The 262,749-nt window shown below is 41.2% G+C and overlaps 6 protein-coding genes and 1 long non-coding RNA gene across 17 annotated transcripts; 4 read left to right on the top strand and 3 right to left on the bottom strand.

The window, feature by feature from the left end:
- The first annotated feature begins 8,463 nt into the window (after nucleotides 1–8,463).
- Nucleotides 8,464–30,800, top strand: LOC124856837 (ribosomal RNA processing protein 1 homolog A-like). 2 transcript variants are annotated; one of them, XM_047347730.1, is made up of 14 exons: nucleotides 8,464–8,576; nucleotides 13,934–14,092; nucleotides 14,622–14,704; nucleotides 16,366–16,423; nucleotides 16,524–16,609; nucleotides 25,568–25,629; nucleotides 25,704–25,833; nucleotides 26,193–26,257; nucleotides 27,085–27,299; nucleotides 27,387–27,487; nucleotides 28,446–28,543; nucleotides 29,547–29,566; nucleotides 29,667–29,810; nucleotides 30,139–30,800. In XM_047347730.1, exons 2-14 carry the CDS (start codon nucleotides 13,966–13,968, stop codon nucleotides 30,162–30,164), a joined length of 1,215 nt encoding a protein of 404 aa, XP_047203686.1. In that variant the 5' UTR covers nucleotides 8,464–8,576; nucleotides 13,934–13,965; the 3' UTR covers nucleotides 30,165–30,800. The 2 variants fall into 2 exon arrangements, with proteins under 2 accessions (XP_047203686.1, XP_047203696.1); XM_047347740.1 differs by having other exon boundaries at nucleotides 30,078–30,800.
- A 1,695-nt stretch (nucleotides 30,801–32,495) lies between these two features.
- Nucleotides 32,496–33,557, bottom strand: LOC124858586. Its single transcript, XR_007035881.1, has 2 exons — nucleotides 33,520–33,557; nucleotides 32,496–32,744 (listed from the first exon to the last, which is right to left on the bottom strand). It is a non-coding gene; the product is annotated as an uncharacterized LOC124858586 (long non-coding RNA).
- A 21,477-nt stretch (nucleotides 33,558–55,034) lies between these two features.
- On the top strand, nucleotides 55,035–63,687 carry chmp1a (charged multivesicular body protein 1A). Its single transcript, XM_047381436.1, has 7 exons — nucleotides 55,035–55,175; nucleotides 57,850–57,869; nucleotides 57,968–58,045; nucleotides 59,372–59,518; nucleotides 59,669–59,797; nucleotides 59,901–60,094; nucleotides 62,582–63,687. The coding sequence occupies exons 1-7, from the start codon at nucleotides 55,169–55,171 to the stop codon at nucleotides 62,601–62,603; spliced, it is 597 nt and encodes a 198-aa protein (XP_047237392.1). The 5' UTR covers nucleotides 55,035–55,168; the 3' UTR covers nucleotides 62,604–63,687.
- A 3,617-nt stretch (nucleotides 63,688–67,304) lies between these two features.
- LOC124859520 lies at nucleotides 67,305–70,669 on the bottom strand. Of its 2 annotated transcripts, none has more exons than XR_007036126.1 (5): nucleotides 70,327–70,669; nucleotides 70,127–70,204; nucleotides 69,585–69,683; nucleotides 68,621–68,804; nucleotides 67,305–67,724 (listed from the first exon to the last, which is right to left on the bottom strand). XR_007036126.1 is itself a non-coding variant. In XM_047352363.1 (5 exons), exons 3-5 carry the CDS (start codon nucleotides 69,660–69,662, stop codon nucleotides 67,683–67,685), a joined length of 723 nt encoding a protein of 240 aa, XP_047208319.1. In that variant the 5' UTR covers nucleotides 69,663–69,683; nucleotides 70,127–70,204; nucleotides 70,327–70,669; the 3' UTR covers nucleotides 67,305–67,682. The 2 variants fall into 2 exon arrangements, 1 of the variants encoding a protein (XP_047208319.1); XM_047352363.1 differs by having other exon boundaries at nucleotides 69,166–69,683.
- Nucleotides 70,670–87,986: 17,317 nt separating this feature from the next.
- On the top strand, nucleotides 87,987–90,892 carry slc10a3 (solute carrier family 10 member 3). The gene has a single exon (XM_047355038.1). It carries the CDS (start codon nucleotides 88,549–88,551, stop codon nucleotides 89,920–89,922), a length of 1,374 nt encoding a protein of 457 aa, XP_047210994.1. The 5' UTR covers nucleotides 87,987–88,548; the 3' UTR covers nucleotides 89,923–90,892.
- Nucleotides 90,893–107,967: 17,075 nt separating this feature from the next.
- Nucleotides 107,968–213,494, top strand: LOC124855757 (Fanconi anemia group A protein-like). 5 transcript variants are annotated; one of them, XM_047345845.1, is made up of 42 exons: nucleotides 107,968–108,317; nucleotides 114,712–114,824; nucleotides 115,027–115,126; nucleotides 117,301–117,452; nucleotides 117,898–117,993; nucleotides 118,318–118,391; nucleotides 120,655–120,764; nucleotides 125,294–125,404; nucleotides 125,499–125,544; nucleotides 138,243–138,355; nucleotides 138,550–138,626; nucleotides 142,895–143,036; nucleotides 144,047–144,180; nucleotides 144,514–144,624; nucleotides 144,974–145,069; nucleotides 148,309–148,368; nucleotides 149,426–149,514; nucleotides 153,548–153,608; nucleotides 153,681–153,730; nucleotides 160,832–160,902; nucleotides 161,475–161,573; nucleotides 161,697–161,830; nucleotides 161,946–162,016; nucleotides 191,174–191,273; nucleotides 191,660–191,847; nucleotides 192,910–193,006; nucleotides 193,150–193,347; nucleotides 196,132–196,205; nucleotides 198,831–198,959; nucleotides 199,418–199,502; nucleotides 203,718–203,878; nucleotides 203,975–204,080; nucleotides 204,163–204,222; nucleotides 204,328–204,450; nucleotides 206,986–207,101; nucleotides 207,256–207,412; nucleotides 207,799–207,828; nucleotides 208,013–208,106; nucleotides 208,199–208,274; nucleotides 212,794–212,935; nucleotides 213,007–213,105; nucleotides 213,219–213,494. In XM_047345845.1, exons 1-42 carry the CDS (start codon nucleotides 108,257–108,259, stop codon nucleotides 213,321–213,323), a joined length of 4,311 nt encoding a protein of 1,436 aa, XP_047201801.1. In that variant the 5' UTR covers nucleotides 107,968–108,256; the 3' UTR covers nucleotides 213,324–213,494. The 5 variants fall into 5 exon arrangements, with proteins under 5 accessions (XP_047201801.1, XP_047201776.1, XP_047201810.1 ...); XM_047345820.1 differs by having other exon boundaries at nucleotides 107,969–108,317; nucleotides 207,766–207,828; XM_047345840.1 differs by having other exon boundaries at nucleotides 107,970–108,317; nucleotides 115,060–115,126; nucleotides 207,766–207,828.
- Nucleotides 213,495–217,472: 3,978 nt separating this feature from the next.
- znf276 (zinc finger protein 276) lies at nucleotides 217,473–233,940 on the bottom strand. Of its 5 annotated transcripts, none has more exons than XM_047355182.1 (12): nucleotides 233,106–233,940; nucleotides 232,005–232,302; nucleotides 231,861–231,904; nucleotides 231,357–231,770; nucleotides 231,122–231,197; nucleotides 226,222–226,305; nucleotides 225,069–225,188; nucleotides 224,905–224,980; nucleotides 224,610–224,727; nucleotides 222,059–222,158; nucleotides 221,461–221,753; nucleotides 217,473–220,930 (listed from the first exon to the last, which is right to left on the bottom strand). In XM_047355182.1, the coding sequence occupies exons 1-11, from the start codon at nucleotides 233,344–233,346 to the stop codon at nucleotides 221,489–221,491; spliced, it is 1,836 nt and encodes a 611-aa protein (XP_047211138.1). In that variant the 5' UTR covers nucleotides 233,347–233,940; the 3' UTR covers nucleotides 217,473–220,930; nucleotides 221,461–221,488. The 5 variants fall into 5 exon arrangements, with proteins under 5 accessions (XP_047211138.1, XP_047211147.1, XP_047211128.1 ...); XM_047355191.1 differs by having other exon boundaries at nucleotides 217,473–218,997; XM_047355172.1 differs by having other exon boundaries at nucleotides 217,473–221,753; nucleotides 233,106–233,406; nucleotides 233,819–233,934.
- Nucleotides 233,941–262,749: the final 28,809 nt, after the last annotated feature.

Here is a 262,749-nt window from a genome sequence, read left to right as displayed (position 1 = left end):
CCCGATCCAACCCTGCTACTCCCAACTCTCTAACACGCTCACTTCAAGAGTTACGGACAAAGGTCACCAAAGGTCAAGTCACCTCAAAACACCTACTTCACCTCTTTTAAACCCAAAACACTCATCTATCACCTCACATGACCCTTTTTACTAAACCTAAGGTCACAGGACTGCTGGCAAACTACCACTAACACTTGCTCATATTCACCCACCCAATCACCCCTTAGGACACACCCACTCACTTCAGGACACACCCACTCACCCACCCACTCACACACTTGGAACCACCCACTCACACTTTGATACACAACACACTCTTAAACACCCACAATCACACCCCACAACACCCCACAACACACCTCTCACACTTGGCCACGCCCACACTTGCACCCATTTTTCAACATTTCACAAAGGTTCAAGGACCCCGGCATGTCACCCCTCCTTTTACTCAGGGGGACCCCCTGAGCACCAAGAACCAACTCCCAACTCCATACCACCTTCCTACCCAGACTTGGACTTGGCCCCAAAATCAATGGGAGTCTATGGCAGCTATATGAAGGGAGTCACCTAGAGACGCCAAACTTCCTGGGGACCTGGCAGCCCCCCAGGGGAGTATACACACCAACTTTGGTCCATCTACCACTTATACTTTTCGAGTAATTGAGAACGTGCAACTTTTTTCAATCAGTGGGTGTCTATGGCAGCTATGTCAAAGGAAGGGGCTACATCCACCAAATTCACAGGGTACCTGGGGCCCCCCTAGAGGGTGCTACAGCCCAACTTTCAGCTCCCTAGGACTTTTACTTTTCGAGTTATTGAGAACGTGCAAACTTTTTTTTGGCTTTCATCCCCTTACCTAACCCTAACCCTAACCCTAACCCTAACCCTAACCCTAACCCTAACCCTAACCCTAACCCTAACCCTAACCCTAACCCTAACCCTAACCCTAACCCTAACCCTAACCCTAACCCTAACCCTAACCCTAACCCTAACCCTACAACAACACAAAGGGGCACCATAATAAAGTACTTATGTCTCCAAATGGAGTCATGTTTGTACTCAAACAACTCGGCATCCCATGCCAAATACAACCACCATGTCCTTGCCTGAATCCCACCTTTCTATCCCAAGTTATGCCCAATCTACAGGTTCTAAAAGGCCTACGGAAACCAACAAAATATATGTCATTCGGACTCACCTACGGTACCCCAATATACTACTTTCATACCTCTACCCCTTACTATAAGCAAATGAAAAATTAAAAGACACTCAAATTTCCACAACTTTCACCCCTTCTAGCAGCAAAGTGGAACCACTTGCACACACCATTCCACTGCAGACACACTCAGGGAGACAAGGCCTTTCCATACATGCCTCACTTGTCATCCTACCACCTACCGTGCCAAAGTTCACAACCCTCACACACTCCCACAACAGCCTCTCAGGTCCTTCGCACCCAACACCCTTCTTCATAGTGGAGATCAATATCAAAGACAAACACTACAAACTTCATTTTCACATATCTTATAGAGCTCTTCGAGCCCGATCCAACCCTGCTACTCCCAACTCTCTAACACGCTCACTTCAAGAGTTACGGACAAAGGTCACCAAAGGTCAAGTCACCTCAAAACACCTACTTCACCTCTTTTAAACCCAAAACACTCATCTATCACCTCACATGACCCTTTTTACTAAACCTAAGGTCACAGGACTGCTGGCAAACTACCACTAACACTTGGACACTCCCACTCACTTCAGGACACACCCACTCACCCACCCACTCACACTTGGACACACCCACTCACACAATTGCACTAACCCACTCACACTTGGACACACCAACCCACACTTGGACACTCACAATCACGCACAGGAACGCCTACTGGCCCTCACACACGCCCACAACCGCTTTTCCCACACTTTACCACACTCTAAACACTTGGGACAAAAAGCGACCGATCCTCACACCTCTCAGAAATAGGCCATGTAGGGTGTCTATCTACTCGCCACGAGGAACTGAGCATCTGGGCAAACTCCCAGCCCTGTCGGACCATCCTACGGAGACTTATGTCCTCAGCGACCGATCCTTTTTGCCCAATTTTGGACTATCTCGGGAACCGTAAGTGCTATCGACATGGGGTCTTCACTGGGACGTCCGGAACCCCCCAAAACCCCCCCCTAGACACTGGTTCCATCCCTCTACCACTTTCCGTTCACCAGTTATTTGCCGACTGACCGATCCTCAGGTGGTGTTCTTGCCTTAACCTAACCCTAACCCTAACCCTAACCCTAAACCCCAAAACAGGCAAGGTTTATTTAATTACAACACAAGGGGGATTAGAAACACATAACTGTGTGTTTTTATTGTATTGCACTGAGTGTCATTTCAGGTTTGTGGGAGAATCTGAACACTCTTTATACCATAAGATCCTATTAATCAGGTTAGAAATAAATAAAAAAACATCCAAACAACCAAAATGTCCCACAATTGATCATTTTATTAAGCATAGTTGGACAGCAGCTCAAATCATGTTGCTCCAACAGAATCCGTCCTGGAACAAAGGACAAAGAATTAAATCTGCCAAAACTTGGAGGGCAAAACTGGGCCTTCCACAAAACAATTAGCATTTATAATCAACATTAATTATTTTATTTTCCTATTTTCAGCATAATTTACTCCCCCCTCTCATCAGATTTGGGTCTCAATCAGGGGAATCTATCGACAAACAGGGTAGGGCCCATGCACTGGTTTCCATCCTTAGGATGGAGACCATTATTATTTTTACACTTGTTCCTAACCCTAACCCTAACCCCTAACCCTATCGACATGGGGTCTTCACTGGGACGTCCGGAACCCCCCAAAACCCCCCCCTAGACACTGGTTCCATCCCTCTACCACTTTCCGTTCACGAGTTATTTGCCGACTGACCGATCCTCAGGTGGTGTTCTTGCCTTAACCTAACCCTAACCCTAACCCCCTAACCCTAACCCTAACCCTACCACCTTTAGTTTTTCAGTTATTCTTAGTGAGCAAAACCATTTTTTGGTTTTTATCCTATAACCTAACCCTAACCCTAACCCTAACCCTAACCCTAACCCTAACCCTAACCCTAACCCCCTAACCCCTAACCCTAACCCTAACCCTACTTCACCTCTTTTAAACCCAAAACACTCATCTATCACCTCACATGACCCTTTTTACTAAACCTAAGGTCACAGGACTGCTGGCAAACTACCACTAACACTTGGACACTCCCACTCACTTCAGGACACACCCACTCACCCACCCACTCACACACTTGCACTAACCCACTCACACTTGGACACACCAACCCACACTTGGACACTCACAATCACGCACAGGAACGCCTACTGGCCCTCACACACGCCCACAACCGCTTTTCACACACTTTACCACACTCTAAACACTTGGGACAAAAAGCGACCGATCCTCCCACCTCTCAGAAATAGGCCATGTAGGGTGTCTATCTACTCGCCACGAGGAACTGAGCATCTGGGCAAACTCCCAGCCCTGTCGGACCATCCTACGGAGACTTATGTCCTCAGCGACCGATCCTTTTTGCCCAATTTTGGACTATCTCGGGAACCGTAAGTGCTATCGACATGGGGTCTTCACTGGGACGTCCGGAACCCCCCAAAACCCCCCCCTAGACACTGGTTCCATCCCTCTACCACTTTCCGTTCACGAGTTATTTGCCGACTGACCGATCCTCAGGTGGTGTTCTTGCCTTAACCTCCCACCTCTCAGAAATAGGCCATGTAGGGTGTCTATCTACTCGCCACGAGGAACTGAGCATCTGGGCAAACTCCCAGCCCTGTCGGACCATCCTACGGAGACTTATGTCCTCAGCGACCGATCCTTTTTGCCCAATTTTGGACTATCTCGGGAACCGTAAGTGCTATCGACATGGGGTCTTCACTGGGACGTCCGGAACCCCCCAAAACCCCCCCCTAGACACTGGTTCCATCCCTCTACCACTTTCCGTTCACGAGTTATTTGCCGACTGACCGATCCTCAGGTGGTGTTCTTGCCTTAACCTAACCCTAACCCTAACCCTAACCCTAACCCTAACCCTAACCCTAACCCTAACCCTAACCCCTAACCCTAACCCTAACCCTAACCCTAGCCCGATCCAACCCTGCTACTCCCAACTCTCTAACACGCTCACTTCAAGAGTTACGGACAAAGGTCACCAAAGGTCAAGTCACCTCAAAACACCTACTTCACCTCTTTTAAACCCAAAACACTCATCTATCACCTCACATGACCCTTTTACTAAACCTAAGGTCACAGGACTGCTGGCAAACTACCACTAACACTTGGACACTCCCACTCACTTCAGGACACACCCACTCACCCACCCACTCACACTTGGAACCACCCACTCACACACTTGCACTAACCCACTCACACTTGGACACACCAACCCACACTTGGACACTCACAATCACGCACAGGAACGCCTACTGGCCCTCACACACGCCCACAACCGCTTTTCCCACACTTTACCACACTCTAAACACTTGGGACAAAAAGCGACCGATCCTCACACCTCTCAGAAATAGGCCATGTAGGGTGTCTATCTACTCGCCACGAGGAACTGAGCATCTGGGCAAACTCCCAGCCCTGTCGGACCATCCTACGGAGACTTATGTCCTCAGCGACCGATCCTTTTTGCCCAATTTTGGACTATCTCGGGAACCGTAAGTGCTATCGACATGGGGTCTTCACTGGGACGTCCGGAACCCCCCAAAACCCCCCCCCTAGACACTGGTTCCATCCCTCTACCACTTTCCGTTCACGAGTTATTTGCCGACTGACCGATCCTCAGGTGGTGTTCTTGCCTTAACCTAACCTAACCTAACCTAACCTAACCTAACCTAACCCCTAACCCTAACCCTAGAATCATCCAAGTATTTCTGCAGATGACAGGAGTCTGTCTTGTACTGGAAGTCTGAGGTGTACAGAGTGAAGAGGAAAGGTGAGAGTACCGTCCCCTGTGGTGCTCCTGTGCTGCTGACTACCTGGTTAGACTCACAACCCTTCAGTCTCACAAACTGTGGTCTGTTTGTCAGGTAGTCTTTGATCCAGGAGATTGTTGAGGCCTCCACCCGAGTCTTCTGGAGTTTCTGACAAAGCAAATCAGGTTGGATTGTATTAAATGCACCCGAGAAATCAAATAACATGATCCTCACGGTGCTGCTGGCTTTGTCCAGATGACAGTGGGTTTGTTGAAGCAGGTGTATGATGGCATCTTCAACTCCAACTCCACAGCAATAAGCAAACTGAAGGAGGTCCTGATGGTTTACTGTTTGCTTACTCAGGTGGGCCAACAGGAGTCTCTCTGGGACCTTCATGATGTGAGATGTCAGGACAACAGGTCTATAGTCATTGAGGACTGATGGGTGAGTTTTCTTTGGTACTGGAACAAGACAAGAGGTCTTCCACAACACCGGAACCTTCTTCTGGGCCAGGCTAAGGTTGAAGATTCGCTGCAGAATCCCACAGAGCTGCTCTTCACAGGCCTTCAGGACTCTAGGGCTGACATGATCTGGACCTGCAGCCTTATTCCGATTCAGTATCTCCAGTTGCATCTTCACTTGACTTCTTGAGACACACAGGTGGAAGGGGGAAGCAAAGGAAGCATCAGCATCTTCTGATATGGTTGAAGGCAAACATGTAGAAGCAGAAGGGTCTATGGCTGAGGTGGAAGATAAATAATTTGAGGTGTTACTGGACAACTGTGGGTCCTGTGGGTCAAAGGAGGGTGGGATGTCTGTTTGGCTGTGACCAGGAGAGGAGGATGCGAAGCTTGTTTCTGAACTGAACTTATTGAAGAATGTGTTCAGTTCATTGGCTCTGTCCAGACCTCCATCGGTCCGATCATCCCTCTGCCTGAAGCCTGTGATCTTCTTCATCCCTGTCCACACATCTCTGACATTGTTTTGCTGGAGCTTGCTCTCCAGCTTCTTTTTGTACACCTCCTTGCTGTCTCTTATCTTGACTTTAAGTTGCTTATGTAAACTCCTCAATAATTCTCTGTCTCCCTCTCTGAAGGCTCTTTTTTTCTTGTTAAGCAGGTCCTTCAGGTCACTGGTGATCCAAGATTTGTTATTGGGGAAGCATCTCATCTTTCTGGTGGGGATGATGTTATCCACACAGAAGTTTATATAGTTGGTTACACACTCAGTCATGGCATTGATGTCCTCTCCATGTGGCTGGCACAGTGCGTCCCAGTATGTAGCCTCAAAGCAACCTTGCAGAGGTTCTTCAGCTTCCTGTGACCATTTTCTCACAGTCCTCTTTATTACAGGTTGCCTCTGAACAAGGAGCTTATTTTTCGAGCAGAGAAAAACAAGATTGTGATCTGATTTGCCTAGAGGAGGTCTTGCTGTAGAGATGTAAGAGTCCTTGAGATTTGCATAAAACAAATCCAACGTTTTGTTTTCTCTGGTAGAGCAGCTGACAAACTATTGAAACATTGGAAGTGTAGCAGAGAGTGAAGCATGGTTAAAATCACCAGAAATTGCCACAAAAGCATTGGGGTTTTGTGTCTGTAGCTTAGCAACAACTGAGCTGATGGCATCACATGCAGTGTCGGCAACAGCGGAAGGTGGAATGTAAACTGTTACCAAAATAACACTGGTGAACTCTCTGGGTAAATAATATGGACGAAAACTTACTGCCAACAGTTCAATATCTGGACTGCAGAGATGACACTTCACAGTTACATGTCCTGGATTACACCATCTGTTGTTCACAAGCACTGCCAGTACATTTGCCGCTCCTCTTTAAATCTCTGTCTGCTCGTATGGTTAAAAAGCCAGGTAGAGAGACAAGTGTTTGTGGCTGGTAATTATGTAAAAACAAAGCTTGTAAAACAGTGTTATACATTTGCTCAAATTTAGCTTAAAACATTGGAATGTACAGTCATTAAAATTTAATCCCCTTGAAAAAACAGTCGTGTAATAAAAAACAGAGTAACTATGGCAATTAACAGTGTGAAACCGGTGAGTTTGTAGTTCTTCATTTCATCCAGCAGAGAGCAGCATCAGCCATCAGCTGCAACTAATTATTCGACACAGAAAGTAGGTAAGGCTGGTGTGAAAACAGAATGCTGGGCCTCATCCTCTCATTGTATGAAAAAATGTGTTCATTCAGTAAAATGTAACTTTTGAAATGTTAAAGGAATGATATACAGATCAGTTATTGCGCTTCATTACAATTTTTTTGTTATTTAAAAAAATAACAATTTATTCAAATACATATTTTAAAAAGCTTGAGGCCCGAGTAGAAGATACTTGAGATTTCAGCCTGTGTATGGCTTCAGCCATCAGCTCATTAACATAACACTCAGCAGGAATAAAAATCTTCAGATGAAAGAAAAAATGTCAGAAGGCTTTCATTTCATCTAGCCAACATGATCTGTTGGTGGACAGTCATCAGAAATGTTCACATTTCCTCTGATAACAGACTGCAAAATATAGGAATAACCAAGCACAGCCTTTAAATAAGCAGCGATGACTCATTCTCAGACAGCAAAGACACTGAGAGACTTTTTCTATCCACCACACATATTGAGCAATTCATCTGTCTGTTTTTCCTGACAGAAATACTGAGCTTACTTTGTTGGATAAATGGAAAATCATCAAAAGATTAAATTAACACTAATGTAATTTCACTTATTATTCCAGATTTCAGTTTTAAAATGGGTAAAAGAATTACAGTATACAGAGGAGAGACGTTACCTCTAGGAAGGAGTGAAGAAGTCCATCTGTTAAGATGTTCAGTTTGTTCTGATTCCAGATCATTATTATATGATATATTATATATGATATATTAATTGAAACACAATCATTTCGACAGCAGACCAAATCTTTTATTAGAAGTTAGGGTGGTGATAGGAGATTGTCCTTAACCAGTGGGTTGCTGGCTCAAACCCCTGCTCTGTCTGGTTCAGTTTTTATGTCCTTGGGCAAGACACTTCACCTGACTTGCCTACTGATGGTGGTCAGAGGGCCCGGTGGCGCTGATTGTATGGCAGCTCACTTCTGTCAGTGTGTGAATGACTGAATGTAGTGTAAAGTGCTTTGGGGTCTCTGGGGACTTGATAAAGGGCTATACAAGTTCAGGTCATTTACTATTTAAACATTACCTTCTTTAAACTGGGGAAACATGCTACCGGAAAATGTGACCTTTGGTTTCAAGAGGAGTTAGTGGAACACATTTTATTGTTCTGTACCAACTATAATGAAGGGAACTGATATGTGATTTAAAAGAAATTGCAGCTGGAAATAAGATCATTTGGACAAAGTCAAAGTTCGGAATGTTATTGTTGTTAAGTACCTTAAGAACACTGAGTTAATAGAGAAACATGGATGCATGTATGTTATGTAGCAAGTTAGTATGCCGAACCACATTCAGTTCCAGTTGGTGGCGGTAATTAACCAAAACGTTGCTTTCCAACCGCCATTTCAACAAGAAGAAGAGGACGAGGAAGAGGACGTCATTGACCCGCGCCGAAGGAGAAAACGTGTGAAGAAAGAAGAAGAAGGGACAGGGTCATCGAGTTTGGCTGGGCTCTTCGGACTTGAGGCGGAAGAGGTGGTTGTCGGTGGTGAGACTACGTCGAAGAAGAACGGTTTTGGTGCGGCGCGGGAAAAACAAAAATAGAAATATATCGGATTCGGAAAAGGTGGATTTGGGCATAAACTGGTATGCGAATGGTTCGGTTGGAAATGGAGACAGGAAATGAGGAAGACATGGATTTTGAAGGGTGGACGCCAGCTGGGAGAGGAAGAGGGAAAGGACGTGGAAGAAATAAAATAGATGAAGGAAAGGGAATTGGTGATATCCAAGGTAGCAAGCGAGAATTGGAAGGAAGCAGTTCAGAAGAAGAAAGGATAGTTAGGAGGAAAGTTATGAGGGAGGAATTTAAAATAATATTGAAACTTAAGAACGAGGAAGAACAGGATAACATCAGCCCCATTGTGGTGTCAAGAGAGATAAAAAAGAAAATTGGAGATGTTGAAATGGTAAAGATTTTGAGAGATGGAAACTTATTGGTAGTTTGTAAAAATGAAGAACAAAAGAACAAGGCTTTAAAGGTGGATAATATCTGCAAGAAAACGGTGTTGGAGAAAAAAATCATGGGAGAAAATAAAAAAATTAGAGGAGTGATTTATGGGATCCCTCTAGATGAAGATCTTGATAAAATTAAGAGAAGTATTATTGGTGCAAAAGTGAATAACTTGAAGAGATTGTCAAAAACAATAAATGGAGAAAAAGTAGGAAGTATGTCAATCTTCATTGAATTTGACGAAAAAGAGTTGCCACAAAACATCAAAATAGGTTATCTCAGCTTTCAGGTTAGACCTTATATCCCTCCGCCACTTCGTTGTTTCAAATGTCAAAGGTGACATAGCAATGGACACATAGCAGCAGTTTGTAAAGGGAAGCAGAGATGTCCAAAATGTGGTGAAGATCACAAGTTTGAAGAATGTAAAGAAGAAGTACAAGAAAAATGTTGTAACTGTGGAGGGCAACATAGAGTTACATATGGAGGATGTGAAGTAAGGAAGAAGGCAAAAGAAATCATACAAATTAAAATGACTAAAAACATAAGCTATGCAGAAGCAGTTAAAAATGTGAAGGAACAGAAAACAAGAAAGATTGAACAAATAGCAAATCAAATTCCACAGCAAAGCAAAGTACAGTCAGAAGAAAATGTTACAATATCAGTAGAAAAACTAATATTATTCATAGCCTATGTTATCAACTGTACTGACCAAGCCAAGCATAAAACTGAGAAGATTAAAATAATAGTGAGAGAAGCTGAAAAGTTTTTGGGGTTTAAGGAGGGATCGTGGGAGAACATAAATAAAAAGTTGGAGGTAGATGGGAGACAAGGAACATCTGGTGAAAGTACATGTTAATATTACAATGGAATGCAAGAAGTTTAATCGCTAACGGACAAGAATTTAAAGGTTATATTGATAGTCTTGAAGAACAACCAGAAATTATTTGTGTTCAGGAAACATGGTTAAAAACAACATTGGATTTTGTGATAAAAGGATATGATGGTGTAAGAAGAGATCGACAGGAGAGAAGTGGAATATTTATTAAGCAAGGGATACAATATCAGGTATTAGGGAAAGGGAAAGAACTTGAATATATAGTAATTGAGATATGGGAACAAGAAGGTAAATTTAAAATAATAAATTTTTATAATCCATGTAAAACATTGTCAATTGAAATAATGGAGGAGTTAAATGAATATTTGGAAGGGAAAGTAATTTGGTGTGGAGATTTTAATGCAAATAGTACATTGTGGGGTAATTGTAATGATAAAAATGGACAAGTTATAGAAGAATTAATGGAAATAAAAAATCTAGTATGTATTAATGATGGGAGGGGAACAAGAATCAATGTAAGAACAGGGATGGAATCAGTTATTGATTTAACAATGGTTTCAAATGGTTTGCTGGTAGTTGTGAGTGGGGCATTGATAAAAAATCAACAATAGGTAGTGATCATTATCCCATTACAATAAGAGTAGGATTAACTTTAAATAATAAGAAGATAAATGTCAATAAAAAACTAAATTTTAATAAGGCAGACTGGACTAAATTTAGATACTTGAGTCAAATAAACTTAGAGAAAGTAGATATGAGAATGGATATAAATGATGTAAATTTAAAAATTTGTAAGATAATCATGGAAGCAGCAGATAATTCTATAAAGAAAGCAGGGTGTAAAAGTAATAAGATAATGGTACCATGGTGGACAAATGAATGTAAAGAAGCAATAAAGTTAAGAAATAAAGCATTTAAGGTACTAAAAGGAAATCCAATTTATAAGAATTTAATTGATTATAAAAGAAAGCAAGCAATAGTAAGGAGAACTATTAAGAAGGTAAAAAGAGAATATTGGAGAAATTTCTGTAGCACAATAGGGAAAGAAACAAAAATAGAACAAATTTGGAAAATAATTAAAAGAATGAATGGCATAAAGAGAGAGTTTGAATATCCTATATTAAAAATAAATAATATAAATATAGTAAAAGATGAAGATAAAGTTGAAATATTGGCAAGAATATTTAGTAAAATTAACAGTTCAAATAATATTAGTGAAGAGGGCAGAAAAGGAAGAGAAAATACAAAACTTATATATAAAGATGTATTACAGAGTGTTGAAGAAACAAATAATCTGTTAAATGTTGAATTTACAAAAGCTGAATTAAATTATGCACTTAGGAAGACAAAAAATACAGCACCAGGTAAAGATCAAATTTGGTACAGAATGATAAGGCAACTTGGTGGAAAATCGAAAGATATAATATTACAATTATATAATAAAATATGTGAGGAGGGAAAATTACCACTGAGCTGGAAGGAATCAATTATAGTACCAATAGCTAAACCAGGAAAAGATAACTCAAATCCAGGAAATTATAGACCAATAGCCTTAACATCAAATCTATGTAAAATAATGGAAAAAATGATTAATAGTAGACTAGTATATTATTTAAATAATAAAGGATATATGTCAAAGTATCAAAGTGGTTTTAGAAAAGGGAGGAGTACTAATGATCCAATGCTATGTTTAGAGCATGAAATTAGAAGAGCACAGGTAAATAAAGAAAGTGTAGTGGCTGTATTTTTTGATATAGAAAAAGCATATGATATGATGTGGGTGGAAGGATTATTAATTAAATTACAAATACTGGGCATTAAAGGGAAAATATTTAAATGGATCAAAGATTTTTTAACAAATAGGAAAATACAAGTTAGAATTGGGGAAGTGATCTCAGGAAAATATATAGTAGAAAATGGAACTCCACAGGGGAGTATTATAAGTCCGTTATTGTTTTCAATTATGATAAATGATGTATTTAAAGATATTGGAAAAGTAATGGGATGTTCACTTTTTGCAGACGATGGAGCTGTTTGGAAAAGAGGAAAAAATTTAGATTTCATTGTAAAGAAATTACAAGAGGTTATTATTGAAATAGAGAAATGGGCGTTACAATGGGGATTTAGGTTTTCAGTTGAAAAAACCAAAGTAATGATATTTAATCAGAAAAAAATAAACAAGGAAATAAAATAAAAATTATATAACCAAGAATTAGAGCAAGTAAAGTATATAACATTTTTAGGATTATGGTTTGATGAAAAACTAAAATGGAATATACATATTCAAAAAGTTGTTGATAAATGTAAGAAAATTTTAAATATTATGAGATGCTTGGCTGGCAGTGACTGGGGAGCAGATAGGAAATCACTAAAACAGATTTACACAGGAATGATAAGATCTAACATAGACTTTGGTTGTATAGTTTACGGTTCAGCAGCTAAAACACATCTGGTTAAATTAGATATTATCCAACATCAGGCATTAAGATTATGTACTGGAGCATTTAAAACTACACCAACAGCAGCAATAGAAATAGAAATGGGAGAAATGCCGTTAGAGTTAAGAAGAATAAAACTAGAAATAAATTATTGGTTAAATTTACAAGGTAATAACTTGGATCATCCAATTTGGGAAATTTTAAATCCATGTTGGGAAAAAGAAAAGAAAGAAATGAAGAGTTTTGGATGGACAATTGAAAATAAAGTAAAATAATTTAAAATGATTGATTTAGAAATTAGTCAAACATCACCAATATCAATTATACCACCATGGATTCTACCAGAAGCAACAGTAGATATGTCAATAATGGAAAAGAAGCAAGATAAATCTTCCATAGTAGATAGTTATTCAGTACAGATACATTTAAATAATTATTATAGATATATTCAAATATATACAGATGCATCAAAAATAAATGGAAAAGTAGGAATAGCTTTTGTAGTACCAGAATTCAATCTAAAAATAGGAAAACGAATTACAGACGGCTTATCAGTATACACAGGAGAAATATTGGCTATATTATTAGCTTTACAATAGGTAGAAGACATAAAACCATTAAAAACAGTCATTTGCTCAGATTCAAGCTCTGCATTATTAAGTTTAAAATATAATCAATCAGATAGTAGGATGGACATTTTATTAGAAATATTTCATACATTATACAGAATACAAAAAATGGGCTTGATAGTTATATTTGTGTGGGTTCCAGCACATATTGGAGTAGAAGGAAACGAGAGGGCAGATAAAATAGCAAAGAGGATAATTCAAAATCCTATTAGTTTTATAGTTAAAACAAGTAAATCTGAGGGAAAGAGTATTGTTAAAGGAAAGCTGATGGAAAAATGGCAAAAAAGGTGGGATGAAGGAAAAACAGGAAGATGGTTTTATAAAATTCAGAAGATAGTAGGAGAAAGAAGAAATGGAAGACGAAATAGAAAGGAGGAAAGAGTGATAACAAGGTTGAGATTTGGGCATACAGGACTTAATTATACACTTTTTAAAATTCAAAAGCATGATACTGGTAAATGTGATTACTGTGGAAAATATGAAACAATAGAACATGTTATATTAGAATGTCATAAATATGAAAGAGAAAGAAGATATATGAGAAGAGAGTTTGAAGGTATTAAGGAAAGGGTTAATTTATTAGATATTTTGAGGAAGAATTTAGGGAGTAAACATATACAAATAGTGATTCGTTTTTTAAAGAAAACAAAATTATTTAATAGAATTTGATTATAGTAGATAAAATTGTGAAAGTATGGAGGATATAGAAGGATAGAATACAATGTAATGTGTAAGTATGTCTATTTGTATATATACATATAGGTAAGATATATTTATTTATTTAATTTGTAGAATTAAATATATATATATAAATAGATAGGCCGACACGAACCACACTCCATACCAGTAAGTGGCGGTAATGCTACTAAACGTTTGTTGCCAACCGCCAATAAAACCAACAAGAAGAAGAAGAAGAAGAAGAAGAAGAAGGGACAGACGAACCCACGTGAACGTGTGAGAGCATGGCACCAATTCAGGAGCCGGAGAGCCAGCTGGCTCAGAGGTTAGCCTCCAACGAGAAGGCCATCCGGACCAAGGCTATGAAGAAACTGCGGAAATACATCAGTGCCCGCTCCCAGAGAGCCGCAGGTAAGCTAACTGAACGGGGCATGGGGCGAACAGGGAGCCAAACACAGGCTGACCTACACACAGGGCCCCGCAGTCACCACACGGCAATGATTAGAGTTTTGCCAACAATGATCATTACTTCAGTCGGTGACAAACTGAGGCCTAAAGGCTAATGTGTGACTATGATCTACGCCAAGGTGTCTTAGGCCAGTCTTTCAGAGTCAGCATCCTGTAACCTCTAGATGTATCCTATCTCCAACACACCTGAGTCAAATAAATAGCTCGTCACTCGGCCTCTGCAGAGCTGAATGACTGTTGATGAGGGAAGCAAGTCTTTGATTCAGGTGTGTTGGAGCACAAAGTTGAAGATGACTCGCAAGGACTGTAGTTGGGCACCCCTGATCTTCAATTAATAGCATTGTCCGTCTGCACACAGTACTCTAAAGACCTACAGATCTCAGAGGAGCATTAGTGATCAAGCAGTGACGATTCATACTGAGGTGTAGCAGGCATGTGCTCTGAATTGACTGATGTTTCCTCTGGTTTTCAGGCGGATTCACAGGAGATGAACTCCTCAAGCTGTGGAAAGGTATTTTCTACTGCCTGTGGATGCAGGACAAACCACTGCTGCAGGTGTGTGAACACATGAGCTGACTTTTTCATAAGCCTGAAGCTGCCTGAAAGAGGCAGGATTAGCTTCCTAATGAGGTACCTTCAGGTTTCATTTTGAAGCTTATTGACTTCATGAAGCTTCTTTCATTCTCAACATACTCCAGAAAATGTAAAGTTTCTAAATAACACATCAAAGCACCTCTCTGCTTGTATTAAAATACTTTTAATTTTGCTTCAGAACATAGAATGGTACCTGTGATGTTACATACACTTGAATGACTTTGGCATAATTAAATCTTTAAAATGTAATGACAAATAATTGCTCTTTATATGTCAAATACACTTTAGTAAGTTGACCAAGTCAAATTGAAACCAGATGTTTACATCCACTGTTTAAAATAAACCAAATACACAGTCACTGTCTGAGATTAAATCAGACTAAACCTTTCCAGTTTTAGTTCACTTTGGATTGCCAGAATTATTTGTTGTTCACTGCAATAATAATAAAAAAATTCTGTTACCTTAAAGTCAAAAGTTAACATACATTTGTATGTTCCTCCCGTATTTCCACATAATGTCCGTTCCTCTTGATGCCTGCTATTTTGTAAAGTGCACCCACATAACACGATGCTGCTACCCCTGTACTTCACAGTTGGGATGGTGGTCAAAGACATGCAAGCATCCCCTCTTTTTCTTTAAATGTAACAATAGTCATTATGGCCCAAACATTTTAGTTTTATCAGACTATAGGACATGTCTCTGGAAATTAACATCTATGTCCCGGAGTGCATCTGCAAACTTTAATCTTGTTGTTTAATCTTTGATGTTGCTTATGGAGTAATGGCTTCTTCCTCCACAACCTCTCACCAGCTCCAGCCACCATTTTAGCTTTTATTCTGGGGTTGATTTGTACATTTCACGCCAGAACATGTCCAGCTCTGCGACACCTTTCTCCTCCCTAAGCAGTATGATTCTCATGACATTAATACTTGTCTAGAGTAGTATGACAGATGAATGTGGCAACTTTCGCTATCTGGAAACTGTACACATGGATGAATTAGACTCTCTCCCTGATATTTTGTCTTATTTTTGCCATGATGTCACACAAGGAAGCAGTGTGTTTGGGATGTTTTCTTAAAATACATCTGTACCTCCGTTTAACTAAAATGTTGTGAATTAACATATCAGAAGCTTACAAATCCATGCCATCATATCTAAGTTTCCCAAATAGTTTGAACTCCTCATTATTCTGTCTCTTGGCAAATAGATAATTGTGATAATTCTAACTGATCTAAAAAAGAAAACAGCTAGTCTGATTTCATTTCAGTGTATTTTCATATAATGTATGTAAATACGTGTTTTAGTTTAAACTTTCTCTGCCACTATAATTCACCATCCAGTGGGTTGACGGGTAATGATAGCTAGGGTCTGAGCTCCCATGTGGAAAACTGAGATCCCCATGCTCTCTGTTTCAGTCACTTGTTAATTTGTAAATGATTGAGCATTGCCAGGTGTAACCATGATGTATCATCTGAGTCTTGTTAATTAGATCACTGCTGTTGTTTTAGCTCAGGATTGCTCTTTATTTGGCATCCTGTCAGAAATGTTGCATACAAGGAATCATAGAGCCAGCTCTAGGTCCTATAGTCAAATTTACTTATTCCTCGTGGTTTTTTCCTAAGGAGGAGCTGTCAAACCAGATCTCCACCCTGATCCATAGCTTCCATGACATCGACAAACGTAAGTTACTCCTGCATTATTTCACAGTGAATCTTTGTCCTTGATGACAGATATAGCAGATACTTGCTGTGTTTGCTAATGAAAATAATTTTCCCTGCAGAGCTGATGTACCTGGGGAGCTTCCTGCAAACCTTTAAACGGGAGTGGACCGGGATTGACCGGCTGCGGATGGACAAGTTCTACCAGGTTTGTACTCTTTGTCAATAGAACAACTGATATCATTTACTCACTGTTCATCCTGAACTCAAGTGAAAACTTTGGGTATTTGTAAAAAAAAAAAAAAAAGTCATTTGCATTAATTAATCCATCATCTGCTCTTTAGTTCGTCATAATTGACTCAGTTGTGATCGGTTCTCTGGGCTTGTTGACCTTTTTTCTGGCTGAAGATGAGAACTGAAGTGACGTTTCATAGCAGCTGGTTACTTGTAATTCCTTCATCGCCAGCCGCTCAGCTGCAAATCAAGTTTATTAACCAATAGAGGCCTGGATCTGGAGTCAGACACAAAATTAAAGTGGAAAAACACACTAGAGGCTGATCCAACTTTGATGTAATGTCCTTAAAACAAGTCAAAATGAGGCTCAGTATTGTGTGTGGCCTCCACATGTCTGTATGACCTCCCTACAACGCCTGGGCATGCTCCTGATGAGACGAAGGATGGTCTCCTGAGGGATCTCCTCCCAGACCTGGACTAAAGCCTCCGCCAACTCCTGGACAGTCTGTGGTGCAACATGACGTTGGTGGATGGAGCGAGACATGATGTCCCAGATGTGCTCAATCAGATTCAGGTCTGCGAAACGGGCGGGCCAGTCCATAGCTTCAATGTCTTCATCTTGCAGGAACTGCTGACACACTCCAGCCATATCTAGCATCGTCTTGCATTAGGAGGAACCCAGGGCCAACCGCACCAGCATATGGTCTCACAGGGGGTTTGAGGATCTCATCTCGGTACCTAATGGCAGTCAGGCTACCTCTGGCGAGCCCATGGAGGGTCATGCGGCCCTCCAAAGAAATGCCACCCCACACCATTACTGACCCACTACCAAACTGGTCATGATGAAGGATGTTGCAGGCAGCAGATCTCTCTCCATGGTGTCTCCAGACTCTGTCACGTCTGGTCACATGTGCTCAGTGTGAACCTGCTTTCATCTGTGAAGACCACAGGGCGCCAGTGGTGAATTTGCCAATCCTGGTGTTCTCTGGCAAATGCCAAGCGTCCTGCACGGTGTTGGGCTGTGAGCACAACCCCCATTTGTGGACGTCGGTTCCTCATACCATCCTCATGGAGTCGGTTTCTAACCGTTTGTGCAGACACATGCACATTTGTGGTCTGCTGGAGGTCATTTTGCAGGGCTCTGGCAGTGCTCCTCCTGTTCCTCCTTGCTCAAAGGTGGAGGTAGTGGTCCTGCTGCTGGGTTGTTGCCCTCCTACGGCCTCCTCCACGTCTCCTGGTGTACTGGCCTGTCTCCTGGTAGCACCTCCAGGTTCTGGACACTACGCTGACAGACACAGCAAACCTTCTTGCCACAGCTGGCATTGATGTGCCATCCTGGATGAGCTGCACTACCTGAGCCACTTGTGTGGGTTGTAGAGTCCGTCTCATGTTACCACGAGTGTGAAAGCACCACCAACATTCAAAAGTGACCAAAACATCAGCCAGAAAGCATCGGTACTGAGAAGTGGTCTGTGGTCTCCACCTGCAGAACCACTCCTTTATTGAGAGTCTTGCTAATCACCAAAGATTTCCTCCTGTTGTCTTTTCCATTTGGACAACAGATGTGAAATTGATTGTCAATCATTGTTTCTTCCTAAGTGGACAGTTTGATTTCACAGAAGTTGGATTTACTTGGAGTTATATTGTGTTGTTTAAGTGTTCCCTTTATTTTTTTGAGCTGTGTAGATGCAATCAAACACACAGATGTTCAGAGTAGATGAGGCAGCAAATCTTACTGTAAAACCTCAGCAATAAACACACTTCTCCACTCATTTCTAGATGACCTTTGTTATAAGGATCTTGGCATTTTAGCACAAGTATCAGCAGGAACTTTCATGGGGTCTTATCTGTAAATTTCACTATATGATGATTAATGAAACATGACCAGGTATAATGGCCTCCAGTCTTCAAAGTAATAAGGAATGGAGTATCCTAGAGTAAACACAGCACAGTTTGTGAACTTCAGCACTTGTATTTTATTTGTAAAACTTCCCAAAAATACAAGTTTTAGCACTTTGCCATTTTACGCCCAGTTTAAAAACCACAGCTTTTCACCAGAGATGTTCAGGTTGTTCTGTTTCTAATGTTTGTATGAGTGTGTCTTCAGTCAGTAAATCAAACTAAACTGGGCCAGTTGTTAAAACCAAGGTATGATTTGGCAAATCAAAGATAAAACTTGTCAAATTGATATAAATGTATATAAAAGCCACTGCATTTATTAAACATTATTTGACCTTTGCTCTGTTAGAAAAATGGAAATATGACCAAAAATAATTTCTTTTTTTTTTTTGGAAAATTCAAAACTTTTCCAGACTATGTGGGAACCCTGAACTCTTCCATCACAGAAGTGGGGAAGGAATATTTCCATAAGCATTAAAAACCTGCAGTCACCCAGAGCCCAGCCTTTAGACCTGCTGCTGAGATGTAGATCCAGCATCTATAGTTACATCTCAAAAAAATTAGAATATTTTGTTAAAAATTTAGAATTTTTCACAAAGTGAAACAGTTATTTTATAAAGATTCATTCAGCATATAGTAAAACATTTTACAGACTCTAAAAAATGCCATTTGGTGAAAGAACAACCTGCAAGTAATATTGACCAGTTAAAACAAGGATGTTTTAAGTAAAAATGTCAGGCTTTCAAAAGCATGCCCATTTCTATGCACTCAAAACTTGGTTGGACCTCCTCTTATATGAATTACTGCATCAATGTGCTGTGGTATAGAGGAGATCAGCCCGTGGTTCTGCATAGGTGTAAAGGAAGCCCAGATTGCTTTGATAGCTGCCTTCAGGTCATCTGCCTTGTTGGGTCTGGTGTCTCTCATCTTCCTCTTGTCAACAACCATATATTCTCTATGGGGTTCAGGTCAGGGGAGTTTGTTGGGCTGTCAACAACAGGAACACCATGGTCACTGAACCAGCTTTTGGTACCTTTGGCAGTGTGGCCAAGTGCAAAGTCGTGCTGGAGATTAAAATCTGCATTTCCATACAGCTTGTTAGCAGAGGGAAGCATGAAGTGCTCTAGAATTTCCTGGTAGATGGCTGCATCTATTGTCGACTTTAAAAACACAGTGGACCAACACCACCAGATGACATCCCCTTCCCAAACCATCACTGACTGTGGAAACTTCACACTAGACTTCAAGCAATGTGGTGCCTCCCCACTCTTCCTCCAGGCTCTGGGACCTTGATTTCTAAATGAAATGCAGAATTTACTTTTATCGGAAAACAGGACTTTGGACCATTGAACAACAGTCCAGTTTTGTTTTCTCTGGTTCAGGAGTGGCTTGACACGAGGTATTCGTCATTTGTAGCCCATGTCTAGTATTCGTCTGTGTGTGGTGAATCTTGATGCACCTATTCCGGTCTCAGTCCACTCCTTGTGGAGCTCCCCCAAATTATTGGATGGATTTCGCTTAACAATCCTCTCAAGGCTGGGGTTCTCCCTGTTACTGGTGCATATTTTCCTACCACACTTCTTCCTTCCACTCACCCTTCTGTTAATATGCTTAGATACAGAAGTCTGTGAACAACCAGCTTCTTCAGCAATCACCTTATGTGGCGTACCTTCCTTGTGAAGGGTGTTGATGACTCTTCTGGAGATCTGTCAAGTCAGCAGTCTTTCCCAGCTCAGAAAACTTTTGCAGGTGTTATAAGTTAATTAGCTGATTAGGGTGTGACACTGAGTGTCCAATAATGAACATTTTGAGTTGACTGGCAAGAAATATTGCACTTTTACACAATATTCAAATTTTTTGAGATGTACCTGTATGTTTTCCAAAACAGAACCCAGGAACAGGGTTACGTTTGGAAATGACTTGTGACAATTTAAGTCTGTATTGTAAAGGTGGACAAATGTTTCCCAAAGTAATCCCTTGTCCATGTGGTTGTAATGTTTCATGTATTGTGTTGCTGTCTGAAGGAGCAGAAATCATGCATGCACAGATTAAGTTTGCTACAATGTGCTTCATTCACCATAATTCCTTCAAAATCTTTAATTGCTGAAACTGATTGTTTTTTTTTTTTGTTTTTTTTTTTCCCGATCTTATTTACATTCTGGGTTGTGTGTTTCCTCTGGTATCCAGAAATATTCTATTTATGTCAGAGGGTTGTCAAAATATCGATATAATCGATTATTAAAGCAATTCAATTCAGTTTTATTTATATAGTGCCAATTCACAACACATGTTGTCTCAAGGCAGTATTATCTAAGGAAACCCAGCAGATTGCATCCAGTCAGTGACTTGCAGCATTCACTCCTCCTGGATGAGCATGTAGAGACAGTGGACAGTCACTGGGGTTGACTTTGCAGCAATCCCTCATACTGAGCATGCATGTAGCGACAGTGGAGAGGAAAAACTCCCTTTTAACAGGAAGAAACCTCCAGCAGAACCAGGCTCAGTGTGAGCGGCCATCTGCCACGACCGACTGGAGGTTTGAGAGAACAGAGCAGAGACACAAAAAGAACACAGAAGCACTGATCCAGGAGTACTTTCTATGGGAAGGAAAAGTAAATGTTAATGGATGTAGCTCCTTTAGTCGTTTCATCTAGAAAGAAAGAACAGATAAACTCTGAGCCAGTTTTCAAGGTTAGAGTCTGAAAGAGAGAACATAGAGTTAGTTACAGTAGAAGCTCAGTCAGTAGCCATGTCTAGGAGAGAGAAAGGGTTAAACACTGAAAGACAGAGTCATGTGGATCATCTGTAGAAGGTGAGCATTAAGTTGTTGCCAGCAGAAGCTTGGACGATGCCCCTCTCCAGAAAGGTGTCACAGGTAGACACAGAGTCAGGCCAGGTGTAGCTTCTAGGAAAAGAAAAGAGAGAACAAAGTTAAAAGCTGAAATAACAGCAAATAATGCAAAATTGGAGAGTAGTGTGAGAATGTAGCGAAGAGGGTGAAAGTGGTCGTTATGTCCTCCAGCAGCCTAAGCCTATAGCAGCATAACTACACAGATAGTTTCAGTTCAGATTATTTAGTTAAACGGCGCTTATTTACAACAATGTCGTCTCAAGGAACCTCACAAAGGGTCCCACTGATGGTCATTGTTATACTAAAAACCACAAGGATTGGGATACCTCTCTCTGTCAGACTGATTATAACCATTGGAAAAGAGAAGAGGTCATACAGGTAGCAGAAATGGAGGGTGTGTTTGCACCTCAACCATAACTGAGCCGGTTTAGGCTAAACCTGACTCCCCCTTACTCCAACCAACAGGGAGGGAGGAAGGCTCCCTCCCTGATAAACTAAGCCACTCTAACTATAAGCTTTATCAAAAAGGAAAGTTTTAAGCCTAGCCTTAAAAGTAGACATGGCGTCTGCCTCACGGACTAAAACTGGGAGCTGGTTCCACAGGAGAGGAGCCTGATAACTAAAGGATCTGCCTCCCATTCTACTTCTAGAGACTCTAGGAACCACCAGTAAACCTGCAGTCTGAGAACAAAGTGCTCTGTTAGGAACATATGGACCAATCAGATCTCTGATGTATGATGGAGCTAGATCATTAAGGGCTTTATATGTGAGGAGGAGAATTTTAAATTATATTCTGGATTTAACAGGGAGCCAATGAAGGGAAGCTAAAATAGGAGAAATATGATCTCTCTTTTTAATTTTCATCAGAACTCTTGCTGCAGCATTTTGAATCAGCTGAAGGCTTTTAACTGCATTTTGTGGACATCCTGATAGTAAAGAATTACAATAGTCCAGCCTTGAAGTAACAAATGCATGGACTAGTTTTTCAGCGTCACTCCTGGACAGGATATTTCTAATTATGGCAATGTTCTGGAGATGAAAGAAGGAAATCCTAGAAACCTGTTTAATATGGGATTTAAATGACATGTCCTAGTCAAAAATAACACCAAGGTTTTTTTTACTTTATTATCAGAGGTCAATTTAATGCCATCCAGGTTAAGTGATTGACTAAGCAGTTTCTTTTTTAAAGACTCCGGTCCAAAGACGACAACTTCTGTCTTGTCTGAATTTAGAAGCAGAAAATTTAAAGTCATCCAAGTTTTTATATCTTCAAGACATGCTTGTAGTCTATCTAACTGGTTGGGCTCATTAGGATTTATGGATAAGTAAAACTGAGGATCATCAGCGTAACAGCGAAAATGTATCCTATGCTGCCTGATAATTTGACCTATTGGAAGCATATATATAGTAAAGAGAATTGGCCCAAGTACTGAACCCTGTGGTACTCCACAATTAACCCTGGAGTTTAAAGATGATTTATCATTTACATGAACAAACTGGAATCTGTCAGACAGATAAGATTTAAACCAGCCTAGCACTGTTTCCCTGATCCCTACAGCATATTCCAGCCTTTCTAAGAGAATATTATGGTCGACTGGATCAAATGCAGCACTGAGATCTAACAGAACCAGAACAGACACAAGTCCATTATCTGAGGCCATAAGAATATCATTAGTGACTTTCAGCAGAGCTGTTTCAGTGCTATGATGAGCTCTGAAACCTGACTGAAACTCTTCAAACAGGTCATTGCTGTGTAAATGTTCACACATTTGATTAGCAACTATTTTCTCAAGAATTTTAGATAAGAATGGAAGATTGGATATAGGTCTGTAATTTTTCAAGTCATCTCGATCAAGCGATGGTTTCTTAAGTAAAGGTTTAATTACAGCTAACTTAAAAGCTTGTGGTTCTGATCCATTTACTAAAGATAGATTAATCATATCTAAAATGGGGCTGGTAATCAGAGGGAACACTTCCTTAAATAATTTGGTTGGGATTGGGTCTAACATACAAGTTGAAGGTTTAGATGAAGCTAATATTTCTGATAACTCAGGAAGCTCCACAGGATCAAAACAGTCCAAACACAGATCAGGTTCTGCAGTTATTTCCAATGTTGTCTCACTTGCTGAGGATGAAGTAATCATCTTCCGGGGTATGTCAAAGATTTTCTTTTTAATGGAATTAATTTTATTTAAGAAGAATCCCATAAAGTCATGGCTGCTAAGAGCTAAGGGAATGGATGGCTCAACAGAGCTATGACTCTGTGTAAGTTTAGCAACTGTACTAAAGAGAAACCTAGGATTATTCTTGTTCTCTTCTATTAATGATGAGAAATAAGATGTTCTAGCTTGGCGAAGTGTCTTTTTATACAACAGTAGGCTATTTTTCCAGATTAAGTAGGAATCCTCTAGGTGTGTAGAGCGCCATTTTCTCTCCAATTTTCTAACATTGTGCTTTAAAGTATGCAGCTCTGAATTAAACCAGGGAGCTAGCCTCCAATTAATGATTACCTTCTTTTTCAAGGGGGCTGCATTGTCTAATGCATCACGCAATGATGAAGAAACACTATGAACAAAAGAATCAATTTGTGAAGGGGCAGAAACAGAATTAATACATTATTTTACTTCTAAGGAACCAGAACTTCTGAAGCCTTTCTTTTTTTTCTTTTTACTTTAACAATGGATTAATTTCATTTCAAACATTCTACAACTTTCTTTCAATCTTGTACTTCTTTTTTTTCCTTACAGCACATTAGGACTGAAACAATTGAGCGGATTAATGAGTGGATTAATCATGATTAATTAATTATTGATTTAACTATCAACTAATTTAGTCATGGAATATTCATTAACTGGAGTATACAGAGTCTAAAATATACAACTTACTGAAAGAACGACACACTCAGAGCAGTAATTAGGCTTAAATTGTACAAAACGTATACATTTTGCATTTAAGATAAAAGATCTTGTCTGTAAATATGCTCTATCCAAAACTCTCCAAGTAGCATGTTCTTGGCTTCACCTGGTCCAAATTCTGTAAAAAGTCTCCTATTAACCAACTTTTGCTATCCGATTACTAATCGAAAAAATAGTCGACAGATGAATCGATTAGCAAAATAATTCTTAGTTGCAGCCCTGCAGCATATAGCTATAACGGATATACGTTTTTTAAAGCTACAGAAGTCAACAGTTTGTGTATGTTTCTTTTGTAAATTTCTTTAAGTTGTTACAGCTGTTTTCTGTAGAATTGGCATATACCAGCACCACATGCAGTGTGTCCTTAAAACAATCTGAGGGAAAAAGAATAAAATAAAGGCAGTTTCTTTATGGCTACTAGATTACTATCATGAACAATAGAATCCAAAAAATCCTAACGGCATCCCTACAATCCTGGTCCTCAGGGCTCACTGTCCAGCATGTTTTAGGTGTTTCCCTGACTTAAATAAATGGGTGATTAACGGACTTTCTGCAGCACTTGATGGAATGCTAAGAAGGTAATTAAATAATTTGTTTCAGAGGTGCTGGAGCAAAGACACATATAAAACATGAAGGACAGTGGGTCCTGAGGATCAGGAGGGAAAACCACTTCATTAAACGAATCTCTCTTTCTACCTCCTCCCAACCTATTAAAATGATCCAAATTTTGGGATGGGATGCAGTGCAGAACAGAAAGAAACAGGTAAAATAGTCTCCTTATTTTCTACAGCAGGCAGGGACTGCCGACTCCCTAGAAGTACTCGAATAAAAGCAATAAACGTAATTTATTTTATGTGGTGCTTGTTCATCCTATATCTACTGCTGCCCTGGGCAACTGCCCATATGACCCAAATCTAGAAATGCTACTGCCCCACTATGTTCCATACCACTGGGTGTCCTTGGGTTTAAGTGTATTCAACTACTTATTGATATGGGATTAAAGAGAAAAGACACTGGGTATATATATCATGCAATGTGTGTAGGAAGTACTGTGAAAACATTTAGCAGTTTTTAGAACTTTAGGTTAAAAGTCACTGTGAAAACGGTGCTCACAATGTTTAGCTAAATGATGTTTGCGGTTGAAAACATGTAGATGTTTAGCAGAAATGTTTGCACCTTAACTCTCTGTATCAATAGAATGAAAACATGCAAAGCTGTAAATGGAAGCATTTCTATTTCCAAATAATGAATAATATCTCCTCCACAGCTGGTTCGCTTTATGTTCAGACAAATGTTTGAAGTCCTGAGGAGGAAAGGTTGGGAGAGCAGGTAAGGATTTGGAAAAACTGCTCTTCATTTTGATTGTAAAAGCATTTAAATAATAACTGCTAATATTTTCTCAGCGCTATTGGGAATTTTTTGGAGCTGCTGAAGTCTCATCTCCTGCAAAATGAGAATGAGGCACCCTCTGGGCTCCTGTTACACATTCTGGACCTGTACATAATTGAACTGGCAGCTGTTGGTGCAGCAGAGGTACAGCACCACCACTGTCACACATGGTACTTAAGAGTTGGTTTTAAAAACCGAAGACCCTCACATACTCTTGTAGAGAATTGTTTGTGTGAAGGGTGTGTAGATCCTGGCACGTGGAAAAAAATAACTTTGCCCTGATAAGTCAATGAGGAAATGCTTCAAAGTACAATAATACCACACACTCTGTCCAAAGCATTTCTGGATCTGATGACATTCCGGAAGTCAAATTCAGTAATGTCTTTAAATATTAGATCCAGTATTTAATTGGTGATGATTCGTCAGGATCATGAGAAATTACATCAGCACTGGACTGTTTCAAATTTGGTACAACTAAAACTCTTTCCTTTTTTCCTTTGCAGCTCACTGCTGATCAGAACCTGACTTTTATAGAACCGTTCTGCAGGAAAGCAGCCAAAACCAAGAAGTAAGTTTTCCTGTGCATGCTTATGATGAAGAATGATATCAAAGTGAGGATTAGGTACAATTGCTTGGCATATTCTACTAAAATCATGCCAAAGTTAATTGCTGGTAGCTGAGAGGTCACAGGAAGTAGAAACTTGACTTTCTCATGCTGCACCCTGAGTGTGTCTCTTTATTATTCAGACTTTCATAGATGAGCCCTGGCACTACATCAACCTAACATAAAGCTGAAAGAGACAGGGCCAGAAGCAGCTACAGAGTTTATAACATGTTCAGAGGGAGCTGCAGTCTCCAACAGCTGCATTCACCTTTAATTCAGACTGTGCAAAAAGTAATGCAGCTGCATGCTGGAAGGACTTGCACCAAGATTCGCTTTTAAAAAACTATTTTAAAATCAGAATCTGCGAGAATGGCTCATGGTAATGGTTACGTACCGAAGTACCACCAATACCAGCTGGTTGTCTATCTGTCTCATAACAAACATCATCTCAGTGCACTTTATAAAATAAACAGATCCCCTTAATTTCCAAGTACAAAGAATCCTATTCATTCCCGAACCCATTCACAACCCAGTGAAACAGTCATTTTCAGATCCAGTTACATATTGTCCAGTGCAACCCTTAACATCATACAGTACCATCCAAGTCATTTTATCATATCCATTGGTAAGACATGATGTTTCTAAGGAAGCTCAGCCTCTTTAAACAAGAGGAGGTAAGGTATAGGTCAGTCTTGTCTCATACTGATGCAGTCCAGAGAACATCCTCTGTTTGTTCAGTCTACATCCTTTTTTCCTGACAGCTTTTCTGCTCATTTTGTTTTTCTTTCCAGCCAAACACTCTTTAGCGCCATCTGTAAAAGCTTTTTCAGCACCATCATTGATCAGGCTCCTTTTGCTGTAGAGGATTTAATGAAAGAGGTGAAAACAGCTGAGGTCTCAGACTCGGATTCAAGGCGGGAGTCTAAGGAAGATGAGGACAAACAGGAGGAAGATAACAGAAAGAGCAGAGCAGTCAGTAAGGACGGAGCTGAGAAGCAGATCAACGGTACATCCTCACACAGCAGCACACACTTAGAACCTTTACTGGGTTTTTACTGATGTGAGTTGTACCACCTGAACTCGTTGCTTGTAGGGAGTCATTTGAAGACAGAAGAAGAAAGGGATGATGAGCTGCTTCATTTGGATGACTCTGACACTGAACTGCCAGATGAAGATGTCGGACCAGTTCTACAGGTGAATATCTCTTTCTCTATAGAGATCATTCCCTTTATTCTATGACTGTATGAATTGAAGGGCCGTTAAAGCAGTAATAAGTTCTACATCACACTGTTGATTTGATCTGATCATTAACTCTAATAGCAGACATGCAGTCAGGGCTGACAGATCAGCTGCTTGTTTTGTTGTTTAGACATGAATGTGCTTCATATTAGAGGAGTACATCAGAACTTGATGTTCCCGTAAATGAGTTCTGATAAAGTTTAACAGGTGAAGTTCCTCGTGGCAGCTCACTGAGCTGCTAATCTGCCAGTGGACCCCTCTGAGATTTGTCCTATTATTAATTTCAGCTTCTTAGAAATATTTAAAGCTGCTTAACCACCTTCAGTCAGTTACCAGCTTGTGCATGTCAATATTTGTGATACGTTAACACTTAATCACTTGATCTTTTTCTTACCACTCATTTGCAATCATTTGTCCAATTGATGATCTGCAGACATATCAACACACCTCAGTACATTATTCTGTTTTCACCATTTCTACGAACAGATGTTTGCTTTAAACACATCTGTGTTTGAACTCTACTGTGTGCTGAGAATGGATTGAATGGCTTTGATCTGTATTTGGTACCATTTTTTGACTAAACTGCATTAATAAGGTCTACTTTGCAGTCTCCTTGTTAAAAATTAAAGCATCCAAATGTAATTCATTTCTGCTTCTTGTCTAGAAGGGCTTTCAGGGATCAAATTTAGGATGTGAACCTGGTAACATATTTAATTATCTTTCAGATACTGATTTTAAAAATACTGATAACTATAGTTGGAATTTTTAACAATGTTACCCTACTTTGTTTTGTGTAATATGGAACTGGCTGATCCTTCAGAGTCAGACTACAGTGATGTGAACAAACACTTTCTCCTGTCTCAGTATTTTAATGGATGATGAGATTCTAACATGTGTTGGTGTGCTTTTTTAGTTTGACTATGTTGCTCTGGCAGACAAGCTGTTTAAGCTGGCAAGTCGGAGCAGCACACCCGGCCATAACAGACAGAAACTCTACAAAGTCATCAAAGTGTGAGTAGAAGCCCATAAAACAAACCAGAGCAGTTAAACAGCACCTAACTCACAAAGACAAAAAAACATGTCATGTTTTTTAGCTAAACCTTTACAGATTTCCTCCATAGCATTGAAGAGTTCTTTCCTGAAATATGTTTTTGTACATATTGGGTTTGTAACCTAAATCTTAGGCATACATTTTTCTTTACTGGCATTTTTTGATCTAAAACATATTCTTTTTGCATCTTTGTGTCATAAATGGTTTTAATCTAGCGCTAGCTTTTAGCCTAGCATGGCTTCTCTGTCTCTCGATCCGTCAGATACCTTCCTTGATTATAACAATGTTATTTCTTTGTGTAGGGACACGTGTTGAGTATTACCTGATAGCTTACACTTTACCATTTATAGTCTAAGCTCATTTGAAATGTCCTGTGGTGTAATGTAGTGTTTTGGTAGTTTTGGAGGCGAAGCTGGGGGAGGTTGAAGCTCAGCCGAGAGTAGTAAAGTGCTTCCAGGGGCAACATAAACTCCAGGCTTCCTTAATATAGGGAGATGGTAATGAATGAATGTTGCTGTAGTGTCTTAGTTTGCCAAAACGATGTCGGTTTCTCAGGTCTCATCTCACATCTGACCAGTGATGGCATGTTGTTGTTCAAGCACTTGTTTTCTAGGTGATATCTGGAAATAATTATGGGTTCCACACCTAATAGTAGTGTTGTAATGCTACACAGAAATCACGGGTCGGTACATAAGTTTGTTTTAAAGTCATGGCCGGTGCATGTTAAGTATGTTTACATAAAGAGAAACAAACCAAAATGTAGAATGAATCCAGACTGGTTACTTTTTTTGACAATATTTAGATTTTATTTTGTAGAGTTTCAAGAAGCGGCTTGTATCTGAACTGCTTTATGATATGATGGTTTTTACATATGGATGTTGTGCCTGCAGGATATAGTTTATCTTAAACTGATACGCATTTCTTTTTTTTTTTTTTTCCTTTATTCTGTGTTGTTTCTCTTAGGCTGCGAGATCTCAGTGAAGGTAAGAGGCTGAGTTTCCTTTTTTTGCTTCCATAAAAGGGTTCTCAGAATCTCTTTTTGACTGAGGTTACACTGTCCTACCTTTAACTTTCTACTCCCAGGCACATTTCCACAGGATGAATATCCAGAGGAGGTTTCCACAGATGAGGATGATGATATGTTTGGCAGTAGGAAGAGGATGAAGAGAGCAGCTCGCAGGAATGAGGAAGGGAAACCAGCAGAGAAGATGCGCAAAGCTGACACTGGTTAGTTTTTCTGTTTTAAAGGCGTTGTAACTTTCTCGTTATCCATTTTCATCGTCCCATTCCAGTTCTTCTGTTCCAGATACAAATCCAAGTCCCTGGATATATATTGAGTCAAAGCCAATATTATTTTTAATGTCATGAAATCTTGTATATACTTGAAATTAGCAGCTTTTAAGTTTAATAAAACAAACAAATTACATGACATATGTAACATCATCCTAGTCTTAAGAATTCTCCTGTTTTCTTCATCTGTCCTGTGTGAAACAGAAACTCACTGTTGATGCATCCTCTTAGAGTTCAGCTATTTCCAATCTCACCATTCCAACAGGCACAGGCATCATGTATGCTGGATGAGACACCAGTGCCGCCTTAGTGCTGTTCTCTGATGAAAGTTGATTCACGTTGAGCAGCAGTGATGGCCACCGAAGATGTTGGAGAGGAGAGCGCTATGCATCAGCCAGACAAGCCTTTAGTAGTGGTGGTGTTACAGCCCAGACCTAATTTCATCTTCATGGACGACAATGCTCCAGCTCATCCTGGTTGCATCATTGTGGAATGGCTGCTGGAGATTGGGGTACCTGGAATGGAGTGACCTGCACTTTCCCCAGACCTGAATCCCATGGAAAACCTACAGGATCAGCTGAGTCACCATCTAGAGGCTTGTAGCTCTGTACCCCAGAACCTCAATGACCTGTCCTTCAAGAAGAGTGGGATGCCATGCCTTAGTAGGCAATAATGCTGCGTTCCATTAACCTTGCAAATGTGAACTGGGATGTCGGAGTTTACGTCACCTCCGAGTTGTAACGTTCCAGTTTTCATGCGTATTGCTAACAACTGTTACAGCAGTCTTACAACAATAGCAATGACAATAATGCTGTTTTATGCGTTATCTCCTGCATATAAACAGTGTTAAAACATCTCATTTCATACCCTGAGAAGTAGTATGCATATGAATGACTAAATGTTACATAAATAAAAGAGTAACAAACAGTCAATGTAAGAATGTCTCATTAATATGTAATGTGGGGATTTACATGGAAAATGCACATTTTAGATGGCTAATAGTGAACATAATAACTATCAATGTGTCAATGTTATGCTAACCGTGCTATTTTTGCCAACCACTTTCATGATTTCAGCCTTAGAGTAAAATCAAAGGTTCAACAGTGAGCGCAAATAACCCAATGTGAAGGCCCACCAGCTTCATCGGCAGTTATTTCCAGCCATTAGAAAACTTCTTTCCGTGCTGGATTGATGCCAGACCTCTGTTTTTTTTTGCTTGTTAAGAACTCCAGCAGCAGAAATGATGTCCTTGTCTATGACTGACGCAGTGCTAGTACTGGCTGCAGACCTGTCATTTTGCTCCTTGCTATTAGTGGAATGACCGTTACCTGATTTGTGCTTAGCATCTACCGGGAAGAGCCCCATGATCTGACACCGTTTATACTCACCCTTCAAAGCTGACATAATTTTAGAAAGCTTTACCATTAGGGGTCGCACAGGGTCATAGGGTGAAAGGAAGCACCAAGACTCAGCCCATGCGCAGTTGCCAGCATAAAATCCACATTAAGAGGGAGCACAGATGTCAGTCAAAGGGCAGACATGCTCATTTTTTATGAGCGTATCGGCCTAATTACAGTGTGACGGTGACAACGTTTAGTGTAGCATGCTGTGATTAGGCTGGCGAGAACCCTGCATCACTGCATGCTATGACTTAAATGCCCTACTTTCATGATATAATACTACTTCTCATATGAGCTGAAACTCTTTCAATTAGAAACGTCTATTGGTTGTAACGAGATCCTTATTACAGGGATCTTCCAAGCATTCAAAGCTTAAGAAGGTATTTGAAATGGATGGATGGATTATTATTAGTAAAATGACTTTGTTACCTCCTTCCTCGTGTAATTAACTGAGCAAATCAAAAGTTCAAGTTAATAAAATATTTAGATACATATTTTACACCAAGTCTTACATCTGACTGCAGATGATATGATCCCAAGATATCCAGATATTTTACCTCTAAAACAATACGTGCAACACATTCCCAAATTAATTGGGAATAAATCCCAAATCAATCCACCAGCTATTACTTAAGGTGAAGTACATTTTAAATATTCACACTGGCACAAACTTTCCTGCAACTCTGAGGGACTGTAGGCCAGCAAGCTATTTAAATACATGTCACTGGATGGGTCCAACTTGACAAACCAGTGAGTGTTTTAAGAAACACAGTTAAGAGTTAAGTGGGAGTCATGAAAAAACTGAAGCTGCCCAGTTCTGGACAACAACTCCATAAAATCTGAAATAGAAAAAAAGAAGCAAGCAAAATTTTTTGAATTGAGAAGGGACTAAAATCATGCCTTTCTTGTGATGTTAAAATGAATAAATGACCTGAACCAATTTCCCTACTACTAGATGGGTTTGTGAAGAAGAGGTAAAATGCCAACAACAGAATCCTGAATGTAAGTGAGGAATAAACTAGAGATGCACAATGTATCTGCAATAACAATGGTAATTAATAACATATCGGTGGAATGAATGAGTAACTTTATTTAAACACAGAGTCACTCAAATCAGGTTAAATGCAACAGTTTGTTTAGATAAACAAGAATAGAGATGTTTTACCAAAACTCTAAATTGATTGTATCAATGTGTTCACAAAGAACATGTTTCTCTACAGTCTTTTAGGAAGTTAAAAAAAGTCTGCAGCCAAAGGTCGTCTTTTGGGTGTGTTTGGCAGAGATTTGGCTCTGGTCTTCTTCGATCTGTTAAGGGTCTTCTTGGTGCTCTTAGGTATTTTCTTGTAGCCACTGAATACTGTGTTGGGCGGAGACTTCAGGACCCCAAACTTTGGTTTTTGCTGTGGGTCAAATGGCACTCGGGCCAAACCATCTGGACTCAGGAGCACACTGCGATCAGTCTTCTTGAACTCTAAATGACAGGAAAAACTGTTTTGACCAAATTACTGTATTTTTCACATTTCATTACATTCAGCTCAATTCAGTTTTAGAAAAAGGGATCTCCACTTTACAACAGACGTAATCTCAAAACACACACAAAAAAGACAAATAAACCCAACTTGTACTCATTAAATACTATTCTTTGCAATTCAAATACAAAACAAACCCATTAAGGAGAATTTAGGACAGGCTGTTGTACAGCAGACATGTTGGCTTAAACAAGTAGAGAAAACACATGTGTGTGTCTGCCTCTCTATAAAACAATACATGTATATCTTTAATAGACTTCATATATTGTGCCTCCAGCACTTATAAACAAACCAGGCGTAACATTAGAACATCCGACTAATACAGAATTTTACTCTTTTTTTTTTTTGGTGCCAACCCACCATAAACGTGATCTCAAGACAACGTAGAAGACCCCAAGCTCAAATTTAGATTTATGTTAATTGATCAAAATACAAACTGCAGTGAGTCCCTGACTTTAAAGAACTTCCTCATAGTGTTGGTCTTTCTTCTGCTGCCAAAAAAGCCACCATTTAAAAGACTTTCTGACCAAGTTGCCTGACCCAAGTTGGCCTTTGTCAAACACCCTAAAACTTCATATTTTATTCTGCTTAAAAAAATACGTTTTGGAGGACAAATTGTTTTCCTGCTGCCTTACCCATTAAAAGGTGCCACGATGAAGAGATGATCAGAGTGATTAAATTCACTGTCACTGGTTAAGTCATTATGTAATTTCTTACCAGCAGTTTTATTATTCTTCAGCCCAAAGGTGACCTTCGATTCTGAGCTGGGGGTTAGCTGCCTCTGTGGAATCAAAGCACAAAGGAAATGTTTGTTCATCCCATGCCTGTGACGGAATGTGATTATCCTAAATCTGACTAGAATTCCTTGATTGTAACTCAATTCCTCCACAGAACTAAGTAATGGTGTCAATGGAAACTACATGGCAGCAGAAGTGTCCACAAAGGTTTGATTTGCAGTTTAAAACTTAAATCTCTCCCTCCAACACCCAACACACACACACAGAATTAGCGATATGGCCAAAAAACGTTTATCGGGATATTTGGTGGTTTACAGCGATAACGACAATGGTCATGATAAATACCATTTAAACTTCCATTGCTGTGTTTTTTTAGTTTTAGATTGTATGGATGTGACAGAGAGTTAAAGCTCACAAACAACTACTGCTCTGATATCTCATACATATTGCATGGAACTTTCATATTGCCTTTTGTTGATGCTCTAATTTAGCCAACAGTGAAAATAAATTAAACAGGTAAAAATACAAATGGTACTTTGAGGTTCTGGAGTTTGTAAAACATCTTGCATCATTGTCACAATAAGTCTGAATTTTTATGAGAAAGATAATTTTACGATAACAGTAAATGGTACGATTACTGTCCATTCCTAACACACACACACACACACACACACACTTCCAGATGAAAACAAAAGTCAACATTTCATCCCTCAGTATTAAAAAGTGATGGATTCTGCATCTGCAGCTTTCTTTGAGGAACCAACCATTTTCCTTACCTTCGTACTGGAAGTATTTGTACTTGGGCTGCCCATAGTCTTACAGTAGAGAGGTGTTGGAACAGCAGCTTTTCTCTGAAAGGTGATAAAATCTGAACCTGACAGTCTGGAGATGCTCTTCTTGTTTGACGTTTTCAGGCCTTGTGGAATAGACGGCTCACTGACATCCTGTAAAAGGAAGGGACGATATAACTTAATTCAAGATTTTTATGTTAATACCGATGACGGTGAAGATTGCTGATCTTTGTAAAAGAGAAACTCCTGGAAAACGTTTTCGCTACACCAGAGGATGCTTCTTAGGACATTTTCACAGCTATAGTTTCTTTTACTTTGGCATAAATCAGTTGATTAGTTTGTAAACATGTAACTTTTTTGGGAGGTTCAGTTTCTTTTCACACAGAAAACTCCAAAAGAATCAAATCATGTTCCTACAAATCACATGACAACATTTAGTCCGTTTTTTGGTCAGATCTGTATGGGGTGGGAGAACCAAGTGTAAATTCATTTGGAACCATATCGGGACAACCACCTCCTCCAAAAAGCTTCGGTATTGATGTTTTGGTCCTGTGATGTGTTCACAGCTACACAGGCAAACCGCACCATGGAGGGAAATAAACCAGAGTACTTTTCTCATTTACTCAAAATATCAAAACAAGAACTACTCATCTCATTTTCAAACCACATTCAATCTGCCATTCTAAAAAAAGTTGTGTCCTAAAATAACAAATAGTTCATAATCCCATAATAATGAATCATAAACTACCAGACATCTTGTATTTACTGTGGGTCTGAAATAACTACTTTCTTTGAGCATTTATCTTGAGAAGATGATTTTCTGGGAAGAAGACATTGGTAATTGGACTGAATTGATATAGTTCTACTCTAGTCACACCGTCCACTAAAACCACTTTACACTAGAGCCACATTCATCCAATAGCACTAACACACACACACACACACATACATCCCTTAAATAATCGGTGTTTTTATCTTCCATGTTTTTATGCTTGTATTTATTGTAAAGCATGTTGTGGTTTTTCATCTGTGAAAGGTGCTATATAAATAAAGTTGATCTTACATACTCACATTGTTCAGTTTGGTTTTCTTGGTCATGCACTTTGCTTCAGTGATGCTTCTGACTCCAGTGGTTCCTTCCAAGTCATCTGCCTCAAACTCAAACTCCACAGGGATCTTCCTCCTCCTCTTCTTAGCTGCTTTCTCAGAAGACCTGATCACCTCAGCTTCGACTAATGGTTGCTCTGGATCTGCACTGCTTTCCCCAACCTCATTCATCTGGTCAGCTGCCAAATTCAGAGTCTTTGTGTTTTTCTGCATTTGTTGTGTTTTTCCAGCATTCAGCTGAGGACTTTCTGACACATTAGTCATCTTTTCTCCTTTCTGGTTGTTTTTCCTTTTCACAGGTGTTCGAGTGCATTCCCCTGCAGGTAGGAAGTCAGAGATTGTCTGATTGGTTTTGTTCTGGTCAGTGTTCACTTCCCCCTTGCCCTTTTTCTTTGTAATCTTTTTATGATGCACCTCAGATTTGATTTCACCATCAGTGGATCCTGAACTGACCACAGCTGTGTCAGTCACAACCTTTTGTTCCTCTTGGATCTTCTGAATCTTCTTGTGCATCTTTTTGGCTGAAACTGCAGTGTCAGGAATCTTTTTGAGTTTAGGGTTTAGATCATCTCCTGATGCATCATCAGAGCCTGCTGGTTTGACCTCTGTTGTTATGCTCACATCATTCATTGGCAGGTCACATCCAAGCTTGGCCTCAACCTTCCCATGCTTCTTTTTGTTCTTGGCAGAAGTTGGAGCACTAGCCTCAGCCAATGCTGCAGGACATCTGTCTCCTGATGCCTCACTGCTCACAGGTAAGAGGCCTGTTTCAGCTTCAGCTTTCAGGCCCTTTGTCTTCTTCCCAGGGACTGGAGCTGGCGTTTCAGAGGATGTATCTGACTTAGCAGATGTTTGCTGCTGCTCCTCTCTTTCTGTTACCACAGGTTCAGAGGTAAAGTGTCCTTTTTCCTTTCTTAACTGCGTTTTACTACCAGTGGTGCAGGACTCTGCTTGAAGCTTTCTTCCAACTGAATGCTGGAGCTGTGTTTCTAATGGAGGCTCTAAAGTGGAGCATTGAAGTGGTCTTTGTTTTACTGAATCTTCTAAACACTCCAGAGATTTTGGGTCTGTGTCACTCTCGTGGCTCTCAATTTTCTTCTTCTTCTTTTTCTTCATCTTTTCATTTTTAACAGGCACATCAACGGGTTTTGTACCGAGTGCCTCCCCTTTTCCCCCTGAAAAAGCAGAAACAGAATTCCTTTAAGGCATGAAGCAACAGCATTGCAATGTTGGTGGTATGTCAATAGAAACTTGCTTTAAACTTTGCATTCACCAACTCAAGATTCCTTGACATGTCATCATGTTAAAGAAGTAGTATTATATCATGTGAGGGGGTGCATATGTTTATCTTGAGCATATGTGTGTGTGCAAGTGAGTGTGTGCAAGTAAGTCCATGAAGCACTGTCACAGAGGCCATTGTCCTTGATGGTACATTGGAATGTTCATCAACCGGCCACAAAGTTCTGAGCAGGTCCACAGATGTCCTCAGGGAAGGGAGGGGGCAGAGGGAGCAGAACGTCATGTTTACATAACTTCCAGGAGAAGTTGAAGATAACCAGCCATCAAGGCCGTGCAGGGGAGCCAGATTCAGAAAAACAACAATTATTTGGGTTAGGCTGACTCCTAATTTTCCATCAGCCTTGAGAGTCTCACTGGTTCTTCTCAAAGGTGAATCCAAACAGCCAAATTCCTGGTCTTTCGCCAGATCCAAGCGAACAACTTTCTCCAAGATTTATCCCATTTCACCCCTGAGTCCAGGAACCGCAACCTGCCTGCGATCCTGTGTAAGGATCACATCCAGTCTGCGATTTAGCTCACGTAACATCTCAGTCTGAGTGCTGATTGCCCTGAAGATCCCATCATACATGCCAGGTAGCCTCACAATTGCCAGAACAGCTGTTGACATTCTCCGAATTTCTCGATATGCCAGGTAACCGCTGACTCCAAAAAGCAGAAATCCTGATATCAAACATCCAATTATATACACATCTTCCACATCCTTGACTGACATTATCGACAAACACACAATCCTCCACTTCCTGCCCATGTCCTCATTAAAACTAAGAAAGTAGAGCACATCACCCCAGTTTTAAAATCCTTACAATGGTTCTCTGTGTTTTAGAGAACAGACTTTGAAATACTTCTGTTAGTCACTGAATGGTTTAGCACCAAAATACATTAAAGATTTACTGCTGCAGAAGACGTTAGGAGGAAGGTACGGAGAGCCAGGAAGTCTCCCCAATTATCAAGACGCATAATGGATAAGAACAGTTCTAAGGAGTTGCCTCTTCCCCAAGGAGAAACATTTAATTGTATGTTAAGAAAATATGGGCCTAAGAGCATTGAGTGGATTCATTAATTCCAGTCTGTAGCCCAACTTTTTTTTACTTTCCTTTGTCTCGTTGCTGAAATTCCCTATAAAACTAAACTTTCCTTGCCTTTCCTTGAATATCATAAAGAGAGACTTTTTTGCCAGAGGTTTAGACATGAATGGCTGTCTATTGAGTTTTTTTTTGAGGGGACAGAAAATTTACAGTTATACAATTTGTCATTATATTATAGCAATGTGTCATATGTCCAGTGTTGTCCCATGAAAAAATTTAATAAAATATTTACAAAAATGTGAGGGATGTACCCACTTTTGTGAAACACTGTACCTTTAAGTACATCAAAAACAAATAGTAATGTGTTTATGAGAGCTGGCAGCATCCAACGGCTGATCATGTTGCAAACATGGTGTCTAAACACAGCAAAATTAATGGTGTAGCAACCTTTTGAAAAGTGTGGAGGATGTACTTGGTCTGTGTGGCATCGGCTATGAATTGAGATTTTTAATGGCTATGTGTTTTTATTTTAACAGTATCTCAACTTTTCCTAGAGATTTGTTACAGTTTCATAAAAAATACTTAGGAACATTAAACTTACTCTGGGATGAAAATAACCATCACACACACACTGTCTGCTCTAACTGACCTCTTTCACAAATTGTAACTGAAAAATTTTATAATTTAAACCTAAATTTATTGAATTGCTTACCTCTAAACCTTCATGTTCTCTCTCTGAAACTGATGCCTCCTACAACTGCCTATCCTAAACCAGAAGAGTGCAGTGGGAAAGATTAAATACTTTATTAAAATAGATAGTAATATCACTTACAGGATTTCTCTTGAAAAAAGGTGTCCATTTTTTTAATCTTAAATTTGTTAAATGACAAAAAGACAATTAAAAGCTTAACAGTGTCGTGAATCTGACTGTCACGACAGAAATGCTTTTTCTTGCAAACATATGCTAGCAGAGGATGACATTTATAGTGGTTTTTAGTTTTTTTAGTCAATAATAAAAACATTTCATTATATACTTTTACTCATTTTTATTATTAACCAAACTCATAATTTACCTTTAGTCAGTCAGTCAGTCATTCTCTATACTGCTCAGGTAAGGTACGTCAGGACTCGGAACAAGATTAAAAGAGGAAGCTGTTATTAAAAGAGCTGGCCCATGGTTAAATGAGTACGCTTTAGCTCATATGTAGAAAATATCTGCAACCTTGTCTGGACAGATATTTAATTTTAGTTTTGGTAATTTAAAAAGAAATAACACTGTGAATGTAGTAAATTCACCCTCTCTTCATATTTCTGCACAATCTCATCTGTCTGTAGCATTAAGGCAGGTGGTTACTGGGTGATAAATCCTGGAAGGCAGAAATGGCGGCTGTGAGAACCTCCCACTGTGAGTATTGTGGGTGTATGTGTGAGCACAGAGATTGCTTTTGAGCTTGGGAAAAATGTATTCAGTGAGTACTTTGTTAGGAACATCAAATCTGTTCTTGATGGGATGTTGGAAAAATGTTCAGCTTCATAGTAATATCATATATTAGTCAGCTGCACATACCTCCAGTTCTACCACATGGCAGACGTCTGATTCTGAGATCTGATTTATCACAGAGGAGACTTCTGAACTCAGGTAGATGTTTAAATGAGCAGTTTGTAATTCTAAAGGTGGGAAACACCTTACTAATTGCAAATCTGTGATCATAAAGAGGTACTTAATAGTCATAACCAACACACAGGTTATCATATACTTACCAGGATCCTTACCCACGTCAATCAGTCATTTTCTATACCGCTTCTTCCAAGCTGGTGTCTATCTCCAGGAAGCCGGAGTACTCGGTGAGAACCCACGCATACACGGGGAGAACATGCAAACTCCATGCAGACAGACACCTGGCCGGGAGTCGAACCCAGGACCTGGGGGCAGCCCCCTTGTCAACGTATCTAACAAAAAAATCTACTAGTGTTAGTATTAGCCAAGGGGTATTCATACTGTTATTTATGGCCAAACATCTGCAGCTGTACCTTACATGTATGTTCATTCAGCCAGACGGTTTTTCATTTTCCAGATGTTCACATTTGATTAGCTGTATCCCACAGCAGCTCAGATTGTTGTTTTCTGGTGTTGCCATCATCCATTCAAAGGTTTTGGGGAGTCTGATCTGCTTCTTTACTCAGCTCAACAGTTCAGAGTGATAATGTTAAGTTACTGTAGCTTTTCACTCACCTCCAACCAGTTGAGCCTTGCTCTCGGGATCTCTCTGTTCTCTCTGGTGCTAAGTGGATGTTTTTGTATTGGGACGATGGTGGTAGGGGTTCGTCGGATAACCGGTGGGTTACCGGTTCGCACCCCTGCTGTATCCATCTCAATCTTTTTGTCCTTGGGCAAGACACTTCACTTGCTTTGCCTGCTGATGGTGGTCAGAGGGCTTGGTGGCACCTATTGTATGGCAGATGTAGGATGGATGACTGATTTGTAGTGCAACACGCTTTGGGTCCTCAGACTTCATAAGCTCTGTACAAGTACAATAGTACATTTACTATTTACTGTTTGTGTTTTACTCTGTTGTTGGAAGTTGTGGAAGTACAACAGCTGAGGATGTACAGCAACTTTATCAAGAATCACTCAGAGAAAGTAGCAGTAGCATTTCTAGATTTGGGTCATATGGGCAGTTGCCCAGGGCAGCAGTAGATATAGGATGAACAAGCACCACATAAAATAAATTACGTTTATTGCTTTTATTCGAGTACTTCTAGGGAGTCGGCAGTCCCTGCCTGCTGTAGAAAATAAGGAGACTATTTTACCTGTTTCTTTCTGTTCTGCACTGCATCCCATCCCAAAATTTGGATCATTTTAATAGGTTGGGAGGAGGTAGAAAGAGAGATTCGTTTAATGAAGTGGTTTTCCCTCCTGATCCTCAGGACCCACTGTCCTTCATGTTTTATATGTGTCTTTGCTCCAGCACCTCTGAAACAAATTATTTAATTACCTTCTTAGCATTCCATCAAGTGCTGCAGAAAGTCCGTTAATCACCCATTTATTTAAGTCAGGGAAACACCTAAAACATGCTGGACAGTGAGCCCTGAGGACCAGGATTGTAGGGATGCCGTTAGGATTTTTTGGATTCTATTGTTCATGATAGTAATCTAGTAGCCATAAAGAAACTGCCTTTATTTTATTCTTTTTCCCTCAGATTGTTTTAAGGACACACTGCATGTGGTGCTGGTATATGCCAATTCTACAGAAAACAGCTGTAACAACTTAAAGAAATTTACAAAAGAAACATACACAAACTGTTGACTTCTGTAGCTTTAAAAAACGTATATCCGTTATAGCTATATGCTGCAGGGCTGCAACTAAGAATTATTTTGCTAATCGATTCATCTGTCGACTATTTTTTCGATTAGTAATCGGATAGCAAAAGTTGGTTAATAGGAGACTTTTTACAGAATTTGGACCAGGTGAAGCCAAGAACATGCTACTTGGAGAGTTTTGGATAGAGCATATTTATAGACAAGATCTTTTATCTTAAATGCAAAATGTATACTTTTTGTACAATTTAAGCCTAATTACTGCTCTGAGTGTGTCGTTCTTTCAGTAAGTTGTATATTTTAGACTCTGTATACTCCAGTTAATGAATATTCCATGACTAAATTAGTTGATAGTTAAATCAATAATTAATTAATCATGATTAATCCACTCATTAATCCGCTCAATTGTTTCAGTCCTAATGTGCTGTAAGGAAAAAAAAGAAGTACAAGATTGAAAGAAAGTTGAAGAATGTTTGAAATGAAATTAATCCATTGTTAAAGTAAAAAGAAGAAAAAAGAAAGGCTTCAGAAGTTCTGGTTCCTTAGAAGTAAAATAATGTATAAATGTATATATAATGTATAAACCGATCACAACGTGGTTTTGTCACAAAAAAAGGTTGAGGAGTTCCTGCTCCAAACTACAACAGCCAATTTAAAAGAGTTGGTACAGCGTATACGATATTAGGCTCATCTTGTCTGTGGCTCTAGATCCAGTTCAGTGTTTCAGGTCTGCAACACATTCCAAAAAGAGTCTGGATGGGGGTAAATTGGGTCTGTTAAAGACCAGAATTATTTAACCAAACTCTCAAAATTTGTCCCAAAAACCAGTGTATGCTTTAAAAACAACAAAGTGGCCTATATTAACCCAGCTCAGCTTTCATGGCATCTACCCTCAGAAAGTAGGCCTGGCAGGGAGGGAGTAGCATTATAGTTCAGGAAGCTCAGTTCACATTCTTCTACAGTTTATGACGTTTGCTTCATAACTTTATAATAACCTTGATTTTAAATCCCAGATTTCTTCTTTCAGCTGTCTGCAGAAACAAGCTGAGTTAATCCTCCAGGCAAAGTAACATTTTAAACATTTATGTTCAAATGTTTTATAGTGTATGTTCTAAGGCACAAATAAAAACCAGCACAGGCCCCAGGATGGGGTCTCATTACCAGACTTTCAGTTAGTAAAAAACAAGGCAGCTGAATAGCATCCAACCTGGGTGTACAATTGTCTATTGAGACCAGCCCCTTTTATTAAACATCTAATTATGAAACGTGTTTCCTCAGTTTGGAGGGATTTCATTTCTGGTTAAGAGTGAAAATGAAAAGAATTGAATGGTTATGACTTTAGAACACCGATTAGTTATTCTGATCACACCTACCTGCCACAAATATCAGAATGCAGAAATACGCAGGGACTTTGTAGTACATAGGTGACTTCACCTATGTACTACATTGAAGCAGCAGAGACAAAAATCAGTTTTATTAGAACCAATGTTTGCAAACATGTATTGAAGTTATCTGGCAGAAATGTTACGTATACACATGCTACAGAAAGCTTACAGTCACTGTTGAACACCCCTCAGTTCATTTTGTGTTGGATGCAGGCAGCAGCTATATGACGACTCATCCTATGTGAGTCGGGGCCAGAGCTAACATAGTAAGGTTGTCACGATGCAAACGTTTCTCATTCAAATCACTACTATGAGAAAAACTCAATTCCTTTTGTGATACCGCAGCAAATAATTTTTTGAAGGCACAGGGTTATTTCTAGTTCAGAAAAAAATTATAAAGTTACAATATGACAATATTTTAACTTTGTTTATTCAGGGGAAACCAATAAGTAAGCAACAATTCAGCCCTCATTTAGAAAAATGTTTAATTTAAGTCACTTCCCTGTTTGACAAAACAGTAGACAAGATAAGTGTTAAAATCGTTTATGGAAGTACGCACCTCTGATTCTGTCAAGAATCATTTTATTTTATGAAAGGGGCTTATTATCAGCTAGCAGGGTTCTCACCAGCGGGCCGCTACACTGAAATTAGGGTCTGTTTGGTTTTCACGTTGGGTGTAGCGCGTGCGCTGAGTCTGCTCCCACGTCCTTCCCTGTGCGACCGCTAACGGTAAAGATTTAGGGTGGGGCTATCATGATGGGCCTGCAAAAGGTCCTTAATTGAAGATTTTTTTTACAGAGTTTTGATCAGGTGAAGCTAAAGCTATGCCACTTGAGGAGTTCTGGATCTAGCATATTTACAGACAAAGTTTTTCATCTAAAATGCTAAATGTATGTTTCTTGTGCAGTTTAGGTGGTTTGCTGTAATTACTGCCCTGCTCTGAGTGGGTTGTTTTTTCCAGCTTGTTTTAAAATCTGTACACTCCAGTTAACGATTATTCCAATACCAAATTAGTTAAATTACATGACTGTAGATTTTAAGAGAAACAGGAATAGATCCAACACTATTTCCATCATAGGAGAAGAGGTGGAGATGGTGGAGGAGTATAAATACCTCGGTGTTCACCTGGACAACAGACTGGAGTGGAGATGCAACTGTGAAGCCATCTACAAGAAGGGTCAGAGCAGACTGTACTTGTTGAGGAAGCTTAGGTCCTTTGGTGTTTGCAGCAAGATGCTGCATATCTTCTATAAGTCTGTTGTGGAGAGTGTCATCTCTTCTACCATCATCTGCTGGGGAAGCAGCATCAGAGCCAGGGACTTAAAAAAACTCAACAAGATAATAAAGAAGGCTGGCTCTGTTCTGGGGACTCCCAGGGCATTTACTGAACTTTTGCAGTTGCTCTTTAACATCAGTGTCGTGGCGTTAGCTTGTAGCATTAGCGCAGCTAGAATGTGGCACCGTTCAGCATTTCAATTTTTCCATGCCATCTGAATCAGAAGAGCGCTTTGCGTTTGCCTTGTTGGCTAAAGAGGTTAGCGCTTTTTTTCTCGCAGTACTCGCCATGTTTGCCGAAATTAAAACTTCCTGAAGCAGTCCAGGGAGGGGAGCTGTGAACTGGCTGTTTTTGCAGCGCTGCTGCTGGAATAAGTGCCACATTAAGATGCGTCAGTTTTTATCGATTTTGACACAAATTAGTATCTTTGAATCTATGAACTTACCCTATTAAGACAGTGTCTCGCCCACGGCCAAAATTCAATAGATTAAAAAATAATCTAAAAGGAGGAAATCAGGAAAATCTCATAAAAATAAACACAACTCAGACCGAAAAGAAAAATAAAACAATTAAATGTGGCCTACTGGACATAAGATCTCTCTCTTCAAAGACTTTGCTAGTTAGTGACCTGATTTGCGACAATCAGATTGATTTATTTTGCCTCACAGAAACCTGGCTGCAGCAAGAGGATTATGTTACTATAAATGAGTCAACTCCTACTTATTTAAATTTTCACATTCCTCGAAATACCAGGCGAGGAGGAGGAGTAGCAATCATCTTTCAGTCCAATTTATTGATTAGTCCCAGACCAATCAATATCTACAACTCTTTTGAATATTTAATCCTTAGTTTTCCTCATCCAAATTGCAAAGCACTAAAACCTCTTCTGTTTGTTGTTTTGTACCGTCCACCAGGTCCTTACTCTCAATTTTTAGATCAGTTTTCAGACCTTTTATCTGATTTAGTGTTAAATACAGATAAAGTTATTATAGTGGGGGATTTTAACATTCATGTTGACACTGAAAGTGATAGTCTAAATATAGCATTTAATGCTATCTTAGATTCAATTGGCTTTGCTCAAAACATTAACAAACCTACCCACCTTTGTCTTCATTCTCTGGACCTTGTGCTGACATAAAGACATAATATTTTCTCATAACCCTGTTCTGTCTGACCATTTCTTAATAACCTTTGAGTTTAATTTAACCGAGTACTCCACACCTGAAAGAAAATTTCATTATAGTAGATCATTATCAGGCGATGCTGTAACAACCTTTAAAGAATCTGTTCCACTTTTAATTTCCTCATTATCACTGAAAAGCACAGTGGAGGGCAATAATTCTGTTTCTGCCCCTTCACAAATTGATTCTTTTGTTCATAGTGTTTCTTCATCATTGCGTGATGCATTAGACAATGCAGCCCCCTTGAAAAAGAAGGTAATCATTAATTGGAGGCTAGCTCCCTGGTTTAATTCAGAGCTGCATACTTTAAAGCACAATGTTAGAAAATTGGAGAGAAAATGGCGCTCTACACACCAAGAGGATTCCTACTTAATCTGGAAAAATAGCCTACTGTTGTATAAAAAGACACTTCGCCAAGCTAGAACAGCCTATTTCTCATCATTAATAGAAGAGAACAAGAATAATCATAGGTTTCTCTTTAGTACAGTTGCTAAACTTACACAGAGTCATAGCTCTGTTGAGCCATCCATTCCCTTAGCTCTTAGCAGACAAGACTTTATGGGATTCTTCTTAAATAAAATTAATTCTATTAAAAAGAAAATCTTTGACATACTCCGGAAGATGATTACTTCATCCTCAGCAAGTGAGACAACATTGGAAATAACTGCAGAACCTGATTTGTGTTTGGACTGTTTTGATCCTGTGAAGCTTCCTGAGTTATCAGAAATATTAGCTTCATCTAAACCTTCAACTTGTATGTTAGACCCAATCCCAACCAAATTATTTAAGGAAGTGTTCCCTCTGATTACCAGCCCCATTTTAGATATGATTAATCTATCTTTGGTAAATGGATCAGAACCACAAGCTTTTAAGTTAGCTGTAATTAAACCTTTACTTAAGAAACCATCGCTTGATCGAGATGACTTGAAAAATTACAGACCTATATCCAATCTTCCATTCTTATCTAAAATTCTTGAGAAAATAGTTGCTAATCAAATGTGTGAACATTTACACAGCAATGACCTGTTTGAAGAGTTTCAGTCAGGTTTCAGAGCTCATCATAGCACTGAAACAGCTCTGCTGAAAGTCACTAATGATATTCTTATGGCCTCAGATAATGGACTTGTGTCTGTTCTGGTTCTGTTAGATCTCAGTGCTGCATTTGATCCAGTCGACCATAATATTCTCTTAGAAAGGCTGGAATATGCTGTAGGGATCAGGGAAACAGTGCTAGGCTGGTTTAAATCTTATCTGTCTGACAGATTCCAGTTTGTTCATGTAAATGATAAATCATCTTTAAACTCCAGGGTTAATTGTGGAGTACCACAGGGTTCAGTACTTGGGCCAATTCTCTTTACTATATATATGCTTCCAATAGGTCAAATTATCAGGCAGCATAGGATACATTTTCGCTGTTACGCTGATGATCCTCAGTTTTACTTATCCATAAATCCTAATGAGCCCAACCAGTTAGATAGACTACAAGCATGTCTTGAAGATATAAAAACTTGGATGACTTTAAATTTTCTGCTTCTAAATTCAGACAAGACAGAAGTTGTCGTCTTTGGACCGGAGTCTTTAAAAAAGAAACTGCTTAGTCAATCACTTAACCTGGATGGCATTAAATTGACCTCTGATAATAAAGTAAAAAAAACCTTGGTGTTATTTTTGACTAGGACATGTCATTTAAATCCCATATTAAACAGGTTTCTAGGATTTCCTTCTTTCATCTCCAGAACATTGCCATAATTAGAAATATCCTGTCCAGGAGTGACGCTGAAAAACTAGTCCATGCATTTGTTACTTCAAGGCTGGACTATTGTAATTCTTTACTATCAGGATGTCCACAAAATGCAGTTAAAAGCCTTCAGCTGATTCACAATGCTGCAGCAAGAGTTCTGATGAAAATTAAAAAGAGAGATCATATTTCTCCTATTTTAGCTTCCCTTCATTGGCTCCCTGTTAAATCCAGAATATAATTTAAAATTATCCTCCTCACATATAAAGCCCTTAATGATCTAGCTCCATCATACATCAGAGATCTGATTGGTCCATATGTTCCTAACAGAGCACTTTGTTCTCAGACTGCAGGTTTACTGGTGGTTCCTAGAGTCTCTAGAAGTAGAATGGGAGGCAGATCCTTTAGTTATCAGGCTCCTCTCCTGTGGAACCAGCTCCCAGTTTTAGTCCGTGAGGCAGACGCCGTGTCTACTTTTAAGGCTAGGCTTAAAACTTTCCTTTTTGATAAAGCTTATAGTTAGAGTGGCTTAGTTTATCCTGAGCTATCTTCCTTATTTTTTACCTCCGTCTTCTTCCCTCCCTGTTGGTTGGAGTAAGGGGGAGTCAGGTTTAGCCTAAACCGGCTCAGTTATGGTTGAGGTGCAAACACACCCTCCATTTCTGCTACCTGTATGACCCCTTCTCTTTTCCAATGGTTATAATCAGTCTGACAGAGAGAGGTATCCTAATCCTTGTGGTTTTTAGTATAACAATGACCATCAGTGGGACCCTTTGTGAGGTTCCTTGAGACGACATTGTTGTAAATAAGCGCTGTTTAATTAAATAATCTGAACGGAAACTATCTCTGTAGTTGTGCTGCTATAGGGTTCGGATGCTGGAGGACATAACGACCACTTTCACCCTCTTCGCTACATTCTCACACTACTCTCCAATTTTGCATTATTTGCTGTTATTTCAGCTTTTAACTTTGTTCTCTCTTTTCTCTTCCTAGAAGCTACACCTGGCTTGACTCTGTGTCTACCTGTGACACCTTTCTGGAGAGGGGCATCGTCCAAGCTTCTGCTGGCAACAACTTAATGCTCACCTTCTACCGATGATCCACATAGCCCTGTCTTTTAGTGTTTAACCCTTTCTCTCTCCTAGACATGGCAATTGACTGAGCTTTTACTGTAACTAACTCTATGTGCTCTCTTTCAGACTCTAACCTTGAAAACTGGCTCAGAGTTTATATGTTCTTTCTTTCTAGGTGAAACGACTAAAGGAGCTACATCCATTAACATTTACTTTTCCTTCCCATAGAAAGTACTTCTGGATCAGTGCTTGTTTGTTCTCTTTGTGTCTCTGCTCTGTTCTCTCAAACCCCCAGTCGGTCGTAGCAGATGGCCGCTCACACTGAGCCTGGTTCTGCAAACTCTTCTTCAAACTCCTCCCCAAAACTCCTGCAAGGCACCTGGAACGCATACTCCCCTTGCTGGCTAATGGAGAACAGACCGGTTTCATTAAGGGTTGCAACTCGAAAAATAACGTGTGTAGGTTGTTGAATTCAATATAGTTATTTCTCCAGAAATCAGTGACCAGCATAGTGGTCTCTCTCAATGCCGAAAAGGCATTCGACCACGTTGAATGGCCTTATTTGTTTTATACATTCCTGCAATTTGGTCTAAGTGATAATTTTATAAATTGGATTTTGCTTTGCATAATAATCCCTATTCAGTACTTCTTAATAATGGGTTGCGGTCCCCCAGCTTACACATTTTGAGGGTCAAGGCAGGGCTGTCCACTCTCCCCTCTGTTCTATGCTTTAGCTGTAGAGCCGCTAGCAGAGGCAGTACACACTTGAGAGGACATATACAGCTTAACTACAGGACAGAGACAGCATAAGATTACTTTATATGCTGACGATGCTCTGGTTGTACTGACCCAGCCTGAGACATCTATACCCTCCCTTATTGAGGCCATTAGTAAATTTAGTGACATTTCGGGTTATAAAATTGGACACCTTGAAAGAAAAACCTCAGACTCAGACAGTTTGGGGAGTAAGAGGTATCTCCACCCTTTCTGATTTAATGGACGGGTCAAACCTGATGTCTTTTTATCAGCTGCGTAATAAATATGACATTCATAGTAGAGGCTGACATTTTTCTGGGACTCCCATGGGTCACGGGATTCCCATGGGAACTGGACATGGTAAAATTGGATTTGCAACATAAAGTCAGAAGTAAGAACTTATTAATTAAACTCATAGAGCTGACAGGAAAGTCACAAAATATTATCGAACTTCAGGAGAGTTGAATGTAGTGGTGTTAACACGCAGTATGCTGTTTGTAAAACATGTTTAGTCGTAATCAAGTACACCAGTGATTAAGGCACACTTGTAAGGCAAATTCTGGATTGAATCAGCCCTGCATCTCTTCATTCCTCAAACAAAAAGTACCATCATGTGTCAAGTCTCATCTGACCAACAAAATTGCTGGCATGTGCACTAAAGATTTAAGAGCCTTTGGAACAGTAGAGGGCTTCATCAAGGGAAGATATCAAATAAATTCGTTGTGAAATAGAAATAAATTTATTGTGCCATTATATGTACAATTTATACATCATTAAATATTAAGTGTACCACTAATTACGTCATGTCGTCTTCAATATTATACTTAATTATTCAGTGGCACATTTAATTGCATAATAGTCCATTTCATGATATAATGGTACATTTATTGTTTCTAATGATGTATTAAATAAATAAATGGTACCTTTAATTTAATGGAACATTTAATGTTACATTTCTTTCATGTTAGATTTACTTCACTTAGGGGACATTCACAACATTTTTTATTTAATGATGATTTTATTGTATTAATTTTGTCCAGTTTGACTCTCCATTCTTGATGCCTGTATAGGTCATGTCAGACTTTTAATCAGGTGTGCTGGAGCAGACACACATCTAAAACTCGCAGGAAGGGATCCCTGAGAACCAGGGCTTTGAACCATTGAGGTACAGTTTCTAAATTGTGAAGGTAATGCCTTTTTGCCCTTTTGTTCACCAAGTACAGTTCTCTTGCTAGGTGCATTTTTCTTTCGTTTCAGCAACTTGAAACATAAAAGTGATGTCATTGTTCAAAGGAAACAATCACTTAATCACCACCTTCGGGGGTGGATGAGATCCGCCCTGAGTACCTCAAGTCTCTGGATGTTGTGGGGCTGTCATTGTTGACACACCTCTTCAACATTGTGTGGCGGTCGGGGACAGTGCCTCTGGACAGGCAGACTGGGGTGGTGGTCCCCCTTCATAAGAAGGGTGACCAGAGGGTGTGTTCCAACTACAGGGGGATCACACTCCTCAGCCTCCTTGGTAAGGCTTACGCCAGGGTATTGGAGAGGAGAGTCCGGCAGATAGTCGAATCTCGGCTTCAGGAGGAGCAATGTCAGCAGTCTGCTTGTTTTTTACGGTGTCGGATATTGGCCCAAATGTTCATATGGGTGCATCCCTACTTAAAACATAAACACAGTTGACAGTGACTTAGTAACATATTGATAGTTCAGTGTATGTATTTAAAAAAACAACTAGATATTAGCTTTTGATTATTTCGAATGAAAAGACAATTTACATTCTTACAAAATCCCCTTTTTATCCTTATCTAATATTTGTTAGGAATTCGCTTGATGTCCAATATATATGACATGGTGACATCTATTGGTAAAATCATTACCTGCACACAACTGATTTTATTTGATGTTTCAAGACTGTTTTCCAAACAATGTTGGATAAATGAAGAATAACTCAAATGTGTCCTTGCTACACAAAGACATTGTGTGGCACAAGGTCTGTATCATGCTCACTTTAAAGTACCACCATGGTTCTGCATCTCTGCTGACAGAGCTCTCTAAATACTGCTCGCTGGTGCTTACTGCTGTTTTTATTAATATTAATTTAGTCGGCAAATTATAGGGGTTGGACAATGAAACTGAAACACCTGTCATTTTAGTGTGGGAGGTTTCATGGCTAAATTGGAACAGCCTGGTAGCCAGTCTTCATTGATTGCACATTGCACCAGTAAGAGCAGAGTGTGAAGGTTCAATTAGCAGGGTAAGAGCACAGTTTTGCTCAAAATATTGAAATGCACACAACATTATGGGTGACATACCAGAGTTCAAAAGAGGACAAATTGTTGGTGCACGTCTTGCTGGCGCATCTGTGACCAAGACAGCAAGTCTTTGTGATGTATCAAGAGCCACGGTATCCAGGGTAATCTCAGCATACCACCAAGAAGGACGAACCACATCCAACAGGATTAACTGTGGACACAAGAGGAAGCTGTCTGAAAGGGATGTTCGGGTACTAACCCGGATTGTATCCAAAAAACATAAAACCACGGCTGTCCAAATCACGGCAGAATTAAATGTGCACCTGAACTCTCCTGTTTCCACCAGAACTGTCCGTCAGGAGCTCCACAGGGTCAATATACACGGCCGGGCTGCTATAGCCAAACCTTTGGTCACTCATGCCAATGTCAAACATCGGTTTCAATGGTTCAAGGAGCGCAAATCTTGGGCTGTGGACAATGTGAAACATGTATTGTTCTCTGATGAGTCCACCTTTACTGTTTTCCCCACATCCGGGAGAGTTACGGTGTGGAGAAGCCCCAAAGAAGCGTACCACCCAGACTGTTGCATGCCCAGAGTGAAGCATGGGGGTAGATCAGTGATGGTTTGGGCTGCCATATCATGGCATTCCCTTGGCCCAATACTTGTGCTAGATGGGCGCGTCACTGCCAAGGACTACCGAACCATTCTTGAGGACCATGTGCATCCAATGGTTCAAACATTGTATCCTGAAGGCGGTGCCGTGTATCAGGATGACAATGCACCAATACACACAGCAAGACTGGTGAAAGATTGGTTTGATGAACATGAAAGTGAAGTTAAACATCTCCCATGGCCTGCACAGTCATCAGATCTAAATATTATTGAGCCACTTTGGGGTGTTTTGGAGGAGCGAGTCAGGAAACGTTTTCTTCCACCAGTATCACGTAGTGATCTGGCCACTATCCTGCAAGAAGAATGGCTTAAAATCCCTCTGACCACTGTGCAGGACTTGTATATGTCATTCCCAAGACAAATTGACACTGTATTGGCCGCAAAAGGAGGCCCTACAACATACTAATAAATTATTGTGGTCTAAAACCAGGTGTTTCAGTTTCATTGTCCAACCCCTGTAAATGAGTAAAATACGACTTTGTAATGGTGCAAAGAGGATTGGGCGGCAGACGAAGGTGGAGATCTCAGTGGCCCGATCCTCAGATGCTTAGGCTGGCTCTAGGGACGTGGGATGTGACCTCGCTTGGGGGAAAGGAGCCTGAGCTTGTGCGGGAGATCAAGAGATATCGACTAGAATAGTCGGGCTCGCCTCCACGCACAGCGTGGGCTCTGGAACCCATCTCCTCGAGAGAGGTTGGACTCTCTTCTACTCTGGAGTGGCCCACGGGGAGAGGCGGCGGGCTGGGGTGGGTTTGCTTGTCACCCCCCAGCTCAGCCGTCTCGTGTTGGGGTTTACCCCAGTGGATGAGAGGGGCGCATCCCTGCGCCTTCGGGTTGGGGACAGATCTCTGACTGTCATCTCAGCCTACGGGCCGAGTGGTGGTGCGGAATACCTGGCCTTCTTGGCATCCCTGTCGGGGGTGCTGGATAGTGCCCCTCCTGGGGACTCCATTATTCTGCTGGGGGACTTCAACGCCCAGGTGGGAAATGACAGTGACACCTGGAGAGGCGTGATCGGGAGGAATGGCCTCCCCGATCTGAATCCGAGTGGTGTTTTGTTATTGGACTTCTGTGCTAGTCACGGATTGTCCATAATGAACATCATGTTCAAACATAAGGGTGTCCATCAGTGCACTTGGCACCAAGACACCCTAGGCAGGAGGTCAACGATCGACTTTGTTGTCGTATCATCAGACCTTCGGCTGCATATTTTGGACACTCGGATGAAGAGAGGGGCTGAGCTGTCCACTGATCACCACCTGGTGATGAGTTGGATCCGCTGGAGGAGGAGAAAGCCGGACAGACTTGGCAGGCCCAAGCAGATAGTGAGGGTCTGCTGGGAACGTCTGGCGGAGCCCTTGGCCAGGGATGTATTCAACTCTCACCTCCGGGAGAGCTTTGACCAGATTCCTTAGGGATGTTGGCGACATAGAGTCCGAGTGGACCATGTTCTCCGCATCTATTGTTGATGCTGCCGCCCGTAGCTGCGGGCGTAAGGTCTGTGGTGCCTGTCGCGGTGGCAATCCCCGAACCCGGTGGTGGACACCGGCAGTAAGGGATGCTGTCAAGCTGAAGAAGGTGTCCTATTGGCCATGGTTGGCTTGTGGGACTACTGAGGCGGCTGACGGTTACCGTGAGGCCAAGCGTGCTGCGGCCCAGGCTGTGGCAGAGGCAAAAACTCAGGCCTGGGAGGAGTTTGGTGAAGCCATGGAGAAGGACTACCAGTTGGCCTCGAAGCGATTCTGGCAAACCGTCCGGCGCCTCAGGAGGGGGAAGCAGTGCTTCGCCAACACTGTTTACAGTGGTGGTGGGAGGCTGCTGACTTCGACTGGGGACATTATCGGGCGGTAGAAGGAGTACTTCGAGGATCTCCTCAATCCTGCCATCACGCATTCCCTGGTGGAAACAGAGGCTGGGGACTCGGGGTTGGGCTCTTTCATCACCCAGGCTGAAGTCACCGAGGTGCTTAAAAAGCTCCGTGGTGGCAGGGCTTCGGGGGTGGATGAGATCCGCCCTGAGTACCTCAAGTCTCTGGATGTTGTAGGGCTGTCATTGTTGACACACCTCTTCAACATTGTGTGGCGGTCGGGGACAGTGCCTCTGGACCGGCAGACTGGGGTGGTGGTCCCCCTTCATAAGAAGGGTGACCAGAGGGTGTGTTCCAACTACAGGGGGATCACACTCCTCAGCCTCCCTGGTAAGGCTTACGCCAGGGTATTGGAGAGGAGAGTCCGGCAGATAGTCGAATCTCGGCTTCAGGAGGAGCAGTGTGGTTTTCGTCCTGGCCGTGGAACACTGGACCAGCTCTATACCCTCTATAGGGTGCTCGAGGGTTCATGGGAGTTTGCCCAACTGGTCCACATGTGTTTGTGGACCTGGAGAAGGCATTTGACTGTGTCCCTCGTGATGCCCTGTGGGGGGTGCTCCAGGAGTATGGAATCGGGGGCCCTTTACTAGGGGCCATCCGGTCCTTGTACAAGAGGAGCAGGAGTTTGGTCCGCATTGCCGGCACTAAGTCAGACCTGTTCCCGCTGCATGTTGGACTCCAGCAGGGCTGACTTTTGTCACCGGTCCTGTTCATAACTTTCATGGACAGGATTTCTAGACGCAGCCAAGGGCCAGAGGGGGTCTGGTTTGGGGACCAGTGGATTTTGTCTCTTATTTTTGCAGATGACGTGGTCCTGCTGGCCCCCTCTATTCAAGACCTACAACATGTGCTGGGGTGGTTCGCAGCCGAGCTCCTCCAAGTCCGAGGCCATGGTTCTCGACCAGAAAAGGGTGGCTTGTCCTCTTCAGGTTTGAGGGGAGTTCCTGCCTCAAGTGGAGGAGTTTAAGTATCTCGGGGTCTTGTTTACGAGTGAGGGAAGAATGGAGCAGGAGATTGACAGACGGATCGGTGTGGCTGCCGCAGTAATGGGGGCGCCGTGTCGGTCCGTTGTGGTAAAGAGAGAACTGAGCCGAAAAGCAAAGCTTTCGATTTACTGGTCGGTCTATGTTCCTACCCTCACCTATGGCCATGAACTTTGGGTCATGACCGAAAGAACGAGATCCCGGATACAAGCGGCTGAAATGAGCTTCCTCAGCAGAGTGGCCGGGCTCTCCCTTAGAGATAGGATGAGGAGCTCGGCCATCCGGGAGGGGCTCAGAGTAGAGCCGCTGCTCCTTTACATCGAGAGGAGCCAGTTGAGGTGGCTCGGGCATCTATACTGGATGCCTCCTGGACACCTTCCTTGGGAGGTGTTCCAGGCACGTCCCACCTGGAGGAGGCCCAGGGGACGGCCCAAGACACGCTGGAGGGACTATGTCTCTCGGCTGGCCTGGGAACGCCAGGCCAATATTGAAGTGTCAGAAATATGAACAAGAAAGAACAATTTTAAGGAGAGAATTTGTAGGTATTAAAGAAAATTTTATTTTGAGAGATACTTTGCAAAGAAGTTTAGGTAGCAAACATATTCAAATTATAATTAGATTTTTCAAAAGCACTAAATTAATAAATAGAATTTGATTGTTGTAATAGTAAATAAGATTTAAAACCATGAAGAACCACACTCCATACCAGTCGGTGGCGGTAATGCACATCATAACGTGCCAACTGCCAAAAAATAACACAGAAGAAGAAGAAGAGGAGAAGGCGGAAGAAGACATCTGTCGAACTAGGAAGAATTAGCTTTACAAACCAGAACAGGTCCAGAGCTGTTTGCCGAAGAATAAACGAGCATATCGTCTGTGTCGGGCGTCGTTTTTGTGTTGACATGGAAGGTACGTCTTGTTTTGACGGTTTAATGCTCCGTATTGATGGAACTTGTCTGTTTTTGTCTTTAATCTGGTAGCTACTGTTAGCTTTGGTGTGAGCGAAGGCGGTTTAGCCGTAAACAGTAAAGCTGTTGTTTGTGTGTTTGGGTGTCTTCATGTTCAGCTCCAACTTTAACTGGATCTAACTGGAACGTGTTGTTTAAGAAGATCCAGTTGATTTTGTATTTGTGGCAGATGAAAATTGTTGCAAGACCGAATGTCAACCAGACACTTCATGAAGTTTTCACCACAGCAACTTAAAACTTACAGAAACACCTGGGCCAGTATTCAGAAAGATCCTCAGAATGATTCAGAAAGGAGAGGACGTGTGAGCTGTGATTGGTTGTTAAAAGAAACAAACAAAAAACAGCAACAAATGTTGTCCTAGTTATCAATGGAGAAAAATTATCCAATGGTAGAATTTAGGCTGTATTCAGAAATGTTTAAATTATGATGATAAAACTTGAAAGATTAAATTGTCACACAGCATCAACATGTTTGAACGTAGCTTATTTACGTGCTCATCATTATTTTGATTTGCTTTTATTGATTACCCTCCATTGTGGTCGTTTTCATACTGCATCTAATTCATATTAATAAATTTATTATTAATACTAAAACTCAGTATTTTACTGTGATCTCCTTGTTTAATGAGGCTTAGTTTGGTATAATGACCAAGCATTGTAGATGACCATTTAGGCTGAGGCTGCTGACATCATCATGAACAATACAGAAAATTCCCAATTCACCTCATTTACATTTTCCTGCTCTGGATATAGAGCTCAGATTAATTATTGGACTGTTGGCTACAGTTTATATATATATATATATATATATATGTGTGTGTGTGTGTGTATACATTTAAATTAAGTTAAATTCAATTCAGTTTTATTTATATAGCGCCAATTCACAACACATGTTGTCTCAAGGCTCTTCACACAGGGTTTGGAATAGTATAGAGTTGTTGGGGAGGTTATAATTCTGTACTATATTCTTTCTAGTATTTATTGATCCTTCCTAATATCATCTTACTAGAGGTTGACCTTTAACCTGTCCTGCTGCTGAAACTATTTAATTTCCCACTAGAGGGATGATAAAGTGAATCTTATCTCTATATTAATAATTGTATGATTGTTCTAGAAGTTTCTGTTCTCATTAACTCGACTGTTTAGGAGGTGGATCTCTGCACCATGGAGCTGGTAGCGTTTTATTCATTCACTGTTGTTCATTGGAGGAGAAGATCTCTCCTTTCTCTCTGTCTTTCCTCCATCTTCTCTGCTTCAGACACTCTTAGGTTCACTAAAGGTCCTCCTCACTGCTCTGAACATCTCCTCACGTTAGCAGCTCTCTGAAGGCCTGAGATGATTCATGAATAACTTTCATCTCACTGATGGAAAATTCTAAGAATTTGAGAAATTAAGTTTTTCTTAGAATGACGTCACTTTTAGTCTCTGGATTCTTTGGGAATACCTGAATTTTATGAGTAAAATTTTTTATTCTTTGAAACACCTCCCTCATTTTAATATTTTGCTTAGAAACTAAACCAACATTTGTTGTAAATTGGTTATATATAAACATGAAAATATGCTCTCGTAGACCATAGCGGCAGCACAAAGCTTTTTTTCTTCTGTTTATTGTTTTTACATTATTTTGTTATAAATATTGTTGGGATTCATTGACTATTAAATAATTCCAAACTGTATTAATTAGTTTTTCCCAAAGGATGTCAACAGTTTTTCTCACTTATTTATCTCCCATCAGACTTGCTTTGTGCGCTTTGAAACATTAAAAGGCTGTTGGTCATAACAAAACAATATGTCTGTATTGTGCTCTATAATACTTTTTGAGTCCATTTTTCAGGGTATTTACTGGGGATATTCTTTCATTCTAATGCACAGAAACACGGGCCTGAGACGTTTCAAGGAAAAATAATTAGCGAAATTCAGTTTTTTTTAGTGAGAAACATGTTTTTCTGAATGTTTTATAACTTTAGATACTATTAATGAAAACTGTAAAAAATGAAACAAAGTTTTTGGGGGGAATTTTTCAGAAATATGTAAATAAAACATGTATGCTGTTGTGACCAGTGTTTTATAAATATTGTTTGAGTTTTATATTTTGTCAGTAATAGCTGTGGAAATGTTTGAAAATATAAATTCTAGATCGATGGTCACGCTGTCGTATGGATGGTGTCTTTGTGTTGTTCTACAGCTGGATGTTAACCAAACAAGACGTCCGTCATCTTAAGATTCAGGGTTCTCTGTCACATCCAGAAATATACTAGAACAACAACACTGTGGAAAGGACCCCTCTTTTTTGGCTGTGTAAAATAGAACAAATTATACATAAGAAAAACAATACTGTACAAAAGAAACAAATGAGGGGAACAAGGAAAGGTTGTTAAATCTCTGAGACTGAATACAATTGGTATAAATATTAACTTTTATAAGAGATGATTACAATAGTGCAAATCTCAACTGAATGTGTTGATATCATTTGTTCATAGTAATGCAAGCCTTCACCAGAGCAAAAATGTTCTTTTGCTCTATAACGTAGCCTGGGATCTAACATTGTGATGTTTGCAGAACGTCTCTTTTGTTACAGTTTATATTAATACACAACATATTCTGTCTTTCCCCAGACACACTCTTTCAGCTAAAGGTATGTCTATGAGATGATGTTTGATCCGTATCATCCATTAAAGCTAAAAGTTAATTTCTTTTCAAATATAATCCACACTTTCTCATTGTGTATCACAGTTTACATCAAAGCAACTTGAGAGACTGGCTAAGAAGGCAGAAAAAGAGTCTGAAAAGGAGCAGGCAAAAGTCAAGAAGGTGAGGTTTAGGATCATATGTAATGCTCACTGAGGTGGCTGAATAGTTTGCAATGGTCCATATTTGTTTTTCATTTGTCAGTTTTGTTCTGCTTGATTATTTGTTGTTCTGTCTTAATTTCTACTGTCACACCTCTGCTTTGGATAAAACACATGTACAACGTTGATACAGATCAAAAAAGAACAAAACGACCAGCAGTTACCAATAGCTTGTTTTATTGTTGTGTTTGAACCATTTTAATCAGATTTTCTACTGAAGTAAATGAAGCACAACTTGTTTGCAATCTTTAACATGTGCAAATGCAAACATTGGGTGACATACATATCATAGTCTGCACTGCTCCTGTCTACTATCAGGTCCTTTTCCATAGGCTCTTACAATGTTTCGTCCTTTTTGTGATACTTTTGTTTTTTTTATGTGTCTTATCTCTGTTCGTGTTTTCCTGTGAAGCACTTTGAATGATAAATGGGCCGAAGTTATACAGGAAGCTGACATCAAACCCACAACTTGCGATTGCAAGACCACTGCTCTTCCCACTGAGTCACAGTTCCCCAGTTTAGTTCAAATGACCGTGTGAATGGATAGTGCTTTACAGATAAAGCTTCCATGCCTTGCTGTAACTGCATTAAAAGGTGGTTCCACAAGCTATCAAAGGTTAGGGTTAGGGTGCTGAATATAAATGCAGGCCACTCCATGCATCATTTTCCTCCAATTCATAAATATGTACTACTTTATTCTAAAATCTCAATAAAATACCGTGGAGTTTGTTGCTCTAAACTGAGAGAATGTAAGAGCATTAAGCAGAGGGGAATAATTTTGGAAGACATTATATTTGAAACCTTTCTATTCTTGGTACACACCGATAATGTTGAAACAAAGTAGTATTAAATCTCTGTATCTATAATGCTGAGTCAGATAATAAGCTGTGCATAGTGTTGTATTATCATACCTGTAGATCTTCATTGCAGCTGCTTTCCATCCTTCCTATTTATTTGACTTCTGTTTCTTGCTCGTCTGGCTGTAATCCATAATCATTCTTCACACTAAGGATGGAGATACCGGTAATCGCCTTTGAGTTGGGAAACTCATTCAGATTCTCCAGAAGATTTTTTCCTCCTGGCAACCTATAAGTGATCAAGTTACTTGCTAGGAAACTGTTTGCACATTCATGGATAGATCTGTGCATTCATTTGTAGAAACAATCTATTCTTATAAAAAACTAAATATAATTAACTCCGAGACAAAACAATTATCTGTACTGCTTTGTGTCCGTCACAGACATTACATAATTTTACTGCATAGATAACAGAATCTGTTTCTCAACAGGCTTTGCAACAGAAAAATGTGGAATGTGCCAGAGTTTATGCTGAGAATGCCATCAGAAAAAAGAATGAAGGTGTTAACTGGCTGCGCATGGCGTCACGAGTCGATGCGGTGGCCTCTAAGGTGCAGACTGCTGTCACCATGAAGGGAGTAAGTTACCTCGGTCACTTTCCAGTAAATGATGATGTGGATAATTAAAGGTTCTGTATAAAATGTAGAATTAGACATTTTTTTTATTCATTTTTAGTCTGACTGTATAATACAAATATAAATGCAAATTCATGCCATTTATTCCTTTAGGTGACTAAAAGCATGGGCCAGGTGACCAAAGCCCTGGACAAAGCTCTGAACTCCATGGATCTACAGAAAGTATCTGCAGTCATGGATAAATTTGAAAGCCAAGTTCAGAACCTCGATGTCCACACCTCTGTGAGTGGCTGCGCTTTCTGTACTTCTACATCTTCACTGCTGTCATGCCTTAAAAACGTACCCACACCCATATCTGCTTTTTTGCGTCCTGTACCTGCACCAGGTGATGGAGGACTCCATGAGCTCAGCAATGACACTGACCACACCCCAGGAGCAAGTGGATAGTCTGATCCACCAGATAGCAGAAGAGAGCGGCCTGGAGGTGATGGATCAGCTCAACCAGCTGCCTGCCGGAGCCACCTCATTGGGCCCAGAGACCTCGAGGAACCAGGAGAAGGAGGACCAGCTGTCTCGACGGTAAGGCCTGCTCTTGTTTTTCCACTATCATTTGTCAGGTTAGATTACTGCAGGAAAACATCAGGCACGTTCTAAAGCTGAAAATGTCTTCTGTCAAGTCGTATGGATTGAAATATGATTAAAAACAGTTTTGAGTGCAAGAAAAATACCAAATAGCAATTGCCCTGAGCCGTAAGTACAAACTTTTATCGATGCCATTATCCAGATCTCTGCAGATACTGTGTTCATGACTCATTTATGCCCCTTTTCCACTGGCTCAATTTGGCCCTACTCGATGCCACTCTGCTTGCTTTGCGAGCGTTTCCATGACTTTTTTCTGTACCGGTACCTACTTTTTTGGTCCCTGTTCCTGAGCACGTCCGACCGGAGGTTATTGCACTAATCGCTGCTCTCAGTACAGCTAGAGATTCCTGCCAATATAAATAGTTTTAACCATCCGCTCTTAGTCTGATTGACATTTTCAGTCTCTATTCATTATTTTCATTTCCATTTTATTTACTGGATAGTATTTTTGTGTTTTTGCAAGAAAACATAATTCTTTGCCATGTTCCTTGTTTTAAATGAAGGCAAGGTGAAACGAATTCTTGCGGCTTTATAACATTTCAGAACTCATTATAATTTGCGTTTTATTTTCTTTAGACTTTTTTTTTACAGGTTTGTTATTCCTAATGCAGCAGACTAGGTAAAACTCCACCACTTTTTTTTGTCTTAAATACATCGCAAGAGGAGGCTTTAATCTTCACAAAACAATTCCCCAAATAAATTCTGTACACATACCTTTTAGTTTTACAGCAACTTAAACACAGGCAATGACATTTTTTAAAAACCCCTCAGGTGCTTAACAGGTAAAGTAGAAAATAGTTTGTCAGCAGCTCAGTGAGGTTGTAGTCCGGCTGCTGACAGGATAACGAAATATCTGCTCTTGTTTCTTGCTGAGGCAGCCTGTTATTGAGATAGTTTTCTAAAATGTACTCTCTAAAGATTTAATTTACAGAACTGCTTTTATTGTTTGTGGAGTCCCACACAATACTGCTGCTTTAGGAAAAGTGAACATATCTTAGCTTATGTGAGTAATGCCAAATGTTTTATATTAACATTTGCAATATTTATTGCAGGCTTCACAGTGAAATGGCTTGAAATGAGAGTTTTTTCTGATGGCTTGTTGAGTCTTCCATTTAGAATAAAGCATTCAATTATTTCTTCAAACATAGAGTATTGTATTACAAATAAACTAAAAGGAAATTGGTTATTTTGTTTTTTGATACAAGGCTTTCTTTGATCCAAGTTAGACTGCAGTTCTTAGAGGATGTTGTTTGGTAGTCTGACAAATTAAAAAGTTGTATCTCAAATAATAATATCATTGAAAAGTTCATTTATTTCAGTAATTCTCATGAGAAACATGCATATTATACTCTATCATTACCCACACAGTGAGACAGACAGACAGACAGACCTGACATTCAGTTTGCATCAAACCATTAAAAAATCTTAATAAAACAGAAATATATGTCTACTGTAAAGTATCTCAGATAAGATGGTTCTGATGTTGTCTCAGGTTCAGGAGTGAGACTGTAACAGTGGCGGCTCATGTTCTGGGTACGTCTGTGTGTGTTGGATCTTGAAGCGCTGAATCCAGTTTCAGTCCAAACCTTGTGGATTTCCTCCTAACTGTTAAATTGTCTTTGCTTTGCAAGGCCGCACTTATCCCTGTTGCTTGTGTACCTTTTTCTCCCACATGTTTTCCTTTCACACATCTTTCCATTAATATTCTTGAATAGCGCTGTGAACCAACTGGCTTTTTCATCAGTGACCTTTTGGTTTTTGCCCTCCTCGTAGAAAGTGTCAGTGACTGTTGAATGAACATCTGTCAGTCAGCACTTATCTCTGTGATAATCTTGGTCATCACAGAACATTAAGGCTTTAAAAATCACTTTTATTGATCTGATTTTCAGATTTTCTGTGAAACAGAATTTTGGGTTTTTATAAACTGTAAGTCAGAATCATCAAAATGAACAGAAAGAAACACTTAAAATATAAAATGTACTTCTTGTAATAAATGTTTTATTTTGTTTAACTCTAATTTGCTGAGATGTACGTGAAGTTAATGTTAACACTTTAGACATGACAAGTTTTTTTTATTTGGTAACATGTAAACTGGTTATTTAATACTAGAACTAAACATTTATCTGACTTTATTTTCTATTAGCATGTATTTATTGTATTAATTGATAAAGTAGAATTTGAGCAGCAGCTGCTTTGGGAGTGTATTCCTGTTTTAAATAAAAACCTTTTAACCTGTTTCTGCTTTACCAAATGTGATTTGAACAGTGTAGCGTTTGTGGCCCTACTCACAGTTTATCTAGATTTTTGCTGAATATTCTTTTTCTTATCAGCATTGGACGTCATGCAGTTCTGACAGAGTTTACTGTAAATACAGAAAGCTGCTTTATGAAGCAAACAGATTAACTGTGAAACGTTTGCTTACAGGTTGGCAGCGCTGCGAAACTGAAGGCTGAGGAGGCGACGGCTGCATGGAGGATAATGTGTGTTTCTGTTGAACTTCCTGTTGGGAGAACCTATTGATTACCCTCCTCCTCTGCCTTATAAATAAATACTCACAGCAGCCAGAAAAATCATCTGAGAGTACAGACAGATCTTTGGTTTACCTCTTTGGTTTGAACCGTCTCCTCCTCACTTATTTTTGTCCAATCCAAGGCATCTGGGTGTACACTTTATCAACATTTGTTAAAATCTGTTTTTGTACAAAGAATTTTATTGATTTGTTTTGCTGTTTCTAAGATAGTTGTTAATCTAGGTAGACTTACACAAACATACAGTATAAAACATGAAAAGAACATTGGGTTTAAACCAGATGCTGGTAACACTTAGAGACTGAATGAATCTAATGAGTGAAGAGGAGTTAAATCTGAGTGAGGTCAAACAACACAAGACAATCCCCCTGTATCTCTATATTAGCAAATTTATTTAATTTCACTTTCATGCATTCAGATTTTATGCTTTAAACGCCTTATTTTGGGATGCCGGTGCTTATTCCTCCAGTGCCTATAAGGAACAGTCAGATCATGAAAATGAGATATTTTCCTTTGCCCTCAAGTCATAAGCTACTTTTTATGACTTTCTTGCCAACTTCTTAACTGGTGGATGAGCCTTTAGTAATCACAGGTGGACTTTTATCATCTTTTCATGGATGTTCAATATACCCATCAACTCCAACAGCACCTTCAGATGTCTTGGACCACCCTGATTAACAGAGTTGTCGGCAGATTTCTCTTCGAAATTCCGAACTCTTTCAGGAAGCGTGGATCTACTACACATCTCGGATCCTATTTTAACTTCTGTTTATCCCGAAAGTTGTGATCATGGTATGCAGCAAAGTTGGGGAAAGACAACGACAGACGGACGCTATTTATATTTGTCTCAGAATTTATTTCAGATAACAGCTTCTGGGGGTTGGGATCTCGGTCTCGTTCATTTTAATATTGGGGAAGGGTTTATTTATGTTCCATCTCCACTGACTGTTCGGCACTTTTCTTTAATATATTTATCTTGTACAAATAAAGTTCTGCCCTCAACATTGTCTGTCAGTAGTTGTGTTCACTTATAAAGATTTTTTTTTTTAGAGGAAAGATATTTATTTAAATTCTTGTAGCAGATTCTGTGTCTTTGCATGGCTGCCACTCTGTTGACAGGAGGAACCTTCTACTAAACCGTTTGAGAAAAGCATCGCCACTCAGAAAGAAGCCATAAATATGTTACATTTATCAGGTGCAGATGATCAAGTGCTAATTGGTTGGATTCTGTGCTTTTTTTTTTACTTAAATTGCAGATCCATTAACTTAATAAATGCCAAATAACAAATATTGAAGCATTATTTAAATTGTTTTCTTTCTATGTTAATCGGTGTCAAAAACGTTTAATCAATAGTCCGTGACCTGTTTCTTTAGAATATAAATATGTCACACCGGGTTTCTTTTAGACACTCTTCATAAGGGGAAAGACAAGAGAACATTGTGTTTAAGTAAACCAAATGTGTTAGTCGTTATAAATAAGGAAATGGAAACCCATAAGCATGTTCGTTGAAAAACAGGTGTGCTTATTTCATATTTTTGCTTTCTTCCATCAGTGTTTGCGTCTGGTCAAAAAAATCTTAAATTTATTTGACCACTACTGTTTTAGCTGAAACTGATTTTACATATATGGCGTTACTTGTGACTGAAGTACAATTTAACTGTATGTATTTATCAAAAAATGCAAATACTGACAGTGTTCCAAGTATTTTCATTCAAGACAAAAATACAAATATTACAAGAATTAAAATACCAAAGATTCATCCCTAAAGTATTGGCAACAACAGGTGAAAAAAAACAAAACGTTTAATTTATTAGAAACAATTTAACTTCAGTTTATATTATGATTCCATGATTAAGCTACATATGATATACTGTATAACAAGTTGGACTTCAGCTTGCAAAACAACACAACACTAAAACCAATTGAGACAGTTAAGCTTTAAAAGTTTTAGATAAACGAATACCACCATTACCATAAGACACAAACTAAATGGGAATGCATTGTAAAATAAATTGATTCTGTATTGGTTTATCAAATATTTTCACTTCAAGAATTCATTCAGAAGACTTCCAGTAAACTAACAGCAGGTTCTCAAGGTGGATTGATGATTGGACTAGACATCAGCGACTACCACCTAACACACATGCACCATTGCTATGCATGGAATTAGGGCTGCTGCAGAAGAAAACAAAACTGGTTCTTCTTAAAGGCCAGTAAAGTTCTAGGAATGGTATAACATTTCTTTGACAGTTTGACTTGAATATAGTTGACATGAAATGTAATTTGCAGGAAACTCTAGAAGACATAAGCGATGGACACAGGTATGCCATGAAAAATAGTACAGTGTTTAAAATTCTGAAGCTAAACATTTTACCTGGTTAAATAAATATAATACAGGGATTTCAATATTCATATACAGTAATTTATAAGTGAAGTTTATGAAGGGTACACAGAAACTGAATTCTCTGACATTTTAGCATTAAACATGTTTTTTTTTTTTCAGATTCTGTGCATTAACTATGTTCTAAGTTAAGATTAGTTTTATTAAGTATGTTTTCACCTTTTAGGTTCCTCAAAGTGGAACTAACCTCATGAAGCTTGTTCTGCATCAGCGGCCAGAGCTTCTTGTGTTTTATCCTTTCTGCTGCTCTTTTGCTGTCTCTGTGTGTCTTTGCTGTAACAAAGCCTCAGAAGAAGAAAGGAGGGAGGTCTGTCTTCAGTCTGGGAGCTTCAGGCAGTGATAGCTGAGAGGGCCCTTTATGAATTTGCAGACGTTTTAGCTTCAGTTATTAAACAGGAGAAGTTTTCATTCTTGGTAATATTAACTTCCACTTTGATGACCCCACAGCTGCAGATTTTGTCTTTTAACATTGATCAACATGTTTCTGGACTCGTTCGTAAAGCGGCTCTTAAATTTGATCTTGATTTGTCTTTAGGACTAAACATTGACCATTTCAATGTTGAAGATATTTATGTGGGCAACAACAGCTGCGGTTTCTTTAACGTCAAATCTAATGTTCCGGCGTGTCCCAAATTAGAGTTAGAAAGACAGATCACTAACTAATGGTTTTTCAACACACAAACAGAACAATCAGGCATTACATCTTGACCGTCTACCTTTTAGTGCGTTGGTCCCCCTTTTGGTCCAAAAACAGCCCGACCCATAAAGACATGGACTCCACCAGACCCCTACATTGCCCCTTTTCCAATGGTTCTGTTCAGACCGGCTCTGCTGTGCTCAGCTCGCTTTGCGAGTGTTTCCGTTACTGTTTTTTCCCACCAGTACCCAGTTTTTTGGTCCCTGCTTCTGAGCAGGTCCAACTGTGGCCGGGTCAGGACCACATGTGATGTGAACAGACTGCTGTTCACTGATTGGCCGTGGGACCAGGAGAAATGAGAAGGTTTCCCAAGAGGTCGTGCAGGGAGACGTTAATAAACCTCAAGAGTGACTGCAATAATATCAAGGATCATAGTGGCTGGAGCGGGTCAAACCCAAATATAATTTAACTGTTTACCAATCTTAAACCAGGCTGAAAGAAAAGAAAAAGGACAAATCAGCTTTCTGAATGACATGCAGGTAGGGGGCGCTGTAGCTAATAACATCCTAAACCAGCTGATCACACATAAAATCAGCTGTTCAGACACACAAACATTTCCCCAAAACACACAAATAAACCACCATGAAACAGCGTGTTTGGTTCTGATATTTATCGACGGTCCTTCACAGAACCAGCGTCTGCAGGAGGAGGGAGCAGGCAGAGAGCAGCTGCCCGTAATCAGACTGCCTGCATCGGATCAAACTGGAGGAAGACCTGCTGAATCCATAGAGCACGAAGATCCAACATCCAACCTAAAACTAACTTCACCGCGGTCAGAAGTCCATGGTTCTGGGCTTTAAAGTCCTGCTCCTCGTTATCACCATCGATGAGACAGAAACTTCCTCATAAAGCCCAAAATGTTCACTTTTTCAGGGACACTTTGGAGTCTCAGCATCCAGACAGCAGCACCTCTCCTCTCTGCTTCTCCTGCCACATCAGAACCCCTGAGCCTTATTCTGGTTCTGGCTGGGCTGTGGTCCACATAATTATCCCACTGTATCATTTTAGACATGTAAAAACATAAATATCTTGTATATAACATAATACAAACATTTGTTTTTTTGCTTATCTATGTTGTTTATTTTCTATTTATTTTTTATAGATTTACGCCGATTACTTTAATGTAACAATTTCATACAGTTATGTTAATAGCGGCACAGCGACCTGACAGCTGGAGGTGGGACTTTAAGCCATAGCTCCAGCCAGACCCGGTGCCAAAGGGCCTGGGGGGCCGGATCACCTATTAAAATATCTGGACCCTCCCAAAACAGATTACAAACCCCAGATAAATTAAGTTGCAACTATGCAATGTATTACTCTAGTCAACCAGCAGGGTTGCTATTAAATAGGACTTTGACATGGTAGTATGCCAAAATGGGCTTAGGGTTCTGCATCCTTCGCAGGCCGCATTTTAGGCTCCTCCAAATGCGTCCTTTTTACCAGTTTTGAAGGATGGGTGTGGTCACTGTTTTCTTAAGGCTTCTAACCCACATGCAGGAAAACTCTCAGGAGAATCGGAATCAGTTTAATGATATTTATTGAATACAATGGGTAATGTGCAGCAGAGAGTCTTGTCCAGGGGAAAACAGTGACGTGGAGAACCGGGAGCTCTGAAAGAGAGACACTGGTAAGATCCAAAGAACGGAGAAGGGGAGAAGAAAGAAGCTTACAAGATGATGTGTGATGGTCCGCCAGGGGGAAGGTTAGTGGTCGATGGGGTTGTTAACAGCGGGGAGTCCGATGAAATCCAGAGGGTAATGAAGACTGCAGTGGTGCTCGGCGAACAGGTAGTGCAGAAGACGAGGTTGAAGATGGATAGGTTGGTCAACAGAATGGAAGCCAGTGGTGGGAATGTGATTCAGGTAACAACGGAGGTCCTTGTAATGACGGAGGTAAGATCACAGGAGAAACTGCACGTAGGAAGTGGAACTGGGTAATACCTGCAGGACAGGAGAGACACAAGGATTACTGTTGGTTCTTCAGGTGAGAGATCAAATGGTTCTGGTAGGATGCTCAGCTGGTGTAGTTCACAAAAAGCTCAGAAAAATGTTTAGGTTGGTTCACAAAAAACTATGGGGCAACAACCCCATTTCCTGACAATTTCTGCAACGCATGTGTTGCGATTATTATTATTATTATGAAAACATTATTTAATACACTGCTCAAGAATACATTTTTAGAATATCGACAAATTAAATATATAATAAAAAATCTATTTAGACTTAAAAACGTTGGGTTACAAATGCCATCAAGTGTACTAGAGTTCCTAAAACTCAATCACCCCAAGTTAATGTCCTAAATATACAGGACACTGTCTAATATAGATTAATCAATTTCCCTTCCTATTACAAAATGGGAGGTGGACTTATCAGTTAACTTTGACCAAATATTCTGGTCTCAGATATGTTCCAGAACAGATTAGATAGAATAGATTAGCAAATGCATTTTGTGCCTAGTTCGGTTAACAGACTTATTGAAAGAGGTCCGGCCATTTCTCTACCAGACAGAAATAAATACTAATCAAGTCTGATGAATGAGTCACAAGAATCGAGTACTACATTCAAAAGTGTGAAAGCCCATTTCTTGTACTCAGATGAAATGAAAACTTATATATCATAATAATGACTTTGCTAATTTATTATTAAGAGAGAGAGTTTTTTTTTTCAGTGGTGGAAATGGACTCCCTAAAAAAGTGAACCTGGCCAGTTTTCCGTTTTATGTTAAGTTTAATTTCCAGTTAACACATTAAAAAATTTGTTTGATACCCAGATACTTTTGAGTGATGCAAATCTGAGTGACTAAAAGCCAAAGTATTGAGTGTACTCTGTAATTTTACCTTTATTTCACAGATGCCAGTTCCATGACAGTCACAAGTGACAATCCCATCAGGGGAGGACCCCATATACGGCCACTTGGGGTTCAGCCAGAGACCACTGTCCATACACGAGAAGCCAGTATGCTCCCGACCCATCAGCTTCTCATATGCTCTTCTTGCTTGGGATTCATGTTTTCTTCCATAACTAAACAATACAATACAAAACATAAACAGGAAATTATTACTTAGTGTTTGTCTAGAGGTACTTCATTAATTTAAATGCAGTTACCCTATCCACTGTGATTGGTCCTACTCCTGTATATGGTTAGCCTTATAACCCTATAACTTATGATGACCCTTCAAGGCTGTCCATTTCATTAATAAACAATGAAAACAGTAAAGGTGTTCTAACTGAAGAAAGATTACAGTAAAAGATTGGGTATGGACCACAACTTTATAGTTGTGAAGTGAACTTTCCATTTCATAGAACATTTTCTTAGTTCATAGTGGACAGCCTCATAAACCCAATCTTACCTCTGTCTTACCATAATTCAAACCCTAAATACCTTGTAGCAGCTGTAGTGAACCTATATGCGTCTGGGTAGCATATAGCCTTGATCAAGCTCTTGGATGGTTGCTGGGAATTTGTCTTAAGAACTTGTTTCAACTTAGAGGCTGTTATGCGTCCAGCTCTTTGCTTAAACCAAATCCTGCTTGCACTTTGACCTCTGGTTGCCCTCTCTACAGCTTGGACTTCGGACAGGGTGAGCTCTTCTAGCTGAAATTCCTGGCAGAGCTCTTCAAGCTCTTTCGAGGGAAGCTCCAGAGTCTCTGCTGTTCGGTATTCAAGAATAGTTTTAGGTAGCATGCTGGATTTAGGGATCAATTCTTTGTGGTAAGGCTCCTTAGCCATCAGTGCTGCAAAAAACCTAGCATACGTTTCTGACCCTCTCTTCACTCTTGGACATAGAGACGATTTCCCCACCGTGTTTTCAGTTCTCCTGCCGTTGATGGAACCATCAAGCTTTTGTTTTTTGGACTTTGCTGATGACAGGTCGATCATAGCTACTGGAGCAGCAGGAATCTGAAAATAAGTTAACACAAAGGATAACAAATTACACAAATTTGTTTGTTACCATCTTAATTTAGCCTATTGTGACACAGTGTCCAAAAACCATTCTGTCACCCTAGCTTTTTTACATGTGATGGCATCAGCTTCTTGCACTTCTCTGTAGTGCAAGAAGCTCGCATCTTTACCCCAGTTTCAATGGAAAATAGTACTGCCCCTACACGAGAACACAATTCTGATAGTCTGTGAAGAATAGATTGACCTTCGTTAAACCTTAAATGCAATCTATCTATATCCTCACATTTTGATATACAATCTAGTTTACTTAATATAATACGAAATATTACATTAAATGAATTGACAGGTTTGTAACCTCTGGTTTGGAAGAATACTGGCAGTATGCTAGCTGTACGTGTGTGATATCGTGATAAACATAATAGCATTCATAAATGACTTACCCTGCCAGGACTTCTCCATCCTCCTTCGCAATAATCCAGGTCTTCAGAGGCGTTTCATTTGATCTCTGAGACATTTACCTTGAAACACAAACGACTGTCAGGTTAATGTAGCCGTAGAGAGGCGCTGTATGTTTGTTTTAACCACTATTGCTAACCGCTAACATCTCCACTAATAGATGAATATATGAATTAACACTCACCTTGGCAAAGACCAAACGATCATTTTCGCGGAGCCGTTTGGTGCCGAGGTTCTGGACAAAAAAGTTTTATGCCTCCAGACTTTTGTAGGCTTTCATCTGCTGTTTAGTGTAGTAAGACGTTTGAAGTACCAGATAGTTCGTGATATCAACAGCCTCGATTAACGGCAAATCTTGAGGTTCTCTCGAAAACTCACTCATCTTGATGAGATTAAGGGTCACATCCAACATATCTGTTAATTAACTGTTTGTATCCTCGCCTGGAAACTGGATCTAAATCCCTACAATACGGACTCTCCATAACGGTTGCCTCCATTGACATTTTACTTCCTGCCCTCCATCCGAAATCGCGTCCTCTTCGCGCGTCATCAAAATCACGTGACTGAAACCCGGCTATTGGGGTCAGCCGGGGAGCTGGCTCCCTGGGAGAGCGGTTTGCCCCCCAGTCTTTCCCTCCACATCCCCGGACACCTCCCTCCGCCAGCTCCATCACATTACCACTCATGGAGTGCTTGGGGTGCGGGTGCGCCATTTGAGTGCCGCAAGGGTTTTCCATCTCTGCGGTCCCATGGCAGCCTATGCCCCAATTTTATTGTACAACGTAAACTCTCACTTATAACATTTTCATGACATTCACATGTAGGGCCTTGGGGGTGGGCGCACTCAGTGGCATCAAGAGGGAGGATATCCTCGCAGCCTAACCTCTGGTGCCTGCGCTCACCTCTAAGGGTATAATTGCATGTAGACATTGAGGGTTCAGAGTGGGAGGGGGGGTGGCAGACCCTCTTCCCCACCGTTTTTTCTTTTTAAATGCACACTACAACAACACGCATCAACACCACATTTGAGCTGGCGGAGGCAGGCTTGGGGTCTTTTCATACTCCCGTTCGCTATTTCCCATCTGTGGTCAGAGGCAGTGAGAGGGAGTGGGCCCTCTAGTCGGGTCTGGGCTGGGGTCGGGTCTTGGGGATTGTCAGGTGCTGGCGTTTCGGCTCTCTCGGGATCGCTTGGTTTCCCTTGGATCTCGGCCCCTGGCTTTGGGCCCTGGTGTACCAGCTGGGGGGGGGGGTGCCGGGCTCCGGCAGGGGGGTCTTAGCCGGCGTTGATTGGGATGTGGCCCCGCATTGGTGGAGGGGCTGGCCGGCTGGACCGCTTGGTGGGCCGTGGTGCGCCATGTGGGGGTGCGGGTGGCCGGCGGGCTGGGGCACCCTTGGGGTTTGGGGGTGGACTTGGAGGGGTGCCCGGTAACTCGGTCTGTCGTGGCCTTCTTCCCCTGCTTCCTTCTGTGGTTCTGGCCCATGGTCGGGCGTCGGGCTGCGGTTGGCGGTCAGGTGGGTGGGGCGGCAGAGCATGTCTTGTGACTGCTCTGGGGCAGCTGGCGGGTTGTGCTTGGCCCGGAGCGGTTGGCCTGCATGGCCCAGGTACCCGGCTGGTGCATGTATCCCTCTCGTGGACTGGTGGGCTGGGGCTGCTGGTGCTGTGTGGGGGGGTTGGGCGGGCTTGGAGGTGTGCTGCTCTGCTGGCTGTGAAAAACACAAAAAATACATTCACATCATCATCACATTCTTTTGGTCATCAGCTCTGGTAACACTGACACAAAGTGAAACAACCATAAAAAGAAAGAAGGAAAAAACAAGATAACCAAATAAAGGGGTCATAGCTTAGTCGTCCAATTCCAGTCGGGCACAGGAATCAGCCTGTGGCATTGGCTAAGGTAGCGCTATGAACCATGGGAAAATAAATGTGAAGGAGTCAATCCTGGTTTGTAACCAACAATGCAGTGTGTTATCTTAACAGAATCCAATGTTTAACATGAGTTTAGGTTTAAACAAATTAGCTCTTTCAAATGATGATGGGATTTAACATAACTCCTGTCTCTAAATTTTTTAGATCAGAAAAAGGAGAGGAAAGAAAAGTAATATAATAATAATGGAACTGCAGTACTTAGGCTATCAGCCAGGTGTGTTTGTGGAGGTTGCAAGGTGTCTGCTGTGGTGGACTTTAGGATTTTCTCTACTAAATCCAGCAGAACTCGGCAAGTAGGTATCCGTGCCTCGGTGGGGCTGTCTACTGATGAACTGACCTCTCTTAATAAGACTTTGCATGAATTCTCTGGCAGCATTTGTGTCCATTAAATCATTCTTAATCACTTCTGTGAGGGTCTGCAGTGCATGCAGAGGTTAATGGAAAAATAGCGTGCAACTTGCAGTTTAACACTGTGTCTACCTGACAGGTAGTTATATGTTAAACTGTTTCTGTTGAAGAAAGTTGTTAGTGGTTAGTGCATGTTAATGTGAGTCTAGGAAACATGCACCTATTTAACTAGTCCTACGCACTGGTCTCTCCTTTCCCGGACATGGAGACAAGCTCTGTTCTTGGGCAGGAGAGTTCCATGTAGGACTTCATCTGGTTCAGCAAAACAGCAGCAGCTGGGATGACGGTGTCAACCTTTTCTGACAAGCGCCCAACCGACTTAATGAAGCTGCATGTCACAGTTAGAAGGAATTTGTTACCTCCTGTTAATTTTGGAGCTGGTTCGACCCAGTTGGTCTGAAGGTGGAACCAAGGTAATGTAACCCCCCTTCGCTGAAGCGGAGGTTGACTGATTGGCTGAAACTGGCAGCAGGTTAAGCATCCTTGGATGTAGACCTGAGTGTCGTGAGGTGTTGGAGGCCAGTGCGCCATCTGTTGGAGGGTGCGGAGTGTGGCTTTGTAGCTCCTATGGCCCCCTACAGGAGAGTAATGGGTGTAGGCTAATGTGACCCCCCTTTGGTCTGTTGGAACGATGTCCACAGCATGGGAGAGCTGTTTGATGCCAATCTGCACAATGGAGGTGCACACTCTGGCTGTCTTAAGGAGAGGGCGGAGCCTGTCTGCTAAGAGGAGTGTGTTGCTGTGTTGTGCCTCAGTTAAAAGGGGATCTTCTTGGCACACGCGGCCATACAGCTCTCTACTGGTTGATGAATTTTCCAGCCAGAATGCTAGAAGCACTTCTGGTATGAACATGCTTTCCAGGTGTACACCTTCCACCACTTTGCGGTTGTAAGTTTTCACACTTGGGTTCTTTAAAGAGCAAAGAAAGGATGCATGACTGCATCTGGGAGGAGTTTTCTGGGTTGCTGGGTGCAGCTGTGTCACAGAGGTGCCCATGTCTGGCACCAACAAGGGCCTGAGAGGTTCTTTGGGGTCCTCTAAACTGGCAACCTGGTTTGTCACCCAGGATGATTTGCTGCTTACACCCAGTGGGTTTTGCACCTTTGCCTGGACCCAGAGTTGGTCCTGGTGGCAGTCAATGAGTGGGGCCAGCCTGTCCAGCAGGTCCTGGCCACCAAGAAAAAGCTCTGTGTTCAATGTGCACATATAGATGGGGTGGACACGTGTCATGCCTTTGAGTGTGATGTTCATCTCCACCCAGCTGGTGATGCTTACATCACAAGCTTCAGCCTGAAATGGTTTACTGAGGGAGAGCATGGCTCTACTCACCTCCTCGAACAAGACTGAGCCCATCAGGTTGATCTCTGATCCTGTTTTAAAATGGAAACTCAGTTTGACATGTCCTTCTATACTGGTCAGATAGTATAGGTAACATGTATGCTCATTTTGATTCAGTTTACTTAAGAACCGTGGAAAAATGGTTTGTGGTGTTTCTCCTGGAGAGGTCCCAAGGGGTTCTTGGAGTTTCCCAGGTTTGTCTCTCCATCTGATCAAGTAGACTCTGATGGCTGTGGAGACTGGGTCCACCAATAGTCGTGCTGAAGGGGGTTTTGGATCCATTTTTACCGGATGGGCAGCTGCTGATGGTGGAGGTTGGGCGTATGCCTGGCGCACTGCTTCTGTCAGAATGTTGCAGAAGGCATCCTCCATCTCTCTCCTCAGGTTCCATCCTGCATGTTGACTCCAACCTTTACCATCAGGCTTACCTTTGGGCCTCACGTGATGATCAGGTCGTCTGTTCAACTGGAAGTGGTCCGGCAACTTCGACTGTGGCTGGTACTCAGTACCACCTCCCCTGGTCCAGCTGACCAAACATAAGTTGTTCCCTTAACCTGTTCTTAACATGGGTTCTGTTTGAAGGCATTTCTCGGCCTTCTAACGCAAGACTGTCTTCTTCTGTGTGCACCTGTAAAACTCTAACCTCACCTTCTGATCTATTAGTAGGGGGTGCATGTGTTTCCCACGCCATCTGAGCGTATTTACGGATCTCTTGCATGGTGAGGGTTTTTGTTCTTTAGTACATCGTAACATCGTAACGTACGCTTTCATGCATGAAGGTCGTGGAGGAATAATGATTTAAAAACATGTTCCTCCTCTATGCTGGGAGCATTACCACCTTGGAAGTAAGCGGCTCTCAGGCGCTGGTAATACTTCGCTTTTCTTTTGCTGGATAGCCAAAGCACCAAGTGTTGTGGAGGCCCGGTCTGTGTACACAGAATATTCTTCCCTTAAAGCTTCACAGAGGGTTGAATAATGGTCTTGGACTCTAGAGGGCAGGCTCTCCATGAAAATATGGACGCTCCAGATGAACTTAACTTTTTCCTGTGCTGATGGGCAGCACAGGTCTAAAAGGCAGAGTTTGACTTCCCTAAGATAATCATCAATGTTTGATTGCTCATTATTAGGGTCAAAACGCTCTATGCCTTGGGCAAAAGACTCAAGTTGGTGTGTGCACGATCCACTCTCAGGGATTGGTGCTGACCCATCTGAGTCATCATCTGAAGGTTCATTCCTGCTGCATCTCTTGTGTGTCAGGGTATCACGCTTCACCCTTGGGGGAGGCACTGCAGGCTGCTCATGGTGCAATGGTGGGCCCTGTGCTCCATGGACTCAGGTCCTGGGCAGCGGTTGAGGGCGGTATGAACCACCTGAGTCCCCGAGACGGCTCTCATGTCGCCTTGGCGGAGGTGAGGGATCATAGAGGAGGGTACTGCGAATCAAGTGTGAAGGCTGCTCGCCCTTAAACCTTGAACCATTTACTTCTAGTGAGTCCACCGCCAGATATTGTTCATGGCTGTCTCCTACAGTGGGGTGGGACACCACACCACTGAATCTAATCTGCCAACTTATACCTGTTCTGGGCTCTGTGGATGTGTGGGCAAAACCACAAGCTTGGGAAGGAAATCTCTGGAGAGCAGCTTCTACATTTTCCGGCTTTGAGTGGAAGGTTCTTTGATGGCGTTGCAGGTGTGTCTCACCTACAAAGGTTTCAACCTGTAAGACGGGATTTATGTCCACCCCCCAGTCCTCTGGGGATGGGGTTGTGTTCTGGCTACGCTCAACTACCTCCAACCGGCTCTCAACTCAGACGCTTCCAACTTCTCCTCCACTTCTAACAACTCACATCCAGTGGCATCTGCTGTCTGCAAAGTATTATTCAGTATAGACTGCAGATTAACACACTGGTCAACTTCCGACCTGACCCTTCGCTGATATAAAAGAGTGAGCTGTCGTAACACATCGGCTACCTGTCTGTCTTTTGATGGGTTCTTAATGACCTGGAGCAACTCCTGAATCCTTGCTTCATATTGCTCAATGCTATAATCATTAAGAGCTTTACGCTCCTCTGATGACAATAAAATCAAAGCTCTAATTGCTTCCTTTGCCTCCATTCCTGTGGAGTCCTCCTGAATCACATCTCCAGCTGCAGTCTGGGATGTTTTCTCCATCTTTGGCCAAAATGCACAACAACAAACAAAGCTGTTCAACTATGAGCAACCGCTAAAGTCAATTAGCAGCAACACAAACAGACTAAGCACGCTAGTTGTATGATTCATATATATATATATATATATATATATCTTGCAGATGTATGGGTTGTGCTTAAAATGGGCACACAGGTTTGACCGTTCAATATGTGGCTTGCCCGAGTCTATGCTTTAATGGGAAAAAAATCAAGCAGACACAAAAAAAAATTGAAATAAACAAACGCTACGCTATTCTTAGCTTCAAATGAATATTAGTGATGCATATTTACTTTCTTGCAGGACCGACCAAGTAAGACACCTAAAGTTAGTTATGCGAGTCTGGTTAAAACACGCTTCACACACACAAGAAAACCCAGCAAAGATGTATAAATTTCAGAGCAGAAGTGGCAATGAATGATCAATAACTAGATTTTAGCTATGTCCTTTGATCATCGGTGATGGGATTATCTACCTGTGTTAATACAACTAATCAAATTAGTTAAATGATGTGGCAGCAACTGTAATTCTCACTACTAACCACAAGATGGCACTAAACGCCTGTCTCCAGCGCGGAAAATCCTGTTGCAACTGCAATTCACTCAATGGCCACCAGACGGTGGTGCTGCTTCCTCCCTGACTGGGAGAGTGTTAGTTACAGCTGTAGTTGAACCAGAGGCAGATAGGATGCCTCCTACTGTACCAGGAACTTTTGGTTGCTATGGCAACAGGTTTACTGCGCTAAAGCTCTAAGCCAGCAGGGGTTGCTTTGACAAGCTGAAATTTTACATTGAATTTCACCGTAAACTACACAAAACGTCCACAAAAGCACCTTAGAAAGACTATTATTACTATTGGGAGTATATTATTACTTCTCAGCAGTAGAATTGAGCCAATATTAGTCAAGATACATCCTCCAGTTTACAAGCACTCCTGCAAATTTTCACTAAATCTCACAACAGAGGTCATAAGCTTTCAGGATATCACAATTGTGTTACTTCGTGCAATAGTGGTATTTGTCATTTCAAGGCCCGTCTTAGGGAACGCCAAATATGTAAGAATTATGATTATTGATGAATTAATATTTATCAAGAATTATAATTTTAAATCATAATTTGAATTTTTTTTAATTAATTAATCAATAATCATAATTCTTATACAAACAACCATTCACAATGTAAGATCAGATAAAACATTATTTAAAGATATTTTTTCAGCACTAGTGGCCTTTTTATTTTTTGACAGTAGGCAGACAGGAAAGAGGGGTAGAGAAAGGGGGAGACATTCGGCAAATGTCGCAGGGTCCGGGAATCAAACCCGGGACGGGCAAATAGAAGACTGTAGCCTCCGTATATGGTCGCGCGCTTAACCCCTACACCATCAGCGCCGCACCCCATCAGATAAAACATTTTAATAAAACAATATCTGAATAAAACCAACCTTCTGGATGACTAATTCTCAATGGTGTTGTTAATTAGTTGCCTTTATTTAGTACGATAATATTTAAAGAAATATTATTAAGGAAGTATTAAAATAATATTTAAGGAAATATTATTTGAAGAAGAAGCAAACCTTTCTGGCTAAATGGGTCTTAACTTGGTGTTTTCAAAGCTTAAGGGCTCTCTTATCATCCCTTTAAAAATCGAACGTGTACCTTTAAAATAGCATCAATAAAAGGATCAAACTTCATAAGCGTGTATGGAGCTTTATGGTCAATCTTCTGTGTTTAAAAACCAGTCTTTAAATAAAGTTGGTCTTTAAAAACTGACATTAAAAACACAACACAGAACACATTAGCTGACTGCTAGTCTGCTGGCATATATTGTAGCTGAGTTTTCTCAACACAAACAAAACCAAATGTCATGAAATGAACATTAATTAAATTATTTAACTCTAAACTAATCTTCTCTGCCCAAACACTACCTCTTACGTGAACCGTGCACAGGAAAAGGTTTCCGAGCGATGAGCTGAGGGAGATCCGGTCATCCACATGTGGACTAAAAGGGACTAGTGTTGCAGCTAATCTCAGTAGCTGTAAGAGGTCGGCTTTAAGCTTGCCCAGCCGAACCGTACAACAAAGGCACGTTCGGCTCCTTGAGTGGCCGTGATGTGGCGGGGTAGCTCTCACTGCCTGGATGTGCATGTAGTAAGGTGTGCAATGCGGTCCCGGCCTTCTCTTCCAGCCCGTGGGGGATATCTGCTTCAATTAGGGCTGCTTCTGGAGGCCCCGAAGAAAAGTCAAGCCACGCTTTATATGAATGAATGCTGGATACTCAAACAGCAAATCATTACTTAACTTTGTTGCATGTGATCAGCTTGATCATAGAAACTTTTGGGTCCAGGTTGAACAGTCATGCCTGCTTGCCAGCAAGGAGACATATGCCTCTCCTGTCCGGCTCCCGTCTGGGATCGGCATGGAAAGAGACTGCCATGTTGGAACACAGCGTTTTAGTTCAGCTCTGACTCCTACTCTACCTGGGCTGAACTGGAAGTAGGTTAATGCGATTTATTTTGAAAGTTCCAGAAAAGTTCTTACTGGCCTTTAATGTTGTAACTCATGGCTGGTGTCCCAACACATGAGCATAATTACTCAGCATTTTCTGGTGACTGATGCACACTTACATGTCACTGTTTAAGGTATTATTCTTTATTTTGTATTAATAAACGACATAGTTGTTTCATTTGAAAGGCTACTATACATAAATATTTTTTATGTATTTATATTAAATAAAAATACTATTTACTGGCACTCCCCAAAATTAGCCACAGTCCCCCACATAAGTTCCTCTGAACCCAGGTCTGGCTTCAGCTGTGAGTGGGTCCATGGAAACACAACAGGTATCATGCTAAGTAGAGCAAGACTGACTAGAGTGGACCGCACCCCCTTACTAGAGCCAGCAGAAAAGGGGGATTAGTGCGAGCAGTATCTGGTACCAAGATGTGAGCAGCAGATCCTTTAAGTCATGCAGATTGGGACTTGGGGCCTCCATGAGTGGGACTGTTTGTCAAACACATCCTAGTTACATGATTAGATTGAGGTATATATATATATAGTCTATATATGAAAGTAGCAGTCTTTAATCAAGTCAATTGAACTTCTGTAATAGTAAAATAGAATAGAACTTTATTAATCCTTTCCAGGAAATTGCTTTGTTACAGCAGAAGCACTTATTTTATGAAACACCAAAACAAAAGCAAGCAAATTTTGATCATCATAAAGTCTAATGGCTGATGACAGGAAGGACTTATTGATCTGGTCAGTTACGTAGTAGAGGGGATTATTAATCAGTTTCAGATGATTTGGTGTTAATGAAATTAACAACAGGTTCACTAAAGGGGCAACATTGAGACGACCCCCAAAACAGGAATTGTTTTGCAGGTAGAGGACACAGACAGTGTTTTGACTGCTTTTTAATAGTTTTGCATTTGACCAACCTGGGTCAGTGTACTTGTAGCACGAAGCGACACCTGGACCCTACAGAGGTTGCACAGGCAGTGCAACTCCACCAGGATAGCACATCAATATGTGCTATTGCCTGAATGTTTGCTGTATCTCCCAACACAGTCTCAAGAGCGTGGAGGAGATTCCAGGAGACAGGCAGTTACTCTAGGAGAGCTGGACAGAGCTGGCAGAGGTCTGTAACCCATCAGCAGTGAGCCACTGCCACAAATATCTGGGACCACACCATTGGAAACAGACTTCATAAGGTTGGCCTGAGGACCACAGGTCTAATGGACCCTGTGTTCACTGACCGGCACCAAGGAGCTCGACTGGCATTTGCTTGAGAACACTGTAATTGGCAGATTCAGCACCAGTTTCCTGTTCTTTTCGCTTATGAGAGCCGGTTCACTCTGAGCTCATGTGACAGACATGAATTGGTCTGGAGAAGCTGTGGGGAAGGTTATTGTTAGGGTTTGAAAACTTTTGTATTGTTTATCACTCATGTCTGCTCTAAGTGCTTTTCCCTCCTACACTTTAAGGTTCACTAAGATGGGTTTGAATGAAGAAACTGTGGGTCCCGCCCATAGGCTGCCCATCAGAGGTTAGTTCTGCCTGACTCCGCCCACCTACCAGGTTGGTTCACACCTTTGTTGTCATGGTAACGCTCAGCACCTCCCTTCCTGAGTTTTAACACTGTTTAAGAGACAATAGAATCAAAATGATTGTAGTGATTGTTGCCTTAAAAACATGTTGTTTTTTTTTGTATAATAATTAAGGATGTAGCATAACTTTTAGATTTATGTGTTTTACTATTAAAAGGTTAATGAAATTGTTTAAACTAGTTTGAAGAATTAGTTTTGCAAGCAGAATCATTGGTGATTTATTAGATTGAAAGTTTTCCTGGTGCCATTAAGCTAACTGACAGTTCAAGATATGCAAAAGTAAGGAATATATATTTGATAAAGAATCAGAGTTATGACTTTATACTTGGTGGGAATTATTTATTAGATTCAATTTGTAGAGTGTATGCATCTGAATTACATTAGATTTACATTAATCTAATACTTATCTTCTTACAAGACACATCAGGATGATATGTGATTAATTTCTAAGTGAGACATTGATGAACTGAATAATTAAAGTTTGTGTTTTGTTGTTAATGGAACTGAATTGCAGTTAAAAACATCTGGATTTTCTTTATGTTGCTTTCGTTAAATTCATAGTGACACATAGTTATGTCAGAATTCATTTCTTTGGTTCTATGTAATGTGATCTTGGTTACTAGAACATTTTTGTTTAAACTTTTTGCTGGATTGTCGCATGGGTTGGACCCTGCACCAGAAGAGGGGAATGTCAGAATAAAGTAACATGGGGTTATTGCCAAGATCATTTTCTTCCACATCTTTGTGAGAAGATAGGATGTTGTTTTACTGTCAAAACCTGTCCACTGTGTTTTCTCAAGTTTCACAGACAGTGAAGGCTGCATTACCAGAAACAGCCACTTCCACCCTCCAGTCCTTTATTCCTGGCGACTGGATTCTGATCAGAGAATCTAGGAGAAAACACTGGAAGTCCAGGCGCTGGAATGGCCCATATCAGATCCTACTAGACACCCAAGAAAGCTGCAGGAAAGCTCCAGCTCCTCCAGCTTCATCTGGCTTCCAGGACACAAGTCATCTTCCAACTGGATCATCCACGGCTGAAAGGTGTGAGGACAGCGGACCACCACAAGACAAAGAACTGTAAGCTGATCACTGGCGAGTGATTGAACAGGTGGTTGAAGAACACTGTTCTTACAAGGGCACAATAATCCCTTGGGCAGTGCAACGTTATTTCAGAATCTACTTAAGGCCATCACATTGCCTGAAAGTTAGAAATCATAAGGTCATTTGCCTCACTGCACACACACCACAGTGAGAGACACATAGGAAACATACAGGGAAGACCTCTACACATTTGCACATAACCTTCCTCTGGATGATGGATTGGTGACGTCTGCAACAGAGAGACAGTCAAACATGCACCATGATGCTTATTCTCCTTAATTTCTTAACATTTGGTGGCTACTAGGCTCCTTTACCTGGACAGCAAGGATCAGCCAAATTCTTTCCTCCCACTTTGACAGCGAGACTGACTCTGAGGAGGAAATCTCGGATGCTTTTATCTAACTTTCATGTTTATTGCTTGATATCTATCATTATGGTATTATTACAAATTTGAATGTGTTCATTTCCACCGTTGTTTAGTTGGACTATGGAAGCCTAACTTCCAGCAGGTTAGAGTTCCTGTTTCTAAACATATTTCTAGAGGATCTTCCTACGACCGCCCACCTGTACCCGACTGGTAACAGGGCAGCTTGAAGCCACTCAGGAGAGACAGCAGGATTTTTGAGTTTTGTTTATGATTTGTTTTCTTTGAAAAAAAAAAACTGTTTGCTTTCAGTACCAGAAGAAAGGACATTCTACTTCAAGGTCATGATGCAGTTAAATGGAAGATGGTCTGTTCTGATGCTAATGATTGGTATTGCAAGTATTTTTATTACTCTTGTGTTCATTTGGGGAAAGGTACAGCAAAGATAATGTGTGGCTAATCTCACTAATAATATTCATCAGCTGATTCAAAGATAGATTCATCACTTTTCTGACTACTATGATCATAATGATCATGTTTGGTAGCAACTGATGCATCAAACTGTGAGGAAGATAAGAAATGATAGTTGCTATGTTTGTTGTTTGATTCCACGTGTTATTAATAATCAACCATTTTTAGTTCCTGTTCCTATTGGTACTACTTTCTTTCCAGACAGGCAACATAACCAGCTGGTGGAGGTTATTTTTCCTTGGGGTGAGGAATTATATTGTAAGGCAAAGCAGAAATGTTAATAGATTTTCTAGTGAGACTAATTTAATATGTGCTACTACAGGAACTCTTTATAGATTTTGGGGTAATAGGAATCAATAAGATATCCAGATATAGGTACAGATATTTGTATTGAACAGGAGGAAAACACACCTTATTTTCTTGGAAAGACAGAAGGTTGCAAAACTATTATATCTGTTTTATGTGCTTTAATCAACAGACATAAATTTGAGTCATGTCCTATCAGAATTGCTGCTTATACTATTTCAGGATCTTTGGTCCCAGATCCCTTTGTGTTAACTCTTAATCTTACAGCCATACCGAATGGAAGTAAATTGTATGACCAGGCAGGTAAATTAACCAAGGTTCTGTCATGATGTAGGGTTGTTTGGTTTTTGGTTTCGGGTTTCTTCTTATGTTTTTCACAGTTACGGTTTTGACTCGTTCTTTTGTTATTCTTCTTAGATTTTGAATCATGTTTCTGTTTATTTTCCTGGTCATGCTTTTTGTTTTGTCGTCTTGTTCATGTTTTGTCAAGTTTGGGTTTCAGATCTGGTTATGCTTTTGTTTCATGTTTTTCTAGTTATATTTCTGTTAGTTTGTTTCCTTGGATTTGCGTTCTGTTCAAGCCATTTTGCTCCTGTCACGTTGTGTTCTCTGTCAATTAAGTTTATTCGGTTCACCTGTCCAAGTTAATCTGACTCCTTGCTCCACCTGTACCATGCTCCATTTATACACACCTGTTCAGTTAGTCGTCGTGGAAACATCTTTCACTCTCATGCTCATGTCTAGTTCTCTAACCAAGTCTTGTCTTTTTTTTGATCATGCCATGCCTGTCTTGCCTGCCCGTTTGTTTTGTTCCTGCCTCCTGCTGTGAGTGAGTTTTTGTAATTAAACCTTTTCTTCACTTACCATCACGCTGCCTGCTCATCTGCATTCCTAGTAGAGATGGGTACCCCTGTCCTAAGAACATGGTTTGGATGTGTGGAAATAGATCATATCTGTATCTGCCTGCTAATTGGTCTGGAGTATGTTATCTAGCTCATTTACTACTTACAGTCACAACTTATAATTCAATCAGCCCATTATTAGAGAGGAAGGTTTCACTGTTCTGACCAAGGAGCAACAAGCTCTTAGAACATGAGTTTGAAAAGTAGAATGGCTTTGGATTATCTGTTAGCTGAGAGGGTTGATGGTTTTGAAGAATTTTCCTTTTAGTTGTGATTATCTTGTAATCAGAAGAAAGGAGTTGTAATGGAAATCCTTGTATTAAGTGCTCTAAGGAGTTCCAAAGTGTACGACCTTTAGGTTACCTCTCTTTCTTCAGAACATCTGTTTTAGAGGAGGAAGCTTTAAAAACCAGTATCAGACGTTTAATGGTTAAAACCCATTCCTTTTGGGTGATGTCTCAGGAAAAGCAGATGGTTGTTACCTCTGACCCGAGGAGGGTCTAGGCCATAAAGCACAAACTCTTTTAAGTTGAGATAACACCCACATACTCTTTAAATACTTTGTGTAAATGTTGACACCACACTGAACCCAAAGACAGATGAATATGATGACACAGAAAAGGTTTATTTTACTGAGCTACACAATAAAGACCACTACTCCTATGATGACATGTTGTAAATGAAAATATCTTTGACGCCTGAGTGTACTCATAATTGTACTTCATAAAATGACTTTATAGCAGAAAATCAAAAGAAGTTGCTATTTAAGTGAAATGAGAAAAAGTACAATGATGACATGAACAAGGCTTGTTTTAATTCTTTTACTTTTCTTACGTTGTGTTTTCTTTGATTTATTATATTATTATTGTACTCTGAGTATTTTTCCCACAATATAATCCGTCCGTGGGTTTTTCGTTCACACAGTGTGTTTTCTTTTACATGTATCTAATCATGACTTCATTCGTGATAAAAAAGGGGGACTGTTAGGGTTTGAAAACTTGTTTATCACTCATGTCTGCTCTAAGTGCTTTTCCCTCCTACATGCCATAGAAAGGGATATATGGGAGACGAGTGAGTTATGATTACCAAGTCCTCACTCCCTCTCTGTTTAAAATCAAGACACATGAACCCTAACCTTTCTGACCCCCCACACACACACACCCTGAATGTTTGTTGAACTCTGTGTGAACCAGCATGTATAAATAAAGAGAGAGGGGTGCCAACACTTTTTAGTCTGCACTGCAGAGAGTGAGCTACCCTTGCTGCAAGTAAATCTGACTCTGTATCGTTCTTGCCTTTGAGTTGACTAATTAATACCTAACAGTTATGCTGCCTGCAACATTGTTCAGCATGATGAGTTTGGTGGTGAGTCAGTGTTGGTCTGGGGAGGCATATCCATGGAGGAACGGACAGACCCTGTACAGGATAAACGATGACACCCTGACTGCCATTAGGTATCGGGATGAAATCCTTAGAGCCACTGTTAGACCCTTCACTGGTGCACTGGGTCCTGGAGTCCTCCTGGTGCATGATAATGTCTGGCCTCATGTGGCAAGGGCATGCAGGCAGTTCCTGGAGGATGGAGGAGTTGACCATTAACTGGCCTCCACGCTCCTCTGTTCTAAATCCAGTACAACATTTTTAAGACATCATGTTTAGGTCCATCTGGGTTAGGGTGGGTTTAGTGTCACGATGACATCCCCCTAATTCAGTCTAATGACCGAAAAAGTTTGGTTTAGGGAGAGTCAAAGGCAAGGCACGGGCCGACGCATGTCACGCAAGAGCTCATCTCTTTATGTTAGACCCAGGTGGAAGGTACACAATAAAACAATCCTAGTATAATACATTTTAGTTATTTGTATTCCCGTTTCTACCCCAGGAAAACAGTTCCGGAATGCAGCAACCGAAGGGTCCTGACAGACACGCGGCACTGCATGCACACCAGCAAGAATCCCACAGCGGACAAAGGAAACCCGGTCACGGAATGAAGCCACAACGGGTTTCAACCTACCGCGGGGCAGCCACACCGGCTGGCATCCCGCAGCCACCCGAGGAAACCCAATACCGGAACGAAGCTAACAAGGGGCTCAGACGAACCCCCCGCACCGCAATTCAATCCAGCTAGGAATCCATAAAAATCCTAAAAGACATCCGGTCACAGAATGGAGCCACGGCGGGCTTCTTCCCCCCACATGGCAAGTCAAACTGACCAAGGACCCCCACAACCACTCCACCCATGCCCCCACATCCCTGACCGCATCCCCAATGTAGGATGTTTTAAGTTTAAACGATAAGATGGGAATAAAAATTACCATACAAAGTAGCAGTCGCAATAAAGCTGATAATTAAATTTCTAAATTAGATTTAAACGAAAAATTCAGTTTCTAAAATAAAGGCTAGATTAAGTCTATAATTCCAAGTTAAATATGAAGTTTACGTTAACATATGAACTTATGTTCAAAGGGTTAGGGCTTTTACATCACTGCATCAAAAACATATATCAAAGACTATAAAGACCTTAAAGTCAGACTAAAAGGCTCAATCCCACAATCTGTTATCATCCCAAAAGGCTCATTTCTTTTTTAATGACAATTTGAAAGGTAATTTCTTTTAGAACTAAATTTGATCAATTGTGTCCTAACCCAGACTTTTCCTGGCTGGTACCTCTGGAAAGACAGATGAGCTTTTTGTTTCAAACAATATTATTGTCATTTTGGTTTGCTTCAGAAGAAAAGACTAACAACGTTTAGTGTTTTTAAATATGAAAGGTCAATACAGATACTTTACTGTTCAACTCCAGTTTATGTAAAAAGGTATGAAAACTTTAACAGAATAACAACTCAAAAAGCAGATTACAACTTTAAAAAATCAACACAACAGTGAAAGAAATACTTTTAAGTAAGAGTTTCTTTCCAGTACCAGGAGACACCAGAGCAGCTTGTCTTTTTCTGTCAGGATCTGTCTGTTAGCTTTTTATTTGTTTTCTGCTCAGCCAGGTGCTTTTCTGTTCATTCAGGATCATTTAGATTCCTTCAGTTTGGTTTTGTTACTTCCTGGATTCTTGTGTTACATGCGTTTAGTTTATATTTCCTTATAGATGTGCTTCCCCTGTGTTAATGTCCTTTAGTTTAGTCTCATTGTTTACTTGCTTCAGTTCATTTAGATGTGTTTTGGTTACCCCCCTGTTCTCCCTGGTTATTTGTGTTTATTAGTTATTCTCCCAATGTAATGTTTAGGTTCCCTGGTTCCCAGCTGTCTCATATGCTCCTGATTAGCTCCTGTCCCAGTTCATTGGTCCATACTCCACTTCCCTCAGTATTTAAGCTCTCTGGTTCTCATTGTTTGCCACTGGTTGTTACCCTGACTGCTACCTGAGTCCATGTTCCTGTCCCTGTTTCTGTTATTCTCTTGCCTGAGTTCCTCAACCTCGTCAAACTGTAAGTTCATAATTCATTAAATCCTCCTCATCATATCCACTACGCTCTACATTTGGGTCCTACCACAACACGCATAATAACATTTTCAGAGTGACCTTTGGGCAAACAGAACCGCTGCTGGAGTCAAAGCTGAGAATCCCTCCTGGTGAGAGAGGGACTGAGGTGGCAGATCTGCAGGACAAAAATGCAAGTGGTTCTGAGAGAGTCAACATCTGGGTTTGGCAATCAGTAGGCACCATCTTTTCTTTAGTTGTGGGCCTCTTTTTACATCATTAAACTATGAGTAAATAAACCTTAGTGGGATTACAATTAAATATAATTATTAATTACATTAACTATTAACTCCTGATGGCTTTTCCTATAATTCTTCATTTAAGAGTAATTATTTTTGATTAATGCTAAATAAATTTTAATCTGTAAAATCTATTAACTTCTTTAAATTTGTGATCGAAATCCTTCAATGGTAAGGAAAGAGTTCATCCTTTGACTGACTTTACTAGACTGATTATGGGACTGATTCTCAAAGCCCTAGGTGAGAAGAATGTTTTATGATCCCGAACCAAACGTGGATTTTGGGTCACTATTTAAAAAATACGTTTGAAACAAAAACAACACTCATAAACACCAAAAGATTACCATACCCAGAGATGAACCTGGTGGCAGCATCAGGATCTTGGGTTACTTTCTGTGGGTAGAACTTGGGAACTTAGGTAGATGAAATAATGAACCAGTCAGTTTTGACCCAAAACATTCAGGTGCATGATAAAAAGCTGAAGATGAATGACAAAGTCAGGACTTCATAAGAGAAAAATTAAAGTTCTGGAAATGCTGAGCCAGAGTCAAAAACTAAATCTAACAGAATGCCTGAGGGGTCACCTGAACAGGGCTGTGGACAAGCGATGTCATCACAATTTAAGAGATCTGCACAATGCTTCCTGACTAATTTGGCATTAAGATGTGGGATACTGACAGACTCAAACTGAAGATTAAATGTTGAAATCAAAAGCTGCTTGAACAAAGTATGATTGCATAATTTTTCACTTATGCAATCAAATTATTCAGCGTTTTCATTTTTTTTCTCCTCAAAGATGGGTTTGTTTTTCGGTTGAATTGTCCAGGATAAATGTCGCATTAAAGGAAAAAATGTTTTTTTTAAAGATTTACCATGGTCTCATTTTTTAACAAAGGCATAAGCACATTTTTTTATCCAAAAGTCCTATGTGGTACATTATAATGTTAAGGCAGTAGGGTCAAAACTTTAACATAATATCTCATAATTCTAAAATATGACTTGTCCAGCTTATATGGGATGTACATTTATTTGATCACATAAATAGGTTGCCACGTTTGAATCCCATGTTCGCCTATTTTGAGGAGAAAGAGCGCTTTTATTTTGGCAGGCCTCAGCGGAAAGCCGTATCTTCTCTCAACCAGCTTGACTGTACCACCTCCTGGCAGAAAGCTGCAGAGCAGCTACGATGTTGTCAGTTGTGATCAATCTGGAGCTAAAATAACCGAAAGACGAGACGAGGCTGCGGTTCATCCTGACGGACTCTATACTGAAAACAAACGGGTCGGCTGCGGGTTGGATTCCCGGGGGCTGCCGCGCTACGGTTTGGCTCCGCCAGCACCGGACAGGGCGGGGTGATGTTTAGGTTCCGGTATAAAGTCGGCACTAAAATGGGAACCAGGCGAGGCGAAGAGCCGGCTGACGACGCGGAGCTTTTATCCCGAAGACAAGAATGAGAAGTTCGCGGTGCTGGTCGGGTAGAGTGGCGGTGTAACCGTCTCTTTTGGGCCCTGGTCGGAGTGAAGCGTGTCTCTGCGGAGCCCCCTCCCCGCCCCTGTCCGCCAGTGCGATGAGGACGCTTTTTACTCTCTGTTTGTTCCTGATCAGCGGAGTGGACCGAGCCTGGGCCACCGGGAACTTGACCGTGGACAGCACCACGGACACCAACACCGGGTATATCACGATCGGGGACGGATTGTCGCAGGAATTTGAGTTTCCGGAAAACACGGAAGGAGTGATCGTGATCTCCACTCGATACCGGGGCTCCACGAACAGCTGGAAGGAGACTGTGAGGGTTCGCTCTCTGGACCCAGAGGTACTTTCCATCCTGAATGTGACGGACGGCGGCCAAGCAGGACCCGCCGGCAGCTTCATCATTAGCATCCGTTCCGGGTTCCCGGGTACGGCTCCGCTGCAGATCCAGCTGCTGGACCTGGACCAGGAATCGGTCCCGGTTCTGATCGAAGAGAGGACGGATTACTCCATCAGAGTAGAGCCCGGTGAGGACAACCAGGCAACCCGGCTGCTCCAGTCCGGGGGCCTGTCCCACTTCACAGAGAACCCGGTACTGTTCGCATTGCTCCCCCTCATCTTCGTCAACAAGTGTGCCTTTGGGTGTAAGGTGGAGGTAGAGGTGCTGCGGGGTCTGCTAAGGAGCCCTGTGCCCCTGCTGCTGGGGGTTCTGGCCCAGTTCTTGGTGATGCCGCTGTATGCCTACTGTGTGTCCCGGCTGCTCTCAATGCCCAAAGCGCTCTCCCTCGGCCTGGTCATCACCTGCTCTGCCCCAGGTGGTGGGGGTGGGTACCTGTACAGCCTGCTGCTGGGAGGAGATGTCACCCTGGCCATCTCCATGACACTGGTCTCCACAGTGGTGGCCACAGCAGCCATGCCTCTGTCCTCAGCTATGTATGGCCGGCTACTGGGCGTGCACGCTGCCCTCCATGTTCCCTTTGTAAAAATCTTGGGTACCCTCTTGTTTATTGCTATTCCCATCTCCCTGGGCATGCTGATCAAGCTTCGCCTGCCGGCCCTTACTCGTGTCCTGTTGGTGCTCATCCGACCCTTCAGCCTTGTGCTCATGATCGGTGGCATCTTTATGGCCTACCAAATGGGTGCGTCCATCCTGGCCAACGTCCAGCCCCAGATTGTGGCAGTTGGGGTTACGGTGCCTTTGCTGGGCCTCTTGGTTGGAGCCATCTTGGCCAGAATAGCAGGCCTGGCTCTACCACAGCAGAAAACCGTGAGCATCGAGGTGGGCGTCCAGAACAGCTTGCTGGCTCTGGCTGTGATGCAACTGTCCTTCCGGCGGATGGAAGCGGACTTTGCATCCCAGGCTCCCTTCATCGTGGCACTCGGCAGCACCTCGGAGATGCTGCTCATCGTCCTGGGATACTTTGTCCAGCGGAGGCTGTGCGGCTCTATCGTCCTCAGGAGTGACGCCTGATTGTAGCTGCAGAAATGTTCTGAGGAATGAACCTTTTGAAACTTGTGGACATTTGTATTGCCTTGAAGGTGCCCAACAGTTTCCAGTCCAGTCATCACTGTTGTTGTACAATGGACAGTGAATGAACTTATTTTAATGTCATTTTTTTGTTTTGTTATGAAAACCAAAGGCCTTTTACCCACCTGAACATTTTTATGTTTTGTTTCTTTTTCAGATTATACTGTGAGGTACTTCGTATAAATATTCATAAAAAGAGAAAAATCTATGACAGAAGATATTTTTCTACCAGACTACTTTTTGTAACCTTTAAAATCAAAGACTGAAAATGTATCATGTTTACAAGTGATCTACGTGTCTTAGCCTGCGAGGGAAACATTGTTGCTTCAAGAGGAAGATCTCAGAATCTGCAGTACAAGGAACATGATGAAGTAATTATTTCTTTCAGAAGGTATTTGCCACTGATTGTGTCCTGGATCTCTTAACATCCATGTACTTGAATATTTGAAAATCAAAAAAATAAGAAAAAAAGCCAATAAAAGTCCATGTGAGAGCTTAAATTTGCCAGGAGTTTGTTTTATAGAAAACAAAAATGTTTTCTTGTTGCAGACCTGTGGCCAGGCTGTATTTAATACCCAATCAATGTGATAGTTAACTTTTACTTCTGCACACGCCTGATAAAACATTCAACGGTTCAGCATGATTCACCAGTAACCATTTCTCTTCTGCCCATGACTAAACTGAACTTATTATACAAGGGGGAGAAGGCTTTTCTTATCATTTTAGAACTTGACAAGTTACAGTCTTGTTAAATTGTTCACACCCCTGAACCTTTCCACTTTTGTCTTGCTCTAACCACAAACTTTACTGTACTCTATTAGGATTTTATGTGACAGACCAACACAAAAGGTACCGAACTGAAAAGTGGGTAATGTATTTTAACATGCTTTACAAATAAAAATCTGAAAAATTATGGCTTGCATTTGTATTCACCCCTTTAACTCTGACACCCATAACATTCAGTCCAACTGTGTGTAATTGAACCAGAGTATAAATACAACTTTTCTGTGAAGACCTCAGATGTTTGTTAGAGAACGTTAGTGAACAAAAGGCACCACGAACACCAAGTAACACACATGACAATCCAGGAAGAAAACCTGTTAGATGCTGTAGAAGACTTGAGACAGTCAGCTACAACAGGATGGTTTATATCAAAGCAGATTCATGTGTTAGAATAGCCTAGTCAAAGTCCAGACCTAAATCCAACTGAGAATCTGTAGCAAGACTTACAAACTGATGTTCACTGATGTTCTCCATCTAATCTGACTGAGCTAAAGCTGTTTTACTAAGATTTGGCAAAACTTGGTCTGCAGATGTTCAAAGCTGGTGGAGGCAAACCCCAAAAGACCTGCAGCTGGACCTGTAGGCCAAGGGGTTCTACAGAACACTGATTCTGACTGAATATTAATACACTCCACACTTTTCAGATTGTATTAGTAGAGAATGTTTAAAACATTAATAATTGAACTGCTTCCCAGTTATGCTCCTCTTGTGTTGGTGTGTTACATAAAGTCATAATAAATGACAGTTTGGACAGAATGCATGAGGAGGTGTGAATACTTTTACATGGCTCTTATCACAAGTTGTTGGATTGAAACTCTTAAGGTTTTAGGGTAAACAGTGCTGTTTTCGATATTTTAATCAAGCTTTGCTGCATCTTAAGAATCTGAGTATTTCTTGGCTGACAGCGGAAAAAAATGTTCTCAAACAAAAAGTAGTTTTCTAAGACATTATCTTTGTGCCTTATAGCTTTTACTCTGAGAAATTTGTTTCAGTTCTTGCAAATGTAAAACATGGACAAACAACACAAACCTGCTTCAATAATCGTGAAAGGTGTCGCTGATGATTACAAAGAAAACAAACAAAAAAGAAAGTAAATTATTTGAGGAAGAAATGTGAGGCAACAAATGAGTTTACAGGAAATGGATCACAAAATGTGTTGTTTTATGAAGTTCATCTATGTGTTAGTAACTTGTTACAACAAAAGACAAGGTCCATGTTTTATCAGCTCTGTCAGAAAATATCAGTTCACATGTTGTACAATCAAAGTTCACAAGTTTTACAACAGAGCGAACATTCATCTCCTGCAGCAAATGACAGCACATACAGTAGGTGTTTTTAACATGCTTCAGACCTTCACATACTCTAATTAAAATTGATTTTAAGGTTGGTTTTATGGGGTAAAATAGAAATGGTCAGCTCTGTTTTGGCCACACAGGTTTGTCTGAGCTCTGAGGAATCTTGTACGGCAGTAAATCCTCCAAACGCAGCTCATGAAACTGTTGTGTGGTGTAAACTTGGTGTGTTAGGGGAAGTCCAGCCCTCTGAGTTTATCACTAGAGTGCTACAAAGTCAGAAACAGGAACATCTGAGTCACCACTCTTTGATCCTCTTTTGGTAAGAGACCAAACAGGTAGACAGTATGACATAAGAGTTCGAAACACAATATGCCAAATCTTATCTAATTTTGGAGTAAACATATATTTTTTGTTTCAACTTAGTGGGTAAGGCTTGCACATGGTCATTATAGCTAAAGTGAGAGTCCAAAATAATCCCCAGATATTTATAAGCATTGACTATAGAAAGAGGGTTGTTATAAAAAGGTACTCTCCATCCTGAAATGAAAATAATATGATTTGATATAACTAAATGTCTCCTAGGTGAGGAAAAATGCATGCATTCAGTTTTCTTGACATTAATTGTTAAATGATTATTTTGCAACTAGCAATATGTTAGCGATGTAATTCTTTGACACAATGTTTTTGGATTAATACCTGCTGAATTATTTGTCTTTTATAGTTGTGTAACTTTACAACATAAACGCTTTTAGATCCTCCAAAGTTTTTACCTTACATGAATAAAAACATTTATCAATATATTTTATCAAATAATATTTGGGTCTATTAAGGGTTGTCCTGTGAATACCAGCCCAGTAAGGCGATGGTATTAGGACAAAATAGAAAGGTGTGAGACGAGCTCTGACATTATTGAACAGCATAAACTCTGCACATATATGGAATAAATTCACACAATTTCTTAAAATACAAGAATTTATTAACAAAAATAAGTCAACTCAAAGTCAAACATATTTCAATCAACAAACTCTTTACTTTGCTAAAACAATCCAACTAAACTACCAAGCAGAATTAAAGAATAATGAAGACTAATGGACTATGTACAATATAAACAAGTTGATTAAAGATGATTAGAAATTATGACCAAAAAGAGTGATGCAACATTACCATGCAATGTTTATGTTTGAGAACCAAGGATTATCTTGAAGAATCTGGAAATGAAGTTAAGTTAGTCTTGGAACTAACTTAGAAAATAATCAGCAAACGTTTAGACAACCATTCACAATGCAAGATCAGATTAAATATTATTTTAATAAAATAATGTTTTAAATAATGATCTGCTGAATAAAACCAACCTTCTGGATGACTAATTCTCAATGGTGACTCATTAGCTGCCTTTATTTATTGAAATAATATTTGAAGAAATATTATTAAGGGAATGGTAAAATGTCAGTCAGTCATTTTCTACCGCTTATTCCATAGTGGGTCGTGGGGGAGCTGGTGCCCATCTCCAGCAGTCTATGGGCGAGAGGCGGGGTACACCCTGGACAAAGAATGGTAAAATATTTTACTGGATTGAAAACTTACAACCTTTTTGGGTAAATGATCTTAGCAGGCAAGCATGTGTTCTTAGCTGTTAGCGGTTAAAGCTAACAAAAGAAGCTTATAACTTATCATCAGAATCAAACACACACCTGTAAAAATACCGTTTATAAAAGGGTTAAAATGCATAAGCGTGGACAGCGCTTATGATCAGTCTTCTGTGTTTAAAATCACTCTTCAAGTAAAGTTTGTCTTAAATTTAAAACACACAAACACAGAACACAAAACTGAGCACACGTGCTGAGCAGATAATCTGCTAGCAATAAGAAAGCTGAGTTTCAACACAAACAAAACCAAACTTAATAAAACGAAAAATGTTTAGATTATTTCATTCAAAAATACTTCCATCACTCTCTGCCCAAACCAGCTAACCTTGTATGTGAACTGTACTGAGGAGAAGTTGTCTGGGTGATGAAGTTTGAAGAAAGCTTCTACAGTGAACAAAAGGGTTAGCTTCCAGCTAACCTCTGTAGCTGTGGGTGGAGGCGGCTCGCTCTGTCGGCCAGCCGAACTGCATTCTACAGCTGCAACCATGGTGAAGCGCTCCCGTTTACCCTCCTTCAGACCGGGAAAACTGCTCCACTCAGCGTCATAGAGACGGGGTCTCTGCTGGGAACTCTCTATAACACTGTTTGATTCTGTAGACCTCAAAGAGAATGTCAAGCAACGCTTGTACCTTAATTACCCCCGTTCATGAATGAATACCGGATACACAAATAGCAATTCATTCGTACTTAACTTAGTGCATATGATTGAGTTATGTCTGTTTGCCAGCAAAGAGACATTGGCGCGCTGTGCCTCTCCTGTCCCAATCCTCTAGAGACCCACGTGGAAGAGATCGATTAATTGGAAAGATGGTGTTTTTATACAGCCAGTGACATCACAGGAAGTCCGCTATTATCCCCTTTCCTGGCTGGTTGGAAGTAGGTTAATGCGATTTATTTTGAAAGTTCCAGAAAAGTTCGTACCGCATGCTGTAATCCATGGCTGTGGGTCCCAACAGCAGTTTTAATAATATTCCTAAATTTTTGATGACATGCCTCATGGACAAGTTCATATGCCTGCAACTTTGTCCTTTTAAGAGTTTTATAGTCTAAACTCTGCTCAATTGACAAACTTGAACACAACTCTTGGGCTTTTCCCACAAGTTTACACTGAAATAAAAGGGACCAAAACTCCTTTGGCCAAATCAAAGCAGCGGCTATGCACTCAAATGCACTAAAATAAGAGTCTACTTGAGACTCATGAAATGGAGGAACCAATGCTATGTGGTTACCTATTTCAGAAATGGCAGAAGCAGAGGAATGTGTTCTTGGTGGTATCAATGGGACTGCAGGTGCACCTTTTTCAAGCTCAAGAGCTCTGATACAGGGATGCATGGCTTGCACTTCCAGCTATTTGTAGCTGTTCTCCAATTCCTTCATGCAACAGAGTGAGGGGAAATTCCTCTGTTGACAATTCTCTGAAGACTTGATCAGGCTTTGTGCCAACAATAGGTGCATCATCAGCTTGTGCTGCATTGACATCCATTCCCAGTGCAGCGTCTTCTACCTCTTTTACAGCAGCCATTTGTGGCGATAGCACACCTTTCTCCACCAGTTTTTCACACAGGGTTTCCTTTAACTGCTTTGCGAGGACTATAAGACACTTCAACATTATAGAGATTTGCCACAACGAGCAGGTACGCTTTCTTACATTTTTTTAGTTTTCCCCAAAAAGGTGATTTTACAAAGTCATCAAGGAAAGACTCTATTTCCACTCCCCCATACACCAAAAAACTGCCAACCAGAACAACATCTAAAGGCAGTGTAACAAATGACAGCATGTCTTAGGTTGCAAAGCTGCATCTGAATGAAGGACACTTCTGCACAGATGAGACCAAAGTAGAGACGTTTGGACATGATGCACCGAACTATGTTTGGAGAAACCCAACCCATAGCATTGGTTCCTCCATTTTGTGAGTCTGAAGTAGACTCTTATTTTAGTCCATTTGAGTGCATAGCCGCTGCTTTGAGTTGGCCAAAGGAGTTTTGTTGTCGGGGAACGACTGTGGGTCGGACCAAAGCGCAGACAAGAGCTCGGTAGTCGCATCATAGTTACTTCCTTGTTTATTCATAAAAGTCCAAAATGTAACAAAACACACTGCAGGGATGAAACAAGGACTAGATCAAAACTTGCGCAAACCTGCAGGTACTCATAGCAAGGCATAGCATAGTCCAAACGAAGCATAGGTATCCAAAGCGTAGTATAAACGAAGCATGAACAAAGCATAGACATAGAAAGGTAGCATAGAAACGTAGCATAAACGAAGCATAGACATCACCGACATAGAAACAAGGAACCAGCCAGGAACTAAACAAACAGAACAACTAATATACACAGAGCACAGAGAGGGGAACAAAAGGCAGGTAATCAAAGAAACAGGGAACAGGTGAAACAAATACAAAGGCTGAGGATGGGTGAAAGGACTGAAACAGAAAACACAAACTAAGCAAGAGAATAAATCAGAGGTGGAAATAAAGAAGTAGAATAACTATGAACTAAAGTAAACAGAGAAACTAGAGGGAAACATAGAAACAAACAAAGAGCCATAAGGAGAATCAAAATTACAAAATAAACCAACAAGTCCAAAATGTCACTCCATGACATTTGGTCCCTTGTACTTCAGTGTAAACTTGTGGGAAAAGCTTGTTCAAGTTTGCAATTGAGCAGAGTTTAGACTATGAAACTCTTACAAAGACAATGTTGTAGGCATATGAACTTGTCCCTGAAGGATGTCATCAAAAATTTAGGAATATTATTAAAACTGCTAACCAGTCGTTTATTGAGTTTGCACAAGAAAATATTGTTTTGTTTGATAAATGGTGTTATTTGTGTAAGGATCTGAGAGCGATTATCTTGTTGGAGGAATTTAAAAAGTGTTTACCGGAACGCATTGTGGTTTATATAAACGAACAGAAGGTCTACTCTCTAACTAACGCTGCATTTTTAGCTAATGAATTTGTTTTAACTCATACAGCAGTTTTTTTCCACATAAATAACAACAGGATTTTTTTATGAATGTAGTGGTAGAGAGATGTTTATTTCTGTACAACTAAGTTCCGGTAAGAACCTTCGGTTGACTCAAGTGGGTGTGGTATAAAAGAAGCCGTCCCACGCCTCTGAGACCCATGTCTCCTGTGCGCTTCCACTGAGTGGCTCACCTGTTGGACTTGGCTGCAGACAAGTGTCAGATCGCAAAGTGTGGTATATGCGGCTTTGATTTCCTTGTGGTAGGTGTTCTCTCTTGCTGCACTATTGCTGATCTTTGTAGAAAAGCTAAGTTTACTATGATTATAGGAGAACGCCACAGGTCTGCTTCTCGTTCTCTTCTTCCTCCTGTGCGTGTGTGTGCGTGGCTGTATGGATCGGCAGGTGGGCAATTATGTTAATTGTCATTGTCGGCTCAAGTTTCTTACTTTAACTGAACTAGTGACCAACTAATTAAATCTCATAGGTCTCTCATGATAATTGGATCGCTGCTGTTTTGTCTCCGGACTGCTGTGAACTGTTGCGCCGACACATTTCAGCGCTCGGCTGTTTCTTACGTCTGGATCCCGGTGGCTCTTACCGGTGGTTGAATTGTTTGGGGTGTGGCATCTCAGCGCCCGGCTCACATCCCGCTGCGGCGTGGCTAGTGGGCCATATTTGGTCCCAATCCTCTTTTAACTTTGCTTGGGTGAAGTTACTGGGTTTATTTTGTAAATTACTTTGTTTTGTTTTATTATACTGAGGTGTTCACGATATTTATTAATTGTAGTTTCTTTTGCATCTGAGGCCCGGTGGTAGTGCTTGTGAAGGCGTCTTCCTACTTTGTGTGCCGTGATTCCTGAGTTTGGGTTGTCTCACTGTGTCTGGTGCCTTTAATAAGGGTTATTTTTGTTTTTCTGTTTAGTGGAGGCCATCCCTCAATACTGGGTCCTGCGACCGGTAACCACAGCTCCTGTGGGGTTTTTCTGTTATTGTCTTTGATAACAAATTTTTTTTTTTTTTTTTTTAAATTAGGATTTAATAAACTGACTTTGTAAATTTGGATCTCGTCTCAGTTGTCATAAGTATTGTTATAAACGAACCTGTGTGCCTTTTTCTTACACGAAGGTAAAATTCTCTGGGTGAAATTCCCAGGGTGGTGGTGTTGAGCTTTTTATCCTTGGGTTTGGGGTTATAGTACCTAAGATCACCACATGAACAAAAATCAGTTCGTAAAAGTGTGCCATCTGAGAGTTGCGACTGTTTTTATTGCCACAAACCAGGACATTTGATCGCTGCATGCCCAGCGCTAAAGAGAACAGAACCTAAAACACAAACTCCTGGAGGAGCAGGATTAATTAAATCAGCTTCTCTCCTAAATGGGTGTTATTGAACAAAAACATCTCGAATTCTAAGATTTTGATTGGAATTTTACCTCTGTAAGATAAAAGTTATTCACAAAGCACCCTAACACTTTATTCACAACTTCCCCATACGTCATTAGGCTGAATTAAATAAATAGTCCACGGCTTCTCTAGGCAATGGAAAAAAGTACGACATTCTCTGGGATTCCCATCACCCAGGTACATCAAATCCTTGGGCTTTTGGTGGAAAAGGGCCTATACTAACATGTAAAGGCAATTTAGGGAGACCATTTAACCTAACAGTCATTACTTTGGGTACTCCAGCTTCCTCCTACAGTCCCAGAGAGAAGCCATGCATGAACATCAAGAACATTTAAACTCAGAAACCCAGAACCTTCTTGCTGCAGGGGAACAGTGCTGCCAACAGTTAAAAAAATAAAATTTTTCTTTCAGCACCTGATATTGGAGCACAGTCATGGTGCAGTTATCTCATGTTGAATGAAAAGTCAAAAACAGGACTAACCCCTAACCCAGGACTTCAGTTTTTAATTTAACAGTTTAAATATTTTATTGATCACTGTAGATTCTGAAATGGACAGAATCTTCTAAACGGATCCATAAAAAGCTTTGTTTCAACAAGAGACTGGAGAACTGAATCCAATAAAGTTATAGACATTCAAAATATACTTCAGTTTCATGTTTTAATACAGTTCATAGAGAAAATACACAATGTTGTGTTCTCACCAAAAGGCTGTTAGAATCTGCAGTGAGCAATTTATAAATAAAGGAAACGATATTGGCAGTGGAGGGTCGTATTAGAAGTCGTCTGTGCAGGAAAAGGAAGCAGAAAATTGGTGCTCATGTTCTCACAGCACGTATCAAGGAAGGGAACAAGGCTACACGCACCACAAGCTGAGCTAGAGAGTCATCTTATTGTCAGTTCACACAGTAATCTTGCTCAGAAGGTTTACTCAGCGTTTACCTCGTTCTCCGCTCTTTTATACAAAACATAATTGAACAAACAAGCAAAGCGGTTTGCTGGTAAAATAAGATATTCTTGGAAAATCAACATTCAAAAACGTTAATCTAAACTGTGTGATACCTTTTGTTTGGAGAAGGGGTTCTCTGCAGACGGAGAGTAAGCATTTAGTAAGCCACAAGTGTGGCCGTTTCATCCTCACAGTGATTGGTTGGTTTTATGTTTTTCAAGTAGGTATATCTGCAGAGCTAACCTGAAGTAAGTGTAAAGTTGCATGGAGAAGCCCAGAATGAAGGTACCGCAATTATCAGTGATTAAGTTAATTTTCTGAATTATATTTATAAGGTTGGCAATTTTATATTTTAAAGCCAACATGTACAAATTAGTAGTTAAAAAGTAAAGATTTAAATGTGAAAAAAGGTAAAGAAGAGAAATTAGTGTATATATTAAAGTGTTCATAGTCACGCTGAAGCAGTGAGGTCGTAGAGGGCAAAAATTAAATAAAATTACTAGTTATGATCCACTCCTTGGGCTGCCACCTTACTGTGGTGGAGGGGTTTGAGTGTCCCAATGATCCTAGGAGCTATGTTATCAGGGACGTTCTGCCCCTGGTAGGGTCACCCAAGGCAAACAGGTCCTAGGTGAGGGATGAGACAAAACGCAGCCCACAGACCCCTTACGATAAATGTCATAAAAACAGTGTTTCCTCGGTCGGACACGGGTCGCCAGGGCCCCACCCTGGAGCCAGGCCTGGGGGAGGGGCTCGCCAGCGAGCGTCTGGTGGCCGGGCATTCACTCATGGTGCCCGGCCGGGCCCAGCCCAAAGAGGAAACATGGGTCCCCCTTCCAATGGGCTGCAGAAGCTGGCTCTTGGGACGTCTCCTCTCAATCTGGGTCTCTCTACTTAGGCTGCTGCCCCCACGACCTGACCCCGGATAAGCGGAAGACGATGGATGGATGGATGGACTAGTTATGTTACTTTTTAATTTATTTATACTTAAAGAAATTAACAAATTGGAAAGACATGGACCATGGTCTTAATGTATTATGTTGGGGTTGGCTATATTACTAGCATATTACAATAGCAAAAATACACGGTTTAGAAGGTTTCGTAGCATAACATAGCTATTTGAAATTGTCTCATCTGTTAAGTTTTTTGGATAGTTTAATACTATAATTTTTTTCTAGTAACTAAACATAGTTTTGAACTTTAGTCATATATTTGGAGGTCTGTGGAGTGTTGACCTCCAAATTGTGTTTTGTGGGCACTTGCAAATGGAAAGTCGTCATTTTGAATTCCATGCCTTTGACTATGAAACCCCAAGAATGAAATGCTAGATGGCAGTGGAGAGTGTCACAGAATTTGAACAGACTAACACATATGGTTGATATTAAAATAAATATTTCCAAATAATCTCACAACTAATCATTCAAAATAAAGTGGATATAGGAAAACAAACTATCAACATTTCCTGGTTATTGCTATGCTAAATTGTCAAAGTGACGTATCCAAGTGCTAATTTGTAAATGTTGTGTTTGGTGATCTAATCATTTCTTTTTACAATTGAAGGTGTTGTTGACTCGAATAAATTCTCCAAAGAATTTCAGTCTGAGTACCGGAAGCCATTTGTCATTTCTAACTGCCTGAGTTGTAGAACAACGTTTAAAGATTGTGCTGCTGGTTCCTGGGTCAATGGAAAGTTGTTTTTTTCTTTTTATAATAGATGGCCCAGAAGACTTTTAAGAACATCTGGGGCAAGAATATCTTCCAAGGTTCAAATCATCAGAAGTACACCACCCAAAGTGATGCCTGCACTCACTTGTGAAATAAAGAACACTTTAACCTCATGTTGTCTCTTATTGCTGCCTTTAATGTGGGTTGTGAGTGTGTCAGAATGTGTTGATTTCAAGACTTTGTGCCCAGCAGATGATGGAGAAGAGATCACACTTTCCACAACAGACTTATAGAAGAAATGCAGCATCTTGCTACAAAGACTGAAGCCCCTAAGCTTCCTAAAGAAGTACAGTCTGCTGTGTCCCTTTACAGTTGTATCTCCACTCCAGTCTGTTGTCCAGGTGAACATTGAGGTATTTATACTCCTCCACCACCTCCACCTCTTCTCCCATGATGGAAATAGTGTCTGACCTATTCATGATTCTCCTAAAATCTACAATCGTCTCCTTTGTTTTATTCACGTTCAAAATGAGATGATTGTTTCCACACCATGCCACAAAGCGGTCCACCACCTTCCTGTACTCAGCTTCTTGTCCATCTCTGATCCACCAACAACTGCAGAATCATCTGAGTATTTCTGCAGATGACAGGAGTCTGTCTGGTACTGGAAGTCTGAGGTGTACAGAGTGAAGAGGAATGGTGAGAGTACCGTCCCCTGTGGTGCTCCTGTGCTGCTGACTACCTGGTTAGACTCACAACCCTTCAGTCTCACAAACTGTGGTCTGTTTGTCAGGTAGTCTTTGATCCAGGAGATTGTTGAGGCCTCCACCCGAGTCTTCTGGAGTTTCTGACAAAGCAAATCAGGTTGGATTGTATTAAATGCACCCGAGAAATCAAATAACATGATCCTCACGGTGCTGCTGGCTTTGTCCAGATGACAGTGGGTTTGTTGAAGCAGGTGTATGATGGCATCTTCAACTCCAACTCCACAGCAATAAGCAAACTGAAGGAGGTCCTGATGGTTTACTGTTTGCTTACTCAGGTGGGCCAACAGGAGTCTCTCTGGGACCTTCATGATGTGAGATGTCAGGACAACAGGTCTATAGTCATTGAGGACTGATGGGTGAGTTTTCTTTGGTACCGGAACAAGACAGGAGGTCTTCCACAACACTGGAACCTTCTTCTGGGCCAGGTTGGAGAAGTGCTGCAGAATCTCACATAACTGCTCTGCGCAGACATTCAGGACTCTAGGACTGACACCATCTGGACCTGCAGCCTTATTCTAGTTCAGTATTTCCAGTTGTCTCTTCACCTGACTTCTAGAGACACCCAGGTGGAAGGAGGAGGCAAAGGGAGCATCAGCATCTTCTGATGTCGTTGAAGGCAAACATGTAGAAGATGTAGATATATATATTATATATATTATATATATATATATATATAATATATATTATATATATATATATATATATATATATATATCATATATATATATACTGCTCAAAAAAATAAAAGGAACACTTAAACAACACAATATAACTCTGTCAAACTTCTGTAAAATCAAACTGTCCACTTAGGAAGCAACACTGATTGACAATCAATTTCACATGTTGTGCAAATGGAATAGACAACAGGGGGAAATCTTTGGCGATTAGCAAGACACACTCAATAAAGGAGTGGTTCTTGTTGGGATTATGATTATTGATTAATTAATATTTATCAATAATTATAATTAAAAATCATAATTTGAGAAAATGTATTTCTTAACCAAAAATCCTCATTTATGAATCAAAACCAGAGATGTCTTCTGGCTCTAACACAGCAGAAAACCATGAGCTTCGAGGTGGGCATCCAGAACAGCTTTCTATATATATTTATATATCACAATGTATGATTGTTGAATAATTTATTTGTGTGTTACTGCTGTAAATAAGTATTTGAACACCTGCCAATCAGCAAATATCTGGCCCTCAAAGACCTGTTAGTCTGCCTCTAAAATGTCCACATCCATTCCACTTATTATTCTAAATTAGAAGCACCTATTTGAGGTCGTTGGCTGCAAAAAGACACCTGTCCACCCCACACAACCAGTAAGACTGTAACTACCAACATGGCTAAGACCAAAGAGCTGTCCAAAGACATCAAGACAAAATTGTACTCCTCCACAAGGCTGGAAAAGGCTACGGAGCAATTGCCAAGCAGCTTGGTGAAAAAAGATCAACTGTTGGAGCAATTATTAGAAAATAAAAGAAGCTAAACATGACTGTCAATCTCCCTCGAACTGGGTTCATACAAAATCTCACCTCGTGGCGTATCAATTATCCTAAGAAAGGTGAGGAATCAGCCCAGAACTACACGGGAGGAGCTGGTCAATGACATGAAGAGCGCTGGCACCACTGTTTCCAAGGTTACTGTGGGTAATACACTAAGACATCATAGTTTAAAGTCATGCATGGCATGACTTTGGCATAAAGGTTCCCCTGCTTAACTCAGCACACGTCCAGGCCTGTCTCAAGTTTGCCCACAACCATTTGGATGATCCAGAGGAGTCATGGGAGAAAGTCCTGTGGTCAGATGAGACCAAAATAGAACTTTTTGGTCTTAATTCCATTCGCCTTGTTTGGCGGACGAAGAATGATGAGTACCATCCCAAAAACACCATCCCTACTGTGAAGCATGGGGGTGGAAGCATCATACTTTGTGGGTGTTTTTCTGCACATGGGACAGGACGACTGCACTGTATTCAATTCAGTTTTATTTATATAGCGGCAATTCACAACATATGTCGTCTCAAGGCTGTTCACAAAAGTCAGGTTCATTCCAATTAATCCTAATCACTGAACAGTTCAGTCAGATTCGGTTATTTATTCAAATTGGATAAAAAGTTTTTCTATCTAAGGAAACCCAGCAGATTGCATCCAGTCAGTGACTTGCAGCATTCACTCCTCCTGGATGATCATGTAGAGACAGTGGACAGTCACTGGCGTTGACTTTGCAGCAATCCCTCATACTGAGCATGCATGTAGCGACAGTGGAGAGGAAAAACTCCCTTTTAACAGGAAGAAACCTCCAGCAGAACCAGAACCAGGCTCAGTGTGAGCGGCCATCTGCCACGACCCACTGGAGGTTTGAGAGAACAGAGCAGAGACACAAAGAGAACAAAGAAGCACTGATCCAGGAGTACTTTCTATGGGAAGGAAAAGTAAATGTTAATGGATGATAACTGACGAACATTTAGGGGAAAACCTGGTCTGATCCGGAGAGACGGCATCCATCCCATTTTGGATGGAGCTGCTCTTCTTTCTAGGAATCTGGCCGAATTTATTAGTTCTCCAAAACTCTGACAACCCAGGGTTCAGACCAGGAAGCAGGGTCGTAGTTTAACACTCCTCTCTGCAGCTTCTGTACTGCTACCCACCCATTACCCTATTAAGACAGTGTCTCGCCCACGGCCAAAATTGAATAGATTAAAAAATAATCTAAATCAGGAAAATCTAATAAAAATAAACACAACTCAGACCGAAAAGAAAAATAAAACAATTAAATGTGCCATACTGAACATAAGATCTCTCTCTTCAAAGACATTGTTAGTTAGTGACCTGATTTGTGACAATCAGATTGATTTACTTTGCCTCACAGAAACCTGGCTGCAGCAAGAAGATTATGTTACTATAAATGAGTCAACTCCTACTAATTATTTAAATTTTCACATTCCTCGAATTACTGGGCGAGGAGGAGGAGTAGCAACCATCTTTCAGTCTGATTTATTGATTAGTCCCAGACCAATCAATAGCTACAACTCTTTTGAATATTTAATGCTTAGTTTTCCTCATCCACATTGCAAAGCACTAAAACCTCTTCTGGTTGTTGTTTTGTACCGTCCACCAGGCCCTTACTCTCAATTTTTAGATCAGTTTTCAGACCTTTTATCTGATTTAGTGTTAAATACAGATAAAGTTATTATAGTGGAGGATTTTAACATTCATGTAGACGCTGAAAGTGATAGCCGAAATATAGCGTTTAATGCTATCTTAGACTCAATTGGCTTTGATCAAAACATTAACAAACCTACCCACCTTTGTCTTCATTCTCTGGACCTTGTGCTGACATATGGCATTGAGTGTAAAGATATAACAATATTTTCTCATAACCCTGTCCTGTCTGACCATTTTTTAATAAACTTTGAGTTTAATTTAACCGAGTACTCCACACCTGAAAGAACATTTCATTATAGTAGATCATTATCAGGCGATGCTGTAACAACCTTTAAAGAATCTGTTCCACTTTTAATTTCCTCATTATCACTGAAAAACACAGTGGACGGCAATAATTTTGTTTCTGCCCCTTCACAAATTGATTATTTTGTTCATAGTGTTTCTTCATCATTGCGTGATGCATTAGACAATGCAGCCCCCTTGACAGAGTCATAGCTCTGTTGAGCCATCCATTCCCTTAGCTCTTAGCAGTCATGACTTTATGGGATTCTTCTTAAATAAAATTGATTCTATTAAAAATAAAATCTTTGACATACTCCTGAAGATGATTACTTTATCCTCAGCAAGTGAGACAACATTGGAAATAACTGCAGAACCTGATTTGTGTTTGGACTGTTTTGATCCTGTGAAGCTTCCTGAGTTATCAGAAATATTAGCTTCATCTAAACCTTCAACTTGTATGTTAGACCCAATCCCAACCAAATTATTTAAGGAAGTGTTCCCTCTGATTACCAGCCCCATTTTAGATATGATTAATCTATCTTTAGTAAATGGATCAGAACCACAAGCTTTTAAGTTAGCTGTAATTAAACCTTTACTTAAGAAACCTTCGCTTGATCGAGATGACTTGAAAAATTACAGACCTATATCCAATCTTCCATTCTTATCTAAAATTCTTGAGAAAATAGTTGCTAATCAAATGTGTGAACATTTATACAGCAATGACCTGTTTGAAGAGTTTCAGTGAGGTTTCAGAGCTCATCATAGCACTGAAACAGCTCTGCTGAAAGTCACTAATGATATTCTTATGGCCTCAGATAATGGACTTGTGTCTGTTCTGGTTCTGTTAGATCTCAGTGCTGCATTTGATCCAGTCGACCAGGGTTAGATAATAAAGTAAAAAACCTTGGTGTTATTTTTGACCAGGACATGTCATTTAAATCCCATATTAATCAGGTTTCTAGGATTTCCTTCTTTCATCTCCAGAACATTGCCAAAATTAGAAATATCCTGTCCAGGAGTGACGCTGAAAAACTAGTCCATGCATTTGTTACTTCAAGGCTGGACTATTGTAATTCTTTACTATCAGGATGTCCACAAAATGCAGTTAAAAGCCTTCAGCTGATTCAAAATGCTGCAGCAAGAGTTCTGATGAAAATTAAAAAGAGAGATCATATTTCTCCTATTTTAGCTTCCCTTCATTGGCTCCCTGTTAAATCCAGAATATAATTTAAAATTATCCTCCTCACATATAAAGCCCTTAATGATCTAGCTCCATCATACATCAGAGATCTGATTGGTCCATATGTTCCTAACAGAGCACTTTGTTCTCAGACTGCAGGTTTACTGGTGGTTCCTAGAGTCTCTAGAAGTAGAATGGGAGGCAGATCCTTTAGTTATCAGGCTCCTCTCCTGTGGAACCAGCTCCCAGTTTTAGTCCGTGAGGCAGACACCCTGTCTACTTTTAAGGCTAGGCTTAAAACTTTCCTTTTTGAGAAAGCTTATAGTTAGAGTGGCTTAGTTTATCCTGAGCTATCTTCCTTATTTTTTACCTCCGTCTTCTTCCCTCCCTGTTGGTTGGAGTAAGGGGGAGTCAGGTTTAGCCTAAACCGGCTCAGTTATGGTTGAGGTGCAAACACACCCTCCATTTCTGCTACCTGTATGACCCCTTCTCTTTTCCAATGGTTATAATCAGTCTGACAGAGGGAGGTATCCCAATCCTTGCGGTTTTTAGTATAACAATGACCATCAGTGGGACCCTTTGTGAGGTTCCTTGAGACGACATTGTTGTAAATAAGCGCCATTTAACCAAATAATCTGAACTGAAACTATCTGTGTAGTTATGCTGCTATAGGCTTAGGCTGCTGGAGGACATAACGACCACTTTCACCCTCTTCACTACATTCTCATACTACTCTCCAATTTTGCATTGATTGCTGTTATTTCAGCTTTTAACCTTGTACTCTCTTTTCTCTTCCTAGAAGCTACACCTGGCCTGGCTCTGTTTCTGCCTGTGACACCTTTCTGGAGAGGGGAATTGACCGAGCTTCTGCTGACAACAACTTAATGCTCACCTTCTACCAATGATCCACATAGCCCTGTCTTTCAGTGTTTAACCCTTTCTCTCTCCTAGACATGGCTACAGACTGAGCTTCTACTGTGACTAACTCTATGTGCTCTCTTTCAGACTCTAACCTTGAAAACTGGCTCAGAGTTTATCTGTTCTTTCTTTCTAGATGAAACGACTAAATTATAATAAATTATAAATTATATAAATTATAAATTATAAAAAAATCATACATTGTGATTACTGGATTTTTTTTAAAGATTATGTCTCTCACAGTGGACATGCACCTAAGATGAAAATTTCAGACCCCTCCATGATTTCTAAGTGGGAGAACTAGCAACTCAAATACTTATTTTCCTCACTGTATATATTATTAGGGTTAGGATTAGCAACATATTTGCTGTATTAAATATACAGCGAATGTGTTGCCGGTCTCAGTCCTCTAAATCCTCCTTTAGATAATAACCCAGAACAAAAAGCTAAAACACAATCTACTATTGTATTTTAGTGGAAACATGGAGTGGGAAGAAGTGACCTTTCAAACCTGAGGCAGCTGAAGCCACTTACTAATATGTGAGCCAAATTACCTGCTCCACCTGCAGAAATCTCACAGAAAATGACAGTAATCACTTATCTGTGGTGACTGCTTTAAAAGGAACAAGAAACAAGAAAATATGAAGTTATGGCTACTTTAATTACTATTATTATTTTTAAATTCTATATTTTAATGTTTTAATTTATATTTGTTTCAAACTACTTTCGTCGATTTCACATTATTTCAATACCAAGAACGTATTTTCTTTTTGAAAGTAACAGCAAGGTATCAATAATTTTGTCCCAATGAGTACTTTTAGCCCACACAATATCTCTCGCTCTTTAAACTAAACAAATAAATGACAGTAACTTCCTGTTACGTTCATCCAATTAGATACTGACTTGTTAATATACACACAGTCACATGGTCGTCCAATCGTGTGCTGCGCTTGATTTCGCTCGTCTAATCAGGGTTGGTGGTGGAGAAAAGTTTTAATTTAGATACGCCTACTCCGTGTTTGGATACTCCGACATTGTCCCAAAATGCTGAAGATCGTACCCGATTGGCTGCAGTTCCGACCAATGAGAGACTAAAGCGCGAAGAGGAAAATGGTGGACAGAGCAAAGCCAAAGCTCGCTACTTCCTGTTGAGCAGAAAGAAAACTGTCCATGGACGACAGCGTTTAAATAACGAAGGAAACTAGGCTAAAGGTTTTAAATCTCCTCACTTCAAGTCTGGATTCCGTCCTCAGCCATAATGTCCCTGAGTGCGTCTGGTGGTTCGGGGCCGCAGAAAAGGACTGTGTGCAGTCTCCTCGGTGAGTTAACGGTTTATTGGACTACCTGCTAGCACGAAACATAACACCACAGGTAAACATGTTAGGCCTTTATACCACTGTGGTTGTAAAGGTGTTTTCAGATTAAAGTGACAGTCTGTAATGTTATGGTTATGAACCACGTTTTAGCTTCAAAGATATCTAAAAATATCCAGCTGGTCTGGGTGGCTTCTCACAAGACATTTTCACCGCCTGGAACAATTTGTCTATATTTAACTTACATTTTAGTGTTAATACTGTTCAGCTACATATGGTCGATATAAAAACTACAGTTCTATCATAATGCCGGGGTTTTATGATGTCGCAAATAAAACCATGACTTTAAATGACTTTAAAACTTGCAGAATGACCTGCAACCTGTAAAAGTTAGTTGAGCAAACTGAAATCTTATAGTGATGTAACAAAGAAAAAAACTAACAAAAAATGCATAAAAAAGTGGTTCCACCATTTTAGACCTTGATTATTATTGAATAAGAGAAAGTTATGTCCAAGATTTGATGTCTGAAAAACAGAGAATAACTTTGAGAGAGGAGAGATCCAATGGGTTAATGGCCCAATAAATCTGCAATTCAACCGCATAGAAATGAAAAGAGTGGTAGCGTGTAAATTGAAAATAGCATTGGTCCAAGAATGGACCCATGGAGACTGCCACAGGTGGGAGAAGCAAAACTAGAAGAATTATTGCTAGAAGTGACAGAAAAGGTTCTGTCATGTAGATGAGACCAATTTATAGCTGTATCTCTCACACCACCACAGTAATTAAGTCAGCTTAAAATAATTTCATGATTAATTTATGGATTGTGATGTCATCCAAACCCGTATTTCCATTAATTTTTTCAATTAATATATGCATATCACAATGTATGATTTTTTAAAATAATTTATTTGTGTGTTAATGCTGCATATAAGTATTTGAACACCTGCCAATCTTCACTGAGAGCAAAGTATAGTCAAGTCAAGTTTATTTATTTAGCGCTTTTCAACAAGGCATCAAGGTGCTGTACATAAGGAAAAACATTACAATGATACAGAAAATCAAACGAGGTAATTAAAAAAATAAAGTGAATAGAATGATGGATAAGAAAATGAAAGGAAAGTTGGACTGAAAACTTAACTAATAATGTTTAGATGGCCCAGTCAAAGGCCACTCTAAACAACTACGTTTTTAATCTTGATTTAAAGCAACTTAGGGTTTCTGCGCTTTTACAATTTTCTGGGAGTTTATTCCAGATTAGTGGAACATAAGAACTAAAACTGCTTCTCCATGTTTGGTTCTGGTTCTGGTTCTGCAGAGTAGATTTGAGCCAGAAGACCTGAGAGGTCTGGGAGGTTGATCCACTGACAACAAGTCTGTAATGTATTTTGGTGCTAAGCCATTCAGTGATTTATAGACTAACAGAAGTATTTTAAAGTCTATTCTCTGAGCTACAGGGAACCAGTGTAGGGACTTTAGAACCGGGCCGATGTGCTCCACTTTCTTAGTTCTAGTGAGGACGCGGGCAGCAGCGTTCTGGATCAACTGCAGCTGTCTGATTGACTTTTTAGGCAGACCTGTGAAGACACTGTTGCAGTAATCAATTCTACTAAAGATGAACGCATGAATTAGTTTTTCAAGGTCCTGCTGAGACATTATTCCTTTAATCCTGGAGATGTTCTTTAGGTGATAGAAGGCCGACCTTGTTACTGTCTTTATGTTCCTCTGAAGGTTCAGGTCTGAGTCCATCACTACATCCAGGTTTCCAGCCTGACTGGTGGTTTCTAGCTGTATTAACTGAAGCTGTGTGATAACTTTTAAATGCTCTTCCTTTAGTCCAGAGATTATTACTTCAGTTTTGTTTTGATTCAGCTGAAGAAAATTTAGGCCCATCCATGCATTGATTTCTTCTAAGCATTTACCCAGCGCTTGAATGGGTTCATGGTCACCTGGTGATATCGTAACGTATAGCTGTGTGTCGTCTGCATAGTTATGATAACTTACGTTGTTGTTTATTAAAATCTGAGTTAGGGGGAGCATGTAGATATTGAATAGGAGGGGACCTAAGATGGACCCTTGGGGAACGCCACATGTGATTTTTGTGCTCTCTGATGTAAAGTTACCTACTGACACAAAAAGGTCCCTGTCCTTCAAGTAGGATTTAAACCAGCTGAGTGCTGGACCAGAAAGGCCGACCCAGTTTTCCAGGCGCTCTAATAAAATGGAGTGATCAACAGTGTTGAATGCTGCACTAAGGTCCAATAATACCAGCACTGTGGTTCTTCCACAGTCTGCATTTATACGGATGTCATTGAACACCTTGACAAGAGCAGTCTCTGTACTGTGGTGAACAGGAAGCCTGACTGGAAGACATTGAAGCGGTTGGTCGTTGTTAGGAAGTTGTTTAACTGTTGAAATACAGGTTTTTCAATAATCTTATTGATGGAGGGGAGGTTTGATATAGGCCTGTAGTTCTGTAGTAGCAGCTTGTCCAAGTTGCTCTTTTTCTATAGAGGTTTGATAATTGCTGTTTTCAGGGCCTGGAGGAAAACAACTGATAAAAGGGATGTGTTTATTATTTGTGTTAAATCAGATGTTATTACAGGCAAAACTTTCTGAAGGAAAGCTGTGGGGTAAGAACGCTGTCAAAAACAATGTATGTAAAGACTGAAATGTGTGCATATTAGTCAATAGTTGTGCATAAGTAAAATCCAAAAGAGGTATTGTATATTTTCTCTATAAAAATACAAAATAAAATGTTACAGCTTCAAGAAATTACAAACACAAAGTTCAAGTTTACAGTTGTGGTTTATTCTTTATGAATACAATATGCTATAACAGTTTGTGAATACGATTTCTTTTCTTTGAAAATACGAATTTACATCAGCGACTTGGTATCACGTGATCTCAGGCTCAGAATATAGTGAGTTGAGTTATACAATGATGTACAGTAGATGGCAGTATGCACCTCTGAATTTGTTGCGAACAGCCAGCAGCAGAAGAAGAAGAAGCAGCAGCACGAGCACCAAGATGATGGACCAAGAAACCACGATACAAAGCCAGGTAATGTTAAAAAGTTTATATATGTCTTAATGTCATTAATATATGCTCTTGGTCCGTCATCTTGGTGCTAGTGCTGCTGCTTCTTCTTCTTCTGCTGGCGGTATGCAACAAATTCAGAGGTGCATACTGCCACCTACTGTACATCATTGTATAACTCCACCCACTATATTCTATGTTTTAGTTTTGTATTTCATAAAAATAAGAACAATGCTTTATTTATAATACTCTTAATTTCCCCCCATCACCCCTCTGCTCCTAATATTCCTTTTAGACTGAATTATCTCCCATTCTGGCACTACGTTTACTGGCGGTGAGAAGTGTGACAGCGCATGCGCAACGCGAATCGACTAACTCTGTGCTCCACTAACCAGCCTGAGATCACGTGATACCAAGTCGCTGATGTAAATTCGTATTCTCATAGTAAATAAATCGTATTCACAAACTGTTATAGCATATTGTATTCATAAAGAATAAACCACAACTGTAAACTTGAACTTTGTGTTTGTAATTTCTTGAAGCTGTAACATTTTATTTTGTATTTTTATAGAGAAAATATACAATACCTCTTTTGGATTTTACTTATGCACAACTATTGATTAATATGCACACATTTCCATCTTTACATACATTGTTTTTGACAGCGTTCTTACCCCATAAAGCTGTGGGTAAAACATCGAGACAGCAGGAAGAAGAGCTTAGTTGCTGTACGATTTCTTCTACGTTTTTGTAGTTTATTTGGTGAAATTGGTAAATTTAGTCAAAATCAGTTCTAGTTGGAGACAACATTGGTCCTGGAGTTGATGTGGATGTTCTGACTGCCTCTCTGATCTTTTGGGTTTTTTCAGTTAAGAAGTTAACAAATTCATTGCAGGTCCTGGTAGAGTGGAGTTCAGATGCTACAGTTACAGGAGGGTTTGTTAACCTGTCGATCGTGGCAAATAATGCACCAGTATTGTTAATGTTTTTACTGATGATCTCAGAAAAGAAAGATTCTCTTGCATTTTTCAGTTGTAGGTTATATCTGTACAGGTCCTTCTCAAAATATTAGCATATTGTGATAAAGTTCATTATTTTCCATAATGTAATGATGAAAATTTAACATTCATATATTTTAGATTCATTGCTCACTAACTGAAATATTTCAGGTCTTTTATTGTCTTAATACGGATGATTTTGGCATACAGCTCATGAAAACCCAAAATTCCTATCTCACAAAATTAGCATATCATTAAAAGGGTCTCTAAACGAGCTATGAACCTAATCATCTGAATCAACGAGTTAACTCTAAACACCTGCAAAAGATTCCTGAGGCCTTTAAAACTCCCAGCCTGGTTCATCACTCAAAACCCCAATCATGGGTAAGACTGCCGACCTGACTGCTGTCCAGAAGGCCACTATTGACACCCTCAAGCAAGAGGGTAAGACACAGAAAGACATTTCTGAACGAATAGGCTGTTCCCAGAGTGCTGTATCAAGGCACCTCAGTGGGAAGTCTGTGGGAAGGAAAAAGTGTGGCAGAAAACGCTGCACAACGAGAAGAGGTGACCGGACCCTGAGGAAGATTGTGGAGAAGGGCCGATTCCAGACCTTGGGGGACCTGCGGAAGCAGTGGACTGAGTCTGGAGTAGAAACATCCAGAGCCACCGTGCACAGGCGTGTGCAGGAAATGGGCTACAGGTGCCGCATTCCCCAGGTCAAGCCACTTTTGAACCAGAAACAGCGGCAGAACAGCCTGACCTGGGCTACAGAGAAGCAGCACTGGACTGTTGCTCAGTGGTCCAAAGTACTTTTTTCGGATGAAAGCAAATTCTGCATGTCATTCGCAAAGTATCTATAATACTTTGCATATGTATTTCTGGGCGGGGACCGGGCGGTCACGTGCAGCTACGCCCAACATATCACAGAGTGTGTTGTATGAAGGCTACGTGTGTGGTGACATGTCTGCACACGGCTTCTACATCTGAATTTGCTTGTGTTCTGCACATTTCTACCGCCAACGTTTAGTTTAAAAGCTGCGCACTCTTTAGGACATGAGGCCACTGGTCCATATTATTCTAGTGGCTCTTGAGTTTTATTAAGCTTTCCCCACACCACCTCTGATGATGCCAGCTGCAAAGTAGGTACCGGTATGGAAAAAAGGGGTCATGGAAACGCTTGGGAAGTGGAGCCGGGCTAAGAGGAACCAGTGGAAAAGGGTCATTGGGGCAAGCCAGGGACCAGGCCAGAGAACCTTGCAAAATTATCCAGTCCAGATGACCAGATTGAGCTCCACTGGAGTAGGCCATTCTGACCAATGAATCTGCTTTTATATTAACCATCCATTGTATCTCTGGCTATATGTTCAGGGTGGCTGTCCTGCTGAAAGCTGAACCTCCACCCTGGTTTACTGTCTTCTGCAGCCTCCAACAAGTTTTCTTCTAGGATTGTCCTGGATATACAGTAGGTCCATCCATTTTCCCTAAAGAAAAGCATCCCCACAGCATGATGCTGCCAGCACCGTGTTTCACAGAAGGGATGATTTGTTTAGAGTGTTGTACAATGTCAGTTTTCATCCACAAATAGTTTTAACATGTAGGCCACAAAAGTTCTATTTTCTCATCTGAGCATTAATAGTTCTCTTGCGTAGACACATTCTCCACCTGAGCCGTTGTTCTCTGCAGCTCCTCCAGAGTTACCATTGGCCTCTTGGCTGCTTCTCTGATTAATGTTCTCCTTGCCCAGCCTGTCATTTAAGGTGGACATCCATGTCTTGGTAGGTCTGCAGGTGGTCCATCCTCTCTCCATGTTCAGAAGATGGATTGAACTGAGCTCTGGGAGATGTGCAAAACTTTGGATGTTGTTCTAGAACCTAACCCTGCCTTAGACTGAACCAGAACTTCCTCCCTGACCTGTCTGCTGTGGTCCTTGATCTTTTATGATGCTAGTTGTTCTTGGATGTTCTCTAAAGAACCTCTGAGGCCTTCAGAGGACAGCTGCAGCTAGACTCACATTAAATTATGCACAGCTGTAGTGATTAGGAAGCAGTTTGAACTGGATTACATTTAGTTGAATCAGAGTTAGGGCGGAAGATTTATTTTCACTTCGCAATAATGTTCGACTTTGTGTTTTTCTGTCACATAAAATGTCAGTAGAACGCATTAAAGTTTGTGCGAAGTGAACTTTCATCTTCAGTTATCTGTTCAGTAAACTGAGGCATGTTTAACAATGAAAGGAAAAGATTGACTGATCTATTAGTCAACCTCCTACTGCTGGTGTGTATTTTAATATTGTATATTTTAAACCACAATTTGAAAATGTTTCTTATGTAGTTTCTTACTGTTTCTGTTGGCTTGGTGTCAGCTGGCCGTGTGATAAAGAAACCAAAGCTTGAAGATGGTCATCAGCTGCAGGAGGCAACAATCCAGCTGTTGGATCTGCATCAGAACCTCTGCAGCCTGTTCAGGGAGCTTGGGGTGAGTGATAGCTAGAGGAACTATTACAGTAGTTTTAATAGAAATTTCACTCTTATGAAAGGACTGAACCAAGTGCCTAAGCACCACACAGTCAGAAGGTTCAGGGTTAGTGGGTAACCTCTTAGTGTTGCTAAATAACTGCTTTCTGAGATTTAGACTTTTTCTCTTCCTGAAGTAACATTCATATATTTGATGTTTACAGAATACAGATCCGTGTGACATTTTTTGTTCTCAGAATGGTCACAAGCAGAAAGAGGCAGCATCCGATGCTAATCACCGTCACGTTTCAGGATTGCTTCTGGGTGAGTGTTGCACTGATGCTAAATCTCTGAAATGTACAAAACATACTTTTTTATTCATCAAGGTCTGGTATGAAACATAAGACTAAGCTTTTGGATCGGGTCCTTTAGGCCGTCTTGCTCACACAAACCCTTAACACTCCGCCCTCAAATGTCCTCTGGGACTGAAATCAAGACATTGTGATGTCCACGCCGAAATGTTGGCATGGTCATTATTCAGCCGCTTTTCATCTGATCTGGTGCTATGCTGAGGGACATTGTCCATTTTGAACACTTATTTATATCCAAGCTTTAGCTTCCTGGGTCATGTCTTGAGATGTTGCTTCAGTATTCCCACATAATGTTCTCTTTTCCAATGGTTATAATCAGTCTGACAGAGAGAGGTATCCCAATCATTGTGGTTTTTAGTATAACAATGACCATCAGTGGGACCCTTTGTGGGGTTCCTTGAGACGACATTGTTGTAAATAAGCGCCGTTTAACTAATCTGAACTGAAACTATCTGTGTAGTTATGCTGCTATAGGCTTAGGCTGCTGGAGGACATAATGACCACTTTCACCCTCTACGCTACATTCTCATACTACTCTCCAATTTTGCATTATATGCTGTTATTTCAGTTTTTTACTTTGTTCTCTCTTTTCTCTTCCTAGAAGCTACACCTGGCCTGACTCTGTGTCTACCTGTGACACCTTTCTGGAGAGGAGAATCATCCAAGCTTCTGCTGGCAACAACTTAATGCTCACCTTCTACAGATGATCCACATGGTCCTGTCTTTCAGTGTTTAACCCTTTCTCTATCCTAGACATGGCTACTGACTGAGCTTCTACTGTAACTAACTCTATGTTCTCTCTTTCAGACTCTAACCTTGAAAACTGGCTCAGAGTTTATCTGTTCTTTCTTTCTAGATGAAACAACTAAAGGAGCTACATCCATTAACATTTACTTTTCCTTCCCATAGAAAGTACTCCTGGATCAGTGCTTCTTTGTTCTCTTTGTGTCTCTGCTCTGTTCTCTCAAACCTCCAGTGGGTCGTGGCAGATGGCCGCTCACACTGAGCCTGGTTCTGGTTCTGCTGGAGGTTTCTTCCTGTTAAAAGGGAGTTTTTCCTCTCCACTGTCGCTACATGCATGCTCAGTATGAGGGATTGCTGCAAAGTCAACGCCAGTGACTGTCCACTGTCTCTACATGCTCATCCAGGAGGAGTGAATGCTGCAAGTCACTGACTGGATGCAATCTGCTGGGTTTCCTTAGATAGAAAAACTTTTTATCCAATTTGAATAAATAACTGAATCTGACTGAACTGTTCAATGGTTACGATTAATTGGAATGATTGAACCTGACTGTTGTGAAGAACCTTGAGACGACATGTGTTGTGAATTGGAGCTATATAAATAAAACTGAATTGAATTGAATGTTCTTTCCTCATGATGCCCTATTTTGTGAAGTGCACCAGTCCCGCCTGCACTAAAACAGCCGCACATCATAATGCTGCCACCCCTGTACTTGACAGTTGACATGGTGTTTTCATGCTGTAAGCTTTCCCCCTTTTTCTACAAATGTAACAATGATCATTATGTTGAAACACTTCAATTCTAGTTTCACCAGACCAGACCACAGGACATCTCAGAAATCAAAGTTCTTTGTCCCTGAGTGCATTTACAAACTATTGTTTGATTATTTTTTTTTAATGTTGCTTTTAACCAATTTGGTTTTGGTTTTTTATTGTTTTTATTTTTACCTGCCCAACAATAACTAAACATGCAATGTTTTACTGAAAGAAAGTAGTCAGACATTTGTAGTAAATGAATCGTTAAATGAGTATACATTCGAAACATAAAGAGGAGCAGTAGAACAGGATGTGGGTCAAACAAATAAACAGAGGCACCAAAGTCTGCTTTTATACCTCTGCATGTTTGTGTTTGTAATTACTCTGAAATATGAAAAAATCCCAACATGTTTAATAAAAGACACATTCTTTAAAAAAACAAAAACATTTCTCATTTAAAGAACATTTTATTTTGTCATTAAAAATTCCACCATAAAGCAACATAAAGAAACATCCGGTTTCAGCTGTAGGTAGTTTATTGATGCCCAAGAAAAGCTGTTTTGTCAAAGCAGGAGACAAATAACACGGTTCTATATGTCTTCCTTGCTTCCTTTCCATGTTGTGTGACAGTGTGTGAGCTGAGGCGTCAGGCTGCACAGCTGGGTGTCTCTGTAGGAGCGGTGTCGGTAAAAACAGTGCTGGAAAGACTAATGGAGATCACTGAAAGACAGGAGGAGAATGACTGGGACAGTCGGAGAGAGATGCTCACGTCCTCTCAGAGAGTGAGTATCTGTCACATGGATTTGGACCTGTAGCTGCAAACGTTTGGAGAACAACTCCATCGCTTTTGTTGCAGATACCCTGAAGAACAGCACAAACAAATGCTGAGAAGGAAGAGGCCATTGTTGTCAGCATGTTCAGTTGATGAACTTCTACTTAATCTGTTTTAGTGTTTTGTGTCTTTATTTAGTCCTGTTAAAAAGCTTGTATGCAAATCTGCTCCTCTTTAACTCCTCTCTTTACAGATTACAAATAAGTGATTTCTGAAAATGGTTTCTTTTTGAGATTTCTTTCTGCTGATTTTGGTCACTGTACATCGTGTGGCAGCAGCTTTACACCTTATTGTTTACCTCCTTTACACCAACAGTTTTGATGTTAACTATCTGCGTTGTGAAATTTGTGTTGCAGATGTTCTGACAGATTCAGTCCTTTCTTTGTCTTCTGCAGATCAAGCTGTGTGTTCTGTTGGAGTCCACCAAAGAGCTGCTTTCTCAAGGAGTTCTTTGCCCCAAACTGCTGTGGGTGGAGTACAGAAGAGATCAGGTGGGTCACACTGTACCAGGAATTCACTTCGTATTGCTGAGAACAGTCCGATATGTAGGAATTTTATTCCTACATTAATTACAAACTAAGATCAAAACACATCCAAAAACAGTTTTCTTCTTGTTTAGCTGTTATTTGTTTCTTACAATGAAACGTCAGATATGCCACGGAAAACTGAAAACAAGATGGCTCATGACAATGTTAGAATGTGTAAAGTTGGTGATCTAGTATATTTTCATTTTTTGAACTCTATGGAAAGACTTTTTCTCTAAATGTAACCTTGAAACCCCCAGCAGTAACCCAGGGTAAATTGTGTTTTTTCAGAAGCATCCCAAACTGGAGGTGGTGTACTATCTTCACCTTTACAACATCCTGACTTTGGACTACATTGTAGAGAGGTGATGCCTATTCCTTTTATGCATCATTATGAAATTTCTTGGCTTAATATTTAATGCTGATATGGTAACTGGTGACCTGCACTATGTAAACATTTTCATTTACCAATCTGTGTGTTCAAGGTGTAGTACTAAACAAGTTGCTTCTGACGATGTTTGGTACACTCCTTTTTGGTTCTGCACACACGTACCAAATGAATACAGCGTTGTTTTAAACTTGAGTGTACAAAGTGCGTAACGGTGCGTTCCACTGTCCAACTTTAAAAAGAGACACCAAAACAAAGCAAGAGGCTCACAGCTAGAGAGAAGAACTAAAGCCAACGATTTGGGAAAGCTTTGATTCTCCATCCTCACTTGAACTGAACCAGTACCTATAATCTTCCCAGTTTTTTAACAGCAATTGTAGTATGCAACTGTTCTATACTGAATTTAATTACTTACCTGGAAGCAAGTCAAGCTGAATGTAAGCATCATTGGTTATACAGAAGATCAGCTAAAGTCCAAATCAGCTGCCTGTAACATGGAGCCAACCCACAATGCTGCACAGCTGAAGACATGAGACCACATGCTGGTAGTGTGTCCAGAGAAGTCCCTCAGACGATCTACCACTTAGTACAACTCACTGGATTTTAACAGTTTTTCCTCTCAAATCAAATATCAGCATAGTTTCATTCCAAAAATCTTAAACAACACTGGCCATTTTCAGTTGGGTTTATTGTTGTATATTGCACCCAGAAAACATCTGCAGCACTTCCCTTTTTCTAAAATGGAATAATTTACCTTTTTCCCTGAAAACTCGACACTCGCCAGCCCTAAATGACAATGTGAAGAGAGTTTTTCTCTATGCAAATGTCTATATAAAAATGTCTTGTACATGATCCTCCTATTTCCACTGATCATCCTTGAGATGTTTTTCTACAACTTAATTGGAGTCCATCTGTGGTAAGTACAGTGTATTGGACAGGATTTGGAAAGGTACACACGTGTCCAATTAAGGTCCCACAGGTAGCATTGCAAGTCAAAGCTTAAACCAAGCATTAAGTCAAAGAAATTGTATGTAGACCTCTAAAACAGGATTGTCTGAAGGCACAAATGTGGGGAAGGGTGCAGAAATATCTCAGCTGCTTTGAAGGTCCCAGTGAGCACAATGGGCTCCATCATCTGCAAGTGGAAGACGTTTGGAACCACCAGCACTTTTCCTAGAACTGACCATCTGTATTTAAACTTGAGTGATTAGGAGAAGAATTCCTTAGTCAGTGAGATGACCAAGTCCTCAATGGTCAATGTGTCAGAACTTCATTGTTGCTCTGTAGAGAGAGGAAAACATTCTAGAAGAACAAACATTTCTGCAGCAATCCTCAATTGAGTCCTGTTAGGTAGAGTGACCGGACAGAAGATTCTCCTTAGTGAAAGTCATATGGAGGTCCGGCTGGAGTTTGCCAAAAGGCTCCTGGAGGACTTTCAGTCCATGACAAATAAATGTCTCTGGTGTGCTGAGAAAAAGATTGAACTCTTTGGTTCCTCTCTGGATGGTCCAGAGCCCTGGTTGCTCCCTGATGTTCTCCTCTCTGGAGCTCAGTCCACACGTTTTCTACAGGATTCAGGTCTGAGGACTGAAATGGCCATGGAAGGTGCATTTGGTGTCTGCTAAACCATTTCTGAAGATGTATGCTCATATGTTCTGGATCATTATAGTGCTTATAGACACAATGATGACCTATTTTCAGTTTTAGTTCAGGCCACCAGATTTAAATTTTAATTGTCCTGGTTTTTCAAAGAGTTCATGATGCCATGCTGTCTAACGAGTTTCCCAAAACCTTTGGAAGAGAAACAGCCCACAGCATCTCATATCCCCCACCTTGCTTAACAGTGAGCATGAGATGCTCTCACCAATATTCATCCTTACCTGCACTTCAGAACCACCGGGAGTGTTTGTTGTTGAAAAGCTCAATCTGAGTCAAATGTTTCCATTTTTGACAGAAAATACTTTTCTCTGGTATCGCTCAACCAATCAGTCAGCATGCAGACAGTCTAACAGTTGTTATGAAGATTCTCTGGCTTTCTTACAGATCTTTACCAGGTGTGTCAGTAATTGTGGAGGTGATTGCAGCTGCGCCAAGCTGTGTTTAAAAAATCATCTCCTACAACATTCTTCAATTTCACAATGTGTCATAGCTCTCATGTTGTAAGGAAACATTTTACTAATGCTTTCACAAAAAGCATTGATCCAATTTCATGCAGATTCTCCCTTTTTCTTGTTTTTCAGTGATGAAAATGTGCGATCATGGCTGCCATGTCAGTTAAAGGCTCTTTGTGGCTGGACGCCATTGCAGGAAGAAGAGGAAACCAAAAAAGTTCAACAGAAAGTTTTGTCAAGTAGGGACATGTTTCTGAGTAACTCTTTGCTAGATGGGACTTGTAATCTCAAAAGTAGCTCTCATTTTTCAGATTTCATAAATAACTATTTGACTGTTGAAGGAAAGCATCCCCACAGCATGACGCTGCCTCAATCATGTTTTACTAACTCTGTTCAGACTTGGTGTTAAATGCATTGTGGCTGATCTCATTTTAAGTAGATCAGCCTAATGATGACCGTTCACAATCTGTCCTGAGGGATCATTCTTTACATGCAAATGAACATGCAGCAACTTGACAGAGTGGGCTGATGTCCACCGATGTTTCTGTAATATCTCAGATGCTTCAAGTCACCCAAACTATGTGCTCTTCTGACATGGCCATGGCTGAGATTTATTTAAGACACGTTGTTGTGGAGTTATTTCAGTTATAGACTCTTTATAAGCTCACTTGTGTAGTTTTAACCTGTAAAATGAGATACGAAACGGATTAAACACTACGCAACTGTCACATAGATTTTAACTCTTAAAACTACACTGGAGCCCAACAGCTGCTGGTACAAGGCAAATTATGCTTCATAGACGTTACTGGGTACTCCATATAGGGGCGGACTGGGAAGAAAAAGTGGGCCCAGGAGTTTCTGACAAAATGGCCCTCTTTCAACTGCTGGGTTAAACGTTTTATGGAAAATATTGATCTGTAAAAAAAAAAAAAAAAAAAAAAAATATATATATATATATATAAATATATATATAAAAAAATATATAAAAAACAAATATATATATATATATAAAAAAATATATATATATATAAAAAAAATATATATATATATAAAAATATATATATATATATATATATATATATATTTTTTTATATATATATATATATATTTTTATATATATATATATATATATTTTTATATATATATATATATATATTTTTATATATATATATATATTTTTATATATATATATAAATATATTTTTATATATATATTTTTATATTTTTATATATATATATATATATATATATATATATATATATATATATATATAAAAAAAATATATATATATATATATATATATTTTTTTATATATATATATATTTTTTTTATATATATATATATTTTTTTATATATATATATATATATATATATACTGCTCAAAAAAATTAAGGGAACACTCAAATAACACATCCTAGATCTGAATGAATGAAATACTTTGTTTATATAAAGTTAAATGTTCTGACAACAAAATCACACAAAAATCATCAATAGAAATCAAATTTATTAACCAATGGAGGCCTGGATTTGGAGTCACACACAAAATTAAAGTGGAAAAACACACTAGAGGCTGATCCAACTTTGATATAATGTCCTTAAAACAAGTCAAAATGAGGCTCAGTAAGTATTGTGTGCCATGCGGCCCTCCAAAGAAATGCCACCTCACACCATTACTGACCCACTACCAAACTGGTCATGCTGAAGGATGTTGCAGGCAGCAGATCTCTCTCCACGGTGTCTCCAGACTCTGTCACGTCTGTCACATGTGCTCAGTGTGAACCTGCTTTCATCTGTGAAGACCACAGGGCGCCAGTGGCGAATTTGTCAATCCTGGTGTTCTCTGGCAAATGCCAAGCGTCCTGCACGGTGTTGGGCTGTGAGCACAACCCCCATTTGTGGACGTCGGTTCCTCATACCATCCTCATGGAGTCGGTTTCTAACCGTCTGTGCAGACACATGCACATTTGTGGTCTGCTGGAGGTCATTTTGCAGGGCTCTGGCAGTGCTCCTCCTGTTCCTCCTTGAACAAAGGTGGAGGTAGCGGTCCTGCTGCTGCCCTCCTACGGCCTCCGCCACATCTCCTGGTGTACTGGCCTGTCTCCTGGTAGCGCCTCCAGGTTCTGGACACTACGCTGACAGACACAGCAAACCTTCTTGCCACAGCTGGCATTGATGTGCCGTCCTGGATGAGCTGCACTACCTGAGCCACTTGTGTGGGTTGTAGAGTCTGTCTCATGCTACCACGAGTGTGAAAGCACCACCAACATTCAAAAGTGACCAAAACATCAGCCAGAAAGCATCGGTACTGAGAAGCATGTTGTTGTAATTATGAATCTGAGAATATTATTTAATATTAATATTTTATCAAATAATATTTGGGTCTGTTAAGGGTTGTCCTGTGAATACCAGCCCAGTAAGGTGATGGTATTAGAACAAAATAGAAAGGTGTGAGACGAGCTCTGACATTATTGAACAGCATAAACTCTGCACATATATGGAATAAATTCACACAATTTCTTAAAATACAAGAATTTATTAACAAAAATAAGTCAACTCAAAGTCAAACATATTTCAATCAATAAACTCTTTACTTTGCTAAAACAATCCAACTAAACTACCAAGCAGAATTAAAGAATAATGAAGACTAATGGACTATGTACAATATAAACAAGTTGATTAAAGATGATTGATAATTATGACCAAAAGAGTGATGCAACATTACCATGCAATGTTTATGTTTGAGAACCAAGGATTATCTTGAAGAATCTGGAAATTAAGTTAAGTTAGTCTTGGAACTAACTTAGACAATAATCAGCAACATTTAGACAACCATTGACAATGCAAGGTCAGATTAAATATTATTTTAATAAAATAATATTTTAAAGAATGATCTACTGAATAAAACCAACCTTCTGGATGATCATTTCTCAATGGTGTCTAATTAGCTGCTTTTATTTATTCAAATAATATTTGAAGAAATATTAAGAGTATTTTGGAAAAGAGCCAAATCTTTCTGGATAAATGGGGCTTAATGGTGTTTACTTAGTTATCAAATTTAGTAAATGATGTTTAGGGACTATTATTCACTAGCTTGAAAACTAACAACCTTTCTGTTAAATACTCTTTAGTAGCAGCACTTGTTCTTACCAGTTAGCAGTTAAGCTAACAAAGAAGCTGATAGCTTAGCAACAGAATCAAACACATACCTTTAAAATACCAGGGTTAATAAAAGGGTTAAAATGCATAAGTGCGGACTGCGCGTTATGAACAATCTTCGGTTTAAAATCACCCCTTAAATAAAGTTTGACTTAACTTTAAAAACATACAAAGAACACAAACGGGCACGTGTGCTGCAGATAGCCTGCTAGCACTAAGGTAGCTGAGTTTCACAAAAACAAAACTAAACTTCATAAATGAAAAGGTCCAGATTATTTCATCCTAACTGTTAATCTGCCCAAACCTAACCTCTGACCATAGTCAGGAAATGTTGTCTAAGGGGTGATGAAGTTTGAAGAAGGTATCCACAGTGAACAACAGGGTTAGCTCCGGAGCTGCAGCTGGGCGGCTCGTCCTGTCCGCTGCGGTCTCTGCTGTCTTCCTTCCAGGCTGGGAGACCGCGTCTTTGCAGAGGTTTCTCTCGAACACCGTTTGCGTCTGCGGGGGCTCGGAGAGACAGTCAAGCAATGCTTATACCTTAATTACCCCCGTTCATGAATGAAAATACCAGATACACAGACAGTATTTCATCCATACTTATCTTTGCAAATGATCGATGATTGTATGGCTTCCTTGGATCCGATGAAGAGTTTGTCTTTTTGCCAGCAAAAGACATCAGCGCGCTGGGCCTCCCCTAACCGGTCCTTCTCGAAGGCCGTGTGGAAAGAGGGCGGATGTAGCAACAGCTGTGATTTTATTCGGGTAGTGGCGTCACAGGAAGTCCGCAGTTATCCCGTTTCCTGGCTGTGCCGGAAGAAGGTTGTAAACGAGTTGTTGGAGACACTTCTACATTTATAAAACAAGGGAGTCACACTTCTATTGATTTGTAGAGTTATCTTATTGAGCGGCCCGGCTAACAGCTGGAGCTAACGAGGAGCAGTCGTGTGAATTACGTGGAGAAATGTCTGAGTTGGAAGTAATTCTGCAAGAAATAAGAGGTTTCCTCAAGGTCCAAAAGTCTGGAGGAAGAGAGGATAGGCACATAATCCACGTTGCTTGAAGTCCACTGTGGAGTTTCCACAGTAAGCTTCTCTGATTAATGCTCTCCTTGTGAGTTTACTTTCTCCCTGACCTCCTTGGTCTTCATGATTCTAGTTGTTCACTGATGTTTTCTAACACACCTCTGAGGCCAGAAACAGAGCCGCTGCAGGTAGACCTGACGGATTCTGGCTATATATTAGGTGACTTCTGAAGGCCATTGCATTGACTGGACTTTATTTAGGCAGATCAGAGTGAAGGGCACAGAATACAAATCCATGTCAAACTTCATATATTGTAAAAAAATATATAATTCTTCCGCTTCACAACAATATTCTGGTTTTTGTTGGTGTTTTTCTTTTTGGTTTGAACATAAATCTATTTATACTGTATTATGTAAACAGTCTGTAGAAAGGAACCCAGGCAGAGTAGCTGTCAAGCTTATGACAGCTAATAGGGATCCAAATAAATAAATAAATCTGAGGTCTTGCTTCTTTGTTCTGATTCTGTTTAGATCTGATGTGTGAATTCTGCTCCCGGTTTATAGACAACTTGTTTGATGCCTGTGTTTCAGCTGTGGCTGGAGTCCTGGTAGGAGCAGGGTTTGAGTTGAGACCAGATCTGGCAGCTGCAGAAAGGAAGATCTCGCTGCTGTGCAGATCAGTGCTGGATGACATGCTTGTCTGTGAGTCTGCATGTTCCTGGTCATCCTGTCCTAACCTGTGTGGATGATATTTGCTTTTGGCTATTGTTAAAATGTGCCATTACTTTTATTTCAGGGTTTCTGGACATCGAGGAAAAATGTGGCGAAGGCTCAGAGAAATGGTTTTTATTCTTTAAATGCCTTGTTAACCTAATTTAGATTCTGCTACATGCAGAAAGGGTTGAATTTTACAACTGCCCACAGTCAAACATGAGTTACACATAGTCAAGTCAAGTTTATTTTTTGAGCGCTTTTCAGCAACAAGGCACTCAAGGTGCTGTACATAAGGAAAAACATTACAACGATATAGAAAATCAAACGAGGTAATTAAAAAAATAAATTGAATAGAATGAAGGATAAGAAAATGAAAGGAAAGTTGGACTGAAAACTTTAATGTTTAGATGGCCCAGTCAAAGGCCACTCTAAACAAATAAGTTTTTAATCTTGATTTAAAGCAATTTAGGGTTTCGGAGCTTTTCCAGTTTTCTTGGAGTTTATTCCAAATTAGTGGACCATAAGAACTAAAATCTGCTTCTCCATGTTTGGTTCTGGTTCTGGTTCTGCAGAGTAGATTTGAGCCAGAAGACCTGAGAGGTCTGGGTGGTTGATACACTGACAACAAGTCTGTAATGTATTTTGGTGCTAAGCCATTCAGTGATTTATAGACTAACAGAAGTATTTTAAAGTCTATTCTCTGAGCTACAGGGAGCCAGTGTAGGGACTTTAGAACCGGGCTGATGTGGGTTTTTTCAGTGAAGAAGTTAGCAAATTCATTGCAGGCCCTGGTAGAGTGGAGTTCAGATGTTTTTGTGGCTGAGTCATTGGAGATGCTGCTTTCAAAGATAACAGAAAAGTGGTCAGATAGAACAACATCAGTTACAGACACCTTGGAAATGTTTAGACCCTTAGTGATGATCAAGTCCAAAATATGTCCCTGTTTGTGCGTTTGCTGTTTAACATGTTGAGTCAAACCAACATTTCTAAGAGTGTCACATAGATCTATTGGACTTCTGTCTTCAGGATTGTCCATGTGAATGTTGAAGTCTCCCACAATAATTAAACAGTCATAATCAACACATATCACAGATAAAAGTTCATTAAAATCACTGATAAAGTTTGTTTTGGACTTAGGAGGCCTGTAAATTTCAAGAACATGGTTCGGACCGGGCTCTTTACCTGGAGAGCCAAATATTCAAAAGAGTCAAATTTGTCCAGAAATACTTTTTTACCCTCTAATAAATCTTTAAACAAAGTGGCCCCTCCACCTTTTCTTTGCTGTCTGCTCTCACAAAGAAAATTGTAGTTTGGAGGCATCGCCTCTATCAGAATGGGAGCTTCATTAAATTCATGTAAACATGTTTCTGTTAAAAACAGAACATCAAGATTGTGGTCAGTAATGAAGTCATTGATTAAAAATGATTTTCCTGACAGAGATCTAATGTTCAGTAAACCCAGTTTATATGACTTAGTTGCTGATATTAACTCTGTGTCTGGTTGGACCTGACAGTTTATGGCTTCTGTTGATTGTTTATTACTGTCTCTTATCCTTTTAGCTTTGTTCTTTCTGTCACATATAAGCACAGAGATTTTACAACTATCTCCTATTAGGGGCCCAAGTTTTTCCTGGAGATGATCATTTCTGATAGAGTTACCACTGGGGCCCAGACTGTATCACAGAGAAGTGATTTGAAGGTTCTGATTAGGAGGAGATGGATTAGGAGGTGGTGGAGGTCTGCAGCATTTGGAAGATGTTGGTTTAGTAGCAGGGCCTCGGCCCCGGGGGGTGTAGGATGGAGAAGATGTCAGCGCCATTTGGGTTCCGATTTTAAGAGCTCCTTTTATGTTATCAGAATCCAGTAAAGCTAAAACCGGGCTCAGTGGGGAGATGGGACAGTTCTGTGCGGTCGGGGTCTGGGGTCAGGGGTCAGGGGCGTTCACCGGGGGTGTTGGTCTGGGTCTGGGTTTTGGGGGACGGGGGTATAATGGGGGGGGTCCACCTCCCTTGTGGATTTCGACGGGGAGACCTTTTGTGATGACCTCTCTTTCTCAGCCAACTGGTTGATTGTTTCTGCTGGAGCTGTTGGAGGCAGCGTTATCATTGTTGTTGATGCTCCATGTTCTCTGCTGAAGGTTGAAGCTGCTGGTGGATTATTTACTGAATAGAAGAGATTAGATGTGAGACGTCTGACTCCTGGCTTCTTCAAACAGAAACCATCTTGCTTAAAGATTTCTTTTTTTCCAAAAAATATTAAAGTTGTCGATAAAGTTCACAGGTGTAGCAGCACATGTTTTTTTTAACCATTAATTAATCATCAGACGTCTAGAAAAAATCTCATCTCCACAGAAAATCGGTGCAAAGGGTCCTCTGAGAAACACCTTGATATTGAGACCTCCAACAATATTCAGAAGACGAGTGAAATCCTCCTTCAGTCCTTCTGATTTTTTCTTAGCCACGTCATCCATGGCTCCACAGTGTATAATAAGGTTTTCTAGAGACGGGCGCTTTTCTGTGATTGCAAGAATATTCTCTGAGATATCGGACACCACGTTACTGGTACCAATCATAACTTCTTGTTGCAGAGGTTTTTAATCCCATCCACAGCTGTGTTGCCCACTATTAGGGTTCTTGGTCTGTTGAGGCGCTTTTTCTCTGGCAGCTTAGGAGAAAACTGTTTAGAATGAAGGTTGTTCTCAAACCTTTTATTGTTCTCAGAAGATGGATCATTTTCCTGGTTTTCATTCTGTAGTGGAGCAAATCTGTTCTGGAGGAGAACTCCATTATTTCCAGCTGTCTCACTTCTATCAGTGTTCTGATTGCCGGCTGAGTTGTTGAGCTGGCTGTCACTGTTTGGGATCACAGGCAGAGTTGAATCATCGTTGTACCTCATATTCACCTCCACATTCACTTCTAGTCCATGGATTTTCATCTCCAAAACAGACAATTTCTGTAAAAGTTTGTCGAAGTCATCTGTGGTGAAGGGAGGCATTTTGTGCTGATTAGCTGGCGTCAACTTGTCCTGCTTTCAAGTTTGATTATAAAAACATCAAAATCCTTTAGAAAAAAATACAAATAATAATAATCGTCGGGAGTCGCTGGTAAGAAGTAGTTTTAGTCCAATATTTCTGTAATTTTGGCTAAGAGATAAAACGTTAGGAGTAAAAGAATGCAAGCAAGCAGGGAGCTTAGGAGGAAAGCGTCTGAGCAGGAAGAGAGGAGGAAGCAGAAAGCTGCATAAATAATGGCTGAATTGGTCTGTGCAGCTAAGAGGTCTGAGTCAGGAAGAAAATGAAAAGGGTTGTAATAGAGCAAATTACAAATGTGTTCATGAGGGGGTGGAAGTACATCATGAATCATCTGAGATGACTGAGGTCAGAAGTTCACATGGATGTGTGCCGATGACATGATCATCAGTGAGACTAGAAAGGTGAAAGAGGTTGGAGAGGTGGAGGTGTGCTCTGAAGAAAAGAAGAATGAAGGTCAGAAGCAGAACAGATTACATGTGTGTAAATGAGTCATAGAAACATAAACAGTGAAGGTGGATGTGTTTAAGTACCTGGGATCAACCATCCAGTGCATGCAGGGTGAGTGGATGGAGACGAGTGACAGAAGAACAGCTGCAGACTGAAAGGCAAGGTTTACAGGATGGTGCGACAACCTATATGGTTTAGAGAAGATTGTCAGACTTCCTGACTGGGAGGGCATGGCATTAGCTTTTAGTCTTTTATCAATTCTGGGAAAGTTTGGATAAAAGAAAATACAAAATATACACAAAAATATAACATTACTTTTTTACCATTTCTATATGATACAGATCTGGATTTCTATATTTCAATATTTATTTCAGTAACTAAGTCAACCTCATATAGAGATAATATGGATTCATCCCACACAGTGAAATAAAATATTTCAGTGTTTATTTCAGTAAATACTGATCAGTACAGCTTCCAGCTTAATCAAAACCCCAAATTCAGTTTCTCTTAATATTAAAAACATCCAGAAAATATCCAGAAATATGTTCCTGTGGAACACTATGTCCATGTTCTGCTCAGTATCTGGGCTCAGTACTTGGTCCGTGCTCCTTTTGCTTGAATTACTGCATCAATTCAGCATGGCTTGAATGAGATCAGTCTGTGGTTCTGCTGAGCTGTTCTGAAAACCCAGGTTGCTTTAATAGGGACCTTCAGCTCGTCTGCATTGTTGGTTGTGGTGTCTCGCGTCTTCCTCTTGACAACAGCCCATAGATTCTCTTTGGGGTTGTGGTCAGGCCAGTTGCGTGGTGATTGAAGTAGAAATTGGTACCTCTGGCAGTGTGGGCCGTTACAAAGTCATGGTGGAAAATGAAATCGGCATCAGTACAATTCCCCCATCGCTGCCTTACCAACAATTGGTATTATTAAAAATCGGGTCAAAAGTATAAATCTTTTTATTCCAAGACTCACCACCTCCACTATTTGTGGTACAGCTGCATACACTCTAAGAAATAATCATAACAGTAAAATACTGGCAGCTACAGATGGAAGCATTTTACTGTCAATTTAGATTATCTTTACCGTATTTTATTTCGACAATAACCCAATGTTAAAATGAATACAGTACAGATACTGAAAAGTAATGGTAAAATACCACTGAATTTTGCTGGCAGTAATTTATTGTAAATTTATATTTTCAGCACTGTAATTCATTTAAAAGTAATTTACTGTTAAAATTGTTGTGGAATTTTCTTATCAAAGTGGGTAGAAGTTGACTCATAACAAGAGAAAATCCGGACTTTGTCTTTATAAGTTTTATTCAAAGGCATTCAGCGTTTGAATGACTCTGTCACCGAGCAAGTCAGTTAAGCAGAGACACGAACGCCATTTACACACAGTATTTATACCAGAACATGACAGTGTTATCTCAACTTCAAAGAGTCTGTGTTTTACGACCCTAGACCCTTCTCGGGTTCAGAGGTGACAAAGTTATCTAGGAACAACCATCTACTCTCCCCGAGGCATCACCCTAACAAATGGGCCTTAACCATTAAACTTCTGATAATGGCTTTTACAGCTTCCTCCACTAACACAGATGTTCAGAGGAGTAAGGTAAACCAAAGGTCATACACTGTGGAATGCTTACTGCAAGAATTTCCATCACAAATACAGTATTGAAACTAAATATACAGTAAAATATTGGCAGCTACAGACGCTCATCCTGAAGCAGAAGTTCGACAATTGGCGGACTCTTCTCTCCAATACCCTGGCGTAGGCCTTACCAGGCAGGCTGAGGAGTGTGATCCCCCTATAGAGCGTGATCTCTGTGATTATACGTGACAGAAAGAAGAAAGCTAAAAGGATAAGAGACGTCATAAACTGTCAGGTACAACCAGACACAGAGTTAATATCAGCAACTAAGTCATATAAACTGGCTTCATTGAACATTAGATCTCTGTCAGGAAAATCATTTTTAATCAATGACTTCATTACTGACCACGATCTTGATGTTCTGTTTTTAACAGAAACATGGTTACATGAATTTAATGAAGCTCCCATTCTGATAGAGGCGACGCCTCCAAACTACTATTTTCTTTGTGAGAGCAGACAGCAAAGAAAAGGTGGAGGGGCCACTTTGTTTAAAGATTTATTAGAGTGTAAAAAAGTATTTCTGGACAAATTTGACTCTTTTGAATATTTGGCTCTCCAGGTAAAGAGCCCGGTCCGAACCATGTTCTTGAAATTTACAGGCCTCCTAAGTCCAAAACAAACTTTATCAGTGATTTTAATGAACTTTTATCTGTGATATGTGTTGATTATGACTGTTTAATTATTGTGGGAGACTTCAACATTCACATGGACAATCCTGAAGACAGAAGTCCAATAGATCTATGTGACACTCTTAGAAATGTTGGTTTGACTCAACATGTTAAACAGCAAACACACAAACAGGGACATATTTTGGACTTGATCATCACTAAGGGTCTAAACATTTCCAAGGTGTCTGTAACTGATGTTGTTCTATCTGACCACTTTTCTGTTATTTTTGAAAGCATCATCTGCAATGACTCAGTTTGCCAAAGAGACATGATAAGAAAACACATCTTTAAGGACGGTGCTGCTGAAACCTTTAACCAGATTTACTCTTCTACCTCCACTTTGCCCTGTAACACTGTAGATGAGCTGGTAGATAACTTTCATTCTAAAATCTCAGACATCATTGATTCAATTGCTTCAATTAAAGTGAAAGTCGTTTCTGGGAAGAAAATGTCTCCATGGAGAAGTGCTCCACCAGTCAGAAGTAAAAAAAAGGAGTGTTGAAAAGCTGAACGCAGGTGGAGAAAGACTGGACTCCAGGTTCACTATATGATCTATAAAGAGAGACTCTACAGATATAACCTACAACTGAAAAATGCAAGAGAATCTTTCTTTTCTGAGATCATCAGTAAAAACATTAACAATGCTCGTGCATTATTTGCCACGATCGACAGGTTAACAAACCCTCCTGTAACTGTAGCATCTGAACTCCACTCTACCAGGACCTGCAATGAATTTGTTAACTTCTTCACTGAACAAACCCAAAAGATCAGAGAGGCAGTCAGAACATCCACATCAACTCCAGGACCAATGTTGTCTCCAACTAGAACTGATTTTGACTAAATTTACCAATATCACCAAATAAACTACAAAATCTTAGAAGAAATCGTACAGCAACTAAGCTCTTCTTCCTGCTGTCTCGATGTTTTACCCACAGCTTTATGGGGTAAGAATGCTGTCAAAAACAATGTATGTAAAGATGGAAATGTGTGCATATTAATCAATAGTTGTGCATAAGTAAAATCCAAAAGAGGTATTGTATATTTTCTCTATAAAAATACAAAATAAAATGTTACAGCTTCAAGAAATTACAAACACAAAGTTCAAGTTTACAGTTGTGGTTTATTCTTTATGAATACAATATGCTATAACAGTTTGTGAATACGATTTCTTTTCTTTGAAAATACGAATTTACATCAGCGACTTGGTATCACGTGATCTCAGGCTCAGAATATAGTGAGTTGAGTTATACAATGATGTACAGTAGGTGGCAGTATGCACCTCTGAATTTGTTGCGAACAGCCAGCAGCAGAAGAAGAAGAAGCAGCAGCACGAGCACCAAGATGATGGACCAAGAAACCACGATACAAAGCCAGGTAATGTTAAAAAGTTTATATATGTCTTAATGTCATTAATATATGCTCTTGGTCCGTCATCTTGGTGCTAGTGCTGCTGCTTCTTCTTCTTCTGCTGGCGGTATGCAACAAATTCAGAGGTGCATACTGCCACCTACTGTACATCATTGTATAACTCCACCCACTATATTCTATGTTTTAGTTTTGTATTTCATAAAAATAAGAACAATGCTTTATTTATAATACTCTTGATTTCCCCCCATCTCCCCTCTGCTCCTAATATTCCTTTTAGACTGAATTATCCCCCATTCTGGCACTACGTTTACTGGCGGTGAGAAGTGTGACAGCGCATGCGCAACGCGAATCGACTAACTCTGTGCTCCACTAACCAGCCTGAGATCACGTGATACCAAGTCGCTGATGTAAATTCGTATTCTCATAGTAAATAAATCGTATTCACAAACTGTTATAGCATATTGTATTCATAAAGAATAACAACTGTAAACTTGAACTTTGTCTTTGTTATTTCTTGAAGCTGTAACATTTTATTTTGTATTTTTATAGAGAAAATATACAATACCTCTTTTGGATTTTACTTATGCACAACTATTGACTAATATGCACACATTTCAGTCTTTACATACATTGTTTTTGACAGCGTTCTTACCCCACAGCTTTCCTTCAGAAAGTTTTGCCTGTAATAACATCTGATTTAACACAAATAATAAACACGTCCCTTTTATCAGTTGTTTTCCTCCAGGCCCTGAAAACAGCAATTATCAAACCTCTATAGAAAAAGAGCAACTTGGACAAGCTGCTACTACAGAACTACAGGCCTATATCAAACCTCTCCTTCATCAGTAAGATTATTGAAAAAGCTGCGTTTCAGCAGTTAAACAACTTCCTAACAACGACCAACCGCTTCAATGTCTTCCAGTCAGACTTCCTGCTCACCACAGTACAGAGACTGCTCTTGTCAAGGTGTTCAATGACATCCGTATAAATGCAGACTGTGGAAGAACCACAGTGCTGGTATTATTGGACCTTAGTGCAGCATTCGACACTGTTGATCACTCCATTTTATTAGAGCGCCTGGAAAACTGGGTCGGCCTTTCTGGTACAGCACTCAACTGGTTTAAATCCTACTTGAAGGACAGGGACTTTGTGTCAGTAGGTAACTTTACATCAGAGACACAAAAATCACATGTGGCGTTCCCCAAGGGTCCATCTTAGGTCCCCTCCTATTCAATATCTACATGCTCCCCCTAACTCAGATTTTAATAAACAACAACGTAAGTTATCATAACTATGCAGACGACACACAGCTATACGTTACGATGTCACCAGGTGACCATGAACCCATTAAAGCGCTGGGTAAATGCTTAGAAGAAATCAATGCATGGATGGGCCTACATTTTCTTCAGCTGAATCAAAACAAAACTGAAGTAATAATCTTTGGACCACAAAGGAAGAACGTTTAAAAGTTAGCACACAGCTTCAGTTAATACAGCTAGAAACCACCAGTCAGGCTGGAAACCTGGGTGTAGTGATGGACTCAGACCTGAACCTTCAGAGGAACATAAAGACAGTAACAAGGTCGACCTTCTATCACCTAAAGAACATCTCCAGGATTAAAGGACTAATGTCTCAGCAGGACCTTGAAAAACTAATTCATGCGTTCATCTTTAGTAGAATTGATTACTGCAACGGTGTCTTCACAGGTCTGCCTGAAAAGTGGATCAGACAGCTGTAGTTGATCCAGAACGCTGCTGCCCGCGTCCTCACTAGAACTAAGAAAGTGGAGAACATCGGCCCGGTTCTAAAGTCCCTACACTGGCTCCCTGTAGCTCAGAGAATAGACTTTAAAAGACCTCTCAGGTCTTCTGGCTCAAATCTACTCTGCAGAACCAGAACCAAACATGGAGAAGCAGCTTTTAGTTCATATGCTCCACTAATCTGGAATAAACTCCCAGAAAACAGTAAAAGCACCGAAACCCTAAGTTGCTTTAAATCAAGAGTTTAGAGCGGCCTTTGACTGTGCCATTTTGGAATGATTAGTGGCGTTTTCAGTCCACTTTTCTTTTCATTTTCTTGTCCATCATTCTATTATCTTTATTTCATTTTATTTTACTTTTTTAAATTAACTCTGTTGTTTGATTTTATCATTTGATTTGTTTTTCTGTGTCTGTATCTGTGTTTATTTGCTTTGTGATTGTATTGTAATTGTATGTACAGCGCTTTTAGTGTCTTGTTGCTGGAAAAAGGCTATATAAATAAACTTACCTTACCTAACCTTCCCTATAGTTGGAACACACCCTTCTCATGAAGGGAGGCCCCCAGTCTGCCAGCCCAGAGGCACTGTCCCCGACCGCCACGCAATGTTTAAGAGGCGTGTCAACCGTGACAGCCCCACAACATCCAGAGACTTGAGGTACTCAGGGCGGATCTCATCCACCCCCAAAAGCCCTGCCAGCGTGGTGCTTTTTTACCACCTGGGGACTTCAGCCTGGGTGATGAAAGAGTCCAACCCCGAGTCCCCAGCCTCTGTTTCAACCAGGGAATGCATGATGGCAGGATTGAGGAGATCCTCGAAGTACTCCTTCCACCGCCCAATAATGTCCCCAGTCGAGGTCAGCAGCCTCCCACCCCCACTGTAAACAGTGTCGGCTAGGCACTGGACGGATGGTTTGCCAGAATCTCTTCAAGGCCAACTGGTTTTTGCCTCTGCCACAGCCTATGAAAATGAACAAATGAAAGTCAGACATTGCTTTTCAAACATGCTTCAACAGAATTATTTCAAAAAAATAAACTCATGAAACTGGCCTGGACAAAAATGATGGTACCCTTAACTTAATATTTTGTTTCACAACCTTTTGAGGCAATCACTGCAATCAAATGATTCTTATAACTGTCAATGAGACTTCTGCACCTCTTGGCAGGTATCTTGGCCCACTCCTCATGAGCAAACTGCTCCCATTGTCTCAGGTTTGAAGGGAGCCTTTTCCAGATGGCATGTTTCAGCTCCTTCCAAAGATGCTCAATAGGATTTAGGTCAGGGGTCATAGAAGGCCACTTCAGAATAGTCCAATGTTTTCCTCTTAGCCATTCTTGGTGTTTTTAGCTGTGTGTTTTGGGTCATTATCATGTTGCAAGACCCATGACCTGCAACTGAGACCAAGCTTTCTGACACTGGGCAGCACATTTCTCTCTAGAATCCCTTGATAGTCTTGAGATTTCATTATACCCTGAACAGATTCAAGACATCCTGTGCCAGAAGCAGCAAAGCAGCCCCAGAACATAACGGAGCCTCCTCCATGTTTCACAGTAGGGACAGTGTTCTTCATATGCTTCATTTTTCCATCTGCAAACATAGACCTGATGTGCCTTGCCAAAAAGTTTAGTTTGTGTCTAATCTGTCCATAGGACATTCTCCCAGAAGCTTTGCGGCTTTTCAACATGTAGTTTGGCAAAATGCACTCTGGCTTTTTATTGATGTGTTTTCAACAATGGTGTTCTCCTTGGTTGTCTCCCATGAAGTCCACTTTGCCTCAAAACAACGTCAGATGGTGCGATCTGACACTGACGTTCCTTGAATCTCTTTAGATGTTTTTCTTGGCTCTTTTGTCACTGTTTGTATTATCCGTCTCTTTGTTTTGTCATCAATTTTCTGCCACGTCCAGGGAAGTTGGCTACAGTCCCATGGATCTTCAATTTCTGAACAACATGTGGAACTGTAGTCACAGGAACATGAAGCTGCTTGGTGATGGCCTTATAATCTTTACCTTTAACATGATTGTCTCCTGAGACAACGTTTTCCTTCACTTCCTCTGGTCCACACCATGCCACCAAACAGCACAGCGACTACCTGTAGCCCTATATATAGGCCCACTGACTGAATGTGTGTGTGTATATATACATATATATATATATATATATATATATACAGGGGTTGGACAATGAAACTGAAACACCTGGTTTTAGACCACAATCATTTATTAGTATGGTGTAGGGCCTCCTTTTGCAGCCAATACAGCGTCAATTCGTCTTGGGAATGACATATACAAGTCCTGCACAGTGGTCAGAGGGATTTTAAGCCATTCTTCTTGCAGGATAGTGGCCAGGTCACTACGTGATACTGGTGGAGGAAAACGTTTCCTGACTCGCTCCTCCAAAACACCCCAAAGTGGCTCAATAATATTTAGATCTGGTGACTGTGCAGGCCATGGGAGATGTTCAACTTCACTTTCATGTTCATCAAACCAATCTTTCACCAGTCTTGCTGTGTGTATTGGTGCATTGTCATCCTGATACACGGCACCGCCTTCAGGATACAATGTTTGAACCATTGGATGCACATGGTCCTCAAGAATGGTTCGCTAGTCCTTGGCAGTGACGCGCCCATCTAGCACAAGTATTGGGCCAAGGGAATGCCATGATATGGCAGCCCAAACCATCACTGATCCACCCCCATGCTTCACTCTGGGCATGCAACAGTCTGGGTGGTACGCTTCTTTGGGGCTTCTCCACACCGTAACTCTCCTGGATGTGGGGAAAACAGTAAAGGTGGACTCATCAGAGAACAATACATGTTTCACATTGTCCACAGCCCAAGATTTGCGCTCCTTGCACCATTGAAACCAACGTTTGGCATTGGCATGAGTGACCAAAGGTTTGGCTATAGCAGCCCGGCCGTGTATATTGACCCTGTGGAGCTCCTGACGGGCAGTTCTGGTGGAAACAGGAGAGTTGAGGAGCACATTTAATTCTGCCGTGATTTGAGCAGCCGTGGTTTTATGTTTTTTGGATACAATCCAGGTTAGCACCCGAACATCCCTTTCAGACAGCTTCCTCTTGCGTCCACAGTTAATCCTGTTGGATGTGGTTCGTCCTTCTTGGTGGTATGCTGACATTACCCTGGATACCGTGGCTCTTGATACATCACAAAGACTTGCTGTCTTGGTCACAGATGCGCCAGCAAGACGTGCACCAACAATTTGTCCTCTTTTGAACTCTGGTATGTCACCCATAATGTTGTGTGCATTTCAATATTTTGAGCAAAACTGTGCTCTTACCCTGCTAATTGAACCTTCACACTCTGCTCTTACTGGTGCAATGTGCAATCAATGAAGACTGGTTACCAGGCTGGTCCAATTTAGCCATGAAACCTCCCACACTAAAATGACAGGTGTTTCAGTTTCATTGTCCAACCCCTGTATGTATGTATGTATGTATGTATGTGTGTATATATGTATATACGTATGTATGTCTTCTGTTCCATGGCCCGGGCGAAAGCCACATTGCTTTTTCTGGATCTGAGGTTAAACTGTCAATCGGAGCCTCCTCTCCACCACCCTACAGTAACCTTTCCCAGAAAGGCTGAGAAGGGTGATAGCTAAAACACACTCTCCAGTGCCCCCTTGTAAGAATTGGTGACCAGATTGCGAAAATCCTAAAAGTTATCGTTCCACCACCTGACAGTATCATTAGTCCAGGTTTGCAATTCGCACTCCAAAGCAGAACAAATCTTGTTTAAACACACAACACTGTGATAACCAAAAAATAAAGACTGCTGTTTTTAAGGTCTTCACTGTCAAGTTCTTATTGATGAATTTAATTGTTAACCAATTAGAGGGCCCATCTGAGTTTTGGCTCCATGCTGTCCTGGTTTGTTCCTGCAGGATTCAGACATTTGATGCATCGCTTTGTGGAGCTTCTGTGTCACCAGAAGCCCTGCAGCATTTCTTCATTCACTCTCTCACTCAAATTTTCACCTGCAACCCACGACTAACAGGTAAGCTCCAATTTAACAGTAGGTTTTCACTTTCATACTCTGCCTCTTCTTCTGAGAATTAACTTTTTTTTTCTGGATCTCTTTCTGTATTTTGTCCATGAAAATAGCTTTTTTACTTTTGAGACCATTCAAATATTAAATTACTCTGGTAGAGCCTTTTATTTGGGGGAATAAATGTTTCTGTTTGTCCTCAGTGTCAGATGCTGTCACCTTGCAGAATGAGTGGACTATTGCAAAAGTGAGCCACTGTCTGACCTCACTTTACTGTAAGGTAAGTGAGTTTTGTTCTCCATAATCCTGTTCCCTCTGCTGTCTGGAAGACTGGAATGATGCTCCTTTTATCAGCATAAGTATGGAAAAATATTTATGCATCCCTTCTACATGCATGCAGTACATACATGAATGCATACACAAATACATACATACACTACCAGTCAAAAGCTCTATATTCACTGTCTCACTTAACAAGTCTCTTTATTTTCATGATTATTTACATTGTAGATTCTCACCAAAGGGAACAAAACTGTGAATGAAGACACATAGAAATATGTAGTAAACAAAAAGTGTGAAATAATTCTAAACATTTTTAGATTTTAGATTGTTCCAAATAGCCTCCCTTTGCTCTGATGACTGCTTTGCTCTCTTGGCGTTTTCTCCATGATCTTCATCAAGTGGTCACCTGAAATGGTTTTCCAAAGAGTGTTGCAAGAACTTCCCAGAGGTTCATTGAGAGAAGGTCGAAGGTTAATATTTCAGTCATCACAGCAAAAGGCGGCTACTTTCAGGAATCTAAGATACAGGTCCTTCTCAAAAAATTAGCATATTGTGATAAAGTTCATTATTTTCCATAATGTCACGATGAAAATTTAACATTCATATATTTTAGATTCATTGCACACTAACTGAAATATTTCAGGTCTTTTATTGTCTTAATACGGATGATTTTGGCATACAGCTCATGAAAACCCAAAATTCCTATCTCACAAAATTAGCATATCATTAAAAGGGTCTCTAAACGAGCTATGAACCTAATCATCTGAATCAACGAGTTAACTCTAAACACCTGCAAAAGATTCCTGAGGCCTTTAAAACTCCCAGCCTGGTTCATCACTCAAAACCCCAATCATGGGTAAGACTGCCGACTTGACTGCTGTCCAGAAGGCCACTATTGACACCCTCAAGCAAGAGGGTAAGATAAAGAAAGAAATTTCTGAACGAATAGGCTGTTCCCAGAGTGCTGTATCAAGGCGCCTCAGTAGGAAGTCTGTGGGAAGGAAAAAGTGTGGCAGAAAATGCTGCACAACAAGAAGAGGTGACCAGACCCTGAGGAAGATTGTGGAGAAGGGCCGATTCCAGACCTTGGGGGACCTGCAGAAGCAGTGGACTGAGTCGGGAGTAGAAACATCCAGAGCCACCGTGCACAGGCGTGTGCAGGAAATGGGCTACAGGTGCCGCATTCCCCAGACCTGGGCTACAGAGAAGCAGCACTGGACTGTTGCTCAGTGGTCCAAAGTACTTTTTTCGGATGAAAGCAAATTCTGCATGTCATTCGGAAATCAAGGTGCCAGAGTCTGGAGGAAGACTGGGGAGAAGGAAATGCCAAAATGCCAGAAGTCCAGTGTCAAGTACCCACAGTCAGTGATGGTCTGGGGTGCCGTGTCAGCTGCTGGTGTTGGTCCACTGTGTTTTATCAAGGGCAGGGTCAATGCAGCTAGCTATCAGGAGATTTTGGAACACTTCATGCTTCCATCTGCTGAAAAGCTTTATGGAGATGAAGATTTCATTTTTCAGCACGACCTGGCACCTGCTCACAGTGCCAAAACCACTGGTAAATGGTTTACTGACCATGGTATCACTGTGCTCAATTGGCTTGCCAACTCTCCTGACCTGAACCCCATAGAGAATCTGTGGGATATTGTGAAGAGAACGTTGAGAGACTCAAGACCCAACACTCTGGATGAGCTAAAGGCCGCTATCGAAGCATCCTGGGCCTCCATAAGACCTCAGCAGTGCCACAGGCTGATTGCCTCCATGCCACGCCGCATTGAAGCAGTCATTTCTGCAAAAGGATTCCCGACCAAGTATTGAGTGCATAACTGTACATGATTATTTGAAGGTTGATGTTTTTTGTATTAAAAACACTTTTCTTTTATTGGTCTGATGAAATATGCTAATTTTGTGAGATAGGAATTTTGGGTTTTCATGAGCTGTATGCCACAATCATCCGTATTAAGACAATAAAAGACCTGAAATATTTCAGTTAGTGTGCAATGAATCTAAAATATATGAATATTAAATTTTCATCATTACATTATAGAAAATAATGAACTTTATCACAATATGCTAATTTTTTGAGAAGGACCTGTATAAAACATTTAAAGTTCATTCATTCATACCGCTTCTTCCATAGTGGGTTGCGGGGAAGCTGGTGCCTACAGGGGTTGGACAATGAAACTGAAACACCTGTCATTTTAGTGTGGGAGGTTTCATGGCTAAATTGGACCAGCCTGGTAACCAGTCTTCATTGATTGCACATTGCACCAGTAAGAGCAGAGTGTGAAGGTTCAATTAGCAGGGTAAGAGCACAGTTTTACTCAAAATATTGAAATGCACACAACATTATGGGTGACATACCAGAGTTCAAAAGAGGACAAATTGTTGGTGCATGTCTTGCTGGCGCATCTGTGACCAAGACAGCAAGTCTTTGTGATGTATCAAGAGCCACGGTATCCAGGGTAATGTCAGCATACCACCAAGAAGGACGAACCACATCCAACAGGATTAACTGTGGACGCAAGAGGAAGCTGTCTGAAAGGGATGTTCGGGTGCTAACCCGGATTGTATCCAAAAACATAAAACCACGGCTACCCAAATCACGGCAGAATTAAATGTGCACCTCAACTCTCCTGTTTCCACCAGAACTGTCCGTCAGGAGCTCCACAGGGTCAATATACACGGCCGGGCTGCTATAGCCAAACCTTTGGTCACTCGTGCCAATGCCAAACGTTGGTTTCAATGGTGCAAGGAGCGCAAATCTTGGGCTGTGGACAATGTGAAACATGTATTGTTCACTGATGAGTCCACCTTTACTGTTTTCCCCACATCCAGGAGAGTTACGGTGTGGAGAAGCCCCAAAGAAGCGTACCACCCAGACTGTTGCATGCCCAGAGTGAAGCATGGGGGTGGATCAGTGATGGTTTGGGCTGCCATATCATGGCATTCCCTTGGCCCAATACGTGTGATAGATGGGCGCGTCACTGCCAAGGACTACCGAACCATTCTTGAGGACCATGTGCATCCAATGGTTCAAACATTGTATCCTGAAGGCGGTGCCGTGTATCAGGATGACAATGCACCAATACACACAGCAAGACTGGTGAAAGATTGGTTTGATGAACATGAAAGTGAAGTTGAACATCTCCCATGGCCTGCACAGTCACCAGATCTAAATATTATTGAGCCACTTTGGGGTGTTTTGGAGGAGCGAGTCAGGAAACGTTTTCCTCCACCAGTATCACGTAGTGACCTGGCCACTATCCTGCAAGAAGAATGGCTTAAAATCCCTCTGACCACTGTGCAGGACTTGTATATGTCATTCCCAAGATGAATTAATGCTGTATTGACCGCAAAAGGAGGCCCTACACCATACTAATAAATTATTATGGTCTAAAACCAGGTGTTTCAGTTTCATTGTCCAACCCCTGTATTTCCAGCAGTCTATAGGCGAGAGGCAGGGTACATTCTGGACAGGTCGCCAATCCATCGCAGGGCAATACAGAGACACACAGGACAAACAACCACGCACACACTCATTCACACCTAAGTGCAATTTAGAGAGACCAATTAACCTAACAGTCATGTTTTTGGACTGTTTTGGACTGTGGAGGAAGCCGGAATACCCGGTGAGAACCCACACATGCACGGGGAGAACATGTAAACTCCATGCAGAAAGACCCCCGGCCGAGAGTCGAACCCAGGACAAGTAGCATTGTTGCCATTCAGCAAGAAAGTGCTACCTACTGTGCCACCGTGCAGCCCACATATTTAAATGTTTAAAGTTATCTTATGGTTTTTTGTTTGCTACATTATTCCATATGTGTTCTTTCACAGGTTTGATGCCTTCAGTGAGAATCTACGTAGAATGCAAATAGTCATAAACCTAAATAAAACCTTTCAATTAGAAAACGTTTGACCGGTAATGTACATGCATGCATGTGTATGCACACATACATACATGTAGTACATGCATAGAGAATATCAGCAGTAAACCAGTATTGCACTTCTGTATTTGGACTGTATTTGACCTACTTACCGAAGCTCTTTATCAGACCTGTCCATGTAAATATTAAAGCTCTGTGTTTCATATGCCTACCGTTTAGTGTTAACTCAATTTTCGTTTAATAATTGTTTAAACATTTGGACCTTTTAATAACTTTCATTGGAATATTTTTTCTCTTTACTGTTCAGTACTTCAAAGTGGATACAAAGTTGATCTTCCAAGGTACAGCTACATTAAACTCTTTTCTGTTTCTTTAAAAGCTGGGTGTGATCTTCAGTGTCAAGCAGCTGCTACACCACCTGCAGCAGGTTTTAGAAACCCATGAGGTAAACTGGAAACATATCCTGTGCTTTGTCTCCTCCCTACTGGTTTATTACAAGGCGGCCCAGCCAAGCCTCAGAGGTAAACACAGGAAAAACACTGTTTCTATGAATGTATTGATGATTGAAATAAAACTGCACAGATAGAGGGGCATTACGTGGTGTAGCAGTAGAGCGGGCGCCCCATACACAAAGGCTATAGTCCTCAACATAGCCGTCCTGGGTCCAATTCTCAACCTTGCACCTTAGCTGCATGTTTCCCCCCCTCTCTCTGCACATTTCCTGCCTGTAACTCTCAATAAAGGCAACTAGTGCCCAAAGAAAGACTTAAACTAGACAGAAACTTTTTTTCATGATACAGTTTAAAGCACTTTAAATGAAAAAACAAAACCAAAAATCATTTGAGAAATTTGAACAAGCATGCAAATAATTTCCTGACACTTAGTCTTCACAGTCTATTGAAAAGTTATCGTTATCCCTTATAACAGTAAATATAATCTGCACAAGAAAAAGTCTCCATGGAGAAGTGCTCCACTAGTCAGAAGTGAAATAAGGGAGTGTTGAAAAGCTGAACGCAGGTGGCATTTTTTATTCTCTTTAATTATTTAATTACCTTTATGCCACTGCAATGTACTTTTCCTATTATGTCTTTTTTTCCCTTTTTTTATCTACAGCAATTTGAATTGTCTTGCTACTGAAATGTGCTATATAAATAAACTTTCCTTGCCAAGAACTGCAGTAAATATTTCAGTATGCATTCGGGCTCTCTATATGCCTGTCATCTATTTGGTGACACATGTTCAATGCACCATAAAACGTTTTAAAGGTAAAGAGGGGGTAAAATCATTAAGAAACCACTATTAAGTTGTGGCATTGCTAAAACAGCAAAGTTGGCCAGAAGGAACATTTGTTGCTCAGATGGAAATATGAATTTCATTTTTCCACGAGCTGGAAAAGACTTATTGTCTAGACACTGTTTGTTGTGAACCCAAGTCTACAAGTCATATCGTGCTGCCTTTATTGGTATTTCTTTTGGCTTCAGAAACTGAAGATGAAAGGTAAACAGTTCCATTTTGTGTTATTTTCTGCCAGAGTTGTTGTCCAGACTGCTGAGCTCTGCATTTGAAAGCTATGACCTGGAGAACATGATCACGGCCTTCTTGTTGGCTCGACAGGGAGCTCTGGAGGGCGCCGGCGTCTTTCTGTCCTACAGCGACTGGTTCAAGGTTTGCTTTAACTCTTCAGCTTCCAGCACTGGTTTAGTGTTTTAATGTCTGTTACTTGCACACGGGTGACTGGATATGTCAATTAACAATGCATATATATACAGCTCGCATCATATTTAAAACAAGTTTCGTCTTATTTGTATAACCCAGACCACTATATGCATGGACCCCCTTAATGCAGGAGTACACCTATGGGATACAACCACATTTATTTGAATTTAATTAAACATTTCTCTTAAACAGAAAAATATGTTTTTCTTGTCAAGTTAAATTGATTCACATGAATTTAGATCTAACAAGTGAAGGTAGATTTAGGATGTTTTGCCTTTTCAGATGTCTTTCGGTGGCTCCACTGGCTACCATGCAAGCAGTAAAAAATCTCTGGTGTTCCTGCTGAAGTTCCTTTCTGACCTGGTGCCCTTTGAACCTCCACTGTATCTAAAGGTGAAATCCATTTACTTTGAGCTATATTTGAATTTTTAACATGCACTAAACTGGTTAAAAGGAATAAAGCCAGGCTTTGTTGTCCCCGTTGTCAAATATTTCAAACCTACCATTAGAGGTCGGCGATTTGAAATATTTATCTTTAGCATAAATGTTAACATTACTATAAGTTGTAAAAGTAGTTTTTCATCATTTCAGTACACTCAAAGTATTACTTTCAGTTAGTCACGCTTATGAAGTGGAGTTTGCTATTTGATATTACATTACCTTCAGTTATAAGAAGAAAAATGTATTTTAGTTATTTACAATACTTTGAAGCTGTAACCCAGCTCTAACTTTCTTATGTTAGGTTCATATTCTTCACCCTCCATATGTGCCTGCAAAACACCGCAACCTCCTCATGGAGTACGTCACTTTGGCAAAGACAAGACTGGCTGACCTCAAGGTAAAAGACGTCATTGACATGATTCAATTCAATTCAGTTTATTTCTATAGCACCAATTCACAACACATGTCGTCTGAAGGCTCTTCACAACAGTCAGGTTCATACATTCCAATTAATCCTAATCATTGAACAGTTCAGTCAGATTCAGTTATTTATTCAAATTGGATAAAAAGTTTTTCTATCTAAGGAAACCCAGCAGATTGTATCCAGTCAGTGACTTGCAGCATTCACTCCTCCTGGATGAGCATGTAGAGACAGTGGACAGTCAATGGTGTTGACTTTGCAGCAATCCCTCATACTGAGCATGCATGTAGCGACAGTGGAGAGGAAAAACTCCCTTTTAACAGGAAGAAACCTCCAGCAGAACCAGAACCAGGCTCAGTGTGAGCGGCCATCTGCCACGACCCACTGGGGGTTTGAGAGAACAGAGCAGAGACACAAAGAGAACAAAGAAGCACTGATCCAGGAGTACTTTCTATGGGAAGGAAAAGTAAATGTTAATGGATGTAGCTCCTTTAGTTGTTTCATCTAGAAAGAAAGAACAGATAAACTCTGAGCCAGTTTTCAAGGATAGAGTCTGAAAGAGAGAACATAGAGTTAGTTACAGTAGAAGCTCAGTCAGTAGCCATGTCTAGGAGAGAGAAAGGGTTAAACACTAAAAGACAGGGCCATGTGGATCATCTGTAGAAGGTGAGCATTAAGTTGTTGCCAGCAGAAGCTTGGACGATGCCCCTCTCCAGAAAGGTGTCACAGGTAGACACAGAGTCAGGCCAGGTGTAGCTTCTAGGAAGAGAAAAGAGAGAACAAAGTTAAAAGCTGAAATAACAGCAAATAATGCAAAATTGGAGAGTAGTATGAGAATGTAGCAGACAGGATGAAAGTGGTCATTATGTCCTCCAGCAGCCTAAGCCTATAGCAGCATAACTACAGAGATAACTCAGGATAAACTAAGCCACTCTAACTATAAGCTTTATCAAAAAGGAAAGTTTTAAGCCTAGCCTTAAAAGTAGACAGGGTGTCTGCCTCACGGACTAAAACTGGGAGCTGGTTCCACAGGAGAGGAGCCTGATAACTAAAGGATCTGCCTCCCATTCTACTTCTAGAGACTCTAGGAACCACCAGTAAACCTGCAGTCTGAGAACAAAGTGCTCTGTTAGGAACATATGGACCAATCAGATCTCTGATGTATGATGGAGCTAGATCATTAAGGGCTTTATATGTGAGGAGGAGAATTTTAAATTATATTCTGGATTTAACAGGGAGCCAATGAAGGGAAGCTAAAATAGGAGAAATATGATTTCTCTTTTTAATTTTCATCAGAACTCTTGCTGCAGCATTTTGAATCAGCTGAAGGCTTTTAACTGCATTTTGTGGACATCCTGATAGTAAAGAATTACAATAGTCCAGCCTTGAAGTAACAAATGCATGGACTAGTTTTTCAGCGTCACTCCTGGACAAGATATTTCTAATGTCACCTAATAAATATACTTGGAAAAAGTATATTTATTAGGTGGCCAAGTCCATCATCTTCTAGACATTGTCTATTTAATCATTGCGTGAGTATGGTGGTCTATAGCGGCACCCAATGAGCATAAGCTTAATTAATTTTAAATCCACCTGAACCCAAATGGATTCAATAGAATCCATTATAAGACCTAGCCTTATTGTTACTTGTAGGTGACTCTAAACATAGGTCACCTCATGAGACTCATTTAGGTAAATCCTCTGATCACATTTAATATTTTTCTTTGTCCTTTCATGCTAAAGGTGAATATGAATTGTTTAATTTAAATGATATATGACCGATAAGTGTCTTAGCAAACAAACCAAGACAACGTCCGTCCATTGGTCTGGGGATGGTAAAACACTGATTACATTTCTCCTGGTTCATAAACTCCTTGCCCTGATCAGAGTACAGCTATACTGATAGGTCATCTATTCACCTCTTGGTGTACAGATCAGTCATTGTCAGGACATAATTGTTACCCTGTGATGTTTCTGAGAGTGGCCTGATTAGGTACAACCTAAGAACCTCCCAAGGTTCCTTGACCTGCAAGACATTATATTAACAATAGTACACAAAAATCAAAAACGGTGGTGGAACGGCTCTATAGTACTTGTACAAACAATGTTGTGTTTTAGTCTATAGAAGTAAAACTAACTAGATTAAATGGAAAACTGGTGTCACACTTATGATGGGGTCATTAAGTTGGCAACGGTGACATTTGACCTGATAGTTGATGCAGGCTGATGGACAATAAATTCGGCAAAATCAGAAACACAAGTTATACCATGTGTCTTTTTAATCTTAAAAATGTTAAAAGTTCTCTGTGTTAAAGTTCTGGAAGGTACGAGCAGCACTTGATTAGTTGTACATTTTCCAATCATCCACATCCTTTTTTAATAGTGAGCAGGTAGTATCCAACAATAATCCTGTCTCTAGTGGTCCTCTAGCCATTGTGCTTGTCAGCACCAGGATTATTGTGACTCGACCTTACGACACACGACTTTTTCTTGTCCGACAGAACCACAAACCGCAGGAAGTGTTGGTTGGGGCCAATGTATAACAGTCTGTTAGAAGTGGGAGGATGGAATAATATGAAAACACTATATATAAATGATATGGTTTTATTTGTTATATGCACAGTTGTACACAGTAAAATGTATTTTGTATGTGCAACCAATAGTAAATGCAGTAATTCCGAAAGCACACCAGGTAAAAATAGAAATACATATTTTAAATTATAAAAGAAATTTTATAACTGTAAAACATTATTGGCTGTAGCTCCTTTAGTGGCTTCATCTAGAGGAGAAGCACAGCTAAGCAGATGAACGGAGTCTAGATTTTCATCTAAAATACATTATTTAAAAATATTTATTATAGTTTTTCAACGTCACTCCTGGACAGGATATTTCTAATTTTGGCAATGTTCCAAAGATGAAAGAAGGAAATCCTAGAAACCTGTATAATATGGGATTTAAATGACATGTCCTGGTCAAAAATAACACCAAGGTTTTTTACTTTATTATCAGAGGTCAATTTAATGCCATCCAGGTTAAATGATTGACTAAACAGTTTCTTTTTTAAAGAAAGTTATCCAAGTTTTTGTACCCACCAACATGATGGGTACAAATATTGAGTTTAATCTTATTTTATGTTACTCTCTATTTTAATAGTTAAATGCCTGAATTGAAAGATGTCTTTTCTAAAGCTAAATAGTCTGTGTTTGTACATGCAGGAGTCAGTGGAGGACATGGGCTTGTATGAAGAGGTTTCTGATACAGGTTCATCATTGCAGGTAACAGTGACCCCCACTGGTGAGACTTTGTTTAGAAGTTGTAGCGGCAGATCCTTATTTTTCACACTCCTGGTTGCTTTTTATGACACCAACACAGGCAAAACCAACGGTTCAAAGTTCTGACAACTGTATGATGAGATGATAATTTGTATTGCAGCTCAAATGTATGCTGACATTATAGTATATGTAGTGGACTCAAAGTATTGCATAGTAAAAAAAGTAGTGAAGATAGAGCACCTAGCAGATGTATTCATACCACTTTAACTTTTCCACATTTTTTTCACATTTCAAAAACAAACTATAACGTGTTTTTATGGTGATTTTTATGTGATGCCCTATACATAAGATAGCTTTGAAGTTTATGCTTTGACAAACTGTACAACTGTTCAAGGGGTATGAATGCACTAGATGGTCTCCAAGTTAGCAGCAAGTGTAACCCCAGTGACACAAAGCTGAAAATCTTTCACAATCCTTGATCATTTTTAGAAATATTTAAACAATGAATTAATTTTATTATTTAAGGAATAAGTAGTGATGCACCATTCCATCAGCTATTGACTAAAATCATTTGATTTTCCTGTGTAGTGCCAGAGTTAAATGTTTTAAACATTTCATTATCAAAAGCATCAACAATGAAAAGTCCAACCTTTTTTAGTCTGTGAAAACATCAACAAGTGTCATGTTCTTTGATATGTTTTGCTTTGATTTTAGTAAAATCAGATAAAGGTCTGGAAAAAAAATGCTTCGATGCTGAAGAGATGTCCTCAGAAAACAAGACTGAGTAGGAAATGATTGATTTTGCTGTTTTGGTTTTACTTACTGTATGTGATCAGGGGTAGAAAAATGCCTTTTATTTGTTCTGTTGAAGTTAAGACTCTAAAGAACAATCTATCATAATATCTTCAACAAATTCAAAAACATTATTGCACTATAATCCCTAATAGTGTAGTCTTCATTTACATCTGCAAGTCCTCCATTATAGTGCCAGGTATGTTTATTAAATTTAAAAGAAAACAGAGCGTGGATTACCACCATTGTATTTTCTGTGTTCCCGCAGCCTCAGGGCCAGGCTGCACAGGATGTGGAGAAAGCAGTGTCTCTATTTGAGAGCACGGGCAGGATCTCTGCAACAGTCATGGAGGCCAGGTGAATCATCACGTCATCACCTCACCTTCAAGAAGCATAACATTGGCAGAATATGCAAGTGATTCAGGAGATGGAAGTGTTGATGGATCATTGTGGATTTTATTTGAAGGGATCACAGAAAACCATTCATATACACATAGTTATAAAACAATAATAGAAACAAAATAACTAATGAAAATATATGTAAACCAGAGACTCCTAAAATGACAACAGTTACACTAAATGCAAGGACGCTCCTGCCAAGATGCAAACCACCTTTCGTATTTTCTATTACTGAAGATGGACAATGTGCATCAAGTCCACCAACCGGATCCTGGCATACATCCCTTGGTGGTTGAGGTGGTGAAGGATGAAGTGTAGTCCCAAGTTGATAGCATCATCTGCCGACCTGTTTGCCTGGTAGGCAAACTGCTGGGGGTCCATCAGGGGGTATGTGATGTCCTTCAGGTGCTTCAACACCAGTCATTTAATCCTGTGATGGTGGGTTTCTTGTGTACTGGGATGATGGTGGAGCATTTGAAGCAGGAGAAAACCTCACACTTGTTGAAGATCTCAGTGAAGATTGGGGCCAGTTGGTCAACGCAGGCTGTCAGGCATAATGGGGAGACATCGTCAGGTCCTGAAGACTTCCCTTGTTTCAGGCGCTGAAAGATCCTGTTTACATCTTCCTCTGAGATTCTTAGTGCAGGCAGGGGGTCTGAAGGTAGGAGGTGGTTGGTGTACAGCAAGAAGTAGTGTCTGAATGGGATGTGGAGGAGTTGGGTTGACGTGTGAACTGCTGCTTTTCATACCTGCAGTAGAAGCCATTCAACTGGTTTGCCAGGTGAGGATTCTGCTCAGGGTTGGAGGAAGGTCTCCTGTAGGCAGTCAGGTTTTTTGTACCATTCCAAGCAGCAGAAACGTCTCCATGTGAGAAGCTTTTCTTTAGCTTCTCTTCACTGCTTTGATCTCCTTGGTCAGTTTGTTCTTGTCCTTCTTATACAGGGCCCGGTCCACACTGCTGTGAGCCTCTTCCTTATCCCTACGCAGATGCCTCAGATGACAAGTGAACCAAGGTCTATTTTTATTGAATGTGCAGAAGGTATTAATCTGCACACACGTCCTCACAGATACTGATGTATGATGTCACCACCTCAGTAAGTTGGTTTAAATCAGTGGCTGAAGTTTCAAAAACAAGCCTGTAACATCTACTTTGACCAATCAGTCCACTTCATAACAGTCTGAACCACAGGTTTGGAACCTATTAGTTTCTGCCTGTAGGTGGGGATGAGATGGATCAGAGAGTGGTCAGAAACTCCCAAAGCAGCCCTGCTGACAGCATGATATGCATCCTTAACAGTTGTATAGTTGTGGTCCAGAGTGTTTTTATCCTTTGTGGGACACTTAATGTGCTGTTTGTATTTGGAAAGTTCATTGGAGAGTTTTTTACTGTTAAAATCCCCAAGAACAATGATGAAAAACTCTGGATGTTGTTTCTCCACGTCTTTCATCAGTTCAGCCAGTTGTTTTTCAGCATCTGAAGTGGAGCCTTGAGGTGGTATGTAAGAACCAACCTGTACAGACGAGGAGAACTCCCTCGATGGATAAAACGGTTTAGAGTTTATGAGAAATTACTCCGGGTCAGGAGTACATATCTTCTTAAACACGTTCATGTCTCTGCACCAACCTTTGTTTATATAAAATCAGATTCTGCCTCCTCACTTTCCCCCACTTTGCGGTCCGCTTTGAACAGCTGAAAGCCTGGTCTCAGAAGTGTGCAGTCCTGGGTGTTCTCATCAGCCAGGTTTCAGTAAAGCAGAGGGCAGCAGATTCGCGGAGGTGTTTTTTTTTTTTACAGGTGAAGTGAAGCAGTTTGTCCATCTTGTTGGCCAGGGAACACACATTTGCCAGGTGGATTGAAGGCAAAGGTGAGGGTAGTCCCTGCTGTCGGAGCTTAATGAGCACGCCGGCACTCTTCCCTCTCCGCTGTCTCCAGCAGTTTATCCCATTGAGAGTCGCAGCTCCGCTGGCCAGGATCTCCGTGAAGCTGGCGTCAATGAATGATGGTGAAAAAATGCCAAGAGAAGACTGTATGATGTTTAGAAGTTCCTCTGTGCTGAAAGAGACCATCAAATGGAGGCCGAAAGCACCATAAGACACGCAAAAAATGAGAGAGCAAAGCTCCGAGGCTGCCATCAGCAACGTCATCTTGGATATTCAAAACCAAAAAATCCAAAAGTCCAAAAAATGTAGCTTTTTCCCATATCACACCAGCTTCATTTATAGAGCACTTTTAACACCCATGGGACCAAAGTGCTGAACACAAAAGCCCCACAGGGTGTTTGTGAAGTTTGTGCTCGAAATAACATGACCAAATCTAATAAGGTTTTTCTCAGCAGTTACAAACTATTCAAATAATATTGGTATCAAATTAAACACTTTGGAGATCCCATCTGAAGTAAAAAATTAGGATGTTTTTTCCCTCGCCAGAATCGTTTCTGCATTGTACAGTATATAAGTCTTTTAGAAGTGTCATGAATAAGGCTACAAACTATTGAAACCTCTTGACCTGCGCAAATATTCATGCAGCTGATGCAAACTAAAGCGATGTTACAGAGCTTTTAGTAAAGACATACCTAGGTGTTTTGCCTATTATAGGCACATGTTGGCACAATTTACAAAAGATTGTGTTGTTTTACTGGCAAAAGTAAAAAATAATTTTTTACATGTCAAAAATAGTGTTTTAAAATATTCTTTATTTAAATTGCCAAAGTTTATTTTCCATTTTTAGTAAAACACTGAGAAGCTGCTCTCTTTTGTCCCAATAGCTGCATGTTCCATGCAACTTCTATTTTTGTGTCACCACTTGACCAAAGTGTGCTCAAAATATCCATGAGTGGGTAGGTCATATATTTCCTTAACGTGAAAAAAGGTATCCTTTTTCTGGTTCCAGGGGCACCTGGGGCTCAGGTGGTAGGAGTCCTGGAACCGGTGGGTTGCTGGTTTGAATCCCCGCTCCGTCCATCTTAGTTGCTGTGTCCTTGGGCATGGCACTTCACCCACCTTGCCTGCTGATGGTGGTCAGAGGGCCCCCTGGTGCCCATTATATGGCAGCCTCACTTCTGTCAGTCTGCCCCACGGCATTTGTGACTATAATGTAGCTCACCACTGTCAGTGTGTGAATGTGTGGATGACTGTAGTGTGAAGTGCTTTGGAGTGTGGTAGATTAAAACTTTGTTTGGTAGATTAAAAGGGTTACTGTTCTTTATGTGAAAGTGAGTTCTATAGAAATTGCTCTGGTCATAAGGAAACAGTCATTTCAAGCAGCGAGTTTAGAAATGGAAAAGTTCTTGGTGTGAGGAAAGACTAATGAACTTGTTATTGTAGAAGTGAGCATGTAGGCTGGATAGAAACAGTCCACCTGCAAAGAATGATTATTATATCTTGGATCTTGCCAGGTCGCTTTGACATCAGAGTTCAGTGTGCCAGAACATGTGTGTAAATGGAAAGGATACATCGGATTGGTCAAGTGTTTCACAGACACACCAATGTTATGAATTTCAATAAATACGCCCTGTAAAAAGCTGAAGGTAGGACATTTTTGGGAATCTTGATGAAGATGTTTTGGTGCACTGTGAGCGAATAAAGTTCCCCTATGGAGACTGGTAGTAGAGAGAACTCTGAGTTTTGTGTTTAATTGTTTTAAGTAGTAGTATTGCTGCACTCTTCCACAGGTGTCCTTGGACTTGATAAAGAGCCATTTCCAAACCTGAACTTACTGTATATTTATAAATCAGCCTACAGCGACTTTAAAACCATTACCAGCACAGAGAGTTTAAGCTACAAATGGGAACATAGGACTTCAAGCTCTTGGCCTGATTAAAGCACAAATAAGGATCCCAAAATGCCATAAAGTTATAATGAATTAACATAAGCACCAAATAATTTCAGAGAGACATTACAGCTATATAGTGACAGAAAAATAAAACTCTTTTTAGCTGTGGAGGTAAAGCAAAACTCAGATAATACTAACAACTTTCCCCCCCCCCTACAGTCTTTTCCGGAAACCATACTTTTTAACAAGATTCCTTCCTGCTTTGCTTAAACCAAGAGTGGTGAGTTTTTCACATATGTTATCTTACTGTTTACCGCATGCTGACCAGGTACTCATATTTACATAATTTCAGCTTCCACTGAAACCCGACGCTCAGATGAATTTCACTGAAGCTCTGAAAAAGTAAGGTTTGATTTTTCTGGTTTCTTTTTTCAACTTAGTTTTTTTATATTTATAACATAATTATTTTATTAAGTATAATTTCTGTGAAAAATTGTGGTTTTTACTCATGAATTCCTGTGGTTATTTTGTGAATTTTCACAGTAGTTAAAGGGGACATGATGCTTTTAAATCCTTCTTTTCACCTTAAATCATCCAGCTGTGGTCTATATAAGATGGAACCTCAAAGCTTTGGTCTGAACTCCTTGTTTTTGTAGCTCCTCAGGCTCCTCTTCTACCTGTTCTGAGGAACGTCTGAGAGCAACTCGTTTTGATGTCTTTTCTTTAAATGCTACGGAGGCACTTCCCACCCTGTCCCCCTCCTGGTCAAAGAGCGTTCCACTCCTCCCTGTTCGGCCATTTTTGTAGTTTGATAGCAGAGATACAATTATCTAGTGGCGCAGAAACCTTTTATTCCAAAATTGATTAAAAGACCTCAACAACATACTTGTCCATCCAGCCTCACATTTTGGATCCAGAGTGAGCGAGAGCAGAAGGCACAATGCTATGATATCAACACATGGCCAGGACGTCATATCAACAGACAATAAATGAACGTCTAAAATAAGATTTGTTGTCATTTTAGCATTATTTGCAGCTTACTGACACAAGGAACCAAGGTTATTATTGTTAGTTATTATCGTTAACGAAATAACGAAAACTAGAAGTAAAAAAACATTTTCGTTAACTAAAATAAAAAATAGAAACGAGATTTTGTAAAAAAGGAAAACTGAAACTGTAATGAGTGTTCACAAAACTAACTAAAATTATCAGAATTTATAGAGATAACGTGCTTAGTTTTCGCTTGTGTGCCTCATGCATTATGAGGTCAAGTTTCCATTTGTGTTTTTTGTTCCGCTGTGCCGCATTCCACCAGCAGATGGCAGGTACATGAGTCAAGTCATCTGTGCGGTCCGTCCACACCTAGCGTCACGTCAGCAAAACTTGCCGTTGGTAGAAAGTGCGAGTGAGCATGTTGCGCTCAACAACAGCTATTAACATTACAGACGGAGTAGTAGAAGAAGAGCTAAGCACACTGCCTTGGACTGGGTTGACCCTGGCCCTGATGAAGTTTGGTTTGTGGTAAGAAATTTTACTAGTGTTGTCAACATTCACTGTGCCAGGTAAAAAAAATGGCTTGGATGTTTTGTTTTACTAAAGGTGAGGACCCAAATCAGAATCAGAATCAGCTTTATTGCCAAGTTCGTACATACAAACAAGGAATTTGACTCCGGTACACTTTGCTCTTTGGTTTTGTTTTTGTATTACAGAATATACATATTTACAATATACAATATACACATATATAATAAAAAGGTACATTTGCAACATCTGTGTGCTGTTGTTTTGTACTCTATTAAATGTTCATCAGAGAAACAGCCTGGAGGAAGAAACTGTCTCTGTGGCGGCTGGTTTTAGTAAACAGTGCTCTGTAGCGCCACCTGAAGGTAAAACTCTAAACAGTTTATGTGCAGGGTGTGTGGGGTCTGCAGAGATTTTCGCAGCTCTTTTCCTGACCCTTGACCTGTATAAGTCCTGGATGGAGGGAAGGTCAGCTCTGATGATTCTCTCTGCAGTCCTGATTATTCGTTGCAGTCTGGACCTGTCTTGTTCTGTGGATGAGCCAAACCACACTGAGATGGATGAAGACAAGACAGATTGAATGATGGCAGTGTAGAAGATGACCAACAGCTCCTGTGGAAGGTTGAACTTCTTGAGTTGCCTCAGGAAGTACAGTCTCTGCTGGGCCTTCTTTCAAACAGTGTCTATGTGTGAAGACCATCTCAGGTCCTCAGAGATGGTGGTTCCTAAGAACCTGAAGTGGTCCACGGCCGATACAGTGTTGTTGAGGATGGTGAGGGGGGTGTATGGGGGTGGTGTTCTCCGAATGTCCACCACCATTTCCACAGTCTTGAGTGGGTTCAGTTCAAGGTAGTTCTGACCGCAGCAGTGTACCAGCCGATCCACCTGCTGTCTGTATGCAGACTCGTCACCGTCCTGGATCAGTCCAATGACAGTGGTGTCATCTGCAAACTTCAGGAGTTTCACGGACGAGTCCGATGAGGTGCAGTCATTTGTGTACAGAGAGAAGAGGAGTGGGGATAGAACACACCCCTGGGGGGCACCAGTACTTATTGATCTGGATCGGGAGAAGATGTTCCTCAGTCTCACCTGCTGCTGTCGGTCCATCAGGAAGCTGGTGATCCACTGACAGGTAGAGGCCGGTACCTTTAGCTGGATGAGCTTCTGGTGGAGGATGTCTGGTATGATGGTGTTGAAGGCCGAGCTGAAGTCTACAAACAGGATCCTGGCGTACGTCCCTGGATGGTCGAGGTGTTGCAGGATGAAGTGTAGACCTAAGTTAACAGCATCATCTGACGACCTGTTTGCTCGGTAAGCAAACTGCAGGAGGTCCAGCAGGGGACCTGTGATGTCTTTCAGGTGCTTCAACACCAGCCGCTCACAGGATTTCATGACCACAGACGTCAGGGCTACAGGAGGCCTGTAGTCATTTAATCCTAGGATGGTGGGTTTCTTGGGAACCAGGATGATGGTGGATCGTTTGAGGCAGGAGGGGACCTCACATTTCTCCAGTGACATGTTGAAGATCCTTGTGAAGATCAGAGCGAGTTGATTTGCGCAGGCTTTCAGGCATGATGGGGAGACGTTATCAGGTCCTCCAGCTTTCTTTGTTTTCATGCACTGAAAGAGCTTATTTACATCTTCCTCTGAGATCTTTAATGCAGGCAGAGGATCTGAAGGTAGGGGGTTGGTTACTTTATGGGAAGAACTTGTTCCTGAATGGGATGTAGAGGAGATGATTTGAGGTCTGAATGGCTTCCTGTCATGTCTGCAGTAGAAGCCATTCAGACAGTTGGCCAGGAGACGACTCTGTTCAGGATGGGTGGGGGGGCTCCTATAGGCAGTCAGGTTTCTCAGACCAGTCCATACAGCTGAAGTGTCACCAGTAGAAAGGATGTTCTTCAGCTTCTCACTGTAGCTTCTCTTAGCTGCTTGATCTCCTTTGTTAGTCTGTTCCTGGCCTGCCTGTACCGCGCCCAATCTCCACTGCTGTGAGCTTCTTCCTTTTCCCTGCGCAGATTCTTGAGGTGTGGAGTAAACCATGGCTTGTTATTCCCAAAGCTACAGAAGGTCTTGGTCTGCACACACATGTCCTCACAGAAACTGATGTATGATGTCACCACATCAGTTAGTTGGTTTAAGTCAGTGGCTGAGGTTTCAAAAACAGTCCAGTCTGTGCATTCAAAGCAGGCCTGTAGCATCTGCTTTGATTCCTCAGTCCACTTCTTAACAGTGTGAACCTTGGGTTTGGAAGCTCTTAGTCTCTGTCTGTAGGTTGGGATGAGATGGATTAGATAATGATCTGAAAAACCCAGAGCAGCCCTGGTAACAGCATGATATGAGTCCTTTAAAGCTGTGTAACAATGGTCCAGTGTGTTTTTATCTCTGGTGGGACACTTAATATGCTGTCTGTATTTGGGGAGTTCATTTGAGAGGTTTGCTCTGTTAAAATCTCCCAGTATTATGATGAAAGAGTTCGTGTATTTTTTCTCCACGTCTGTAATCATCTCAGCAAGATGTTTTTCAGCACCAGAAGTGCAGCCATGCGGTGGAAAATATGAGCTGATTATTATAAACGAGGAAAACTCTCTCGGTGAATAAAACGGTTTACAGATTATGGAAAATGACTCCAGATCAGGACTACATGTTTTCCCAGCACTTTTACGTCTCTGCACCAACCTTCATTTATGTAAAAGCAGATTCCACCTCCTCGCTTCTTCCCCGATGCAAATAAACCAAGCTTTTATGAATTAACAGAACAACAAATAGGAGGACAAGAGCACAGAGAGTAGCTGGAGCTGAGAAATAATAACAGAATTATTAAAACAACTTCCTGATTTGGGAAGGTTGAGCTACAGTGTCAAGAATTTGTCCAAAGGAAGATGTTATAGAATTGATTGGTGACCCTTAGTTTATATTTTCTGAATTATCAGTTGTTTTGCTAGTGTATTAAAGTGATTTGTGAACTCAGGCTGAGGGGTGTTTTCCACTCACTTTGAACATATGAAGGTTACTGACAGGAGTCGGTTACAGGGAAAATGAATGAGTCGAGCAATGCATGAACTGAGAATGAGGAGGAGGGAGAGAATCACGGGGTAAATTTGCATTTCTTCTGTTGGATTAGCCTGTAGCTCAAAGTAAAAAGTTTTTTTTTGTTTTTTTTGCTAAATGTAGCAATTTTGGTATTTTATCAACTGAGGAAAATAGTTTAATAATAAAGAAAAGTTGATATTTATAGGATTTTATTACTATTATCCTAGTTTCCTAGTATCTATGCTACTGTTTTAGAATAGTGAATGTCTGATAAAGGGGAAGAGGAGGAAAATCGAAAGACTGAAAAAGAGTGAAAGAACAGAAAAATTGGAAAAGTTAAAGAAAGAAGGAAAATAGACTGATAGAAAGAAAAGTAAAGTTAAGAGCAGGGAAAGAGCAAATAGTGTCAGAAAAAGGAGGAGAAGAAAGAAGACAGACATTACTATTGCTGTTTATTTGTTTTATTATTAGGAAATGCTAACAACAGTGTGGATAGACTTTTCTGCTATTAGGCTTGATTTTTATAGGTTAATTATGAATATATATTTTAAAATAAATGAAACTGTAACTATAGCAATATTTCCATTATATCTTGATAACATTTAATTCTTTTAATCTCTGAGCTGGAAAGGCACTAGATTTGATTTCAGAAAAAAGACTATAATAAAAACTAAACTGAAACTAAGCCTTTTCAAAAATTAAAACTAAACTAGCAAACAAAAACTAATTAAAACTAAAATAGAGTTGAAAATGTGATGTCAAAACTAAATATAAATAAAAACTAATGAAACTGCAAATATATTAAAACCTCGGAAGGAACTGACCCCTTAATCAGATGAAGTTTTTCAACAAATCCTTGAGGAGCTTAATGTACAGGTCCTTCTCAAAATATTAGCATATTGTGATAAAGTTCATTATTTTCCATAATGTAATGATGAAAATTTAACATTCATATATTTTAGATTCATTGCACACTAACTGAAATATTTCAGGTCTTTTATTGTCTTAATACGGATGATTTTGGCATACAGCTCATGAAAACCCAAAATTCCTATCTCACAAAATTAGCATATTTCATCCGACCAATAAAAGAAAAGTGTTTTTAATACAAAAAACGTCAACCTTCAAATAATCATGAACATTTATGCACTCAATACTTGGTCGGGAATCCTTTTGCAGAAATGACTGCTTCAATGCGGCGTGGCATGGAGGCAATCAGCCTGTGGCACTGCTGAGGTCTTATGGAGGCCCAGGATGCTTCGATAGCGGCCTTTAGCTCATCCAGAGTGTTGGGTCTTGAGTCTCTCAACGTTCTCTTCACAATATCCCACAGATTCTCTATGGGGTTCAGGTCAGGAGAGTTGGCAGGCCAATTGAGCACAGTGATACCATGGTCAGTAAACCATTTACCAGTGGTTTTGGCACTGTGAGCAGGTGCCAGGTCGTGCTGAAAAATGAAATCTTCATCTCCATAAAGCTTTTCAGCAGATGGAAGCATGAAGTGCTCCAAAATCTCCTGATAGCTAGCTGCATTGACCCTGCCCTTGATAAAACACAGTGGACCAACACCAGCAGCTGACACGGCACCCCAGACCATCACTGACTGTGGGTACTTGACACTGGACTTCTGGCATTTTAGCATTTCCTTCTCCCCAGTCTTCCTCCAGACTCTGGCACCTTGATTTCCGAATGACATGCAGAATTTGCTTTCATCCGAAAAAAGTACTTTGGACCACTGAGCAACAGTCCAGTGCTGCTTCTCTGTAGCCCAGGTCAGGCGCTTCTGCCGCTGTTTCTGGTTCAAAAGTGGCTTGACCTGGGGAATGCGGCACCTGTAGCCCATTTCCTGCACACGCCTGTGCACGGTGGCTCTGGATGTTTCTACTCCAGACTCAGTCCACTGCTTCCGCAGGTCCCCCAAGGTCTGGAATCGGCCCTTCTCCACAATCTTCCTCAGGGTCCGGTCACCTCTTCTCGTTGTGCAGCGTTTTCTGCCACACTTTTTCCTTCCCACAGACTTCCCACTGAGGTGCCTTGATACAGCACTCTGGGAACAGCCTATTCGTTCAGAAATGTCTTTCTGTGTCTTACCCTCTTGTTTGAGGGTGTCAATAGTGGCCTTCTGGACAGCAGTCAGGTCGGCAGTCTTACCCATGATTGGGGTTTTGAGTGATGAACCAGGCTGGGAGTTTTAAAGGCCTCAGGAATCTTTTGCAGGTGTTTAGAGTTAACTCGTTGATTCAGATGATTAGGTTCATAGCTCGTTTAGAGACCCTTTTAATTATATGCTAATTTTGTGAGATAGGAATTTTGGGTTTTCATGAGCTGTATGCCAAAATCATCCGTATTAAGACAATAAAAGACCTGAAATATTTCAGTTAATGTGCAATGAATCTAAAATATATGAATGTTACATTTTCATCATTACATTATGGAAAATAATGAACTTTATCACAATATGCTAATATTTTGAGAAGGACCTGTATATGAACAGGAATTTCCCCACTGATTCAGGAACATTTTCATGAAATATAAAATTTAACCAGGCACTTTGAAGAGGTTCTGATGCTGTAGGACAGTGTTGTGGAATTGAGTGGGTTAACACACCCAACAACCAAACATATAGACTTATCGACTGGCAGCCTCGGCACACTTGAGCTTGGACAAAAAAATTGCAGCGAAAAATAAAAATGGCGGATTGGTCAGCCAATGACATGGATTAGCTGTTAAAATACTGTGATGTAACAGTTCAAGAAAACGTAACAGATGATAGAGAAAACTGAACGGACTGAAAATTATGACCCAAACAGAATATAAAGATATCTACACAGCACCTGGAGAGACTATTTTCAGTTTTTCAGCACTCCTACAGACTCAAAGTTCATAACAAAATGTATTTAAGTGGATTTTGAATGATATGTCCCCTTTAAATGTGTTTGTTGTGTGTAGAGCAGATAAGATCCCAGCTGCCCAGTATTCATCGTACGTGGAGTCCTGTCAGAAACGAAGGCAGCAGAACAGTGGGTATTCTTTAGAATGGTAATGTTTGCACTGTATGCCAACAACAAACAGTAGATTAACTAATTGCTTTAAAATCTCAATGTGAATATTAATTATTCTTACGGATAAACTGCAGTTAAACACACATTACCTAAAACCTAATGGATTTGTTTTTAGTTGTTCTCTAAGGTGATCCTTAAATTGTCACATCTTACCATAATGTATCTGAACAACAAATATTTACTCAAAATATCAGATTTCTGTTTAGAAAATGCATTTATTAAGAAACTTTGCCCTCCCCAGCTGTGGAAACATTTAAATACCATTGAATTTTACAAAAAGTAAATTTTGAAGGATAAATCAGGTACAGGAAATGTAGATCAAATGGTTTTTCACAGTATTATTTTGTGGTCATGCTGACATATTGTTCTGTCTCTAAGTGATATTATTTATGTTTTGAGTTGCTCAGTGTGTGTTCAATAGTGCTTACAGTTTATTGATTTCTAATAAATCTGCTTTGGCCCCTATATAAATCATAGATGATGCATTAGCCTACGGTTAAAATCCAGATGATTTATGATGATGTTTTCAGAAACTGCAGAGTATGTGGACACTAAAGAGGGTCCTCTGGACGTCCTGAAAATTCAGCTGCAGGAGTTTGCAGCACTGGTCGTTGGAGGAAATGATGGAGGTGTGTACTACACACAAACATTTCTGTCTGAATAAAATCATCTGCAGGTCCAAGCAAATCTAAAATGTTAATATCTGTTCATCAAGTGTTTCTGTAAGTGTCAGGTTGGTTTTGTACCCTCAGAGATGTCGGCCCATCTATCCAGGATCTCTCACACTCTGAACGTTGTCTTCCCTGGTTCTCCTGATGAGCTTACAAGACAAACAGCCGTCATACTGAACATGGACACTTCCCAGCTACCTGAGCTTCATATAAAAGTATGCTTTTATTGAAAAAAACGTTAAACAAGTGTTCTTAGGCTTAAATAGTAAGGTGTGCAGTACTGAAGCATTTAAGATCTTGATCGAAGACATCTCTTTGTTTAATCATCAGGTTGTTAATTTAATTCTGCAAAACTTCTGTCAGTGTCTATTAAGTGCATCCCGAGGAAATCCTCCAAATAAGTAAGTGGAATTTCTTTAATGAACTTTCTTTAAGTACAACACATGAAAGAGGATTGGTTGAAATAAAGAAATTACAATATTATGGGATTTTTGGCAGTTTCGTTGTCCGATGAGCTAACCCCTCCCTCCTACTTCCCCATGTCTAAAGGGATTGCTCAATCCAGCTCTCCATCCAACGGGTCCGGACTTCCCTAAACCTGAAAGATCTTACTAAGCAGGTTTAATGAAAGTTTTGTTTAAGCTGGTGTCGGGAAATGACTCGCCTAGCCTCTGACAGCCTTCATCCAAAAGTCTCGCCCTTCTTCAACTGGAGGTCTGGACGACTGAGTAGCCTCTCACAGTCATCCACACCTTCAACAGTCACTTTTGTTCACGGCTGCTCGTTCCCTAATTTTACAACTGGCTCTTGGTATATGGGCTAGGTTAATTTTAGTAGCTCAGCACGAGCCCCAAGGGCGCTGTTTTAACAAACTTGACTAAGGCAACCTATAAAAACCTCCTAAAATATCTTGGAACCAGGCAACAAGACTTTTTACCACCAATGAACAAACCAACAATACGGTGACTCAAATAATTGAATGTCCAAGATTTAACTAGAATTTAAAAAAAAAATTTTAATTGGTAACGCTTTTGCAGGGGTCAGTAACAGATTAAATTCAGCAACACAAAATAATTTCAATAATAGAAATGAATCAATCAACTCAACCTGTCTTTCCCTGATGCTGAAACTAGTGAGTTTGGAGAGGCTTTGAAGACGGAGGCTCATCCATCCACCTGATGGAGATGTTTCTTCTGGTAACGAGTGGTTTCTTGAAGGGAATACGACTTAATCTTCAGTTTTCTTCCTTTAAGTGTCAGGAACTGATGCTCCAGGCTTTGATGGTTAAACAGGATCTTTGTTGTTATATGTCTCTGAAGACAGTAGTTTCCAGAGGCTGAAGAGTTGAAGGAAACCCGGAGACTTAAATGAGGTTGATTCAGGACTTCCAGAAGCCTGAAACTTAGAGCAATCAGCTGTTCACTGATCAAGTTAACTTCTGTTGTCTGGATAAAAAGGCTTTAGATGAAATCAGATTCTTAATCTTGAGGCACAGTCCTTCTAAGGCAAACGGGTTGATCCTCTTTTTAATGCAGTTGATCAGTTGGGCTGTGTCTCTGTTCCTTTTCCATCCAAGCTTATTTTCTCCATCCGATCTTGTTCGCTGGTCTTCTGCGAGGAAACAACCCCGTTCCCTCCTTCAGCATTGTTTTTATGGTGCTTGATGCTTTCACCAGTCAGCCCCTTGTTAGGCTTCTTAGTTATTGCGCAACCTATTCAGCTCAGCTTCTTGATTATTGCTCAATACTTTAGTCATGGTCACTGTGACCTTCTGAGGTCTTGGAGATGCCGGTAATAGCCACGCTGGTCTGTAGTCGCATCCTCCCTTCCTCCCGTTAGCCTTGAAAAGGTTCGCTGTCAGCAGCTGGCTCTCGTCACTCCCAGTCATCCTACAGTTCTCTCCCTAATCTGCTCAGTTTTAAACTTTACACAGTATTACACATTTCATTCTTCAGCTTTCAGCATTTACTTTAAAATACAGTTGTAAAACCATCACTTCATTCTTTTTATTCATGCTTCACAAATGTACTCGTACCCGTCGTCTTCCTCTTTATCCAGGACCGGGTCGCGGGGGCAGCAGACTCAGCAGAGATGCCCAGACGTCCCTCTTTCCAGACACCTCCTCCAGCTCCTCTGGGGGGAGCCCAAGGCGTTCCCAGGTCAGCCGAGAGACATAGTCCCTCCAGCGTGTCCTGCGCCGTCCCCTGGGCCTCCTCCCGGTGGGACGTGCCTGGAACACCTCCCAAGGAAGGCGTCCAGGAGGCATCCGGTATAGATGCCCGAGCCACCTCAACTGGCTCCTCTCGATGTGGAGGAGCAGCGGCTCTACTCCGAGCTCCTCCCGAATGGCCAAGCTCCTCACCCTATCTCTAAGGGAGTGCCCGGCCACCCTACGGAGGAAGCTCATTTCAGCCGCTTGTATTCGGGATCTCGTTCTTTCGGTCATGACCCAAAGTTCATGGCCATAGATGAGGGTAGGAACGTAGACCAACTGGTAAATTGAGAGCTACGCTTTTCGGCTCAGCTCTCTCTTCACCACAACAGCCCGGCACAGCGCCCCCATTACTGCGGCAGCCGCACTGATCCGTCTGTCGATCTCCTGCTCCATTTTTCCCTCACTCGTGAACAAGACCCCGAGATACTTAAACTCCTCCACTTGAGGCAGGAACTCCCCTCCAACCTGAAGAGGACAAGCCACCCTTTTCCGGTCGAGTACCATGGCCTCGGACTTGGAGGAGCTGATCTTCATCCCAGCTGCTTCACACTCGGCTGCGAACCGCCCCAGCGCATGCGGTTTCCTCCTATTCCAGCAGATGCAAGTCATCACCATGTAGTGATCTTTGGACAGCTCAGCGCCTCCCTTCATTCGAGTGTCGAAAACCTGCGGCTGAAGGTTTGAAGACATGACTACAAAGTTGATCATCAACCTCCTTCCTAGGGTGTCCTGGTGCCAAGTGCACTGATGGACACCCTTATGTTTGAACATGGTGTTCGTTATGGACAATCCGTGACTAGCACAGAAGTCCAATAACAAAACACCACTCGGATTCAGATCAGGAGGCCATTCCTCCCGATCACGCCTCTCCAGGTGTCACTGTCGTTTCCCACGTGGGCGTTGAAGTCCCCCAGCAGAATAATGGAGTCCCCAGGAGGGGCATTATCCAGCACCCCCGACAGGGACGCCAAGAAGGCCGGGTACTCCGCACTACCACTTGGACTGTAGGCCGAGACGACAGTCAGAGACCTATCCCCATCCCGAAGGCACAGGGATACGACCTTCTCATCCACTGGGGTAAACCCCAACACTAGACGGCTGAGCTGGGGGCAACAAGCAAACCCACACCAGCCCACCGCCTCTCCCTGTGCGCCACTCCAGAGTAGGAGAGAGTCCAACCCCTCTCAAGGAGATGGGTTCCAGAGCCCACGCTGTGCGTGGAGACGAGGCCGACTATTTCTAGTCGATATCTCTTGACCTCCCGCACAAGCTCAGGCTCCTTCCCCCCCAGCGAGGTGATATTCCACGTCCCTAGAGCCAGCCTAAGCATCCGGGGATCAGGCCGCTGAGGTCTCCACCTTCGTCCGCCGCCCAATCCTCTTTGCACTGGTCCCTCACGGTTCCCACTGCAGGTGGTGGGCCCACTGGGGGATGGTCTCGCGTCTCTCGTTTGGGCTTGGTCCTGCGAGGAGTAACCCAGCCACCAGGCGCTCTCTGACGAGGCCTGGCTCCAGGGTGGAACCCCGGCTTCGCCGTACCGGGCGACGTCACGTGCCTCAATTTTGTAGTCGTCATAAGGGGTGCTTCACAAATGATTAACGTTATATCTCTTTCATATATAGCTGATTGAGAATGTCAAACCTTCATTTTGTTTACTCAAATTCTCAGTTCTTACCCACATTTCAATCATACATCTTTTTACTTAATGATCAAAGATTGCTGATTGCATTTAATACTTGTAGAAGAATAGAAAATATTATCTTACATCATTTCTTTGGATATACTTGTTTATATTTTTGCAAAAGATCAGATAGATAATATGTGGCTCCACACAGGCCTTTCCAGTCTCTCAGCTCCAGAATATGAGAACATGCTTGTTTCACTCTTCACTGCTTCAACTGTGTATTTTAATAATTATTGCCTGGATTACACATAAGGACATAAGGATATTTATTGTAACTTTTATGGAGTTAACTGTTAGCAGTTGCTGAATGTTGCATGGATTACATGGCAAGATCTCACCTTATTTTGACAGCAGATATGCCAATCTCTGTTTTCATCTCAGATTTTTATTTTCAGTAAATACTGACATGTTATCCTTTTTCAAACTTTAAATCGGTTTCTTGATTTTGATTACAAAGCAGTTGTTTTTCTAAATAGTCCAAAACCCAAAAATAGCAATTGTATTGATATGCAGGGCATACAAAACATTCAAAGCAATACACTAGATTAGATATTCAGTCATCCTGGACATGGCAATCCTTAGAAGGTAACTGGAAATTTTTTTCTTGGTTCTTGAAGACTATTCATCTCTCATTCAAAAAACTTCTTTTCTTCTGAACATGGTTGGTAGGATGTGATTTCCAAGTTGAACAACCACACCCATAGGGCTTTTAAGGACATAATGCAGCCAACAATACTCACATTCGTCACTGACCCTCTATTTGGTTGAATATTTAGGTTGTCTTTGTGAAATGCTTCCTCATGAGGCTAGCATGTGGATTGTTTTAGTCACAAGTATCCAGGTGTGAAAGGAGTTCTTGCTGTATTGTAATGTTTTAGAAAGATAAAACGTGAGGTCATCTCCCCTAGTTTAGTGTTGGATTTTTTATGCTTAATGTAGATGGCTGTCTTGACCCAATAAGCTAGCTCTTCTGTATTGGACAGAAGTACTCATACTCGTCATCTTCCTCATCTGGGACCGGATCGAGAGGGCAGCAGACTAAGCAAAGACTCCTTCTCCCTAGACACCTCTTGCTGCTCCTCATGCGGAAGCCCAAGTCCTTCCTAGGCCCGCTGAGACAGTCCCTCCAGTGTGTCCTGGGCCGTCTCCTGGTTCTCCTCCTGGTGGGATGTGCCTGGAACACCTCCCAAGGGAGGGTGTGGTGACTGATGGCTAGAACCTGGTAGCACAGCCTAGAGGCTGATTGATGGAGCCAAGATAAAGCTCTGTCAAACCTCCCGTACTCTACTAGCCTACTTCTGTTTGTCCGGTTTCACTTGATATTGATGCCAGGGCACCCTGTAATATGACTGTTGGCAAAGTTAAAGAGACTTTAATTCATATGGATTATCAACATGAGAAACACCCTACTTGCGCTGTAGGGTAACCTAAACAGCCTCCCTGATACAAGATAAACGGGTATTACAGCTAGCTGTATCTTTGGACTACGCCGGCGTACATACACAAATTAACACAATCCCTGAACCTGGTGTCCACCACCAGGTTCGGATTACCGCCGTGACAGGCACCGCAGACCGCATGGCCACAGCTACGGGCAGCAGAGTTGGCACTCTCCCAGAGATGGGAGTTGAATATATCCCTGACTGAGGGCTCCGCCAGACGTTCCCAGCATACCCTCACTTATATGCTTGGACCTGCCAAGTCTGTCCGGTTTCCTCCTATTCCATGCAGTGATCTTTGGACAGCTCAGCGCCTCCCTTCATCCGAGTGTCGAAAACCTGCGGCTGAAGGTTTGAAGACATGACTACAAAGTTGATCATCAACCTCCTTCCTAGGGTGTCCTGGTGCCAAGAGCACTTATGAACATACTAATGATCGAACATGGTGTTCATTATGGACAAACAGTGACTGGCACAGAAGTCCAATATCTAAACACCACCCTGGTTCAGATCATAGAGGCCATTTCATTTGAATTGATGATATTTAGGAGTTATCTTGTGTTATGAGAAGAGAATCTTCCACACATAAACCCAGTTTGGTCCATAGATATTATGTCTGATAGAACCTGTTATAGACGCTGAGCTAAAATGTTTGACAGGATCTTTACATCAACATTTAAAAGTGAGAAAGGCCTCTAACTGCTACAAAGGAGGGGGCCTTTGGCAAAGAGTGAGATTGAGGCCTCCAAAAGGGCGGAGGGCAGGCAACCCCTTGTAAAGGACTCATTATACATTTTCTGAAGGGCTGGCACAACAGAGCTAGAAGAGAGCTCATAAAATTCAACATTGAAGCAATCAGGGCTTGTGGTTTTAACATTCTAAAGTGACATCACAGCTTTATGTAGTTCTTTAACAGAAATTGGCCCACTTATTTTCTGACTCAAATTCTCATCTATTTTAGGGAAGACAATCTTATACAGGGGGTTATCCCCATTTTAAACATCTGGTGAACATTGTGAAGAGTAGAGGTCTGCATAGAAAGAATGAAAAATCTTATTGATCTCTGTAGGGTCTGAGATAACTTTGTTAGTAGAGGAAATAATTTCCAGAATCAGTCTGGACTATTGAAAGAAAAACTACTACGCTGTGCCACTAGCAGCTGATAACCCCAAATCTCAAACAAAGGCTCATAAAACTCCAAGGCGGGAGCTCGGTGGAAAAACCCCAAGGGTAATCAAATGATGGAACGAACAATGGAGTGGTCAGGCCGCAAGGTCCAGACTGCAGTCTGTTTCTAATGAAAAACTTTCAAAGTTCAGCCTTAACCCCTGAGTGATTGGCAATCAGCAGGACAAACGCATCCAACTCGAGTGCATCCGCTCGTTGCACTTTCACACTATTCAAACAGCAAATCAAAACAGTTCAGCATAAAACACTTCAATCAATATTGCATGCAACAAGGGTAATACTTTGGATTAATTAATAGTGATCCTAATTATCCTTAAGTATGCCTCACCCTGTCCAGACGAAATACTGGAATTGTTGGAAGAGGAGAAAGCCGGACAGACTTGGCAGGCCCAAGCGCATAGTGAGGGTCGGCTGGGAACGTCTGGCAGAGCCCTCGGCCAGGGATGTATTCAACTCCCACCTCTGGGGGAGCTTTAACCAGATACCGGGGAATGTTGAAGACATAGAGTCCGAGTGGACCATGTTCCCTGCATCTATTGTCGATGCTACTGTACAGTAACAAGGTCAGCCTTCTATCACCTAAAAAACATCTCCAGGATTAAAGGACTAATGTCTCAGCAGGACCTTGAAAAACTAATTCATGCGCTCATCTCTGTGGTGCCTGTCGCGGCGGTAATCCCCGAACCCAGTGGTGGACACTGGCAGTAAGGGACACTGTCAAGCTGAAGGAGTCCTATTGGCTGTGGTTGGCTTGTGGGACTTGTTGAAGTACCTCTTTAAAGAGGCCTTCTGCGTGTTCGTTTATTCACCGTAACCTGGAGGAATTCACAACACAGAATAAATCACACGGAGACAGCTGTATGTTATTAAAATACCTGGACCAGGGGAAGCTCTCATGTGATCAGGCCACACACCGAGACGACTTCTGAGCTTCTCACTGGGCTCATGGCTTTTATTAAAACACACATTAAAATGGGCAGCGCCCTGTTTACAGTTTTTTCTCACATGTAGTCACGTACACACTTTTCCGGCTTACCATATTTAGACAGTCATTGTCCAGCACCTGCACTCGTATCTACTGATATAAGCAGGGAGTAACACTTATCACCAATTTTCACACTTCTGCAGTTTTCAGTAATTTTCCACTTCACCTCTTCTGTGAGAAATACCTTTGCAGACAACACAATACACAATGTCTTTATACTAACACATGTTATACATTTTATTTCCCACACTGGTTATGAACATAATAATAATGATGCACACACATAATATATCTCCACAATTTCCCCCTTTTGAAGTCTCCTAAGGCTTCACCACTAATTGGAGATACTGCATAAAAGATTTTAACAATCATTACAACCTGGAAATGTTTGTCATCATGCTTTTTGACCCTGCCTTCAATGCCACGCCATGTGTCCAGGGACTATTGTCTGTCGGGCCTTTGTAGTCCCAAGGATGCTTACAACCTTCTAAGTCTTGACAGGGAGTATTGACCCCTCTAACTGGAGGTTGTCTATCCGTGCTTTATTCCATAGTCTGTCCAAATATGCCAATATAATATTCTACCATCCTTCTGCTCCTTAGACAGTAATACATATCAGACGCCCTGTAACTTACTCTTACGGGTTAATCTTCGTCCTCCTCCTCGTTAGCATCCACCGCAAGCAAAGGCATCATATGGGAAGGAGGAGGTGCGGTTTTCCCTTCAATGGTTGTAGTAATAAAGCGAACAATCAAAGATCTTATACATGGTACACAGCAACATCCACAGGTAACCATAATAGCTACAAAAACAGCAATGGAAATAAACAATGACATAATCAACCCTTTCCAGTGTCCAAACATGCCCGTCATCCAGTCTTCGAACGGATTGTCTATTCCTGAGTGCTCATGCATAGTGGCTGAAAGTGTTTTTAACCCTTCTAAAGCTTTTGAGACGGAACCATCAGGGGCGGTATTATTGGGTATGAAAGTACAACACATGTCTCCAAACATTGCACATACGCCCCCTTTTTCAGCTAACACCATGTCCAGGGCCATCCTATTTTGTACTGCCATAAGGGATGTGGGGCCAGTTTGTTCAGCTAGGCCCTCCACAGCATCTCTAGTGAGGTTGGCCATTCGAAGAACATTGTAATGTATGTAATTAATGCGGTCCACATTTTTATTGGGAGTTACCAATAAAAAGGCTGCAATAATGGGAAGGTTTTCGAAGCCTGCTGAGACTTGGTCCGCCAATTTATACTCATTGGGTACGCTCATTGGGGACTCCAATTGCGTCAATGTATGTGGGTGAGCCTTCGGTCAGGTCAAATGCGTTTGTGCTCCGCTTCATGACATGTCTACGCCGTCGCCTAGTGAGAGCCGTGCTTTGTGCATGTTTCGAGGGAAGATACATAAAGTCTTTACCTAACAGAAGGAGCAACCTAACCATGGCACACATTCCAATAATATTATTTTGAATCCTAGTTAATAGCCGATGTCCTCCACAATAATAGTAGAGTCCTGATCTTGCCCAGGGACCTATCACTAAGCCTGGCACCGTGATGTTACACCAATCGCAAGGAATTTGTCCTACATTTGCCTTTGGTGTTGTGGAAGCGAAGGTAAAGCAAGTGTATGTGCCATTTCTTCGTTGAGGGGTGAAAGGGCCTGCTTTGGTGTTATTGGCAATGGGTGGGAACAGACTGGCCAAAGTGGTACAGTTTGTGGGAGTAGCCACTCTAGTCAGCTGTAGCATACAGCTATAACCCCACTGGTCCTCTGGATACAGAGGAGCAGGATCAGTAGTTAAATGTGGTCTTGCAGCCGCGCATGCCACACAATCTGATTTACTTTGTTCTTTGGCAGTGTGAGCTATCCATTGGAGCCAGAGGTTATCTTCAGTATATCCCGTGGCCATCTGGATAATTTCTATGGGTTTTAAGGTGTTGTAGTCTATCTTTATCCTCCCCTTGTGTGACTCTGCCTGATTGGAGTGATTTCCGAAATTTATCTTGATGATACCTTCCGGATTCTGTGTGTTCCATCCTCGTCGAAGACCAAACATGAAATGGGCGTTGTGTGTTCCTAGGGGGTTGTGTGTCAAGGCTTTAAGGGTTAAAAGAAATGGCTGTTGCCTGTTTGAGGCGGTATGTGAGGTTCTCTCTGTGACCTGGAATGGACCCGTCCACCTGGGCTCTGACCACTTCCGTTTGATGACTTTCAGAAGGATCCACTCCGTGTCTGAGGTGGTGGCTTGAACCTCGGATGGTTGGGCGGCCACCTGTTTTGAGAATGCTGCAACCAAGCTGTGGAGAGATCTATAGTAATCACGGTGAGACATAGATTGTTCACATTCAGTCAAAAAAGGTAACCTGGTTTTTGGGCCTGGAAAAGGTCTTCCAGTCTGCAGTTCATGGGGCGTCAACCCATGTCTCTGGCTCACTGAGCTTCTTACTGACATCAAAGCTAAAGGTAATGCTGTGACCCAATTCATTTTGGTCTGTGCATAGATTTTAGCCAATTCTGTCAGTGGTTCTCCTTGTAGGTCTGGTCTGATTTTCTCACTTACCGCAACTTTTTCGGCGCATACGTGGGGCTCTCATTCTGTCATTCTGTCTGCCATGTTGATCCCTTCATGGCTGCAGATGATATTTGGCGCCTCCAACACCTTACTCAATCTCTGTTGTCTCAATGGTGAGAGTGTGAAAGTTTTGGAATTGACAAATGCCACTACTCCTTGTGATGTTGGAATATGTAGTGGATGTCCCATCACTACGTGGGCTGTTTTTTTAATTATTTTTGCCAACCCTGCTGCATGTCTGGTACATTCATGGTGTCTCTGTTCCATGTTGTCAAGCATCACGCTAATATACATTAGCACTGTTCTTACTCCCCCTGTTTTCTGGAACAGCACTCTGTTCGCGGTGTGCTGTTACAGAAACATCCAAGTGAAAGGGCAATGTGTAGTCTGGATGTGCCAAGTGAGCAGCTTGGGAAAGGCTGGTTTTAAGAGCAATAAATGCTTCCTCAGCTTCTGTTGTCCATTCTAAAGGTGCTGTCAAATGGCGCATGCCCTGTTTCTTCACTAAGTCGCGGAGTGGGGCAGTTAGGTCAGTGTATCCTGGAATAAATGACCTGCTGTATCCGGTGAGTCCCAAGAAGGAAAGCATGTCCTTCACCCGCACTGGTTTTGGATGAGAAAGGACAGTAGATTGATGTGAAGGGGACATTCCTGTCCTGGGCTGAGAGATTACCCTGCCCAATAAATCCACCTGTTTCCGGCAAATTTGTAGTTTGGCTTTGCTGACCTTGTACCCAGCTTTTGCTAGGTGTGAGAGCACCACAGCCGTGGCCTCCAAGCATTCAGAAACAGTTGGTGTCGCCAAAGGAATGTCATCCACATATTGAATCAATGTGGTGTTCGGTGTGAGGGGACAATCTTGGAGGGATTCCTTAAGGACCTGATTAAATATTCCTGGTGACAGAGGAAAACCCTGCGGCAAACGAGTGTAGCGGTACCTGTTTGACTTCTATGTGAATGCAAAAATATCTCTGCACTCCTCAGCTAGAGGCAGGCAGAAGAAAGCGTTGGCCAGATCAATGCAGGTGAACCATGCATGTTCGGGGTTTAGATTGGTAAGAGCAACATAAGGATTGGGCACTGGAACTGTAGGAGTGGAAAGTGCTGCATTTACAGCTCTCAAGTCGTGGGCCATTCTCCATTTCCCAGTGCCCTTCTTTTCTACTGGTAAGATGGGTGTGTTCCAAGAAGAGCCGTCAGCTGGTTCCAGTACCCCAGCGTTCCAAAACCCTTCTATGGTGTCAGAAATTCCACTTTAGGCTGCTGGTTTGTGAGGGTACTGGGATTTCCAAATGGGTCGGTCAGTGTTAAGCTGGAAAGTGATGGGAGAGCAGTGAATGAGTCCCACGTCCGTGGGGCCCTCAGCCCAAAGTGATGATGGCATGCTCTGAACTACAGCTGCAGCCATTGGATGATCTGTTTTTTCTCTGCCATGATGTCTTTCAAGTTGCACATGTTCCAAGGTGCCAACATATGTGGACATGTTAGTAATGCGGTAGGTGTTACATGAGAGGGAATAAGATAGATTGGATGTGGATAAAGAATGCCAGTCAGTGAGAGCTAGGGTGGAGCGCCAGTGAAACATGGGGTACACCATCAGACCACATTTTAAACCAGTTCTCCTGTTCTGTAGACAGCTGCACGGAGGCTACGACACCTTCAGGGGGTACATAAATGTCTGCGGTGGCGATCTCCCAGGAAGTCCCCTCCAGCTCCTCAGCAAAGCTTTCCTGATAACACTCACAGTTATTCCTGTCATAGAAGAGGGTGACATGTGGCGGGTCAGGGGGAGAGACGTAGGGCGCCAGGGTCGAGATCCAGGATTTCCACCGAAGGAAGGATGAGAGGATGCCTCCGCCCGCTGTGGTTTCTGGGTGCAGGAGGACCCATTATATGTCAGCCATAGGGTCAGCCAGGGGTTGTATGAGATACTGTCCATGAGAGAGGCGGGAATTGTTGCCACAGGCTAGTTGAGCTCCATTGGGCAGATGCACAGACAGTCCATCAGGTCCACATAAAATGGTGGCACCCATTTTAATCAACATGTCTCTGCCCAATAAGTTGACAGGGGTGTCCGCTGACACCAAATAGCTGTGGTTCAAAGTCTGTCCCCCTATCTCGGTTTTTAGGGGTTTGGTGTTAGGTATCACCTGTTTAGCCCCAGAAAACCCCATGACAGTGGTAGTCCTTGTGGAGAGGGTGGTAGGAGGGGCTCGCTGAATAGTTGAGCATGTGGCCCCAGTGTCCACCAAAAAAGGAAGAGTTTGTCCATACACTGTCACGGACAGTAAGGGGTCCTCAGTCCCTCTGTCCGGGGGGTTCTGTGGGGGCCCTCAGTAGTGGTCTGGCCCAAAGCTGGGTTCATCCCAGGCTGGCAGCTGAAGTGAAGGTTGCTGCTGTTGACCTCCACATGGTGGACCACCCCGTCCTCGATACGGGCGTCGCCCTGGGCCTCCTCTGAGTCCATACCCACGCCCATATGCCTCAAGGTCGTATGGACATTCTCGGTTCCAATGACCCTGTTCCTCACAGAAGTAGCAAACGTCAGCACCCCCCCGCCTTGGTGGTCCACGGCCCCTTGGCCCACCTCTGCCCCTGAACCGGCCTGGTTGGGAATGATAAGGAGCAGAGGTTGCAGACCTCAGTGCAATCGTGTCCTGATGGCCAGGAAAGGGAGGAGTCTGGGGGCCCTGAGAAACCACACCTTCATACCACACCTTTTGCTGCGGATCTGCTCTGCTTCTCCATCTTCCTGTGGCATGCTGTGGCTGTTTACCTGCACCTCTACAGCTGGGGTAGAGGTGTAACAAGGTGTGGGTGTGAGAAACGAATTGGGACACAAAACCCTATTTGGCCTCCAGGATCCACTTAGCATTAAAGCCACTGAACCTTTCGGATCAGTCCCTGCTCCTTGTAAGCCAGAGCCTGGGCCGGGTGCCCCGAATGGTTCCTGTGCCCCGGCCTCTGAAAGTAGAGAGGCCGGCATAGGAGGATGGCTGTGGAGGCGAGTAGAAGGGGTTTGTTTTACTCATGCCTCGTTGTTGCTGTTCTTGTCTTTCTCTTACCTCTCTGTCCTGAAATGCTCTCTTTTCTGCATCATAGAAGGAACCTGCAGCTACTGACATGGATGAGCTGGAACATCCGCTGAAAGATCCACCTTTATCAGCTGGAATGTCCAAGCCCTGCACTACAAATGTTCCATTTTCTACTTCCAATATGGGGTACAATCCACCAGGGGGCGGTGTGGGCGCACCAGCGAGGGAGATGCATGGGGAGGAGTCTATATATGGGGGCGGTTCCTCTGGGTTCGTCCCCTGAGCTGATTTTGACCCCTCCTTCTTGTCTCTTTTTCTGGGTTTTTTCCGCTGCATTGTGTGAATTCCTCCTTGGTAAATCAAAATCATGTCTGACCAGAATCGCTCGTCTTTTTCATATTTATGTCTGTTTGTGTTGTGCTTACCTTTGGACCAAACAGTAGCTTCGTTCAACTTACCTTGTGCACCCTGTCTGTTTGTCTTCGCTGTGTTCAGTTTCTTTCTAAACCAATCATCTAAATTCCAGTTGTCCGTCAAAGTAATTCCATCCGCCTTCATTGGTTCTCTTACCTGTGTTTCGATCTTATTTTTAATCTTATCAGCTTCGTTCTTAGCTCTCGTTTGGAGAACTAGTGCTTGTATGTTAGTTAGTTGTGTGTTTAATCTAACCATCCTGGTTTTTCAAAAGATTCGTCTTCCATGTTGTTTAAAATCTTGTGAAATGAATGTTCAAATAACTGTTCACAATATGCATATAAAATCCGCTCATCACTGTATTGTCCTTTGTTAACAACGCAAGGTTGAGCAGACAATACAGTGTATTTAATAAACAGCCATGGCAAGCCCGCTCTGTGCGGGCGTTACCCAGATACATAGACACATACAATCAGTCAGTCAGCACTTGTCATAGTCATTCCCGTGTAATATCAGCAAAAACAGTTAACATTCACATTTCTTCTATAATCCGCACAACAGATACTCATATGTAGTACTTTGTTTTTTATTTTATCCCAAATAATCATCCAGCGTTAGTCGCAAACACACATTCCAGCTCGTATTGTCTCAATTCAACACAACAGTCTGTGACAGACAGTCGCACACAGGAAATATGTACAAATATGCAGAAACAATCCACTACAAGCCACTTCACCCTATATTCAATAAATGCATTTCATTTTCCCTCAAATAATCAAAAATCCAACTGCATTTTTAAGTCAGAATGTGTGTCCAAAGATTTAAAATCAACTGCACTCCCAGTCAGTTGTGTAATTCCTCCGTGTGACCACTAGATGGGACGCTAACCCTATAGAAGAGCCTCTAACTCTTTTCTGTGAGGACGTTTAACCTCTCAGTTTTTATAAACTTTATAGCTTGCCAATCTATAGGACTTGAACCTAGCTTTTCTTATTAATTCGTCAATTAATAAGTTGAGACGCCACTCTCAGCAAATAAGGACTTTAACCTTGAAGGACTGTAACCTTTTATCAGCTTTAAATAAACTTTAAAGCTGCCTATTTTTGCCGACCCTGTCAGCAAATGTTATCTGACTCCATTTTAACACGTCCAGTTAACGCACACTCTTTTATAGTGTTGCAGAGTAAAATGACATTCGGAACCAACTGAGACCTGGTTAATTTAGCCTATATATAAATTCAATCGGAGAGTTTATGGACAAACTCACCTTTTGTAGAAAATCAACGGGCGCCCTGGTCTCAGAAGTTTCTGTCTGTCACACTCTCTTTTTGTCCACGTCGGGGGTCACCAAATTGTTTGAGTACCCCTTTAAAGGGGCCTTCTGCACGTTCGTTTATTCACCGTAACCTGGAGGAATTCACACACATTAGAATAAATCACACGGAGACAGCTGTATGTCATTAAAATACCTGGACCAGGGGAAGCTCTCATGTGATCAGGCCACACACCGAGACGACTTCTGAGCTTCTCACTGGGCTCATGGCTTTTATTAAAACACACATTAAAATGGGCAGCGCCCTGTTTACAGTTTTTTCTCACATGTAGTCACGTACACACTTTTCCGGCTTACCATATTTAGACAGTCATTGTCCAGCACCTGCACTCGTATCTACTGATATGAGCAGGGAGTAACACTTATCACCAATTTTCACACTTCTGCAGTTTTCAGTAATTTTCCACTTCACCTCTTCTGTGAGAAATACTTTTGCAGACCACACAATACACAATGTCTTATACTAACACATGTTATACATTTTATTTCCCACACTGGTTATCAGAATCAGAAAAGCTTTATTGCCAAGTACGTTTTTGGACATACAAGGAATTTGTTTTGGCGTAGTCGGTGCAATACAATACAAATGAAACAGTATAAACATATCTACAATATAATATAAATATATGTGCACAGTTTTAAGTGAGTGAGAGTAAATATAGAGCAGTATAAGATGTGAGAGCAATACAACAGTGCAGGTGATCATTGTGCAAGTAAAGCAGGAGTCCAAGCTGAGCGTTAATGTAACTCATAGAGTTACAGGTTACAGGTGTCCTGTCAGCAAAAAAAGGGGGGGTGTGGGGGAAAGGGACAGTGTCAGGGTGGTTTCTGGGCTTTGTTAACCAGGCTGGTGGCAGATGGGAAAAAACTGTTCTTGTGGCGTGAGGTTTTGGTCCGGATGGACCGCAGCCTCCTGCCAGAGGGGAGAGTCTCAAAGAGTCTGTGACCGGGGTGGGAGGGATCAGCCAGAATCTTCCCTGCCCGCTTCAGGGTCCTGGAGGTGTACAGTTCCTGGAGCGACAGTAGACTGCAGCCAATCACCTTCTCAGCAGACCGAATGACACGCTGCAGCCTGCCCTTATCCTTGGCTGTAGCAGCGGCGTACCAGATGGTGATGGAGGAGGTGAGGATGGACTCAATGATGGCTGTGTAGAAGTGCACCATCATAGTCTTTGGCAGGTTGAATTTCTTCAGCTGCTGCAGGAAGAACATCCTCTGCTGGGCTTTCTTGATGAGGGAGCTGATGTTTGGCTCCCACTTGAGATCCTGGGAGATGATGGTTCCCAGGAAGCGGAAAGATTCCACAGTGTCAATTGTAGAGTCACAGAGGGTGATGGGGGCAGGTGGGGCTGGGTTCTGCCTGAAGTCCACAACCATCTCCACTGTCTTTAGAGCGTTGAGCTCAAGGTTGTTCTGGCTGCACCAGTCCAACAGATGGTCCACCTCCCATCTGTACGCGGACTCGTCACCATCAGAGATGAGTCCGATCAGGGTGGTGTTGTCCGCAAACTTCAGAAGCTTGACAGACTGGTGACTGGAGGTGCAGCTGTTGGTGTACAGGGAGAAGAGCAGAGGAGAGAAAACACAGCCTTGGGGGGAACCGGTGCTGATGGTCAGGGAGTCAGAGACGTGCTTCCCCAGCCTCACGCGCTGCTTCCTGTCAGACAGGAAGTCAGTGATCCACCTGCAGGTGGAGTCGGGCACACTCAGCTGGGAGAGCTTATGAACATAATAATAATGATGCACACACATAATATATCTCCACAGACTCCTGAGGCGGCTGACGGGTACCGTGAGGCCAAGCGTGCCGCAGCCCGAGCTGTGGCAGAGGCAAAAACTCGGGCCTGGGAGGAGTTCGGTGAGGCCATGGAGAACGACTACCGGTTGGTTTCGAAGCGATTCTGGCAAACCGTCCGTCACCTCAGGAGGGGGAAGCAGTGCTTCGCCAACACTGTTTATAGTGGGGGTGGGAGGCTGCTGACCTCGACTGGGGACATTATGGGGCGGTGGAAGGAGTACTTTGAGGATCTCCTCAATCCTGCCATCAAGCATTCCCTGGTGAAAACAGAGGCTGGGGACTCGGGGTTGGACTCTTTCATCACCCAGGCTGAAGTCACCGAGGTGGATAAAAAGCTCCACGGTGGCAGGGCTTCGGGGGTGGATGAGATCTGCCCTGAGTACCTCAAGTCTCTGGATGTTGTGGGGCTGTCATGTTTGACACGCCTCTTCAACGTTGTGTGGTGGTAGGGGACAGTGCCTCTGGACTGGCAGACTGGAGTGGTGGTCCCCCTTCATAAGAAGGGTGACCGGATGATGTGGTCCTGCTGGCCCCCTCTAGCTAAGACCTAGAGCATGCGCTGGGGCAGTTCGCGGCCGAGTGTGAAGCGGCTGGGATGAAGATCAGCTCCTCCAAGTCCGAGACCATGGTTCTCGACCGGAAAAAGGTGGCTTGTCCTATTCAGGTTGGAGGGGAGTTCCTGCCTCAAGTGGAGGAGTTCAAGTATCTCGGCGTCTTGTTCACGAGTGAGGGAAGAACGGAGCGGGAGATCGGTGCGGCTGCCACAGTAATGGGGGCGCTGTGCCGGTCCGTTGCGGTGAAGAGAGAGCTGAGCCGAAAAGCAAAGCTCTCAATTTACCGGTTGGTCTACGTTCCTACCCTCACCTATGGCCATGAACTTTGGGTCATGACCGAAAGAACGAGATCCCGGATACAAGCGGCTGAAATGAGCTTCCTCCGTAGGGTGGCCAGGCACTCCCTTAGAGATAGGGTGAGGAGCTCGGCCATCCGGGAGGGGCTCGGAGTAGAGCCGCTGCTCCTCCACATTGAGAGGAGCCAGTTGAGGTGGCTCGGGCATCTATACCGGATGCCTCTTGAACGCCTTCCTCGGGAGGTGTTCCAGGCACGTCCCACCGGGAGGAGGCCCAGGGGACGGCCCAGGACACGATGGAGGGACTATGTCTCTCGGCTGGCCTGGGAACGCCTTGGGCTCCCCCTGGAGGAGCTGGAGGAGGTGTCTGGGCACCGGGTCATCTGGGTGACTACTGCGTCTGCAGTAGACACCCAGATGACCCGGTCCCGGTTGAAGGGGAGGATGAGGAGTACGAGTACGAAATTACTTTGACGTTGATTTCTTCTCTTCACCGGCTTGGCAATGGGTCGTAGTTCTAAAGAAAATAGGGGGAACCAGAGTGTCATGCGTCCACGATCAACTCAAAGATCAACTGTCCGACCCAAACTGGATGACCCCAACAAGGGGCATGGTGTGAAATAACAATACTATGATATTCACAAGAGTGGATTCCTAAAGGAAAATAGTTATCCAGTAGAAAAAAACTATCCTGAAGAAAGAATGATGAACGTGAGACAAAAAGGAGAGAGCTTTGTATGACGTAAATTTAGCTCTCCATGGGTCAAACAGACCCAGCTTAGCTTTAATTTCATTCAGGGATTTAGTGGATTTTGATACACAGTGCCTTGCGAAAGTATTCGGCCCCCTTGAACTTTTCAAGCTCTTGCCACATTTCAGGCTCGGTCCATTCTGATGCTCGGGTTGAACTCGGTTTGAACAGCAAATTCTCTTCATCAAATGTAGAAGCACTGAGTTGCTGCCATATCTACCCAATAAAGTGACAAGTGAGGATATTTACAGTTCCTTGTGAAAGTATTCGGCCCCCTTGAACTTTTCAACCTCTTGCCACATTTCAGGCTTCAAACATAAAGATATAAAATTCTAATATTTTGTGAAGAATCAACAACAAGTGGGACACATTCATGAAGTGGAATGAAATTTATTGGATGTGTCAAACTTTAACAAATAAAAAACTGAAAAGTGGGGCGTGTAATATTATTCGGCCCCTTTACTTTCAGTGCAGCAAACTGACTCCAGAAGTTCAGTGAGGATCTCTGAATGATCCAATGTTGTCCCAAATGACTGATGATGATAAATAGAATCCACCTGTGTGTAATCAAGTCTCCGTATAAATGCACCTGCTCTGTGATAGTCTCAGGGTTCTGTTCAAAGCGCAGAGAGCATCATGAAGACCAAGGGACACACCAGGCAGGTCCGAGATACGGTTGTGGAGAAGTTTAAAGCCGGATTTGGATACAAAAAGATTTCCCAAGCTTTAAACATCCCAAGGAGCACTGTGTAAGCAATCATATTGAAATGGTAGGAGTATCAGACCACTGCAAATCTACCAAGACCCGACCGTCCCTCTAAACTTTCATCTGGAACAAGGAGAAGACTGATCAGAGATGCAGCCAAGAGGCCCATGATCACTCTGGATGAACTGCAGAGATCTACAGCTGAGGTGGGAGAGTCTGTCCATAGGACAACAATCAGTCGTACACTGCACAAATCTGGCCTTTATGGAAGAGTGGCAAGAAGAAAGCCATTTCTCAAAGATATCCATAAAAGGTCTCGTTTAAAGTTTGCCACAAGCCACCTGGGAGACACACCAAACATGTGGAAGAAGGTGCTCTGGTCAGATGAGACCAAAATCAAACTGTTTGGTCACAATGCAAAACGATATGTTTGGTGTAAAAGCAACACAGCTCATCATCCTGAACACACCATCCCCACTGTCAAACATGGTGGTGGCAGCATCATGGTTTGGGCCTGCTTTTCATCAGCAGAGACAGAGAAGATGGTCAAAATTGATGGGAAGATGGATGGGGCCAAGTACAGAACCATTCTGGAAGAAAACCTGTTGGAGTCTGCAAGAGACCTGAGACTGTGATGGAGATTTATCTTCCAACAAGACAATGATCCAAAACATAAAGCCAAATCTACAATGGAATGGTTCACAAATAAATGTATCCAGGTGTTGGAATGGCCAAGTCAAAGTCCAGACCTGAATCTGTAGAGGTGTGTTTGAATAGATTAAAAGTGTTATTATTGTGTTTACCGTTATAAGATGAATTCTTTCTTCTGTGCATAAGGAAACAAGCCTGTCTGTCTGGAAACAGATTACATTAGAGGAAAGTTCTTGGCGAGAGGAAAGACAAATGAGCTTGTTATTGCAGGCAGCCAGGAAATCTGGTGAACACTGCCAGGTCAATTTGACTTGAGAGTTTGCAATCCAGATAAAGTCATGAGAGTGTTATCATAAAATGTCACGTATGCCAATCTGATGTTTTCCAGATGTTGGGCAGGATAAGAGATAACAGTGTGAATGTGCCAAGGAATGTTGTGTAACGGAGAATAATGATTTCAATTGGTTAAGAAGACCCCAATACACACTAATGCTTTGTATCTATAAAAACTGCCCCGTAAAGACTGGAGGCAGGGTGACTTCTGGAATTTTTGATGAAGATGATTCTGTGTGCTTTTTGAAGAATAAAGTACCCTCTCGTGAGGTTGTTTGAAGGGAGAATATTTCTGAGTACTGTCCCTCGACTGAGGACTGAATAGATAAAGACTTTGGTCTCTCTCTTTTTTCTCTCTTCTAACAATCTTCACAGTGCCCTGCATGCAGGGAGACTGTCTAAAAAACATAAAGTTGGAATTGGCTAAGGCAGTCTTAAAAAGAGTAATGCGCACCCCCGGCTGGGTCGTGGTGCCAAGGCAGGCATAAGTCTTTTTTCATATAGTACTTTGCGTTAATACCGATTCTCTCCAAGAATTAATCATTCTTGTTTAAGAGACAGCTATTTCATATATATAAAAAACTTGTTAGAAAATGTACGTAGGAGACCTTGAGGAAAATTAGCCGGTGGATTTAAGTGAAGGAAGAGAATTGTGCCTCCGTGTGATGTCCGGAGGGCAAAAAGCACTGGAAAAGGCCACAGCTGTTGAAATCCTACATGTACATGATTTAGAGGTTGCAATGTTGATTGCAGTGTTTTCTTTTCTTTTTTATCGAGAATCTGTGGAAAGAGCTGAAGACTGTTGTTCACGAATGCTCTCCATCCAACATCACTGAGCTCCAGCTGTTTTGCAAGGAAGAATGGGCAAGAATTTCAGACTCTTGATGTGCAAAACTGATAGAGACAAACCCCAAGAGACTTGCAGCTGTAATTGCACTCATCAGACCAGGCAACGTTTTTCCAATCTTCTATTGTCCAACTATAGTGAACCTGTGCCAATTGTAGCCTCAGTTTCCTGTTGTTAGCTGACAGGAGTGGCCCCTGGTGTGGTCTTCTGCTGCTGTAGCCCATCCGCCTCAAGGTTCGACGTGTTGTACATTCAGAGATGCTCTTCTGCATGCCTTGGTTGTAACGAGTGGTTATTTGAGTTACTGTTGCCTTTCTATCAGCTCAAACCAGTCTGGACATTCTCCTCTGACCTCTGGCATCAACAAGGCATTTGTGTCCACAGAACTGCTGCTCACTGGATATTTTCTCTTTTTCAGATCATTCTCTGTAAACCCTAGAGATGGTAGTGCATGAAAGTCCCAGTAGATCAGCAGTTTCTGAAATACTCAGACCAGCCTGTCTGGCACCAACAACCATGCTACTTTCAAAGTCACTTAAATCACCTTTCTTCCTCATTCTGATACTCGGTTTGAACTGCAGCAGATCATCTTGACCATGTCTACATGCCTAAATGTATTGAGTTGCTGCCATGTGATTGGATGATTAGAAATTTGCATTGAAGAGCAGTTGGACAGGTGTACCTAATAAAGTGGCCGGTGAGTGTGTATATATATATATATATTTATGTATATATATATACATACATACATATCTACAGGGGTGGACAATGAAACTGAAACACCTGTCATTTTAGTGTGGGAGGTTTCATGGCTAAATTGGACCAGCCTGGTAACCAGTCTTCATTGATTGCACATTGCACCAGTAAGAGCAGAGTGTGAAGGTTCAATTAGCAGGGTAAGAACACAGTTTTGCTCAAAATATTGAAATGCACACAACATTATGGGTGACATACCAGAGTTCAAAAGAGGACAAATTGTTGGTGCACGTCTTGCTGGCGCATCTGTGACCAAGACAGTAAATCTTTGTGATGTATCAAGAGCCACGGTATCCAGGGTAATGTCAGCATACCACCAAGAAGGACGAACCACATCCAACAGGATTAACTGTGGACGCAAGAGGAAGCTGTCTGAAAGGGATGTTCAGGTGCTAACCCGGATTGTATCCAAAAAACATAAAACCACGGCTGCCCAAATCATGGCAGAATTAAATGTGCACCTCAACTCTCCTGTTTCCACCAGAACTGTCCGTCAGGAGCTCCACAGGGTCAATATACACGGCCGGGCTGCTATAGCCAAACCTTTGGTCACTCATGCCAATGCCAAACGTTGGTTTCAATGGTGCAAGTAGCGCAAATCCTGGGCTGTGGACAATGTGAAACATGTATTGTTCTCTGATGAGTCCACCTTTACTGTTTTCCCCACATCCAGGAGAGTTACGGTGTGGAGAAGCCCCAAAGAAGCGTACCACCCAGACTGTTGCATGCCCAGAGTGAAGCATGGGGGTGGATCAGTGATGGTTTGGGCTGCCATATCATGGCATTCCCTTGGCCAAAGGAAAATTGGACTGAAAACTTTAAAAATGTTTAGATGGGCCAGTCAAAGGCCACTCTAAACAAATAAGTTTTTAATCTTGATTTAAAGCAATTTAGGGTTTCGGCGCTTTTCCAGTTTTCTTGGAGTTTATTCCAAATTAGTGGACCATAAGAACTAAAATCTGCTTCTCCATGTTTGGTTCTGGTTCTGGTTCTGCAGAGTAGATTTGAGCCAGAAGACCTGAGAGGTCTGGCTGGTTGATACACTGACAACAAGTCTGTAATGTATTTTGGTACTAAGCCATTCAGTGATTTATAGACTAACAGAAGTATTTTAAAGTCTATTCTCTGAGCTACAGGGAACCAGTGTAGGGACTTTAGAACCGGGCCGATGTTCTCCACTTTCTTAGTTCTAGTGAGGACGCAGCCAGCAGCGTTCTGGATCAACTGCAGCTGTCTGATCCACTTTTTAGGCAGACCTGTGAAGACACCGTTGCAGTAATCAATTCTACTAAAGATGAACGCATGAATTAGTTTTTCAAGGTCCTGCTGAGACATTAGTCCTTTAATCCTGGAGATGTTCTTTAGGTGATAGAAGGTCGACCTTGTTACTGTCTTTATGTTCCTCTGAAGGTTCAGGTCTGAGTCCATCACTACACCCAGGTTTCCAGCCTGACTGGTGGTTTCTAGCTGTATTAACTGAAGCTGTGTGCTAACTTTTAAACGTTCTTCCTTTGGTCCAAAGATTATTACTTCAGTTTTGTTTTGATTCAACTGAAGAAAATTTAGGCCCATCCATGCATTGATTTCTTCTAAGCATTTACCCAGCGCTTGAATGGGTTCATGGTCACCTGGTGACATCGTAACGTATAGCTGTGTGTCGTCTGCATAGTTATGATAACTTACGTTGTTGTTTATTAAAATCTGAGTTAAGGGGAGCATGTAGATATTGAATAGGAGGGGCCCTAAGATGGACCCTTGGGGAACGCCACATGTGATTTTTGTGCTCTCTGATGTAAAGTTACCTACTGACACAAAAAAGTCCCTGTCCTTCAAGTAGGATTTAAACCAGCTGAGTGCTGGACCAGAAAGGCCGACCCAGTTTTCCAGGCGCTCTAATAAAATGGAGTGATCAACAGTGTTGAATGCTGCACTAAGGTCCAATAATACCAGCACTGTGGTTCTTCCACAGTCTGCATTTATACGGATGTCATTGAACACCTTGACAAGAGCAGTCTCTGTACTGTGGTGAACAGGAAGCCTGACTGGAAGACATCGAAGCGGTTGGTCGTTGTTAGGAAGTTGTTTAACTGTTGAAACGCAGCTTTTTCAATAATCTTACTGATGAAGGAGAGGTTTGATATAGGCCTGTAGTTCTGTAGTAGCAGCTTGTCCAAGTTGCTCTTTTTCTATAGAGGTTTGATAATTGCTGTTTTCAGGGCCTGGAGGAAAACACCTGATAAAAGGGACGTGTTTATTATTTGTGTTAAATCAGATGTTATTACAGGCAAAACTTTCTGAAGGAAAGCTGTGGGGTAAGAACGCTGTCAAAAACAATGTATGTAAAGACTGAAATGTGTGCATATTAGTCAATAGTTGTGCATAAGTAAAATCCAAAAGAGGTATTGTATATTTTCTCTATAAAAATACAAAATAAAATGTTACAGCTTCAAGAAATAACAAAGACAAAGTTCAAGTTTACAGTTGTTATTCTTTATGAATACAATATGCTATAACAGTTTGTGAATACGATTTATTTACTATGAGAATACGAATTTACATCAGCGACTTGGTATCACGTGATCTCAGGCTGGTTAGTGGAGCACAGAGTTAGTCGATTCGCGTTGCGCATGCGCTGTCACACTTCTCACCGCCAGTAAACGTAGTGCCAGAATGGGAGATAATTCAGTCTAAAAGGAATATTAGGAGCAGAGGGGAGATGGGGGGAAATCAAGAGTATTATAAATAAAGCATTGTTCTTATTTTTATGAAATACAAAACTAAAACATAGAATATAGTGGGTGGAGTTATACAATGATGTACAGTAGGTGGCAGTATGCACCTCTGAATTTGTTGCATACCGCCAGCAGAAGAAGAAGAAGCAGCAGCACTAGCACCAAGATGACGGACCAAGAGCATATATTAATGACATTAAGACATATATAAACTTTTTAACATTACCTGGCTTTGTATCGTAGTTTCTTGGTCCATCATCTTGGTGCTCGTGCTGCTGCTTCTTCTTCTTCTGCTGCTGGCTGTTCGCAACAAATTCAGAGGTGCATACTGCCATCTACTGTACATCATTGTATAACTCAACTCACTATATTCTGAGCCTGAGATCACGTGATACCAAGTCGCTGATGTAAATTCGTATTTTCAAAGAAAAGAAATCGTATTCACAAACTGTTATAGCATATTGTATTCATAAAGAATAAACCAGAACTGTAAACTTGAACTTTGTGTTTGTAATTTCTTGAAGCTGTAACATTTTATTTTGTATTTTTATAGAGAAAATATACAATACCTCTTTTGGATTTTACTTATGCACAACTATTGATTAATATGCACACATTTCCATCTTTACATACATTGTTTTTGACAGCGTTCTTACCCCATAAAGCTGTGGGTAAAACATCGAGACAGCAGGAAGAAGAGCTTAGTTGCTGTACGATTTCTTCTAAGATTTTGTAGTTTATTTGGTGAAATTGGTAAATTTAGTCAAAATCAGTTCTAGTTGGAGACAACATTGGTCCTGGAGTTGATGTGGATGGTCTGACTGCCTCTCTGATCTTTTGGGTTTTTTCAGTGAAGAAGTTAACAAATTCATTGCAGGTCCTGGTAGAGTGGAGTTCAGATGCTACAGTTACAGGAGGGTTTGTTAACCTGTCGACTGTGGCAAATAATGCACCAGTATTGTTAATGTTTTTACTGATGATCTCAGAAAAGAAAGATTCTCTTGCATTTTTCAGTTGTAGGTTATATCTGTATAGTCTCTCTTTATAGATCATATAGTGAACCTGGAGTCCAGTCTTTCTCCACCTGCCTTCAGCTTTTCAACACTCCTTTTTTTTACTTCTGACTGGTGGAGCACTTCTCCATGGAGACATTTTCTTCCCAGAAACGACTTTCACTTTAATTGAAGCAATTGAATCAATGATGTCTGAGATTTTAGAATGAAAGTTATCTACCAGCTCATCTACAGTGTTACAGGGCAAAGTGGAGGTAGAAGAGTAAATCTGGTTAAAGGTTTCAGCAGCACCGTCCTTAAAGATGTGTTTTCTTATCAAGTCTCTTTGGTAAACTGAGTCATTGCAGATGATGCTTTCAAAAATAACAGAAAAGTGGTCAGATAGAACAACATCAGTTACAGACACCTTGGAAATGTTTAGACCCTTAGTGATGATCAAGTCCAAAATACAGGTCCTTCTCAAAATATTAGCATATTGTGATAAAGTTCATTATTTTCCATAATGTCATGATGAAAATGTAACATTCATATATTTTAGATTCATTGCACACTAACTGAAATATTTCAGGTCTTTTATTGTCTTAATACGGATGATTTTGGCATACAGCTCATGAAAACCCAAAATTCCTATCTCACAAAATTAGCACATCATTAAAAGGGTCTCTAAACGAGCTATGAACCTAATCATCTGAATCAACGAGTTAACTCTAAACACCTGCAAAAGATTCCTGAGGCCTTCAAAACTCCCAGCCTGGTTCATCACTCAAAAACCCAATTATGGGTAAGACTGCCGACCTGACTGCTGTCCAGAAGGCCACTATTGACACCCTCAAGCAAGAGGGTAAGACACAGAAAGAAATTTCTAAACGAATAGGCTGTTCCCAGAGTGCTGTATCAAGGCACCTCAGTGGGACGTCTGTGGGAAGGAAAAAGTGTGGCAGAAAACGCTGCACAACGAGAAGAGGTGACCGGACCCTGAGGAAGATTGTGGAGAAGGGCCGATTCCAGACCTTGGGGGACCTGCGGAAGTAGTGGACTGAGTCTGGAGTAGAAACATCCAGAGCCACCGTGCACAGGCGTGTGCAGGAAATGGGCTACAGGTGCCGCATTCCCCAGGTCAAGCCACTTTTGAACCAGAAACAGCGGCAGAAGCGCCTGACCTGGGCTACAGAGAAGCAGCACTGGACTGTTGCTCAGTGGTCCAAAGTACTTTTTTCGGATGAAAGCAAATTCTGCATGTCATTCGGAAATCAAGGTGCCAGAGTCTGGAGGAAGACTGGGGAGAAGGAAATGCCAGAAGTCCAGTGTCAAGTACCCACAGTCAGTGATGGTCTGGGGTGCCGTGTCAGCTGCTGGTGTTGGTCCACTGTGTTTTATCAAGGGCAGGGTCAATGCAGCTAGCTATCAGGAGATTTTGGAGCACTTCATGCTTCCATCTGCTGAAAAGCTTTATGGAGATGAAGATTTCATTTTTCAGCACGACCTGGCACCTGCTCACAGTGCCAAAACCACTGGTAAATGGTTTACTGACCATGGTATCACTGTGCTCAATTGGCCTGCCAACTCTCCTGACCTGAACTCCATAGAGAATCTGTGGGATATTGTGAAGAGAACGTTGAGAGACTCAAGACCCAACACTCTGGATGAGCTAAAGGCCGCTATCGAAGCATCCTGGGCCTCCATAAGACCTCAGCAGTGCCACAGGCTGATTGCCTCCATGCCACGCCGCATTGAAGCAGTCATTTCTGCAAAAGGATTCCCGACCAAGTATTGAGTGCATAACTGTACATGATTATTTGAAGGTTGATGTTTTTTGTATTAAAAACACTTTTCTTTTATTGGTCGGATGAAATATGCTAATTTTGTGAGATAGGAATTTTGGGTTTTCATGAGCTGTATGCCAAAATCATCTGTATTAAGACAATAAAAGACCTGAAATATTTCAGTTAGTGTGCAATGAATCTAAAATATATGAATGTTAAATTTTCATCGTGACATTATGGAAAATAATGAACTTTATCACAATATGCTAATATTTTGAGAAGGACCTGTATGTCCCTGTTTGTGCGTTTGCTGTTTAACATGTTGAGTCAAACCAACATTTCTAAGAGTGTCACATAGATCTATTGGACTTCTGTCTTCAGGATTGTCCATGTGAACGTTGAAGTATCCCACAATAATTAAACAGTCATAATCAACACATATCACAGATAAAAGTTCATTAAAATCACTGATAAAGTTTGTTTTGGACTTAGGAGGCCTGTAAATATTCAAGAACATGGTTCGGACCGGGCTCTTTACCTGGAGAGTCAAATATTCAAAAGAGTCAAATTTGCCCAGAAATACTTTATTACACTCTAATAAATCTTTAAACAAAGATCACGTGTAAAACTCTGACCTCTCTTTCTCAGCCAACTGGCCGGTTACTGTTGCTCGCTGTCGAAATATCCTTTTCCCAGGGGAAACGGGGGCATTTCTCTGTAATTCTGGCCACTAATTTATTTAATTGCTGAGATCTTTCTCGCATATATATATATATATATATATATATATATATATATATATATATATATATATATATATATATAATATACTAAAGACTGGACCTCAGCGGACTCATCTGTGAAACTCCTGAAATTTGCTCATGACACCACTGTTATTGGACTGATTCAAGACAGTAATGAGTTTGCATACAGACGAGAGGTGGATCGGCTGATGAGATGATGGTGGACTTTCAGAGAACACCACCCTCTTCCCTTTCAACAACACTGTCTGCTGTGGACCTCTTCCCGTTCCTAGGAACCACCATTTCTCGAAACAAGAACCCTCCACAGGAGCTGTTGGTCATCTTCTACACTGCCATCATTCAGTCTGTCTTGTCTTCATCCATCTCAGTGTGGTTTGGATCATCCACCAAACAGGACAGGTCCAGACTGCAGCGAATAATCAGGACTGCAGAGAATAATCAGAGCTGACCTTCCCTCCATCCAGGACTTATACAGGTCTAGGGTCAGGAAAAGAGCTGCTAAAATCTCTGCAGACCCCACACACCCTGCACATAAACTGTTTAGAGTTTTACCTTCAGGTGGCGCTACAGAACACTGTTCACTAAAACCAGCCGCCATAGAGACAGTTTCTTCCCCCAGGATGTTTCTCTGATGAAAACTTGACAGTCAGAGCTCCAGAACAACACCAGGCAGATTTGGACTGATCTCACATTATATTCTATTGTAAAGTCAGTTGTGTTTATATGTACATTTAAAAAGATATTCTTTATTATTGAGAGGAAAGGGTAACGGAGTCAAATTCTTCGTTTGTCTGAACAAACTTGGCAAAAGCAGATTCTGATTCAAGCTAACAGCTACCTGGCTTTCTAAAACTGATAACCAAGGGTTACAACTTACTCCGAGTTTTCACTAATCCTGCGTTCTGAAATGCAGTCCTGGAAGTGCATAGCATGCCCAACAACCATTGGCCATCAGCAATGAACCAACTATGCTGCAGCATGGACCAAGGCCCCACTCAGGTAACATTGCATCAAAGGAGACCGTCCCCTGGCCAGGCCCTACCCTTCCGCACTGCCTAAGCCACAAATGCTATCCTCACACCATCAGTCCCTTCTAAACCAACGCAGACAGAGGCCGGGGCACCAGAAGGTCAGGCTGCGCCCTCAGCTTCCAGTGCCCCCATCCCTATCCCTGGTGTAGGCATGTATGCCTGTGATATTGTTAAATATACCTTTGGATACCGGTGTGTATGTCTGAAGTGCATAACATTTTCTATTGCATGAAGGGTGCAAGAGAGGCAAGCTCCCCTCACTTAAGCTGTAGGACAAGGCCAAACAAATGTAGGCTAGATGCACAATAACATCCTCCTGCTCACATGGGCAAGGCCAGTTGCTCCACCATAGATATTGTCCAAAATAAATAAAACATATTGTCTTTTTTTTTTTACTGAATTGTAAATGTTATTCTGTACATGTTTTTCATGATTCATAAACTGCATATGTTTTTGTCTTAAATATGTAATGTATACTAAAATAATTTTGTATACATTTAGGTATGTTAAAGTAGAGAAGCTGAAGTAACATCCCTGTATCGTTTTCTGTGCATTGTGCAGAAGAAATTAGCAAATTTTACATTTTTTTTTCTTTTTTATATAATTCTATATAATTTTATCACAGATGCTTAAATTTTGAACTGATTTATTATCTACTGATTTGGATGTAATTCGTTATATTTTCAGACAAAGTTTTTGGGGCTGCAGATTTGTTGGCGTGCTGCTTGGTAACAGACAGCTTCTCTCCAGCGTAATACACAGACTGTGGGATCTGTTTCACAATCAGGTACATGAATCCACATTTAAACTCCGCTGTTCAGCCTGCCTCTTCCCTGGTTGACATATCAACATTATTCTATAGCAGTGGATGTTTAAATCAATTCATTTTAATTTTATTTATATAGCGCTCACTAATTTTTAACACATCATCTCAAGGCTCTTTACAAAAAACAAAGAAGTTAATTCAGTCTAAGCATACAGACAGATTCAAAGTCAGTTGCATCCATTCCAGTTAGCTCCCGATTTTCACACAATGCAGTCAGAATTAGTTTATTATTCAAATTGGTAAAAACAGTGTATTATGGAATCCTTGCAGACTACATTAATAAAAAATATATAAGCTTTTTTTTATTTGTTAAATTCATATGATAACTCTTAAACTTCTATCCAAAGGCAGCTTCACTGAGTGCTGTACACATACTTGGCCTGGCAGCCTTCATGGTCCACCTTCATGCCTCCATGGCAGTCAGTCCTCTGGTTCAGTTGTTGCCACCCATGCAGATACAGGCAGTACCTTTGGCAGATGGTCTCAGTGCAGCAGTATTGTGCAACACACATACCAACATGATCTTCTCTGTCAGGTAATGTCATTCAATTCAGTTAAGTTCATTTAATCTACCCATACACATCATATTCAAAGTCAGTTACCAAAAAATAGATTCTTGTTATTGAACAATGGAGTCAAGATAAATTTATTATGACAATTGCTAAAACGTTTTCTAAGGAAACCCAGCAGATTTCTAGTCACTAACTTTGCCTGAATCCCTCATACTGAACATGCGTGTAGCGACAGCAGAAAAGAAAACGCCCCTTTAACAGGAAGAAACCTCCAACGGAACCAGAACCAGGCTCAGTGTGAATGGACATCTGAGGGTCTATATTAAAGAAGAAAGTAGAGAGTTAATGAAAGTAGTAGCGTCTTTAATGGTGTGCTGTACCAGAGTTACAAAGTTAAACAGATAAGCTCGGAACGTGGAAGAAAGTCTGCCATGAAAACCAGAGAAGATTACAGAGTTGGTCGTAGCTATAGCTCATTCAAATGCTGGGGTTTGCAAGATCCTCTAGTGTGTGTAATGAATTTTAGCTTTGGTAAAACTAACAAGTCCAAATTAAAACTATTAATGTTTAAACTTGAAAGGTCTTTGCCAGAGACGTTAAATGCAGTCCCATGTGCCACTAGGTGGCAGCATGAACAGGACTCTGACCCTTATTTTGAACTGGAGTCACTGATCTCTCTTTCGGTTTGGTGCACTCAGATGTTTCACAGCTGCTTTACCACCACAATATTATACTTTCAAATATCACATTTGTGTTATTTTTCTGAGCACATAGACATTGACCAACTACAGAAAATACCTTAGCACTGTGCTTAGCAAAAAACATTTTTCCACTAAGTCATCTTTTACTTGGGGATCAAACACTGGTTTTACTCATTGAGATGTGTTTTTTTTATGATTTCTGCTCAGAATTTTCTCTGTCCATGTTAAAAATTCAACAACCATAAACATTAGCATGTGATTGAATAAATTTAGAAAATCAGCAGATGAAACTATGATTTTCCTGATTTTATAGGATTAACTGTCAGTCTGCATTGGTTGTTGACTGGCAGAGCTTTGTCTCAATTGCTCTGCTGCTTTCACCAGGTTGTGTGTGGCAGCTGTGTGTTATGGGCTCTGCAGGGGAGATTCTGTGTCTCCACAGCAACAGCAGGATTACATCCCCAACAGCCTCTATAAAAAGGTACAGTTTCTGTTGCTTCTGTCAGTGCCAAATTCCTGAGTATGACTGAGACTCATAGGGTAACTACATTATTTTTGTTTTACATATCTCAAAACTTTTCATAAAAAATTAAAAGACCTTTTTTGTTTTTCTTCTGTATTTAGCTTTTGTATCTTATTCCAAGGCTCTGCCCGGAGGCAAGAATCAATTTAGACTGTGTTTGCCCAGATGGACAGCTAGAGGACAGTCCAACCATTCTGTGGAGCAGCATCACAGATGATAAAAACAATTGGATGAAGGATGTCCTGCATCTGTGGAGGCACGCTGCCTTCCAGCAGCTGGAGCAGATGCCACAGTATCAGGTGAAATCAAAAGTTTCTCCTTGAATATTTTTGAATTATTGGTTACTGTTCAAAAACTCCAGCTCTGCCATTCAAAAAAGAGGCGGCTCTGTACCCTACACACAATAACTGCAGTCAAGCATATATATATATATGTATATATATATATATATATACATACATACATACAGGGGTTGGACAATGAAACTGGCTGATCCCTCCCACCCCGGTCACAGACTCTTTGAGACTCTCCCCTCTGGCAGGAGGCTGCGGTCCATCAGGACCAAAACCTCACGCCACAAGAACAGTTTTTTCCCATCTGCCACCAGCCTGGTTAACAGGACACCTGTAACCTGTAACTCTATGAGTTACATTAACGCTCAGCTTGGACTCCTGCTTTACTTGTACAATGATCACCTGCACTGTTGTACAGGTCCTTCTCAAAATATTAGCATATTGTGATAAAGTTCATTATTTTCCATAATGTCATGATGAAAATTTAACATTCATATATTTTAGATTCATTGCACACTAACTAAAATATTTCAGGTCTTTTATTGTCTTAATACGGATGATTTTGGCATACAGCTCATGAAAACCCAAAATTCCTATCTCACAAAATTAGCATATCATTAAAAGGGTCTCTAAACGAGCTATGAACCTAATCATCTGAATCAACGAGTTAACTCTAAACACCTGCAAAAGATTCCTGAGGCCTTTAAAACTCCCAGCCTGGTTCATCACTCAAAACCCCAATCATGGGTAAGACTGCCAACCTGACTGCTGTCCAGAAGGCCACTATTGACACCCTCAAGCAAGAGGGTAAGACACAGAAAGAAATGTCTGAACGAATAGGCTGTTCCCAGAGTGCTGTATCAAGGCACCTCAGTGGGAAGTCTGTGGGAAGGAAAAAGTGTGGCAGAAAACGCTGCACAACGAGAAGAGGTGACCGGACCCTGAGGAAGATTGTGGAGAAGGGCCGATTCCAGACCTTGGGGGACCTGCGGAAGTAGTGGACTGAGTCTGGAGTAGAAACATCCAGAGCCACCGTGCACAGGTGTGTGCAGGAAATGGGCTACAGGTGCCGCATTCCCCAGGTCAAGCCACTTTTGAACCAGAAACAGCGGTAGAAGCGCCTGACCTGGGCTACAGAGAAGCAGCACTGGACTGTTGCTCAGTGGTCCAAAGTACTTTTTTCGGATGAAAGCAAATTCTGCATGTCATTCGGAAATCAAGGTGCCAGAGTCTGGAGGAAGACTGGGGAGAAGGAAATGCCAAAATGCCAGAAGTCCAGTGTCAAGTACCCACAGTCAGTGATGGTCTGGGGTGCCGTGTCAGCTGCTGGTGTTGGTCCACTGTGTTTTATCAAGGGCAGGGTCAATGCAGCTAGCTATCAGGAGATTTTGGAGCACTTCATGCTTCCATCTGCTGAAAAGCTTTATGGAGATGAAGATTTCATTTTTCAGCACGACCTGGCACCTGCTCACAGTGCCAAAACCACTGGTAAATGGTTTACTGACCATGGTATCACTGTGCTCAATTGGCCTGCCAACTCTCCTGACCTGAACCCCATAGAGAATCTGTGGGATATTGTGAAGAGAACGTTGAGAGACTCAAGACCCAACACTCTGGATGAGCTAAAGGCCGCTATCGAAGCATCCTGGGCCTCCATAAGACCTCAGCAGTGCCACAGGCTGATTGCCTCCATGCCACGCCGCATTGAAGCAGTCATTTCTGCCAAAGGATTCCCGACCAAGTATTGAGTGCATAACTGTACATGATTATTTGAAGGTTGACGTTTTTTGTATTAAAAACACTTTTCTTTTATTGGTCGGATGAAATATGCTAATTTTGTGAGATAGGAATTTTGGGTTTTCATGAGCTGTATGCCAAAATCATCCGTATTAAGACAATAAAAGACCAAAACAAATTCCTTGTATGTCCAAAAACGTACTTGGCAATAAAGCTTTTCTGATTCTGATTCTGAAACTGAAACACCTGGTTTTAGACCACAATAATTTATTAGTATGGTGTAGGGCCTCCTTTTGCGGCCAATACAGCGTCAATTCATCTTGGGAATGACATATACAAGTCCTTCACAGTGGTCAGAGGGATTTTAAACCATTCTTCTTGCAGGATAGTGGCCAGGTCACTACGTGATACTGGTGGAGGAAAACGTTTCCTGACTCGCTCCTCCAAAACACCCCAAAGTGTCTCAATAATATTTAGATCTGGTGACTGTGCAGGCCATGGGAGATGTTCAACTTCACTTTCATGTTCATCAAACCAATCTTTCACCAGTCTTGCTGTGTGTATTGGTGCATTGTCATCCTGATACACGGCACCACCTTCAGGATAAAATGTTTGAACCATTGGATGCACATGGTCCTCAAGAATGGTTCGGTAGTCCTTGGCAGTGACGCGCCCATCTAGCACAAGTATTGGGATACATCACAAAGACTTGCTGTCTTGGTCACAGATGCGCCAGCAAGACGTGCACCAACAATTTGTCCTCTTTTGAACTCTGGTATGTCACCCATAATGTTGTGTGCATTTCAATATTTTGAGCAAAACTGTGCTCTTACCCTGCTAATTGAACCTTCATACTCTGCTCTTACTGGTGCAATGTGCAATCAATGAAGACTGGCTACCAGGCTGGTCCAATTTAGGTCCATGAAACCTCCCACACTAAAATGACACGTGTTTCAGTTTCATTGTCCAACCCCTGTATGTACATACGGATGGATATATATAATCTGTTCTTTTGCTAGATAATGTTTTTATTAATTTACTGTTTGTATATAGTTATGTTTTTCAGAGTGGCTGCATAATGAGCTAAGAGTCCAAAGAAATGAAGATGTCTTGTCGGACACTCAACGGTACGATAAGAAACTTACCGATGCCTTCACTTCCCTTTGCTGAAAACCAACTGAAAACTGTTTTGTTCTGTCAGGCTTTTATGTCATGATTTAATGTGCTCTTTATGTAGACCTTAATGCATTTTATGTTGTACAATGCTTTGTGAATTTGTGTTTATGAAAGGTGCTTTATAAATAAACATTACTTACTTACTTAGCGACAGGACGATTCAAGGATTTTTATTGTCATACCAGCTCACATTTACATGTTAAGGTACAAAATTCGGATTCAGGTTCTAATTCAAGCCTAATTATAAATGGTAATCAGTAAAAAAAAATATGCAGCAAAGAGCATAAAAAAAGAAATATACTCAGTTAAATAGTGAAGCTGAAATTAATAGTATTCCACCTTTGGTGGGTAAAGTGTTTAGTGCAGGTCGGTGTGTAGTGAGAGAGTCTACAGGGTGCGGCTTGAGTTCAGCGGTCTGACAGCTTCAGGGAAGAAGCTGTTTCTGAGCCTGGTGGTCTCGCTCTGAATGCTCCTCAGCCGCCTGCCTGAGGGGAGGAGCTGTAACAGTCTGTGTGCGGGATGGGTGGAGTCCTTCATGATGCGGAGGGCCCTCCCCTGCATCGTAATGTGTAGAAGTCCAAGGTGGTGGGAAGACTGCTCCCCACAGTCCTCTGTGCAGCCTTTACCACCCTGTGCAGAGCCTTCCTCTCAGCAGCAGTGCAGTTGTCGAGCCATACGGTGATGCAGGTGTAGAGGATGCTCTCCACCGTGCTGTGGTAGAAGCTCCTCAGGACTGAGTTCCCAAGTCCAGCATTCCTCAGTTTCCTGAGGAAGTAGAGACGCTGGTGAGCCTTCCTGACCAAATGGGAAGTGTTGGCATTCCAGGTGAGGTCATTGGATATTTGTACCCCCAGGTCCCTGGAGCTGGGAACCACTTCCACAGCTGCTCCTCCGATGTGCAAGGGGAGAGAGAGGGATCTTGTCCTATCTGAAATCCACTACCATCTCCTTGGTCTTCTTCACATTGATGTACAGGTTGTTTCCTGCGCACCACTGCACCAGGTGTTCCACCTCCTCTCTGTATTTGGACCATCATTATTCATGATTCATCCCAGCACTGCTGTGTTGTGTGCACACGTCACTATATGGCAGCTGGGATGTCTCGCCGAGCAGTCATATGTCAGCAGAGCAAACAGGAAGGGGCTCAATACGCAGCCCTGGGGTCCGCCAGTGTTGAGGGCGATGGAGGAGGAAACCGTGTTGTGTATTATGACAGTCTGAAACAAGTCCTGTTCCAACATGGGCTGAAAGGCCACTCAGTGAGGAAGAAGACATTACTCTGAAAGCTGTGTAAAAAGCAAGATTACAGTTTGTAAATGACCTCAGGGGTGAACTTTTATTTTAGAAGACTCTATTCTAAGAATAGAGTCTGAAATATGATTTTTTCCCTCCTATCTTACTTTACTGTGATTTCATTACTTTTCATAGATTTTACCAGCGAAAACCAAACATTATTAGTAACTTGGACTTTAGCTGCTCTTACACCAATGACCCAACTTTCTTAATTAGATTACTTAGTTCAACTTCAGCACCAGTAAAAGACATATATTATTAGCACCTGAAAATGTGGATTAAAGCTGTTTTGTACCAGTGACTCAGCTTCACTAGTTAGAATTCAATGAAATGATGAGATTTCTTAGCACAAGATGCTTTCCCCTACATAGAGGACTTAATGATATAATTACCTCTTTAGAAAGATTGGTTTAGAACCAGCTCTTACCAGTAAAACCCAAAGGATTATTAATGTTATCTGTATCATTGTAATATTGACCAGAGATTTTGAGATTTCTTAGCATTTGATTTGTTTTTCTGTGTTCTTTGTGACTGTATTGTAATTGTATGTACAGCGGTTTGAGTGTCTTGTTACTGAAAACGATACATAAATAGACTTACCTTACCTTACCTTAATACAGCCTATTATTATTTTTTCTTGAGTATGTGGATGAGGGGTTTGTATAATCTACAGCATGCTATTGCCTATTGGCAGAGTAACTTTTTGCCATTACTAATTTTTACTTGACCACCTTGGGATGATGGTTTAATGCTCTATATGCTTTCTCTGAATGTTCCCAGCTGGTTGAATCATGATTAGCTGAAATAATCTAAAATATGTCAGATTGAATCTCAGACACCTTAAGGTTTCTGCATGCTAAGATGAGTTAAATCTTCATTAGTTGAGACACAGAGCAGAGTGTGAGGTTAAATTAAGTTGTTATCAGGTTGTTGCTGATACATGTGAGTAGTAGTTATGGAAACTTCACACAGTAGAGCATATATGTGGTATTTCTACCGTCTCAAGTTGTGATGTTGATTTCAAGAAACATTTCAGCCTGTCCAAAAAACATCTGCAGCATCCTGGTTGAGGTGATGCTCACATTAAAGATGCTACAGAATCAGATGTGTAGACAAATAACGCTGGAATGCTATTTATTTAAAACAATTTATTTTCATATTTCATAGAAATGAATGCCATGCCAATGGGCAATTCTATTAAAGATCTCTACAAGTAGCTGAGTGTGTTAGGGTTTGGTTTCCACTGAGTTTTTCAGTACAAGGGTTTCTGTTACTCTCTGCAGGCAGCAGTATCAGCAGTGGGCCTGTTTGGAGTTTTATCTGACTCGTCCAGAGGAGCAAGGAGGTTGTGGAGGAGACGCAAAGAAGCTCTGCACTCATCTGTTTAACGGCATCATGGACCAACCATTAAGGTGCAAATTAAACTTTCTGTGTTACTGCAAACCTGCAAACCTTCTTTCCAGCTCAAGTCCATTCACTACTTGTCACGGATTTGGCCAAACCTAAACTGATATTATTTATGTACTGTTTGTGTTTTGTATAACATTTTTTTGTTGTATGGAACAAAAAGCTATGGACCAGTACTACAAAGTAACTGAGGCTCCAAATGTCCAAATATGGTTGATATAATATTCACCATACTGATTTCTTTTTCTTTTTCTAGCTTTAAAATAATGCAGTTACAAAGTTATGGATGGAACTTCTCAAACTCAATTTAGCTGAATTTCTGCCACCTGAAATGTTTTGATTGATTCAAAGTAGGAAAAGAGATGTAGTGTAATTTATAATAGTTATTTTTAATGTGATATTGTAATTTGATCCTTCCAGTTGTTATTAAAGAATAATTTTGTTGTTTATTTGATGCCAACAGTGACCTGAACCTGGAAAAGCTGAATTGTTCTTCAGGATTGTCAGGAGCAGGAACTTGTTTACCGGACCTCCTGTCCAGATTACAGGTGTGCAACACTGTCCACTGTTGCCAGCGAGCCCCTGGTTGTTGAACTTTGGCTCCTGGGGCTTGGTCAGGCTCAGCTCAAAGCTTTAGGAAGCTCCCTTCTGTGTGTGCTCACCACCTGCAGAGAGGAACGTATGGATTGGGTGCCATGCAAGTTGGGTGGCAGGCAGGGGTCTTTAGGGACGTGGAATGTCACTTCACTATTGGGTAAGGAACAGGAGCTGTTGTGTGAGATTAAGCGGTACCAGCTAGAAACAGTTGGACTGACCTCTACACACAGATTTGGCTTGGGAACCCTGCTCCCGGAGAAGGGCTGGACTTACCTTGTTCACTGAGACCAGCGGGGGTGGGAATACTCACAAGCCCCTAGCTGGGATGGATGGATGGGAGAGCTTTAGGAAACATACGGGGATTGATTAGTTTATTCAGTTCAGTTTTATTTCTATAGCGCCAATTCACAAACACATGTCGTCTCAAGGCTCTTTACAAAGTCAATTCAATCAAAACCATTTAGGACGTCACATTAATAATGACCAAGAAACAGCCATCACACAGGAGCCTGATGGAGGTTTGATAACCAACCCAAGTATTAGAATTAGAATAATTATAATTATTATAGCAGAAGGCAAAATATTATACAGTATATGTATAGAGAGGGAGAGAGAGATCTATTTATCATCAGCGTAACAGTGAAAATTTATCCTATGCTGCCTGATAATTTGACCTATTGGAAGCATATATATAGTAAAGAGAATTGGTCCAAGTACTGAACCCTGTGGTACTCCACAATTAACCCTGGAGTTTAAAGATGATTTATTATTTACATGAACAAACTGGAATCTGTCAGACAGATAAGATTTAAACCAGCCTAGCGCTGTTTCCCTGATCCCTACAGCATATTCCAGCCTTTCTAAGAGAATATTATGGTCGACTGGATCAAATGCAGCACTGAGATCTAACAGAACCAGAACAGACACAAGTCCATTATCTGAGGCCATAAGAATATCATTAGTAACTTTCAGCAGAGCTGTTTCAGTGCTATGATGAGCTCTGAAACCTGACTGAAACTCTTCAAACAGGTCATTGCTGTATAAATGTTCACACATTTGATTAGAAACAATTTTCTCAAGAATTTTAGATAAGAATGGAAGATTGGATATAGGTCTGTAATTTATTAAATCATCTCGATCAAGCGAAGGTTTCTTAAGTAAAGGTTTAATTACAGCTAACTTAAAAGCCTGTGGTTCTGATCCATTTACTAAAGATAGATTAATCATATCTAAAATGGGGCTGGTAATCAGAGGGAACACTTCCTTAAATAATTTGGTTGGGATTGGGTCTAACATACAAGTTGAAGGTTTAGATGAAGCTAATATTTCTGATAACTCATGTTGGGATTATGATTATTGATTAATTAATATTTATCTATAATTAAAAATCATAAATTGAGAAAATTAATTTCTTAACCAAAATCCTCATTTATGAATCGAAACCAGAGATGTCTTCTGGTGTTGTAATTGATAATTACAACCATTAAATACTCAGTAATAATTGATAACTATTACCAGAGATGTCGCTGTTTAATCGACCGTTTCTGCCAAAACGTGGGGAACTTTAACCTTATTTTGACTGACAAATCACTTTTGCACAAAATAAACACAAACCTCCTTCTCTTTATCTGCGTGAAAATTTATTAACCCAATCAGCCTGAAACAATCAACTCTTCGATTCAATAATCTTCACCAACTCAAACATGCAAAGTTCTACACAGAAATGGGTAAAATATCTAACTAAACAAAATAAAGCAAAACAGCAGTATGGGATCAACCAGCAGTTATGGCAAAAGTGATAATATGACAAAGGAATATAGTGTTGAACGACGCTTTGGTTGCGCCCCTCCTAAAGTGTAGCACGGGCAGTCATAAACCTTCCCCCAGCAAGGTTGTAAAACTCAGCCCACACAAAGCAACATAAACCCTTTTGGCAGCAAACCAGTAAAACATGAAGTTGAAGACAAAGAAAATGGTTGATTTTCACCATAAGGTTATTATAGCAGTCCAGGTTCACAGCACACCTGCGCTCAGGTGTTCGTACAGTAAAAGCACAATCTTGCGAGACTCGGCTGTCTCAAAAATCAACAGTAATCACGTTTCAAAAGAACAATGGCATGCACATACAATTCAGAACACATTAGACTCTAAGAAGCGATTCTACATCGCACTAAATCTCCTCTATCCTGCCCAAGTTATTCCTAATAAAGAAATAGAAATAAAAGGTGGATTTTACTTGTTGAAGTCTTCCTTCTGGGGCGGCGAGTGAGAGGAATAAAGGGGTTGAAGAGCTCCTGCTCGTCCGCAATTAAACTCCAAGAAAGTGGTCAATCTCCGTCCTTTGGCCTCCTTGGCAAAAAGGAAAAATATGATCTGACCGTCAGCAGTCGACTAGAACCAAGCAAGGAGGGAAAGTTGCGTCTCCTTGAAACTCCGTGGTTTTTGGTTACGTGTTAAACTCATGTCTTCGATCGGCAAAGTGAAATTTCTGGCCTTCTTATTCCAGGAACCTCTTTCATGAATTTTTCTTTGGCCAACGAAGGAGAATAAATGAAGACTCCACGTTGGAGCTCTTCTTCTCCAGAGAGAGATGCTTCAGATGTTGGTCTGGTTTCCAACGTGAAAAGCAAAGGTTTTAAAGGGTCCACCTTCATTTATGCTTTCCCGTGACGTCAGACTTGGGACGCCCAGTCATGTCAGCTGCGGCGGCCGCTGGGATTTGTAGTAACGGCTATTCTGGGATACAAAATGGCCAATGACGCCAAACGGCCTGGTAGCGTTCAGCAACGTGCAAATGGTCCAATATTCAGCACAACATGTGGTCCAACACTCAGGAAGCGCCACTGGATCAGAACAGTCCAAACACAGATCAGGTTATATGGCTTCCTCCAGTACTGTCTCACTTGCTGAGGATGAAGTAATCATCTTCGGGAGTATGTCAAAGATTTTATTTTTAATAGAATCAATTTTATTTAAGAAGAATCCCATAAAGTCATGGATGCTAAGAGCTAAGGGAATAGATGGCTCAACAGAGCTATGACTCTGTAAGTTTAGCAACTGTACTAAATAGAAACCTAGGATTATTCTTGTTCTCTTCTATTAATGATGAGAAATAAGCTGTTCTAGCTTGGTGAAGTGTCTTTTTATACAACAGTAAACTATTTTTCCAGAAGATTCCAGTCCTCTAGGTGCATAGAGCACCATTTTCTTTCCACTTTTCTAACATTGTTCCTTGAAGTATGCAGCCCTTAATTAAACCAGGGAGCTAGCCTCTGATAAATTACCTACTTTTTCAGGGGGGCTACATTGTCTAATGCACCACGCAGTGAGGAAGTATGAACAACTTGACTGAACTTATATAGTGCCTTTCCAATCATACTGACCACTTAAAGCACTTTACACACATTACATTTACACACAGCGCACACATTCATACACTGATACACAATTTAAGTGCATCGACATGTGCCAGGAGGAAACTGGAATCGAACCCACAACCCTTGGATTGCAAGACAACTACTCTTCATACGTTTTCAGATTCTTTAAAGGTTGTTACAACATTGTCTGATAATGATCTACTATAATGAAATTTTCTTTCAGGTTTGGAGTACTCGGTTAAATTAAACTCAAAGGTTATTAAGAAATGGTCAGACAGGACAGGGTTATGAGAGAATATTGTTATGTCTTTACACTCAATGCCATATATCAGCACAAGGTCCAGAGAATGAAGACAAAGGTGGGTACGTTTGTTAATGTTTTGATCAAAGCCAATTGAGTCTAAGATAACATTAAATGCTATATTTAGGCTATCACTTTCAGCGTCTACATGAATGTTAAAATCCCCCACTATAATAACTTTATCTGTATTTAACACTAAATCAGATAAAAGGTCTGAAAACTGATCTAAAAATTGAGAATAAGGGCATGGTGGACGGTACAAAACAACAAACAGAAGAGGTTTTAGTGATTTGCAATTTGGATGAGGAAAACTAAGGATTAAATATTCAAAAGAGTTGTAGCTATTGATTGGTCTGGGACTAATCAATAAATCAGACTGAAAGTTAGTGATAAAAGTTGGATGTAATAAACTGGTACAACATAAAAAGGAAACAAAAGCAAAGAGATTTGAAATCAGATTCATAAAACTTTTCATTATGTTTGTGAAGGAGCTGGTCTATGAAATGGAAGTGAGCAACCTCTCAGGCAAGTGTAGACGCAGAGCAGATCTGTGGGACTTCCTGTTTGAGATAGTGTCTCAGAGATGTTCTTCGTCTGTCAGCATCACCTCCAAGCTCAGCCTACAGCGAACACTACATGCATGGAACAGGTGCATCTCCCACACACATAATACCTGGCTAGGATAAACAGTGCAACACTATAGACATATCTCTAACTCAGCAGTTGGTGTATGTGTGTTTCTCAGAGTACTCCTGGCTCTCCCTGGTGTGGTGTTCTTCAAAATAAAGACTGAAGGTGGGAGGACAGCTCTGGATTGCAACACGCTTATAGAGCACATCAACCAGCATCATGTAAGCAGTTGGTTAATGGTTTTTATCTCTTAACACCGATTTGCCAGTTGGAAAACATCCATGTTCTTATTCTCATCATCAGAGGAAGGTGTGTCCTCCAGCCAGTGTGCTACCCTGTTCAATAACAGCACACTTTCTTAAGGTGAGAACCCAAAGATCCTGCAGTAACAATGTGTCCTTATTGGTATAACGCTGCTTCTATTTGTATATGGAAACAGTGAGCCTGTTCTTTTTGTTTGCTCACCAGGGTCTGCTATGTGCTGGTGTGCAGTGTGATCATCCTGCAGGGGAAGTCAACAAAGTTTTGTCTCAGATGAGCATCACTTGTCCTCTTTTCATGGTTTCTGCTGTGGTACAGTTTACTTTTCATGTAACTTTCATCTTTTACATCTGAGTTAAAATATTCATAGTAGAACCAGGCTCCCTCTTCAAAAGAATAAGTCACTGTATGTATTAATGTAATAAATACTTTTATCTAGTCAATAATCTGTTCAGCAGCAGGGTAGGCAGTACCAGCCTACCCTGCTGCTGAAGACATTTTTTACGGATCTCGGGCCTCATGTCCTAATTAGTGCGCAGCCTTGAAAGTAAAAGTTGGCGGTAGGGAGAAATTCTGAAACTTGCGGCACACAAACAAATTCAGATGTACGATTATTATTATAGTATAAAGGAATCATGAGTAGAGGAAGCTAAAGTGCCATTGCATTAGTGAGACAGATTAGCACATAACAAACAGGTTGAACATATATTTAAGGGAAATGTTTTCTATTCACTAAAGTATATTGACTTCCAGATGGGGCCCTTATAGCAGTATGGGTCAAATCCATAGCTCTTATTACATTCCTAAGCCTATAGCAGCATAACTACAGAGATAACTCAGGATAAACTAAGCCACTCTAACTATAAGCTTTATCAAAAAGGAAAGTTTTAAGCCTAGCCTTAAAAGTAGACAGGGTGTCTGCCTCACGGACTAAAACTGGGAGCTGGTTCCACAGGAGAGGAGCCTGATAACTAAAGGATCTGCCTCCCATTCTACTTCTAGAGACTCTAGGAACCACCAGTAAACCTGCAGTCTGAGAACAAAGTGCTCTGTTAGGAACATATGGACCAATCAGATCTCTGATGTATGATGGAGCTAGATCATTAAGGGCTTTATATGTGAGGAGGATAATTTTAAATTATATTCTGGATTTAACAGGGAGCCAATGAAGGGAAGCTAAAATAGGAGAAATATGATTTCTCTTTTTAATTTTCATCAGAACTCTTGCTGCAGCATTTTCAATCAGCTGGAGGCTTTTAACTGCATTTTGTGGACATCCTGATAGTAAAGAATTACAATAGTCCAGCCTTGAAGTAACAAATGCATGGACTAGTTTTTCAGCGTCACTCCTGGACAGGATATTTCTAATGTCACCTAATAAATATACTTGGAAAAAGTATATTTATTAGGTGGCCAAGTCCATCATCTTCTAGACATTGTCTATTTAATCATTGCGTGAGTATGGTGGTCTATAGCGGCACCCAATGAGCATAAGCTTAATTAATTTTAAATCCACCTGAACCCAAATGGATTCAATAGAATCCATTATAAGACCTAGCCTTATTGTTACTTGTAGGTGACTCTAAACATAGGTCACCTCATGAGACTCATTTAGGTAAATCCTCTGATCACATTTAATATTTTTCTTTGTCCTTTCATGCTAAAGGTGAATATGAATTGTTTAATTTAAATGATATATGACCGATAAGTGTCTTAGCAAACAAACCAAGACAACGTCCGTCCATTGGTCTGGGGATGGTAAAACACTGATTACATTTCTCCTGGTTCATAAACTCCTTGCCCTGATCAGAGTACAGCTATACTGATAGGTCATCTATTCACCTCTTGGTGTACAGATCAGTCATTGTCAGGACATAATTGTTACCCTGTGATGTTTCTGAGAGTGGCCTGATTAGGTACAACCTAAGAACCTCCCAAGGTTCCTTGACCTGCAAGACATTATATTAACAATAGTACACAAAAATCAAAAACGGTGGTGGAACGGCTCTATAGTACTTGTACAAACAATGTTGTGTTTTAGTCTATAGAAGTAAAACTAACTAGATTAAATGGAAAACTGGTGTCACACTTATGATGGGGTCATTAAGTTGGCAACGGTGACATTTGACCTGATAGTTGATGCAGGCTGATGGACAATAAATTCGGCAAAATCAGAAACACAAGTTATACCATGTGTCTTTTTAATCTTAAAAATGTTAAAAGTTCTCTGTGTTAAAGTTCTGGAAGGTACGAGCAGCACTTGATTAGTTGTACATTTTCCAATCATCCACATCCTTTTTTAATAGTGAGCAGGTAGTATCCAACAATAATCCTGTCTCTAGTGGTCCTCTAGCCATTGTGCTTGTCAGCACCAGGATTATTGTGACTCGACCTTACGACACACGACTTTTTCTTGTCCGACAGAACCACAAACCGCAGGAAGTGTTGGTTGGGGCCAATGTATAACAGTCTGTTAGAAGTGGGAGGATGGAATAATATGAAAACACTATATATAAATGATATGGTTTTATTTGTTATATGCACAGTTGTACACAGTAAAATGTATTTTGTATGTGCAACCAATAGTAAATGCAGTAATTCCGAAAGCACACCAGGTAAAAATAGAAATACATATTTTAAATTATAAAAGAAATTTTATAACTGTAAAACATTATTGGCTGTAGCTCCTTTAGTGGCTTCATCTAGAGGAGAAGCACAGCTAAGCAGATGAACGGAGTCTAGATTTTCATCTAAAATACATTATTTAAAAATATTTATTATAGTTTTTTAATAATTGTAATAAACAGCTGTTGAGATCTGTTAAACTGAGCAAAGGGTTATATCTGCTGTGATGTGTGTGTGTAGCGCTGGTGGCAGCAGTTGTCTCCACTCCTGTTTTCTCTGTGGGCTCGTCTACGTGATGGAGAGTCTCTTCCAAAGCAGCTGCAGCTCCTCACAGACTGTCGACGGTGGGCCTGCAGGTAAAACCAGGGTTCCTGTTGTCACAAAGTCATTGTTAAAAATCTCTGAGGGAGACACTACTGAAACACTCACAGTTCTCCACAGGAACATTTTCTTACTAAATACTAAATGGGTTGTACTAAGCAGTGTTTTGTTGTTGTTTGTGGTCTGCAGTCTGAGCCAGGGTCTGGTGATCCAGATGCCTCCAGCTGCTGTTCTGATTTGTGCAGCCAGCCTGCATGGTGCCTATAGAGGCTGTGAGGAACAGCAGCAGAGCTTCAGTGATGTTCTGAATGCACTGAAGCCAGAGACAGAAGCCAAACACCAGCAGGTGAGAATCCAAACTCAAAGATGATGTTTTTCCAACGTGTGGAGATGACCAGCTTTAGATACTCTAGAAAAGTGTCATTACTTACAGAAAAGCCAAATACTTATTTCTACTGAATTGTTTAAAAGTGCATCAAGTTCTTCCTGTGTTCAGTTAAAAAGTAACGTTTTATCATAAATATGATTTAATAATTCAGAGGAACATGTTCAAATAAAAACCAGAGAAGTGTCTCAGACTCTCTGAACCACCTGTGCTTCCATCTTTCTGAGTCTCTGTGTCAGTCTGACATTTAGAGATTAGTGTAAAGAAATCTAAAATAAATGGAATATCTTGAATGTCCTAATTTCATTTTACAGGTTCTTGTTTCTCTGCTCTTCCTTTGCATGAAGGACTACCTGTCAGCTCTTCTGTATCCTCAGGTAACTCCAGCAGATCATGTTCACATCAGACAGATCTCTCTCAGTCCTTCACCGATTTATTTAGTTATTAGATGTCTCTTATTTTGCCTGGACTTCCATTTTAAATGTTGATTACTGGTTGAAATCAGGAGATGAAGATAAAGAAGAATAATTATGATAAATCATGTTTGGTTTTTCTCTATAGGGGAAAAGTTTTGAAAAATCCAAATATTTCTGCTCAGAGCTCCTGACTGTATTGGTGAAGTCTACAGACTGGCTGCTAATCTTCAGGTCCAATGGTGACGTTTACACCCAGCTACAACTAGATCTAATGTTCAGGATGTTCTGTAGTTTTTAAACTCATGTTATTGATGTTTTTCATGACCTTCAGAGCAAAACCGTTATCATTCAGTCACCCTGACATCTTCAGATGATTGCATGCAGTTAATGCCCTGGGCTATCTGCAGGTGAGTTGTTGTTCAGGTGGATTATTTCACTTTCAGATGTTTAAAGTCCTCACAACCCTGGTAAGTTCCAGATTTTTGTCATGACTTGACTTCATGTAAAAACATGAGGGTACAAAGGAATCATGGCAATACTATTTCCACCTGTAACATGAGACTTCCTGTACATTTATACATATGAAATACATGTGAAGACAATAACCTGCTGGTATAAGTTTGTGCGCCCTTTAGCTAAAACGTTGTTGAAGCTCTTTTTATTTCCAGCTTTCAGTCTCCTTGACCTGGTCATTTCTACCCGCTCTGTCAGCAGAGGTTCTCCAGATCTCTCAGATTGGGAGGACATCTCCTGTTCACAGCCCTCTTCAGGGGACAGATTTAATTCTGGACTCTGATTCTTGTCATTCCAGAACTTTAGTTTTCCTCTCCTTAAGTCCTTCTGTTGGGGATTTGGATGTTTAGCTGGACTCACTGTGAGGATGAAGTTTCTATCAGACACCTAAAGGTTTTGGGACCAAACGGACTGGTGTTTAGAACCGTTGATGATTTAATCTACATTCATCCAAATCTCAGTTCCACCTGAAGAAAAGTAACCCCAGATCATGATGCTTCCACCGCCATGTTTCTCTGTAGTTATGGTGTTCCTTCAGTGTTGTTCAGTGTTGTAAATATTCAAGAACATGGTTCGGACCGGGTTCTTTACCTGGAGAGCCAAATATTCAAAAGAGTCAAATTTGCCCAGAAATACTTTTTTACACTCTAATAAATCTTTAAACAAAGTGGCTCCTCCACCTTTTCTTTGCTGTCTGCTCTCACAAAGAAAATAGTAGTTTGGAGGCGTCGCCTCTATCAGAATGGGAGCTTCATTAAATTCATGTAACCATGTTTCTGTTAAAAACAGAACATCAAGATTGTGGTCAGTAATGAAGTCATTGATTAAAAATGATTTTCCTGACAGAGATCTAATGTTCAGTAAACCCAGTTTATATGACTTAGTTGCTGATATTAACTCTGTGTCTGGTTGTACCTGACAGTTTATGGCTTTCATTGATTGTTTATTACTGTCTCTTATCCTTTTAGCTTTGTTCTTTCTATCACGTATAAGCACAGAGATTTTACAACTATCTCCTATTAGGGGCCCAAGTTTTTCCTGGAGATGATCATTTCTGATAGAGTTACCACTGGGGCCCAGACTGTATCACAGAGAAGTGATTTGAAGGTTCTGATTAGGAGGAGATAGATTAGGAGGTGGTGGAGGTCTGCAGCATTTGGAAGATGTTGGTTTAGTAGCAGGGCCTCGGCCCCGGGGGGTGTTGAATGGAGAAGATGTCAGAACCATTTGGGTCCCACTCTTAAAAACTTCTTTCGTGTTGTCAATGAAACCAGAAAAGCAAGAATTGGGCTCAGTGGGGAGATGGGAGAGTTCTGTGCGGTCGGGGTCTGGGGTCAGGGGTCAGGGGCGTTCACCGGGGGTGTTGGTCTGGGTCTGGGTTTTGGGGGACGGGGGTATAATGGGGGGGGTCCACCTCCCTTGTGGATTTCGACGGGGAGACCTTTTGTGATGACCTCTCTTTCTCAGCCAACTGGTTGATTGTTTCTGCTGGAGCTGTTGGAGGCAGCGTTATCATTGTTGTTGATGCTCCATGTTCTCTGCTGAAGGTTGAAGCTGCTGGTGGATTATTTACTGAATAGAAGAGATTAGATGTGAGACGTCTGACTCCTGGCTTCTTCAAACAGAAACCATCTTGCTTAAAGAGTTGTCTTTTTTTCCAAAAAATATTAAAGTTGTCGATAAAGTTCACAGGTGTAGCAGCACATGTTTTTTTTAACCATTAATTAATCATCAGACGTCTAGAAAAAATCTCATCTCCACAGAAAATCGGTGCAAAGGGTCCTCTGAGAAACACCTTGATATTGAGACAATATTCAGAAGACGAGTGAAATCCTCCTTCAATCCTTCTGATTTTTTCTTAGCTACGTCATCCATGGCTCCACAGTGTATAATAAGGTTTTCTAGAGACGGGCGCTTTTCTGTGATTGCAAGAATATTCTCTGAGATATCGGACACCACGTTACTGGTAATGTAGGGAGTTAAAAAATGTTATTAAAGGAATGTAAAATATGTTCAGAGGCACTTGTCATCAGAGAAAACCCCTCAGCTGATGTATGGTATTGATCTTCCGAAGTGTTTAGTGGATTGTATTATTACTGTTTTTATCTTTATTGTCCATGTATGCAACACGTCTCTCTTGTAAATGGGACCATGGGTCTCAAGAGACTTTACTGTATAAATAAATAAGTAAAAGTATTTATCCTTACAATATCATAGAGGAAATGGTCAGAATGATACTGTGCAACATCACATTAGATGAAATGCACTCTTGAAAAGTAAGGATAAATATAGAAAAAAGGCAGTTTGGGATGGAAAGAAGTTCTTTTGTACACTGTATTTCATATTCCAATATTTAAAATAGCAAATCAGTATTGACAGCAAAGTTGTTGTTTTCTTTTTACATTATATTCCAGACTTTGACTAGGCCACTTCAACTAAGGTAGGGGGGCCTGCAGGGCTTTAGATGTTGTTCTGGGTTTTTCTGTGACTTCCTAGATGAGTCATTGATCTTCTGTTAGAGCAATGTTGGCAGACCGTACAGTAATGGAAAGTTCTCTACTGTTTCACGTGTTCTCCATGTGTGGAAAATGGGTCTCACTGAGGTTCTCTGAAGACCCAAAGCCTTAGAAATGACTTTAACCCTTTACAGACTGACATATGCCAGATACTTTGTTTCTCGTCTGTTCTTGAAGTTTTTAGATCGCAGTGTGATGTGTCTCTTTGTGAGATCTTTTAGCCTACTTTACGCTGTTCGACAGGTTCTGTTTAACTGCTTTCTTAATTTTATGGGTCAGGCAGTAGGTTAATCCCTTCTAGCCTGGGAGCACCTTCCACTCATGCACCTAGAGGTTGTAGGACAGGTGTTGCTCAGGTTATAATCATGGATAATGAAGGTAAAGCATGCAGCTTTTAGATTATACAATCATGAGAAAAACATTTTAATGTGCTGCATTCTGCTTCCTAAATGCTTTACTTACAGTTTAGTTCTGTTTCACTACATTTAAAGTTAATTGTTTAGTGAAGCTGGTTTAAAAATGGGCCACGATGTGACAGAATTCTGGAAATTCTGAATTGAAAAGAACAGACTGCACTTTGTCACCGGTCCTGTTCATAACTTTTATGGACAGGATTTCTAGGCGCAGCCAAGGGCCGGAGGGGGTCTGGTTTGGGGACCAGTGGATTTCGTCTCTTCTTTTTGCGGATGACGGGGTCCTGCTGGCCCCCTCTAGCCAAGACCTACAGCAGGCGCTGTGGCGGTTCACAGCCGAGTGTGAAGCGGCTGGGATGAAGATCAGCTCCTCCGAGTCCGAGGTCATGGTATTCGACCGGATAAGGGTGGCTTGTCCTCTTCAGGTTGGAGGGGAGTTCCTGCCTCAAGTGGAGGAGTTTAAGTATCTCGGGGTCTTGTTCACGAGTGAGGGAAGAATGGAGCGGGAGATCGACAGACGGATCGGTGCGGCTGCCGCGGTAATGGGGGCGCTGTGCCGGTCCATTGTGGTGAAGAGAGAGCTGAGCCGAAAAGCAAAGCTCTCAATTTACCAGTCGGTCTACGTTCCTACCTTCACCTATGGCCATGAACTTTGGGTCATGACCGAAAGAACGAGATCCCGGATACAAGCGGCTGAAATGAGCTTCCTCCGTAGGGTGGCCGGGCACTCCCTTAGAGATAGGGTGAGGAGCTCGGCCATCCGGGAGGGGCTCGGAGTAGAGCCGCTGCTCCTCCACATCGAGAGGAGCCAGTTGAGGTGGCTTGGACATCTATACCGACCGGATGCCTCCTGGACGCCTTCCTCAGGAGGTGTTCCAGGCACGTCCCACTGGGAGGAGGCCCAGGACACGCTGGAGGGACTATGTCTCTTGGCTGGCCTGGGAACACCTTGGGCTCCCCCTGGAGGAACTGGAGGAGGTTGTCTGGAGAGAGGGACGTCTGGGCATCTCTGCTGAGTCTGCTGCCCCCGCGACCCGGTCCTGGATAAAGAGGAAGACGACGAGTACGAGATTGGTTAAAATGTAGAAACCTGTAGAACTGGGTTTTTAGTTTCTTGGTCATACATGTGTGCTTTATAATTTTGGTACTTAATGATCTTGGTCTTTTATCTTTCATCCATCCATCTTCAGGGTCCATTTTTAAATCCTGAGAGCTGTGCAAACGTCTGCCAAAATTCATGTTGTCTTTATCTGTAAAAACTGACGACGGAGAATTTTGGAGATCTCAGTTTGGAAAAGTATGAAATTTGAACGTGAAAACTATAAAAATAAATTTATAAAGTGGGTGTGCGGTCTTTTCCCCAAGAATGTAGGTGGTTTTGTTTGTAGAAACTAAAAGATGAGAACCTTTCTTCACGCTCGTCAGTGTATTTTGCGCTTTTGTGCTTTGCAAGATGCGTACATTTCTGCCCTGCATGTTTTTAGTTTGCTGCTGCTGCAAAGCGCCGAGTTCCTCCAGAAGGCTCTGTGTTGTCCAGGGTTCCTCCATAATGCCATCCTCTGGTACCTCTCTGTGCTGCAGCTCTTCCTGGCAGGAGACACGTACACAGCACTACCTGAGAAGAAGGTGAAGGTGGTTCTATATCTGTCCATGCAGAATGATTGAAACAATACTAACTCTGGATCTGTGTTCTTCAGGTGGAACCCTCCCAGATTCTGAAGGACACCAAACAATTTGTCATGAGTTTGATTTCGCAGGCACCTCCGGCAGCACTATCCTCCAGCCAGCTCAGACAGGTAGCCCATTCTACATCAACACCTGCATCCCATTTATCCTGCTTTCACAACACTGACTCACCTTCATCCCTTCTTCCTGTCTGGTCTTTGTCTTGGTGGGTTTATGAGTCTAGCTGGAGTGTCAGTGTGCAGACCTAGACCCAGAATTGGCTGCAGCTCTTTCGGTTCACCTGGACCCTCACAGTCTCAGCCCTGAGGTGGACTTTCTTCAATGGTGATAGACTGACCAGAAACATGTGATCTGATGCTGAACATCAAACGGCAGCAGTCGGCTTCATTTAACAAAAACATTTTATTTTATTTTTTCTGCAGAACACAAATGTACACGAAAAGCCCTTTTGTTGCTACATTACATGGTAATAACTTAATAAAAACAGTCAATACTTAAACTTTGCATTTTCTTAGGAATGATTCTTCCTGCAGCTCACACAAGGGCTTCAACATCAAATTATTGGAACTAAACGGCTGTATTTGGTGTGTTGAAACGGAGTACAGTGCCTCCCAATGCATCAGTGAATATTTAGCATCACAAATTTTTAACATTTTGTCTGACCAGCTGTTCTAAAACCTTAAACACTATTTATCTTCAAGTTTGAACATAAAATCCACAATTTTTTTAAGTCTTGTACATTTAAATAATCAGTGCCAGCCAAGTACTGAAGCTCTGCTGTAAAGGCATTGGATTAGTGAGGTTTGATGAGAGAGAAAAAAAGACACCCCCTGTTGGCTGAAACAGGAACAACAACAGTAATCCACAAACACACAAATCCATCCTTAAATGGAGTCATGTGTGATGAAGTGAAATGGTAGAAGGAATAATTGCTAAACAGATCAATATATGCAAATCAGTATTAGCTGGTTTATTAACTGATGGCCTATAGGAAGGTTTCCCATTAACCATGAATTGCACAGATTTGTACGATTGGTAAAATCAACGGGACCTTACCTTCACCAGAAAGTTTCAGAACATACTAATAGCAGTGGTTCCAGCAGCATTTCTTCTTCCAACTTCTGAATGTTCCAATGAGCCCTGTTGGAGCCATAATCCAGAAGTGGAAAGAACATCCTTTCACTATAAATCAGCCATGACCTGGTGCTCCTTGTAAGATTTCTAACTGAAGAGTGGTAGAGGAATCAAGAAGACTTGAGAGCTTCAGGAAACCTGGAAATAGCGGGTACAGTTTTTCCCATGAAAACATTAAGTAATGCACTCAATCTCAATGACCTGTAGGTACACTCACTGCACAAGACTCCACTGCTGAAGAAAAAGCATGTTAATCTTGTTTAAAGTTTGCAGTAGAAGATCTGGAGAAACCAGTGGAACGCTAGGAAAATATGGTCTGATCAGATGAGACCAAAGCTGAACTCACAACATGTTTGAAGGGAGAACAGTTCTGCACATCACCCAAAAAATCCCATGCTAAAAGTGAAGTTTGAGGGGTGGGGACACCGTGTAGTGAGTGGGCTGTCTCACTGCATATGGTTCTGGCACACTTTATATAACTGAAGGAAGGATGGATGGAGAAATAGACCAGCACATTCTTGATAAAAATATGAAGAATGGTTTGGATTTACAAGTAAAACGATAAATCCCAGAGGCACAACCAAGACAACGCACCCAACTAGACAAAGATGTTTCAGCACCCGATCTAACTCATTCACACTTGTATACCCTCCAAACAGTCTCAACTTTGAAAGACAAAAGAAAAAGGATTTAAATGGTGATGAACTTTTTTTCTATTGCATTTTTAACTTTTCAGAAAGCATTTGTTGTTTACAAATGAACTGATATTTTTAGGTTTATTGACATGAAAACATCTCGTCAACATCTCATTTATCCTGAACACTGTTGTCTTTAATTTAGGTGAAAATACACTACCGTTCAGAAGTTTGGGGTCACCTAGAAATGTCCTCCTTTTCATTAAAAAGCTCAACGTTCTTCAGTTAAAATAACATTGAATTATTATGAAATACAGTCTAGAGAATATTAATGTGGTAAATGACCAATATAGCAGGATACAGTTGTTCTTTTTTGTAATATTTCCATTGGTCTACAACAATTACGTCGGTGTTCCAGTGGCACATTCTGACAACCAGTCCAAGTGTATCATGTCTAACTGATCATTTAAAAAAGTCGTGTGCAATCATGTTAGCACAGCTGAAACTGTACTAATGAGTATAGAAGCCATAAAATTGGTCTTCATTTGGCTAATTGTGTATCTGGAGCATCAGCAGAAAAAAATAACTTTCAACCGAAACACGTCATTCTATTCATGTTGTGAGGAATGAGGGTATTCCAGGAGAGAAACTGCCAACAAACCGAAGATCTCACACAATGGTGTACTACTCACTTGAAAAAAAAAAAAAAAAGCACAAACTGGCTCTAACCACAATAGGAGAAATGTGAGGCCCCGGTGCACAACTGAGCAAGAGGATAAAGCACATCAGAGTCTCATGTTTGAGAAACAGACGCCTCACAGGTCCTCAATTGGCAGCTTCATCAACAACAGCAGTCTCAACAGTCAAGAGACGACTTGGGATGCTGGCATTCTTGGTTCGGTAGCAAAGAAGAAGCCAAATCTGAGACTAGCCAACAGGGCCGGTTCTAGGCAAGCATATATGAGGGGGCAGGTGGCATCGTCATGCGTACATACAGGTCCTTCTCAAAATATTAGCATATTGTGATAAAGTTCATTATTTTCCATAATGTCATGATGAAAATTTAACATTCATATATTTTAGATTCATTGCACACTAACTGAAATATTTCAGGTCTTTTATTGTCTTAATACGGATGATTTTGGCATACAGCTCATGAAAACCCAAAATTCCTATCTCACAAAATTAGCATATTATTAAAAGGGTCTCTAAACGAGCTATGAACCTAATCATCTGAATCAACGAGTTAACTCTAAACACCTGCAAAAGATTCCTGAGGCCTTTAAAACTCCCAGCCTGGTTTATCACTCAAAACCCCAATCATGGGTAAGACTGCCGACCTGACTGCTGTCCAGAAGGCCACTATTGACACCCTCAAGCAAGAGGGTAAGACACAGAAAGACATTTCTGAACGAATAGGCTGTTCCCAGAGTGCTGTATCAAGGCACCTCAGTGGGAAGTCTGTGGGAAGGAAAAAGTGTGGCAGAAAACGCTGCACAACGAGAAGAGGTGACAGGACCCTGAGGAAGATTGTGGAGAAGGGCCGATTCCAGACCTTGGGGGACCTGCGGAAGCAGTGGACTGAGTCTGGAGTAGAAACATCCAGAGCCACCGTGCACAGGCGTGTGCAGGAAATGGGCTACAGGTGCCGCATTCCCCAGGTCAAGCCACTTTTGAACCAGAAACAGCAGCAGAAGCGCCTGACCTGGGCTACAGAGAAGCAGCACTGGACTGTTGCTCAGTGGTCCAAAGTACGTTTTTCGGATGAAAGCAAATTCTGCATGTCATTCAGAAATCAAGGTGCCAGAGTCTGGAGGAAGACTGGGGAGAAGGAAATGCCAAAATGCCAGAAGTCCAGTGTCAAGTACCCACAGTCAGTGATGGTCTGGGGTGCCGTGTCAGCTGCTGGTGTTGGTCCACTGTGTTTTATCAAGGGCAGGGTCAATGCAGCTAGCTATCAGGAGATTTTGGAGCACTTCATGCTTCCATCTGCTGAAAAGCTTTATGGAGATGAAGATTTCATTTTTCAGCACGACCTGGCACCTGCTCACAGTGCCAAAACCACTGGTAAATGGTTTACTGACCATGGTATCACTGTGCTCAATTGGCCTGCCAACTCTCCTGACCTGAACCCCATAGAGAATCTGTGGGATATTGTGAAGAGAACATTGAGAGACTCAAGACCCAACACTCTGGATGAGCTAAAGGCCGCTATCGAAGCATCCTGGGCCTCCATAAGACCTCAGCAGTGCCACAGGCTGATTGCCTCCATGCCACGCCGCATTGAAGCAGTCATTTCTGCAAAAGGATTCCCGACCAAGTATTGAGTGCATAACTGTACATGATTATTTGAAGGTTGACGTTTTTTGTATTAAAAACACTTTTCTTTTATTGGTCGGATGAAATATGCTAATTTTGTGAGAAGGACCTATATTATACTCCAGCATGTTAATTGTTGTTGATTAGTGTTTTCTTTATGGGATTGGGGTAAACTGTTTAGTACTGTGCAATTTGCCAGACTGGACTGGTTTTCCCCCACTCAGACTTATTTTGAACACATTGGGCTGGAAAAAATAGCTTTGGGTGGGTTTTTAAAATTTCGGCTGCTCTCACAACATTTGGATTGTTTTTAGAAATTATTCAATGGAAAATGATATCAAAATAGTTGTCATTGGTGGCAGAAACGTAAAAACCTGCACATCTCAAAATTTACTCAATAGTTCATTTATTTTGGAAAAGCTGGTGCTGGTCAGAACATGCAGAGACATTTTTGAAGAAAAATGGTGCATTTTAATATAAAAAATTCATAAAAAGTAGAAAATGCATTTAAATCAGAAAATGAGTGTGCCTCCTCCTTCCAGTATAGTAGGCTGATTTAAGACTGATTTTGTGTCAATTGGTCACATGACTTCAAGCTATTGAAGAAAAATGGCAAATTTTAATATAAAAAAATATTAGAAAGTAACCCGGCCCAAAGACGCCGCTGAATCCGCAGAGCGCAAATATGCAACGTCCAACCTAAAATGAACTTCACCGGGATGGTGGGGTAATAATTTTCAAGTAAAGCTGGCTTGTTGATAACATATTTGGCCAGCTGGATTGACTCCATCTAAAGGTCAACCAGTATTATTGACCTGCTTATAAATGGGCCGAATAAATGGTCTCTTTTTTTAAGTATCACGATCGGTCCTGACGGTGTACACTTAGCTGTACTTAAACACTCATACACAACTCACAAAAGTTGAGGACATTTGGCTTTTAGGGTAAATTTATAGAAAATGTAAAAAGTTCCCACTACAGTGATATTATATGGTGGGCATTTAAGTAGAAACATGCACTGATGATTTCCTCATACCAAACTGTATTGAAACCAACAATGTATCAATAACGTGTCAAGAGACTCCAGCTTGATGAGGTCTCTTGCTGTTCACTAGCAGATTTATTGACTGCTGACACATGTAGGGATGGGTACCTTCCTCATTTGAATCGATACGTGGGAATCGGTACCAGTTTTTGGTACTTTTGTGTGTGTTTATGTGGTAATAAATGTTTGTTTAATAATAAAATCTCAAAACATTTCAATTTATAAACTTGAATGAATATATCAAAGCAGTGTCCAGCAGCTTGTATTGAAACATCTCTGGCATGCTGATGGTGCCAAATGCAGGCGTTGTAGCCGTAGATCTCAGGCCTTGAGAAAAATCTTGTGCTTCACCAGGTGTTTCCTCAGATTAGAAGCATTCCCACCACTGGCCTTGCACTTCGCGTCACAAATATTGCAGCGAGTGTAATCCGCATCACATTTGACAAGTGGAGCCATGCTTTGACGACGGTACCAGCGGCTGCTGACTTGATTACGTTCTTGTGCGTGCAATGCTGCGTTCATGTCCAGCATGGAAGATCGCCCATTCTTCCACTCCCTTAGTGTCACAATGTTTGGGTTTAGGTACCGAAACATGGGACCAGTTGATTTTACATGAATCGGTATGCTGTAGCACAGACGGATTTTGGTCGGTACCTACAAAAGTACCGAATTTGGTACCCATCCCCAGACACATGGCATCCCACTCTTCTTGAAGGACGGCCGTTCGTTCTGGGGTACAGAGTTACAAGCCTCTTGACGGTGATTCAGCTGATCCCATAGGTTTTCTATGCGATTCAGGTCTGGAGAAAGTGCAGATCACTCAATCTGCTTGGAGTTGAGTGGCAGCCATCATCCGGTTCCACGGGACCCTGTTCACAATGAAGAGGTCATCAGTGTGGGATGTGGCCAAACGATGTCCACTGAGAACATCCTGTTTATGGTGAGGTTCTGTTGATCAGCTGTTAGGTGTCTTGCTTGTCTCATGGTGTTAGAATTTGAACAGCATGACGAAGAAGATCGTTTAGATACCAACTCTGACTGAGCCAGAAAATGTATCGATCAATTAATGGATCAAACACCTGTTGTGAATTTTGCTGCCAAACTGGATGTGCCTTAAAAGTTTAGATAAGGTCACATTAAGTTCACCTGCAAAGGTTATAGTGCATTTTAGGTTCCCCCTGAAATTTCACCTGGAAGCCAAATATCCAAAAACTTTTTGTGTGTATCTCTGTGCAGCACAGTGGTACTGCTGTGTTGACATGGTGACCTTCAGGGTGCCTTCCTATCTGTCAGAGCTACAGAGGACAGCCGTAACTGATCTATGAGCTGACCTTTTAAAAACATCAGAACTACCAGTGAAAACAGACTTTCTTTTAATGAATGCCATTTATAGTTATTTGATAAAGTACAAGGTGTGCTCTGCTATGTGGTGCCGCTATTGGCCGACTCCCCCACACACACTGCCATGCAGCCCATCTGCTGCACATCCACAGAACCGCTGTCCTTAAAGGGGAGAAATGATGCTTTTAAATCCTTCTTTTCACCTTAAATCATCCAGCTGTGGTCTATATAAAGTGGAACCTCAAAGCTTTGGTCTGAACTCCTTGTTCTTGTAGCTCCTCAGGCTCCTCTTTTACCTGTTCTGAGGAACGTCTGAGAGCAACTCGTTTTGGTGCCGTCTCTTTAAATGCTCCTGAGGCCCTTTACACCCCGCCCCCCTACAGGTCAAAGAGTGCTGCACTTTAACCTGTTTGGACATTTTTGTAGTTTGATAACAGACATGATTATCTAGCAGTGCAGAAACAAGAGAAAAATATCAAAAACAATGAAACTTGTTTATGTAATAATAATATTATTAAATTACGTAGTACATTTCTGTCCTCCAGGAGCTAAAAGCAGCACTAACATCAGCAGAAGACCCGATGCTGCTGCTATCAGAACCACGGCCAGGACGTCACATCAACACAATAAATTCATGTCTAAAATAAAGTTTGTTGTCATTTAAGTGTTATTTGCAGCTTCCTGCTTTGTTGTGTTCATCGTTTCCATAGACAGAAGGAACCGACCCCTTAATCAGATGAAGTCTTTCAGCAAATCCTTCTTGATACTGGAGGAGGTTGATGAAGAACTTGTCCTTGAAGAGCTTCACGCAGACGAAGAGGAATTTCCCGACTAATGTGGGAACATTTCCATGAAAAACAAAATTTAACAGGGAACTCTGAACAGGTTCTGATGCTGGAGGACGGTGCAATGAATTGTGTGGGTTAATACACCTAACAACCGAACCGAACTTTTCCTCCTTCAGCTTAAGCATACTTGAGCTTGGACTACAAAATCAAAGCGAAAAATAAATCTGGCAGATAAGCAACATTGATCAGCTAGAAGTCCATGACCTTATTTAGCTGTTCAGCAGCAAATATTGTGATGTAACAGTTGTAAAAATGTAATGGATGAGAGAGAAAACTGAATGGCCTGAAAAATATGACCCAAACAGAATGCAAAGATATCTGTAGCACATGGAGAGACTAAATTAAACTTTTCTGCACTTCTAGTACGCAACAAAATGTATTTAAAGGCTAAAAAATTGGATTTTGTATCATAAGTCCCCTTTAACAATGGTGGAGAAACTGCTGCTGATTATTCTGGACTGGCGCTGGAGATCACAGTGGGCCTCATAAGGGCAATTAGTTTCAGGTACTGACCTGTTTTTATAAGGGAGCTGAGCTCTGAGCTTCACAGTAATCAGTGAGTCCTAATCAGTGTGATGTTCTCCTCATACAGGGTATGTTGTAAGGATGGGAGCTGAAAAGATTCATAGAATTAGAAAAGGATCAAGAATACTTCAACCAACTACTGCACTGGTTTCATGGGAAAGAAAAAGCTAGCAAACAACGAGAGATAAAACAAATTCATACAACCAAATAAAAGAAACCGAATCAGCCTGAAATATCGGCCACCCTGAGCTTTAAATATCGGTAATAAGAAGCTCCATCGGTCGACCTCTAACTCAGAGTACGGTTACCATTGTTAACAAAAGAAACGTGTCAGGAAAATGAAGGTTTCTCATAATCAATATGATTATTCTTAAATAATTTCTGCTACGGTTCATGCATAATGTAAGATGCATCCAGCTGGTCTCTACTGACTGAACAGATGACTTCGGTATGCAGCTGGTTGCACTGGACGGGTCTAGCAACGGCATTTTAACCCTACCTATCAGGGGACCTCTGCTGAACCGAAACTTTGTAATAAAGCAGCTCACTTTGTAGCAACATCATGTTGGTGTTTGAGAGAACGAAGCCAAACTGAAGATCTGGAGTGGGTCTTTGTACCTCTGAGGCAAACCAGAACTCCTTGCTGTCATCTGTCCTGGTCCTGCTGGACCACCTCCCCAGTCAGACTGATTGTCTGCAGATCTGTATGTTGCTCCTTGTTGCCACTTCTCAGAACCTCGGCCTGAATCAGCGGGTGGACCATGGACATGTGGACGTTCAGGTTGTGGGCTTTCTCGAAGCGCTTGCTGCACCTCAGGCACTCAAACTCCAGGTCCGCTTCAGCCTTGTGCTTGGTCATGTGGTACTTCAGTGACGCTCTCTGGCGACACTGGAATCCACACACCTCACATCTGAAGAGGAGCAATCAGAATACTTTTTACTGTGTGTTCACCATTTATGTTCAGGAAAATGTGCTTCTGGTTCACACTTTTATCTGTAGGTTTAGCATTAAATATGAAATCTGCTAAAAAGACACTTGAATGGTGGTTTTGACTAAAACAGCATAAACGGTGTTGTGTTTGGAGCAATTTAGTTATTTATCATGTAGACAATGTCACAGAGAAAACAGTCTAGAAAAGTCTAAAACTTCAGTTCCAGTCTTCTCCAGAATGTAGGAACCCTGAGGTCATAGTAAAGCAGCGCCATCAGAACTTACTGCAGCGGTTTGGCTCCTGAATGTCTCATCTGATGAACTGACAGATGTTTCCTCTGTTTGAAGGTCTGACCACACTGGTCACAAATATAGTTCCTCTCCTCTGAAAACACAAACAAACCAGCAGGTTGGTTTTTAAGTGCAGTCTGTAACACATAAAGCATATTTCCAACAATTTCTAAAAACAGTACATAAAAATCAAACCACTACAGGAAAAAACTTTTATTCGTTAATTATGTTAAAAAAAACATGTAGCATGAAACTTTACAATAAACATTAAAACTTCATTCATTATGGTCTGTTATGTCTTAACATGTTTAGATTAAACTGAAATATGTCAGAACGGTTGCACCAGTACAACAAATAAAACCATTAAATATTGATAATAATGATGGCATTTACAAGCTGCCATCACCAGTTGAACATGACAGGATTTTATGCCCAATCCCCAGTCGGGAAAGTCTGCTGTAGTTGGGGAGTGTCAGCAGGGAACCGACCCGATCGGACTTCACTCTCAGTCAAACACGCATTAGAATCTGGATATCGACCCAACTGCTGACAGCCAGTGAGAGAGACTGGGACCAACATGACATGTTTTATTTTTTGGAAACATTATTTTTAATGAAATATAAACACAAATATAAAACAGCTATGGGCATCATACAAACTTGGTTAATAAAAAAGCAAAATATAAAATTACAGGAGACACATTTGTTTAAGATGAAAGTAGAGTAAATAATTAAAGCTGCAAGCAGCATTGGGTGGCCTTGGCTGCTCAGCGCCGCTAGGCGACGGATCACCCCCTCCACGCCATCGATGAACCCACCGCTCATTTCTCCTCATTGCCACTAGGTGGCACTGTGAACGACGTTTTATATGATCCTCGGTCATGCCAAGTTCTGCTCTGGCGAGAAGCATTTCAAATTTGGCAGAAATCCGACGTTCCCAATGGAAGCTGCACTGACTTGTTTGTTAGTGGGCGGGGCTAAAATGATGTCATCAACTGACAATGTCAACATGTTCAGCATTGATCAACAATGACGCATACCAGATCTGGTGTGTATCTGAAGATTTATAAGGGAGATAGAGCACTTACAGTGATCTGTGGGTTGACAAAGATCAACCATATTCAGTTTAGAGTAAATCGGACCATGCATGTGTATTTTAGAGCCAAATGTAAGGCCATGGCATGACGTCAGACTTCGCCACACCACCACAGCCACACCCTCCAGCCAAAGCACTCAGAACTGGAAACTGTCTTAGACCATCATGTTATCTGTCACAGTTTCATGTTGATTAGGTGAAGGGGATAAAATATGGACGACACTAAGTGAAACTCAATTCAATTCAAAGATACTTTATTGATCCCTGAGGGGACATTAGAAGTCCAGTACAACCCATCCAAACATACATCATGACACAAGACAAAGGGGGGACGGGTCACCGAGACTTTGCTGCCCACTCACAGGCGCTGCCCTTGTTAGATGAGAAAAGAGGCCACATTAGGAAAGTAGAGGGAAATAAATCATATTTCACACTTTATCCTTAACAGGATACAGTTTGAGATTGTAAAAAACCTCAGAACAAAGAAGCAACAAGTTGACAAAACAACATCATGCCGGGAACGGTGAAGGTGGTGTGAGGGGTGCATATGTTTATCTTGATCATGTGTGTGTGTGCAGTAAGTCCATGAAGCACTGTCACAGAGGCCATTGTCCTTGATGGTACGTTGGAAGGTTCATCAACCGGCCACAATAATTATTTGGGTTAAACTGACTCTTAATTTCCCGTCAGCCTTGAGAGTCTCGCTGGTTCTTCTCAAAGGCGAATCCAAACAGCCAAATTCCTGGTCTTTCTGCCAGATCCAAGCGAACAACTTTCTCCAAGATTTATCCCATTTCACCCCTGAGTCCAGGAACCGCAACCTGCCTGCGATCCTAAGGATCACATCCAGTCTGCGATTCAGCTCACGTAACATCTCAGTCTGAGTGCTGATCGCTCTGAAGATCCCATCATACATGCCAGGCAGCCTTACAATGGCCAGAACAGCTGCTGACATTCTCCGAATTTCTCGATATGCCAGGTAACCGCTGACTCCAAAAAGCAGAAATCCTGATATCAAACATCCAATTATATACACATCTTCCACATCCTCGACTGACATTATCGACAAACACACAATCCTCCACTTCTGCCAGGAGTTCATCGTGTATCCAGAGAAACGTCCCGTCTGGATTAATATCTTTTTTTATTGGTCTGATGTAAGATCGTAATTTTCTGAGAAACTTAATTTTGGGTTTTCATTTGCTGCAAAGCAGATTGATCAAAGTTCAAAGAAAGAAAGACTTAAAAATATCACTCAGTATGGAATGTCAGTCAAAATGACGACAGCGAGAAGGTCACACAGTTGATAACTACTGAAACGATGCTCAAAGGGAATGTGAGTTATCAAACTAAATATCAGCAGCTTTTTTTGAAGGGACCGGCAGTGTATGACCCATTTTATTGAGTGAAACAATAAAGAAGCACCGCATGATTTCACTGCAGACCTCACCTGTGTGGATGAGCTTGACGTGTCGCTGCAGGTAGCGGTCAATCATGAAAACCTTGTTACAGCCGGGATGAGGGCAGGGTCGCTCTCTCATTTCCTCATGATGCTCCTTAATGTGTTTCTAAAAAGCCACAAACAGAATAGCAGCCGTTTTTACCAAGAACCTTCATCCAGGTACAAACATCTGCAGTCCTACAGGGTTATTGCCTCAGACTACAAGGCATTAGAAAAAATGGAAACAGAACCAATAGATATGCAGAAGGAGCTTTGAAGGACCAGAGGAAGGGTACATGCTGACCTTTAAACCATCAGGAGCTCTGTAGACAGCAGTGCAGCCTTGATATGGACACTTGTAGATGTTTGGAAGCTCCTCTCTTAAAAACAACACAATGGTACTTTAAGAATCTTTGCTGAACAGAACCTAATTACGTTAAGGAGATCATTGGTTTAACCTCCACACACCCTTTAGGCTTGAACTTGTTCTTCCAGCCTGGTTTGGGTCCAGGTTTTTTTCGGACTCTGGGTTCTTCCGAGGACTTTGAACTCTGCCTCCTCTTGTTGGTGATGTTAAGCCTGGAGGCTCTGGGAGGAGGAGACGAGGTGCACCGACAGTTAAATAGCAAGAACATCACTTCACTCCTTCTTAAGGTGCTCCAAAGGCGTTTTTATTCAGTTGCTCAATCTGATAGAACCTCATCCTGACGTTAACACAGTTCTACTGAGGACCACCAGTCAAACAAGAAGGTGCAGCTGCTGCTGAAAGCCGTTTCATGGAGCTCAGATTGAAGGAGGGATAAAGTCATCTTCACCTGTGAAGATCCGTCATTGAGTAATCAAAGTGAGTCGTCTACTCAGATCTCCTGCCAAGACTTCATATGAGCAGATGGGGAAAAAAACTGTTGCCTTGATAATAAATGTTAACAATTAATCAAATAACATAAAAAGGAAATGACAAGAAACCAATGAAACCTTCTGGGTTCTCCAACCTGGTTTCACCTTAGGAAAGCTTTAAATGTTCATTACTACGTCACATCTTACAGGAACACCTGAGTCACCTAGAATCATTGAGAAAACCTTCTAACGTCACGCAATGAACCCCAGTTTTACCCAGTTACTCTATCATCTTATTTTTGTTTCAAACTTTATTAAGGGAGTTTCACTAAAGTTATTCATTGTGACACAAGTTACTGTAGGTATGGATGATATGGCAAAGCATCATATCACAAAGAGCATTAAGGTCAAACGACATATTTTAATCAGTTTGTTCAAGAAGAAATTAGTGTCATAAACCAAAACATAAAGATTAGTTTATGCTGAAAGAAAAAAATGAAAATGAAAGAGAGTCTAGAAAAGTAATGGTTAGAATATAATGATAGCACCATTTCTTTGCTTTAGCAGATCAAGACTTTCTAATCTCTTTTATTCTAAAAGGGTCATATCACTGAGCCCACCTTGAAGAGGTTACCTTAAAAACTTAGGGTCAAATGTCAGTGGACACTTAGAGGCAACGTAGGGGTCCCAACTTTTCCATCTTTTCAATTTTGGCTTCATCTATGATAAATAATGACAAGGTGAGTCAGAGGGCTTTAACTCTCCCAAGAAATTTGTAACATACTTCTTGTTCAGAAATGACTCAAACAGCTCATCATCTGATGGGTCTCCTCTTTTCTTCTCCTCCAGTTCGTTCTCTGAGATCCCCCTGAAGACACACAGAGTCTTATCAGTCTTATTTCAAACAGAAGCATTTTATTCTAGTTTTCTAGTTCCTTATGAATTCTAAAACCTGAAGTTAAATGAATATATTTATATGAAGTTTTGAGAAACAGCTTAGGACAACCACCCTAAACATACATGTTTATTGGTTAGAATGGCCTAGTCAAAGTCCAGACTTAAATTCCCCGGAGAATCTATGGCATTACTTGAAAACTTATGTTCTCAGATGTTCTCCATCCAGCCTGTCTGGGCTTGAGATGTTTTACAAAGGACCATGAAACTGTCAATCTGTAGATGTTCAAAGCTGCTGGAGACAAAACCCAGAAGACCTGCAGCTGGACCTGTAGACAAGGGTGTCTCTACAAAGTACTGATTCAGGGGACTGAATACAAATTCATACCACATTTTCAGATTTTCTTTTCTTTATTATTTATCTTTGTGTTGTAGGGAAAGGTTTATCTGTTACATAAAATGCCTAAAAATACACGGAGGTTTGTGGCTGAAAGGTGACAAAACATGGAAAAGTGAAAGGGGGTGTAAATACTTTTGTAAGCCCTGTAACAGACCCGGTGTTCTGATGATCTGTGCTGCCTCGTCCAATTTTTCGACATGACATGTCTGGTCAGCTCCATCTATCGGAAACGACTTCCATAACAGTTACGTATGTTGTTAAATATAACTTTGACCAAGTAAACAGGTAATATTGTATCTGACAGTTTCATCGATCTAGGTAGTATTAAAACTGTCCATAGGATCAACCAACTGCTGAGTGGTTAATCAGCTGCTTGAAGCAAAATTAGAATATCCTCCCTTTATAAAATACAATGGTAGCACATTTTCATAGACTAAGACACCTTATCAAAATACACACATGCACACATATATACATATATGTGTGCATGTGTGTATATATATATATATATATACACACACACGCACACATATGTATATATGTGTGTGTATATATATATATATATACACACACATATATACATATATGTGTGTGTATATATATATATATATATACACACACACACACATATATGTATATATGTGTGTGTATATATATATATATATATACACACACATATATGTATATATGTGTGTGTATATATATATATATATATATACACACACACACACATATATGTATATATGTGTGTGTATATATATATATATATATATATATATATATACACACATATATACATATATGTATATATGTGTGTGTGTGTGTGTATATATATATATATATATATACATACATATATATGTATATATGTGTGTGTATATATATATATATATATATACACACACACACACACACATATATACATATATGTGTGTGTATATATATATATATATATATACACACACACACACACATATATACATATATGTATATATGTGTGTATATATATATATATATATATACACACATATATACATATATGTGTGTGTATATATATATATATATATATATACACACACATATATACATATATGTATATATGTGTGTGTGTGTGTGTATATATATATATATGTGTGTGTATATATATATATATATACCAAAGGTTTGGACACATCTTCTCATTCAAACAGTTGTCTTTATTTTCATGACTATGAATATTGTAGCTTCACACTGAAGGCATCAAAACTATGAATTAACACATGTGGAATTATATACTGAACAAAAAAGTGTGAAACAACTGAAAATATGTCTTATATTCTAGGTTCTTCAAAGTAGCCACCTTTTGCTTTGATTACTGCTCCACACACTCTTGGTATTCTGTTGATGAGCTTCAAGAGGTAGTCACCTGAAATGGTTTTCCAACAGTCTTGAAGGAGTTCCCAGAGATGCTTAGCACTTGTTGGCCCTTCTGCCTTCACTCTATGGTCCAGCTCACCCCAAACCATCTCGATTGGGTTCAGGTCCGGTGACTGTGGAGGCCAGGTCATCTGGCGCAGCACCCCATCACTCTCCTTCTTGGTCAAATAGTCCTTATACAGCCTGGAGGTGTGTTTGGGGTCATTGTCCTGTTGAAAAATAAATGATGGTCCAACTAAACGCAAACCGGATGGAATAGCATGCTGCTGCAAGATGCTGTGGTAGCCATGCTGGTTCAGTATGCCTTCAATTTTGAACAAATCCCCAACAGTGTCACCAGCAAAGCACCCCCACACCATCACACCTCCTCCTCCATGCTTCACGGTGGGAACCAGGCATGTAGAGTCCATCCGTTCACCTCTTCTGCGCCGCACAAAGACACGGTGGTTGGAACCAAAGATCTCAAACTTGGACTCATCAGACCAAAGCACAGATTTCCACTGGTCTAATGTCCATTCCTTGTGTTCTTTAGCCCAAACAAGTCTCTTCTGCTTGTTGCCTGTCCTCAGCAGTGGTTTCCTAGCAGCTATTTTACCATGAAGGCCTGATTCACACAGTCTCCTCTTAACAGTTGTTCTAGAGATGTGTCTGCTGCTAGAACTCTGTGTGGCATTGACCTGTTCTCTAATCTGAGCTGCTGTTAACCTGCCATTTCTGAGGCTGGTGACTCGGATGAACTTATCGTCCGCAGCAGAGGTGACTCTTGGTCTTCCTTTCCTGGGGCGGTCCTCATGTGAGCCAGTTTCTTTGTAGCACTTGATGGTTTTTGCGACTGCACTTGGGGACACTTTCAAAGTTTTCCCAATTGTTCGGACTGACTGACCTTCATTTCTTAAAGTAATGATGGCCACTCGTTTTTCTTTACTTAGCTGCTTTTTTCTTGCCATAATACAAATTCTAACAGTCTATTCAGTAGGACTATCAGCTGTGTACTGTATCCACCTCCTGCACAACACAACTGATGGTCCCAACCCCATTTATAAGGCTTGAAATCCCACTTATTAAACCTGACAGGACACACCTGTGAAGTGAAAACCATTTCAGGTGACTACCTCTTGAAGCTCATCAGCAGAATACCAAGAGTGTGTGGAGCAGTAATCAAAGTAAAAGGTGGCTACTTTGAAGAACCTAGAATATAAGACATATTTTCAGTTGTTTCACACTTTTTTGTTCAGTATTTAATTCCACATGATTTAATTCATAGTTTTGATGCCTTCAGTGTGAAGCTACAATATTCATAGTCATGAAAATAAAGAAAACTCTTTGAATGAGAAGGTGTGTCCAAACCTTTGGTCTGTACTGTATATGTATACACACTGCTCAAACAAATAAAGTGAACACTCAAATAACATCCTAGATCTGAATGAATGAAATATTCTCATTAGATACTTTGTTCTGTACAAAGTTAAATGTTCTGACAACAAAATCCCACAATAATCATCAATGGAAATCAAATTTATAAACCAATGGAGGCCTGGATTTAGGGTCACACACAAAATTAAAGTGTAAAAACACACTAGAGGCTGATCCAACTTTGATGTAATGTCCTTAAAACAAGTCAAAATGAGGCTCAGTATTGTGTGTGACCTCCACGTGTCTGTATGACCTCCCTACAACTCCTGGGCATGCTCCTGATGAGACGGTGGATGGTCTCCTGAGGGATCTCCTCCCAGACCTGGACTAAAACATCCACCAACTCCTGGACAGTCTGTGGTGCAACGTGACGTTGGTGGATGGAGCGAGACATGATGTCCCAGATGTGCTCAATCAGATTCAGGTCTGGGGAACGGGCGGGCCAGTCCATAGCTTCAATGTCTTCATCTTGCAGGAACTGCTGACACACTCCAGCCACATGAGGTCTAGCATTGTCCTGCATTAGGAGGAACCCAGGACCAACCGCACCAGCATATGGTCTCACAAGGGGTCTGAAGATCTCATCTCAGTACCTAATGGCAGTCAGGCTACCTCTGGCGAGCTCATGGAAAGAAATGCCACCCCACACCATTACTGACCCACTACCAAACTGGTCATGCTGAAGGATGTTGCAGGCAGCAGATCGTAGCGCCTCCAGGTTCTGGACACTACGCTGACAGACACAGCAAACCTTCTTGCCACAGCTGGCATTGATGTGCCATCCTGGATGAGCTGCACTACCTGAGCCACTTGTGTGGGTTGTAGAGTCCGTCTCATGCTACCACGAGTGTGAAAGCACCACCAACATTCAAAAGTGACCAAAACATCAGCCAGAAAGCATCGGTACTGAGAAGTGGTCTGTGGTCCCCACCTGCAGAACCACTCCTTTATTGAGTGTCTTGATAATCACCAAAGATTTCCTCCTGTTGTCTTTTCCATTTGGACAACAAGATGTGAAATTGATTGTCAATCAGTGTTTCTTCCTAAGTGGACAGTTTGATTTCACAGAAGTTGGATTTACTTGGAGTTATATTTCACCCCTACTGACTGCCAGAGGGCGGTGCTGAAAGCACTGAATGTTCCCTTTGCGCATGGGCAGTTCAAGTAATTACACCAACAGAGTCCCACCTGTGACACCGGATGACCACAGAGGCTATATATGCCTACGTCATCCGAGGCTCTGTTCCTACAGAATCTTCTCACGGAAGCAAGGATTCTGAGTGACAGAGAATCTCTGGCGGTCATCCAGGATTCATAGAACCGTAGTTACATACGTAACTTTTGTTATATTGTGTCATTTAAGTGCTCCCTTTATTTTTTGAGCAGTGTGTATATATGAGGGTATGTCAAATAAGTTTATACTTCTGCTTAGCTCCTTTTCAAGCAAGCCGGAAAGTAAATGAAGAAAATTTGTATATGTTTGAAATAAATAAATAATGCTTCAATGACACCAATGATAAATTCTAGTGTTTCCTGTTTAATCTGAGTGGTTCAGTCTAACCTGTCAGACAGATCGCTGTCAGCAGTCCGGTCCTGTAGCGGGGCTGCAGCTGGAGACAGTGCCTCCTCAAGAAAATCTGGGGAAAACCAACTGGATCAGTCTCCAAATCCAAGAATAAAATCTCTGCATCATAAATCCCTCTAAGACCACATCTCAATTTCAGCCTCAGACCCACAAGTTAGAGCTGGTGATGCTCTAACCCTCTGAAGGTCCAATGATGCAGAAACACTCTCACCTTCCCTTCCGGTCCAGTCATCCGGCACCAAGTTCTGTTCCGTTCTTGAGGGGAGACTTCGCTGAACCAGAGAGTTCATACTTCCATCCAATAACCTTTTATTTCCAGCAGAGTTTTCTTCCTCATCCAACCGTTCCTGTTCCTTCTCTGACATTAATTCCTCATTATTCCCCATCCTTAAAGATCGTCTGCTAGAGTTCACTTTGTGTCCCAGGTAAGAAGCAGTGGTGCTCTGAGTGTCCATGATGTACCTGTGACCATCAACACAGCCCCACACAGCCTTCACTGAACCCCAACATTGGCCCTCCAGCACCTCCTTGAGGTCAGGGCAGGACCGGCAGGCCTCACCATGAAGGTGAGCCCAGGTAACCAGACTGTGGAGGCACTTTGGGTCAGATGTGAAGGACAGTGGTGCTGAAAGAAAAAAGAAAAATCTGTAAACACACCCTGCAAGTAGTTTGATTGTGTTGGCCAAAAACAAAATAAGGAAAGATTTTTTTTTACTTTCTACAGTGTTTGCTGAGGAGTTTGGACACTTTATGTTCTTCCTGAAATCAAACAAAACGGTGCTTTAGATTCTGCACTTTGCTTCATGAAAACAGACTTTTAAAGACACGCTGAGCTATGTTTCCATTTTCTGACCCTCACCGGTTCCCCTTTCCAACAGGCGGTAGGTTGACTCTCTGCAGAAACCTGATCAAGATGTTGTAGCACTTGTAGAACTTGGTGTGGCACTTTTTGCAGATAAACTCTGAAAGTTGGGGATCACGGTCCAACTGGACACCAACCAAGCTTTGGAAGTCTGTATGGAACAGGAGGGACGACTGGGGGGTGGAGTCCAAGATTTCCAGGGAATCCTGAGGCCATCTGTGAAAGGCATGCCTCAGGCTGCGTGCGGAGAACTTTCCATGGCAGAGACGACAGACAGCAGTGGAGAGTCTGCCTGCTGGGAGACAAAACAGGTGCATACATGTTTCCACATCTTAGCTCCACTTCCAGCCCAGGGTTCTAAAAAGTACCAAACTAATGTTTTCAACAAAGAAGGCAGTTCCACAGCAGTGGGTTTAAAAAAACTTAAATCATCTTCGAAAACCAGTGACACCCTGAGAAATTGACGGATTTCCCGTAATCAGCTCTGACCACTTGGCTCCCATTCATGAGCCCTCTGACCAGTGAGCGCCCTGCTCTGCCCGGAGATCAGTCAGGTATGACCAATGGTAAGCAGGTCAGAACTTCTGTTTTCTGATATTCAAACGCATACAATAGATTCTGTTTTTATTTCATGATAAATCAAAATCAAGAGTTAGGGACATGATTATAACCACAAACAATGGGACTGTCTAATAATTGCTTGCTTTTCTGAGGTCTTTAAACTATGACACCCTGTCATTTTCTTCCAGTGGTCAAAGGTTGCTCGTGTCCATTTCTTATTCATCTTGTTTTGTTATCAATAAGCTCCCAGATGGCTAGAAAAAAGAAGAATCTTTTTCCTACGGTGACACAGAAACCAGGCTATTGCGTGTGCTCCAACCATTTGGTTAAAATCAATGTCTTAAAACCATGTTTTTAGACATTTCGGGGTGAATGTTAAGGGGCTAAAACACAAAATCCCTCAACACCTATGGATGGATGCAAGCTGTATAAAGTGGGAGAGGGAATATTTACATTAAAACACAACAGTTTCTCTCCAGATTTCCACCTTTGAGAAAAAACATTCTCTGCATTAAGCTCCATGTTTGAACCACTCACCTGAAGATCTGGACTTGCTCTCTGGATGTTTCCTTCCAACATCATCTTTTTTCATGCTTAGGTCTGAGTGTGTGTCCATCCCAGTATTTTCAGGACACAAGCAGTCTGTGGTTGGGGGGGCAGTCTTGTGGAGTTTCTCTCTGCTTCCAGGCGCCTTTTTCTCCTCACATCCATCTGCTGCTGTCTGCACTCTGCCAGCTTGTTGGGATGAGGTCTTTAGATGCCGGACTTTCTTCTTCATGGTTTATGTAATTGGGCCTTCAGGGCCTGATTTTCTGAATAATGTCCTGCTGCCCTTCCACTGTGGGAAGAAACACCCCCATGAGCCACTGAGATAAAACTTGCTTTTAATTGTTCTACTGGGCTCAACAAGAGAAAAAGAAAGTATGCTCGTTCATTAATGTGATCTCGAAGGAACTCGGTTTCCTTAAAACAAATACTTCAAAAATACTAAAAAAAATAATTCAGAGGATGTATTACAGTAAAGTAATTCTGGAGATCAATTCATTGACGTGACTGACAATAACCATTAATATGATCCAGCTTCTGTAGGTTTTCCTTAGCAAGGATTATGAAGCAGCTTTAATGTTTTATCATCACTTTAGATATCTGCTTCATGCTGACTGTCAGAAAACCTAGACGCTGACGTTAGCCGCTTAGCCCGGTTAGCTTTAGTGAGTCTGCGCCGTATGAGGCTAGAAAATAAAGCCCACCTTTGGCAGGCGTAAAGTCTAGCGCCTGGAGAACACGTTTTACTTTTTGAGCCGCTCAAACATAAAAACTAACTTCGCGGCTGGGAAGTTGCTCCCACTGTAAACAATACAACCCGGAAATACTTCCGTCTTCTTCTCCTTCTTCGTTTCTGATTTCATTGGTGACACGCAATTAACCTTTTCAGGTGCATATCGCCACCTACTGCACCGGAGTGTGTAATCTCAGGCTGTATCGTTCAGGTTACATTCTGAATGAAAAAATCACGCTTTACACCATTCATTTATATTTCCATTATTAATACTTCTTTCAAGTTTCATCCTCGTCCCAACTCATAGATCCTATCCTGCATTATACTCCTACTCCATAATCATATTTACTACACCTCAAAATAATATGTTCTACATCTTTAGGGACACCACAGACATCCCATTCATTAGAAACACTTTGACATTAAAAAAAGTTAATTTTAATTCAATATTCACCAACCTTCACCTTGAAAAAATCCCTTCTTCTCTTTTGCACTTTTCTTTAAAGACTTTCACCTTAAATAGTTTCTGTATTCTGTAATATCTTCCTTTAATATTGTGTCCCACCTCTCCTGCCATATATCCCTCACTGCTCTTATTAATGATTTAGACTCACCTTTTCCTTTTATTATTTCATTATTTTTTAAGGTTCAATGCTCTCTTTGCAATCTCATCTACTTTTTCATTTCCCTCCACTCCAACATGTGCAGGAACCCAGCAGAATTGTACATCATGTCCAGCTCTTTAGATTTTTAAAAGTAATGTAATTATTTCCATCAACAAAGTACTTCTAGCTGTTTTTTTTTTAATCAAAGTATTTCATGCTGCTGTAGAGTCTGAACAAATGACTGCCCTATCAGGTTTTACCTCTATCCATTGTAACCCTACGATAATAGCAATTATTTCTACTGTAAAAACAGACAGTTTATAATTAAGTCTTTTACATATTTCAGCATTAAATTATGGTATAAATACCCCTGGACCCACTTGTCCATTGCCTGGATCTTTTGAGCCATCAGTAAATAATAACATATCATTTTAATAACTTCTCTTTACATATTCTACTACCATACATGCAATATCATTTACACTTCTTTCCCATTCTCTCTTCTACAAGCTGTAAGTCGATACTAGGCATTGGAAGTATCCATGGAGGAACATTTCTACACACAGTGTTTGGTTCATATTCTAAGGTATTTAAACAATATTTAGCTGCTATTGTATTAATATTATATCCACATTCTTTGTATTTACTTTGACCTGAATATTCCCAACATTCACAAAAACCTTTGTTGTTGGTTGTTCTTCTCCAGATCCCTTTAATTCCACCCAGTAAGCCTGTGCCAGCTTAGAACATCTTACATCTAATAGTAACTCATCAGCTCACACCAGTGGTGCATTAGTAGGTGTGTTTGCAGCACCCTGGTCAATTCGCTAACCGGAACAAGGCATTTTGTTATAATTGGGTTGTGTAATATTCCTGGTGTTCTAGTTATTGTATATGTTAATTTAGAATGCACAAGACTATAAGGTTATTCGCCAAGGACCTGGTAAGGGGCCACGAGATAACTTTTTGTTACTTTTAACTCAGTTAAGTTCCTAAAGCCTTCGTGTTCTATGTCTCTAGTTTTGACAGCATTCAATAAACCAAAGGAATACACCCGTATTGAAGAAGCAGTGCCTGTGTTGTCATTTCGGAGTTAGGGTGAAAACGCGCCCAGCCAGCACTGGTGAGAAACATATTAAGAATAAGGCAGCTGCAGTGAGTGACGGTACAGTGGTGCAACACAAGGGTGCACCATTACTCACGCCAACAGCTCATAAGCAGCCAAGAACAGCAGCAACAAAGTTATTTAAATGGAGTAAGCACGAAATTAACAATAAGAGTGGTTTCAATCAAGTTTAAAGGTCCACAATAAGTTTCTATAACACATTACTGAATTTCGACTGTACTTCAAAGTAATGCTATGTTGTTTAGGAAAGAGCTTTGTGCATTTGCTTAAGGTCAAACTAAACGTGAAGTTTACAAAGCTCTTTACATTGACGCATATCTGTATTTGTGTGAAGCTCATTTCAGTTAAAGTATAAAGTAACGGTAATCCCAAAGTAATATTCAAGTCATATAATAAGATCCAAATTTGAAGAAGTATTTTTAAATTTAACATGGTGCACTGACTGACATTTAATTAGACTCACAAGATGGATGAAGAGCACCATGCTTTAACCATTTACTGAAGTGGAAGAAATTGATACTGAGCAAATTACAGATGCACAGACTGTGTGTAAATGTCAACGAGTAAGAACACTAACTGAAAAGGGTAAAGAGCTTCAAGAGGACAAAATTAAAAGCCTCCATCACAGATATGCAGTTGTTTTTGAAAAATTGAGTTATAAAGCAAGACTGAGCAAAGTAATATTAAGAAAAGAAGCTTCAGAGAGCAAATGAAATGAGCTGATTAATAATGTAAATGTCACCTGCAAAGATGTACAAGCCATTTACGAACAAATATGCCAAACACAAACTTTTGATGCAGATGCAAGGCGTAAAGTGGAAGCATGTTCATCTCTTTTCGCGTTCATTGTTAAAAAAGGTGAAAATCAGCTACAGGGAGACCTTGCAGAAGGCGATGAGGAGCCATGGCTAGATGTTGGGTCATGCTTAGGACTAGAAAGTATTAAATCAGGATCAAAATCACAAATGTCTGAAGGTGGTTCAGGTCAATCATGCTCACAATCAATCAAAAGAATGGAAGCAGAGGCTGAGGCAGCCGAACCTGAAGTAATATTAGCAGTAACGGAGGAGCAAGAAAGGGAAGCAGCTGAACTACAAAAATTGGAAGGTGAGAACTTTGAAAGGCAGCAAGCAATAGAGGAGCAGCGCAGAAAGATTGAGCACTTGGAAGAAGTTAAAAAACTGAATGATGAAGAGCTCTAGTAAAGATTTATTATGTAGCTGAAAGTACTTGTGAAGTCACAGTTTGTTAAACAGCATTAAGATGAAATCCAAGCAATCTCTATCCCACCACACATTCCTTTTCAAGCTCTAAATACAGCCCAAGTCAAAAATGCTACAAAACCTGCATTTGTTTCACACTTCTAGAGTCATAAACCAAGCTCAACATAATTCTGGTGTACAACCTAAGGCCACCACAAGCAAAACACTGAAAGCATCAAGTCCACCATTTATCCCTCAAGCTACACAAGTTCCAGCAGTTGTAGCACAACTACAGCCAAATTTTGATCTATTTGGCTGTGGTTGAGTTATTGCTTCTGTAGAACCTACATCTGCAGAAGCAATAGATGCTAATTGTTCTCCAACTCTGGAACCCAAATTCTTCATTGGCGACCCTTTGAAGTTCAAAGACTGGCAGTTGTCATTTGAAACTTTGATTGAAAGAAAAAAAAACATTCTAGGGAATGAGAGACTATTATCTGAGGAAGCACCTTGGTGGACACGCAAAGAGAGCAGTTGGAGGATTTCTCATGGTCAGCGCAGATGAAGCACACGACTCAGATTGGGAAGTGCCGGAAAAGCATTTTGGAGATCTATTCACCATAGAAAAATGCTTTAGAGACAAGCCTCACAGTTGGCCTAAAATAAGCTCAAAGGATGGAAGTGAGTTGAGAGAATTTGCTTTGCTTCGACTTTCTTAGTGAAGCTGCGATGCCACACATAAAGGCATTAGAGGTTATCAATGACTGTATGGAAACTTATGCTGAAACTTCCCAATTGGTTGACCACAAGATGGAACTGCACAGCTATGAAAATAAGAAATATTCACATTAAGTCTTCTACTGATGGAGAGTACCCATCATTTCACATTTTGTATCCACTGAAGAAGACATGGCATGCGATCCCATTGCTCTCAATGCAAGCACTCAAGGGTTTGGAAATAAGTAAACCCAAACACTCATGCAGCCAAATCATTCAAACAAAAACACTAACAACAAATTTAAGTCCCTCAACCAACTCAAGTAACACAAATATTGTATCCTGGCTCTTCTGCAAAAGAAATGGCCAAACACTCGATAAATGTTTCAAGTTTGCAGCAAACCTGGTCCAAGATTGTATCAAGTTAGGTGCCGTTTAGTGGTGATTAGTGAGAATTGCAGTTGCAACCACAGAAGCAAAACTAATCTGATTTAAACCATTTTGTTTTTCCATTTCATAGCCAGATAATCCCATCACTTGTGATCAGAGGAAATAACTTAATAAATCTGAGGTTATTTATCATTCATTACTACTTCAGCTTTAAATTTAAAACATTTTGCTTGGTTTTCCTTGTGTATGAAGCATGTTTGGTCAGACTCATACAACTAACTTTAGTTGTCTAACTTTGCAGGTCCTGCTAGAAGGTAAGTGACCCATAGTGTTGCACCACTAACCTTCATTGGAAACTAAGAATAGAATTTGAAAACATTTTTTATTCATTCATTGCATTCTAAGTTTAAAAAAAACTTTTTTTCAAATATATATATATATTTTTTTTAAATTAATTTCCTTTCAAGCATAAACATAGGTGAGCCACAGGTTGAATGACAACCTGTGCATCTATTTTAAGCACACCCCTACACCTGCAATAAATGTGTGAAGCCATACATCTAACTCAGTGTATTGGTCTGTTTTGGGTTATTGCTAATTTATTTAATAATTGTTCATAGCTTAACAACAGCTTGTTCGTTTTGTATTGTCAGTATTTTGTCATTGTTCATTTTAGTGACATGGAGAAAACACCCCAAACTGCTGGAGCTGTGGGTCAGGAGGACTCCACAGGAATGCAGACACAAGAAATGATTGGGGCATTGATTCTGTTATCCCCAGAGGAGTGTAAAGGTCTTAATGATTATAGCATTGAGCAATGTGAAGCAAGGATTCAGGAGTGGATCCAAGTCATTAAGAACCCACCAAAAGACGAGGTGGGTTGCTGATGTTTTAGGTCAACTCAATTTTTTATATCAGCCAAGGGTAAAGTTTGAAGTTGACCAGTGTGTTAAACTGTAGCCTGATGATACATTGCAGACAGCCTATGCCACTAGGTGTGAACTGTTAGAAGTGGACAATAAGTTGGAAGCATCTGAGTTGAGAGCCAGAAGGTTGGAGGTAGCAGAGAGTAGCCAGAACACACCCCCATCCCTAGAGGACCAGGAGGAGGTAAATCTCACCTCATAGGTTGAAACCTTTGAAGGTCAGGCACACCTCCATCACCTTGGGAGAACATTCAGCACAGAGCTGAATAAGGTAGAAGCAGCTTTCCAAAGATTCCTTCTCAGGCTCGTGGTGTTCCCCACACATCCACCAAACTCAGAGCAGGTTGGAGTGGTCAGATTAGGTACAGTGTCCCACCCCACTGTAGTAGACTCAGAAGAAGTAAGTAATTCAAGGTTTAGGGGTGAGCAGCCTTCAAACTTGACTCATAGCACCCTCCTCTACGATCCCTCACCACCACCAAGGCGACAGGAGAGCCGTCCCTGGGACTCAGGGGGTTCATACCGCCCTCAGCTGCTGTTGCAACACGTTCTCAGGACCCGAGTCTGTGGAGCACAGGGCCCACCAGTGTACCATGAGCAGCCTCCAGGGCCTCCTCCGAGGATGGCAGGAGCAGGAGTGAAATCTCAGATGAAAACTCAGATGGGCCGGCACCAATCCCTGAGAGTGGATTGTGCACACACCAGCTTGAGTCCCTTGCGTGATACACAGAGCATTTTGACCCTAATAACGCAGAGTCAAACATTGATGATTATCTTAGGGAGGCCGAACGCTGTCTTTTAGACATATACTACCCATCGGCTCCTAAAAAGTTGAAGCTTATTTGGAAAACGACAACCAGGAGTGTTAATGTGTTCATACAGAGACTGTCCCATGGAGTCTGAGACTGCTATTCGACCCTGTGTAAAGCTCTAAGGGAAGAATTTTCGGTATACACAGACCGGGCCTCTGCAGCTGTCGTGGTATGACATCTTTGGACTTGGTTTGTGTTTTTGTGTTAACTGTTGCTTAGGTCTATGTTTCCCTTTGTTGTTAATTAGTTCCACCTGTCCCTTCTACCTCCCTGTCTCCTTGCCACACCTGTTCTTCGTTCCTGTGATTACCTGCCTTTGTTTTCTCCCTGTTTATTAGTTGGTCTGTGTTCTTTGTTCCCCGCTGGTTTCTCCGTCACTATTCCTCGTCACACCCTGGTTTAGTCTTGGGTTTTTCTACGTTCCTGCAGTAGTGTGCTCTAGTAAGGTTTTGGCATTGTTCACACACCAGTACCTGCAGTGTATTTTTGCTACGCCTGGAAATCTCTAAATATAACTGATAACTCATTTAATCATGCGGCTCCCAAGCTCTTGTCTGCGTATTGGTCCAATCCGAACACAGAACGTGACAGCAACACTTAGTGCCTTCGCTGTTCAGCAAAGGAAACATGAAGCACCCAGGGAGTAATACTGGCGCCTGAGAGCCGCTTACTTCCAAGGACGCAATGCTCCCGGTGTAGAGGAGGACCATGCTTTTACCTTTTTATTTCTCCACAACCTTCATAAAAGCATGTAATACGACGTTACTATGTACTGTAGAAAAAAACACGTGAATGTCTGACTGAGGGATCAGAAGGTGAGGCTAGCGTTTTACTGATGCAAACAGAAGAAGCCAGTCTTGTGTTAGAAGGCCGGGAAATGAATTCAACCAGAACCAATGTTAAGAACAGGTTCAGGGAACAACGTAGGTTTGGTCAGCAGGACCAGGACCGGGGGGTGATACTGAATACCAACAAAAGTCCTAGTTGTCGGACCACTTCAGGTCGAACAGACGACCCAACCATTATTTGAGGCCCAAAGGTTAGCCTGATAGTGCTGGTTGGAGCCAAAATGCAGGAGGGATCCCGAAGAGAGAGAAGAGGAGGCCTTCCACAAGATTTTGACAGAAGCAGTGTGCAAGGCCGCCGCCCAAACTCCACCATCATTAGAGGCAGCCGATCATCCGGTGAGACCGGACCCAAAACCCCCGTCAGCATGACTATGGACCCAGTCTCCACAGCCACCAGAGTCTACCTGGTTGGATGGGGAGACAAACCTGGGAAATTCCAAGAACGCCTTGGGACCTCACCAGGAGAAATATCACAAACCATTTTTCCAAGGTTCTTACATAAACTGAACCAAAATAAACAGACACGGCATCTATACTGTCTCACCATTATAGGACGATGTGTCCTTCCCAGATAATGATGTTAAAATATATTTTATTTTAGGACTTTGACTGGAAAGGCACTAAGATGGGCTGAGGCTCGATTTACCGATCATAACAGTTTTGGTTGTTCTTATAGTGAATTTATATGTGAATCCAAACAAACATTTGCCACCGAAATAGATCAGACTAACATAGCCCGCCGCCTGTGGCGCTAAGACAAAGGAATAGGCCAATTTCCGAGTTTTCTATAGATTTTTGTACTCTAGCAGCCGCATCAGGTTGGGACACATGCCCTCTTAAAGCCGCCTTTTTTCAGTCCCTGGACGAATGTTTGAACGATGAATTAGTTTTGCTAGATGTACCTAAGACTTTGAATGAGTTAATAGCATTAGCAACTCGAATACACAATAGGCTGAGAGATAGAAGAAAGTCACGTTTGGAAAGGATTGTAGTGAGACCACGGACACTTCTGAGTTCATCCACAGCACCTCATCCCGCACCACTCTTACCCACTCCAGAACCAGAACCCATGCAGATTGGTCGAACTCGAGTCTCCCCGGAAAAGCAGCAATGAAGAATGGAATCTAAACAAGGTTTATCAGAATCAGAATCAGAATCAGCTTTATTGCCAAGTTCGTACATACAAACAAGGAATTTGACTCCGCTACACTTTGCTCTTTGGTTTTGTTTTTGTATTACAGAATATACAAATTTACAATTTACAATATACACATATCTAATAGAAAGGTACATTTGCAACATCTGTATGCTGTTGTTTTGTACTCTATTGAATGTTCAACAGCGAAACAGCCTGGGGGAAGAAACTGTCTCTGTGGTGGCTGGTTTTAGTAAACAGTGCTCTGTAGCGCCACCTGAAGGTAAAACTCTGAACAGTTTATGTGCAGGGTGTGTGGGATCTGCAGAGATGTTAGCAGCTCTTTTTCTGACCCTTGACCTGTATAAGTCCTGGATGGAGGGAAGGTCAGCTCTGATTATTCTCTCTGCAGTCCTGATTATTCGTTGCAGTCTGGACCTGTCCTGTTTTGTGGATGATCCAAACCACACTGAGATGGATGAAGACAGGACAGACTGAATGATGGCAGTGGAGAAGATGACCAACAGCTCCTGTGGAAGGTGGAACTTCTTGAGTTTCCTCAGGAAGTACAGTCTCTGCTGGGCCTTCTTTCAAACAGTGTCTATGTGTGAAGACCATCTCAGGTCCTCAGAGATGGTGGTTCCTAAGAACCTGAAGTGGTCCACGGCCGATACAGTGTTGTTGAAGATGGTGAGGGGGGTGTATGGGGGTGGTGTTCTCTGAAAGTCCACCACCATTTCCACAGTCTTGAGTGGGTTGAGTTCAAGGTAGTTCTGACCACAACAGTGTTCCAGCCGATCCACCTGCTGTCTGTATGCAGACTCATCACCGTCCTGGATCAGTCCAATGACAGTGGTGTCGTCTGCAAACTTAAGGAGTTTCACGGACGAGTCCGATGAGGTGCAGTCATTTGTGTACAGAGAGAAGAGGAGTGGGGATAGAACACACCCCTGGGGGGCACCAGTACTTATTGATCTGGATCGGGAGAAGATGCTCCCCAGTCTCACCTGCTGCTGTCGGTCCGTCAGGAAGCTGTTGATCCACTGACAGGTGGAGGCTGGGATGTTGAGCTGGGTGAGCTTCTGGTGGAGGATGTCTGGTATGATGGTGTTGAAGGCCGAGCTGAAGTCTACAAACAGGATCCTGGCGTACGTCCCTGGGTGGTCGAGGTGTTGCAGGATGAAGTGTAGACCTAAGTTAACAGCATCATCTGCCGACCTGTGAACTCGGTAAGCAAATTGCAGGGGGTCCAGCAGGGGGCCTGTGATGTCTTTCAGGTGCTTCAACACCAGCCGCTCAAAGGATTTCATGACCACAGACGTCAGGGCTACAGGCCTGTTGTCATTTAATCCTAGGATGGTGGGTTTCTTCTCCCTCCTACCAATAACAGATTCACCATACCAGCTACCATCTTGTTCTCCCAAGATTCACTCCATTTATCTGCCCTCATGGAAGTGAGCAAAATTTAATCGACCAACGCCTGGTGGAGCAGGCTCAGATCGAAACCGAACCCCTTCCTTTTCCATACCATGTTTCTGCTAGTGACGGTGAGAGCCTGCAACACATCACACACAAAATCAAGCCTCTAGAATTAATAATCTCAGGCAATCATCGAGAACTCATATCCTTCTTCGTGTTTCCCATCTTTCAGAACCTTCTAGTATTAGGATTCCCCTGGCTCCCAAAACACAATCCATTCCTTAATTGGTCTAACTGTCAAATAAGCTCCTGGTCCACTAGCTGCCTCTGATCCTGTTTACATTCAGCCGTTTTTCCCAAGCAACTAGTGCCTGATCCTGGAGTAGCTGAGTACCCAGATTTATCATCAGTCCTTGAGGAGTACATGGATTTAAAACAAGTCTTCAGTAAGACCAAGGCTCTGTCCTTACCACCTCACAGACCTTACGACTCCTCCATTAACCTTCTCCCTGGGGCTCCCCTACTCTCCAGTAGGCTTTATAATATCTCACACCCAGAACGACAAACGTTCGAAAACTATATCACAGAATCCTTAGCTGCGGGCATTATTCCCACCCCCCATCGTCTCCTCTGGGGGCTGGGTTTTTCTTTGTCGGGAAGAAGGATGGCTCCCTACGTCCATGCATTGATTACATAGGTCTCAAACAAATCACAGCAAAGAACAAATATCTTCTCCCAGTCATTTCTTCTGCATTTGAACCTGTACAAGAAGCAACCATATTCTCCAAACTCGACCTCCATAATGCTCATCATTTCGTCCGAATCTGCCAGGGGGATGGATGGAAGACAGCCTTCAAGGCCCCCTTGGGGCACTTTGAATACCTCGTCATGCCGGCCTCTGTAACGCCGCAGCGGTTTTTCAAGTCCAAGGAAATGATGTCCTCAGGAACTTTATCGATCGTTTTGTCTTTGTGTACCTAGATGACATCCTCATATTTTCCAAGAACCTCTCCGAGCATCAACAACACGTCCGCCTGGTCCTTTAACGCCTCCGAGAACAGATCGTATGTAAAAGCTAAGAAATGTGAGTTTCAGAAAACTCTGTTACCTTCCTCTGATTCATCCTAGAGGGTGGGAAGGTTCGTTCAGATCCAGACAAAATAAAAGCTGTACTCGACTGGCCTACTCCGGACTCACGTAAACAACTTTAATGGTTTTTGGGCATTGCCAATTTCTACAGAAGGTTCATCAGAAAGTTAAGTCAAACTGCAGCCCCATTAACCGCCCTAACTTCCACTAAACACCCACTTTGAATGGACTCCCCAAGCAGATGCAGCTTTCCACAAACTCAAGGCCAGTTTTCTCAAGCCCCCATTCTCTTTCACCCAAACCCATCAAAATAGTTCGCCCTGGAAGTGGACGCATTCGATATTGGAGTAGGAGCCGTGTTGTCCCAAGTCTCTGATTCTGAAGACAAACTTCACCCTTGTGCCTTTTACTCCCGCAGATTCAACCCGGGAGAGAGAAACTATGATCTGGGAGATAGAGAACTGTTATAAAAACTGGCCCTGGAACAGTGGCGTCACTGGCTGGAGAGCGCTGAACACCCAGTTGTGGTATGGACAGATCATAAGAAGCTAGCCTACCTTCAAGTAGCCAAACGTATTAACCCTCACCAGTCTTGTTGGTCCCTTTTCTTTTCCTGTTGTAATCTTTCAATCTCTTACAGACCTTGTTCTAAAAATGTAAAGCCTGACACCTTTCTCGAGAGTTCTCTTCAGATGGGTCAGACATTGAACCAGCTTCCATCCTGCCACCAAGCTGCGTAGTTGGAGCTCTTACGTAGGATGTGGAGGACTTGGGCCCTGTCCCAATACTCGCACTTCCACCCTTGTGTCCCTGAATTGCGCGTTCCCGTTGATGGGTTCGAGTGCGTAGTGTGTTCCAATTCTCCAGAGTCGTCCTTAGCCCCGCCCCCTTTGTGCCCCACATCTGCCCTTCGGCAAATCCCGCATCTAAGCGGACTTCGCCGAAGTATATTACCCACAATTCACTGCTGCAGATGACGTTCTGAGCAAAAACCAATCACAACCATCAACGTAACCAGCCATAAAATCAGAATAATAAGAACTGCGTAAACGTTAGACAGCAAGGCCCATTTGTTAGGGTGATGCCTCGGGAACAGCAGATGGTTGTTCCTAGGTAACCTTGTCACCTCTGAACCCGAGAAGGGTCTGGGGTCATAAAACACAGACTCTTTGAAGTTGAGATAACACTGTCATGTTCTGGTATAAATACTGTGTGTAAATGGCGTTCGTGTCTCTGCTTAACTGACTTGTTCGGTGACAGAGTCATTCAAACGCTGAATGCCTTTGAATAAAACTTATAAAGTCTGGATTTTCTCTTGTTCTGAGTCAACTTCTACCAACTTCGATAAGAAAATTTCACAACAATTTTAGCGTCACGAACAGGATCTAACGTGCCAGAGGAGACCGCAAGACGGGGACACGGACGCCTGGCCAGCCTGAGAGTTGTTCTCAGTCCACTTTCATTTTACGGAGGGGAGTTCTGGTGCCCGCCTGCGGCTTCTGGACGATTAGATCCGAACTATTTGTCTTCAAATATATTTGGGTGAGAAGTTGCTCTGTATGATATAATGTATATTATTATTTTTATTACACATTAACCATCATCTCCTAACTAATTAATTAGGTTCCAGAGTTGCGAGAGGGAGGACATCAGCTGTGGGCCTGGTCACCCTGTAAAGGTATAACAGGGAGGTTCTTATTGGTAACAATGGGATAAAGCAAAACACAGGGTTTTGCGGGTGGTTTTTAGCAATTTTCTACACCTCATAAAGGAGAAAAGCCAGACGGCAGACGTGCCGCTGAACAGGTAAAAAAAAATGGTTCCAGAACCTTGAGGCATCAAGGGTGTCTCCTTCTTCATACTCTGATTTATAAAATAATGAAAGAAAAAAGTGGGGATGATTGTGTTAAATGTGCTTTAATTTGGAAGATAAGTTTGGTTTTTCACAGCGTGGAAGTTTGAGTGTAAATAAGTAAAAAAAAAAAAAAGTTAAAACTTTCCTGAAGGAAGTTTCGTTTGTCTTAAATATTGCGATCAGTCGGAAAAGAAAGTAAAAGTGAAAAGGGACATTAGAGAGTCGAAAAGAAAGTTGTTTTAGAAAGGAGTATAATGCATGTTGTGGAAGGAAGTGACAGGCAGGTGGACAACTGACTGACTGATTGATAATATTTCTTTGTGCAAAATCTGAACCTATACTAAACTTTTCTTCTGCCTCTCTCACACACAAATACACACATATATGGGATTTGAGTTCAACATCTGCGTTTTTGAGTCTGGACCTTAGAAACCTGCCCTTCTCCATGGCTACTCCACCAGAGACGCTTCTCCAGCACGGCCTGAAAGAGAGAGATCTGCCTTCCTGCATGTTGAAAATCACAGTGTGAATTTCCACCAAAACAAAGCTCAGAAGAAGTCTGGACCCACTGAGATGGACAAAGATCCATGCTGTTTGCAAGAGCCAGAAGAGTGATACACTGGATTTATATTGAAAGCATCTTATGCGGGTAGAAGAGAAACCGGAGCAAAGTTTCTTCTTTCTGCCTCCTGAAAGAAGTTAAAGTGGACAAAGAATGATTGAATGTCTCACCAACAGACCGGGGAAGGGCCTGGTTGTTTTTTGGACTGATAGAGGACTGTGTGCCATGACAGTCTGACTCTGGAGCGATTTAGAAACTGATGGAGGTAACGTACAAACACACACACATTTGCATAAATCTTTTCCTATTTTCTGCAATGAAGAACGCTTATTAACCGCTGCTCATGTGACGCTTGCTTGACGTTGACAGATATAGCGGGTTAAAATATTATTTTAGGGTTAGAAAAGTATCTTTAAAAAGGTGATAACTTAACTCATTTGATACTTTCCAGTTAATTCTTTTAGAGAAACAAGTTCTCTTTTGTCGTGGAATATTCAGGGTCAATTATTCTAGTTATTAAAAGTTATTAAAAGTAGAGGAAGTTACAACATCTCCAAAACTCAACAGTAACCATGTGTTTCTATGTTATTCTCAGGACAGATCTCATGAAGGAGCATTTTTAAAACCCAGCGCATGTTTAAAACCTGATGGGTTTCTCCTTCAGGTATTATTTTCTGTTGTCAGAGTTTGTATCCCATAAATCTAATGGGTAGAGACCTCATTAAAACAGGCTTAGTTCTACTGCAGATGGTCTTCATACAGTTTCTGACACAGTGCTTAAAGTTTGGTGCAGTTTTTGTCCATAAGTGTTAACTGACGCTTGTGGAAAGTACAAATTCATTGTTTTTCACAGCAGCTGCTGGGAAGAGGTTATATTAGTTTTTTTTTCTTCCCTCTTCTGATTCATGCAGCGTGTTGATTTATACTGTACCTTATATCAGATCCTGACAAAAACTATGAAAGGTTTGGTTCTGCAGGTTCTTTTTTCTCCCTTTGGGGAAGGAAAGGAAACCTGATCAGTTCTGTGCTGCACAGAAATATTAAAACACTTGTTGTTTTCTAAGATATCACCAGCTAAAAACTTTTAAAACTTTTGAGAGTACTTGGTTTTGTTAAACACATTTTCCTTGGTAAAACAAACCTTTAAAATGAGAATGAAAAATGGGGTTATTTAAAAAGAATCTGATTGGACAGTGGTACCACACAAAAATTAAACTAATCTCATGTTTCCTAAAAGACTCTGCATGAAAAGACCTTCAGAACCGTGGAGTTATTTTCCACCACAGTACCAAGTTTTTAAGGATGCTTTTTCTTTATTTTAAAACAGATCTGGTTTTTGTTCTTGGTTTTTTTAGCACAATGTTTGTCTGAAGCTTCTTATGAACTGGGATAGAAGCAAATATGATCTGAGGTAAATTAGGAGCTGTGAACTAATAATTTTAAATCTGATTATGGTCCAAGCAGAAATAATATATTTAGCCAATCCTTCAATCTCTGCAGAAAGTTAACACCATTGTTTAATGCAGTATTACTCAACTTGTGGTTCCTGGACTCCTGAAGCCCGTAAGCCATAGATTTTGGGTCCATAAAATTATAATATTTAATTAAAGGTAGACTGATTAACTATTAAAATAGATCTAAGCCAATGATGAGTTCCAGTCATTTGGTGGCTTTAAAATGCAATAATACTCAAAATTTCTACTCTGGGGACACAGATTGGGGTTGAAGAGTTTAGTTTTGGAACCAAGGTTAGGATGTTTATAACAGAATCAATACAAGTAAAATCCTTTATTTTAGGAAAAGAAAAGAAATAAAGGCTCTCTTAACAGTAAGAGGATTGTCGGCTCAAACTCAAGTCTCCTTGTTTGATTTCTTAGGGTTTAAAGATTAAAAGAATACATATGAGTACAAAGGTACACAAGGTAATTTCAGATTATTAAGAGATAAAATATTGGAACATTTATCAGCATTTGGATTGTAAAAGAGGGGTTCTAGTAATAAGTTCTCCCCAACTCTCAATATTTAAATAGCCCAAATTAAAGAAAATGATGTTTGTTCGTTTTTAAACACTATGTGGGAAAAAATCCAGTTTGGAGTCAAGCTTCTTATCTTAATTTATGATTAAGTCAAACACTGCAGTTTTGTTTAGTTTGGGTATAACATAAAAATGTCAACACCAACTTTTCTAATTTCCCCTCAGGGATCAATAAAGAATCTTTGAATTTGAATTGAATTGAATTAAAATACTTCTTTGCATTTAACCTGAAATTCTGCAATGCAGCTGCGATCAAAATGAGCCAAACAAAAAGAGAATTATAACAATAACTCTCAGGATTGTAGTTATTATTATAGAGTTACAGTACAAAGAATTAGCAAAAGGTTTCAGCATCAGTAAATTTGGATTCATATAAGAGAAAACTGTTGCTGTGCTTCTAAATACTTTGAGATCTCTTTGGACTATGTGCACTCATTTTAAAAAGGATCCTGACGATTATCATAACAAAATTGATCAATTATAGCATTAAAAGATATGGTTGAGAAAATATATTCTGAAAAGAGATTGTTAAAAATTTCTTTGAATTCTTGAAGCTTCAAATTTGGCCATTTGTCTGTCTCTGATGTTTTGTCTTTGTTTTGTTGGACTGAATGTTTGTTTATATGTTGCATGAAACAATAATCCATGTTTAGAATAATGTTTCTAAATCCCAGATTGATTAAACTTTGAGTTTTCAGGAGAGTTAAGAAGCAGCTTGTTTCTGAGGTAGGTGCATGTTAACAGTTTTGCAGTTTAAGTTACACTAATGTGGGATGGGATGAAGAAACTGTGGGTCCGCCCATAGGCTGTCAATCAAAGGTTAGTTCTGCCTGACTCCGCCCACCTACCAGGTTGGTTCATGCCTTTGTTGTCATGGTAACGCTCAGCACCTCCCTTCCTGAGTTTTAACACTGTTTAAGAGACAATAGAATCAAAATGCTTGTAGTGATTGTTGCCTTAATAACATGTTTTTTTTTTTTTGTATAATAATTATGGATGTAGCATGACTTTTAGATTTATGTGTTTTACTATTAAAAGGTTAATGAAATAGTTTAAACTAGTTTGAAGAATTAGTTTTGCAAGCAGAATCATTGGTGATTTATTAGATTGAAAGTTTCCCTGGTACCATTAAGCTAGCTGACAGTTCAAGATATGCAAGAGTAAGGAATATATTTTTGATAAAGAATCAGAGTTATGACTTTATACTTGGTGGGAATTATTTATTAGATTCAATTTGTAGGGTTTATGCATCTAAATTACATTAGATGTCCATTAATCTAATACTCATCTTCATACAAGACAAATCAGGATGATATGTGACTTATTTCTAAGTGAGACATTAATGAACTGAATAATTAAAGTTTGTGTTTAGTTGTTAATGGAACTGAATAGCAGTTAAAAACATCTGGATTTTCTTTATGTTACTTTCGTTAAATTCATAGTGACACATAGTTATGTCAGAATTCATTTCTTTGGTTCTATGTAATGTGATCTTGGTTACTAGAACATTTTTGTACAAACGTTTTGCTGGATTGTCGCATGGGTTGGACCCTGCGCCAGAAGAGGGGAATGTCAGAATAAAGCAACATGGGGTTCCAAAAGTTTTAGCACCCATGGAAAAAGGGTAGCTCATACCTCCAGTGAGGACTTAGTGACAATGCGAGAGAGACGTTGTACTTTGTTTCTATAAATGGTGCATAGCTCCCTAAGAACACATTCTGAAAACCTCTCTGAAATTATGGTGTTGATTCTTTTGTGAAATTTTACATCTCCACAGATTAGACCATTTTTGAAATTATTTTTGGGTATTCTGAAACTATGAAATATTGACCTGTAATCAGACCTTCCTCAAACATCACCCTAACCCTAACCCTTCCAGGACACAAGTCATCTTCCAACTGGATCATCCACGGCCTGAAAGGTGTGAGGACAGCGGACCACCACAAGACAAAGAACTGTAAGCTGATCACTGGCGAGTGATTGAACAGGTGGTTGAAGAACACTGTTCTTACAAGGGCACAATAGTGTTACCTGTGTGACGTCTTTTGTATTTCTTTATTGAACTACATAGCTGTGAGTTAGTCAAAGTTTAGCCCTGCCCAGGCTAACCTTTATACCTATCCAGTCATAGGCTGTTGAAAACGAACTGAACTGTGAACCTTTGTTCCTGCTGACAGGAATACAGAGACAGTATTTTTTGGTTGCTTTTTTTGTTGTTCTTCTTGGATCACTGATTTTCAGCTCCAATGATGGATGGACCTGGTAACTTCAAAGACTACTACTCATAGCACCCTTCAAACCTAGGGGGATGTTAGGTTCATCCATTTTGGTCTTAGAGACCGTCTGGGCTGCGCAGTTCGACATGCACAGTTCAACATTCGTCGCAGCGATGGACATCAAAGTTGACATCATCGGAGCTATAAAATGCTGAAGAAACAGTTTTAGTAGCCATTTCTGAGTCATTTACGAGGAAAGGGGACAATCTCTGGAGAATAGAAGCTCCCGGGCGGGTTTATTTTTCCTCCTCACTGGCCATTCCCTGAAGAGCTTGAAAGCTGGAAATCTATCTGATACAAGAAGACCAGAAGATCCATATCACTATTGAAGACCATTAGACGCATCCAGGCGCAGGTGAAAACCCACAGAGATTTTGTTTCCGAGGAGACAACATCCTCGTTGTTTTTCTAGTCGATTGCGATGGTTCTTCTGTTTCCCTGTTTTGGACGGATGAGACGTTTACCGTTTTTGAGTTGATCACAGACGCGTGACACTCTGTTTCCCCCCTGTTTTTCTTCAGACCTATGACCCATGCTCAAGCCAGTGAAGAAAAGAAATCGACGTCAAAGTAATTTCGGTCTTCAGTCAGTCAGTCATTTTCTACCGCTTATTCCATAGTGGGTCGCGGGGAAGCTGGTGCCTATCTCCAGCAGTCTGTGGGCGAGAGGCGGGGTACACCCTGGACAGGTCGCCAGTCCATCACAGGGCAACACACATACAACCATGCACACACTCATTCATACACCTAAGGGCAATTTAGAGTGACCAATTAACCTAACTGGCATGTCTTTGGACTGTGGGAGGAAGCCGGAGTACCCGGTGAAAACCCACGCATGCACGGGGAGAACATGCAAACTCCATGCAGAAAGACCCCCGGTCTTTTTATATTAAATTGGATAGGTGTATTTAGAGGTCTGGGCAGGGTGAGGCATAGTCAAGGTGAATTAGGATCATCAATAATCCAAGGTATTACCCTTGTTGCATGCAATATTGATTGACATGTTTTATGCTGAACTGCTTTGACCATGTAGACCCTTCTTTTGCACATGGCCCCCTCTCCAGAACTGTCGTTTTTTTTAACCGTGGCTGAGCGACCCCAGCCCGGACCTTGACCCCTATCCTGACCCCAGTCCCCAATGACACCCATCGTCATCCGGAGAGGGGGCCATGTACAAAAGAGGGGTCTACGTGGTCCAAACTAGCCCGCCAACCAGAGCCGCCACAGAATAAAATAGCCCCAATCAATCCTAACCCCATGAGCCCCCACCATGAATTTCCCCACAGGGCCACCCCCAACCATGACACAAATATCGAACACATGCCCCCAAACCCAAATGCCATGAATCCCCTCCCCACAGCACATGGGCACACCCCCACAGGTGAGCCTCATCCCCAAAAAGCCGACGAAGCAACACCCACACAGTGCAAGCTCCACACACAGCCCTGCTCCTGTTAGGATTGTGTTCTGTTGGAGGACTTGTTTATTGTTTCCTTACCTTCCAGAGTCAGAGTGGCAGGGGCGGAGCCTTATTCACACACCTGTCCTGGATCCTGCTGATGAGAGCTGCTGGCATTTAAGCTCCTGGATGTGATCCATTCCTTGCCGGATTATTCAGTGACACTGGTACTGAATGAGACAGCCGACAATCGACCCTGGAGATATTCTCGAGTAATCTTGGGTTTTTGTGTTTTCTTAAGGATACTTTGTGAAGTCTGGAACTCACCTTTTGCTGGAGCTTAAGGACTCTTGGATGTGGACTAACTCTCCTGGAAACTCTCACCTGAAGGTCAACAATCCTCCATCCTGCCATTCTCCCTCCCTCTCTCTCTCTCTCTCCAACTTGGAGCACAAACTTACCCCGAAAACGGAATCACTTACCTCCTGGATATCCTTTGCCTCCTCCTCCGAGCTTACCTCCCTCCCAAGAGCCTGTAAGAAAGAAAAAGATACATTCTCCTCCTCATACTCACTTGTACTCCTTTGGATTATTTATTTAACATCTTCCTATTCCCTTGCAGGACGAATCAACTTCCATCATTTCTTTTTGTAAATAAACTTCACTTAAACTTTTCATCAGTCTCTGCCTCATTGTTCTGGTTTTGCCTGTACCTGGGTACTCCTCCTGTTACAACTCAACAGCTCCAAGCACCTCCAAGCATCCCGCCCCCACCACAGAGCGTGCTGCGATGACAAGGCAAGGGCCCTGTGCAACCCCAACCCCAGATTTACTGCTTCAATACTGTGTAAGGGCAACAAGCGGTTGCTCTCAAGTTTGGGAGCGTTTGTCCTGCTGATCCCCAATCAGTCAGGAATTAAACCGGAACTTTGGAGTTTTTCATTGGAAACAGACTGCATTCTGAACCTCGTGGGCTGGCCACTCCATTGTTCGTTCCATCATTTTATTACCCTTGGGTTTTTTCCACCAAGCTCCTGTCTTGGTGTTATGATATGGGGGTGTTTCGTTTTTGGGTTTTTCCCATTTTTGTTCTCACAGTTGAGTTTTGAAATCTCTTTCTGTTCATTGTTTTAGAGGTGGTGCTGTAGGTGTTTAGGTTTGTTTACTTGTGGATGTTTTCAGTTCATAGTGTTTTCAGGTTTATGTTTTGTTATAGTTACAGTACAGACCAAAGGTTTGGACACACCTTCTCATTCAAAGAGTTTTCTTTATTTTCATAACTATGAATATTGTAGCTTCACACTGAAGGCATCAAAACTATGAATTAAATCATGTGGAATTATATACTGAACAAAAAAGTGTGAAACAACTGAAAATATGTCTTATATTCTAGGTTCTTCAAAGTAGCCACCTTTTGCTTTGATTACTGCTCCACACACTCTTGGTATTCTGTTGAAGAGCTTCAAGAGGTCGACACCTGAAATGGTTTTCACTTCACAGGTGTGCCCTGTCAGGTTTAATAAGTGGGATTTCAAGCTTTATAAATGGGGTTGGGACCATCAATTGTGTTGTGCAGGAGGTGGATACAGTACACAGCTGATAGTCCTATTGAATAGACTGTTAGAATTTGTATTATGGCAAGAAAAAAGCAGCTAAGTAAAGAAAAACAAGTGGCCATCATTACTTTAAGAAATGAAGGTCAGTCAGTCCGAACAATTGGGAAAACTTTGAAAGTGTCCCCAAGTGCAGTCGCAAAAACCATCAAGCGCTACAAAGAAACTGGCTCACATGAGGACCGCCCCAGGAAAGGAAGACCAAGAGTCACCTCTGCTGCAGATGATAAGTTCATCTGAGTCACCAGCCTCAGAAATGGCAGGTTAACAGCAGCTCAGATTAGAGAACGGGTCAATGCCACACAGAGTTCTAGCAGCAGACACATCTCTAGAACAACTGTTAAGAGGAGACTGTGTGAATCAGGCCTTCATGGTAAAATAGCTGCTAGGAAACCACTGCTGAGGACAGGCAACAAGCAGAAGAGACTTGTTTGGGCTAAAGAACACAAGGAATGGACATTAGACCAGTGGAAATCTGTGCTTTGGTCTGATGAGTCCAAGTTTGAGATCTTTGGTTCCAACCACCGTGTCTTTGTGCGGCGCAGAAGAGGTGAACGGATGGACTCTACATGCCTGGTTCCCACCGTGAAGCATGGAGGAGGAGGTGTGATGGTGTGGGGGTGCTTTGCTGGTGACACTATTGGAGATTTATTCAAAATTGAAGGCATACTGAACCAGCATGTCTACCACAGCATCTTGCAGAGGCATGCTATTACATCCGGTTTGCGTTTAGTTGGACCATCATTTATTTTTCAACAGGACAATGACCCCAAACACACCTCCAGGCTGTATAAGGACTATTTGACCAAGAAGGAGAGTGATGGGGTGCTGCGCCAGATGACCTGGCCTCCACAGTCACCGGACCTGAACTCAATCGAGATGGTTTGGGGTGAGTTGGACCATAGAGTGAAGGCAAAAGGGCCAACAAGTGCTAAGCATTTCTGGGAACTCCTTCAAGACTGTTGGAAAACCATTTCAGGTGACTCTTGAAGCTCATCAACAGAATACCAAGAGTGTGAGGAGCAGTAATCAAAGCAAAAGGTGGCTACTTTGAAGAACCTAGAATATAAGACATATTTTCAGTTGTTTCACACTTTTTTGTTCAGTATATAATTTCACATGTGTTATTTCAGTTTTGATGCCTTCAGTGTGAAGCTATAATATTCATAGTCATGAAAATAAAGAAAACTCTATGAATGAGAAAGTGTGTCCAAACGTTTGTTCTGTACTGTATACTGAGGGAGAAAGGAGTGTGAACCAATGAAAATGGGTGACAGGTAATCAGGTGAAATATGAAACAGGTGTTGAACAGGGCTACAGAGGATACTGAGGGGAATAGACTTATGAAACACAGGTGAGGCTGACAGCAGGGAAGCTAAACAAGAAACTTTACTCCAAAAAAAGGCAGAGTATGACAAAGTAAACCGAGCAATATTAAAATAATAGCAACTAACAAAATTAGTGACCTCCTTCTTAAATATAACGAGGACTTACTGCATTTAATAAAAAAAATGGTAGATAAGAATAAATGCATCTAAAAAAAAAATAGATTAGAATAGATTATTTAGAGCTGGTATAATCTTGCTGATGAATACCAAAAATATTGTTATGGAACCAGAGGATTAAAAGAGAGCAACTTTATCATGGCCAAACAGAAATGTTTGTAGGAAAGATCCAATTTTATTTTATTTAACCCTGTCTATCGTGATACCATACAGGTCTTATTAACATCTTGGATGACACATATTATGTATGGCAAGAAATAAAAAAATAGAAAGGTATAATTGTCAGCACAATGGAAAAATGCAAAGTTATTACTGAAATTGTTATATGCTGTGCAGTTACCAGCTAAATTAGCTGAGTGTAAATGTGAAGGGATTACTAGATGCCCTGAAGGAAAGCCTATATTACCTAAATCAATGTTCCACTGGGCTGAAAATGTGAGCCATGGGCAGAGCCATGTTTTAACAGGGGGTATGATTGTTCAAGTGAACAAACAATTCATTACAGATGGATTTAATACTTACTAAAACTTACTAAAACATTTTTGTGCATCTTGTTTGATATGTCTGAAACATAACTCCCAAGGAAATATTTCCTTGCAAAGGACCAGATGCTATAACAGTGGCAAAAGGGGTTATGTACATTTGGAATTCCAAGAAGGATTTATGGTGATAATGGAACACATTTTGTTAACAAAGTCATACAAGAACTTGGTAAATGTTTTAAGACCTGAAAACACATTGTAGCTACCATCCCCAGAGTGCAAGGTTGATAGCGAGAACAAATGGGACAGTTAAAAGTAAGCTTAGGAAGACAGTGGGAGAAATAAAAAGAAATTGAGTTGAATTTTTATATATAGTAAAACTTAATGTGAGGATAACCCCATCAGCTCAGGGTGGACTAACACCTTTTGAAATAAGACATGGCAGACCTTATTATATCCCTGATCTACAAAAAGACCTAAAAAGATCTACAACAAGATGCGACATTAGCAGACTACATGAGGAAGACATTACGGTTTAGAGACATACAAAATGCTAATAATCTGCCAAATGATGTTTCTAAAGCCCTACAGGTTCCTGGTGACATGAAAGAAGGTGATTGGGTGCTGATTAAGACCATTAAGAAGAAAATGTGCCCTGATCCAAAGTGGGAGGGTCCATTCCAAGTGTTATTGACAACTCGTACCGCTGTGAAAATCCAAAGCACACTGTAAAGAGGTGAGGTTGTCAGTCTTTCCACCCACAGGCTAGGAAGTGATATAAGTCTGACTACAAAGGGGTTGTCACCATCTAGGCCCTGTCCCAATACCCACACTACACCCTACGCCCCTCTATGAAGTGTGTACTTTGTACAAGTGCATGTAAGGGTTGAAGTGCGCAGGTTACAAGCTGTAAAATTGGAGAATTGGGACAGTAGGAGTTACGTCATTGACTTGCACCTCTGCACCGTAACTGCAATATCAAAAAGGACAGGAACCAGCACTGTTTTCACAGTCTTGCTGCTAAAAAAACGATTTAAAACTGCAACAAGCAATTGTTTTGAGGAGAAGAAAGTGCAGGAAGCGAAGGAGGCTTATACACCAGACTCTCGTCGCGCCAGTGTTTGTTTGAAAGGTAACTTCAGTGTTATGACCTACTGACTGCCCAGACTCACTCTGAACCCAGTGATATCTAACAATGTTGAGTCTGGAAAACCAGTAAAAAAATATATTTGTCGGCTTGCTGTCTAAAGTTTACGCAGTTCTTATTATTCTGATTTTATGCTTGATTACGTTGACGGTTGTGATTGGTTTTTGCTCAGAACTTCATCTGCAGCAGTGAATTGTGGGTGGTATACTTCGGCGAAGTCCGCTTAGATGCGGGCTTCGCCGAAGTGTGGATTGAGGGCACAAAGGGGGCGGGGCTAAGGACCACTCTGGAGAATTGGATCACACTACGCACTCAAACCCATCAACGGGAACGCGCAATTCAGGGACACAAGGGTGGAAGTGTGAGTATTGGGACAGGGCCCTAGTGGAGGCTTCGTCTCAACGTCAGTGAAGAAACCAACGATCCTTCTTAGCCCTTAGGGGTGAGAGAGAGACTTATAGGTAAATTTGAAGGAAAGATATTGTTAAAACATTTAGTTTTGTTTATCATGTGTGCCCTAATTATGTTAATAATATGCTAGAAATTTCCACAATTTCATGATCTCCAGAAATTAAAGAGGTGGACAAATGAAGATTTCCATGGAGTGTTTATACAAGATATAAATTACTTTTAACACTTTAAATAAGGCAGAGGAATGGTTACAGAGATCAGCGCTGAGGCTCTGGTCCTGGATCGTCATGGAAATCAAAGTGACGAAGAAGCCTCGAAAGGTCACATGTAGTTTTATATCTGGTACTCCCTGCAAGGGATGTGCACTCCCTCAGTGTTTATCTTTAGACTATGTGTCACCATTCTGGTGTCTATCTGATAGATTGTGTAACAGCAGGTGCCCAACCCTCAATCTAAGTATGGCTGCAGCATTCTAATCCACACGGTTACAGACCGCTCCACCATCAAACCCAATGTACTAAACTTTATGTCAAACTGTAGGTCATTTGTCCTTATAACTAAAACAAAGGAGATGATTGTAGATTTTAAGAGAAACAGGAATAAGTCAAACACTATTTCTATCATGGGAGAAGAAGTGGAGGTGGTGGAGGAGTATAAATACCTCGGTGTTCACCTGGACAACAGACTAGAGTGAAGATGCAACTGTGAAGCCATCTACAAGAAGGGACAGAGCAGACTGTACTTCTTGAGGAAACTTAGGTCCTTTGGTGTTTGCAGCAAGATGCTGCATATCTTCTATAAGTCTGTTGTGGAGAGTCTGATCTCTTCTACCATCATCTGCTGGGGAAGCAGCATCAGAACCAGGGACTTAAAAAAGCTCAACAAGCTGATAAAAAAGGCTGGTTCTGTTCTGGGGACTCCTCTGGAGATCATTGTGGAAAGAAGGATTCTTCATAAAATGAAGAACATTATGGAGAACCCTGAACATCCTCTTTATGAGACTGTCCTACAACAACAGAGTGTCTTCAGTCAGAGGCTTCTTCAGATCTGCTGTAAGATGGAGCGCTACAGGAGATCCTTCCTGCCCACAGCCATCAGCATCTACAACGACTCTTTGAAGAAACCTTCATAATATGAGCTACAACATTTAATTTCCCTTTGGGATTAATAAAGTATTTTTGAATTGAATTGAATAATGTCTGCCAATGAGGATTCTTATCCACATCCTAGCAAAAGTGAAAACATTACAATTTATACTTATCATCATGGTGTGTGTAGGAAAACCTATCTACAAGTAATAAAAAGAAAGGTTATTCCTAACATATGACAGTCATGGAGAAGAGGAGCAGCTGAGGAGTTTGTTTGAGAACTACTTAAAACTGGACGAATCCTCCACACCCACACTATCACGCCCCAATTCATCTACTCGAAGACATAGAAAGAGTTTGAGGAAACCTATCAGTGGCTTCCTATTGTTCTGTCCTTCAGTCCGTCATCAAGGACATGAATGATCAGGATCAAGAGCAGAAGGATGAACATAACGCTGAGAAATTGTCTGAGGTGGACTCTGAGCCCGAAGAGACGACTGCAGAGACTACACAAGAAGAGGAGGAGAGGGTAGATAATTCATCAGATCTTGGAAAAAGAGAGGGACGATGGGACTAACCCTAAGCCTGGGAGCGGGGGAACATGATCGGTTCTACTCTGACCCAAAAAAGATGACTAAAATACAAACAAACTGAAGTCTGGATTTTGAACAAGCATTCACTTTTCACAATATTCACTTCATATGAGCAGAACATCTGATGTGTGTTGAGACATTAGTGGAACCTCATGTCTGAAAATATAACAAGCATTTACTGCTTGGGGTTCCTGCTCAGCTCTGCTTGGACCACCTGGTCCACGCTGCAGCCATGTCAGCTGCTGTGCGCTGCAGTCTCAACTTGCATATTATTTGATTTTAGCATCTTTGACACTGCTTAGCATTTCATAGACTTCATTCATGGCATGCCTCTACATGCACCTACATTAGCTCAACATATATACTGATCACACACATTGGTAATTAATTATTGAATTGTTTTGGCTGAATAAAGGTGGCATCCTTGTCTCCCCTTGCTTTTGTTATGGCTAAAGAGTCGAGCCGTAAAATGTTTCTAAAAAGATTTTTATTTGATTTTTTTCATTATAAGTCAGAAGATGAATCCCTGGAGCCTTTGTTTTTTTCATGTCAATAAGGATGAAGTTTTTGGACAGACATTAGAAACTGGGTCAATCCCAAACTTAACATTCCTTCTTTGAAGTTGATGAAGTTGATCTTTCTCTGATGCAATAAATATATCTGTTCTTTTAGCTAAATACCACATTCACTGCAGTAAGTAGGGGATAATAAGCTCTGCTTCATTTAAAAAGTACTATTCATCATTAAGCAGATTAAAAAACTGGAAAAACTGCTAGAATCATCTCACAACAGATCTCTAAAGTGTTTTGTTCTATGATTCTCCAGGTTTTTTTTGCTTCTCTGTACTGTATTTATTTGATCTATTTCTTTAGTTTGTAACTTGGAGTTATGACATCTGTTGAAGAAAATGAGTATTTTCTAAAGAAAGAGAACGATGATAACCATTCAATCAGCTTTATTAATTTAGCCTTAAGGGGGACAGGTCTTTCAGCATCAGACGTGTTACTCAGCAGAGCCGAGACCAAATCCAATGAGACAAAGAGGACACTTCCTTATATCAGCTTGGCAAAAACCCCATGTGGCCTGGCACCCCCTCTATGAAGAGCAGAGGTGAGAATCAACCTAACTTTCACGCAGACATTTCGACTCCTCTGCAACAAATGTTCTTGTGTTGAACCAGCAGGGGTTCCAGGGGCAGGAAGAGAAACGAAACACCTTTGGTTCAGGCACATGTCCCCCTTAGCTTGTAAATGCATCACCCCCTAAAGGCAGAACCTATTTATTGTCTGGTCCAGAGCACAGGGCCATGAAGAGTTATGTTGATGAGGCATTAAAGGCAGGGCACATTCAACCCTCTTCCTCTCCTGCAGGTGCTGGTTTCTTTTTTGTTGGGAAGAAGGTTGGTTCGTTGAGACCATGCATTGATTATAGAGGCCTTAATGAGATAACAGTTAAAAATAGATACCCCTTACCACTCATGAACACAGCTTTTGATCAGATCCAGGGAGCCAAGATATTTTCTAAGGAATGCATATCATCTGGTCTGAATCAGAGAAGGAGATGAGTGGAAAACGGCTTTCAACACGCCTACGTGCCATTATGAATACAAGGTCATGCCATTTGGACTTACTAACGCTCCTGCAGTTTTTCAGTCATTGGTCAATGACGTTCTAAGAGACATGGTGGGTCAATTCGTATTTGTTTATCTTGATGACATACTGATTTATTCTCAAGATCTGGGAACCCACAGAAAACATGTCAGAGCTGTTCTCCTGCGTCTTCTCCAAAACCAGTTGTTTGTCAAGGCAGAGAAATGTGAGTTCCACATAACTACCACTTCCTTTTTGGGCTTCATCATTTCCCCAGATCAAGTGCTTGTCGACCCCTCCAAGGTTAAGGCCGTATTGGAATGGCCTGTTCCAACTGATCGCAAGCAGCTTCAAAGATTTCTGGGCTTCGCAAACTTCTATAGGAGGTTTATTAGAAATTACAGCCTGGTTGCTACTCCCCTAAATGCTCTTACCTCTTCCAAGGTGACATTTGTGTGGAATAAGGATGCAGAGAAGGCCTTCCATAGGTTAAAGGAACTCTTCACGTCAGCTCCAGTGTTACGGTCTCCTGACCCAGAGAGACAGTTTATTGTGAAGGTGGATGCCTCAAGCACTGGGGTCGGAGCTGTATTAAGCCAAAGATGTGAGGATGATCGTGTTCACCCATGTGCCTTCTTTTCAAGGACTCTGTCACAGGCTGAGCGGGTTTACGACGTGGGAGACAAAGAGTTATTGGCTGTCAAGTTGGCGTTGACAGAGTGGAGACATTGGCTGGAGGGGACTAAGGAGCCGTTTATGGTGTGGACTGACCATAAGAACTTGGAGTGAATGAAATCAGAAAAACGGCTAAACCCCAAACAGGCTAGGTGGGCTCTGTTTTTCTGTCGTTTTAATTTCTCCCTGTCTTACAGGCCAGGGAGTAAAAATGGCAAACCTGACGCCCTATCCCGGATTCAAGAGCCTGAAGAATCTCAGTCTGCGGGTGAAGAGGAGTTTATCCTTCCTGAAACCGTCAGGTTGTCTGTGTCCCGAGGGGAGGTGGAAAGGGAGGTCCAGGAAGCCATTAGGGATCTGCCTATCCCACCATCATGTCCACCTGACCGCTGTTTTGTCCCTGAACGCCTTGTGCCTAAGGTACTGGAGTCTTGTCATTGCTCTCGTTTAGCTTGTCATCCAGGAATCAGCAGAACCATTCAGACAGTTCGAACTCAGTTTTGGTGGCCATCGCTAGTCAAGGATGTCAAAGACTTTGTTGCTGAATGCACTCAATGTTGTCGAGCCAAGCCTTCTCGTCGCCCCCCTGCGGGGTTGTTGCACCCATTGCCCATTCCCCCTCGCCCATGGTCGCATGCGATGGATTTTGTGACAGGTCTACCGGTTTCTAATCGTCACTCTGTACTACTAACCATAATTGACAGATTTTTCTAAGATGGTTCATCTGGTGCCCTTGGAGAAGCTTCCATCTGCAAAGGAGATGGGTGAGATATTGACCCGAGAAGTGTTCAGGCTCCATGGAATCCCTAATGACATTGTTTCCGATAGAGGACCCCAATTTGTGTCACGTTTCTGGAAGGAGTTTTGTTCGTTGTTGGGAATTTCTGTTAGTCTTTCCTCAGGGTTTCATCCTCAGTCTGATGGCCAAACCAAGAGAGCCAACCAAGAAGCTGAAACCAAACTTCGTATCTTATGTGAGTCTGACCCGACCAAGTGGTCACAAAATTTGCCCTGGGTTGAATACGCCATGAACTGTATGCAATCAAGTGCCACTGGTTTGTCCCCTTTTCATGTTGTGTTTGGTTTCCAGCCACCCATGTTTTCAGTTCAGGAGAGAGAAGCTAATGTTCCATCCACCCAAGCGGCTGCCCTAAGGTGCCAAAGAATATGGAGAAAGGCCAGGAGATTGATGATCAGAATGTCACTGGTTCAGTCAAGAACGGCCAACCGGAGACGGATCCCTGCCCCTAAGTACCAGGTGGGGCAGAAGGTTTGGCTCTCCGCCAAGGACCTCCCATTAAGGGTAGAATCCCGGAAATTGGCACCCCGAGTTGTTGGACCTTTCCCAATCTCTAAGATCATCAAACCTGTCGCTGTACGACTGAGATTACCCAACTCCATGAG

The sequence above is a fragment of the Girardinichthys multiradiatus genome, chromosome 2 (genome assembly GCF_021462225.1).
Source record: "Girardinichthys multiradiatus isolate DD_20200921_A chromosome 2, DD_fGirMul_XY1, whole genome shotgun sequence".
Lineage (NCBI taxonomy): Eukaryota > Metazoa > Chordata > Actinopteri > Cyprinodontiformes > Goodeidae > Girardinichthys > Girardinichthys multiradiatus.
Note: the sequence above shows the minus strand (reverse complement) of the source record. Positions and strands in the feature narration are given on the sequence as shown.

What these genes read in the sequence shown, in the direction of transcription:
- znf276 (XM_047355162.1), bottom strand. Translation starts at nt 233,346, where the DNA reads ATGAAGAAGAAAGTCCGGCATCTAAAGACCTCATCCCAACAAGCTGGC. An exon ending in CCTGTTGGAAAGGGGAACCG is followed by an intron (nt 231,905 to 232,004) that starts GTGAGGGTCAGA and finishes GTTTGATTTCAG; the next exon opens with GAAGAACATAAAGTGTCCAA. An exon ending in GACAGCGATCTGTCTGACAG is followed by an intron (nt 226,306 to 231,121) that starts GTTAGACTGAAC and finishes GTGTGTCTTCAG; the next exon opens with GGGGATCTCAGAGAACGAAC.
- LOC124856837 (XM_047347730.1), top strand. Translation starts at nt 13,966, where the DNA reads ATGGCACCAATTCAGGAGCCGGAGAGCCAGCTGGCTCAGAGGTTAGCC. An exon ending in AAAGCAGCCAAAACCAAGAA is followed by an intron (nt 26,258 to 27,084) that starts GTAAGTTTTCCT and finishes TTTTCTTTCCAG; the next exon opens with CCAAACACTCTTTAGCGCCA. An exon ending in ATGTCGGACCAGTTCTACAG is followed by an intron (nt 27,488 to 28,445) that starts GTGAATATCTCT and finishes GTGCTTTTTTAG; the next exon opens with TTTGACTATGTTGCTCTGGC.
- LOC124855757 (XM_047345820.1), top strand. Translation starts at nt 108,257, where the DNA reads ATGTCCCTGAGTGCGTCTGGTGGTTCGGGGCCGCAGAAAAGGACTGTG. An exon ending in TTGGACTACATTGTAGAGAG is followed by an intron (nt 118,392 to 120,654) that starts GTGATGCCTATT and finishes CTTGTTTTTCAG; the next exon opens with TGATGAAAATGTGCGATCAT. An exon ending in TGTCGACGGTGGGCCTGCAG is followed by an intron (nt 207,102 to 207,255) that starts GTAAAACCAGGG and finishes TGTGGTCTGCAG; the next exon opens with TCTGAGCCAGGGTCTGGTGA.
- LOC124859520 (XM_047352363.1), bottom strand. Translation starts at nt 69,662, where the DNA reads ATGATCGACCTGTCATCAGCAAAGTCCAAAAAACAAAAGCTTGATGGT. An exon ending in TTCACTACAGCTGCTACAAG is followed by an intron (nt 68,805 to 69,165) that starts GTATTTAGGGTT and finishes TGTATTGTTTAG; the next exon opens with TTATGGAAGAAAACATGAAT. An exon ending in CTGGCATCTGTGAAATAAAG is followed by an intron (nt 67,725 to 68,620) that starts GTAAAATTACAG and finishes CCTGTCCTGCAG; the next exon opens with GTATTACCCAGTTCCACTTC.
- slc10a3 (XM_047355038.1), top strand. Translation starts at nt 88,549, where the DNA reads ATGAGGACGCTTTTTACTCTCTGTTTGTTCCTGATCAGCGGAGTGGAC.
- chmp1a (XM_047381436.1), top strand. An exon ending in AGCAGGCAAAAGTCAAGAAG is followed by an intron (nt 58,046 to 59,371) that starts GTGAGGTTTAGG and finishes GTTTCTCAACAG; the next exon opens with GCTTTGCAACAGAAAAATGT. An exon ending in GAGGACCAGCTGTCTCGACG is followed by an intron (nt 60,095 to 62,581) that starts GTAAGGCCTGCT and finishes GTTTGCTTACAG; the next exon opens with GTTGGCAGCGCTGCGAAACT.